This window comes from Rousettus aegyptiacus, unplaced genomic scaffold (assembly GCF_014176215.1).
Source record: "Rousettus aegyptiacus isolate mRouAeg1 unplaced genomic scaffold, mRouAeg1.p scaffold_m13_p_6, whole genome shotgun sequence".
Classification (NCBI taxonomy): domain Eukaryota; kingdom Metazoa; phylum Chordata; class Mammalia; order Chiroptera; family Pteropodidae; genus Rousettus; species Rousettus aegyptiacus.
Window position 1 is genome coordinate 81,043,375 of NW_023416309.1, and position 287,304 is coordinate 81,330,678.

General features: G+C 47.8%; 3 protein-coding genes, 2 long non-coding RNA genes and 3 pseudogenes across 13 annotated transcripts; 4 read left to right on the plus strand and 4 right to left on the minus strand.

The window, feature by feature from the left end:
- Nucleotides 1-14,067: 14,067 nt before the first annotated feature.
- Nucleotides 14,068-46,753, plus strand: NOS2 (nitric oxide synthase 2). 2 transcript variants are annotated; one of them, XM_016119182.2, is made up of 26 exons: nt 14,068-14,177; nt 16,834-16,918; nt 17,695-17,817; nt 18,848-18,996; nt 22,468-22,630; nt 23,414-23,505; nt 24,468-24,609; nt 24,702-24,841; nt 26,146-26,320; nt 26,414-26,515; nt 29,632-29,826; nt 30,953-31,035; nt 31,427-31,571; nt 32,467-32,571; nt 33,540-33,589; nt 33,965-34,139; nt 34,952-35,084; nt 35,962-36,040; nt 36,838-37,019; nt 39,122-39,285; nt 40,250-40,457; nt 42,095-42,182; nt 42,604-42,725; nt 42,994-43,142; nt 44,106-44,300; nt 44,889-46,753. In XM_016119182.2, the coding sequence occupies exons 3-26, from the start codon at nt 17,752-17,754 to the stop codon at nt 45,006-45,008; spliced, it is 3,222 nt and encodes a 1,073-aa protein (XP_015974668.2). In that variant the 5' UTR covers nt 14,068-14,177; nt 16,834-16,918; nt 17,695-17,751; the 3' UTR covers nt 45,009-46,753. The 2 variants fall into 2 exon arrangements, with proteins under 2 accessions (XP_015974668.2, XP_015974666.2); XM_016119180.2 differs by having other exon boundaries at nt 14,083-16,918.
- Nucleotides 46,754-46,879: 126 nt separating this feature from the next.
- LGALS9 (galectin 9) lies at nt 46,880-61,401 on the minus strand. Of its 4 annotated transcripts, XM_016119183.2 has the most exons (11): nt 61,286-61,401; nt 57,602-57,693; nt 55,267-55,468; nt 54,330-54,440; nt 53,233-53,328; nt 51,548-51,583; nt 50,913-50,963; nt 50,278-50,319; nt 49,735-49,823; nt 49,436-49,598; nt 46,880-47,652 (listed from the first exon to the last, which is right to left on the minus strand). In XM_016119183.2, the coding sequence occupies exons 1-11, from the start codon at nt 61,322-61,324 to the stop codon at nt 47,506-47,508; spliced, it is 1,068 nt and encodes a 355-aa protein (XP_015974669.2). In that variant the 5' UTR covers nt 61,325-61,401; the 3' UTR covers nt 46,880-47,505. The 4 variants fall into 4 exon arrangements, with proteins under 4 accessions (XP_015974669.2, XP_015974670.2, XP_036078623.1 ...); XM_016119184.2 differs by lacking the exon at nt 53,233-53,328 and having other exon boundaries at nt 61,286-61,382; XM_036222730.1 differs by lacking the exons at nt 53,233-53,328; nt 54,330-54,440 and having other exon boundaries at nt 61,286-61,382.
- A 1,023-nt stretch (nt 61,402-62,424) lies between these two features.
- On the plus strand, nt 62,425-63,617 carry LOC118603860. Its single transcript, XR_004951385.1, has 2 exons — nt 62,425-62,534; nt 62,677-63,617. It is a non-coding gene; the product is annotated as an uncharacterized LOC118603860 (long non-coding RNA).
- Nucleotides 63,618-89,122: 25,505 nt separating this feature from the next.
- KSR1 (kinase suppressor of ras 1) lies at nt 89,123-235,066 on the minus strand. Of its 5 annotated transcripts, XM_036223735.1 has the most exons (21): nt 234,464-235,066; nt 154,998-155,138; nt 130,879-131,026; nt 126,504-126,963; nt 124,806-124,810; nt 122,113-122,173; nt 118,544-118,627; nt 117,594-117,655; nt 117,382-117,488; nt 114,973-115,141; nt 112,735-112,776; nt 109,958-110,012; nt 109,111-109,159; nt 107,957-108,336; nt 107,435-107,531; nt 104,576-104,709; nt 103,844-103,975; nt 102,641-102,776; nt 97,059-97,192; nt 94,277-94,357; nt 89,123-92,372 (listed from the first exon to the last, which is right to left on the minus strand). In XM_036223735.1, the coding sequence occupies exons 1-21, from the start codon at nt 234,692-234,694 to the stop codon at nt 92,294-92,296; spliced, it is 2,787 nt and encodes a 928-aa protein (XP_036079628.1). In that variant the 5' UTR covers nt 234,695-235,066; the 3' UTR covers nt 89,123-92,293. The 5 variants fall into 5 exon arrangements, with proteins under 5 accessions (XP_036079628.1, XP_036079630.1, XP_015974664.2 ...); XM_036223737.1 differs by lacking the exon at nt 112,735-112,776 and having other exon boundaries at nt 234,464-235,065; XM_016119178.2 differs by lacking the exon at nt 94,277-94,357 and having other exon boundaries at nt 234,464-235,065.
- LOC118604020 lies at nt 101,525-102,286 on the plus strand (annotated as a pseudogene).
- Nucleotides 112,019-112,137, plus strand: LOC118604831 (annotated as a pseudogene).
- Nucleotides 160,736-171,146, minus strand: LOC118604021. Its single transcript, XR_004951622.1, has 3 exons — nt 171,136-171,146; nt 164,228-164,231; nt 160,736-162,518 (listed from the first exon to the last, which is right to left on the minus strand). It is a non-coding gene; the product is annotated as an uncharacterized LOC118604021 (long non-coding RNA).
- On the minus strand, nt 225,412-230,422 carry LOC107497409 (annotated as a pseudogene).
- Nucleotides 235,067-287,304: the final 52,238 nt, after the last annotated feature.

The following is a 287,304-nucleotide window of genomic DNA, read 5'->3' on the forward strand; positions in this document are numbered from 1 at the left end:
GAGCTTGTGTGTAGAGAAGGAGACAGATGAGTGAGCCCACAATTAAAACAGTGGGATCTGTATTGAGCTGGAGGAGAAACCAGAAAACTTGGGGATGGAGGGTAGGGAGAACCTTCTAGAGATGACAATACTGTGAAGTGGAGTGAAGTCTGAAGGGGGCTAGAGTTAGCTAGGGGAAGGGTAGAAGCAGGGAGCTGTTGGGCATGATATTCTAGGCAGAGAGAAGAGCTTGAGCAAAAGTGTGTCTTGCTGGGGAGCTCGTGGAGACCGAGGAAGAGTCCTGAGGGAGCTGGGTAAAATGAGGCAGGAGAGGCACAGGCGTCTGATGCCAAAGGCCAGGGTAATGCGGTGCTTCCCTTGTTAGCTCAGCAGCCAGGGCAGGAGGAAACAGCATCTCTCCAGGTGGGAACTGTCAACCTCCTCTAAGAGCACTCTTCCAGGTCCTGATTTACACACACAGCAAACTGCCTGCTCCCCCTGCCTCACCCCTCATCCCCACCTGGAAAACACAGTAAAGGGTTAAAGAAGAAAATAACCATTGTGCGTATTTCCACCACTCTTAACAGTTTAGTATTTTTTTCTCATTTTTTCCCCCTATGCCTTTATTTTACATAGTGGCGATCATTTTGTACGATAATTTGATGTTTTCTATTGATATAAACATTATTCCTTGTCATAAAATATTCTTAATATACTTTATTTCTTTGACTATGTAATGGTTCACCATAAAGCTGGACTAGCACAACTTTACTGAATGGTCAATTAGGTTGTTCCTGCCTCTTACTATGCAGTGATTCCCTGAACATTTTTATGCATCAAGTGGCCAGAGTCTAGAGTCAGAGATGCCTATTACTGTATTGCTGCATTCTGCTTTTTCGTGGGTATGTTGGTGGGGAAGGTGACTGTTCCAAGAGCACCAGAAATAAGACATGACTGAGGTGGGGATGCTCAGAAAGCTCAGATATAGGAGCTAGAAAGGAACCTTAATTGAGTAAACAGAGGCAGAGAGGGCTGACGTGACCCAATTGAAGGTGCAAAGCCATTTAGGGAAGGATCCAGGAGGGCGTGCTTAGCTGAAGGGAAGGCATTTAGAACTTCTTGGATCAGCATCTAACATCCTCAGGGGCTGACACCGGGGAGAAAATTATCAAATATTTTTCTTCCTCTTCCGTTTGGCCTAACCCTACCCACTTATCACCCCGTACAGCCTGCCCTCTGCCCACATGACTCATTCCAATGCACCTTGTGAATTCCAGCTGCCATCATCTTCATCTCCTGGCCTGAAGGCTTTTTCAGAACCGAGGAAGGTGACTCTGAGCACAGCAGGCCTTGGGGAATTAACCTCCCGCGGGATCAGCCTCAGCCAGTGATGCTCTGAAATTGCTGGGCAAATAGCCAGCAGCCTCTCAGGTGGGGCCACTCTGAGGCCTGGATTGTACACTGTTTCCTAAGTTTTCCCTTGGGGTGGAACTCCGGTCACCTACTGTGGTAGCTGGCTTAAGAGCACATCCTTGATGACTACCTGCCCTTCCCCATTCCCTTACTGATGTCCCCCGCATGTCCCAAATACACTTGCACCTGAATCCTTGAACCTTGAAGTACAAGGCCTCAGGAGTTGCCCAGATAATCCTCAGCCCAGAAAGCAGTATGGAAGGGAGGATGTCCTGGGGAGCTTTGACAAAAAAATTCCTGGCTGGACCACCCCGGAGAACTGGTCAGATCCTCGCCCACTGTATCAGCCCTGCTGGTGAAGTGTCAGGCTTGCACCAGCCAGCACGAGTCACATTCCAGGGACTCAGTGAGCAAAGCCGTCCATCTCCTGATTCACCCTAGGTCTGTCTACCTCAGGTGACCACCTGAACATTTCCAGCAAAAATCCCTCTACTTCTGCCATTTCCAAGTCATTCGAGGTGGTTCATTCCTGGGGGGCCCTTGGCTTCTGAGCTGCTTGAATTTGTGTGATTCATGCCCTCCAGTGGTCAGTAAACAAATAATGTGAGGCTCAGGGGCAGGGGGCTTCTTTGAGATGTAACACCTTAGGGTACCAGGACTGTGAGAATCCTTAGAAAGCCTCTTCCCAAAACTTCCTTCGACAGGGGAGGGGAGTGAAGCCTGGACAGGACATGTGACTTGCCATGGGACGGACACACACACACACGCACATACACACACACACGCGCGCGCGCAGAGAAAGAGCCAAACTCACATGTTCTCTCGTATACTTTCCTTCTGGTTGTGTCTCACCTTCATAATTTCTGTCACATCTGCAAACCATTTACTTTATTATTTGCTTAAATATCTTTCCTTATATCTACTTTTTTAACTTAAATGTTTTTCTAAACAAGTTTTTATCATTTTCCACAGGTAGAAAATCAGTAAATTGCCACAGACAGTAAGCACATCCATAAACACTTCAACTATTAAAAAAAAAAACAAACCTATTATTCCAGGTACCACCCCAAATTCCCTCTGGACTGCCTTAGGTACATTGACCCTGAGAGCAAGTGGCACGATCTGCCCAAGAACCCTGTGTCTCACTATAAAAACCACACGCCCACGCCTTGCTACTTTCTTTACTCCTGTTGGGACACCAGGTGCCAGGACTACTGAGCTGGAGCTTTCTGGACAAGAGTGAGACTCTCCTGGGTTCAGAGAGATACAGCACCTCTACCGTGGGGAAAGGATGCTCTCATTTAGAAGTGATGGACGTGGAGCCTTTGCCTCTGGCCTGAGCTACCCTCCTCCGTCACCTCACCTCATCTAAGTCTTTCTGTCTTTCAAATGCCCCTTTTGCCTGAGGGATCTCAGACTCCCTGAGTAACCCCCTCCTCAGCCCCCGAAGGCCTGGTGCCCTTGGCATGTGGGCAGTGCAGCCAGCACTTCGTAGAGCACTGGAGTCAGTGCAGAGCCCCTCAGAGGAGAGCTCCCTGGCTCCTGAGCTGGGGGAGCGTGGGTCTGCATTTCTGGCTGTCCAATTTTGATCCCTGGGTCTTTGAGCCAGTAGGCCACCTCTCTGAGCCTTAGTGCCCTGCCTGTAAAATGGGAACAATGACACATTCGTTGCAAGGTTGTCACAGGGTTAGGTAAAATGATGTGCACATAGTAAGTGCACAAATCCTCCATGCAATCAATGTTTGAACGCCTACTGTGTACCATGAGAATACAGCGATAACTATGAGAGTCTTGTCCTTGTAGAGCTTAGGGTACAGCGAAAGGTGGCCCTCCATTCCTTGTTGTTACGCACATTCTGGGAATGAGGAGAACAAGGGCTATGTCTTTGAGACCACTCCTTTGCCCACCACTGTGCTGCATCCTGCCTGAAAAGCACCCCCTAAACATACGGCACAGGAAGAGCTTGCCTTTGGAGCCTGACAGTTCTGGGTTCAAATCCAAGCTCTGTCCCTTCCTCCCTGGTTGACTCAGATAAGTCACTTTCTCTCTTAATTTTTCCTCAGTAAATTACAGATGACAATAGCTCCCACAAAGAGCTGGTGAGAGGATTCCACAGGGACTTCTGTGAAGCAGGGACATGCAGCAGGTCTCCTGTCCTCCTTCCTGCCCCTCACACCCTGCACCCACCTTATATTGCACAGAGGCGGCACCAGACGTTGGTACCTGGGAGAGATCATTCAACCCCATGTCACCCTCAGCTCTTACCTTGGCCTCATTTTCCTACCCGCTTCCTGCCACTTCCTTACCTTGCCCCTGGGTTGTAGTCGCATACAGAAAGGGGCACGCGTGCAGGAGCACACTTACTGTAGATTCATCTACGAACGCAGCGAGCACCTTGGTCTCAGACCTGGGCCAACCCTCAGCTCTGCCCTTATGAGCTGAGTGACATTGGGCTGGTTGCTCAACCTTTTGTGTCTCAGTTTCCTCACTTGTGAATAGGCATAATAATAGTACCTTCGCAGGAGGCTGCTGGAGGGTTGACAGAGGTAAGGAAAGCTCAGTACCTGGCTTTAGGTACTGAGAGAGTGCTTGGCCCAGGGTAGCTGTAATTATTTTTGTTATGGAGAATGATGATTACAGGAAGGTGGAGGAAGAAAAGACTCCAAGAAAAGCAGTGGGGTGTGGTGCAAGAACCTCGACCCCCTAGGGCTGTCCAGGCTCTGCCCCTCACAGGGGGTGGCAGGTTGGAAGGGGCAGGGAAGAGGCCTCAAGTCTTCGAGCTGGAACTCCAGGGTTTTAGCCTTGCCACCACCTGGCTGGGTGATCTTGGACAAGCTGTTTACATTCGCAGAAGGAAACTCAATTTCCCTCTCTATAAAAGGGGGCTAGTAATTACCCTCACCTCATAGGCTGTTGTCCACAGGGTTGATCCATATAAATGCCTTTCTTGGTAAGTGTTCACTCTGATCATTGTTTTTGTAGAAAGAGCTTCAGAGTTGCTAACTTCCAAGGGCCAACTGAACCTGAGCCATCTCCACAACCTGGTGTAAGGACAGGCCAACTTTATTTGGTGAAAAATCAGTCCCAGAATGACAAGACCAAGATTCCAGTGCCAGTGGCTCTTGGCGTGGTGGTGCTCACGATGTGCTGGTAGCAAAGGGAGGAGGGCGTTTCCCCACAGCAGCCTCAGAACCTCCATCCCCACCCTCCCAGGAGCCCACCTGTCCCCAGGCTGCCCTTCAAGGTACTCTTTTATTTCTCCTTAGTAACATTTATCTGCTGTGTCCATCATCAGAAGTAGTCCAGGAATGTAGCCTGTTGGGTGAGCTGGGCCAAGGGTGAGGCAGCCATGCAGCTCAGGAAGCCACAGGATATGCAGAGAGGAAAATCCACAACAGCGTCCAGGTGAAGGCCAGCCCCGGACCTGCAGACTAGAGCTCTGAGGTGGGCATCAGGGCCCACTGTTTGTCCTGGCTCAGAGGCTGCTTGCTGTGTGACCGTGGTGAATCTCTCAACCTCTCTGTGTGTGTCACGATCCTTATCGTCGTTTTCACTCCCCTGCTCTCCGTTCACCAATTAAGAGAGTATTAAGATAGTGGTGATAGTTACATATGATATTGTGACTGTATTAACAACTGCTGAAGTATACGCTTTAAAATAGTTAAAATGGTTAACATGAATTTTTATGTTATGTGAGTTTTATCCCAATTAAACGGAAGTAAAGTAATGTAATGTTACAGAGAGAGAAGGAGAATTGGGAACTTAAAAGCAAATGTTTGCGGCAGAGCGCTGACCTCTCTGAGGAAGGGTAATTTGGAAGGCAGGTTGTTCTTTGTCAAAAGGCAAATTATTATTCTCAGACCTACAGAATAATAATTTTTGTTATTGGCTGCCTTTTTGCTCCACAGTTCAAAGCATTTTCTTATATCTCATTACTCACTTTACATTGGCTGCCATTTGTCATGTGAAAAGTTAGGCCCAGAGATGACAGGTGACTTCTCCGAAGTCAAGCAGGAGCTTGGTAGAGAACACAGACTCTTCCAGCCATGCTCTCGAAGTCTGGCACTCAGGTTGGACAGTAACTGCTGACTCAAACCCTGCCACAGGCCAAGACCGTCAAGGTTGGCAGATGAAGGGTTAGAGCAGGGCCCAAGCGGATATGGCAGTTTTGAAACTCAGGCCGATCATTCCTAGAATGCGAGGAACGGAAAGGAAACCGTTACTGAGCTCTCACCCTGTGCCAGGCATTTCAGATGCCCTTTGATTGACACCACTCATCATTTATTCCTCATTCCATTCATCATTTGTTCAGCTAATACTTTCCTGGATGCCCACTCTGTGTCATTCAGTAGGTGTTAGAGATATTGGGTGGTGAGAACGTCACAGTCCCTGTCCCTAAGGGCTCATGATTCAATGGGCAAACAATCAGGGGATCCACATTCCTGCCTGACTCGGCCACAGATTCACCTGAGACTCCAGGTGCCTCAGTTTCTACTCCGGTGCAAGGCATGAGGAATCAAAGAAGGCAATGGACACACAGGTATCTGGATGGTTGTAAGCACCACATAGGTCAGTGGGTCATGCAAGGGAAGCCCCTCAAGGTGGTAAGCTGATGACAAGATAATGAGGACGTGGAGACGCTCCCCAGGGACTGCATTGGGAGAGCTCCCCTCCATCCCTCCATCGGGGTCAGGAGCATCTAAGAGAGTGAGCTAGGGTACCAGCCTCAAGTGAAGGGCAGTGCATACATGTCCAGGGATTTCACTGCCCCTGCATCCAAAGCCCGACTGTCACGTGTTTGACAAATCAAATAACCGAATAACTCCATTTTCTGAAGCAAAACCAACCAGGTGTTCTGACACCAAGTAGGGATTCTAGAGGATTCCACAAATGGCAAATATAGTACCTACCTCATAGGGTTACTGGAGGAGTTAAAGGAGTTAATATATGCATTTGCTGCAGGTATAGCTAGGACAAGTGGAAGCAGTTACAGGACTTAGAGTGAAGCAAACACACCTAATCATCCCTCAAAACCCTGCCTAGTGTCCTCTCCCCTGTGAACCTTCCCGGAGCAATGCAGTTCAGCTACCTTGGCACTGTGCCAGCCCTCCGTCACTGCGTGTACCACTCTGTACTATAATTATCCATTCCTTTCTTTAGGCTTCGCACTTTCTGGGCCCAGGGACTCTGCATCTTTCCTCAAACAGTATTGGTTTTCTTGAACAAATTGACTGAAGCCTGAAAGGAGGATGGCTTTAGTATGCTGAAACTTATTGCAATCTACTATTTTTTTAATTCATTCATTCATTAATTTAATTAACAGAGATCATTGAGCTCCTATTCATATCTTTTTTGTAACTTTATTTATATCAGACAAATTAAATGCATTATAATGCTGCGGTTACTTTGGGAAAGACAGGAAGGAAATGAATGGATGGTGGCAGTGATGTGTTAGGATGATGAGACTGAGGGTAGTTTTTTTTCCCTCCGTTTTTTGACTCTTCCCTAATGTAATTGTTATTTTGATTTTCTAATGGAACACTTCCTACCATGTAGAAATACTGGATTTGAAGCATTATAATAAATGACATTACAAGAGATTATAATTTTCCATATAAAAAGTTATAACATGATTTCTTTTATAACAAAGGAATTCTTCCCCTGTAGAAAATAATTCTACATGTCATTCTACCCTAGCTTACGAAGAGCTGCAGGGTGAAACATCGGTGACACCGGCAGCCAAGAGGTCTCTCTGTACCAATGGCTTCTCTTCCTTTCCAAAAACCTCAAGCTGAATAGTTCAGGGACCTGTTTGGAACACTGGCATCATCCAGCATCACTGGCCTTCTGTAGCCTGGGCATTTTCCAGTGTGTTGCATATTGTCAATATTCCTTAGCTTCCTGGATTCTTGCCACAGACTGGAAAACTGAAAGGCTGGACAGGAATTAACCAGAATGCTCCTTGCTGAGGAAAAAAGAAAAATCCCCCAGATACCAAAAGTGAAGCAATGTGGCTCAGCTAAATAAAACCTGACTTCATGATGACTTCTTTATCGGACCCACCATCTTGCTGTTGAGCAGCTAGCTGTCTTGGACCTGAAACCAGGAAGAGGTGGATTTATTGAAGATGTACTACACGGGATGATGTCATAGCAGGATCAAGTCACCAACAGACCAGGAGTCTCTGTCATATATTAGCTAACTGTACACCCACCCAGCCAGAGACACTCCCTTTGGAGACCAAAAAAAAAAAAAAAAAGACATGCAAAAATGACTCTCTGGATGGCATGGGATAGGTATAAATAGTGCTTAGCTTCCAGTGTGATCATAACTTGGCAGTGAGTTGAAGACGGAGGTTTTCTGTCCAAGAGAACTCAGCATCACTGGTTTGAAGCCTCTCAGCCATTCTTAGTCAGAGGACTGACCATCTCTCCCCCAGTTTGCTTGTCTGTTCCGTGCAGAAACTGAGTAGCCAGCTGCGAGGTGAGTTGTCTTCATTTCTGGGGAAGCTGCTGTTTTGAGAGAGTTTTGCTTTTTCCTGTTTGGGAAGGCTCAGAAAACTTTGGGAATTTTCTGGCTACAGAGATTAACTGGTGGGAAGTCTAAGCAATGCCAACATAAGGCCTGGCCATTTGAATAGGGTAACTTGTTTAAATTTTTTTCCTGCAAAATTTGCCATGGTTGCTACATTTAAAGAAAAACTTTTTGGAAAATTCAGACTGGAAAGTGGGGAGTATTCTGCTAAGAATTTTTTGTTTAATCTACATTATTCTATCCAATCCTTATAACCTGCATCTCTTTCCACCCAAATAAATTTTTTGAAGACAGATATTATTAAGTCCATTTTATAGATGAAGTTTTAAATGAATCTCAGTTAAATAACTCCATTTAGGTCATGTAACTATGTCATGTAACATGGATCACAATACTATATTGCTTCCCAGTGCAAAGAGTTTTTCTAGTGAGGAGGTATGTTGGGGTCACGTTCAGATCAGACCTGAGCTTCCACTTAGGTTGCCTTTTTTGGTCCTTTTCTTTTTTTCTAAAGATGATGATCTCAAATGTTGAGAATTGAGTGCATTTTTTTCACAAATAATTATTTCCCACCCAAATGATAAAAAAGATAGCGCTGATAACAATCGCAATATCTTAAAAGAAAGGGAATGTACAACTGAGTGCTTTCCCTAATAACAGGCATAACACAAGAGTTGCTAATCATTGCTGCTGGAAAAGGTCTTACAGGTCCGGGCAAAGGCTCTCAAGTGTCAGTGACCAGTAGGCTCCTCCCCACCTTGCCTCAGGACAGCCAGGGATGAAACTTGCTTGCCTGGGTCTGGTGGGCTGGTAGGTCTTACAAAGGAAGCTCCCAGGGTATGTGCTATGTCCTCAGTATTTTTCCTTTAGATTGTTATGTAGCTTTTTAGAATTAAATTCTACGTCCACAGGTGCCCCAAATCCAATCCCGAAATAGGAAGAGGTTGTGAAGCATTGATGAAATGGCTGTTCAAGATTTATGTCAGCTTTTGTATGATTCTTTAGTAAATCAACCATATTGAGAAGACCCAGTCTTGGAAACCCTTCTTTGTCAACCTTCCATTGCCCTCTGCTCCCCTTTCCTCAGCCCCACGGGGAAGGACCTCTGAGTTTAAGTCCAGAGAAGTGACCTGCTTTGCAAAGCCACAGGGATGGCCTCTCTTTGGAAGTTTCTGTTCAAGGCCAGATCGTACCAATATGACTTGAGGAAGGAACGAGACATCAACAACAACATTGGGAAAGCCATCCAGGCTCCCTCCAGGTAAACTTTCCCCTGCCACCACTAACTACCTCCTGCTCATCTCCTTTTGGTTTCCATATCCACCTTGTCCCCTGCCTTGCACTACCAGATTCGAATTCCTCTCTCTGCTCCCAGCTTCTCACTGGAGGTCTTATCTCACTAGTTGCTTCTTGGATGTTCCTGTTGGAATTTGATGTAGCCACTGTTTATTGTGTATCTCATTGCACTTGACGCTGTGGGTAAAGGAATGGGATATGGCACAGTCCTGGCCCTCAGGGAGCTTGGAATTTCTAGGGGAAGTATATGGGGAGGGAATATGGAGTCCCTGACTTGATCATGGGAGGCAGTAGCGCCCAATGGTTAGAACTGGGGTGGCACCCTGGCTGACCTCCGTTCTGATGCTCCAGTGTGTATGCCTCGCCAGTTGTTAAGATATTTTGATTATCCACCTGGTAAAGAGTGCTGGGATGTTAGACAAATTGTATCCAAGCCCTGTGCTGTGCTGTACTAGCTGGCCCTGTACTGTTTCTCACCAGATTTGTGACCTAGGGCCAGTTAACATCTCTGAGCTTCAGATGTTCTCATCTACAGAATGGGGACATCAATGAGCTCCACCTCATAGCTTTTTGAGGATGAAATGAAAATGTGCATGTAAAGCGCTTAGCAGTGTGCCCACACACAGCGGGCACTCAATAAACATGAGGGTTTATTATAGTTTACTGAGCACCCACTCTGCCAGTTCTCTATGTGGCACTTCACGTGCACTGTGTATCAGCTGATCCTTCATGGCAGCTCTGTGAAGTATGTGAAATATTGTCTCATTTTACAGATGAAGAAAGAGAAGCTCTAAGAGGTAAGTAACTCCCCCAGGCCATATGACTGCTAGTTACAAAGTTGGAATTTGAACACACACACACACACACACACACACACACACACACACACACACACACACACACACACACACACACACACCCCCCCCCCCCCCCCCTCACTTGCTTGTAGGAAAAGTAAAAGAGGCAGAAGCAAGAGAAATCAGCCAGCTGACCAGTCAGTCACCAGACAGGCTTCTAGATCATGTTACAAGAGCTTATCACCTGGAACTGGAGGTTGAGGCTCGCTCAAGTGAAAGGCAATCTGCAATAACATTAAAGCACTAATGGAACCAAAGCCATAGTCCGCCCAGGGCGCCTCATAGCCATACGGCCGCAGAGGAGCCTTTCCCATGGACTACAGTGCAGGGCTCCCCCTAGAGGTGGACCGCATGGTAACCCTGAGTGTACCTGACAGGCCGCAGAAAAGCGGCAGGGTTAATAGCATGGGCTCCAGGATAAGAGAGTGATTTTGCTCTGTGACCTTTGGCAAAGCCCCTATCCTTTGAGCTTCATCTTTGAGAAGAAGTATTAATGCCTATTTTCTGGGGTAGTGGTAAGAATTAAACGAATTTTCACATGCAAACCACTTAGCACCATGCCTGGCAGGAAGTAAGTGCTCAGTCAATGGCAAGTGTTGCTGTTACCATCACTGCTATTGCTGTTGGTAGCTGGGATGAGGTTGAGCAACATTAAGCAGAGTACCCTCTAAGGGCTTCACGGAAGCGAATGGGCTTGTGGTGAACTTGGAAGAGTGGATAGAATGTGGGGAAGTGAAGAGAAGTTGTGAAGATGTTCCAGGAAGGGGGCAGGGTGGGCAAAGACTCAGAGACAGAAGCAAGCATGACTGTCCTTGGACCTGGAGTGAGGGCGAGGAGCTGGGGTAGGAGTGGTGAGGCCAGAGCACCGAGGACTTTAATGAAGAGTAGGAGATTTGGACTTGCTCTGCTTGGCAGTGGGGAACCACTATAAATTCTTGAGCAAGACAGTCCACGTATAGTGTGAGAGAATGTTTGCAACCAGGCAATCAGGGCTATGGTGGCTGAGAGAGCCAAGAGACCAAAAGATGGGAATACAGGGTTGAATAGCCTCTAGGTGTCTTCCTGGCTCTTCAGATTCAAATGCTGCAGATTCACAGAGGCTTCATTGTTCCTTCCAGAATCTAGGAAGGACCTAAACCCCAGGAATTTGCTTTGACTCTTCTCAGTCAGCAAGTCACCCTTCCATTCCTTCTCTTCACCTCATGGCTGCAACCTCTGGCCTTCCTACCTGCAGCCCCTACGCCAGCTCTGACCTCTCTTACTCCAGCTTGACTTCTAGCAATCCATGCTCTTGCTCTAGAGTTTTCAGTGGCTCCCTATTGCCTGCCACCACACTGGGGCTTGACTGCAGGGTTCTGCATGATCACCCTTCCCTGAGAAAGCCCATGCCACCTGGCCAGACCAGCCTTCCTCAGTTTACAAGTGCTTTACACAGCACATTCCTCTCTTGACTCATCCAGACCCAATCCATCCCCTATCTTTCAAGATCCTCTCCCCCCCCCCATACTGTGGCCTATGGCTTTTATCCCTGAATCCCATACCCACTAACAGCACTGACAGTTATTCCTGACTTGTGTTTTTAGACCATTCAGGAGAACTGAGCTCAGATCCCAGGCAGGGCCCTGAGCTGTAGGTTGACCTGAAGCAAACCACTCACTTCACCCATCTTTTTAAGTTTGAATGGGCTGGCAAAAGTACTCAAATCTGATATTAGATGTGATAGACAGATATGATCACACATTAACTTATTTACCCCTCCCAATAATACATGAAGAAGGAAGTTTTGTTATCTTCCTATTGCAGTGACGAGGAACTTGAAGCCTAGAAAGTTTAAATAATTTTAAGATCTCACAGTTAGCAAATGACAGATCTGGGGGTCAAACCCGGCAGTCTGGCTTGTGACCACTAAACTGAGCTGCCAACACTTTTGGTGCTGAGCATGTTCCAGTCCATTAACAATTATTTGCTGAGGGCTGCTCACCTGGCACTGTGCTGGGGTGTCCTGGGATGTCAACGAAGCCCTTCTGTTTATTAATTAAGTAAACAGTAAATCGAGCCATTTATTAATTGCATACACAGTGGCTAAAAATAACAGATAATGTTTCTACAGTTCTTATTACTGTGTCAGCAAGGAGACAGAAACTCTTATTATCTTTATTTTACAAGATTGAGTGACATACTCAAGGTCAGCATCTGGAAAATGGTGGAGCTGAAGTTTGAGCCAAGTTCAAACTCATAACCTCAATACTATCTGGGATCTCCTTGAGGGCCTACTATGTGCCAGGCTGGGAGAAAGAAAAGAGACCCAGTTCCTGCTGTCAGGGAGGGAATGTTGAAAATGATGTCTTCCTCCCTGATTTAGGGAGGAGTACATGCAGAATAGGATGATGTTAAAACACCTCTATAAATTGGGATAGGAGTGAAGTGGGACACAGAGGTAGACAGGAGGTTACAGGAGAATGAGGGGACACTAGGAACTCTTCTGGGGATACTGCAGGGGAGCCTGGCCTGGCCATAGTGTGGAGAGGAGTAGGGTGAGAGAATGCTTTTGGTAGGAGGTAAACCCAGCTGAACTGCAACCTACAGTGTGTGTGTGTGTGTGTGTGTGTGTGTGTGTGTGTGTGTGTAGGGGGGATGTTCCTGGAAGAGGAAGCAGCAGCACAAAGGGGATTTTATCCTGAAAGCAATGGGAACCAATTAATATATTTTGATTTTAAAAAGTAATTTTCAAATCCATCCAGGTGTAATAAGACCCAGAACCTATAATATGTGACTAATGATTCTGTATTTTGTGTAAACAAATGATTAGGAAATGAACATGGTGTGTGTGTGTGTGTGTGTGTGTGTGTGTGTGTTTTCAAGACAAGGGCAAATGTTGGGAACATCGAGAGGAAGATATATGGAATTTAGAACAAAGTCAAGCTGGATTGCAGTTGGCTCAGAGTAAATACGTACACTCTTTCATTCTGCTGTAATCTAGGTTGGGACTACATATGCTGGAATAAATCCAGGAGGGCTGAGCGTACTCTGAGGCGGAGGGCTGCTGCCCTGCCTCTCTCTGGACCCTAGGAGTTATTCTGTTCTCAGTGTAGGAGCAAAGTACAGATGGAGCAAAGTCAGGAGGCCTTGTGCTTTCCCAGGTACAAAGGACTAGGAGCTCGGAAGGGACCGGAGGGAGCTCCTGGTCCAACTGCCCATCCCCTATGTCTCCCACTAAAAGTCACCTCCAGCCCTGTGCTTTATTCGGCTTAATTCCTAGAATCACACTGAATAATGCAGAAAAGAAATAGCACTTGCGGGGGGAGGGGGGCAGCACTATGAGGTGAGAGAGCTTCCTTGGGCTGTGGTCCTAGGGATGCTGTGTGGCCTTGGGCAAGATCATTAACCTCTCTGGGCTCTCAACTTCCTTCCCATTAAAGTGGGGATGACAATATAGAATTGCCTTCTTGACCGGGCTTGGAAAGGGTAGATGAAATAACAGGAAAGGGTGCTTTGTAAACTGTAAAGAACCATAAGTGGTTGTTATTATTATGATCATTATTGTTGTTCATGGGAAATAACCAACCCAAATTCAGCCATACTTGCCCCTGGTTCTTAGCCGAGAGAAAGCCCAGCGGTATCCAAAAGGCAGACTTCCCTGTGGATGCCAGCTGTGTCCCACTGGGAATGGGGAGCCCAGGACGACACTCTGGCCTGTGGCCAGTCGAGGGTGAAGCCAAGTCCCGCTGCTTTTCCGGCTCGCTCCACCCGGGGGCGGGGGCTGTGGGGTCCGGCGGTGATAAAGTAGCCGGCGCGGCGCGGAGCGGGACGCCTTCGTAGCAGCCCGCGCCGGGGCCATGCGCGAGGGGCTGGGCGCGGCGTGCGAGGCCGCCCGGCCCCGGCTCTGCCGGCTCCTGCGCAGGATCCTTCGGCCGCAGCCCGCCTGCAGCTCGCGCCGCGCCAGGTACTCCCGCCGGGCTGGGCCGGGCTCTGCCCTGGGAGGGAGGCGGGCGGCTCCGCGCGGGGGCCGGACTCCAACCCGCCGTGGCACAGACCCTCTCTGAACCTCGGTTTTCCGTGAAAATATGAGGGTTGGAATATTCGCTCTGTAGGATTCCGGTGAGGATTTACTTAAAAGTGTTTTCTTCGTTTAGAACTCATAAGAGGTTGTAACTCAGTAGCCACGAAGACCCAGAGAATCCCACATGCACCCACCAGAGACATGTATGCGGGCTGTAACAGGACTTGTGAATGTTTCGGACCTTGGGAACTTTCTAGTTTGTTTGTTTGTTTGTTTGTTTGTTTTTTAACACTGCGGCTGCTACACCGTTAGGACAGACATGGTTAAGAGAGAAAAAGGTAACTTGTTTTTCAAATATGATCCATTTCCCAGAGCGCCTCCCTGCCCCGCTCCGTCGGTGTATGGAGAAGTGAGCAGGTGGGGGAGGAATAGGAAACGCAGGTGAGTCAGGACCCCAGGTCCGCCCCAAACAAGCCACAGACTTCAGCTCCGACCTCAGCTCCCCATCTTTGTGGGTGGTCCTGGTTCTAAGTAAGCACCCCGGTCTCTCCGGTCTCTCCGGGGTCCTTAGGAGTCCTCCGTACTGGTGAAAGACCAAGCAGGACGCAGCACAACTTCAGGTTTAGCCAGCTTGCCTGAGTGTCTGGGTAGACGATGCAATAATTCAGCAATAAGTAAGTACCCAGATCTTTAATATGCTCACCTGGCTTCTGGTCACCCCATCTCCCAGCAGCCAGCCCAAAGAACTCTGCTAATTGGGAGAGGAAAGGGGCTGTGCATAGCTTTATTTAGTCATTTTCAAATTAAAGAATTTTTCACAATTGTGAAAGGAATTCATAGGCACTGTAAAAAGTTGGGAAATGCACACAAGTATAAAGTAAAATTCAAATCGCCGTGCTCTTATCACTTAATGCTAGTCATTGTTGACATTTACTGATATATTCTGTCCTTGTACACATACACACACGCTCACACCACATGTGCTTGCACACACACATACAGCATGAGACCATGTATTCAGTTTGAGGCATTGTTTATAATATTGGGGAAACTGTACACAGCCTAAATATCCAGCCATAGGCAATGGGGTCAGGTTCACCATGGTCTATCTGTACAGTGGATTTTCAAGTAGCTTTTTAATATTTGTGGACAGTTGTTATGTCATGTGTACAAAGACATTGCTTCTCAATCTAAACGTTACTACGCTCCAGTAAGCTTCTCAAAATTCTCCGATTTTATGGCCAGAAATGAGAAGAAAGAACAAGCAGGCTGGGGTTTGGATGAGGGATGATGGCAAAAAATCCAGAAGAGCAGTAAGAGCATTAAGGATGTTTTGAGGGCTCCGGCCACAAAAAGTCTTCCTGTTTAAGCAGCCCCATGATGAATATCTAGATTACCCTTTATTGGCTTGTTTTTCTGGCGGATACACCAAAGGGATGATGAACGCTGGTCACATGGAGGCCGCTATGTAGGGCCATTGGATCACCTGAGTCAGATAGAAGTTGTTTTTGATAAGTACTTATGTACTTAAAGGGTCACTATATCATTATAGTTATAAAGCATATAATGCTACTATGTAATGTTTATAGAAAATTACATAATGTTAATATTAATATACAGACATCACTTTTTCCAATAATAAAAGCAATGCTCATTTTCCAACATCACAGATATATGTGAAGTGGAAAATGAAAGACCCTTGTAATACTCTCTAACGTCCCTTCCCCTTGGGTGTGTGCACACATGCCTGCATACCCCAGAAAATATTGCAAAGAACAAGGAACACAATAAGCTTTCCTACAAAAGTGCCCACGTAGTGTGATTTACCCCAGGAGGAGGCATGTGTAGGACGTGACTCGTGGAAGGGTGCTCATGGGTATTCAGCCCAAGGAGTCACATATCTTCTGTTCTCTGTAGCATTTGCCAAGAGATTGAACCTGAAATCCCAAACCAGAAACAAAAGTTTCTGAATGATTTCAGACTATTAGGGCTTTTTCTGCTCCAAAAGATGGGCAAAGTTCTTTCAATCTGTTGTTTTAAAATAAATACAACCAATACCTTTTTTAAAAAAGAGTCCTTATCTTTCAGAAATGCTTACTGAGATATTTAAGTGTGACCAGGCATCTCAGACTTGCTTTAAACCGATGGTGGGGGCTGGGAGAGTAGAGCTGAAACAAGACTGGCCATGAATAGATACTTGATTGAGTTGAATCTGGTTGAAAGAGCCCATGAGGGTTTATTACTTTATTATCTCTGCTTGTGTATGTTTAACATTTCCATAATAGGAATTTAGAATAAATAAATAAGCCAAGACAAATCAAATACTTTAAATAAAAAAGCGTAAGTTCCCCCAGATGAGTGGTTGGTGGGCAAAGCCGCTGACTTGGGAGGACCTGTTCTTTGCTCACCCACGTTTGTACTTGGCTTTTGAGAGGGGCATCTTTCCAGAGCTTCTGTCGTAGTTTCCTTTGGGCCACCGGCTTTGCTTCAGCTCCCTTCATGCCTTTCTGGCTTTGGAGAGGGAAGGCAAGAGAAAGAGAGGAGGAGGGAGGATGGTGAGGAGATTGGGTCCGACTGACTGCCTCCCCTGCCACGTACGCATGTCCTCCTTGATTGGGAACCATGAGCAATTCACTCTTACCCTCTGGACCTCAGTCCTCCCATCCACCCAATGACAGGCTGGCAGAAGGGTTACTCCGAGATCCCTCTCTGCCCTCAGATACTCCATCTCATGATAGCTGTTTCCTTTCACAGTCCAGTGACGCAGGATGACACCAAGCGCCACAGCCTCGGCAAGCACCAGAATGAGGGCCCCCAGCCCTTCCTGGGGACAGTAAAGGTCAGTGAGTCCAACGAGTGTGGGAGGCCCCTTCCTCCCTTGCCCAGGCAGACGCAGGCTGAACAGCCTGGTGGAGGCTGGGGTCTGGGCAGTGAGTAGAGGCCCAATGGGCACAGACTGGGGCAAAGAAGGGTTTTGGGAGAGCAGGATGACCCATGGTAATCAAGATCGGTGTCCCCCAAGGTGTGCTGGCATCTTGATGCCTGTGTGGGTTGGCAGGTATGGGTGAGAGGAGAGCATTCTTGGGGACAGGGGTAGCCCACTCCAAAATAATCTTGGACTCAGCAGCTGAGCTTTAGATCCCAGTCCCCAGCCTCTATCCTACTGATTCCTTCTTCCCTAAGTGCTTTGGACCTCAGCAGTCCAGAGAGGTGGGCAGAGAAATAGTTGGGATGTGGGAGCAAAGGTGATTTCTATAGTCCTCAATGCCTCTTTTGGCACATTCTTCCTTTTCCTGATTTCTGTTCTCAGCAGTATTGACTGTGATAGTAGTCCCCCTCGCATCGAACCTTCGTCCCTCCTGTTGCAATTCCTCTGAGGGAGCATTTGGCCGGGTCTTGGTTGAGGAGAGAAGCCTGGCCTGTGGCCCAAGCACCTGGAGCTCTCAGCAGGCACTGGCCCAGGAGGCCAGGTTTCTGGGAAGGGACGAGGGACATGAACCAGCACCCTGACTTATATATCCACCTCAACTTCCTACCCCACCCAGGAGATTGGGGGAGACCTTTGGGGTCCTAGGGCTGAAAGCATTTGGAAATCTTTGTTTTTTCCCCTCTTAGAAGTCTCCAGAATCCCCAGTCAAGCTGGGTGCACCCCCATCGGCCTGCCCACGGCACATGAGGATCAAAAACTGGGGCAGTGGGGTGACTTTCCAAGATACACTTCACCACAAGGCCAAAGGGGTGAGATGTCTGGGGGTTCAGGGAGAACCACCTTTGTCCCAAGGCAGTGAATCCATCAGGGCCCTTGGTGGATCAAGCAGATGTCCCCTTCGACAAAGCAAACAGTCATCAGTTTGGGAAAAGTGTGCTGGGAACAGAGACTTGTGTTCCTCATAAGTAACAGTAGGAAGTAAATTATACCAATTCCCTAAGAACCCCCCTCATAGGTAATGGGTAGGTGAGATAAATGGTTACGGAAACAAATCTTTCCTAGAGAAACACAGATTTCAGCCTAGTATCAGTGAATTTTCTGACAGACCTGCCCAAAGCTGAACTGAACTACATCAATAGGTAGGGAGCTCCCTGTCCCTAGAAGGATTCAAGTGCTATTTGATAGGGAGATTGGAGACGGGTTCAAGCATCCAGTGAGTAGTTGGATGAAGTGTTTTTTAGGGCTCCTTCTTCCTAGCTTCTAAATTCCTCATTCTAACTTTAGAATGCATTCTACTGAATGCATCTAGGTGGGAAAGAATTGAAAATTTCTAGATCATGAAATCAGAATGATTTCCCACACCTTTCAGAAATTACCACAGTTAACATTTGGGTGTACTTCCTTCTAGTACTTTTTCTGTGCCATCCTCTATGAATCTTTGAATCTTTTGATTCATTTCGACTGAACACCTATAGTGTGTTCGCAGGAGCCACATCAGCTTCTTTAAATGAGAAGGCGGTTGAGATTTTCCCAGGGATCAATGTTGATGTTGCTCTAGTCTGGGGCTGGCTGGGGATAGGGTCAGAGACTGAGCCTGGGCTGAAGGAAGCAACACCAGTTCACAGCCACTGGGGTCCAGCCAATAGAGGGAAGGAGGTCTAGGTGGGGAGAAAGCCTGGTGGACCCTAAGGAGGACAGGGGTGGAGAGGGGTGGCAGGTTTCTGGAGCAGCCAGAGTGGAAGGAGGTGACCAGGAGAGTTGGCCCTGGAAGAGGATGGCCTTCAAAACCTGTCTGAGAGGCCACGTAGCCCACCTCACCACCTGCCTCTCTTTTTCCAGGATCTTGCTTGCAAGTCCAAGTGTTGCCTGGGAGCCATCATGAACCCCAAAAGTTTGACCAGAGGACCTAGGGACAAGCCTACCTCCCCAGAAGAGCTTCTACCTCAAGCTATCGAGTTTGTCAACCAGTATTATAGCTCCTTCAAAGAGTAAGGCTCTCTTCTTGCAGGATCTGCTGCCTCCCCCTTCCCGGGGGCTCTCTTGTCTCCAGCCATTTCCATCTGACCCCAGACCACTTTCCTTCCCAGATTCACAGTGGATCCCGGGCTAAAGCATAGTTTTCCAAGGGAAAAAGACCCTGGAGTAGGTTTTTGTAATCACAAGACGAAGACGCATGGCAATAGTGGTTAAAAGTGTGGGTTGGGAGTGTAACTATTTGTGTTGGAATCCTGTAACCAGTAACCCGTCCTGCCTCCTTGGGAAATCTGTTTACCTTTTCTGTGCCTCAACTTCCTCATCTATAAAAGGGTGGGGTGGGGTGGGGTGGGGCGGGGCGATGATAGAACCTGGCTCTTAAGATTGTTGTGAGGGTTAAATAAGTTTACAAGCATGTCCAGACACAAAGTCACCTTGATTATGACTTGACAGGCACCCTTTTATTATGAAATGTTTGTGATAGATAGGATCTTTAAGACCACCTAGTCACCTAGAGCTGTGAACAGGGAAGCCTGGTGACACACATGAGGTCACCCAGTCCCGGCTAGAATTCAGGCCACTTGACTTGGAGAAGGCAGGTTGTGCTCTTTGCACTGTACTGTGTGGGCTTCTATGTTCCTGGGTTTTATAAAATATATGGCTTTTAATTTAGGCCCCTTTAAAATAAAAATGCACAGAGGGATTGTAAGACAGAATGGCCACGGCATGGGCTTACAGTTCTATGGGCTGAGAGGGGAGTGTGGCTTTTATGGTGCAGCCCCATGTGGCACTTTACTGCATGAAGTGAGCCACAGAAGTGCACCTGGGACCCCCAAGGTGGAAGGAGTGTCTCCTGGTGATGCCTGGTCCCCTCTCCTGTGACCTTACAATGTCTGAGATGGGGAGGACCTTGAATCTATACAAGAGGCCCTTATCATCCAGGGCCAGTGATCCTCAACCCTGGCTGTGCCGTAGTCACCTGAGGACCTTGCAAAATGCTGATTCCAGGGTCCCCTGCACCAAGGGCATGAGGCTCACAGGAGGTGGAGAGGCAGTAGATATCCATGTTCTTTAAAAGCTATCCAGGCGATTCTAATGTACCCTCAGATGGAGAACCCTGTACACAGCAGGGATTGCCTGCTGTGTGTCTGTAGAACTGGAACGGCTGTGGAAGTGCTTTGTGACTGGATGGTTCAAGATCCTTTGGCTTTCAGCATGGTTGTTGACTAACGAGCCTTTCAGGGTCCAGGCATTTTCTCGATAGGATGCGTTGGGCTACTATAGAGATGTTAACGTTTACCGAGCGTTAAGAATGTTCTGTGCCCTGTGTATATACCTTATAAGTACGCTCACCACAACTCTATGAGATTGGTACTATTATTATCCTCTCCACTGTGCAGATAAGGAAACCGAAGCCACAGACGTGTAACTTGGTCAGTCACATGTTCTGAAGTTCCAGAGCTGGGATTTGAGCACAGGCAGTTTGGTGCTAAAGCCCCCTGGTTTTAACCTCAGGTTCTAGCATCCGGTTCTTTGAGCTTGAAGATGCTGACTCCATGCTGGCTGGACCTGGGAGGTCCCGCTGATGTTTGGAAGGCAGCTGGGTGGGTGTTAGCCTGGGGAGCCTCCAGGGCCACTCTTGGTGGCTGTTCAAACCCATTTGCTTCTCAATGAGGAAAGATCCATGTTTCATAGTCACAGATTCACACCTGGAACCCAAAGAGGTCCTGGGGGTGTGAATGACAAATGGCAGCTCATCTCTACAATTACAGTAGCAACCAAAGGCATGGACAGCTGTGTGGGCTTAGTCTTTCATTAAGGAAGGATTGTATAGTTAGAAATTGTAACTTACTGAACATTCTGTTCAAATCCAGTTCGCTGATGCCAAAAGCCACTCAGAATTTATAGGCATCATAGCATTTTTAATGCCTCAGAAATGTGACTATATGAAAACAGTGGAAAAATATAAAAGTCTAAAGAAATTGGGTGGAAAATGTAAAAAAAGAATCCTTTCTTACATAGTCACATGGTAACCCTGCAAAGTACGCGCTCAAGGCATCAGGGGTCTGGTGATCGCTACTGTTTCCAGGCTTGGATGCAGCCAGGGGAGTGTTGCTAGAAGCTTTGTTTGGGGAGGTAAGGCTTCCTGTGGGGGAGCAACCTCAACCTTCACCCAGCAGGTCCTTAAGCCAGGAGGATCCTTGAAGATAAATAGCGCCAAGTGTTTTGTCTTTGAGCTTTTTTTTTTAATCAAGGAAGAGTTGTTGAGACACTCCTCATCCGCAGAAAGGCCATTTTGTTCTAAGTTGTCTACTCTCCTTAATCAGGAGCTCATTCCTTAAATAGTTTTGTTTGTTGCCATTTCATACGTCTTTGGTGCTGATTGGAAATCTCAAGGTTGCTCCGTGTGTGTGTGTGTGTGTGTGTGTGTGTGTGTGTGTGTGTGTGTGTGTTTCTCAAAGCTTTTCTGACTAAATCCTTCCCTGTGGAAGATTTTTGAAGCCTGGGAGGGGAGGAGAGAAGCTAGTGTAGAGCTCTCATATGTGATTGCTGGTCGAGTGGTGCAGAAGTTGAGAATCGCATGCTGCAGAGCACCTGTGATGATGGACCTTGCAGTGCAGAGCTCCTCCCTGAGCAGGCCCTGGGCCCTGCAGGCTGAGTTGTGAGAGCCAGTCCCTCTTCGGGCTGGTCCAGGGAAGCGTGGTCAGGCCCTTGACCTCTCTGGACTTGCAATCCCCCCTATGATGGAAGGTGGAAGGTTAAGAGCCTGGTCTTGGCATCAGACAACCTAAGTTTGAAGTCCTAACTTTACTCTTTACCACACCTATGTTCTATATGGATACTTAACCTCCTAGGGCCTTGATATATTGGACTATAAAATGGATACAAAAATGCCTCCCTCGCAGACTCATGAGACCACAATTGTGAATGGCTTCACGCAGTACCTGGCTCCTAACGTGTACTCAGTACACAGGAGCTGCTGTGTGTGTTGGGAGGGACTGGCTCATTTCTTAACCATGGGAAGGTGGACGGCTGCTGTCCTGGCCAAGGGGCGGGCTGTGGCTGTGGCGTGATGGATGCTCCCCTGAGTCTTACATGTGTCTGAGAAGTTGCACTCCATGCTCGCGAAGCTAGGGTGAATGTGATTAGAAAAAAAGCGACTAGAAACAAGGGTGCTGGTGGGATCGGCACCAGCTTCATAACTTGGATGACCCCATGTAAAAATGAAAATGTGGGCTCCCTGTTTAACAGTGGGCGATTGTGAATTTCAAGACAGTGACGGCAAACAATGAAACCGAGTGTTGGGCCTTTCTAAGCTCAGGGCCCGGGTCACACAGCCGTGAAGCAGGCCCCGGAGGGGACAGTCTCCATGAGACAGCTTGCTCTCCTGTTATCCCAGTTCAGTTCCTGCTTCTGTGGATTGAATTATTCCCCATGTAAGGCCATCTCATTGTTGATCTTCCCTATGTCTTCCTGTCCCCCAGGTCAAAAATAGAGGAACATCTGGCTAGGGTGGAAGCAGTGACAAAGGAGATAGAAACAACAGGAACCTACCGGCTGACAGGAGATGAGCTCATCTTTGCCACCAAGCAGGCCTGGCGCAATGCTCCCCGCTGCATCGGGAGGATCCAGTGGTCCAACCTACAGGTGGGCTTCCTTAGACCCGAGCGGGAGAGGAAGCTGGGGGGCAGGCAGGCCCTGAGCAGATGAGCAGAGTTGTGCCCGGAGCTCCCCATGCTGAAGCCAGGTCCTCGGGTTCTCCCCTCACCTTCCTGAACACGAATTGGGGGCCCTACGAGAAGTATAGAATCTCATTTCAGCACCGGCATTTCTAGCCGATCTTTCTCTTGTGTGTTAAATCTTAGAGACTAAATGCCAACTTCAAACCAAACGGCCTTGTTATTGTTATTGTTGAAATCCTGGTACCGCAGGAGAGGTTGTTTACCTAGGCCATTTGCATTCTTGGCTCCCAAAGAACATTTTCTTATCCTAGCCTCCCAGGATGTCTTTGCACTAGGGGGTCATTTCTTGCTGGATAATATGGAAAGCGCTTAGACAGCGAAATCGATGAGAAATGTGCCAGTGAAACTGGCTCTGGCTGTTTCTTCACATTGTAAAGAAACTAGGCTGGGGTGGTGGGCACTCTGATTCATGATACTTAAAAATCAGATTTTCTTGGGGATTTGGCTTTCGGTGGGGTCTTCTGAGTGGGGTTGCCTGGGTTCCCTTAGGAGGGCAGGAGAAAGGTTAGATGGGTCAGCCATGCGATTGTGGGTGTCATGCAGAGAGGAGAATGCACGTCTCTGCTTGGTGTTTAGGTGGTGGGGGTCGGGGCCACACCCTCGGTCACTTGCGATTTAGCTTCTGATCAGCCCGAGCCCTGTGTCCTCACAGTCCTTGATGGGCATGGTCTGGGGGTGCTGTGTGCAGGTCTTCGACGCCCGGAGCTGTTCCACTGCCCAGGAAATGTTCGAGCATATCTGCAGACACCTGCGCTATGCCACCAACAACGGCAACATCAGGTGGGGCACCTTCCCCAAGGCTGTGGCTGGAGCCCATTCCCCTCCTAGGTCTTAGCCGAAAGATGCAGACGGAAGTGGGGGCGGCATCTCCGGCCCCAGGAGAAACCAGGGAGAAAGAGAACAGAGAGACTCAGGGTTCTTTAGGGAGCCCTGGTGGTGAGCAGAGCCGCCAGAGCTTAGCTCCACTCAGGATCCTGTTTCCTTGGTTTTCTTCTGACTTGGAACCATTTGGAGAGGATTGGGGGATTTTTAAGAAGCAAGATTACAGATCCCCACTTTTTAGAGGGGATGGACGAAAGGTTAGTTTTGCAGCAAATGACTCTGGTGTGGTGTTTTTCTTAGAGGTAGAAGCATCACTGCTGGTCGGTATCCACCTCCCGCCTTACTGTCCCCTGCTCCCAACCAAAGAGGTTGAGGCTGATAGGATTAAAGAGCTCATTCAATCATTCATCCATTCTGTTTAGCAAACACTCAGTGCTCGCCTAATAGGGAACCAGCACAGGGCTAGGCATGTTGGTGGGGTGGCAGGGTTACAGAGGCAACCAGGGCCCTAAGACGCTGCTCTAGCCCACTAACGACCTACGCCTTGCACTAGACAGCATCCAACTAACTCAGCTGCAAGGAGACAAATATGATGCAGCAAGGAAAAGGGCTGGGACAGCTAACTCTGCCCGAGGGATGCGGAGGGGTCCTGGAGGGGCCAGGCCCTGTGCTGGTCTTGAAGGAAGGGTTGGATTTGGAGGGAGAAGAAGGAGGGAGAGAGTATGCCAGGAAGTGGGGCTGGTTACGCAGAGGTCAGCAAGAGCTTGTCATGTTGGGGAGCTGCGGGAGCGGGGTTCAGTTAGCTTGGGTGCAGGGGTCTGGGGATTAAGAAGATAGGAGGGGGAGAGGGATCAGTGGGGGGTGGTCCAGAGCCCCTGACGAAACCAGGTGTAAACAGCACTGTCCTTGTCTTGGGGAAGGTCGGCCATCACCGTGTTCCCTCAGCGGAGTGATGGGAAACACGACTTCCGGATCTGGAACTCGCAGCTCATCCGGTATGCTGGTTACCAGATGCCTGATGGTACCGTCAGAGGGGACCGTGCCTGCGTGGAGTTCACCCAGGTACTGAATCCAGCCTTGGTGGGTGACAGAGTGGAGCCAGAGGGGTCAAGAGGCCTGGGTCAGCTAACTCACGGGGCCTGTCTTATCCACAGCTGTGCATTGACCTGGGCTGGAAGCCGAAGTACGGCCGCTTCGATGTGTTGCCTCTGGTCCTGCAGGCTGATGGCCATGACCCTGAATTCTTTGAAATCCCGTCTGACCTTGTACTCGAGGTGCCCATGGAACATCCCAAGTGAGCAGGCTGAGGGTGCTGGGGGTGCGAGTTAACGTGCATGCCGGCCTCCTTTCTTAACTGAGACCTCAATCCTCAGGCCCCTCCCCGCACCTTCCCCAAAGCCCAGCTAGCAGCAGGTGATGCCCAGAAGGGCTGGTGCCAAGCCCACCTTGTCACACTTATACAGCAGCTCTGCACTTGTGTGTCAGGCCTCTGACTTATGCGTACATGTTGATGGTGAGGAGAGAGCAGAGGCTTGGAGAGATGGGGCCCTAGGAACTTGGGAAGCAGTGATTTCAGGAGACGGACACTTGAAAGGCTCTTGAGTCTCACATCGAGCAGCCCAGGCCTCTTTCGCCTTCCTGCCAATTCACTTAGCTGTTCCTCTCCTGACTCTGGTGACAGAATAGGGCTACACGGACTTCAAGAAATCATCAGGCAGCTCTCATGATTGCAAAAACACCTCCATATATTGAGACTCACTGTGCAGTGAGCATTGGGCTGGGCACTTCTTCTTGCCCCTTGAATATATTCAGCTCAGTCCCACCTCAGGGCCTTTGCACTTGCTGTTCCCCCTGCCCTTGCCTCGGAGTTCCTTTCTTCCCATCAGTGGGGTATTCCTGAGTGCCACCCCCTGTGGGACGCCTCTCCTGAACACCCATTTTAAAGCAGGCACCATCACCCTCTGTCTAACACATCACCTTGTATTATTTTTCTTTTTACTTATTCGTTTACCTGAATCTAGATACAGAGACTGTGAGCTCCCTGAGAATAGGGATCTTGCCTCTCTTGTTCAGCAATATCCCCAACCCCTAGCAGGGTGCCTGGCACATAACGCGTGCTCGGTTATAAACATTTCTAGAATACATGGATATACAAATGAATGATACTATTATCTTCACAATAATCCTGCGAGTTTGATGCTATTATCTCTATTTTACTGGCGGGGATACAGAGGCTACGAGGGGCTAAATACATCCCAAGTTCACACAGCTGGTAAACAGTAAGGCAGAACTTGAACCTAAGCTTTCTGACACTGGAGTCCTTAACCACTATGTTGGGTTGTCAGCATTTAGCTCAGGGCCTGTCACATACTTGGTGCTTAATATATATTTGCATGAGTGAATGAGTGAATGAATGCATAATTTATTAACGACACCAGGTACACCCAATTCACCTCTCTAGGTAGGATGAACTTAGAGATCAGATGAACACTTGGAAATGAGTTTTCTTGGTTGATTCTTTTTCTAAAGCTTTTTCTGAGGGGTGAGGGTGGGCAGAATTGAAGGCCCCAATTGTGACTGCCTCTACCTCCCTGCCAGGTACGAATGGTTCCAGGAACTGGAGCTCAAGTGGTATGCCCTGCCTGCAGTGTCCAATATGTTGCTTGAGGTGGGTGGCCTTGAGTTCCCAGGGTGCCCCTTCAACGGCTGGTACATGGGCACAGAGATCGGGGTCCGGGACTTCTGTGACGTCCAGCGCTACAACATCCTGGAGGTAACGAGGACTGTCCAGCTGGGCCAGCTGGAGGTGTGGGCCTCTGGGTGGAGTCCTGAGAACTGACTCACTCCCATTTATCTGCCTCTGCAGGAAGTGGGCAGAAGGATGGGCCTAGAAACACACAAGTTGACCTCTCTCTGGAAAGACCAGGCTGTCATTGAGATCAATGTCGCTGTGCTCCACAGTTTCCAGGTTTGTCTGGTGTTCTGTGAGTCTGAAGACTCTCTGGTTAGATGGTCATCTGGTCCAGCCACTCGTGTAGTGCTTGATTTTCCCCTTACAGCATTGTTCATTTAATAAGCATCAAACAAGTATTGAACACAGTTTTTGCCAGGAGCTGGGGATACAGAGACAAATCAACCTTCTCACTAACTCTAGGCTTCTAGTGTAAACTTGCATACTTCTAGCAATAGGCAACCCTTACCTTCCAAGACAGGTCAGTCCTGCACTTGAGCACCGAATCCTGTACTCTCTCAATTTCTCAAGGACTTTAACCTTGAAAATATTCCCCCTCTCTCTCCTGTATCATCTCTAGTTTCTCCCTCTCTGCTGGACCATTCTCATAAATATCAATAGGCTGTAATGGTTTCTATCTCAAAGAAATAAATGACTAGCTAACCAAATGATTCCCCCAGCTTCTACCCTGTTTTTCTGCTTCTCTTTGCAGAAAAACCATTGAAAGATCTCATTACACTTCTTCAGGCCACTCCAGTCAGGCCTTTATTCTCCATCACTCTTCCAGTCGCACTGGAATTCTTGCTGTTTTTTCAAACTCACCACAGGGCCTTTGCATGTGCTTTCCCTTCTGCCTCAGACACTCTTCCTACAGATCATCTATCCCCTGACCAGCTCCTTTCCTTCATCCAGGTCTTAATCGTCACCTTGTCAGAGGAGCCCTCCCTGACTAACATGGCAGTCCCACGCCACCTCCATCCTGTCTTTCTTTCTCTCTTATTTCTTTAACTCCGTCTTTTTTTTTTTATCATACTTATTAGCTCCTGACATTATATAGTATATTTGCTTTTTTCTCTGTTGTTTTGTTTCCCCCACTAGAATGTAAGCTTCATAGGGTAGGGACCCTGTCTCTCTTGTTCATTGCTCCATCGCTAGTGTCTAGTGAGTATCTGGTACATGGTAGATGCTAAAAAAAAAATATGTACTGACTGGATGAACAAGAGCCCACATCCACAGGCAGTGGTTCTTGTGCTTCCCTGTGCTGAGTGATAACATCTACTCCTTGGTCCCACACACCGCAGGTTGGTTTCTGTGTGGGACTGAGCCCTTTGGTCCATCTGCAGCCCTTACTCATATAAATACATCCCTTTCTTTTGGGAAGGAGTCATGGGTTGTGTGAGGATACTACTCTAGAAGTGGGGACCATCTCCACAAAGTTGGCAGATGCCCTGCAGGCCAGGACACTGGCAGAGACTCATTCATTTGTTCAGCTAAGTTTTTTGAGCTTTTTTCATATGCCAGGCATTAGGTTGGGCCAAGAAGATGAGTGGAGAACAAAATAGACAAAAACCCTGCCCTTGTGGAGTATAGTATGGAGCTGACATTAAACGATCACCCGGTAAAACATTTACAACCACACATTGTTCCTCAGGGCTGGTCACTCCATAGGTAGGTCAAGCTTGTGCTTGATTGGGGTTGGTGGCTCTGAGACAGGACAGGAAGAACCCCCTGGGGCTGGCCCAGCTTGGGAAGGCCCTGCCGATGTGGACCATACATCCTGACTCCTGGGAGCTCCCAGCATCAACCCTGACACTGGCAGGATACAGAAAACATGTCCCAGAAAATCTGCTAATCGCCAGCGGTCTCCTTACCATTGCTGACCATGTCCCTTCACCCCAGGACTTCCTCAGCCCCCTTTTTTCGGATAAACTTCAAAAGACTTGGCCTTGTTTCCTTATCTATAAAACAGAGATAATAATAGTACCTCCCTCACTAAGTTACTGTAAGAATTCAATGAAAATATATGCACAACATTCAGTTGTACTGCCTGGCCCATAGTGAACACTCAGTATGCATTAGTTACATTGTTCTTATTCACCATTGTTATGTTTACCATCATTACCACAGTGATTAGCATCAGCTCCTAATCTTAAAACTGCTCTGGCCCCCAGGAGTTGCTATATGTGTGTGTATAAATTTTAGAAGGTAATGCTGGCTCTACTGGGCCCACCATCAGCTGGCTCCTCTCCTGCCTCCTGGCCTTGACTCATGCTATGTTCTCCTCCAGGAATACCTGTCTTCGGCCTAACTTGTACCCATCTCTCAAGACTCACCTCCTCTTAGAAGCTATCTCTGGAATCTGCTCTCTCTCCTCTAGGCCTCTGTCAGAGCTAAGTCTTCTCCTCTGCCCTCTGTCAGCGCCTGTATCCACCTCCATCGTAGCTTCTATCAGACCACATGACTTTCTTCTGCCTCCCCTGTTTAGAATATAATCTGATACAGAGAAAAGGCCATGTCTTTCACTTCCACATAATTCCAGTGCCTTATGCAATGCCTGACAGATAGAAATAGTAATAGCAGCTAACATTTATTGAGCATATTATACGCTTTATTTGTATTAACTTACTATATCCTTTCAACAACCTCATGATGTAAAAACTGTTACTATGCCCATTTTAAAGATGAGAAAACTGAGGCTTAGTGAGGTTCAGAAACCAATTGCTCAAGGTCACATGGCTAATAAGAGGACAAGATTTGAACAACTACATTAAACAATGTGTCCTGACTCAATGATTTTGTCTCTGACATTGAGGGGTGTGGCTGCCCTTGTTGGGTCATTCTGGGAAGACTCAGACCTCATGGCCTCTAATTTTAGGATGTGGGACATTGTGGTGACTTGTTTCCCTCCAATGCTTCAGCCCTCTTCAGAGGAGTCTAGTTCCTTCTTGGCCGAGAGAGTCACAGCCTTGTGGAGGTGACTCCTGGAACACTCTACCAACAAAAAGGCACTCGTGGTCTGATTATCAGCATCTAGAGAGAGCCATTTGTTGAGAGTTTGGGGAGACTTGTGGGCATGGCCTAAGAAGCCGGACACTGCACCCAGAAGGCCAACAGGAGGCTACCATGTGACCTGTGGGCTGACCATCATGATAGTTATTTTTTTGGCTCTGAAAGTTTTCCCATTTGGGTATTTATTTTTAGCAGTGAGGAGGGGGCCAGGAGAAATTTTTGTCTCATTTTACAGACTTCTAGGCCTTCCCAGAGTTTATCTGGGAGCCTTGCAGCCGACAGACCACTCTCCTGATTCCTCTATCCCTTGCCTCAACTCTTCTTCTTGACTCCCTCTGATTTAGAAGCAAAACGTGACCATCATGGATCACCACTCCGCTGCAGAGTCATTCATGAAGTACATGCAGAATGAGTACCGGTCCCGAGGGGGCTGCCCAGCTGACTGGGTTTGGCTGGTCCCCCCAATTTCTGGAAGCATCACCCCCGTGTTCCACCAGGAGATGTTAAACTATGTTTTGTCCCCTTTCTACTACTACCAGGTAAGGGAGGAGCCTTCCTCTCCTCTCTGTCTTGGGAGCTCAGGGGTAGAGAGACTATATGTGTCTGCAGCTGTGTGTGTGCATGTGTGTGTGTGTGCTTGTGCATTCATGTATGTGCATGTATGTGCGTGTGCATGTGCTGTGCATTCGTGTGCATGTGGGTGCATGTGCATGCTCACTCATGCAGGACACATCTGGGAGGATCAGGGATATTTTTAATGCTTTTCAAGCTTTGCCCCAGGATTCTGAGCAGCTTTTGCTCATTTCTACAGGGCCTGGGACTGAAAGAAGCATCGTTTATTGTACCTTTAGTGGCCAATTGCCCTAGTGGGGTTTAAACTCCTAAGGGTGACCACCATTGTGCCTCCTCTGCGGGCAGCTGTACACAGTCACATAGTACAGTGGAAAAGAGCTTGGCTCCCAGATAAGACACAGCTAGGGGTGATTCTGCCACTTCCTAGCTGTATGATCTTGGGGGGAGGGTGTCGTATCACTCATCTCAACCCCGAGTTTCTCATCTCTAAAGGGATGGGCCTTAACTCCACAATAGGAGGCTGTATAGATCACATGAGCTGGTGTATATAACAGCTCAGCCCAGTGCCCAATCGGAATGCACTCAGTAATTGTTACCTATTGAAATGAGTTCTTTTTTTTTTTTTTGTCAGTAAGGACTTTGGTTAGATTTGGGAAGAGATTCCTTACTCTAAAGGTGACAAATAGTGTGACTTATTGCCCAGGACAGTTTGTGCCCGTTGTCATAGCACCTCTTTACTCTCAAAGGTGTCATAGTTTGGACTATACACTAGTGATACTCTGCACTTAATGATAAGATACTTAAAACAAAAGAGAAGCAGGGCCTCTTCCCTCCAGGGGGACACTAATGAGAATAAAATCAACTGACCGTGCGGTATGTGCAGACTCTATGCTGGACACTGGAGCTGCAGCTCTAAGGGACACAGACAGGCACAGCCCTTCCCTGTGGGGCTTTCAGTGAGGCGGGGGTGAGGGTGAGGCCTACCTGCCCCCCCAACTCACAGACAGCATGAAGGGTCCTCTATCTCACCAGCATCCCCAAGCCCAGTCAGCCGGGGCCTACTTGCTCTCACATCTGCCCTCTCTTCTGAAGGTGGAGCCCTGGAAAACCCACGTCTGGCAGGATGAGAAGCGGAGACCCCAGAGAAGAGAGATTCGATTCCAAGTCTTGGTTAAGTAAGTAGGAGTGGCCAGTGTTGACGTCTGACCTGCAGCCCTTCCATCCAGTCAGCCCATCCTTCCAGGCCTTGAAGAGCAGGGAACAAAGCGAAAAGCTCATCTTGATGGAATTTGGCTCCCAGAGGTCCACACATTAGTTCCAAGGGTTACCTGTCACCATTGTCCCAACCTCCTGTCTCCTCCATTTTCCCAAAGGAGCTGAATAGTGGGTTGAGCAGGTGAGGGGAGGAGAAGGGCAGGTAGTCGGGGTTGATAGCTGGTGGGAAACATGGGTTCTCTTTCCTAACCTGCCCCACTTTGAGCACTGTCCCCCTCCCATGCTCCTGGGCTCCCACCTTCCTCAGGAAGGATGACTCAGCACACGGTGTCTGTCTGTCTGTCCCCATAGAGCCGTGCTCTTCACCTCCATGCTGATGCACAAGACTATGGCATCCCGGGTCAGAGCCACAGTCCTTTTTGCAACGGAGACAGGAAAATCAGAAACCTTGGCCCGGGACCTAGGCGCCTTGTTCAGCCGTGCCTTCAACCCCAAGGTAGCTGATCCAGCTAGACACATACCGTTTTCTTTGCCTATGTGCAGAGAAGTCTTGGAAAAGTCGAAATGGTTGCTTTGCTCCTGGATGTCTCAGAACTTTAGATGTGCTGCTGTGCATTCTAAATCTGTGATAGGATAGACGTGTGTCCAGGGATTCCCAAACTTGCACAATAAATAAGTTTTACAGAGTGTTCCGGGAAACACGGGTTGAGAAACATTTCCCTAATGAGTCCAAATCTCAATATGCATAAGCTACTCTAGATGAATTTTATTCCTGTTTACTGAATATCACCTTCTATACACGATGCAGTGCTAAATGTGAAGGGGACAAAGGATGAATAAAATTTATACAAATAAAACAAAACCCCAAAGGGTGACTCACTCCATCAGTATTGGATTTCATCCTTCATCACTGAAGGCCTCCCAAGTCTGGACGGAGCAGCGAGGCAGTGACACCTTTCACCTGAGATTAGTGTCAGGCAAAGTGTTGGGGTTCCCGAACCGTCAAAGGAGTCATCATTTTTGTAACCCGCTCACTCCATTTTTGTGGAAAATAGATTCACACAGAATCTAAAATAGCCATGAAAGTGGTAAAGTGTTTTGATTTGGGACATGCAATATTTGAAGGCAAACCATCCAGGGCTTGCTGACGTGTTAGTGGTATGGCTTGAGGCAGGGAGGAGAACTGAGAACAATGTGTTCTAATGATTGACAGGGATTTAAGCACATGCCTCCTCTGTGCCATGCTTGTGTTGGGCATGGGGGTGCGGGAACAGCATGATGAAGGGGGCTCTTGGCCTGGGTTGGGGGAGGGGAGCGCAGGGTGTCTGGGGAGGGTGTGGCGGGCCCTTGCCTGGGAACTGAGATCCAGTATCCACCCTTGGTGCCTGCAGGTTCTCTGCATGGATGAGTACAGGCTGAGCAGCCTGGAGGAGGAGCAGCTGCTTCTGGTGGTGACCAGTACATTTGGGAATGGAGACTCCCCCGGCAACGGAGAGGTGGGTGGCCCAGGTCCCAGTGGTCTGGGTGGTGGAAGGGCCTGAGAGGACCGAGGAGAGACTCTGGGGAGTCAGGATGTCCTAAGGAGATCATTTGGGGTGAGTGCTCAGATCACGGGGTTTCCCTATCGTCAGCTATTTGCTTTTGTCCTTTGAAATTATTGCCATACGCATGTGCCACCCTTCCTATGACACACTTCATATATCTCAGTGAACTGACCTACCTTTTTAAATTAAAAAATTCATGGTTGAAGTAAGCTTTATATCACTCTCACAAATGAGAAGCCAGCAAAAAATAAATACATCGAAAGCCAAAAGAAGTTATTGAATTTTAGCTAGATACTATGGCTTAACCATGGCTTGCTTTGCCTTTCAAGAAAGAGTAAGTAATAGGCAAGTATTAGAGAGAGGTGTTAAGCCTCCATTAGCAACAGTCTGAGACTTTCTCGCTAGTGTTCAGAAGGACAGAAAAAAAAAATTGAAACAGGAGTAACTAAAAAAAATTATAGAAAAGAATACTTTTTACTATCTGATTTGACTTATTTCTCCTGGGTCACGTACCACCTAAAATTATCTTGAGTTCTTGGGAAATCAGGGTTATTTTTAGAGACTGTGGAAGCAGTTGTTGCTCTTACCAAGTTCCAAACAAGAAGAAAGGCTAACTCACATTCCTCCAGAAGACCCTCTGGAGATTCCCTGCTGTAAGGCACGTACCTCCCCCTACCAGGGCTGGATGAGCTGGGGGCTTCGCTGTCCTGGGCCCCCCACTGAGGATGAGGCCACATGAGTTGCTAAGGCTGAACTTGTCCCTGAGCCCCAGCCAGGTACCCATAAACTAACTTCCACTGTGAATCTTGAATATTTTCCTGACAGATGTGGCCAGTTTCTATGTAGGCCGCAAGAAGAAAAGAAAAGCAGTGCTTTTATTAATCTCGTCCTAAGGACTCTGTGGTTCTCTCTCTTTCTAGAAACTGAAGAAATCCCTCCTCATGCTGAAAGAGCTCACCAACAAGTTCAGGTAAGGCTGTTCCCTACCACCACTTATCTGAGCAGGCCTCGTGGACCCAGAGTCTGGAACTGGGTGTGTATGAGGGAGTGTTCTCTGAGGTGTCCAGGTACAGAGAGAGCCTGACCGCAGCCTGTGGCAAGGATCAAGTCAGGGGAGCCAAGTCCCTCTTACCGGTCTGCAGGCCAAGCCTAGGGTTGGTCATGGGAGTTGATGATAAGGCTCAAGAGCCATGGAAGATCAGAAAGAGATGTGCACTGGCAGGTCCTAGGCCTGGCTGGAGTGGGAGAGTCTGGGGCTGGCCTTACGGGCTGTTGGTGTTGCTGGGTGATGCTTGCGAGGCTTGGGTCACCTCAGTCCCTGTGTTTGTGTGTTCTCCTCGAGCAGGTATGCCGTGTTTGGCCTCGGTTCCAGCATGTATCCTCAGTTCTGCGCCTTTGCTCATGACATCGACCAGAAGTTGTCTCACCTGGGAGCCTCTCAGCTCACCCCAACAGGGGAAGGGGATGAACTCAGTGGGCAGGAGGAAGCCTTCCGCAGCTGGGCCGTGCAAACCTTCAAGGTCAGTTCACAGATGGAGCTGCCTTACAGCGTGGACAGGGTGCTGCGATACATTGATGCCCAGGACATCTGCGCTGGGCGGGCACCCTGGGTGGCATGACCCCTGCCCGGTCCTGTAGGCATGGTTACACATGTGGGCTAAGGTTGCAGGCCAGAGTGCTCAGGTCACTGCTGCTCTCCCTCAACCCCCCAGAAGAGTTCCCCTATAGGCATGTGTCCCCTAGGTGGGAAAAGGTGACTAGGACACCTCCCTGACCTCAGGGAGCCTTAGTTCAAGTTCTTACCCCCTCTGATTATCCAGGTCACTTCTCGACAGCCTTGTCTTGTTTCATTCTCCCAGCCACAGAGAGCTTGGGGGCAGGGACCACACAGTTGATTGGACCTGTGTCAGTAGGTCTTTGTTGCCTGTGGCTTCACATCTCTGATTAGGCAAACTCATTCAAGCAAAGTGTCTCACTCAGCAGTGGTGCCTAAGAGAACCAGTGAGAGTTGGGGCAGATGTGGTTCCCAAGCCTAGGCCTCCTCCAATGATTCCACATTTAAAAAATGAGAGTAATCAAACCTACTTCATGGTGTGGGCATGTGGATAAAATGAGATACCGTCAATATTCATCATAATAGAAATAGCTACTATGTGCCAAGCCTGGGCACCTTTTCGAGTCTTCACAACAGCACAATCAGATAAGTGTGCTTAGTAATGATATGAAGCACTTAGCTCAGTTGTAAGGATCTAAAAAATGGGATTGCCAATGGTGGTATTGCTGTTTCTGATAATGATGGTTATTAACGCTGATTTGCTCTCTCTTTTTCCAGGCAGCCTGTGAGACGTTCAACGTCCGAGGCAAACAGCACATTCAGATCCCCAAGCTCTACACTACCAATGTAACCTGGGACCCGCACCACTACAGGCTTGTGCAGGACCCACAGCCTTTGGACCTCAACAAAGGTACCTTCTTCCCTGCACCGTATGGGGCTTGTTTGCCTTTTCTGCCAGCATCGGAGTCTTTGAGCCCTGAGCCTGTGGTTGAGGAGACCACTAGTACCCTCCAAACAGAGGCAGCTGTCTTAGGGCTGCCAAGCATCTCTCTCTTGCTGCCTCAAAGAGCCAGTTGGGATGCCAAAGTCAAGGCCTTGCTTCCTCTCTGAGGGATGCCATTTCAGGAGGAAGCCCTGGGAAAGAGGTGGAGAGAGAAGGGAGCCAGCAGCAAATAAGGGCCAAGCGCTGTGCTGGGCTCTTTGCTCACCCACTCTAAATGAACCTGACACTCGCCCTGCAAGAAAGGCACAGAGAAATTGAAGTTCAGGGAGGTAAAGTGAGTTGCTAGCCAAGTTGAGATTTGAGCCCCAGCCTTCCAGCTCCGATGACAGCCAAGTATCATAAAGAACATTCTGCAGAGCCAAGTCCAGGCTGCAGTCTGTGATCTCTCAATGGTACCCTCCAGATGCTGTGCCTCTGTGTTTCTCCTCTTTTCTTGTACCATGAGTATGGTGGTCCTGCAGGTTTCTGCATGTTTAGGATGTCCCCAACTTCATCTATGCTCTCCTGTGGATCCCAAACCACGGATATACTAGAAATCCCCATATTTGGGCATCTAAATTGCATTTCCCAACACCTAGCAGAAGTGCAACCAGCCTCTGTCAGAGCGAAGGACTTTGTGATTCAGAAACACAGTAGGAAAAAGAAATGGAAAGAAAAGCCTACCACCACCACCTCAGGACATCCCAAGGGGAGTGTCCGATGTCATTGACTCAGACAAGTAGAGGATGCCCCATCAATGCTTAAGAGTCACTTGGCCATTTCACCATCTCTCTGTGTCCCACAGCCCTCAGCAGTATGCACGGCAAGAATGTGTTCACCTTGAAGCTCAAATCGCAGCAGAATCTACAGAGTTTGAAGTCCAGGTAGGGTGGAGTACAGTGCTTCTTGAGTGGTGTTCCACAGATTTTATTTTAATGAAGGAAAAACCAGAACAGGTCAGCCTTTGGAAAGAGAGGAGAGAAATATCTGCTGGCGATGATGCCATGGTGAGGACCAGCTTGACTGGTAACCTAGTGGCCACCAGTGCCATTATGTTTGGTCTCCATTAACCACAGGCCAATTTTGCAGCATGGGAACTAGGAACCTGCTTCACTCTCTGTCCTTTGTCACTTAAGATGGGACAAGAGAAACTCAAACCATTTGGCTCTTTTTAAGAACTTTCGGGGAGAGAAAAAAAAAAAAAAGAACTTTCAGGAGATTTGGCAGGAAAGGACATTTCCCTGCCAGGGTAAGTTAGTGTTGTGGATTCTCTGTAGGTTTTGTTTCTCTGTGCTGTCTTCCCCCATTCATTAGGAAAACTGGGCTTTGTTCTAATAAACCAGATTTGTGCTGGGAACAAGGGAAGGTTTCTCCCAATGCCCACACATTTCGTAGTGGGATGCTTTGTTTTGGCAGAGTCTGTGGTCAAGTCCTGGTGGGCTTGGGAGGACTGCGCAGGGAGGGGGGAAGCCCACCTTCTCCCCATGGAGAAGCCACAGGCCTGGCTGGCCCAGGTCTTCTTGAGCACTCTAGCCTCAGGGCATGCTGAAGACCCGGGCTCACGGAACCAGGAAGGAAAATGAAAGGAGGACACATTTCCTGGGGAAATGGGCCCGCCCGTCAAGGAGCTCTGGAGGAAATCCTGGTGGCGTCACCAGAGGCTTCTTCTTCCCTTCTCCAGCCGCACCACCCTCCTGGTGGAACTCTCCTGTGAGGGCAGCCAAGGTCTCAGCTACCTGCCCGGAGAGCACCTGGGGGTTTTCCCAAGCAACCAGCTGGCCCTGGTCCAAGGCATTTTGGAGCGAGTGGTGGACAGCCCTGCACCCCACCAATCCATGCGCCTGGAGAACCTCAGCGAGACCGGTGAGCCCTCTACACGGAACCTCTGCTGAGGTGGCCCCATCATCCCGCCAATCCCCCAACCAGCTGATGGGTGGGCCTGGGCCTGCGCTGCAGGCGGCTAACTCTATCCTTCCTGCTGGGGCAGGTGATGAAGTAGCCATGCTAACAATTCTTGACCTGTGTCAGGCCAGCAAAAAGGAATGCCTCTTTGGGACTACCTGCCCAATACTAGAGGCTGAGGAGTCTTTTCCCTTCATTCTTTTGGTCATCTGGTCACTTTTTTGTTTGTTGACTGATTCATTTATTTTTCCATCGAAATTTTAACTGGTCACATTTATATGACGGACAGGCCCTGGACCACAAAAAAGGATGAGACTCAGAGTCTGCCCTCAGAGAGCTCACTACTTAGTACAGGAGGCAGATATGTAAGAATATTTATAATAATAATTATTATTATAATAACAGTAGCGGCTAACATTTGTTGACTAATTATTACATGCCAGCATTTTATATATATGTCTCTATAGTCCCCACAATAGACACATGTGTACAGCTTGCTAGGTGACATATAGAGAAATGTGAAAATGGTGTAAAAATGTTGAAGTTTCAACTGATTCATCACTTACTACTTATGTGACCTTGGGCATATGAGTTAACTCCTCAAGGCTTTATTATTTCTTTGTGTCTAAAATAGAGATAATAGAGCCTTCCTTGTAGGCTCCTTGTGCAGAACAAATGAATAGACACATGTACAACCTTCACCGCAATCCCTGGCACCAAATAAATGTAAGAATGGAGCAGTGTCTTTCTCCCACAGGCTAATGAACATTTTCTAGAAGGGATTCAATATACCCTGAAAGTCTCCCTAGATCACCAAATTTATAACCTCTTTGCGTTTTCGTGACATTCTAACTTCCTACTACTTCCCCACTGAGGATGTGATTTTCCCAATGGGCATGGGAAGGTCATAGGCGGCCAAGAGAATGTGGCTCCTCCTAGTCATCTTCACAAGGGAGAAGATGCTGTCCTAGGGAAGGTATGGGTCACCCCCTTCCTGTGCTAAGATGAGTCTCTCAGTCTATGTGGTGGACACAGAGTGAGGTGACAGACACCAAGAAAAACTAATAAAATCAACAACCATGGGCCCTCTCAGCAGCGAAGGGACTAGATTCCTGGCCTTAGCTTCCTCAGTGATAATGACACCTCCAAGAATATGTCCCCTTAAAGAGAGTGGCCAAATTAGGAAAGTAGGGGTCAGAGCTGGCATTGTCCCCCATTGTCCAGGAGAATGTAAGAAAGCCTGAAACTTGAGTACAAGGGGACAGAGATGTCCTTGTGACTGTAGGGACACAAATGTGGTTCATTAGGCCTCAGATCTAGATGAAATAATGTAATGCTAATATTTTTACCTATTTTTTTCTTGAGCACCGGAGTCCCAGGAATTGTACCACTATTATACCTTTACTATTTCATTCAATGCTTATACAAACTCAGTGAGACAGGTTTTATTATCACATCCATTTCACAGAGGCAGAACCCAAGGCTCATAAAGTTCAGTTGCCCAACTAGTAAGTGGGGAGCCAGAATTTGAACCCATGTCTACTGCCTCCATGGTCCATGCTCATGCTGTGACTGCCCTATATACCTCCCCTTGCCACCTCACTTTGGGCAGATTTGCTGTTACACCAGATGCTCTTTGCATAGTGCCCCCAGGGGACTGCAGTCATTGGCTTTTCTCTAAATGAACACGAGGCCTCTGGGGCATACATCAATCTTTGGTGGATTTAGTCATTGTGAGTTTGAAGCTCACCTGTGGGTGTCCTGTTAAAGTTCGGGTCCAGGTGAGACAGAGACTGGGCTCTCATGCAGTTAGTTTTTCAGGACTGTGTCATCTTGGGTGCCCTTTGGAGGACTCTCAATCAGCTTCCCCTACAGCCTTATCTCTGGGCACCACCTTCTGATACATGAGTTGGGCACATGAGACCTGTTGCTGTTTCAGAACATCAGCATCTTCTCTCTCTTGTAGCTGGAGAGTGGAAGGTGTCTGCCCCAGAGGCCTCATCACCCTTGGGAAACCTAAATGGGACCTTTTTTCCATCCTGACTCTTTGCTTCACTACCTAGGCAGCTACTGGGTCAGGGACAAGCGGCTGCCCCCCTGCTCACTCAGCCAAGCCCTCACCTACTTCCTGGATATCACCACCCCACCAACCCAACTGCTGCTCCGAAAGCTGGCCCAGTTGGCCCTGGAAGAGACCGATAGGCAGAAGCTAGAAACACTGTGCCAGGTAAACACTGAGACTGGTGGGTGAGGGAGAGGCGGGGTCCCAGAGTTGGGGGAAGCCAGAGCCTGGAGCTGGTCTTTAACCTCCAAGTGGGACTCGTCAAAGGCCGGTGGGAAGTCAGGCATCCTTTTCCATCCAGTCTCTAGGACACAATTGTGTTGAGTGAACTGGATTTTTCTGAGTGTCTGCAGGATGCAACCAAAGCGCACATCCTCAGACGAATTATCTAGAAAAAGAGATCAACTGTTTCTGGTCTGTCTGAATTCCCAAAACCTGGAACAAGCCTAGGACTTAGGAAGTGTTGGAAAATGAATGGTGCGGATAAATAGATAAATGGACATAGTGACAGATGGGTAGTTAAATTAATAAATAAGAGAATGCATTAGCTCACTTGCAACTTTCTAGGTCCAAGTCTTTGTAAAAGGTACTGGATGTCATCATTGCCGCTGTCATTATTGCTAATTATCATGATTCCAGCCACCTCCACTACCATTATCCTATGCTACACACTACTAACTTGGCACACATTTTCTCATTTAATTCTCACAACATCACCCACAAAGTAGGTGATGCTATCATCATTTCATAAAGGTTGAGTAATTGGGACAAGATCCCACAGCTCTAAAACAAGCATTCAGTCACAGCATCAAGTCAGGATTTGAACCCAGGTCTGTATGGTTCCAAAGCTCTGCCACAAATTAGATTGTCATAAAGATTTTACTCCTGCCTACAAGTTGCTGACAGTAAAGTCTAAGCATACAAGTTAGATAAAGGCTTCGCACTGACCTGAGTCCCCCAGGACAGGAACGATTTCCTCTCCAGCTTGGTAGTCTCAGCACCTTGGACAGCGCCTAGTAAGTCAAAGTGTTGAGGAAGTGAATGAATGAATGAATACTGGATTGTGACAGCTTCTTCTCTCAGTGTGGGGCTGGTGCCCTGAGTCGCTCACACTGCCCTTGCCTTTCAGCCCTCGGAATATAATAAGTGGAAGTTCACCAACAGCCCCACGTTCTTGGAGGTGCTAGAGGAGTTCCCATCCCTGCGGGTGTCTGCCACCTTCCTGCTCTCCCAGCTCCCTATTCTGAAACCGCGGTACTACTCCATCAGCTCCTCCAGGGACCACACACCCACGGAGGTCCACCTCACGGTGGCCGTGCTCACCTACCGCACCCGAGGTGAGCCTGGGGCAGAGACTTTGGAGCAGTCCAACTCTGATACTTAGTGGGCAGCTGGTCAACATGTCTGAGCTTCAGTCTCTTCACCAGTTAAACACTCACCTTTTAGAGCTGCTATAGCAATAGGAGGTGTGTGGGAGAGATGACTCTGAACTAAGCACTGAGCTAGCCCTTTGTATACATGTTATCAATAACCATGTGAGATGGGTCCTATGTGTATTTTACAGGTGAGGAAACAGGCTCAAAGAAGTTAAGACACTTGTTCAAAGTCACGCTGTTGTTAGCAAGTAGAGAACTGAGATTCAAATCCCGGTAGTCTGCTGAGTCCAAATATTTAACCGCCCTACTCCACTCTACTGCCCTACTACTGTTGGGACAATTTAATGAGATTGAATATGGAAAGCACCCAGCACTTAGTGGGAGCCCAATGATTCTTAGTCTTCTTGATAGTCCAGGCTGAACACAGGTGTGATTCCGCCTTGATTATTTATTCCTTCATTCACTCATTTAACAATAATTTTTTCATACCACTCTATTGCTTGGCACATGGTAGATGTGGAAATACAGTACATGTAGCCCCTGCCATCATGGAGTTTCCCATCTAGAGGGGGAATGAAGAGAGACTCATAGAAATAGACGGTTATCATTGTGTAGGTGGCCGAGAAGGAATGCGCAGGGTGCTGTGAGGGCAGAGGATGGGGGATAGGCTGACATCGAGTGGGAGGTCCAAAACCATGTCCATTTGGGCTTTGCTTCTCCACTGGATGAACCATGCCCCTGCCCTGCCCTCTGCAACTGAGCATTGCCTGGGTTGGCAAAGCTGGGGAGCTGGTGCCCACCTCAGACCTCCATGCTCTAAGATGCACGATAATGCAGTTTCTAAAAACTGGGCAGAGACTGTATTTGCTGTACTAGAGAACATCACACTGGCCTGGTCTCAGTCCTCAGATCAGGAGAAGAGAGGCAGGCACATCCCATGAGAGCATAATCCCATCCAGAGGAAAACCTAAGGGACTTCTCAAGTTGGTCGGAAGTCCCTTTAAATGCTGGGCCACTGGAAAGGGAATGTACCCTAGAGAAAGCTGGGGTTTCCACAAGCCCAGGAGGGGCCACATGCAAATGTCAGAGCAGACTGGAATGCTCAGGAGGTTGTCCATCACCCAGGATTCCTACCAATAAGGGCTATACTTATGAAGACACACTGGGGTAGTGACTTGAAGATAGTGACCCTCAAGAGCCGCTTTGTGCAGTTGTCATTGGAGCTGTGTGGTGGGCTGGGAGGGTTGCTGGAGAAACTCTTAGAAGGAGCATTGGAGTAGGAGCCAGGGAAGCTAAGCTTTCACTTGATTCTGCCGCTACCTGAGTGACCTTGTACAAGTCACTGCCCCTCTCTGAGACTCGGTTTCTGCAGTGGCAAAAGGAGAGCCTTGCACAGTCTTTAAGTCCCTTTCAACTTTCACCAGCTCTGGGTGTATAGAGGATGGATCTCAGTACCTGGAGAAAAACAGTTGCCATATTAGAGCCCGAAAAGTGCCTAAGTGGACAGCTAGAGGAGGTGCATCAGTGTGGGAGGAGCCACTGGGCAGTTCCACACGGGTAGTGGGGCCTTGTTGGTCAGATCTGTGCTATCCTTGCAGATGGCCAGGGTCCCCTACACCACGGTGTCTGCAGCACATGGCTTAGCAGCCTGAAGCCCCAAGACCCAGTGCCTTGCTTTGTACGAAGGTAAGCACCCCCTCCACTCTGTCTGTTGTGGGACAACTGGCTCCTGGGAGCTCTGGGTTTAAAGGGAGAAATCAAGTGTTTAGGTAACACTCTGGACCCCTCGGCCCATAAAGAAGGCTTTGGGGTTACCCTGGGCCTCTCCAATCGATGACTTACCTATAGAATATGGCCAAGTCTCTAGCAGGGGTGGAGATGACAGTGGTGATGAGGCTTGGCCTTTTTCAAAAGGACCTCAGGGCAAGGTGATGGTGTGTCAGGTCAGCCTGCAGGACTTGGGAATCGAATCTGAGCTCATTGTTTTCACGCCCCCAAACACTACCACCCCCAACCACACAGCCCCAGCTCCCCAGGCCCTGTCTTGCGTGTGCATCTGGCCCAGGATGTCTGAGGACTAGGGACTCTCTCCTTTTGTCCCCTTCAGTGCCAGTGGCTTCCAGCTTCCTGAGGACCCCTCCCATCCCTGCATCCTCATCGGGCCTGGCACGGGCATCGCTCCCTTCCGCAGTTTTTGGCAGCAGCGGCTCCATGATGCTGAGCACAAAGGTACTGCTGGAGGTTTTCTGGGGGTCGGGGAGGCAGACACCAAGTGGCCAGCTCCTGCCTAGGAGTAGACCCGGAGCTCCAGGAGAGTTGTGCCATTGCCTACACATGTTTCTTGGCCCCTCTCCCAAGTGTGATCTGAATACGCTGGGTACTAGATAAGGATACTTGGGATGAAATGAGAATTCAAAGTGGGCTCCCAGCTTGTCAGGCCTTGATGCGCATCCTCTGGTGGCCACCTTGGTAACTGCAGCCTGCTCTGGTCTTGCAGGGATCCAGGGCGGCCGCATGATCCTGTTGTTTGGGTGCCGGCGCCCAGATGAGGACCACCTCTATCAGGAGGAGATGCTGGAGATGGCCCGGAAGGGGGTGCTGCATGGGGTGCACACAGCCTACTCTCGCCTGCCTGGCCAGCCCAAGGTAAATGCAACAACTGTCCCCCTACCCCCCAACCCCACCGTGCGTTGGGCGGATCATGAAAAGCACAGACTACAGTGAGTGCCCTGGCATACCACACGCCCCTCACCTCTCTGAGCCTTCATCTCCTCAGCTCTAAAATGAAAGCGGTTATACAACTGTTGGAGCTATGCCGTGAAGCTATCACGTTCTCTCTTCTAGGAGAAGAGGCAGGCCCTGAGACGTTCAGGACTAAGTCAGGGCCACATGGTGGGTTAATGCCCAGGGCCCAGCCTGCTGAAGGTCCTCCCCCAGGATGGACAATTGCAGGGAGAGGTGGTCCAGGACGGCTTTGTGCTCAAGCACAGCAAGGCCGGAGGACAGCGCTGCTCTCACCATGGGCCCACTGATGGGCTCTGCTGGGGCACTTTGCCCCATCAGCCTGGGGAGTTGGGACAGACTCTTGGCTCAGCCCTTGTGAACTTTTCCCGTTAGGGATCCTCCCAGGGCCAGTACTCCCTGCCTAGTGCCGGGGTTACTGGGAGTCTTGTGTGAAACAGAGCAAAGAGACCCTGGTCGACTCCTGGGCTTTCATGTCACTGGGGAGCCTAGGGCTGTGTGCCCTGCTCTGGCAATCCTATAGACAATCTATAGCGAGAGGCTCCCGTTTCTGGGGTGTAGACAGGTGAGCCTCAGAGTGATTCGTGCGTCTTTGAAGCACAGTGAATTCAGAGTAAATCCGGGACCCCTGCTGGACCTCCTTGAGGCAGGGCTGTGGCGGCATTCATCTCTCCAGGCCCAGGGCAAGCAGGGTGCCGTGTACCTCCTCACACTGAGCCTAGTCCCTGTACTGGGTCCTGGCTGGGAGGGTTCTCACCTTGCCTCCCCCATTACGCCTCGTCACTGCCTCCCTGTGGCCAGCAGGCCTGACTGCAAGCTTCACCCTCCTCAGCAGGGTCCTGGAACCACCATCTCCTCTGGTTTCAGGTCTATGTTCAAGACATCCTGCGGCAGCGGCTGGCTGGTGAGGTGCTTCGCGTGCTCCATGAGGAGCAAGGCCACCTCTATGTCTGTGGGGACGTGCGCATGGCCCGGGATGTGGCCCACACCCTGAAGAAGCTGGTGGCTGCCAAACTGAGCCTGAGTGAGGAGCAGGTCGAGGACTATTTCTTCCAGCTTAAGGTATGACAGCTGGTGTGTGGGCTAGGGATGCAGGTCAAGGGCATGGGCCAGGGAGCCAAAACCAGGACAGTCAGGCTTAGAACAGTCCTGGACCTCAAAGGAATCCTAGAGGTAGGTGGCTGGAGGTCAGAGCCGGTTGGGCTGTTAGAGGCCCGACTGGTCTGGTTGCTCAGTTAAACAAAGGCAAACACGTTGCTTTACTTATAAGACTTTCAGAGCCTCTAACATGCTACTGTGCGTCGTGACACTTCAAGACTGGGAGAAAGTATGCAGTATTTACCAAAAGAATTTATCTCAGAGCCCATATTTCCAAGAGCATCTTGTGGGACAAGCGCTAGGCAGTCTGTACTATCCATCATAAAACCTAGGGCAATGTTTAGGTAGTCCTCACCAGGGCAGGTGTCTGTGGGAGTTAAAGAGCCTAAGTATAATCTAAGCATGACAGGCGGAAAAGGCAAATGGCTCGTGAGTGTATGAGTGACAGAGAAGCTGGGGGATTCTCCAGGGGCTCATCCTAGCCGGGACCTGATGAATGAGAGGTGACTTGACCAGCGGAGCTGACACATTGGTTTCTGTTTTCCCTTAAAGAGCCAGAAGCGCTATCATGAAGATATCTTTGGTGCTGTATTTCCCTATGAGGCAAAAAAGGATGGGGCAGCCGGGCAGCCCAGTAATATCAGAGCGCCAACAGACCAGAGGAGAATTTAAAGCTGCTGCCACAGAATTTCACGATGGAGCCAACTCTTGATTATCTGAGGTCACAGGGGCTGAGGAGATGGAGGGAAATTGTATTCCTAAGCCTCACACTTTACTTCTTCATCTCCTTCCCCCTCGAACCCCTTACTTGACCTGCTATCAAGTAGCGGCCCGGATAATGGAGAGCTGGGGTCTCCTGGTTCCTTGGAGAGTAAATCTGCAATGCCGGGCCTGCAATGCCAGGAAAGATGACCTTTGCTCTGACTGCATCACTTTGAATGACCACCAGAAGGTGTTATTGCACTACTCTTTAGCTCTCCCATGTACAGTTATTTATGCCTCTGTATTAAAAAAAAAAAAAAAAAAAAAAAAAAAAACAAACAAAAAAACCCCTCCAGTCTGCCCCTGAGGCCCATTTGGGCCTTCCCTATATGACTCCTTGATGGAGATATTTATATAAAATGCATTTTATTTTAACCACATTGTCCATGTGTGTGGGCGTTTTGTAGGAAAAGCAGCCCTAGGTTATATAGGGTTGGGGACTGGTGGGTGTAGCCTGGACAAAACTCGCCCACAAAGGGATGCGCCATCTTGACCACACTACTTCTCCGAATGGGCCTCCAGACACTGGGGCAGCACACCGAGTGGGCATCTGAAAACCTGTGGTCCGGGCGAGGAAGCACAGGCTTGCCTGCAGATCCTCAGCTGGCCAGGGGGGTCAGCAGAGGAGCGGTGCTGCACATGATACCAGTTCTGTAGCGAAGGCCATGACCACAGCTCGCCTTACAGAGTAACTAGATTTTGCGCTGGGGCCTCCTGCTTCATGAGAGTTTGGCCAAGAATGATTTGGAACCTGGATAACAAAGCAGGTAAAGTTGGGCTGCACGTCAAGGACTTAGCAGGGAGTGAAGGACCTAGATCTGCTACAGGAAAGGCTTCTAAAGGGACTGAGCCATGTTCTCTTCTCCCTGTGAGAACAAGGAAGGAACTCAGCCAGGGTCTAAGTGGGGGTCTGGCGATATCTGGCTCCCAGCTTGGGTTTAGCCTCTGTTTCACTGGTTCCCTGGCCCCCTACTCAGATGGGGTGGTAGGGGAGAAAGGGGCATGCCAACCTCCAGTGTCCCAACAAAGTATCTGAACAACGTGGTAAAGAATGTGGTCATCTAGACTAGCCTCTCACACTCTAATGTGCACACAAACCACCCGGAATCTCCGATTCAAGAGACCTGTGGCAGGCCCTGCGATTCTGCATTTTTAACAAGCTCCTGGGTGCTATAAGTACCGCTGCTTCAAAGACTGTACTTTGAGCTCCACCCTGGTTCCTGAGGCACTGGATTTTTGCCGGAGTTAGCCAGGGGTGTCGGCATCATGTAGACACAGAGCTGAACCAGTGGCTAGCACAACCCCACACACTGAGCCACTTTGCCCACCACACCCTAACCCCTAACACTAGGGGACCCACAGTGGAACAACACAAACAAGCTGTCCTCTCAGTCAGCTTCTCCTGACTCCACCTGCCACTTCCTCCCACTGGGACACAGGATTCTGATAAGCCGGCCCTGCCATCTGGCCTCCTGGTCCTGCTGCGGCCCTCGCAGGCTCTGGCCCAGCCCTTGGCCTCAGGTGCACTAGGCTGTTTCCTGGGTTCACCTCTGTTACCAAGCTCCCTACATTAGAAATTCCTGCCCAAAAGGCCTGAGGCAGCCTGCTTTCTCCCACACCCTTGTGGGGTTTGTAGGGGACCCACTGGGAACAGGTGTGGATGTCAGGACCATTCTGATCAAAGTGAGCCCATGCTCTCTCCCCAACCAGGACCTCCCCAATTCCAGAGTCCAAAATGTCTTCACACACAATTAATAAACCACAATCATCGCATGCATATGTGCCAAAAACATTTTCTTTATTTGAAGGACACTGGAAAAGGGGGAAGCCCCCAGCTGAGAAAAGTTTGTGGAGACCAGCAGGTGTTAATCAGGGTCATTTTCCTGAAGTGGGGGAAGGGTTGGTTCAGGTTGCAAGGAAAGGTTGAAGGTTAAATGTTGGAAAAAGGGGAGAGGCTGAGGAGACTGCCTTCTGTGTGAGTGATCATTGGGTGGCTTGGACCTGAAGAGGACTTGAATGGGGGTGGGAATGGGGTTGAGAGGCGGGGGTAGGCCTGAGCTGGGATCTTTGGAAGGCCCAGGACTCTCCCTTTCTGCAAAGGGTACTGAATGTAGGGCTTCAGCCTGCACAGACTATCCCTCTCCTCTGATGGGAAGATTTGTGCAGCTGATACTCCAGGTGCTGCACAGAATGAGGAAGGCCGTTCCAGTCAGCTGCCTTCTCCACTCCAGGCTGGCTGCAGCCAGAAGCAGGGCCAGACAAAGATGTGGTCTCCCCAGTAAAAGCCCCACACCCCGGGCAGGCTGGGAAGGGCTGAGGCTGGGGCAGGGGCAGGGAAGGTGGAGGCAATGAGCAGATCCAGAGAGCAGCATGCCTTAGCCCTTGTTCCCAGGGCCAGGGATCCCGCTTATGCCTGCACGTGGGTCAGCTGGATGTCACCCGCCACTTCTAGGTTGTTGATGGCAGGCAGGTTCTTCAGGCGGTGGTAGTATTCAAGCAGGTGCTGACCGTCCACGGCCACTTTGAGGCAGTGGCCTTCACACATGATCCACACCTGGACAGACAGGCCGTGTCATTTGCACTCCACTTGGAAAGTTCTCAAACCTAAATGCAGGCTGGTGTCTCCCTCACTCCTTCCTGCTTTCCTCAAACATTAAGCACCCCCCACACCTGCATTCTAACCACATCGGAGGGTTCGCTCTTCGTAAATACGCAGCGTGCTCCCCTTTCCCTGTCCTTTTATGTATTCTGTTCCCCTGGATTAGACCATTCTTCCGCCTGCGTCTCAGCTCTGCACATGGATAACTGCTAACCACCTCTCAATACACCCTCCTCCGGCGAAGGCGAACCTGTGTTTTCCATCACCTCCTGACCCTCTCCTAGTTGAGTCAGGTGCCTCCTCAGGCCATGCTCCTCACCCCACTCTTACTCTAACTGGACCCTGAGCTTCCTAGAGCAGGAATGCTGTCTTGTGCCATGCATGTCCCTAGTACCTGGCACACAGGAGTGTTCTGTACCTGTATTCCTGCAGCGGCAGCCTCCTAACTTGTCTTTTCCAACCCAAACATTCTTCACAAGGCAGTCAGAGCACATATGTTAAAGTGTTATCATTCCCATAGCAATAGCTAACACTCGCAGCATATTTACCACACACCAGGCACTATCCTATGCAAGTCTTTAACATACTGTCATTTTAGTCTTATATTTCTATGAGATCGATACTGTGATTAGCCCCATTTTTAGATGAGGAAAGAGCAGTTAAGTCATTTGCTCAAAGTCACGCAGCTATCTGTAAATCAAAGTATATTTCTTTCTGGCTTGAAACACAGCAACACACTGTATTAAAGTCCGAACTCCTTTTCATGGCCCTTAAGGCCTTACTTGGGTCATTTTTAACTCTGGATGAGGAGTATAAGGGCCTATTTTAAAACACATGTGCCCAGGCTCACCCCCTCATTAGCTTGGGGTGGGGACAGGCATTGATTTTTTTTTTTTAAGTTCTCTAGGTGATTTGAATGTGTAGTCAGGGTTGAGAACACCTGTTGTGTGTGACCTGAGCCTCCAGCTACACCACCCCTCACTTCTTCGTCCCTACTTTCCACCCAGAAGCCACTGGTCTCCCAGTTCCTAGATGGCCATGCCTATGACTCTTGCTTTTGCAATAATAGCTGCTCCCTCTGCTGCCTGCTGGGAATGCACCCCTCAGATCTTGGCAGAGTAGCCACCTTCAATCACTGAGGTCTCCACTATAGTGTGGCCTCTGAGGGCTGTCCCCATCTAAGGCAGCATGGCCCCCACCCAGGCCTCACTCTATCTCATTTTTGGTTTTGCTTTTGGCATAGCACCTGTTGTGATCTGCAATGATCCGTCCATGTATGGTTTCCTGTTCCTCTGCCACCCAAACTATGAACTCCGTGGGAGCAAGACCTCATCTATCTGCTTCGGGGCTGTCCCCCCAGCACCTGGGCTACCTCCGCCACAAAGTGGGCCTTGATAAAAGAGTTGATAAATAATTGCTGAATAAATGAGTGAATGAGCAAGGGAGTGAGTGAATGAATAGATGAATGACACGTCATTCTTGGGTTTGATCTGGCACGTACTGGCTATGTGACTTCAGGCAAGGAAACTGTGAGCAGTACACCACCACCTACCTTATGCGGGACAGTAATAGTAGAGCCATAATAATCATAATTTGTTGGACACATTCTTTTCTTCTATGCTCAGCCCTCACCCCAGAGGCCTCAGTTCCCATCTCGTTCAAGGGGCCCCCGGACACTCTCCACTCCTTGCTCCATTTGCCCCCAGAACCCTTCTGAGCTTCGGGCTATGGACCTTACCGAGAAGCTCTGGCCTCGTATGAAGGGCATTTTCCGGGGCATGCTCCGCTCCTCAGACCCCCAAAAGCTGTTGATCTTTGTGTTTCGAACCACGACATTCTCATCAAAACGGGGGTTCAGGTGGAAGGCGATGTCACTCCCAGAGCACAGGTTGATGTGGAACCTGGAGGGGAGCAGCTCACATGGACCTCCTCTGCCCACTGAGTTCTGGACCCCTGCCCCTCCCTGGCCTGCCCAGAGCCAGACGGGTGGCCAGAATGACCTTGGGGTAGTCCTCCTCTCTGAGAGGCCATGCTCACCTCTGGGCACTGGGCAGGACGGTGCCTGACACGATGATGCTCTTGGAGGGGTACAGCCCACCCGGGATGCTGGTGAAGAAAGGCATCGGCTGTTGGGAGGAGAAGGGCCAGTCAGTCAGCGGCAGCCAGAGCAGCTGCCACGGCAGGGGAATTTTCTGCCAACTTCTATGAATTTGGATTGTCAACTGAATTTGACAACTGTGCCTGTGAGTAATGTATTGTCAAGAAAGAACGCCATAATATCTTTACTTGGCTAGCAAATGCCAAAGGAAAACTTTCCAGCATTCCTCAGATTAATAGGCTTAAACCATCATTGGCTGGACACAAAAGGATACTTGGGCTGAGAAGGGAAGGCCACATAATATGCTCATGATGAAGGGACAGTTTCAAAGGTGAAAGCTCCTCTCAACAGTCTTCTAATTTACTTGGATGTTTGAAGAACTTCAGCTTACTGAAGGATCACTTTTCATTTTGTGAATTCACCTCCCACCCTGCTCAGCACGAACGAACAAAACCATCCGCCCTCCCTGAGAAGTCACTTACATAGGTGGGGTTGGGGTACGTCATAGGCGAGATTATGGGATTCTGTGAAAAAGAGACCAGGAAATTCAGTGTGAGAGTGCTCCCACACCAGGCCACCACACACTCTAGAGGGGATGCTCTGAAGGGAGACTCCAGCCCCTGGATTCTCCCATTCACCTTCCCTCTCATATCAGCCTTGGTAGAACTTCCCACCACATTTCCAGACCCCATCATGGTCACCTGCCCTCAACCCCTCCACAGGCAGCTCCACTGACTCCGGACCTCCTGTCTGATTTGTACCAGCAGGAGGAAAAGAAGTGGCAGCTTAAGCCTATGATCAGCAGTGATATCCCGGAGGCTGGTCCTCAGGATGCAGAGCCTCAGGTCCTGATGTTGGGGCCACTGCACTCCCCTCTCAGTGACAGGACCCGAGGGTCCTGCCTCTTGGGCCTCTGGGTAAAGCTAGCCTGATCCAGAATTTCTTCTGTCCCAAGGGAAATTTGACTTGCATATCTCCTGAGCAGAGGGGCCCAGCCCCAAATGTTCTCATCCTTCTTACTAAACGGCTTTCTTCCCTTCTCTGGAACCAGATAATTCAGTCCTTGGTGAATAGGGACACGGTGGGGCTGTGAGCTGACTAGAGCTTCTAGACTTACAGGGAACATCTGTCCAGGGGTGCTCTGCACAGTGTGGATGACCGTTTGAGTCTGGAAGAAAGAAACCGAGTTTTAACCAGATCTCACCTGCGTGAAGCCCACCACCTGCCACCAGCAAGCACCACTCAACACACACCCTCCAGGGAGGTAACCAGCTGAATTGCCCTGAGGTGGCAAAGGGTACTTTCAGCACCAGGATAGCAGGTGCAAAATTGGAGGAGAGAGGTGTTTCTCCTCTTAAGGAGATGAGGTAGGGACAAAAGTTTCTTCTGAAGAAGAAATATGACCGCATTTGTGACCTGTGGCCCATCTTCCTTTTCAGGGGAATTTCTCTAGCATAGCTTCGCTTTGCAGGAGGAGAAAGTAAATACGGGGCATTGGTCTCCTGTGGTTGCCTACAGACTGTCATGGGCTTGGGCAATTCAGGTTGTCTCCTAATCCATCAGTGCCAGGCAACCACCCCTGCCCCCCAAACCCTCCCGCCACCACCACCGCAGCCAGGCAGATGGTCGAGGGGTCCGGCCTTGGCTGCTCCACCTGCTGTGGTCGAGGCCTAACACCTGGCCCTGCTTCCTCCTTTAACCCAAAGGAAGCACCAAAACGAAGAGGTTCTGAAGAGAGAGCACGAGACTTACAATCGGAGCGGAGCTGGCTTGCCAAAAACCTGGAGGCTGAAGGGGATGAGAACATCAAAATAGTGGTTAGCGTCGATGCCACGTGAGGGACAGATGGCAGCAGACACTGTGGTGAGAAACGCCTCCCCGAACTCACACTCGCCTCCTTCTTGCTCCCAAGCAAGCTTTCCCGAGCCTGTGGTGCCCGGACTCCCACCCATCACCCCAGGTACACTGTGGTAATGAAATGGGGTGGGGGGGGGGCGGGAAGGTCAGGGTCGGAGGAAGGGGGACACCTCTACCGGCTCCTCTGGAGAGAGAGGAGGGTGTGTCTGATGTAGAACAGATAGCTTACCTTAGCTCTCAGAGACAAAAGCATTATTCCCAGTGCCGTATTTCACCCAGAAGGTGAAAACTAGTATTTATTGAGGCCTACTGTGTGCCAAGCTCTAGCTTTAGTGCTTTAGGAGGGAGGCGGCCTTAGCTTCTGTTTTGTTAAGTGAGGCGACCAGGCTTAGAAAGTTAAGCAACTTGCTCAAGCCTGCCCAGGTAGCATAAATGCATATCTATCCAGGTAGATAAAATACAGAATGGTACCCAAGTCTCTCTGGTTGTACTCAGCACATCTGTTGTCCCCAGGCCAGGGCCAAAGTCAGACTGCCCTGCAGAGGCTCCCTGGAGCTCCACCAGTCCTAAAGTCAGTGAGGCAGGAGGCAGGAGCCCTAGCTGTGCTGCGATGGGCCACAGGAAGCCTAAGTACAGAGACATCCCTTGCCCCCACCCCCACTGCTCGAGCGGCCACAGGAAGGGCCAGGCTTTGCTCCCCTTCCTGTCCTAGATCCTGTCCCCAACCAGCAGACTGTGCTTCTTGCCCTGACTGGTTTCCCCTTCTCCTGGCTGAACCAACCACATCCCTCATTCATTTATCCAGTCCATCCAGGGACTGTGCAAAGCTCTGGGGATACACAAAGGAACAAGTCACAATACTAGACTCATGGGTGTAGGAGAGGAGGGAGTGGACTGACGGGGACATGACATGTAAATACAGTTACAACGGGACATAGTGACTGGCATGGGACAGAAATGTACAAAGTCTATGGGGAGGGGGCAGGCATCCAGCAGGGAAGATGACACTAAGGAGCGACATTTAAGCAGAACATTGAAGGGCAATTAGGGGTTGGCTGGGGTCCGGTGGCAAAGGGTGCTCTTGGCACCAGGACAGCAGGTGCAAAAGTGTGGTGGCCAGAGAGAGAGCCTTGAGTGAGTAGTGGAGGCTGCATGAGCTTTATGGGTTAGGTGCAAGGCTGGAAGGTGGGCTGGGCAAGATTGAGGGGGGATTCTGCTGGGGAGTTTGAGCTTTAGTTAGAAGAGCCAGGGGTCTTTTGGATTTTTGAGCAGGGGGAGGATATGATCGGATCTGCTTATAGGAGATCACCGCAAAAGTGGGTGGCCTGGACCAACACAGTGACTTCAGGAGGGAGAGGCGTTGGTCCCCTGGAGAGAGACTGAGGAGGGGAGAGAAGAACCAAGGACAACCCTGAGGTCCTGGCTCTGGGTGCCTGGTGGATGGAGATAGGGAAACTTGGGTGGGCGTGATGGGGCCTGAAGGCCCTGGCAGGCCTGCTGGCTGGAACTAGCCTTTCTCTCAGACACTCTGTCCTTCCTGCTGACTGCTCGGACTCCCAGGTTCTCCATGTTTAACTCACTTTTGGTTTGCTCCCTTTGGGCTTGTGTGGGAAACGGGCAGTCTGGGAGAACTGAACCCTGGAGAAGGCAGGCTGGACAGGGGCTGCACGAGTGTTCTGTTAAAACAAAAGGTACCGTGGGTTGAAGAGAGGCGTTAATAGAGCCGAGGAAGAGTGGAAAGGCAGGGGCCAGGGTGAGAGGGAGAAAGCCTGGCAGGCGGCCAGAGAGCAGGGGAGAGAGTTGGGTAGAGAGGGAATATGAGAGATGAGGACCTAAGGAGCTCATATTTGCCATATATGTTGAGGGCCTACTGTGTGCTTTTCTCATCTCAGGGCATGCACTCCAATAACCAAAGCTGTAACAACAGCTCCAATCTAGCCACCTCAGGCCCTGGGGGAATGTGGTCCCAATGTACCCCAATCTAACCCATTTTCATAGAAAGCCAGAAATTCATGTTTCCATGATATCACCTGACCTTTTAAAAAAAAATGTGGTAAAATACACTTAAAATTTATCACCTTAACTATTTTTAAGTGAGCAGTTGAGTGGCATTGTATTGCAGCCATCACCCCTGAACACAAACCTTCTCCTGACCTTTTCAGGTGCTGGTAACACATTAGAAAGTTTTAAAACACAGAGGGTCAAATATACCCTGGTGCGGGCTCATATGGGCCATTTTGTGACCTCTGACATGTATCGCCTCACACAACAACCGGCAGTGCCTATGCACCTTTCACAGATGAGGAAACTGAGGCCGGGAGAGGCGAAGTCATTTGTCTAAGATCCCTCAGCTAATGACAATGGCAGAGATGGGATCTGAGCTAGATTCGGTTTGATTCCCAAGCCCAGGTTCTTTCGGGAACCACGTGGCCTACTAACCAGGGATGAACTAGAGAGCGACAGAGGGGAGTGGCCTAGGAGTCTGAGGACTGAGACAGGTATTCTGAGCAGAGACAGTGACACAGAAAAACAAGATAGAGGAGCTGGAAGTGTGTCCCCAGAGTGACCTGGATAGGAGATTGGCTGATATCTTTGGGCCCACCCAACAGGGCTTAGGCATAGCTAGATTGGTCCCTGCACCCAGCCCCTGGGACAGGTGTCAGGTGGATGATCTGACCTGGAAGCTGATGTAGTTCAATTTCACAGTGCCGGTGACGGAGATGGTGTCCACGCGATGGAAGGGCACCCGATGTGAGTACTGCATGAAGAGGCTCCCGTTCACCATCACCTGCCAAGATGGGCGTATATTCCAGGAGAGGGCTCCAGGCCAGGGCGAGGAGCACACCTGGGGCTCCGGGACTTCTGCTTTGAATTTTCACATCTACCCCCTATAAGTCGGGGCACCAGCCTTCAGAACTGTGCCAGTTACAGGAGCAGGCATGTGATCCAAAATGCGTCCAAACCCAATCTCCACTTGGCTCTTGTTGGCTTCTTAGCTCTCATGGTTGTTTGTTTATTGCAGTAGGTTTATCTTTTTAATCTTAGTCCACCTGGGATGTTATTTAAATAGGCACATTTAAATATGCATAAAATGCTCACGGGGAGCAGTGGAGAGGGGACCTGGGGTTGCACTTTGAGGGGATGGGAACATCACATTGATGCAGGGAAGCCTGACAGGAATAGCAACTCCCCAAGAGCAGTGCTGCTTGCAAAAGCAATTTACAACGCCATGCATAACTAAGCTATTCCTAGAACCCAGATAAGGACTGCAACAATGTCACTGAAAAACAATGTCATCAGGCACCTGGAGTGGAGGGATGGCTACAGTAGAGAAGTGGAATGCACTTGGACCCTGAAGCCACAAGCACTGAGGTGACTTATCTAGTTTTTATTTCCTGGTGAAAGAAGGAACAGGTGCACCTGCGGATGCAGGCGAAGGTGTGTAAGGAGACTGCAGCCATCGGTAAGCCCATACAAGGAAATGGTCCTGTTATCTGTGTAATAGCATTGCTGTTTACTCCAGCTGTCCCTGATTATTTAAAGCCTATTCACCACGTCTCTAGATAGGGCTGTGGGATGGGGCTGAGGGAGGGGTGGAGGTAAGTTGCTCTCACCTTGAAATCTGAGCTCTGCACCAGGAAGATGATCTCAAACGGATTCCCCATCTGGAAGGGCATTTGCATCTTCCTCTCCTCTGGCCCCCAGCATCCTTTCTGCTTCGTATTGCAGACCACATACCCACTCTCTTCAAACCGAGGGTTGAAGTGGAAAGCAATGTCGTTGTCGCTGGGGCCGACCTGAAAGTTCACAGTAAACCTAGGGGAAATTAGACAGTGTGCTGCAGCAGGTTTATCGCCCATGGTAGGAACAGGAGGGCCTCAGACCTCTGACTTATGTCTGTCTGGGAACTTGCAGTACAACCTGTATGGCAGGTTTGCAACTATCCTTACTTTGCTGTTTACCTTTTTGTTTACCTGATTTGTATATAGTGTGATTTGGGGGTAATTATTGCATTTTGCCCTTTACAGTGCAACTTCCTAAAAATAAGTAGAAAATAGGTAAAGAAAAATGTTGACACTAGCAACCAGAAGCATAGGAAACTTGGAAACTGATGGCAAATTTGTATCAAAGATGGAAATCAAGGAATATGTCTAAAAGCAAGAGCCTGTCACGGCAAGTGGCCACTCGCTGGAGGCCAATCTGTGTCTGCTCAACTGGGAAGGAAAAGAACAAATTGGAAGAACACGTGAAATTGATGGACCATATCTACAAAGATGGTGTCTAAAAGGGGAGGCACAGAATAAACATTAGCTCTCTAGGTGTGAGGATTTCCAGTACGTATGTCCGCTCCTTACTGAGGTTGGCATGTGTTCCACACACGAAGTGTGTGTGGAGTGGTGGCCCTGAAGTCAGCTGGCCTGGACCCAGACCCCAGCCCTTCACTGTCTGTCATTCGGGATGACCCTGAACCACATTACCCTCGTCATCACACCCCGGAAACGGTATGACTCCCTTCCTTTGGGGATGATTAATGAGGCGGTAGTATGGAAGCTCCGATGCAAGTAAATGTTCCTTACTATCTCTCTCCTTGGAGGAAGCCTCTCACCACCAAAACTTCCTTCGGGTATAGCTATGGCTCTGAGGTGAGGGGGGTGGGGAGGGGGGAAGGAACCTTCCAAGGAGCCTGGTTCACAGCAGGGATGCTATAAATGCTTGTTCTACCTTTTCCTGGACACAGCTCACTCATGCCCTAAAACCAGGTCCTGTCTGAGGTTCCCCACCGAGGGGTCACTGTTTACTCCAGCTGAGCCTGAACTCAGCATGAGCTTGGCTCATGGCCTGCTTTCTGGAGTCACTCTGGTGTCCCCAGCTCACACACAGCACTCAGCGAAGGCCGCTTGGGTTTGTGTCTTCTGCATCCCCATCAGGGCCAGGCATTGCACCTACTAAACTCCTGCAAAGCCCATTTGATTTCTCTGTGGAGGAGGGTGAGTTCTGGTGTGCTCTCCTCAACACCCCATTGCCCTGCAGACCCTCAGCCAGCAGGGACCGCAGGAAGGGCCGTGGCCTCGAGCCCAACCAACCCTCTTTCCGGGACACGAAAAGGAAAGGAATCTCTCAGTGACTCTAGAACCAGAAAATCTACATGCTCCTCTTTAAATGGAGACCGTTATTTCTGAAACATCTCTGGATGTATTGTTCCCTTTGTGGTCCTCTGAAAATTCTTGCCCCAGGAAAGGAAGAGTACACAAACTCCCACAGGATGAGGTAGGGACAGTTTCTATTAGACTGGATGGGAGTAGAAAGCCCTCCTGCTGCTGGGAGGAAGGGTAGGCACAAAGAGAGGGAGAGAGAAGGGAATGGAGATTTAGAGGTGGGGTCCTGGATTCCCCTATGCACACGATTTAGGAAAATCGGGGTGCCTCACTTCCCTCAGAGTTTCCTGGGGCGCTCAAGGCTCTCAGAGATGTCCTAGGGTCAGTGTGGCTGTATCCACTTGGCAGGGAAGGCAATGGTGGAGAAAGTTGTCTAGAATTGAGATGCCGAGATGAAGTAGGATTGGGCCTGGGAGTCGTGTGAAGAAATCCAGAAGGTCCCTACGCCCCATACGAGGCGATGAGAGGACCACTGGAGGCAAAAGACACCTGGGATTGAGACAGAGAGGCTTCCAAGAGAGGCCCACGTGTCCAGAGCGGCTTCTGTGGGCACAGTGGACTTCAGCAAGCAACTACTATATATATAGGCCCCGCCCACACCTCTGCACGCCTGGACCTCGGCAGAGGTCAGCCAGGGCTGCATGCAGTGTTGGCAGGGGCTGGGCCCTACTTATCAAGCATCCCCTGAGCCAGGCCCAGGCAGCTCAGAGGGTGTTAGGTGAACCAACCTGAGCTGTTAGGTGCCATAGTTCGCTAAGGGATAAGGCTGGAGAGGAACAACAGTTCCAGGTACCTGGTTCCGCTGGAGTAAAGAACAGTCCCATTGACAGTGATCTGAAGTCCGTCCTGAAGGCCCCCTTGGATAGTCCCAGAGAAGGGGATCATCTGCAGGGAGAAGACAGCGGTCAGTCAGTGGCCTGCCTCCTTCTGTCTGTTCCCTTCGGAACTTGCTAGTGGCCAGTCTGAGTGTGTCAGGAACCGCACTAGGAGCCGGGTGCATCTGTGAACAGGACAGATGGAGTCTCAGCCTCACAGATCTTCCAGGCCTGTTAGGAAGCTGACCTGAACTGAGGTAACTACACAGACATTCTGAAACTGTGATAAGGAGACTGCTGGCCTCTAAGAGACTATGACAGGGAGCTGGCTTCCCTTAAGAGCCTGAGAGGAAGCGACAGCTTCCAAAAGGAGGAACCAGCATGTACATGGTCCTGAGAAGGGAAAGCATAGTGATGGAGGCTGCTGGGCCCCAGGCCAAGCTCCTAGCGATGGCTCCAGGGCCCTGGCTGGGAACTCAGGAGACCCAAAGGACCAAAGAGGCCACCAACCTATTCTAGAGGATAAACCTTCTTCTCACCTGAGAGGGCCAAGGAACAAGTGTCTTCCCCTGCTCCTGGCCACTCCACCATAGAACAGTGGTGACCATGACTTCTGCCCTCTCAGCCGCCTCAGGTAGCGCCTCTTCCCCAGTACTCTCTGCAGCCACAGGGAAGCTCCCTCCTCTACTCCCACTCCTGGGCTCCCCATTCCTTCTCCCAGGCCCTCGGCAGCCTCTGAAGTCCTAATGTGGTACCTCCACTCCCCCCAGGCCCCATAGGCACCCACCTGGTCAGATTCTCTTTCCAGGTCACTTTAAAGGAGCAATGGTTATGGCAAAACTGACATTGTTTTAGAGCCAGGCATACTCCAGGTTTGAATCCTAATTCTGCTGGCCATTACCCGAGTGGCCTGGGAAGCTTATTTATCCTCTCTTTGCCTCAGTTTACCCATTTGTAAAATAGGGATAAATCACACCTTACATATAAGATGGATGATTTAGTAGAAAAAGTCTGTGAAAGAGACTGGCTCATAGATATCTTTCTACCACCAAGCTTCCCTCTTGGTCTCTCTGAGCAAGATTCCCAAATTGGTTACTTCTTGACTTTCAAAGCGAACCTTCAGAATGCCTTTTATCTAACTTGGTTCATTGACCTAGGAGATAGTTCTATCTCCTAGTCAATTTTCCCATTTTTCAAGTCGCAAGTATCTTCTCTAACTTATTTAAGTCGATTCCCTACGGAAATGAAATGCAGGTTAAAACTGCTCTCTCTCCATTCTGCCTTATGCCCTCCAGCTAACATGTTTTCCCATAGCTACCTCCTTCACCTCAAGGACTCTCCAGCTCACATCTGTTGATTCATGGCTTGCTAACCAACTAATGTTCTTATCTCTGTAGCTGTGTAAGAATAACAAGACTGCGTAAAACTGCTTGCTATGTTACAATTAGAGCTCAGCCTTTGGATAGGAATTCGCTGAGCAGGAGCCCACATCAATAAGTGCTGCTCCCTGTTTATAGCCTAGGGGTCCCCTCTCTCTGTTCAAGAATCCTATAATGGTGCTGATAACACCAAGGTCACAGGTTCTGCAAAAACAAACCGCCTATAAGACCAGCGGTCTGCAAACAAATTCCTCCCTGCTTGCAGCCCCTCACTCAAAGCTCCTCCTCCTCATCCTGAGTAAGGAGACACATGTTAAACCTCAGACAAAGGAATGATGCGCCTCTTGCATAGACACTGCAAAAGTATACAAGCTGTAATAAATCCAACTAGAGCGAGCTCGTGCATGGAGCTGTTAACCCCACATGCTCCGCCGGCCTAATAAACTCTCCTTCCTCTCAACAAAGTTGTGTGAGTGTCCGAATTCTTCTGTGGGGTGTCACTTCCTGTAACAACACAAGCTGCTTCTCAGGATGAAGCACAGAACATCCTCGCCCCTGGCTCACTGAGTGTTTTCCCATACCAAGCAGCGAGTGCTGTCCTGCCTGTGGTCCCAGCTTCCATCCTGGCTCTCTGAGGAGAGCCAGGTGAGGCCAACAGAGCATCACGAGGAATGGGAGGTGAGACCCCCGAGGCAGAAGAGGATGCCCACATGGAGTGGAAGGGTGCTCCCGGGGCCTGTGGGGATTGCACCCAATCTCTTTATTGTCTGGATTTTCCTTCTGATTTTAAACATTTGGCTTTTGAATCCAAGGACTGGAAAGTAAACACCAGTCACCAGGGTCTGGAAGGAGCTCTGGGACCCCCCACCCCCATCTTACAGGAATGAGCCCAAGGTGACACGTTCTGACCCTGAGGCCCCCACAGAGGCACCAATCAGGCCTGGCCCACCTTTCCTCAGCCTCAGAGAGAAGCTTTCTCGAGGTGAGCAGAGGGGCCCCAGCTACTGCTTGGGGGAAACAGGCAAGCAGGCCAAGCCAGGGCCCCCTGCTGAGGAAGGCGTTAATGTGAAGCCCTAGCGATTTCCCACTTAGCACCATGCTGCTGCCCACCTACTCCACGCCATGCCCTCACCCGGGAAGGGCTCTGGCAGCCCATCTCCACAGTCCCTCAGGAAGCTCTCTGCCAAGGCCAGGAGAGGCTGCCACTGCAGGGCTGGGCCCAGGACACTGTGAGCACTAGGGCCCCCTGGGCCTGGGCTGCCACTTGCCTGCCTTCTGCCATTACTGCTCTCTCTGTGGGCACCTCTTTCTTGGGGAGCAAATCAAGGCATCTTCCTTCGCTGCCACTTACCGTCTGGACATATATGGCAAGCAGCCCCAATTCTCTGAGCGTCAATTCTTTCCACGTATGTTGTGGGTCTAATAAGGCTCAGGGAGTTTAAACAAGGCTAACTGCAGACAAGGCCCACACACACGTGGCAAACGAGGCACGAAAGGCAGCCCTTTGCACCCCACACTGCGGGGACAGCCCCACACCTCTCTCACAGCAGGGAGGGTCCCTCTGCAGATCCCCTTGACCTGCCCCTGCGTTGTTAACTCACCCCGCAGGGAGCAGACACTTCCTCGGGAGAGCTTCCTCCATGTCCCCAGATTCCTGATCATATTAAACACTTCAAAAGCACCCACGGTGTGCGGGGCACTGTGGAAGCATCTTAGATATGGTACCTCACTTAATCCGTACCCTGACCCCGAGAGGTGGCTCAAGGATTTTCTGCATTTTTACAGATGAGGGGCCCAGAGAGGTAAAAGTAACTTGCCTGAGGTCACCTACTAGTAAGTGGCTGAACCCAGGGAGGCCATCTCCAAAGTAAGTGCCCCATGCTGGGCTGTGATCCTTCCCCAGAAGCTGTGTTCACTTTCCCTTTCATACAAACGAACCACCACTCTTCTAGGTGCTGCTTTTGCCCATCTTCCCCTCAGCACCTAGGACAGGACACACGCCTAGAAGGAGCTCAGTCAACATTAGTCAAATGCGTGAATCTTGGTGATTATCATCCCCCTCCAGTCCTGAGAGGCACTGGTGAGACCCATCTGGGACGGAAGTTGCATCAGGTTTGCCCCATCTGGCATTTCTGCCCTTCTGTGTTCTTTTGGGATGCCCCCGCCCCCCCCCACCCCCTCCCCCCATCCAAGTGTTGTTTCCTCAAAGATCCAGAGCTGCTCCCCTCAGGCAGCCAGCACAGCCCTGGCAGCACTGCCTGTGCCCCAAGCCCCGGAACTCACTGGGCTCAGGTAAGGAGGCTGGGTGTTGCTGAAGGCCATCTCTCCACCACCTCTCTGGTCACCGCTGCTTTTCACACCAGACAAGCAGCCCTTGGCACTGGGTAGGGATTAACAAAGAAATAGAAACTAAAGTGATTTGGGGAGGAGCTAAAAGCAAAAGGAAGTAGGGTGCTGGGGGAGGAGGGATTGGGGGAGGAGGGGTAAGGGAGAGACTCAGGGACGGGAAAGAAGACACCGCCCCCCCCACCTGGTGATCTTTCCTTCCTTTCTCCTCCTGTGCTTCATCCCGAGAATGAACATGTTTGGTTCCAAGAGCTTGACCACACTGACACGGCAGCAAGTTTCCAGAAGACACTGAACATAAGTGTGTGGCTGTGTCTCTTGAGCACACTCAGTCACAGTGTTCAGAAAACAATGGGGCTGTTTGACAGGGCCTGTGTGCGGGGTGGGGGGGGGGCGGTGCTGGAAGGACTGGACATACTCATTTTACACACAGAGAAACTGAGGCTCAGGTTGTCTAAGGGAATGTTTAAGGACACACAGCATGACCTCTATGAGGATACTCAGGTTCTCAAAAAGGTATCTCGCTCCTTTAAAATTCTATTTCTCATATATAAGCATCATTATGTAGAAAGAAGTATTTCACCAATAGAAAACCTCATAATGGAGGTTACGATATCTTTAGGTATAGTGTCCTAGGAGCTTCTGATAGCTTGCTCTGTGAATGTATCTCTTTCTGCTCTGCTCCCTCTCTTCTTGCTCCCCCTTTTTTCTGGGCTTTAGAATGGGGAGAGAAGTAGTCTTGGCCATAATGGAACATTCTAAATGACACGGGGGGGGGGGTGCAGAGGAGCATATTAAATAAACTGCATTATTGGCTTCAGCACCTAGTTAAGGGAACCGATTGATGGAACAGAGACTAGCAGGAGAGGCTGGGTCGGGGAAGTGAGAAAGGGAGGAAGGGAGCTGTGACAATAAACTTACCTGAAGTCAGGCAATGTGCCCCGGCCATGTGCTAGAGAGAAAACCAATGTTTTCAAGCCCGGATGAGCACATAAGGGTCATATAAACACCGAGTGGGTAGAAGGTGCCCCAGGACCATGATATTTCGGTACCTCTCTTCCTTCTTGCATCCAGAATTTACAAAGACCGACTCCTTTGAGATGCTCCCATAAACTGAGGCCTCGTGATCCCTCAGCACACTCTCCATCCCCACTGTATTCCTGGATTGACCAGAATGTGATGGAAGGTAAGGGGCAGAGAACACAGCTGGAGCAGAAAGGAGGGCAAGGAAGGAAAATTCTTTTCAATTCTCTCCAACACCAGGGATATCAGGGACAATTTCATCATCGATCGGGATATGGAACAAGTGAAACTCTCACTTCTTGCAGGTTGGAGTGCAAAATAATACAACTTTGGAAAACAACTCAAGAGAGATGAAAACATATGCATGTGTTTATGACAGCTTTACTTGCCATAGCCCCAAACTGTAAACAACTCAAACTAGAAACAGCCAACAGGAGAAAGGAGAAACAAATTGCAGTATTCATACAATGGAATGGCGCTGAGCAGGAGAAAGGAACTTGGAGAAGGGACACACCAGCGAATCTCAGAGTTGAGCAATGACCCTGGGAGGGAATGGCTGGGAGGGCAGGAAGCCTGGGTGCTGGAAATGCTCTGGAATTTGATCTGAATGGTGGTTCCACAGCTGTTTTACCTATGTAAGAACTCATTCAGCAAACTAGGATCTGTGCATTGTACTCTACATATCTCAATAAAATACTGTTAAAAAAAACAAAACAAAATCCAAAAAACTCCTGGAGCCCAGTGTCTCACGGAGACACAGAAACACCTAGAGTTTCAGCAAACAAGCATGCAGGCATTGCTTATGAGTCACAGTGAGTCCATCCCAAAAAAGAGAGCCGCAAGGCCCTCTGCTCCCACCCTGCAGGGTGGGTCATTCTCAAACTAATTAAGACAGTAGGGAGGCATCCTCCAGGTGCAGGACAGTATGGCTCTTCCTCAAAAATCTAAAATGGGGATGCTTCTATGGAAAACTAAAGTGCCTGATGTCAGTTTTTTTTTTTTTTTATTGTAAGGTAGGTGTCTTACATTAAGCTTCTGATTGCCGAAGACTCCATTCAAAGATATCTATCTCAAATAAACATATTGCCAGCAACGTGATAGCTTCCAGCTAAACAATTGATAAGCACCCAGGCTGTTCCCACTCCTTACATTCCCCTTGTAGAAGTGACCTAGTTCTCGAGTAACTTAGATAACTGATGACGAGTGACCTCACTTTTCCCTTTCTTTGCCCTCATTTCCACCTAGCCACCCTACCGTTGAACCCCATTGAAGGCAGAACTCTAGGTCCCTGATGTCTCTCTCTACCTTCAGCCTTGCCATGTGGCCCCAGGCATGCTATGTACCCTCTAGGACTTCTGAGTAATTAACCTCGAGTTTTCAAAATTCATCGTCAATTGTTGCTGAGGTGCGGAGGTGCATCTTGCAATCGTAATAACTAGAAGGGCCCTTCCAGCCACAACATTGGCTCCAGCTGGGGAAACGTCTGTGCGGCTCCCTATAAGTAGCACTGGGCCAGGTTAGTGCCCCTGACGTTTCTAGCTGATAGCATCACTATCAATAGGCTGAGACCTATGGAACAAAACATTATGGTGGTTCCTCAAAAAAACCCTAAACATTAGATTATCATATAATACAGCAATTCTGCTTCTGGATGCATACCCTAAGGAACTGAAAGCAAGGATTTGAAGAGATATTTGTATACCTATGTTTATAGTAGCATTATTCACAATAACCAAGAAATGAAAGCAACCCAAGTGTTCATCAATGGATGAATAAACAAGTAAAATGTATATACATAAAATGGAATATTATTCCTTCTTAAAAGGACAAAAATTCTGACATATGCTACAACGTGGCTGAACTTTGAGAACATTGGCTAGGTGGAATAAGCCAGTCACAAAAAGACAAATACTGTCTGATTCCAGTTACCCTGAAACTTTTGATTAATACCCCTATGCTTATTGACCACAGTCCTGGTCTAGCATTCTTTCCAGACTACTTCCATCTTTGTTCCTGGGTTGCTAATGCCGCCAGAGGACCGTGTTGTCAGAGGAACGTCTCCATGAAGCATGATAGACCCCTTGGAACTGTCATGCAGCCCTTGGAATAATCCTGGATTTTGCTTTAAATATCCTAAGCTGGACTGAGAATGTTAAGGCGGTTTTTGAAGTTGTTCGCCTGCTGGCTTCTCAGATCACTGGTGCTCTGACAGTGCACACTTATTCCAACTTTCCCAACTCCCATGTCATTCTATTGGCTGAGTGGCACAGGCAGCACCAGCCCTGGACTCGGCTGCCCTCTGGTTACATCAGGAAGGTATGTTTAACTTTATGAGAAACTACCAAAACAACTTCCAGTGTGGTTTACTATTTTACACTCTCACCAACAATAGGTGAAAGTTCCAGTTGCTCCATATTCTTGCTAACATTTAGTGTTGTCAGTTTTTATCGTTGTAGTTATGTTAGCAAGTCAATGAACTGAAGTTTTTAATTTTATGAAGTCTATTTTATCTTTTTTTTCTCTATGGTTGATACCTTTTGGGTACTGTCCAAGAAGGCTTTGCCTGTACTAAGGTTACAGATATCCTTCTATATTTCTTTTCTAAAAGCTTTGTAGTTTTAGTTTTACATTTACATCTATGATTCATTTCTAGTTTATTTTTTATGTATGGTTTGAGGCATGGATCAAGGTTTCTTTTTTTCCATGTACATAGCTAGTTTGTCTAATACCATTTGTTAAGAAGGATTTTCTTTCCACATTGAATTGCTTTGGTGCCTTTGTTGAAAATCAATTAACCAAATAAGTGTAGGTCTATTTTAGGACTTTCTATTTTGTCTAATTTATTTGTGTGTTTTTACAAAAATACCTTTCTGTCCTGATTATGCAAGTGTTGGGGAGAGAAAATTTCCCCCTTCCCCTCTTGGTTTTGACTGTAATGTCATATGTGAGAATGTGCATTGACTCACATATGACCAGACAGCTTTCAGGAACTAAGGTTGACTTTCTGGAGCCAGTAAAACCCCTTGGAAAAATCAGCCTGGTTGGTACCTTGCTTACAGGGTTCCCAATAGCCTAACCAGGTGAGTAAGGAAGGTCATGTCTTGGTAGGCTCAGAAACCTCAAGATACTTGGGGGAACCTCAAGCAGAGAAATACCTACAGGTATTGCAGACTAAGTCTGATAACAAGTCCTTGGCTGGGCTTCTTGGCCTCAAGAACCTTTTAAGAAGTTTAATTTGAGATTCCTCATAAAAAATTTCAGTAAAGCAAATTAAAAGATTGTACATGGTTAAGCATTATTCTTGCTGTACTTATTTAAATCACCGGACAACGTTTAAAGAAACTAGTCTTAACTTTGATTATGTATAATAGAAATGGGGATGACTACAGAGAGAAAAATTATGTTTCAAAGCCAAACTATAGTACACTCTTGTGGATATCAGATTCTAGTCCTATTAATTTTTCTTGAGGTTTTGTTTTCTACCTGTAAACTGGATTAGATCTTGAATTCTCCTAGTTTCCTCCAAAATGTATCTACAACTCTCCAAACTAATGTTTCAATTTTTTTCTCCCACTGTGCTGACTTGGATTCCTTGAGAACCAAAATTGTCCTTTCTCCAAAGCCTTAGAAGCTAAAAATGGACAACTTGACATGAATTTCAGAGAAATCATTACAATAGGTCGCAAATGGACCATCTTCATGTCTGTAGTTGTATAGGCCACTGAGAAAGCTCACCAGAGACATTCAAACTGCGAACTAAGAAAAATCTGTCAGATTGCCACTGCCTGCCCTCACTCCATCTAAAAAATGCTTGAAGCTGGACTTCTAGAAATTTTCTTGACTGGCTGCTCTCCATACTCAGATCAGTGTATAGCTTTCTCCAATCATTAATGTTAGCTTTTATTTTGTTTCCATAGAAATACCTTCTTAAACACATGATCGCTTGCACCATAGGCCTAAGTTTGGGACCCCATCTGTATAACCCCCTCCTGAAATGAGTTTAACTAAACTGACTTATTGTCAGGACCAAGAGACTGGTTCATTGAGATGGAACAATCTACCAACTCGACTTCTGAACTATGAAATTACCTTGGGAAGTTTCAAAGGTGGAACTGTAGGGAAACAAAATTTACCACCCCAAAATGTGTCTCTTTAGCATAAGTATTATTTACGCTGATTATTTTTAAGACATAGAAGATTCAGGATTTTTTTTTTTTTTTTTTTACCCTCTCTTAACTGCAGCAAAGGATTTCAATAGGGAGCCTATACCAGGAAGAGATGTATTACCAGAGAAAGCTTCTGTTCACATCAGAAGGACTTCTCTGCTGGGCATGACAAACATTTGTTAACCAAACATTTGCTCTTTTAATCTCCCTGTGAAAGGTCTTTCCCTTTCAAGTCGCAGGCCCCGCCCCTCTCCTTGTGGGCCTCATAGTCTTATGGAGCCCTCATATGTACAAAATTAAATTGGGCTTGTCTCCTGTTAATCTGTCTCGAGTCAATTTAATTATTAGACCAGCCAGAAGAACCTAGAAAGGTAAAGTTTTTTCTCTGACACATCACCACCATCCATCCACAGAACTTTTTTCATCTTGCAAAACTGAACTCTGTACCCATAGAAATGATATGGGACATCACTTGTGAAATTCTTAATCTTTTAGCAGGAAATTATATAGGACATCTTTTGCAGAGCTCTTAACCATTTTAGTAAACCTAGTTAAGTTTTCTTCCCTCCTTTATTTGACATGAAGGCCCTCTCCAGTAATCGCCCTGAAACTGGTGACTCATCCTCTGGCTATTGATAAGGGCCATCAGCCCATTGTTAGCAGAAATGGCGAAAGGCCAAACAGGGCCCTTAGAGTCCAAAAAGGGAGGAGACTTTAGGCCAAAGTTCTTTTTTAACTCTTCAAGAAATATATTAACCAAGCCTGTTCCCCTTTTCTCGCTTAACAGGCAAATCAGTAATAAAAATTAATAGATATATAATTTAAATAACAAGCTAGTATCTTCTTTTCCTTGTCTAGGGACTGAGGCAGCATTTCAGCAGGAAACCCAAGACCCCACCCTGATTGAGGCAGAAAGGGAAAGAGCTCCATGAAACCCCAGTAGGCAAGGACAAGGACCCTTCTCAGCAGGAAGCAGATACAGAAGAAGAGACCTCCCGTCCCTCACCATCCATACTAATAACAAGGAGGTTTACGGATCTTAGAAAAGAGTTAGGCAGGAAAGTTAGGGGGTTTCAGATCTGCCTGTAAAGACACTGAGGTCATCCTGTCCTAAAAGGGATCTGGCCTAATTCGCCCACAATTAAGCAAGACAGAAGGCATTTCTTTAACTCACAAAGAAACAAGTAAGCAGAAAATTAGGTACCAGTTTAAGCCAGTCACTTGCACCTGCACAATGAAGGCCCCTGAGGACCTTCAACTCACCTGAGCCTCATTATACTATTATTGTAACATGATGCATATGTCCAGAAGTTCATTAATGTCATTATAATTGACTGAATTCTGGGAACGAACATGTGCAGAAAGAAAGCAAATGATGAATCGCTGAGTCCTGTCAATCTTAGTTGTCAATCAAGGAAGCCCACCCCTCTAAGAAAAGTAACCACCCACAGCAAATAGGGATAAAAACCCCAAAGGCTTTGTTACCAGGCCTTTTGAGCCTCGCTTCTCTTGCTCAGGCCCCCTTCCATGTCTGGAAGTGTACTCTCCCTTCTAATAACTTTTCTACTGTATATCGGTGTCTTATTCGATTCTTTGTTCAAGACATCAAGAACCTAGGCAACGTGCTGGAAGAGGACCTCATTCTCCAGTAAGAGAACAACTCCTCATTTCCCACTCCGACCCCCAGCCCCTGGCAACCATCATTCCACTTAATTTTTTATGAATTCGACTACTCTAGGCCTTGGCCTTGGGTCTCCCGGACTCACTTCCGGGAAGTTTGGGTGCCTGTTGATTTGCCCTCTACATAACCCTGAGGTCAGAGCCATGTGAGAGACTAAGAGAAGGTGTGTGAGAGCTGGAGGAGGGACTTCACTAAGGCAGTGGAAACATTTTGCTATGGAGGGTGATTACAGAGCATGTCGATGCTCCCCCTTGAACTTCCTTGAACAGTGGAAGAGTCAGCCTGGGCATGGAGGTGGTCCTGTCTAGGCTGGAAGGTGATTCAGGGGGCCTCATTTTGTGGTCTCTTCTTGGTGACGTATATAGCGTCTCTCCTGCTGACATACAGCAGGACTTATTTTTGCTTTTCTTTTTTTTTTTCTTTTTTCAATTCGAAATACACACATAGTGACTTCCTTGGGCCTATCTCAAGCCATATTTTAGAAATTGAGGTGTACTTTACATACAAGTGAAAAGCAGAGAACTTCAGTGTATAGATTAGTGAGTTTTGACAAGTGCACACACTCAAGTAACCCATGATCTGTCAAGAAAAAAAAATATGAGTTACTTGTGTATGTGCACTTGTCAAAACTCACCAAACTATACACTTAAGTTCTCTGCTTTTCACCTCGATTCCTAAAGTTCCTCAGAATCATTTTCCATCCTGGATGGGACCACCTACAGCCCCTTCCCAGGCAGCCCCGACTCCTCCCAGCAGTGACCACTGTTCGATTTCTTTCATCACAAGTCACTGCTGGGCTTCCTGGGAGTGACTCTGGTTGACCCAAGGACAAGGTCAACCTGCATTCCAGGCCTGACGTTACCCACAGGGCCTGCTGCCTGAGTCACTCCTTTCTGCTGGCAGGAATCGAAACTGAACTCTTCTCCGGGAAGAACCAGGGAACAGGGAGGAGCCTTAGCTTGAAAGAGGAAGGGAAGGAGGATCACTTTTTGAGACAGAGAAGGAACCTGTGGCAAGACAGAGTTTCAGGCTTCCCCTGAGCTTGGACACCTGCCCTTCTCACCTCTCCCACCAGCTGAAGGAATTCTCCTTAGCGCCTAGCAGCGAAGATATCAGTCTGATGAGAAGGATTTGAAGCTATTCTGAGTTCAAGACATCTACTAAACTTAACTGCTTTCTGGGAAAAGGGAGCGTTGGGAAAGGGCGGAAAAGGGAAGGTATATATACCACCACTGCAATGACTCTCTTTTGAGCCCTAAAGCAAATAGGTCCAGCACCGGGGATAGGGAAGAAATATTTAGCATAACGGTACTTGAACTTTGGTGAGCCAAAAATCTCTACCAGAGCCTGGGACTGGGCAGTGTTAGGGTAAGGCTGGGTATTTACATTTTCAACAAATATCCCATACAGATCTGGGTTTCGTGGGACCCAAGTTATACATTTGGGGGGCACCTTTAAGAAAAAGAATACCTTACCAGAATGAATGATCATATAAACATGTTGCTAGGGCCCTGCTTGGAGTCCACACATGTTAAAGGGCCCTGCAGCCTGAGCCTCTAGACCTGCCTGTGAGTCCTCCCCTGAGCCCAGAGGATTCTGAAGTGAGAGGAAAGTGATACTCCCTTGAAGAAACACAGACAAGCACTTCATTTATAAGCATTTACTGGATACCTACTGGACACCCAGCCCTGAGCTTGGCTCTGGGGACCACAGACCCAGAGGACATTGTCCTTTCTCTCTAAAGGTTCATAAATCATTAGAGTTGGTGGTGGTGCAAATTATTAAGTGCGTTAATGCGCTATGAAGGCACTATCTTTCAGCTTTAAGTGGGGCACAGAAGCTGGGGGAAGGCAGAGAAGTTACTTTAACTTTGTGAGCCTCAGTTATCTCACGTGTGAGATGGAGCTAGTCACAAGCCTTACCTCACAGGTTGTTGTGAGGATGAACTACACTAAGGCTTGTAAGACACCTAAGTCAATGCCTGTGAAGCTGAGATAGAGTTTAGAGAGGGCGTGGCCCTTGGGCTGCACCTTGAAGGATAGGTGGTATCCCTTCCATGGATCACAAGGATAAGGAGTAGAAGAGCATGCAGCACCGTGGAATCGAGCATGCTAAACATCACTACTCATACCTCCTCACGGGGAACCCATGTAAGCAAACCTTTGGTATCAGATATGCAAAGGATTATTGTTATATTAGTTAAATAGCAGACACACAGCTGCCTCTGCCTTTTGTCCTTGTGTGACTAGCCTGGGACTTGCTTTACTTCCCAATTTCCTCGAAATAAACGTATATGCATTTATTTTAAAAAACAAACAATGTCATTTATGTCATGACCATAAACGAAAATCATTACAACTTCCATAAATAAAAACCACGGGTGGGCCAAATGAGTGAAAGCGGGCATGTGAATTTTGGGGGACACAGACATTCAAACCATAACAGTTGAAAAATACCCCCAAAGATCATGGAATCCAGGACAATACATCTTTTATTATTAATTCGTTTCCCGGCACTGTATTACTTTTCTACTTTTTTGGCTGTACTCTTTGCTTCTTCATGTGGATGAATATTTGACACATTTTCTATAAAATAGGAAGAGGATTCTGTCTTTCCAGTGGTCTGCTTCTTCTTACTGCCCATGTACTTTGGGTGCCAGGCGATGTGGGATGCATTCTTTTGTGTTATCCCTCTGGCCCTGCATCTTTGTATCTGGACTCAGGCGAGTTGGCACAATGGGCAGGAGGAGTGTTCCAGAACCCATTCTTAAACTCGGACAGCTGCGAATAACGGAATTGTTCATATAAGTGACTGTGAACCACATTACTATATTCCACTAAACTTAAATATACGCCCACTCTACTTTCCCTTAGCTAGATCCTCAAAATGCATATGGCCTCTCCAACACTATGTGACTCAAGAGGAAGTGTAATGGAGGAAGGGAAAGGTGACATTTAAGGTGACATCAGTTCATTTAATACACTTTTTGCAAATGTTACAAAGACCTATGACCAGGTAAACCCATTGCCCATGCAGTGAAGGGCCTTGGAGTTCAAGCTTCTCTGTGAACCCACCTCTGGGTTCAGTTCTTAAACCAGCCGGGAAGGTAGATGATGGATGGCTGACAGCCTGTGGTGTTTGCCAGGAGACGAAACAAGGTTTGGTTGTATACCTGGACCCCAGTCCAAGCCCTCCCTCTCAGCTGCGTTCCCTTTTTCCTTTCTTCCCTATTCCATGCTTTCAGGGCACAAAAGTTCTTGGTTCACTGCAAACACTCCCCAGGAAAGGCACCAGTGTATACTGACACTAGATTACTTTTTGCCTGGTGTTGGGTGGGGTTTTTTGCATCTGTCATCCCTGGCAGGCTGAATAGTTACCGAGTCTAAGAAGCAGAGAAGTGTCCAGGGCCACACATGTAATGCACAGTGGAACCAGGATGAAAACCAGGTCAGCCTGGCTCCTAGGTCTGTGTGTTCCCCACCACCCAGCAGCCCCCCCCCCCCCTCTATTTTGGTGTTAGTTGAAGAGATCACCTGAGCAATCAGCAACTAGCTACTGACTTGCTGAGCTGACACAGCCAGGACTGACTCATCTAGTCCATGTTCTGGTTATCTTCTATTGCTGCATAAAATTCAGTAGCAATAGATTTAGTATCTGGCTCACAAATCTGAACTTGAGCAGAACTAGGTGGGGAGATCTCATCTCTGCTCGAGAGTGGAAGCCACTCTATAACTATAACCTAGTTTCAGAAATCACGCAGAGCCATCTCTACCATGTTCTATTTGTCGAGGCAAAAGTCCCAACCAGTTTCAAGGGGTGGGAAGAGACCTCACCTCCTGATGGAGAGCAAGACTCTGGAAGAGCCTGTGGAACTGGAATTATTTGGAAGATACAATGACTGCCACAGACAATAAACAAGTGCTAGGCCCCTCCTGGGCACTGGGGTACAGAGAAGACTTGGGCACAGTCCCTGCCTTGAGTAGTTCATATTCTATGGGGTAAGACAGAATACAGATGGGAGCCGGATGTGCATAGAGGAGAGAGTACTCGAAGATTGTTTTTAAGTTAATACTTGTATAGCGTAGATTATGTGGTAAGCACCATTCTGGGTGTATTACATGTAATCCTTCATCAGCTTTATGAGGTGCAATTAATTATCCTTATTTTACATGGAATGAAATGAAGGCACAGAGAGGTGAGGCTACTTCTAGAGGTCACACAAATAGAAAGTATCAGAGCTAAGACTCAGCCCAGGCCGTGCAACAATGGAACCTGTGCTGCTAACCGCTGCACAATCCGGCCTCACTTCCTTTCATGGGCCTCAACACCTGTCGCAGGGAATGTGGCTCTGTGTTCTGTCACCCCAGGGGCGAGAAGGGCTCTGCCAGAACCAGTCTCCTGGTTTCATTTTTGAACAATATTTTCTATGCCTTGGGATCAGGAAGCCCAGAGTGTCAGGCTCAGCTTTGGGTCCTGTCAACACAGTCTTACTCAGCGCCCATTCCAGAGGGGTGGCAGGGAATGGGGGGTGGAGGCTACTTTGCTGAACAGGAAGGAACTCTGAATCCATTCTCTTTTATATCTGGGGACTTTCTGAGAAGAGCGTAAAGTAAAATGAAATGGTATTTCCCATGGAGTGGCCCATCATCTTATAGGGCAGAAGTCTCCAATCCCCAGGCCGCGAATCTGTACTAGTCTTGACCTGTTACAAACCAGGCCACGCAGCAGGAGGTGAGAGGCCGGTGAGTGAGAGAAGCTTCGTCTGTATTTGCAGCCGCTCCCCAGCGCTAGCATCACCGCCTCAGCTCCACCTCAGATCATCAGGCATTCGATTCTCATAGGAACACTGGTCACTGGTGCCAAAAAAGGTTGGGAACCACTGTTAAAGGGGACATAGGTGTCAAAGCAAGAGCACACATTGAGAAGTCAGCCAGATCTGGCTTCAAGTCCAAGTTGCTCCTTCACTTGCTGGTTGGATGACCCTGAGCAGGTTACCTCACCTCGTGATGGCCAGTTTCTCCGTCCGTAAATGGGTGTAATGCCTCCTTCATGTAATTAGCCTGATGTGAAATGAGAGAATATATGTAAAACATCTTGCATGGTCCTGCCACATAGTAGGCACTCAGTGATATTCTCTTGCTTTGCTCTGGCCTCCTGGTGTGTGCCTAGAACTAGACCCCGTACCCAAGGAATCTGACTAACACATAACAGTGTGGGGCTTTCCCACACCTTGTTTCTAGACACTCTACTAATAATGCAGCCTAAGATGATTTTATTATTTTTGGCAGCTATATCTCTCAGTGATTCATTCCATATGTAGCTGCTGCTCCTTAGCCCCTTTTCTATAGCCATAATAAAAGCCCAGTAACAGATAGTGATGGTTGTGGTGTCCAAGAAGTATGGCAAATCCTAGGCCACTTCCTCCATGACTCAGGCTTTCCTTCCACACTGCCATGGAAGGCTTGCCCAATCTACCCAGCAAAGGAGGGGCCAGGTAAGATTCAAAACCCAGGTTCCCCGCACCCTCCCCTGACCCTTCCTATCCCAATGGGTGTCATCCCAGCCATGTGCTCAAGGAGAAAGAGAGTAGACATTCAGTCTCTACTTGGTCATCACCATGAGATGGATGGGCCTATATGTAGATACTCTCCCATGTTGCTCTGCCTCCCAGCCTAGAAACTTACTGAATTAATTGACGTGTGTGTGTGTGTGTGTGTGTGTGTGTGTGTGTGTTTAATTTAAAGGTGGGGTGAGGGGGTAAGAGGTGGAAACCTGCATCCATATTGGAATCTAGAGAGCATCATGGGCCACCCACGTGGTACAAACACTGAGGATGATCCACTGTTAGAGTCCACTTGGGCCAAGGAGAAGGAAGTCACTGGGGTCACTGTGTAGCTCCCCTTCCAAGAAACGGGACTGGTGTTCTAGTAGGTGAGGGGTGCAGATCCTGCCTGACTTGGGGAAACCATCAGGCTTTGAGCATTCACACACTTCATTTATCTAGTCTTCACTACAACCAGGTCAGGTAGCAAGAGCCCATTTTCTTTTTCAATGAGGAGACTTGGGTTCTGGGAGGTGTGAGGGCTCATGCTGGGTCACATAGCCAGTGAGTTGGCAGCCAGAGCTGGGCTCCAACCTCCAACCTGCAACCAGGTGGCCTGTAGGCCAGTTCCAGTCTGCAAACTTGTTTTGTTAGTCCTACATACTGTTTTAAAAAATGTAGGCCAACTTTTGGAAACTGGGAGATTTCACATAAAAGTCCATACCCCTAGCTTCTCTTAAAAAAAAAAAAAAAAAGGCAAACCAATAAAAAGGAAGATCTGGCAACACTGGCTCTCAGTCCCGTGTGGCAACCAGTCGCCAGAGGCGAGCACCTGCTCTCTTCTTAGAGTGCGCATTCTTCAGCTGGCCACAATCCTTACCGTGCCCTGACATCTCTCCAACACCGAGGGCAAGTGTCGGTGACCATTTGTCATTGCACTCTTAACTGTGTGCTTCTGACAAGATAGTCTTTCTCTATACCTACATCTCTATCAAAAGTGAGGAAAGAAATGATAAACTGGAAGTCCCTTAATTTGTTACCAAAAAAATAGAAGAGGAAATATTTTGTGTGTGTGTGGAAATGGAGATTATTCCTGTGCGTTTAACAAGCAAGCGCCTGCTCTATTTCACTCATGCAAGAAAATCCCTGGACTCATATGTCTTTGATTTGGCAATCTCTGAGCTAAACCAAAGCCACTAGTGGCTTGAGGAGAAATAGGTAAGTCTGACCTTCTTCCTGTTTGTGGGGGCATGTGAAAGTGCCAGGTGTCTGAGAGGACAATGCGGGCCTCCTTTTTTCTACCCAAAATAGAGAAAAAAGGCGAGCAAGAAATCGACTGGCTTTGGGTGATACTAAATTTGCCTATTTTTCTAGTGGCTTATCACAGTGAAACCCAAACCCCTGGTGTGTGCAGCACGGACCTGCACGAATTTCTAGTAACACAGAGGGTTGTTTTAGAGAGAACACCTGTGAGAGGGCAGCAGCAATCACACAGGAGCAACAATGGGTTCCCTCACAGACCTCTGTCTCCTCGAACCTCTGTCTCTTGAGGGCCTAGTGTGGTGTCGGGTGCCCACCTTGCTTGGGGATTCTGTCCCGTCACGGCTGCTCGGTCTGGCTTGTGTGGAACAGTCCCAGCTGACGCCTGCTATCCCAGCATCCTTCTGGTTTGCACCACCCTTTATCCTCAGCGTCCGGGTTTGGATGACCTAGCTGCACTGTTCGTAACCACCTCTTGTCTCTCACTTGTATTTGTAACATAATGACTTCTGACAATTTATTCCATTGTTCTGGGTCCATAAGTAAATAAAGAGCAGAAACAGCTGTGGTTTATAAGCACTGTCTAGGGGGAGCCATTTCATGGGAATACATCCTCTGATTAATCTTTAAATGGGATGGCTACTGATAAAGAGAAATTTCCCTCTTAATTGGCCAACATTTCTAATCAGTTATTTTTTTTCTCCTTCTGTAAACATACTCACTGCATAGTACAAAGATCTCAGGGTCAACTGAGAACTCACTCTCCCCTTAAGATATATTGCATTTAGTGTTTAGACAGATGTATCCCTTCCCTTTTAGATGTATTGCTTTGATGCTAGTTAGAAAAGACGTATTGCTTTAGTGCTTGTTAGAAAATCCCATGCTCTGTAACTCCCCGTAGCCCATAGCAATTTCAGGGATCTGTAAATCAGCCCATGCCAACTGTAATAACATGGGTATAAAAGTGAAATTGCCCCTAAACTCTGGGCCCAGATTTTCAGAGCACTAGCTCTTCTGGGACCGCCGGCATAATAAAACTGAGTTCTCCTTCTCTCTGGGTTACTGCTTGGATTTTCACTGGCCTGATTTTTGGAGCTTTTGGAATTTTTCCATAACATTTCTGGAGGCCCCAGAGAGGCTCCAACTACGCTGGCCCTTTGAGCCGCCGCAGCAGTGGCTCAGCCAGACCGAGGCACACAGGCATCCAGACGACTGAGGAGACACGTCACCTGAGTATTTCAGGTTCCTTTTTGGATCGGCGCCCTGACTCTCAGGATGGCTGAGCTGCCCAACCGGACTCATAGGAGGGAAAGACCCACTTACCAGAAACGGCTACCGGAGAAGGTACGAAGGCTAGGAGAGGAAAACGTAGCGTCCCAGGACAGCCCCCTGTTCAGGTTCCCTCTGTCGGAGGAAAGAGGAACTGGATGCAGTTCTTGGTCTTCAGAGCGAAGACAATGGTTAGAGTCTTCCCTCTGGGGAAAGACACCAAGGTCTCCAAAAAGTGGGGGTGGAGACACCAGGGTCTCCCCAGAGTAGGAGATGTCAGGTTTAGCCAGAGGCCTTCCTAGAGGGGGGAGGCATCTTTTGGCCTGATATACGATAAGAGCTTGCCCGGAAGGGAGGCGTCAGTTTGAGGCACACACCCACTAGCTGGGAACCTGTCGTGGGATCCGAGCTGCATGAGTGAATGAACGGCTTGACTGGCCTGCTGGTCATTACGAGTTTGTAGCTCCATGGCTGGGCACCCGTAAGGGCCCCTAAGGGCTACGGAGTTTGTTTGAGCTCACTCTGCGGGGCCAAGGTGAATGCGTGTGGTCTAAGGTGACATCGGACTAGTGTTCGATCGTAAGTCGCACAAAGCTGAGTCCACTATGGCTAAGTGTCACCTACGCTCCCTGCGAGGGGACATGGCCAGATGAGCATCTGAATGGTCTCCTCTTTGGAGGGGGCATTCACCCTTGTTTGTCTTTGCGTCACTGTCGCAGGGTGGGAAGAGTTAGATCAACACTAAGTAAAGGGAGGAACTCCATCACCCTCTGGAGGGCAACCACAAGTTAGCAAACATGTTGAGGAGCGCCGGGGAGGCTGTATGAAAGAGAGCGAATGCTGAATGACTTAGACGTGGTCTGATCACAAAGCAAAAGTTGAGCCCCAATCCAGTTCCGTGGTGACCTCATATGGCTTAAGGTGTTGTCACTGGATCTCCTTGAGAAGTCTCCTCCAGTGATCCAGGTTGGGGTTTTATATGGACCCACTAATGCTAAGAGGTGCCTGAAATATCTCCACGAGGGGTGCAGCTGGAAACGGGCAGGGTGAGTGACATCCCCTCCAAAATTTCCCTGACCCTATCTCCCAATCCTCTGTGTAGTGTAATTGTTGTCTGTCATGGGAGGCATTGGAGGCACACAGGGAAAGCCTACTCCCCTGGCCATGATGGTCAAGAACTACAAGAAAATGGTTATTCAGGAGATTATAGAGTTAAACTCACCCTGCAGAAACTCTGCACCCTTTGTGAGATACACTTGCCCTTTTTTGGTATTGGATGACTGTTAGAGGGTGCTCCTAATCTTCAATTAGAAGACATAGCTCAGGGTCTTCCCAGGGGCAGGAATGGGGACATCAGGGTCTTCCCGAGGGGGGAAGACAAAGGTCAGGGCCTTCCAAAAAGGAGGGGATGTTCCTCTAAGCCAGCTATCTTAGATTGTATATTGAGAAAAAAAAAATTAAGAAAAGCTTCTCGGGGGATTACGGGATTAAGTCGACCCCAGGAAAACTACAGGCTCAAATTACCTTTGACACACATGTCCAAACCCCTGTATGAAGCCACAAAGGGGAAAAATGGGAGTCCCTACTCTGGGAATCTACACAACAGAAGGCCTTTGGGGGGGAAAAAAAATCAATGGGCACTCGCTTAAAGTCCCGGACTAAAACTCCCAGACCCGTGTGTCCTCTCAGTTCCCCTTCTGCCTTTCCAGGCGGCACCAGCACCACGCCACTGGGCGCACGCCATCCTCTCAGGGTGAGTAACTTGCTCTCAGATTCGGACACAGCTAGGATTGTGTTCCCTAGTATCTTAGGGGTTAAAGTTCAGTGCTTTTGCCCAGAGAGCCCAGGTTCAACTCAGGAGCCACAAGCACTTTCCAGCTTGTGCCCTACAGAGAAGGCAGGAAACCGCAGCCCTACAGCCGGCTGTGAGTAAAATACAGCGGTGGCAGGACCCATAGGGGACCGCCGCCTTCCAAACTAACAATGGGAAGGGGATCAAAAAGTTTAGCCCGTGAACTGTTCACTAAACTACAATACTATCCTCCAATTAGATTTTTTTTTTTGCAAGAAGCTGGAAGATAGTAAGAAGTCCCCTACGTACAAGCTTCTATGCTCCTTTTACCAAGACCCAAACTTATTAGATGGCCCAATGATAAGAGTACCTTCCTGGGGATCTCAAAATAATCAGGAGTGTTTCTTCTCCCCCTTTACCCTTGGACTCTAAGGGGGTTCAAGTTCTCTGGGGACCTCATTTATTTCCTCACTCCCTGAGGAAACTAGATATGCGCCCCCAGGGAAGTTACAAATACCGATGATAGGGAAATATGAGTATGTGCATGACCTCTGACCTATATTTATTTATGTTATATGTAATATAGTAGTTCAGTTAAAAATTCTAATTATGATGGTAAGGAAAATGTATATTTTTAGTAACTGAAGGTATGAAGTACAGAGATTTATTTTGAAGAAAATTAAAGAAAAGGTATTTGTCTTAAAGTTGGTTGTGAGTAAAAAGAGTACAAAGAGGCAAACTAAAGGAATGAGGGAAGTAGAAGCTTTGTGAAGAAAAATCCTGCGAGAAATTGTATGTGATTAAGCTAAACGAGATCGGAAATTTAATTGCCAAAAGTAAAGTTGCAAAATTAAAGTTGTATTTTAATATTTCTTAGACTACTGGTCTGCTACTAATAGTATGGAAAAGTATTCTGAGTAGAAACAAGGATTCCACGCTTAATCAAAATAATTTCTGTGTTTTATGTAGCCTTGTGCTGGCTGGAAAATGACTGCTTGGCTATCGCCCATGGAAACATAGGCTGTCACCCATAGGAACATAACATTCTAACAATAAGCTTTCTGCTTCTGTACCCCCGCTTGCACACCCGACCTGTGGGTCGACAGGTAGTGAATAGAAGAAAAATAGGCCTTTGTGTTCAGACAGAATGAAGAATGGGATTTAGGGCTTAAAAACCTTGTACCTCTGCATTTCGGGGCTGCTTAATTTGGGGTCTGCGTACCCCTGGCAGACCCAGCTGGCTGAATAAAGAGCGTGTTTCCTATAACTCACTGAGTTCTGGTGGTCCGTGTATCTATCAGGGGCTGGTGGTGACAACATTTGGAGGCCCCAGCAAAATCTCAGAGAGTAGCCCTGAGATCTAAGACCAGACCAGCCTCTGAAGTGGTTGCTGTCCCTGTTACAGATTCAAAGGGGTGGCCAACCTGAGACGTTCCAGGGTCCTTGAATGCCGTGACGTGACGGGGTTAATGCAATCGTCAAAGACGCAACTTTCAGGACACACTTTTTGTTCCTGGTCCTGATGGGAATCTGAAATCTCTGAGGCCTCGGCATCTGGATAAAAGGTACCTTCCTGGTTCTGTTGACCGGTCATTGGGGGTCCGTGGAGATATTGGACGCAGTTGTATCTTCTGGACCATGGCCAGGCCGTGGGACGCAGCCCCCTGTGCCTTGTTGTTGGGTTCTGTTTATTGTCTCTGGTCTTGTCTAGGCTGTAAGTGGCAGACTTCTCTGGGTCCACCCACACCTCAGTAATTGTTCTTGTCTGAGTGTCTGTTTTGTGTTTTCTGCACAAGCAATGGGGGGAAGCCCTGAGTTCAGAGAAGACACCCTTGGTGTGTCTCCTGAGACATTTCAAAGAAGGGTTTGTAGAGGGAGCTGACTATGGCACAAAGTTTTCTCCAGGCAGACTAAGAACATTGAAGTGAAGTTGAGTGGCTGTCTTTTGATGTAAACTGGCCTCTGGAGGGTTCTTTTGACAGGATTTGGTGAGGAATGTTTGGAAGATTGTCACGGGAGACCAGGGACATCCTGATCAGTTTCCCTACATTGACCAATAGTTAATCCTTGTTCAGAACCCCCTCCTTGGCTCTGCCGGTATGCTCTTTCTCTAGGGGCATGAGTTTTAGTTGTGGGCACCCTGAAACATGCAGCAACTGAATCTCCAAGAGAGCCCAGTCCCTCAGTCCTCCAGTCTTCACCAGAGGACAGTGACCTTCCCCCACCCTATAAACCAGGACAATAGAGGCCAAATAGCACTGCCTTGCCTCCTCAGACATGAACAGGTAACCCCAATGGGCCTCCTGCTCCTGCTCCAAGCGGGGCACCAGCCCATACCAACACACTGGCCATCCTCCCCTTGTGAGAAGCACCATCCCAGGGGCATCACACAGACAGGCCCTTTATGGTATATGTGCCTTCTTCGACTAGCAATCTGTACAACTGGAAGGTACAGAATCCGCCTTTCTCTGAGAAACCCCAGGCATTAATGGGACTCTTACAAAGTGTCTTTCAGACTCACTGCCCCACCTGGGATGATTAGCAACAGCTTTTAATTACCCCCTTTGACCTCAGAAGAACGCGGACACATTAGGACTGAAACATAAAAGATAGCTGCGGGAAGAAGGGGAGTTGAGGAAGCAGGGGAACAGATGGAGGAGGAATTTCCCTCCACCCGCCCAGACTGGGGACACAATTCTCAGGCAGGGAGAATGGCATTAGATTGGTACCACCAGTTTCTAATTGGGGGAATTAGGATGGCTGCTCGTCAGCCAACTAACCTTTCTAAGGTAACTGAAGTTATACAGGGAGGGACCTCAGGAATCCCCTGGAGCGTTTCTTGAACTAAGTGTACCGGGTATACACCCCCATTGATCCTGAGTCCCCTGAGAACCAGCAGGCAATTAATATAGCCTTTGCTACTCAGGCAGCCCCTGATATCCGGCGTAAATTACAAAAAATTAGAAGTTTTTGCAGGGATGAACCTGTCCCAACTTGTTGAGATAGCCCAGAAAGTGTTCAACAACAGGGAGGCACCGGATGACCTCAAATGTATGGCTAAAATCCAAAGCGACTGTCGTCAACCCAGCCAATCTGTTGCCAGACTCAGACCCTGAGAACCCTGTTCATGACGGCACAGATTTCACTGACACTGTGTGTTCCTCGCAGCCAGACCTCAAAGCCTCCCCTCTGTCTGAGGCCGATGAAGCTCTGTTCATGGACAGGAGCAGCTTCATGCAGGAAGGAAGAAGGTACGCTGGGGCAGCGGTCGTAACTCTAGCTGGCACCATCTGGTCACAACCTCTTCCCCATAGGACTGCTGCTCAAAAGGCAGAACTTATCGCCCTCAATGAGACACTAAGATGGGGAAAGGATAGGCAGTCACAATATACACTGACAGCTGATACGCCTTTGCCACTGCACATGTACATGGAACCATCTATAAAGAAAGAGGGCGTCTGACTTCAGCTGGGAAAGACATTAAAAACAAGGGGGAGATCTTAGCCTTACTTGAAGAGATGCCTAAGGCTCTTGCTATTGTTCATTGTAAAGAGCATCAAAAAGGGAATAGTCCTGAGGCTGAGGGAAACGTGGAGCCAATGCAGAGGCAAGAACAGTGACCACAAGGCCAGTGGGGCCCCTACCACTTCTACTGACTGTTGTCCTTTATCCAGTACTGCCTGCATCTCCAATCTATACGGTGGAAGAGAACATATATTTTCAAGACAAGGGAGCCACTCGGAACCAGCAGGAGTGGTGGACGACCCCAGATGGAAAATTTGGGCTCTCACGGGCCCTTTGAAGGACACTCCTCCAGCAACAACATCAGACCGCACACCTCGGGCAAACTAAGATGCTCCAAGCTTTAGACTCATTTTCACTTGTTAGAAGGGTGAAGAACTGAAGAAGAGATTGCCTCACGATGCCCGACTTGTGCCCAAGTTAATCCAAAGAAGGGGAAGATAGAAGAACTTAGACATAGGGAAAGAGGAACTTGTCTGGGGGACCAGTGGGAAGTAGATTTCACTGAGGTAACCCCGACTGTGGGGACTACAAATATTTACTTGTTTTTATAGACACCTTTTCAGGATGGGTAGAGGCCTTCCCTACCAGGAAAGAGACTGCCTTAGTAGTTACTAAGAAGCTACTAGAAGAAATTCTTCCTTGATTTGGTCTCCCTGGAACTTTAGGATTGGATGACAGGCCAGCCTTTGCAGCAATTGGCTAGCTACCTAAATTTGTGATGGAGACTCTACTGTGCCTACCGGCCCCAAAGTTCGTGCCAGCTAGAATGAATGAATCGGACCCTAAAAGAGACATTGCCCTCCACACAAAGCACATTTGTGGGGAACCTAAGGCTTAACCATTCGTAGACAACATGCCTCTATGTCAGAGTTTCCTACTAGCAGGCCAACTACCTTCCCTCAATCTGTTGAAAGTCAGCCCTCAGTGCAAACAGAAAGGGCCCACCCGAAACTCAGGAAGGATAAGGGTCTGCTTTCTTTAAAAGTGTCTACTATAACACCAGCAGAAAATGTGTAACATTTACTAAGTATACTAATGTTTTAACATCTCAGATAATATGACATTGCACTGCAGCTCTAACACTTATTAATGGAAGAACTATTTATTCTTATGTTAAAACCAAAGCCAAGAGAAGAATTTTCTTAAATCAAAAAAGCAATCAACTTCATCTTAAGCTAGTTTCAGATATGAAACTCATCAAAAGAGGGAGGAAATAATACAGGATATCTCTTGCAGAGTTCTTAATCTTTTTAGTAAACCTAGTTAAGTTTTCTTCCCTCCTTTCTTTATAGAAAAAGGCCCTCTCCCTCAAAATCTGGTAATTGCCCTGGTGACTCAGATCCTCTGGCTATTGATAAGGGTCATCAGCCCATTGTTAAGCAGAAATACTATTAGGCCAGGCAGGGCCCTTGGAGTCTGAGACGGGAAGGGACTTTAAGCCAAAAGTCTTTTTTACTCTTTAAGGAATATATTAACCAAGCCTGTTTCCCTTTATGTGCTTTCAATAGGCAAATTAATAGATACATATAATTTAAATAATTAGTTAGAATTTTTTTCCTTGCCTAGGGACTAAGGTGACACCTCAGCAGGAAACCCAAGACCCCACCCTGACTGAAGCAGAAAGGGAAAGGGCTCCATGAAACCCCAGTGGGCAGGGACTATAGCCATTCTCAGCAGGAAGCAGATACTTACGAAGAAGAGACCTCCCATCCCTCAACATCCATACAGATAATAAGGGGGTGCGTGGCTCTTAGAAAAGAGTTAAGCAGGAAAATTAGTTAAGGGGTTTCTGGGTCTGCCTGCAAAGACAGTGGTCATCCTATCTCAGAAAGGGTTCACTGTGATCCATCATGCACCCCAAGGCCTTTAGGCTTCTCCCCTTACAAAATCCTTTTCGAGAGACTCTCCTCTGCCCCACCACCCCAGTACAAAAGGGCAGGGGGAGGGCGTAACTGCAACTATTTTAGTAAAAATTTAGGAAAAATAGAGATTTAAGGGTATTCAGTCAGCAGAGAAAGACCTTTAGTAAGTTCTGTGTTTGGATCTGGCTGGCAGAATTAACCCTTTGAAAAAGGTTTATGTTGTGGCATGTTCAAATTTAAGACCCACGGAGCCAATTGAGATTAATTATGAGCCTTGATTAGCCGGCTGGCGACTGATTCTCCCCACTAGAGAATCGGCCCTAAGTTTCCAGAGGGGATAGCTTAAAAAGTCCCAAAACCCCCTCCAGCAAGCAAGTAGGTGTACGTACAGAAGCAGATGTTGGCAGTTAGTTTCGTTATCTATACTCCGTTGGCAATATTGTTTTATTGTTCTTCTTGGGAGCCCTGGGAGCTATTTTCTCCTAGGCAGCTGGCGCCTGGAGATATCACTCTCTGCCCTGTCCTTGAGACTGACTTACTGAGGGATTGATACCAATAACCATAACAATATATTTTCCAAAGTAGTCCTGGCCGGAATAAAGAGGGGAGATGTGAACAAGGAAGATGTTATCGAAATGCACTTTTACACTGTTCGAGTTTATACACAGGCACTTGTAATAAATTTGGAGTCACAGTCAGAAGACTCAGATCATAAATGGCTTATTTTCCTAGCTATTGTAATATAATTCTCATTTAAAAGATAAATTAAACTTTAATTTATTTAAAGTTTAATTAAATTCCTTTCTAGGGAATTAGGTTCACCCCTTTTAGTCAAGAGAAGAAATATAGGTTAAGGATTAGAAAAAGGAGCCATTCCAGCCAAATTAAATAGGCTCTCAACTTGTTATATTAGCAACTCTCACCATTAAAGTTACAGGTATTACTCTGTGAATCCACCACACCTGGGTAAAGAAAGCAGCGTCTCTAGAGAACTGAGACACTTAACTGCAGAACACCTTCTTGATCAGCCGCTCCGGATCACATTCTGGAGGCAGCAGAAAATCCACCTGAGATCATCGGCCCTCCTCTGGCCACCCCTGGAAGCTGGTCAGTCTACACACAGCAGAAGCTGGAGGAATTTCATCATGGGGATCCCTATAATCAGACTTTGGGGATAAAATTGGTGCAAAGAACTGTGAGCTATGTATCCATGTTACCAAAGGAGGTCAGAGAATGTATTATTATAGGACAATACTGCCTAGCTAGAGGTGGAGGAAATCTCACAGAGCCAGTCAGAAACTTAACTTGTATAGGCCAATGATATTATAATGCAACCTCCAAACAGAGTGTGTGGTAGGGAAACAGGATAGAGAGAAATCTGTTGGCCAGATTCCCAGGGGCCGAGACTAGATAGCCTCACATGGGCTTTACTGGATTTGTGGAGACAAGGTCTATATCCGCCTCCCCAGAAATTGGGAAAGGAGCTGTGTAACTGGCGTTATAAAGCCTTCCTTTTTCCTCTTACCTCTGAAAACAGGGGAACTGCTTGGTTACCCAGTCTCACAACCCTTACAATGGGTAAAAAGAGAACTCCAAATAGAGGACTGGAAGGATGATGAATAGTCCCCAGAGCAAATAATCCAATACTATGGGCCTGCCACTTGGGCAGAAGATAGATCTTGGGGACACCGTACCCCCATTTTACATGTTAAATGGGACTATCTGACTGCAGGCGGTCTTGAAATCATTACCAAAGAGACTGGGAGAGCCCCGACCCTACTTGCACATCGATAGACTCAGGTAAGAAATGCCATCTACCAGAACAGGTTGGCACTGGACTAACAGCAGCAGAGGAGGCATGTGTGGAAAATTCGATCTCACCAACTTTTGTCTGTAGATAGATGACAAGGGCCAGGCAGTTGAGAATCTTGTTGAAAAGATAACAAAACTGGCACATGTGCCCATGCAAGTATAGCACGAATAGAACCCCAATAGCCTTTTGTGGGGATAGTATTCGGCCTTTGGTGGGTTTAAAACCTTAATAGGAGCAGTTTTACTACTCTTAGAAATCTGCCTGATAGGGCCATGTCTGCTGCCCCTGCTAATAAAAAGCTTAAAAGGCATAATACAGCAGCAAGCTGCAGCCCACATATACTTCTACCCACCGCTATCAGGAGATCCCCTAAGATAGTTTAGATAGAAAATGTGAGACTCCAGCATAAAAAGAGAATGTCTAAAGTCTCAAAGGGGGAAATAAGGGAGGAGAGGCGGCATCTGAAAAAAATGCAAAGGAAAGGGCCTGTAGAAATAACCAATTTAGCTGGTTAAAATTCTCTCTCTTCCCCCATTCTGCCCTATGCTCTTCAGTTAGCATGTTTTCCACAGCTGCATCCCCCACCTCAAGGATTCTGCAGCCCCTTGCCTATCTCTGTGGCTGTGTATGAAGGTCAAGATGGTGTGGAACTGTTTGTTGTGTTACAGTTAGAGCTCAGCCTTTGTTTTGGATAAGGAACCCGCTGCACGACATCAATGAGTGCTGCTCCCTGTCTGTAAGCTAGGAGTCCTGTCTCTTGGTTCAAGAATCCAATAATAGGGCTGATAACACCAAGGTCTCAGACTCTACAAGACAAACGACCTGTGTAAGACCAGGGGTCTAGAAATTCCTCTCCTGCAGCCCTCCAGCCTGAACCTCCCCCTCCCCACTCTGAGTAAGGAGGGACATGTAAAACCTCAGACAAAGGAACCACACACCCCTTGCATAGACACCGCAAAAGTATATAAGCTGTAATAAATGCAACTAAGTGAGCTTGTGCATGGAGTTGTTAACCCCACATGCTCCGTGGGCCTAATAAATTCTCCTTACTCTAAACAAAGTTGTCTGAGGGTCCGAATTCCTCCATCAGGTGTCACTTCCTGCAACAATCCAAGTTAAACTTGCCAAATCAATCATTCATCCAAGTAGAGGCATGTGTCCAGTGAAAGGGGAATCAATAAAGCCCAATTTGCATTTCCAAAGTCAATGATTAAATTTCCTAGTTCCTACCCTTGCTCATTCATTTGTACAGCTAACACTCCTTGAAGGGAATCTATCAGCGCTTAAAAACTCAGGAGCCTCTGCCATGCAGGTAATCCTGGCATGTGAGCACAGGCCCACACTTGACCTTCACAGCTGAACCATCTAGCTCTGTTTGGGAGGGTACATGGTCCCTTGCCTGCGTGTCTGTTTCTCACGGTCAGCATTTTCTCAGCTTGCCTGGGTATTGATGACGGCTTCGCTGGCCAAATTTTACCTCCTACTTGGAAAGTGGAATGAGGCAGACACACCCACATAAGCCGCCCTCTTCCCTGTGTGATATTCTAAATCTGGCAGGTGGAAACCTCTAACACATTCAAAAAATAAACTGATAACTGAAGTCTTTTGCATCCTTTTTACAGAGTGTAAACTTTTGGAGCCCACATTCTGGTTCTATGCCAGCCTGTTGCACCTCCCAGCATCCTCTCTGTCTCTCGGCTTAAGATGTTGTCTTCATTGGGGACCAGGCCTTAGACTGGGACCTTAGACTGGGACCCCTGGGTAGAATTCACCCTGCCCTTTGCCCTTTATCCTGTAGCTTCTGACCCCTCAGCCCCCAGCTACGCTCACCTCTCCTCTGTCGTCCCTCCTACCCCCACTTTCATAATTTTTTCCCAACACAGTCCTCAGTACTGCCTGGAGAGCCAGCATGCACCCCCCATCCTACCCCGGTTGGTAATCACTGGATTACATCTCCCTCCCGTTTGTGTTCACAGTATAGCATAGGAGAGGCAGGGTCTTAGCACCTCCCAGCGCTACCCCATTCCTGGGCCCTACTCCAGAAGTTCTTGATGCTATATGGCTGGGGCGGGGCCTGAGAATTTCTATTTTTAACAAGTTTGCAAAGGATGTCATACTACCAGCCCCGAGATCCCATTTGGAGAACCGCCGGCCTTCAGAAAAGGGCAGATACTCTGCCAGTTTGCACCATTTTCAACTTGTATCCGTTCCAGCTGGTGGGTGTCAATATTTTGAATATCTCACTTGCCTACAGGGGCCAGGTAAGTAATGAGCATAAGTGGATAAAATGCACGGGCATCTTAGTCTAGCTTGTCTCCTTCCCACTTTTGATAGGTGTAAAAAATGTGTCCCTTTCCCCTTGGCTCTAGGAAAAGACACCACTCAAGGCAATGAAACCCATGCTCCAGTGATGGCGGGGGTTGAGAAGTGGTCATTAATCTCATGAACTCTCATGGCTTTGAATATTTGTTAATATTTGCTAATTGTCAAGTCTACCTGTTCAGCCCTGTCTCCCAGGCTCCTTTCCCAGCATCCCTCTGCCCCCACAGATCTCACCTGGATGGTCCCCAGGTATGAACCCTTTACCACTCTTCATCCATTGTCTTACCTTTTCAGTGAATGACTCCATCAGCCACAAAGGCAGGCATTTGGGGGAATTATCCTGGATGCTCGCTCCTCCCTTACATCCAATCAAAGCTGTTCATTATCCCTCTTGCCTCTACTTTGGCCCCATCCCAATCCATCCTCTATAGCTAAAATATAAATCTTATTATGGCCCTCCTCTGCTCAAGAATTTTCAATGGTTCCCCAGGGCTGCCATGTTAAAGCTTAAACCCAGTGGCTTGGCACCTACAATATCCTCTCCAGATTCATTTTACACCCCGGGTTTAATTTTGCAACAGCTGAACTAACTCATGATTTCCCAGTCCCACGGTGTGTTCCCAGACCTCTAAGCCTTTGCATGTGATGTTCCTGCAGGGTGGAACACCCTGCTCTTGCTTATATGCACCAGGCATGTTACTCACATGTCAAGTCAGCTCCAAGGCCACCTCCTCCGTGAAGATGGCCCGGCAGACTGAGGGACTCCTTCCTCAGGCTATTCACTGGCTCATGGCTGAAGGCGAAGGTACAACCTTTTTTTTTAAATCTGTATTCCAGCACTTAGCACCATCTTTTAAATGTCTGACATAAGTTTCCCAGCATCTGATGAGAGGGCAGTTCTGGAGTCCAAGTCCTGGACTAGCCACTTTCCAGCTGTGCCATCGTAGGTGAACACCTTACCCTCTCTGTGCGTTTCCTCCACTGAAACACGGCAGCGCTTCGTACCTCATGGTGCTGTTGTGAGGCTTGGATGTAGGTGAGAGGATGTGTAGGGAGCACCTTCCTGGCATAGAGTAGGGGGTCCCACAAATGTTGGTTCCTTGTCTCCATCTGTTGTGCTTACTCCAACCTTCGGAGCACCTCTCTCTATGTAACTGGCAAAGAGGGGCTCCAAGAAATAAATTTGGATAAATGACCATTCCCCTCACCCCACACACACACCACCAAGGCTTCTGCAAGGCAAAGGCACCCCCAGCTGAGGAGACTTGACCAGGTCTGGGTCTGCCCACCAGCTGTTACCGTTGGGAGCTGGATGACCTTTGATACTATCCCTTCTCCATTCCACCATCTGTTTAGAAATATCTGCCTTTGAGGTCCAGGCATAACTTCTCTTTCTCTGGAAAGCGCTCCCAGAGGGGGTCCTAACACCCTGATCCCTCCATTCCTGTTCTCCCACGCCATCCATCTGAGTGGTCCCCGACACTCATCTGGACTGACCCAAGCAGACACAAGCCCTGGACACCTTGGTACAATTTTATTCAAACTCCAGACACCCAGGCTTGGCCTGGCACAGAGGGTGTGTTCTTGCCAGTGGCAAAAAGTGATACAGCACGTTCATTAATACTAACCATTTTAATTTAAATTAATAGCATTTCTGGAAGACAAATGCAGTTGATAGAAAATATAAAAACTTACTGTACAAATTTTACATCACATTCAAAAAAGCAAGTGCGTGCCCTGTGGCCACAGGAGATGCTGGGTTTTCACACACTGATGAACTCCTGGCTAACGTTGCAGAATTGCATAAGCTCCCTATCCGGCTTCACATTTATGTCTCCGCCAGCTCCCGAATCAATACAGAACAGAGTTTACAGGGCGTGGCACTCCCCTCTGTGATCACTGGAAAGAATGCCATGGGAAGGCAGAGGGATTCCAGGGCCCTGCATACATCTGTGATTTGGTGCCCTGGAGAGGTTAACTCTGCTGCACACCACTCATGACTAACCGGGAACTCACTGGGATTTGAGACCTCAAGTTTGATGGAGACCCAATGGCTGTGACTCTGGTGGCTAAAGGCAGCAGGGACAGAGACCCTAGAGTTTTGGAGGTGAGGCAGGGAACTGGGATGGGGGAGGTTCCTGAAGAACCAAAGCTTGGGCTCCACTTTCAGACTCCAGTGGGGACCTCTGCAGCCTCCAGAGCTCTCACCGAGGAGGCTCTCCCAGCTTCTCTATCCCCTTCACAATTGGCCGTGAGGGCTGAATTCACAGTATCTGCTGTCCTTTATGTGTGCCCAAGGTAGACGGGAAAGCACACGGAAGGGCAAGCATGTCTTCCTAACCTCATTCACAGTCACTTAAATAGAGGAAGAGGGGGACCACATGGGGGATTTTCTCAGGCATTTCTCTTACACAACAGGCAGAACAGAGGCTCAGGCCGAGGGCAGGGAGGCTGCCCGGGGCCTTGGAGAAGAAGAGGATGTCCCTCAGCTCTATGCTTGGGGTTTCTGGCAGATGTCAGTTCCTCAGGGGCAGGGACTGTGACCACTCCCATCGCCGGGCCCCCAGCACTTGCACAAAACACAGTAAGTGCTCAATGAAAGCTTCTTAAACTGACCCGTGAGTGTGACACATGACAAAAAACAAAACCCAGACTGACTTTCTGTGGGCTGAGTGTCAGCACTGGGGAGGAGTTGAGCCCGACTTGCTTAGCTGCTGTTCAATCCTTGGGCTCACCAGCATGACCATGGATTCAGAGGGGAAAGGTTAAGGCTCAAGAGGCACAAACTGTAGCCCCTGGGAAGGTGCAGACCTGTGGGGAGGAGCTGACTTAGCCAGAAGTGGCAGTCACACACCTTGTGGCTTTGGGTGGGAGTTATCTCATTAGATGGTTGACAGGGGTGGCCAAAGGCACAATGGGGAGAAATGAAGAGTCTCGGCAGAGGAGAAAAAAACCACATGGAGCTGAATCCAACTGGTTTCCGGCTCCTGACTTCTTCCCCACATCCTGACCGGAAAAGGGTAAGGTGCTCATGTTTGGAGTGCTGACGGGCAGGGGCACTGACGGGCAGCGGGTGGCCCAGGTACCTTGTGATGTCTCACAGGGTGTTCCCCAAGCAAGGGTCAGTCATTGGGTGCCTGGCCTGGAGAGGGGAAGGCAGCCCACGGCTTCTAGGCAGTGGCCCATCTCTTACGGTGTTTTGGCCAGACTTTGGGGAGGGCTCTGAATATTGGGAGCTTTGCTAGTGGGTCTATGAAAGGGGCGGAAAGACCACATGCCTCCCCATCTCAGCTCAGAGCACGGACGTAGGTTCTGGGTCTGAATCCAACCATATCACTACTCTCATCACCCTTGGTCATTTCTGGTTTTGGAGCCTAATGACAATGTCCCCTGAAGGGCTTCTTTGCCATTTGGAACTTTTCTCTGGGCAACAGCTTCCAGTGAAGATAGGCAGGATGGTCTCACATCATGGACCTTCCCAAATCTAGCCCCACCTTCTGGTTAAATGGATACAAGCAAAAGGCCTGACCTGGTGCTTGGGAAGGCTGAGGATTGGGGGGCTTGCTAGGTGGCTCTAAATGAAAGGAGGGGTGCCTCCCATCTTAGCTCTGAACATGGACAGTGGAGAAGCCAGGAGTGGGCTGAGGGGTTTCAACAGGACTGGGGGAGAGGAGTGGTAGGCAGTTCTGGAACTTTAGGATGACTGATGATGATTTCTAAGGGGCTGGCCAGGTCGCCTTGTGGCTGGGAGGGTAGGCTCAGGGACCCACTACTGCTACTCCCTCTACTGACCTTCCTTGTTCTCGTGGATCAAGCCTTTTTGGTATACACAGCTGCTGGGCTAGGCCTTACCTCTGGGGTCAAGAATGTCAGTCAGGACTGGGATGTGTCTAAAAAGTCAAGGCCCTGCACCCCATCTCCTTGGTGCCTCCTTGGGAGCTTCATGAAGAAAACATCTCTACAGTAAGTGGAAACCCTGGCTAGCAACCACTGGATTAATCCAGATGTTAATTTAGATTTTATATGGGCTGAATTACAGGGGTGAGAGGTGAACTCAAGCTCTCTGGGAACTGCCGACCCTCATAACCCAGCTGGGTTCCTAGCCAGGATTTCCTTTGCAGGAGGAGAAAGGGACAGTGGCCTTTTGATAGAACAAGGGGAGACCCCTACAGAAGGAGATTCCCCCTGATAGGGTTTAGGGCCGAAACAGAGGCCAGGTCAAACCTTGCGGTCCCTGTCCTACCATGAGAATAACCACAATATCCATGTTTTTCTTCCTTCTGGCCCAGCGTGGACTCACTGCCTACAAGGGCTCCAGAGGGGACGGCCACTTTCACCATCCCGGCCGACGGTGCCAGTTCTCCACTGCACAGCTCGTTTTTATTATTACCTATTGTAAAACCTCGAGTTCAGTCTGCAGAACGTACATGTAAACATTTGCTGCCTGTCAGGACAGGTTTGGTTGTTGGTGATGTCATTTTAAGAAATAGCAGGTGTGGTTCCATCTCCAGGACCCACGTATTTTTTGTGGACGAGCAGTCTGAATTGAGGACTCACGCTTCTGGTTTGCAGGGCTTATGAAGGTGGCTGACATTTTGAAGAGTGTTGCTTTTTGCTGTGGTGGTTGTTTGGCTGTTTTAGGAACACATTTAACAAAAAAAAAGAAATTGGTGGAAAACTGCACAGCTGGCTACATCTTTGGATTACTGGATTCCAGGACGCCCAAGCCAAACCTTTCAAACCGGGGTACCACTTTGCTGCTGTTAATGCTGCAAAGAGGAACAAAAACAAAGGTTATAGACCCGCTGGTCTTGGTCAGAATTAGGATGACATTAGCTTAGGAGTGGGCCAGTTTCAGAAGCTCAGCAGAGGACCCAGCCCACCAAGAAGTGAGAATGATTACATAGCGAAAGGCCTTGGCAGAGCTGCTCCTGGTCATACCTGGCCTGGGGGAGTTGGGGTGGGGGTGGAGGCAGCAGCCACTAAACCTCGGCCATACCCTCCTCCTGGAGGGCAGTGGGACTTGTTCACCTGGGAATCCCCAGCACCCAGCATGCCCCGTAACTGCTGCAGACTTGTCTGAACTGCTTTCTCATTTACAGCCCAGGAAAGCTCTTGCTCCGGGTAGAACTGGGGTAAGAGAAACCTGTGCCCTGTACTGACAGTGACATCGCATGCTTTTAGAAGTGGTCCTCAAATACTGGGGTGCATCAGGGCTATCTGGAAAGCAGGCTGAAATGCGGGTTCTTAGGGCTTGTCGCCAGAGACCTGAATTCAGGTCTTGTGGGGAGGGGGGCAAGGAATCTGCATTTGGTAACCAGTGCAGTGACTGTGTGTGCCCTGTCGGTAGCACTCTTGATGAATGCTGACTCAGGGCCTGGTACTTCCCATCTGCCCTGGGCAGATGTAAAGAGAATAAGTTGTTGGGGGCACGGGCAGAAGCTTCGTTTTCATCAGTGAAATTATTTGGAGACAGACCCCCCACCTTTTGCTTCATGATGACATTCCTGAGTGTGCCCCTGAGTGCACGGTCCTTCCAAGCCAGTGTCTCATGGTAACAAGACTTTGGGTATCTACCACCCCCCTCCAGAGGGTATGGCCCTGGGCAGCTCTGAAATCATCTCACTTCTTATGGGACAAGATTCCTGAAGGTTAACAGCCTAGCAAAACCCCTCCCCCTGTACTTTGGTTGGCAGGGTGGGGGTGGGGAATAGATTTCACTGAGCTGTTAGTAGGGAGAGAGGCCCGCCCAAACAAAAACGGTACCACCCCACAGAAGAGCTAGAGAGAAAGAAGTCGCATCCACATAGGTGGCTCTAGGGGGGGGGGGGGGATTTGTTAGGGGATCCTCCATGGAGATCAGTTACTCAGGCACGCACAGGCCGTGGAGAGGGAGGGGCCAGTTTTAAAAACAAAGCAAAAGAAGTCTCAGGAGAGAAGATTGGAGCAGCAGAGATGGTGTTCCCGGGGTTAGTGGCAGCATCTCAGTTTGCGTTTGAGCAGAAGTCCCGTTGCGGAGTGACGATTAGGAGGGAGAAAGCCCCGGGCACATGCGAACAGCCAGGCCTACAACCTACAGGAGGAAAGAGAAAAGGGGAGAGTAGTGTGAGAACTGAGCCCCACAGGGGTGGAGGGAGTGGCCTAGGGCCAGCCAGATTAGGGGGCCGGGGACCCTCCTTCCCTGAAGAGAGAGAAGGGGGTGGCCCAGTTCCAGTCCAGCCTCAGCAGCAGAGTGAGCCTGGAAGGAAGGGAGCCTGGCACAAAGAACCTTCCCTGGGCTCCCCGGGGCCGACGGGCCCACCGCCCTATAATCCTTGAATGTCAAAATTGACTTTCTGCTCACTGCAGTTCCTTCTTTAAGCTCTGGCCAGAAGGCACCTCAGGGACTTGGACGATGCTTCCAGTTCTTTCCCACCTGACAAGCCATCCTCTGCCACAGAATGTGCGCAGAGGCCCTGCCACCTGCTGTGGGTCTTCTCTCAGCCCAGCAAGAAAAATACAAGCCTGTAGGGCCCTGGCTGGTGACCAGTTCAGCTGCAAAAACATCAACTGGTTTATGAGGAAAACACATGCGAAGACGGGGCAGCTGGATGCAGAAACAGAGCAGGAAGCAGGGCGCGCAGAGGGGTGACTGCGGACAGGCAGGGACTGGGGGAAGGAACAGAAGACACACTATTCCTCCAGAACTGGACAGGAGTTCTTAAAGTCAGAGTGACCGTAGCGTCCTTTCCCGTAGTAGCGGCTCCGCCAGCGACTGGGAGCGCCCCGCGACCGTTTCGCCAGGCGTGGGAAGAGCACAGTGCAGCAGGTGATGGAGTCGGCACCCAGCGCGGTCGCGGAAAGATGGAAGAGGAGCCGCAGGAACCAGGATGGCAGGGAGAGGGGGAGATGACAGGCCAGGCCAGCGTATCAGCCACCCCCCCAAAATAAAAAAGCAACAAGACCCATGAAAAAGAAAAGAGAAAATGAGAATTAGAGGCTGAGCGTGTAGAAGTAAAAATCGTGAACAGGAAGCTTTGACACAGACTCATTCAGGTATGTGTGCATTCTTCCTTGTAAGAGGCTAAAACTGATTGTTTTGGGCCAGAAACAACCTGCATCTGTAACTCAGCTTCCCACCTGTGAAACGAGAAGGTGGGGCTATATGATCTTTTAGGGAACCTGGAATGATTTCCTGAATGCCAGCACCTGCCTAGCACAGCCTTCTCTTCTGTAGATGATAAAACCAGGGACCAACGTGTTGAATGAATCACCCGAGATCTGACAAACCAGATCCTTGAACTTTGCAAGTCCAGGGAACCCCAGGCTCCTGGTCTCTGCTAGGACAGCTCCCATTTAAAACGTAGCTCTAAAAACTCCTTTCTGGAGACCCCTCCTCTTTAAGCTCCTTGGGTGCACAGAGAGGACCCTGCCTGTGCTCCCAAAGGCTGTGCTTTTTCTCAGAACTCAGTATGTTGTAATTATTGCCTCACTCATCAAATGTTTATTGAGCAACTACTATGTTCCCGGGACTGTGGTAGCTGGGAATACAGAGGTGACGAGTGTTGCTGCATTGACTTACAGTGTATGTCTGCTTGTCTTTATCCCTAATTAGACTGTAAACTCCCTGCTGGTCGAGACCTGGCCTTGGCCTTCTGTCTCCCCAGGTGTGTAGCAGGTACTCAGCAAGAGCTGGGTAAAACTCACACCTTTAATGGCAACATTCTGTTACCCCCTATTGGACTCTGACTCATCTTAAGAACAAAACATTGAATCTACTATTGCATTATAAAATAAAGTATTCCCTAACTACAAATTTGTCATTCCTCCAGACCATCCCTGAAACTGGCCTAATCAGCAATGTTGACTGTATTTTTTCAGGTTCTCCTACTTGTATCCTCTGGTAAGAAGACCCATTCCGGACATACCCTCGCTTGAAGGTTGAAGCTGGTTTTCAAGACAGGGTCTGGCAAACTATACGTAAGCCAAATCTGACTACAAATATGTTTTGGCTATTTTAAAGAGTTGTTAAATAAATAACAAAACAAAAACAAAGAACATGTGACAGAGGCCATTATGACCCACCAACCTAAAATATTTACTATCTGGTCCTTTCTAGAATAAGAGGAGAGCTGCTGCCATCACACACCTGGGCAGCAGGTGTGAGACCCAGGTGCAGCTCTGGGGGCTCAGTGATGTGACTGCAGGTGCCCTCCCCCTGCCCCCCCCACACGCTCGCATAGTGACTGGTGCCTCAGGGACTACACTGGGTGTCAGGGCGGATAGGGTCTTGTACCATACATCAAGAGCAGTTCCACTTTCCCTGTTTATATATTGGGGCTGTATGAGATCTCACTTCTAGAAAGTGCCCTTTGCCTTAAAAAAAAGTTTAAAACCATTCATCTCATCCAGGGCTCTAGCCACACATGGCCCACTGCCTGTTTCTATACCATGCACAAACTAAGAATAGCTTTTACTTTTGTCAATGGTTAGGGAGAAAACAATCCAAAGAGAGTATTTTTCCATGAATAAAGTTTGATTGGCGCACAGTCAGCCTGTTCCTGCGCCAAACAGCAGAGCTGAGTTTCTGGGACAGAGGCTGTAGACCGTGGTGTCGCCCCTCGGCACTGCTGCTGCGCGCATCGCAAATCCTGGGACAGGAACTGTAACCTGACTTTTCCTCTTAGCCCACAAAGCCTAAAATACTTCCCAAGCGGCCCTTTACAAGTTTGCGTATCCCCATTCTAGCCCAACCCCCACTTCTTAAAGCTCTGGAAACTGAGGCCTGCAACGAGGAAGGCCTTTCCCACATTCTCACAGTGGGTTTGTGACAGGGCAGAGGTCTGTAAGGGTCCTGGCAGAGTGGGTCAGAGGGACAGAGGAAGAAGGGAATGAGATAGAACTGAAGAGATGACAGTGGTCTCCTGCCCAGTGGAGGTCACCCCTGCACCAAGAGGTACAAAGGACTGTGATTAAACACAAGCAGAGATGGGCTGCCAGCATCAAAGTCCCACATAAACCCTACCCATGTGGTCCCCATAATGGGCGTCTTGTTTCAAGACTAGAAAGCTCTGAGTTGAGTATCAACATTTTAAACAATAGCCACCCTGCTGGTTTTGTTGATGTTCCACACCCACGTTGCTCTGACTTCCAACTGGCCCTGCTGGCCCTGTCCTAGGCAGAAGCTTCCTGTATGGGCCCAGCCTGGGTACAGCGTCGGCACCTCTCTGAACAGGGATATGGAGGTTTGCGCAGAGCAGAACTAGAGATGCTCTTCCGTCAAAAAGAGTCTGCAAACTAAACGGGGTGAGTGAGGTCCGGGTATCATTTAGGTGAGGGGATGAGTCGGCTCTGGCCAATCTGCTTGGAGTTTTCAGCAAAGTCTTAGGCACACAGGGCAGATGGTGCCCTCTAAGACTCTAGGTGATGCTGCAAAGGCCTGGCTAGCAGGTTTGGTTCACCAAGGGGATACTTACTCAGCAGATTTCCAGAAGTGCCCAGGGTGGGAGAGCCGCCGGTTCAGCTTGGGCAGTTTCTCCAGCATGTCCATCAGCAGGGTGATGCTAGGCCTCTCCTGCAGGTCAAAAGCCCAGCAGGCAGACAGGATCTCCTGTGAGCAGAGCTGGCATTAGTGGGTATGACAGCTGGCAGAGAGGGAGGAGGGTACAGCTGGGTCCCTCTGCACAGGATCCCTTCAGTGCTCTCAAGTAACCCCCAGCTGGAAGTCCCCTGAACTTCCTGCTGACATTGAGATGACTGATCATTGCCGGACTAGGGCTGAGCAATTACAATTTCACAAGAGCTCTAATGGTTCCAGTTCAAAACGAAATGCACAAGCCTACTTCCCCTCCTTCCTTCTCAGACCTTCCTGGAATAACAGTAACAGAGCTGAATAACAGGAAAGTAATAGGAAAGACATCAGAAAGGGCGTCACTGATGTTTAGAATGGAAAGCAGAAGGTGCGTGTTGACAGGTGAAATTCAAGGTGCTTGGAATGTGTGCAGGTGGGGCTGCAATGGAGGTGGGAGCCTCAGCATCACAAGAATGGAGGCTGGGAGTGACAGGAAGGACAAAAGACAGGGCAGCACTTGCGGGGAGGCAGAACAGCAGTCCTGACGGTCCCCAGAGCAGAGCCCTTCTCACTTTGGCATTTTGCTGCTTATTCTCAAGATCCATGCATGCACACGGCATACTCTTTCAGCCTTTCGATTGAGGAGACCTACCTGTGAGAAAATAGGCCTGCATATATGATCAGGCAAAGTGCTCAAGTGATGGAGCAGAAAGTGTACATCTACTTTGACTCAGCAACTCAGGCTTTTGTTCTCAAATATGACTGGACCCCCATGGGGCTGCCTGCCATGTTAGGAAAACAAGAGACCAAAGATAAATGAACCGAAACACCAATTCTGGAGAAAAGTGTGTGTGCGTGCATGTGTGCATAGAACCTACTCTATCCATAAAACAAAACCAGAGTCCAATAAGAAAGAAATTAACAAAGTAAGGAAGTGCTTGTAATTAATGCAACTTTGGAAACAATACATTAGGTAGAAGTACCAGAAAATAAAATCAAGGAAATTCCCCGGGGTGTAGATCCAATTTTAAGTAGGAATAGAAAATATGAAAGAAGGTAAAAGACATGGAAACTCACTAAAAAGGACCAAATTCTGTTTGATGGAAGTTTCCACAAGAGAAAACAAAGAAACGATAGGGCAGGGAACTATGAAAACCGGAACGAAAGAAAATGTCCCAGTAACTTTTGAGGGAAACAGGGATCTTCAGCTGCCAAAGCCTGATAAAGGGACCTCACTGAAAACAAACAAACAAACAAACTACAGTTTACTCTGAACAAAGCAGGCTTGAACTGTGCAGGTCTAGTTACATATGGAATTTTTTTCAATTGACTGCTTATTCTCAAGATCCATGCATGCACACGGCATACTCTTTCAGCCTTTTGATTGAGGAGATCTACCTGTGAGAAAATAGGCCTGCACATATGATCAGGCAAAGTGCTCAAGTGCATTGTTCAAGGGTCAATGCCATGGTTGGGAATCAGTACGCAGAGGACTGACTGTAATTATACAAGGATTTTCAACTGTGCAGGAGGTCTGCGCCCTTAACCCCCCTGAATTGTTCAAGGGCCAGCTGTAATAAAACTATTCTCAGGCATATTTTTATGCCATCTCACAATAACAAAGATAAAGAGAAGACCCTAGATGTTTCCAGAGAGAATAAAACAAGGCATCTACAAAAAAGTTAGGCATTAGACCAATACCAGATTTCTCAATAACACACTGGACAGTTAGTTATTAGGCAGCAGAGCAAAATCTTTATGTTCTGAGGGAAAACTGTTGTGATCCTAGAATTCTATTTCTGGTGCGAGGACAAAATAAGGGCCATTTTAGGAATGCAAGAATTCCAAGATTATCTCCTACGCATCCACTGGGAAGTAGTTTCTTTAGGTTTCACTTTCATTTTGCTGGAGCGCAAATAAAGAAATGGGAAGACACGAGATACAAGAAATTGTGTAAATGACCCTGGAATGAATGCAAGGAGGTAGGATGCCAGCTCTGCCGCAGGCCTAAAATCCCATTGATTCAAATTATGAGAAATCTCTGAAAAGAATGGAACAGATTCCACTCAATAAGCAGAATGTCGAAAGAGGTGTAAAGATGTTGTTTCTCCTCTCAACAAGAAAAAAAGGCAATTAGAAACTATAGGGAAAACCTATGCAAGAAAGCCATGGTCCAAACGTGAAGCCAACAAAATTATGGTGAGACTCTGAGTAACCGATGGAATGGAAGAGATGGACCCACAAAGAGGAAAATGTAATCCCAGAGAATTACCTCACAATGGGTAATGGCAAATACAGTCTATCATAATAATGCACTCGGTTTACTGTCCTCTCACTTTTAGCCTCAATCTTTAGACAAAGCATGGAAAATTTAATCATGACAACACAAAATCGATCTATATAATAAAAGAGTGAAGAAAAAGCTAATGGGAGTTGATCACAAAAAAAGGCAGAGGGGCAGGGAGTGAAGAGCTGATGGAACAAGAAATTGGTCTTCTGGAGGGTGACCTAGGGTAAGAAACTGACGGTTTGTTCTCATGAAGAACGCTTCTGGCCTTTTGATGAATCCCCATCCACACTAACTCACTGAGGCTGCCTCTGTACATAAAGCAGCGCCTGGTGGTGAACTTACAGTAAGGTGGCTGGAGGGACAGAGAAAGGTGTCCTTCAGAGGGTGCTCCCTGCTTCTGACAACAATTCAAAGTAATTTTTTTTTATTGCCATTTATTAACGACCACTCCACTCTCCAATAGCAATGTGTTACAAAGATAAAAGAGCAGATAGGAAAGACAACTCTTGTGAGCCAGAGGCTGGCTGCTGGAACATTTTTCTTTGACCCCACTTCCCCACTCCCATCCCTAATTTATTACTACAAGGCTTCAAAGGACCCATAACCCTGCGCTATAAGAAATCCTTTCAATTGGATCAAAACTCTGGCTGCACACTAGAACTACCTAAGCTTTATTTAAAAATGAAAAAAAAAATTAACTATGACCTTAGCCCCAACCCAGGCCAATATCTCTGGCGGAGGCCCTGGCTATTTTTAAAAAGCTCCTGGATGATTCTGACTAGTAGCCAGTGTTGAGCCCTGATTCCCTTGCAGCTCTGATGGCTCTGTGCCGTGCTCAAGCCTTCATCTCCTTGAAGACAGTGCTTACCGCTCTCTATTCCAAGAGTAAGTGTTCAGAAAGGTAACTGAGATGGTTGCAAGGAGGCCAACTTACTAAGAATATTTTTTCTTTTGGATAAAGCGAGCATACACACCTACTTTGGTTTATACAAAAAAGTCCTTAATAACTTTATTGTAAAAGGTAAAATGGGAAATAACCTAAATGCCCAACAACAGAAGCCATTATTGCCACAGGCCACAGACCTCAAGCTGTTCGACATAGTTGCAGCTAGAGTGAAGCGTCGCTTGCAAAGCAAGCGATGCTAGAGTCATCTGTGCCTGTTGCTTTCTTCTGTATTGTCTATATTGGGAATTTGTGCATTGCTTTTGATTATCGTTCCGTCCTTGGGAGTGGAGGGGGGTGTCAGAGGGAAAGGCAACTTTTCCGAGAATGGGGCACAGAGAAATATGAGTAATAAGGAGTTAATCAAACAACTTGATCAAAGGAGAAAGCAAGATTTGCTTTCTAAGCAGGCCACTGTGTCAGTGCTTACGTGGAAGGCACCTGTTAGGCCCACAAAGGCCTTGGGTGGGGTGGGGGGGATGTAGTGGCTGAAATAAATTCTTACTGGAAATTACTGTTCGACTATCACTATAGGAACATAGGCCTTTGTTTATAGGAACATAACAATCTACACAAGCTTTCTGCTTCTGCAACCCCGCTTGCATACCCAACCTGTGGGTCGACAGATAACAAATAGAAGAAAAACAGACCTTTGTGTTTAGACAGAATGAAGAATGGGATTTTGGATTTAAAAACGCTGTACCTCTACATTTCAGGGTGATAAAAAAATAAAAAATAAAACTGCCTCGCATCAAGGCTCTCTGCTTGTCGTTTTTCTTTCGCCGACTCCACGTTTCCTTCAGCCTAGAATTGGCTGGAGCTGGCCTCTGGCACATTATATTACGGCATAACCATAGGACAGAGGGTAGACAGGCTTTAAAACAAGGATCTGCTAATGATTTGCGTTAATGAGCATATAATAAAATCGCACGTAGAAAAAAAGTCACTATTTAAAAAAAATCATCTATATGTTATGACTTTGATTTTGTTAAAGATACGTATTTTTAAAATAGTTAAAAAAAAAAAAAGACTAGAAGGAAGTAGTTATTTCAGCTGCTCTGAGCTGCCCGACTGAAAGGAGCCCAAGCCCTACACTTTGAGCCCATCGCTGCCCTCCTAAGGTGCCCAAGGCTCCACCATGGTGAAGGTGACTCTGGCCCATAAAGCCAAGAAGAACAAGCCCAAGAGCACTGGGAGGCACTCATCACCCGCCCCCCTTGCCCATGGCCCCCAGATGAAGTGGTATCAGCTGGCCGAAGAAGAACCTGGTGTTGGTGCTACCGACTAGCATTTTGGTGTCATTCTTGGAGGAGCACAGCTATACAGAGACTTTGCACTTCAAACAGATGACATGTACTACTGTAGAATAAAATACACCAAATAAATGCCATAAATGAGCCTTCCGAAAATGCCCTAGTTACTGGCTACCAGTCAAAGGAGAAAAAGAGTAAGACCTATCAATCTAGGAGGAGGATGAGGTTGAATTAAACGCTCTGCCTGTCCCAGAGTTTGTAGGAGGGGACCTTGCCGAACTGTTCACGACTTTAATAAGAAAGTCGCGGTCTTTAGATCTTAACCTAGAAAAGCAGCAGGCACCCTCCTCCAGACACTTCCAATGTTACACCACCCAGATTCCTATTAGAGTTACTTATCAACACCCAGGCTGGCATCTACCTACGCCAGTCTTATCTGACTCATGGATACATACATGGTTATCACTGACTGCACTGAAAAAATCGACTCCTGGTTCCTTTATCTGTTACTGTGCCAGAGAGAGGAAACTTACAAGCGGCAATGCAGAGAAACCATTAACGATGTGCAAAAACATGAGGTCAGCAACTGTATTACGATTCGGTATTTTGAAAACAAATTTACTTCAGAAACTTCAATTTGTTCTTGAACAGTAGAGAAAAACATGGAGAAAGATCTGATACCTAAGCATAACCCCACCATTTGTATTTTGGGCAGTGATTATTTTTTATTATTTTCCTTCATGTAATGTACAGGGCTTTTCATCTCATAATTCAGTTAAAATCATTATCTTTATTTCCTTTCAGTCTTTTTTTTTTTTTTAAAAGAAAAAAGTTAACCACAGAGTAATAAAAGACGCAGGCCTTTTAGCCTGCAGCAGAGAGGTCTGCCTGGCACACATCTACCTCTAGGTCTCACTTCTCAGGCGTGTGAATGAAGGGCAGCTATGTCAGGTCCCACTCTATAGCCCTTCTGCCCTCTCTAAGAACACGTGGCTACTCACCGTGACTTCCTTCCCCAGGCTGACGGAGGCCAGGACTCGCTTCATTCCCTCTCCGCTTCCAACCTGCCAGATCAAGGCCTCTGCAGCTTGATTCTTAAAGGGCCAATCTCTTGCTTGCAGCTCATACCAAATAGTCCTGTGGAGGCCATCCATGCAGTGTGAGCTCCTGGACCGCACGGCCCAGCATGCACCCAGGGGCTCCTGCTGCTGCATTGGCAGGAACCCAGCCAGAGGATCCAGGATCCTTCTCCAGACTTCAGGGAATACTGTGGTGGTGTCTTTGGAAGCTCCTCCTGGGTACTCGAGGGTTTGTGGCCCTGCGCTCCCATTGTGGTAGAAAGTCTGAGGCAGCACAGGCTCTCACAGAGATCCTGGTACAACCGTTAACCTCGGCAGCGGCTGATGTTTGAGGGGTAACAAATATGCTAATCCCAGTGCCTGGCATACCCAGGTGCTCGGGAAATGACAGTTAAAGGTCAGGGGAGGAAGAAACCAATGCTGAGGGGAAAATACCCTGAGAGATTATAGGGGGAGGCCCTCACTCGCCTCTCCAAGTCCCCTAGCCTTTCCCGACTTATCTGGACGGGGAACTTCTCTGTCAGACCCACTCTGTCCAGTGTGGTGGCCACTTGCTACATGGGGCTTTTGAACAACTGACACGTGGAGAGTGGAGGCATGTTGTAGGTGTAAAATATCCATCAGGTTTTGAAAACTTTGTAGGATAAAACATCTCCTTAATTTTTTATTTTGATTACATGTTGAAAGGATACCATGTTGGATATACTGAGTTAAAGAAAACTGATTATTGAAACTGATTTCCTGTTTTTCTTTTTGAATGTGGCTAAGAGAAAACCTTAAGTTATGTGTCGGGCTCACATTAGATTTCTCTATTTCTATTTTTCTTTTGGCAGGACATCCCGGTTCTCCCAGAGGGGCAGTTCTTAGCGCTCATGAACAGCCTCATGGGGCAATAAGTGAGACTGACACCAAGAATTACTTAACTTCATCCTCATAAAACAACCCTGTCGGGGAGGTGCCATTATTCTCCCATTTTACAGGCGGGGGAAAGGGAAGGTCAAGGATGTGGCCACTCACTCAACAAGCAGCAGAGCCAGGACTCAGAGCACGCCCTCCCTTGCCCCCAGGGGCCAGCAGGGCCCACTGTTTGGGCCACACTGCCCTGAGAGCCCCAAGCCTCCTCACCCAAACGCATAGACGTCAGCAGCTTTTGAGAACGGCAGGCGATCCTCATCCTTCCCGGGAGTCATCTCGCGCACGATCTCAGGGGCCAGGTAGCACAGCCAATCGTGTGACAGCTTCAGCTGGTTCTCACGCCTGGAGGCCAAGAAGCCAGGGCAAGAATACCAGGTCTTTCAGCCAACAGCAAAGAGGCCTGTCTGGCACATAGTTTCTCCAGGGCCAGTGCACTACCCACACCAGGCCCAGAGAAGCAGCACGCTGATCCTGTACTTGCAAAGGCACTGACACTTTTAGGGAATGTCGCAGAAGAGTGATAACCAGGTTTTTCTAGGGAAGCAGGCCAAAATGGGGTATTGGCAGGGAGCTGCATGTGAAGGTGCCCGAGTCTCTACCCTGGGAGAGTGGAATATGTCTCCAGGCAGGAAATCAGCTCTGCCCGTGTATTTCACACGCCAGCCTGGTCCTGCCCGAGCTGGTGAGCAGATGGGGTAAACGCGAGTGACACTTCCATGGGTATCAGCCTGAGAATCAAGGATATGAGGTACTTAAACATCACTTGAATCTAATTCTAGTCCAGGACCACAGGGGCAGGACCAGAGCAAACTGGGCCTTTCCTACAGGAGGGCTGCTCTTCAGTAACAGACAGCAAGAGCGCTCAGACCTCAGCTGGACTCAGGCCCACCCAGCAATACCTAGTTCCTTCCTGTTCTGTCCAGACGCCCAAGGCCAACTCACCGTTCCTCTCGGACCACACCCGAGATCCCAAACAGCCCGAAGTCCGTGATGACCACTTTGCCATTATCGTAGAAAACGTTCTTGGATTTGAGATCTTTGTGCACGATGCCTTTGGCATGTAGATACCCCATTCCCTGGAAGACAGTGAGCTTCCTCTTGGGGGATGCCTTACCCACATCCCCTCAGTTACTCTTTACAATCGTGTGCAATGTAATTGGCTTCACTTTACAGGTGAGGAAACCAAGCTCAGAGAGAGGAGGTCACCTGCTCCAGGACACAAGGCAGTTAAATAGCATTGCTGAGATCTGGCTTCAGGCCAGTCTGTGCTCTTTCCATGCCACTGTGCTATCCAACATCTACCTTATACCTGGATAAAGTGTGAGGTATGGAGAGGGTGATGGGCAGGAAGCTGGACGGTCAGGAAGTGTAGAAAGCATGATGATATCATACAGGTAACACGAATGGTCTGGGGTCTCTATCAGGCTTTGACCAGCTAGCCTCTACCATTGGGCAGGAAAAAGGCTCAGGTGGAGGAACAAAGAGGAATTCCCACAGAAGGAGTCCCCAAGTTCAGGAAGTCCCAATATCTGTGCTGTGATAGGAGTCCTGAACCACGAATGAAATCCAAGGTCTGAGTTCCATCTCAGCTCAGATTCTAATTCACTGTGTGGCCTTGGATGGCTTCTCTGGGCCTCAGTTTCCTCGTCAGTCAGGCAAAAGGACAGAAGTCAGTGATGTCTAACCAACACTCAATATAGACTGAACACTGATTGGCTAGGAGTATGGGATGCGGGTGACCTGACACAGGCATAATCTTATCCAAGGTCAACGGTATTTTCTCATGTCAAACTCAGGACTCTGGTGTACCCTAATGACCCTGGGAACAGAGGCAAGACGCCATGACTGAAATGCCCATCTCTGCCACCTCAGAAAGTGGCATACGTGAATCTATTTCCCAATCTCCCACTCAAGGGAGTATCACACATGAGAAATACCCTTGGCTTTAAAGGTATTTGGGGTGAGGAGTAGAAAAGTAAACAGGCCACATTTAGGAAGTAGAATGAACGTGAGGCAGAACCAGACAGAACTCAGCCGAGGCCAGAGCTCGATCCAAGTGGTTCTGAAGAATGTCAGAGGAGAGTTTACACAAGGCAGATGCTCTTCTGCAAGAAACAGGAGGGTGTGGGGTCTGCTGTGGCCACTTCCCTCCAGCCTGCTGAGAGCTGTCATTCTGCCATGGAAGCAGGGAGTTCCAGGAAAGCGTGACTGTTCCTTCCCAAAACTCCATCTTGAATGCCAAATTATCCTCCTTAAAATATCTGCCCATTTCCGAAACCAGACCAAGTGCATACGCCTTCTTCCTCAGTGGCCAAAGAGAGCCAAAGACCCTACCTTATAGTGAACAGGGACCAGCTGTGTGACAGAGGATAAGTTGCTGTGCCTCTCTAAGCCTTGTTTATACAAAATGTGCCACTGCCTCGAAAGGCTAGTTTAAAGAGACAACACACAGCACTGGAATCTGGAATATAAACTCTCCACCAGTGTTTCCAGAGAGGCTTTCAAACTGAAAACCTTCTAACCAAAGGTCATGCACCATTATTGTATTTCCAACCACAAGACATCAAAGATAAGCACAAAAGGAAGTTGGCTTAGAAGTTCCCAGTAATGGAAGAAGAGAGAGGTGGGGACAGTTTTTCAGCAGGATAAAAACTAAAAAAAAAAAAAAAAAAAAAAAAAAAAATTAAAAAAAAAAAAAAAAAGGCAGCTTCAAAATCTTCAAGTAACTTTTGTCTTTTGTCCTGGAATCTTCCAGATGGCTCAGTCTTCTGACGATAAGGAGAAGAAACCTTATTGGAGGAAGAGAGCAGAGTGGGCAGCAGGGCCTAGTAAGTTTGGGGACAACATGGAATAGGTATGACACTCTGCAGCTCTATCCAACTTCTCTGAAATAACGGATTCAATGGATCCCTAAATGTGATATTTTGGTTTGAGGATTTTGCAATTTTAATTCTTTAACTCAGCCATGTGGGGATGTCACGTGGAGATCTTGATTTGTCCATACCAGTCACAGTGATTCTTATCTTTTCCTTTCAAAAGACATCCTCACAAAAAAGATAGAAGGAAGGAGCCAGAGATAACAACGGAAGAATGGAAGAACGGAAGAACGTTGCAAAGGCAGAGGAGAGAAAGGAGAGAAAGACAGGAAATGGACCTAGATTTGAGAAGAGCTGCTAAGAGAAAGCTTTTCAACAAAAACAAGAAAAGAGGAACCTTTAACCACAGTATTCTAGTTTTTAAGTTGGCTTGTTGTTAAATAAAGCAACAAATAAGCTTTTCTTTAATTTTTATTTAACTACTTTAAAAGGATAAAGAAAAAAGGCTGCCTGAGTTGAGCCTGAGGGTCTGTCATGAAACTCCCCTGCTCCCAACAATCCTAACAGCCTCTCACCAAGTGCTGACCTTGTGCCCAAGCTGGATTATCCAATAAGTGGGTTATCCAATGTTACCGTGTGCACCAATCCAGTGAGGGAGGTTACATTGGTATCCCCATCTCATATGCCCATCTCATAAGTGAGGAAGTCAAGGCTCAGAGAAGCTTGATGACTTGCCCAAAGCCACAAAGCTGGTGTGACCAGGACTCAAACTCAGGCCATCTGTCTTTAAAGCTTTATACTCCTCCCCGACCAATTCAGTTCCATCACTGCCAACCTAGTGTCCAATTTGAGGCTCCAACCTGACAAGATGCGAACAGAGGGAAGGAAATGGGGCCCTACCCTTGAGGCGCCCAGCTAAGGGGAGAGAAAGAGCAGCCACCACCACCCTGACACAAGCAGACAGAGCCGGGGGACGCCCCTTTACCTTGATGATCTCTTGAGCAATCTGCCTGGTCTTATTGATGTCCAGAGATGTCTTGGGGTCCCTCACAAATGAATGTAACGTCCTCCCCTTGCAGAAACTGTCGAGAGTGGTGGGGTCAGGCAGAGGTCTGGGGTCAGTGCGGCCTGACCTGAGCCCCGGCGCAGCCCAGGAGGAGCCGTGGGGACAGCTGTGCTCGCCAGCCTCTGGAAGGCTCTCTCCAACCCTGGACTGTGGGTAGCAGAATTCTTGTTCTTAACCAAGCCTGACCCCATTCCCTCTGGACCTGGCCTGAATGTACAAAAACATCCTCGTATGCACCCGTTCTGGAGTCCCAGGGCCTGCACACCCTAGAACAGGAAACTAATATAATATTGTATGCCAATCATAATTGAAAAATAAAAATAAAGCAAAAAACTAAAACGAACACTTTCATGCCCTCCAGGGCATCCACATAAATAACAGGGCCCCTGGGGAAGGAGAGGCTGAGGTTGCCATCCTAGCAAGGGCCAGCGGCTGGGTTACCTGGTGATGATGGCCAGGTGGGGTGGGTTCATGCAGGCCCCCATGAAGAGCACCACGTTCTCATGCCGCGTCTGCCGATAGTTCATCACCTCTTTCTTGAACAGCTTCAGGTGGTCCTGGTTGTGGCCATCCATCTCCAGCAGGCGGATGGCCACCTCACCGTGCCATCGGCCACGGTGGACCCGGCCCCAGCGGCCCTGCCCGATGGGCTCGCCCAGCTCCACCTGCTCAAAGGGGATGTCCCACTCCTGCAGATACACACTGGTCTGGCTGGCCTTGCGAGAGATGGGGCCCCTCCAAGGCCGACGGGAGCTGGGCAAGTCGTCCACCTCGTCCTCGTCGTCTTCTGCCTCTGACTTGCCAGCCTCCGGCTCCTCGGCCTAGAAGGACAAGAGGAAGGAATAGAGGGGCAGCAGATCTGGGTTCAGCTGACTTCCCTTCCCCAGAGTCCCAACTAGGTAAGGGAGGAGGACAGGCATGGGGTCAGGAGGCCTGGGTTCTAATCGCAGCTCTGCACTGGCTTGCTGTGGAGAGTAGGCAGGTCAGCTAACACATACAGCCCTTGATTCAGGTGGGCCCTGAGACCCTTCTTCCCCCTCTAAGATCTACCTATGAGTGACATCTAATTGTTAGGGAAGAGTGATAACAACCCCTGGTGTGAAAAATTCAACCACGTTTTGTTGAAACACAGTTTCTGACTCTCTGGGCGGGAGTCAATCAGTCTGCTAGCATTCTCTAAGCCACACTGCACTGCAGGGAGCCAGGCTCAGCTTACACTGTGGTTCAAGGGTCAAGGCAGTGATTCTTGGCCCTCACTATACAATCAGAGTCACCCGGGGAGCTTTGACAACAATGCCTGGCCCCATCCCAGATGGACTGAAGCAGAGTCTGGGGCCCAAGCCTCTGGGTGGTGGTGGGAATGAACCATGAGAATTAAGCTTATTTTAGCCTCCAAATTAGAAAAGCAAAAGGAAGCTCTCGCTTTGTTGTACCCCTCATCATTCTTCCCTGCCATGCACATCTGCCCACATCTGCTGCAGCAGGCACCTGAGGTGGCCCTTGCCGGCGCCCGGTGTCCATGCACTGCCCGGCCCCCTATGCATGCTGAGATGGGGAGAGGGAGGAGGAGAGAGAAGGCACAGTCTGCGGCTCACCTCCACCTCGTGATCCTCTGGCACGTCTGCTTTTGGCTGGTCATCGAGCCTAAGAGTAAAACAGGGTTTGTACGGAGGCCCTGAGGGTGGGCTATTCTGCTCTCAGCTAGATGAGGGACTGCCTGTGTGAGGCTGAGAAAGGGCCATCATGCCTGGATCCTTACTTTGATCCACTTGGCTGCAAGAAAGGCCATTTTGATGCCGTGGAAACAGTCAGGAGGCCGAGAACCAAGCCCCAATTCCCTTCTCCAACCTTGGCTTTCTCTAGACTAACCTGAGGGCGGCAGGGAATGAGGGGTGGGCAATAACCACCAAAGCCTCTTTCAAATCTGACAGCCAGTACCAGGGTGCCAAGCAGAAGCGCGGGACGTGAAATTTTACTTGGGAATTGGTTCTGTCGCATCTTAGCTGTGTGACTTATGCAATTTCTTAACATCTCTGAGCTGGCTTCCCCATCTGTACTAATTCAATAACTACTTGAGAACGCGAGCCAGGTGCTCAGTGGCCTGACACAGAGAAAGGGCTCCATAAATAGGAGCTTTTTTTTTTTTTAATCAGGTTTCTCTAACCGTGAGTGCCCTTTGCCCTCTCCTCCTGAGTCACAAAACTGCTCCAGGTTCACAGCCCCATCCAATGTTGACTATACCGATAAGAGGCTAATAAAACCCTCTGGCTGAGTTCACTGATCTGGAAGGTGAATTAGCCCAAGGAGCTTGCCATCTGGCTCCCACACAGCGATGTGCACAGTGGGAGGTCAGAGGTGGGGTGGGGAGATGGTCAGGGATGTGGGTCTAGGTCTCAGAAGTCCCCATGGAAGAGAAAGGGGACACAGCATAGGAATACTCACCGGGTATTGTCCGCTGCATCTGGGAATGGGGCTGCCTGTGGAAATGCTGAAATGTCTGGAAGAAATGAAAAGCAGGTACAAAGCATGAGACTACCTTTCCATTCCCCACAAAAGATGTAGTGGTTACGTGCAGGGAAGTGGGTCCTCCCCACACAGCCCCTCGCAGGGCTACATATGTGTTCTCTAGGCCATTTCCACTCGGGCCAACTTTTCCTAAAATGGAACATGGATGCAGCCTCTACAGCACATTGTTTGTCCCAAGGCAGGACCCCAGGTAGGCGAAGAGATTGAGACTTCTCAGTTAACACCACTCCCCTGTGGCCAAACTGCCTCATACAAGCAAGTGACAAAAGCGAGCTGGGCTACTATTTACTGAACTTGTAGGCCAGACCTTCCTGCTCTGCTTGGAGGAAGGGGCTGGTGGCAAGAACCCTTGAAAGTAGTGAGACTCCTTCACTCAGGCCAGCAGAGACGGAAGATAGGACTCAAAGGTGCCTCGTTAGTGACACCTGGTGCCCAGCACAGCTGCTGGAAATTTCTGGTGGGAGCCAGAGAAGCAGGCCCCCAACCCCTCCCCCCGGCTTCTGGGTTTGGGACACTGGTGGAGCAGCTCCCAGGGGAGAGGAAGAAATGCACAGTCTACACGTCAGGGGGCTCCAAGAAGGGGTGGCTGAAGCTAACCCGAGCCTGGGACTTCCCAGTTTTCACACGGAAAGTTGCACAACTGGGAACACCAGACATGGTCACCCCAGCTTGGAATTAACTGTTGTTACAGGCCGAGCCCTCCAGGGCCGTGTCTGCTGCCAGCCTCTTTATCTATTCTCCAGTCCCTCTAATCACATTCAGGGAGGCTGGGCAGCCCCAGGGCTGGATGGGTCTCTTGCTCCTTTCTCTTTTATCAGCAAAAGAAAACAGACTGGAGGTGGCAGTGGCTCATTCTGCTCGGCAGCCTCTCCCTGCCTTCTAGGACAAAAAGCTTCTGGTCAGCCATCAGACCCCCCTTAACTTCTCTCCCAGGGCTTTCTCCAAGGCCACCCCTGATGGTCATCTGAACCACAGGTTCCCAACATCTCTTGGACCTCACTCACTTGAAGAGTCTGACCAAGGCTGAGGGCCTTCTTATCAGAGAAATACACACATGCACCCAACATCCTGTGCATAGTTTCTGGGGCATCCTGGGCCCTGGAAACCGCTGCCAAGGCCTCTCCACTATATTGTGTCCGCATACTGCTGGGGAGGCCTGCTGTTTCTACCCATCCAACACTGTTTAAACGTTTCCACAAAAGAAAAAGACATGTGGGTGGAGGGTTGGGTAAAGGTGGAACTAGGTGGGGGAGGTGGGGTTCAGGGAGAAACAGCACCCCAGGAGGGAGGGCAAAATGCCTGTGAAACCTCATACTTTTCCTTAAACATCAAAAGTGTACTTTCCATTCTGCACCAAAATGTATCCATGTTTGTTTGAATAAAAATATATTTCCTTTCCCTTCCCACGAGGTAGCTTCAGAGAAAGATAGTCCCTTCCAGAAGAAGAGCCATGTTTCCCCAATGCTTTCAGGTACTCCCCTGTAGGCCATCCCAGAGGTAGAAACCAGGGAGGATCCTGGAGGGAAACCAAAGCAAAGATGCGTGTGAAACCACAGAGGCAGCTCGGGGACCCCAGCCAGTCCGCACATGCCTGCAAATCCCAGAGATGGTCTCACAAATGCTCCAAGTCACACTCCTAACGGAGCTGGGTTGGGGAATGGAAAAGCCTGGTATGACCAAAATATCATGACATCGGGACAGGCCTGTTCAACACAGGGAAAAAGCAATTAGCTATAGTTTTTGCCTAAAACACACAGAACCTCCACGTGGCTAAATTAAGAATTAAAGTTGAAGATTACTTTTCATAATGTTTGTCGCCTTCAGCTAAAAATAGGTACTAACGATATAAACTCCTTAGGTGCAGGAATATGGTCAAATGCAAAGGTTGACACATAGCAGGTGTGCAAAACAAATTTTGTGGAAGGGAGTCAATGAGACTGCCTTACTAAGCTTTTCCTTTAAACTTTCTGCACTGAGGTCTACGGCCACGACACCCTGAATAAGCCTAATCCTGTCTGATCTCAAAAGCTAAGCAGGGTCGGGCCTGGTTAGTACTCGGATGGGAGACCACCTAGGAAGACCAGGTGCTGCAGGCGTAAAAAATAAAAAAATAAGGGATTGTAACTTGATAAGGTGCTTGCCTCGCCTAAAAAAAATAAAAATAAACTTTCTGCACTGAGGAGGCATTTACAATTATGGCCAGCAGATGGTACTGCGTGACAAGGCGCTTCAAGGTGAAGCGCCCTGAGTGAAGTGAAGCCTGCAGATCTTCCCAAACCGACTTCCAAACTGGCTTCCCTTTCTGTGAGATAGAGTAGTAGTTTCCTGTCATTGTGCAGAGGAAGACATCATGACAGATGCTTACAAGGCATCAGCAAAAAGTCTTCTCCTCCCTGGATTTCTGGAAAACAGATTTCTGCCACCTCCTTGCTGTGTAACCCTGAACACGTTGCCTGTAGTCTCGGTGTAAGAGGCTGGGCCGGATGGATGCCAACGTCACTCTCGGCAAGGCATTGCCCCTGTGAAGAGCTAGCCTCAAGGCTGCTGCTAACCCCGCCGCCTTGTCCAGCCTCAATAATCAGCTTTCAAAGTGGGTGTGAGACTCAAGCACCTCCCAGGGGGAGGGCACCCAGGTGGGCTAGACAGAGGAGTCACGACAAAGGGAAGTTAGTGGAATCATGCAAAGGACTCACCTGGAAAGATAAACTGCTGTCTATGATGAATGAAGTAGGCAGCTTTAAACAGAAGAGGAGGTGAGTCACACACAGAACAGCAAATGCAGCCAGGGTGGGAAGGGACACAGGCATAGGCTTGGGAGGGAGGGGCTGGTTATCAGGCTGGGGCAAGCCTGCTCCTCCTGCCCTGCCCTGCCAGGTGGGCCTAGCCAGGACGGAATAATCCATGAAGGAAGGAGAAAAGAGCTGGGAGAAAATGAGTGTTGGCAGGAGACCCCAGGAGTGAAGGGGCTTGCACTGAAGGACTGGGGTTCCAAGACGCAGTCTCCACAGCCACCTTGCTACAGAACCCTGGCCAATTCTGTTCACCTCCCAGGCCTGCTTCTCCGTGAAACACGCGTGAGCCCAGGAGAGTGAAATACAGTGGAGAGAAAAACGGTACTGTGTGCGGGAGGATGGTCTCCCCTGCAGCCCCATATCTGCATCTGGAGATGCTGGGGCTTCAGTGACTAGACCTCACCATCCAGAAAAAAAAAAAAAAATCTTCTCTCAAAGATGATTGAAGGGGACATGCTGTGGATTTGAACTCTGACACAGCATGCTTCCAACCCCATTTCTGTCACCTACAAGGTCCTGAGACCTTGGGAAGCTAGTTAACCTCTATAGTTGTCCTACTGTAAAATGGGGGTATAAATAACCTTTCCCCAGGTTTATCCTTGCAGATAAGCTGCAATGCTCCCACAGAGTACAGAGAGGGTGGATGGTAGGAGATTCTTCCGAGATTAACTGCCAGGCCAGCCAGCCCTGGGAGCTGCCATGACCAGAGAGATAACAGATCCAGAAGAGTGAGGGCTCTGTGCAAGGGACATAAGGGCCCAGTCCGGGGACATCAGGGAAAGCTGAGAAACTGGCTGACATCACAAAAGGTCTTTTTTCTGTGGCTGTTGTTTTTCAAACAGGTCCTTCCTTTTAGAAAAACCCAAACTAGGAGGCTTAGCGAAAGGCCCAGTTTCAGAGCATATTAATGACAGCAGAATGGGAGAGGAGGTTAATTAAATAGGCCGTTGCTCAATCGCAGGGAGGGGAGGGGGACGATCAGGACAATGCATTAATGTCAGGAGATATCTAGCCGCATGCGTATTAAGGTGAAGGGACAATAAAAGAGCAAAGAGATTCCTACAAAATTTGATTCTCACACCATCCTCCAAAGAAGTCCCTGGAACCCTGGTGAGCTGGGCCCAGAGAGGTTGCCTGGCCTCCTATTTGCTGTGTGGGGCCCCAGCTGGGGGCTCCTTGGCACAGGAAGAGCTGTATCTCTGTCCTCCTGTGCCTGGAGCCCCAAGGGCCAGTGACAGGTGGGGCCTGACCTGGACTCCATGGGCTAAAGCTGGCAGCTGGCCTGTGGCTGGGCTGGGAGCAAACTGGAGCACCCCAGCTGCCCCTCCTGCCTCTAGGATGCCAACTAAAATATACTGAAGGCTGAGACCTACTGCTAGGAGCTGCTAGGGAGGCCAATGCTCAGTCCTCAAATGGGCAAGTGGGCTTCACTCTGCTGCCTGGGAAGGTGGGACACTCCAGGTCTGGCTGAGAGGTGGGAATCCTGGCCCTACAGACCCCAGGGCAAGCTGTGGAATCAGAGGTCAGGTCTGCTCCAGCACTCACAACCCCTGGGGGACTCAGTGTCCTTGTCTACACATTGGGGTAACTGAATTCCAGCTCTACTCTTTTGTTTTAAGGAAAAGGGAATAAATACTCCCATTTAAGTAGCTCGTCCGGATTGCAGAGCAGGTAAACAACAGAGCCCTGCATCTCCTCTCCCAGGCCCTCAGCCTGCCCCAGCTCCCTGTGCTGCCTGCCATGCCTCCTGAGGGCTCAGAAGTCCCATGTGAGCGAGCAGTGTCCAGATGAAGCCAGCCACGTGCAGAAGGGCAGCATGGGGATTATGTCAAGAACAATGTCTTCATGTTAGACAGACTTGGCTTTGATCTTGGCTCTGCTGGTTATAGGCTATACAGCTTGGGGCAAGCCACTTCCTCTCCCTGAACTTCAGTATCCCCATCTGTAAAATGGGTACAATAATAGCATCTACTTCAGAGATGTTCAAGTTTAAATATGGTAATGTCATTGAGCTTGACACCTGGCTCCCAGCAAGTGCTCTTAGTGGTGGCAGTATTTGACCTTGAGCCTGCTGGGATGTGCTGAGAAGGAGTGTTCCACTCCATCCCTAAGGCCCCCAAAATTTCAGAGATGTGGTACCTGGGAAGTTGAACCTGCTGTCCCGCTGGCCAGGTGAAGGGTTGGGGGGTGTGGTGGCACTGGATGGGTTGGATGATGTTGGGAAGGGGGCCGGCGAGGAGGGTGTGGAGGATGTGGTAGAGGATGGGTTGCTGCTGGAGTCCAGGTGATTCATGACTGGAGGGTGTTCCTGCAGGGACAGAGGCAAAGGAAGTGGTCAGGGACTGTCATTGCCCTGCCCAGCCTGCCTCCCTTCCCCATGTGAAAATGAGGATGTCAGACCAGGGGATTTTACTGGTCTAATATTTGAAGGAAGGATGGCAGAGAGACCCTCATCTCAATGCCCATCTCCCAGGGGACTCCTGCTCATCTTTCTTATTTCAGCTCAGACATACTTTCCTCTGGGAAGACTTTCCTGAGCCTTGGCTGGGCCCATGCTCCTCCTCCTTATCCTCCCATAGCTTTTCATCAGGGCACTTAAACTATGGTTTGTCAGCTGCATCTTGGGGGGTTTTCTGAAGAACATCTCTCTCCTCATTGTACATCCAGTGAGGGCAAGGACCACACGTGTTTATCATATACGCACTGCCTGGCTCTAAGCCAGCACTGAAGAGTATTTGTTTCGCATGTGGTACACAGCAGGTGCCTAATAAGTGCTCCTGCCACTCTTCTGCAGACCTGCTGGCTAGGACTACTCAGTGATTTGGGTGCTCACAAGGACAAAGGACCACCTGAGACAGGGCTTCGGGGGGACCGATTCGATACTGGGTGGAACCCTGGACCTGACCAGAGCTACCCAGACCCAGATATCAGCAGGTGGGGGAGATATTCCTTGTCAAAAACATTGAGGCCAAGTTGGGTTACACGCTAAGTTGAACAGGTTTCCCTTCTGCAGGCTCTGGATACAGGGTAGATTCTGAAACCTGCCAAAGCTAATGCAGTGGTCCTTACCGTCCAGGGTCAGCCAACACCAGCTGGTGCCAAGGGGGAGGGAGCTGGATCCACTCAGCCCTCACTCTCCCCAGTGGCGCTCTAAGGCCCCAGAACCTCTATCCTTGTCTGGACCAGCAGCCAGGACAGGTGGCGTGGCTACGAGGCAGGCTGCATCCCAGCTCCTCCACTCAGCACCTGTGTGAGCCTGGCAAATCACCTCACCTTTTAGAACCACGCAGTGTTGTCTATAAAATGGAGGTGTCAGCTGCTGCCTCAAAGGACTGTTCGTTTGCCCAATATTCAGAATAAACATTTCCTCACTGCCAACTGTGTACTAGTCACCAGTGTAGGTGTCAGGGACCTGGCGGGAGCAGGACGACATGGCCCTGCTCTCCAGAGCACCCATACCGGGAGACCGAGAGCAAACAGGTGACGGCACCATGCAGGTTGGGTCATGAGGAATGCTGGGAGGCGGTGGTGCAGCTAGGGGCCCTATGGCTTAGGCCACGTCCAGGCAGCGACTGAGGATTTGAGTGGCGCAAATGCTGAGAAGTGTTTCAGGCAGAAGGAACATAAGAGAAACCAGGTCTGGAGCAGCTGGCCTCCTTTATTTGACAATAAGAGGTGGCCCTGGCTTCTCTCAGAGTAGTCCCCCAAGCTGCATCTTCAGAGTCTCAGTGTTAACTGACCATACCACTCGCCTCTCTTCTCTCTACCTGGACCTCCATCCAGGTTGGCTGAAGCCACTGAGGGCCAGCCATAGCCACGGAGCAGCTAGTCACATGGCTCCTCAGTAGGGTGGCAATTACATGCTAAGCTCTGGTCTGGGGCTGAGACATAACACTTGAAACACACAGCTACCCCCACAGAGGCCTGGGGGAGGCCATCCTGGTCACCAGGATGTGGTGGCTGTCAGAAGCTATCTGCATGGGTACCTTGCAGACGCCACTCACATCTGTGCATGGGGACCATGACAGGTATGAAGACTTTCCTGGGGGAGGCGGTCTTTTGAGAATCTGTCTAGCCACAGAGGATGCCTGTCTGCATTAGCAGAGAAGCCCGACCCAAGGCTATGTAAAGAAATACACTTTTACATATTACTTTTGAAGGCGCATTTGCTGTCCTGTAACTCAGGCCCAGGCTCAGAGGCTACACCTGCCTCTCACTCACAGAGGACTCAGTACTGTCTCCTTGTCTATAAAACAGAGGTAGTTATCAGTATGTGCCTTTTAGAACTGTTGTGAGGGTCAAAGGAAATACCAGTGGGAAGAGTTCCTGGCTCACAGTCAGTGAAATATTAGTTCAAAATAGGCGGAGGGCGGTTATGGGCATGTAGCTATGATTTGGACATAAATCTGAAGTCTGCAAAATGGCTAAAGATAGGACCCTTTGTCAGGTTAGAGTTCCACATTAGGGGTGCTTTACAGAGGGGAGTCCCAGGGCAGGGAGTTCTCCTGGCAGAAGCAACAAGTCCCCCCAGGGCATCATCCAAAGTACCTTCTTTGTCAGTGCTTTGGGGAGGGTTCCAAAATGGGGTTCAGCTGCTCTGTCCACTGGGTTGTTGATGTCTGAAGGGACAGATTCCGTTCTCCGAAGCCTAGATACTATTTAGAAAGAGGGGAGGAAGCCATTAGCAGGGAACAGATCAAGCTAAAGAAAGATTCACCTCGAATTCAGAAAGTAGACAAGAGGACGGGCAGAACACTTACTTGGAAGGAAGGATATTCTACAGGCAGGGGCTTCTTTTGTACACTTGTTATGACACTTCAACCTGGTAAAGAAGGCAGGGTCAGTGCACAGAGGCCCACACGGGGATCCTGGGGCTCATACGGGGGCTTAGAAGCAACGCCTGGCAGCCCTGTGCAACGCTCGCCCTTGACTGCCTCAATTTCCACACGTTTCTCAACAAACATTAGCTAAGAAATGTAGAATTGATGTTAATAGCATTAGCAGCTACTACCCGTTGAGCAGCACCACATTTCCACTGTGGTCTGTCTGATCCTGAGTAAAGCAGGTTTGACTAAGCCCATGTTATGTTGTCACAGTTGGGTCCTTGCCCCAAGTCATCCAGCGATGCAGGGGCAATGTGGGAGGGAGCAAAGATGCTAGGTCCACCCTTCTGTAAGGTGAGACAGCCGGGGACAGACTCTGCTCACATCACACTGCTTCCTATCTTTGCCTGTCTCTCCTACCAGAAACCACAATGATATGAAAAAAGAAAGCTGGATTTGTTTAGAATTTACATTCTTTCCTTCCACAAGTACCATGAGCCATCTCTCTGTTTTCACCATTTCCTGTCCCTTTTTCCATCCCTTGTGTGCTAAAATGTAGTTTCCAGAATAGTTTCCCCATTCCTCTCTGCTTTTGTATAACATGCTTCACTTTCCTCCTTGGTCCACCTGGCAAACTTCTATTCATCCTTCGAAGCCCACCTCAAATATTCCCTTCTTCTGGGAGTGCCTTGCTTAATACTTCCTTAGCCTCCCTAGAGAGGGCTGATCACTCCCTGGTGTGCTGAATGGGATTACAAATAGTAGGAGTAGGGGAACCCTTCGAACTCTGACTTGACCTAAGGCCGAGAATCAAGTAGTAGGACTGTACTAAACTAAAAGTGTGGAGTCTGCTCCCCTCTCCCACCCATCCCACCCTCCGCCGTCACCTGCAGTGTTTGCACTTCACTCCAAACATCATGCTTTTCTGGCACACGTGACAGACCTGCGACAGCCAGGACTTGGTGGAGAACCTGTAGGGGGTAGACACACAAAAATGTCCACATGGGCTGGGAGATGGGGGCCTGGATGGACGAGGGTTGCCACATAGCCCCAGGGAGTCCAAGAGGCTTGGTTCCAACTCAGAGCCCCAGGCACCCTCTCCCTGGGTGGGCAGGGACACCCGGGGGCCACTGCCCCCCTTTCATCCCCACCACATTGCGATTTCTCCAACCACAAAATCATCATTGTCAAAATTCCAAAGTTGGTGTGGTCACTGATGCCAGCCCTCAGGCAGGCAATTTGGCAATAGCAACCAAAATTATAAGTGTGCAGACCCTCTGATCCAGCAATTCCCATCTTAGGAATTTATCCAACAGACACTCCCATGGGTGTCAACTGATATACGGACAAGGTTATGTGTACCCTGCAACATGTTGGTAGAAGTGAAAGACTAGAAAGGACCCACGATGTTTAGGTATATCAGAGACAAACTACAGAAAGCATGGTCCATCCATGCAACAGAGCGCCAGGCAGCTGGAAAATATAATAAGGACGCTCTTTTTGTGCAAATGTGGAATGATGTCCAAATTACACTGTCGGTGAAAAAGGTACAATACTGTATGATTCCATTTATATGAAGTTCAAGTACAAGAAACTAATCTATGGTGACAGAAGGGAATCTCTGAGTGGTGGCACTAGTGGCTGGGAAGGGCCAAAGATAGCCTTCCGGGGGCTGGAGCACTCTGAATCTTCACCTGGGTGGTGTACATGGGTGTAAGCATACATAAAAAACCTTTGTGCCCTTAGCTCTGTATAATTTATGCACTGATTTAAAAAAGAATACGAAGTCTAGAACAGTATACAGTATTTGTGTGAAAATAAAAAAAGGAGGTGGAAGAATCTACATATGTATTTGCTTGTATAAAAAGATCTCTATAAGGACACACAAGAAACTGCCAAGATCTGCCTACAGGGGGACCTGGGGGACTGGGAACAAGAGCAGGAGAGGACTTTTCTGTATTATACCCTTTTGCACCTCTTGAATTTTGAATGCATAAATGTATTTCGACCCGAACTGCATCAAAATTTAAAAATTAAAAATAAAACACAAAAGATAAATTGGAGGGAAGGATGGGGGCAGTGTCCTCCAGACAAAAAGCCCAAAGCTTGTCCATAGGATGGTGAGGCCTAAGGGCAGAAAGAACTCACATTTCTGTAGGAACAGATTTTTAAAAGCATAGTATATCACAGTAACCGCAGAATGAATAGCAACAGTATTTGAGAAGCAGTTTGTAACTCATCCATAACATTAGCTCACTGGATTCTTGCAACCATCCCCGGGAGATTGGAAGGTCCAAGGTTCTTAGTAGGCAAGGAAACCAGCTCAGAGAGGTCAGGTGACTTTCCTGAGCTCACACATCTATGCGGCAGGGACCCAACCCCAGGTCTCTAAACTTAGAGCTGTATGGCTTCTCTGTATCAGAGTTCACTGGGGCAGAGTGGAAGGGAAAGAGCGTGGCTCTGGGGTCAGACCGCTCCAGGTTCGAATCCTATTAACTACTGGCTGTGGGCTGCCTCAGAGCCTCTGCAAATGGGGCCAACACTCCCACCTCACAGTGACTTGAGGAGGCTCACACGTGTACTGTGTGAACGTGTAGTGTCTGGAATGTGGAGGAGGCGTGTAAATGTTACTGTTTCTACCCAGCCAAGATGGGAGCTCCCAGGGGCTGGGACAAAGGCGCTCACCTCTCTGGAGCGAGTGCCTTTTAAGGAGCCCTAATCCTGCCTCCCTGGGACCCACACTCTCTCTGGGTTTTAATCTTTCTTGTCAATACCAGGCGGGAGGCGACCTCCAGACGAAATCCTGAAAGTAGGTCGAGGTGGCTGTCAGGTCTGGGCACCGGAAGGGACAGGTGCTGGGGAGGTGTTTTGGGGTGGGTTAAGAGCCTTCAAGCACCCGGGAAGAGTCATGGGACAGTATCCCTCATCATGATCAGACCAAAAACCTTTAGATCTTCTTGTTAAGAGGGGCCTGGACCATGGGTTTAAAAACTAAGAGGGTATGACTGTGATATCCCCTACTCAAGCCCAGAACCTGGGTGGGGTGAGACGGGGTAGGGGTGGGGGGTGGACCAGCCTGGCAATGCCAGACAAGAGGGGGGACTGCTGTCCTGCTCAGAGGGCAGCCTCTGGAGTGAGCTGCTACAGGTGGGAGGAAGCAGCAGTATGCAAAAGACTTGGGGGTGAGCTGTTGCAGCCTCATACCCACTGATACCTGGTGTGGCCAAGACAAAAACAAAATGGAGCCACCTGCTGATCCTGGTGTCCCTTGGATAACACTGGCCTCTCTCAGGCTACAGCTGGAGGTTAAACACTCAGCGCTCTCCACTGCTGGACATGTGTGGCTCGGCTGCATGTCGCCCCACTTTATCCTCATGACAGGAATGGGAGGAAGTCCCATTCGCTGATGGGGAAACCGAGGTTTGGAGAGGTTACTGCCCATAGGCTTGCAGCTTGAAGGGGATGAGAAGCGTTCCCAACTCGAAAGGTCCTGCTCTCAGCAGCTCCCTCGGCCCTGGGAATATCACACTGGCATCTTGGGTATGGCCGAGGCACTCAGACCTCTACTCACAGGACTCTTCCGCCCAGGGGCTGTGGTACGGGCATCCCAGTCCTGACAAGGCCCCAAAAAGAGATGCCTGGGCACTAGCCAGCAGGCTGGAGCACTGTCTTACTGGCAGTGTGACCTCAGGCAAATTATCCCACCCCTCGGGACTCTCTCTCTGGGTGAGAATTCCAGGCTGGCCTCCCACAGAGGCCGGAGTACAACTTATACTCCAGGGGGAATGACAGGCCCTGGCAAGATGCAAAGTTCTTGACAAGTGTGACCTGTTGTGTTCACAACAGCACAGGCCCCCAAGGTACTGTCTGACTGGTTGCCCGGGTGACTAGACAGCACCCAGACCTGTTTGCAGCACCCACTAGCTGCATGAACACTGGGGCCAAGCCCTCTGGATGATCCATGTGATGGGCCTACACCAGCCAGCACCAACATGCGTGAGCACCAGTCACTGGAAGTTGTTGGAAACTCAGATCCTCAAGCTCAGAGATGGGGCCCAGGAGTCTGGAGTTTCAACAAGTTCCACGGTTCTGATGTGTGCCCAGCTGTAGGCCCCACATGATATCATGCTGGATGCAGAAGCTCTCAGCTCCTTCTCCCTCGGACTGTGAGCCTGCTTCTCCTGGGAACTGTGTTCCCTCAGCAGACTGTGGGAGAGACCCAAGGAGATATAAAGGAGGGCCCAGCAAGTCCAGCATGGCCTCGGGCTCCAAGTGGGTGCAGAGCTGTGTCTACAGAGGTGATGGAGACTACCCAGAAGCAAAGAGCCTTGAGAAACAGAGATCAGGACAGACCCCACCCCACTACAATGAAGAGCGATCACTCAGTGAGGGCTCTGGAATGTGTGAGTCCCAGCCCAGCTGTGTCCCCTCCCCATCCTCACCTGGCTGGGCCTACCTGTGTGTCACTGAGAGCCCGATGTCTCTCCGTACCATCTGTGGGGATCCATGCGGGAGATCTGTAGGGAAAGAGACCAAGTCAGCAGGCTGAGGAAGGTCTGTGGGAACAGCTTATGCCTGTGACTTTCTATTTCAGTGATCATGGGCTCAACGGGCACAGAGACTTATTGAATGGCAGAGAAACGTTCCTGAACCTGCATCTATCAAAACAGGGACAGGACAGGCTAGACCAAGGGGGCAGCACAGTTACCCTCACGCCTGGTCTGCTTCTCTAGTGCATGTTACTGCCTGGCCTCTGCAGACGGTTCAGAAACTATCCTTGTGCGGTTTCTGGTTTCAGTGGAAGGCAGACTTGAGAGGCAGAAGGCAAAGCAAAGGTGAAGGTAGAGGCTTCCACACACTCCCACCTCTTGCATGCTCTTATGGATGCACACACAGGTTACCGGTTTTCAAGGGCTTAATTCTGGTCACCTCTTGTTAAGTGGGTTGAAGCTGTCTGACCCTTGGCAGAGGGTTTGAGGCTGGTTAACCATGTAGCACATTCAGCACCTTTCCAGTCAAAAGCATCTTGAAAATTTTGCTCAGAGAGACCACTGCAGATCTTGGCAGGTAGAGTGAGGACAAGGTGAAGCTTTGCCACGCTCGCGCATGGCCCAGCCCCATCTGGCACTCAGTCTGAGCCTTGAAGAAGTCTCAGGCCACGAGCTTGGAGATCCCCCTTCTGCATGCCTTTCTAGAGGGCACCCTGGGCTCTCCCTTTCCAATTCTGGACTTCCCCCAAAGAACAAGCATCCCCAGTATTTATGCCATAACAGGTCGGTGGTGGAGGGGCAGCTCGGCTGAAAGCACGCCCTCCATCCAGTGGCAGCCCACACGTCCAACTCCCTCCTCTCTGCCTCCTTCCCCAGCCCCCTTCTGCCCATGCTCAGCAGAGCCAGTCCCCTCCCGGGGCTCTGATTCCCTACTGAGCTCAGCGATGGGCTTCAGGGGGTCTGGGAACTCTGGACTGGTAAGCAGAATGTTGTGGGCTTTTCCCGGAAGAGAGGGTCTAGACTTTTATCCAGTTATCAGAGATCTGTGATGCAAAGAAGTCAGGAACACAGCGCTCGAGGGATCTGTGGCCGTCTTGTGTCCTCCGAGTCAGCAGCCGCCCTCGCTGGGACCTGACTGCTGGCCTGGGACACAGCTGGTGCTCGTTATGTGGTAGTTCACTTAAGGCCAAATACCATATACCCAATCACACGCTGGAAGTGCTGATTCCTCCTCTCATACCAAAGGGAGTTTGGTCAGCACCAAAAGGCCCTTTGCTGCTCTTATGATGACCGGGAACCCCAAATCCTACCACCTGCAGCTCTCTCTGGCACCTGGGCCATGGGGCTGACTTGTCCCAACTTCCTCCTGGGGCCCATCCCACCCTAGTCAGCAGCCAAGGCAGTCAAAGCACATGGGTCTAAAAGGGGTTAGGCTGCCAGCCTAAGAGAAACAGATTGTGGGAAAATGAGATTTTAACCATCTGTCTCTGAACGCTACCTGCGATTATTTGTTACATCTGCCACAGGCATGGGATAGGAAGAAAGCGAGATGGTACATGTGCCAGGCATCGACTGTCTCTGATCCGATGAAATACTGGCCCTGATGGCCTCACTCTGTCTTCCTGGAAAGCTGAGGGAGCAGCCGCACTAGTATGGTCCCTATATTACCACAGCAACCAGGGAGATGAGAGGGCCAGACTGTCCTAGGGGCACAGGTGCCGAATTCCGCTCTGCTCCGAGGCTCTGTGAGGGCCCTGGAATTTCTGCCTGTGCCCTGGGGAAAGTGAAGCGCAACCTCCTTCCTTTCTCGTCCTATGCCTCCTTGGTGGTCCTCCAATCAGCTCCATTTCAGCATAGCCACTGTCTGTTATGATATCCTCTTCTCATCTCTAAGACCCTGCTGACAGCCCCATCACTTTGCTTAGCCAGCTCAGGATAGGATGAAAATAAACTGCTGTTTTGCTCAGGCAAAAAACAGATGTCTCTGCATTTCTACTGGGATAATTAAAAGCAGGTTCCACGGGCAAAGTGTTTCCTTCTACTTTGACTCAAGAGAGAGGAGCCCCACCGCGCAGCCATGTGTGCATGCCAGCTCCCAACCTGGAGGTGGAGGGGTAGGAAAGGGGATGAGAGCTGCCTAGGCTTCCTCCTCCTCTCCCAAGGCGGCAGCCGTACCCTCCAACCTCTGAGGGCCTCATTTAGAGCTGAGCCGCATTCCTGACTCCAGGGAGAGAGAGAGGTCCTGAGATGTTGGCTGGAGCCTGCGATAACTCATGTCCAAATCCACCAGACAGGTGGTGCCTCCCTCCCTGGAGCTTGGTGTTTCCACGGCAGCCTAGCAGGTACATACGCCCTGCCAGAGGTCACCTGTGAGGACAGCAAGGTGCAAAGAGGGCCTGCCATGAGGGGCTGCCCACGGACTGGGACATTCTCAAGGTCTCTACTTGGAAGAAAGAAACTGCTGGCTGGGCTGAGGCCATCTCGTCATCTGAAGGCCACCTGCCCAAGGGCTACTTCCTGAGGGGTCCCCAGCACCTCTGCTTCTGGTATGGAAAAGCTGAGTGGACTAAGAGAAGATCAAAGAAATCCACCCCGATGGGGACAGCAACACAAACACGGGTCCCAGGTGGCAGAGGGGCTGAAAATGAATCACTCTTACCAAACCTGCAGAAGACAAAAAAGAGAGAAAACAGGATTATGTCACCATGCTGGCTTGGTATGTTCCCCAGAACATCACCCCTTGGGAGGGAGTGGGCAAGTTGCTCAGACAAGGACTTTGAGCCCCTGGGGTGTGGAACCAGGCTGGCTGAATGTCTGTGGAGACGTTTCCTCAATGGGAAGGGCTAGAAGTGCCCTCCCTGCCCACTCCCCAGTGGGCACTGAAGCTGCACCTGTGCATTTTAATACATCAGCTTATGTGAGCATCGCCGGCCACCCAGCATGGTAATTATGGTCCACTCCATTTCACAACTGATGAAACAGAGGCTCAGAATCTCTGAAGGTCACATGCCTGTAAGTCGAGGAGCCCTGCCCAGAGCCCTGGGAGGAGGACTGCTCGGGGTCCAAGCATGAGAAGGGGTCAGTCTGCCAAAGAGGAAGTGGTGGGGGCAGGGAGAACAGCTGTGGGAGCAAAAAGGTGGCCCCCAAACAGGGCCAGGAGGGGACATGCCCTGCCAATGCCTCCCTGGGGTTGGTGCTGCCACAGGGAGAGCTGGGGGACCCAGGCCTCTTGGTGTGCCCTCGGGGCTCGCCAAGGGCAGCCAGGCAGCCTGAACATCCATGTCAGTGCTGGCTCTGGTGGCTCTGTGGGGACCTGACCCAGAATCCCAGGGTCCAAGGCCCAGTTTGGCAGCTATGGGATCTGAGGCATTGGTGTCACGTGCCTGAAGCTGTTCTCCGCCTCGAGCCAGGATGAGACCAGAGTCCTCTAACACTCTTTTCAGGAGAAAATGAGAAACAGGTGCAAAATATTTTCCCCACTGAGATGCCCTCTGATTCGCATTCGCCCACGTCCATGTGTCCACACGGTAGTGTTCACTATGCTCTCTCAGACAAGGGGATGCACAGGGGGAGGAAGGATTGGAAGGGTGGGGGGTCCAGGCCCCAGCAGGACGGCCTCATTGGGAGCGGCAGGGTACATCACAGTGTGGATTTCTCTCCTTGGGTGACATATTCAAAAGCATCATGTACTGACAAAGTTCCCAGAGATAGCAAGGTAAGTTGAAAATATAGGTTATGGAACGGAGTACATGGTTTTCGATAATCATTAGAGGTTTTAGTCAGATACTCTAGTCCTTCCCTTCTGAGTATATGGAAGAATTGGATTTCTTGGTTCCTTTATTTGGGTAGGACCATGGATGGTGAGTGAAACTTTCAGGAAAGAACATTTAATTGCTAGTGTGTAACATCTAAAATTCTTTTTATTTCTGCCATGGTGGAATGTTGGCTGTTCCATCATCCGTCGGGGACCTGAAATGAGGCTGACCCACGATGGACGGGTAGCATGAGCAAGAAATAAATCTTTGGTGTTTTAAGCCCCAGAGATCTGGTGATTATTTGTCATTGCAGCATACCCCAGTCCATGCTGACTAATACATGGCGCGCGCGCGCGTGCGTGCGTGCGTGCGTGCGTGTGTGTGTGTAAGAAATCTAGTAGGATTCAGCCCAAACTGTTAAGGCAGTCTGGAGAGTGGGCTGAGAGACAGGAGTACTTTTCACTTTTTACTGTGTATACGTCTATATCAGTCGATTTTATGTCTTTTTTAAATGGAGGCTACACAACCTTTAGAATGAGAAAACTATAGTCAAAACTTTCGGTGGACAGCAAATCCAGCACCTGCATGGCAGGAACACTTACCTCATTGGGGAGACTTCGTCAATGCGGTTCCCCAGCTGAGACTCATGGGACTTGCTCCGGGTGAGCGTGGGGAAGCTGGGCAGCAGCTGAAAGACCTTGCGGCTGGGCGGGGGCGGCGTCCTTGGCGGCTTCAGCTTGGTGTGCCGTCGCAGCTGAGGCGTGGTTGGGGGGGTGATGAAGCTATGCAGGGCACGCGGTGTCAGCCGGCCGCTGGCATGCAGGGGGATGCAGGTGTCCGTGAAGCCCTCGTTGGGGCCAGGGGTTGAGGAGTCCGAGGTGGGCAGGGCTGACACGGAGACGGAGCGTGGGCCCTGGGCACTGGTGCCCAGTCTGCCCAGCTGGGAGCTCCCCGCAGACCAAGGCAGGCTGGCTGGCGAGAGGGTGTCCATGGAAGGCCCTGAGCCACTTTCCCGCCGGGCATCCAAAAAACTCCAGCCTGAGTCCTCTTTGTGCTCCCCTCCTGCGGGCCGAGAAGTCAGGTCATAGAAGGCTGGCACTAGAGGAATTTGCAGGGCAGGTGGTCAGGGCCAAGAAGGGTTAAACATCTTGTCCAAGGTTGCAAGTGCCTCAATGGAAGGCTTCAGCTACCAGTCTTTACCTGATTCATGAAGGCCTCTCAAGCACACACATTACCTTATCTAGCTGACCGTGAGGCCGCCGGTGTGGCTATTACTATTCCTGTTTTATAAAGGAAAAAAATGAGGCCAAAAGAGGGAGTGGCTTGTGCAGGGTTCTTGCTGGTAGGTCTGTGGGGAGCAAGTTGGCAAAGCTACCTCAAAAGTGGGTGACTTTGGAGAGGTAACTGGTAACTGATCTTTAAGAGTTGAGAAAGAGAAGTTTGAGGTATATAAAGGGATGACTCTGTTTTGAGAAAATTTAAATGCCAAGAAAATGGGTTACACCAATCTTCCAATAGGAAATTGCCCTTGAAATTTGCTAGAAAAGAGATCCAGCAGCCACTTCCTTCTGAGAGGAGCCTGTGAGTGACTTTGGCTGCCCCCGCAGTGACCCCTTAGACCTTGAGGCTCTGTGGGGTTCCAACTCAATGGCCCAGTCTGTCCATTCATTCAAGTATATGCTGGGTATCAAGGCATAAAAAAGACACATCCACTGAGTCCAAAGAGTCTAATGAGGGTGAAAGACACTCAACACAGTGGGCTCTATGCTGACACAAAAATGCATGAGGACTGAGGGAGCACAGAGGACGAGGACTCAAAATAGCCTGGGGGTCACGGGGCTGAGCCAGCTAGGGGAGAGGTATACTGGGCACGTGGAAAAGTAGGGAGCACACGGCACCTTCCCATAACTACAAAGAGTTCTGTGTGCCTTGAGAGGTCACGACAAGCCAGGGAGATACAGAGATGAAGATGGAGGGTCAGCCCACCTGAGGCCAGCTCGGCAGGGAATTTGGATACCTATCTCTCTAAAGACTTTAGGCTTGACTTTATAGGAGATGGAGAGATACTGAAGAGGGGCGGGGAGAAAGGACTCCATCTAGAGATCCTGTTATGAAGAAGAAGACACCTCCCTCCTCATATTTATCAATGAGTGGGAAAGTAAAGGAAGGTACAGGGAAATAAATCTCCACCCTGGAACCCTTCCACTTTGTGCTTTGCATCCTGTCTCCTTCCATCCTCCCAGCACATGAGGTCGCTGAGATTCAGGAAGGCCAGCCACGCACACTGCTGAGGTCACACAGCTAGACAAGTGGTGGGATGGGAACTGAGCCTGCAGTCCTGACCATAGCACTGGCCTCCTCCCACAAGGCTATCAGTCCTGAATAACCTATAATGGCACAGCCTTGGGAGGTGATGAGCTCTCTGTCATAAGAGGTGGTCAAGCCTAGCCCACAAAGCCATTTATCAGGGATGGTAGAGAGAGATTAGTCTTCACAGTGCTTAGGGTTTCTTTGTACATTCCATCCCCTCCTCAAATGCCCTTCCTCTTACTCCCACTGCATGGTGACTTTCTATTCATGAATCAACTTGGCAGAATGAATTAGTCTGTGTGTTCCTTGTGTTTGCTCCTTTCAAACTGCAGCCATAACTCACGTAGCCATGACTGGCTTATAGGAGGCACTGGCATATTTCTTGTTCAAGGGATGAAAGAACGAGTTCTATGAATCCACGGGCAAGTCTGCCACCAAAGGAAACAAACCCCAAATTCTTCTAATTGCCTATTTAATGACCAGTGCTTTGAACCAGCTCAGGGGTGACAAATGGGTCTTGCCAACACCAGTCATTTGGCAGTGGCTCTTGAGAATGATCCTTCAGTAGGAAGAGCTTGGGATTGATTAGTGATGTCTGCTATGGATGAAGGACAAGAAATATCATCACACATGATGTTTCCCTTGTTCATCAGCCACTCTCACAGAGGATCAACCTCCACTCACTTTTCTTAAGACCAGAGATGGCAAGGGAAAATGCCTTCGACATTGAAAAGACCACCTAATATGCACCAGACTCTGTTCTAAGCACTTGACCTTAACTCATTTCATCCTCACAAATACCCTACGAGAGAGGTGTTGTTATTATCTCCATTTCACAGATGAAGAAACTGAGGCTCAGTGGTGTTAAATAACTGACCTCGGTCCCCTGGGCTCTAAGTGGCTGAGCAAAGTGTTGGGTCCAGGCAGTCTGATTCCATGGTCTATTTTTATTACAACTAGGTGCTCTAAACAAGTCCTGCTGGGTGCAGTGAAGACTCTGCCAGCACGAGCCAAAAGACAGGGTGATCCCTGGTACCCAGCCAGTCTCAGCAGGTGCCCTTGAAGTGTGTCTACCACTGGGCAGATCCATTCGGATAAGGTGTGGCACCGACCCTCTTGGGGACGCAGGGGCATGGCAAGCTGAGACCGAATGAGAGAGAAGGACCTGGAAAAGACCCCTTCCCCAGGGAACTCCTCTGAGGCATAGTGGTAAAGCACCCGCTGGGGAAGAAACCTGAGTTCTAAGCCCAGCTCTGCCACAACTCGCGCGATGCCTCTGATGCTCTAGCTACAAAAGGAGCTTACCGCCACCTCTTGAAAGGGTGTTGCCTCATGTGTGTCAAGTGCCTGGCTTAATAAGTTAGTGATCTCCCTATCCTGGCATCCAGGATGGGCAGACAGACAGCAGTCCTCCTAACACAAATAGGTTACCACTCAACAGCTGGCTCCTCCACAATTCTTCACAATTCAAGCATACAGAGGGAAGGTTGACAAGTTACCCCAAGATCTCAGCTTGGGTGGCAAATACTTTTCAACATCTACAACATGGGAATAACTCAACTACCAGCAAAGAATGAGGCTCAGATCTCATCTCTGCCACTAACTGCTGTGTGTCCTTGGCTAAGTCCCTTCCCCAATCTGGGCTGTCTCCTTCTCTGTAAAGTATGGGGTAGAGAATGCTGACCACGTGCCATGTTTTTTCCATGGCACCCGATGGCAGGTCTGGTGTGTTGGTTTTCTGAACTGAGTGAAGCTCTCCATACGGCCTCTGGGTTCAGAGGAGGACTTTGTACAATGGGACCAAGGAATAAATTAAGCCCAATCCTCTCTGAGAGAAAAAAAAAATCAAGCAGTGCTTTCCTTAAGCCTCACGCAACCGGAGATAAGACGGGTGGCTCAGACATTTAAAAATTGGGGCTAATTCTTCTCCTTAGGTTCATTTCAAAGCCTTATCTCTGTGGTTGGTTGTAGGAGCATTAAGTCGGGGCATTTGAAGCTGTTTCCAAGGCAAGATTTAGAAAGCCTGCAAATAATTCCCTAGAGACACATCGTAAGGCCAGGATTACACCCCTTTGCCTACAGTGACCATGGACACACAGCTGAAACACTGTACAATTTCTTGAATCCTGCTTGGCTCAAGCTGAGCCCAAATCGGCATGTACCTGGTGAGCACACAGACCAGCCAGCCGATGGGGACAGAGGTGGGGAGAGGGCTAGGGGTGAGTTGGGGTGGGAAGGGGGGTTGGGGGATGGAATACAGAAATCTGCTGGAGGGTTCAGAGAGCCTGGAAGATATGCTCCAAAGAGGGGCAATCACATAGGACCCACCCATACAGCACACAAGCTTGGGGCTTCTAACAATGGCCAAAGCTTCCCTGTGTCCATACTGTCCAGGGTGGTCTTGTGACTAGGGAGCCCTCTGACTAGGGAGACCCTCCGTCTCAGGTCGGGCCCATCACGCACTTTCTGAACGTCTACCCTGGCTTTTCCAGCTGCCCCAGAAACTCTGAGCCACACTTGTCCCATTCCATCATCCACCTCAGCAAAGGCTGTGCCCCCCCTAAACCAGGCCAGGCCTGGGGAGAGAAGGCTGGAGTCAAGGAGGAGGTGGAAGGAGAGGGAGCCCAGGGGGCTGGCCTCGGTTCTGGGGAGGCGGGCCCTACCTACCCAGGCCTGTCACCTTCCGCAGGCAGGTGAGCGCATACTGCAAGCGGCCGCACTCCTCGGCACTGGCCCCACAGCGCCGCAGCGTCTCCTTCACCTTGGCCTCGTTCATGTCCAGCAGTGCGTCCAGCGTGAGCTCTCGGAGGATCTCCTGAGAAAGCAGAGGGGACAGCAGAGAGCCCGTGAGCGCTCAGGCTGCCCGAGCACCCTCCTCATTCTCCCCCTGGCCAGGGCGGGCCCCCCGGCTGAGTGGCAGGGGCCAGCTGCTGCTGGGCTGGCCTCCGACCTGAGCCACCACTTGTCTGAGGACTCAGGAGGCCAGCTCTTGCCCCCACCCACAGCGCTCCTGGAGAGAGCAGCTGAAGTAGAGATGCCAAAGCTTCAGGGTAGGGGGTGGAAGGAAGGAAGAAAAAAATCATAAAAGTTTTGATCGGGGCATGTTGCCCTTCTTGTTTCTTTTTATTCCTCTGCCTCCAAACATAATGAATCATAACAATTTTTTAGAATGACAAGCACTTGAAATAAAGACAGCCCTTTACAATTTCGATGTACTATATCTGAATCAGACAAGATAGATTTCAAATAGAACTGGCTTAGCGAGAGGAGGATTAGAGAGAATTAATCCTCACCAAGAACTGTATAGACAATAACCTCGCCTATTTTAGTTTTCAGTCAAAACCTTTCAGAGGTTCAAGGTAGCAGAGAGAAAGTGAGAGACTCAAGCATGAAAAGGACTCCATGTGGACTTGGAAGATAAAGGGGCCACACTAGAAGGAATGTGGGTGGCCTCAGAGTGAGAGTGGCCCCCTGGCAGAAAAGCAAGGAAAAGGGTGACCTATGGCCACCGGGAACTGGATTCTGCCAATAACCTGAATGCATTGGCTTCTTCTTGAAGGTTCCAGATAAGAGGCCAGCCTGGCTGCCACCCCAGCTTCAGGCTGGTGAGATCCTGAGCAGGGAAGCTAGCCGAGCCCGCCTGGACTCCTTCATCTAGCCTTCCTCCTACAGAACTCTAAGCTAAAATATGAGGGGTGCTTTATGCTGCTAAATTTGTGGTCAGTTGTTAAGCAGCAACAAAAAACTAATACAAAGAGTGAATATTTGAATCAAGGCTGACTGACTTCAAAGCTTGTGGTCTTTTCTCTCATCAAGGAGAGAAGAAAGCCCTCTGGCTCTGACAAATTTGAGCCACATGTGATACCAAGCCTGGAGCAGATGTGCAGGACAATGGGACATGTCCTTGGCCTCAAGTGGCTTGCAGGGTGACTGACCCAAAAACAAGTCATTGCACTGAAAAATAAGAGATGGCCCAGCACAGAGAAAACTCAGAGATACAGAACCAGCGGTAAGATCTGTTTTACCCCTTTTTGGTTCAGATTTTCTGTAACAGGGAAGACCAGACATCCTACATCAAATGATTCATATAAAGCTCACAGTTCTTGAGAATCTAGGTTGATTTTCAATGATTTTAGCAAGCTGTGTCTAATTTTATTTTGAAAGAATAATGTTATCGTCAGTCAATCCACAATGCCATAAATCTTAGATTCAAGTGTCAAAACTGAACCTGAGGAAGACACTGGCTATGATTTATTGGGGGCAATGGTTTGGGGGCTTTGTAATGCCTGGAGGTGGCACTGGGCCCCAGCTGAGTCCTAGAGTCTGGCCATGTCCCTCCCTCCTCACTTTTGTGTCTTTGTATATTTTTCGATCCACAGGGTTGTGGACAATAATCTTATAGCTGTTTAGAATGATTCACAGACACAACTAGAAACAAACACATAAGTAAAAGCACTAAGAAGCTCATCATTGGTTTGGCAAACCCATGGTTGTCAGAAATCCTTCCAGATGATAAAACTAGAGCGTCACAGGAAACCAACGATAAGAACAGCACTGAGAAGCAACTGATTAGATAAAGATCCCAGGGCAGTAACTTTTGTTCATCAGTGTGTCTTCCTTGATTGCCCTCAGTAATACCCTTCATCGGAAAATGCAGTTGTGATATGTTTTCCCCTCATTTTACTATGAAAAGCAAGTTGGCAATATTGTCAGGCCACCAACAAATGGAAGCGAAGTTGACCTATATGCGACTTCACAAAACAACTTCACCTCTCCCTGGAGTGCCCTCAGTTCTCACCTGCACTCCTACATTGTCCCAAGACTGTGATGACTCAGCAGGTTTCCAAGAAGCCTGGAAACCCAATCCCAAAATCTAACTATAATGCAGTAGTGATTGCCCTTCTTTCTTTATCTTTTTCTCCTCCCCACTCGCACCAATTTCAGTTTCTTAAACATCATAACTACATTCATTATTACAAACTCTTTGCCTGTACAATATGGCCAGGGCTTTATGTACTATCTTCAGTCAAAACAATTCATCAAGAAGAGGCCGTTTTACTGAGGCTCACAGACCTACAAGGCAATCTGGCAGAGCTAGAGCTGAAACTCATGTGTGCCGTTCTCGTGGCTCCTTCAATGAGCCCTGCTGTCACTCAGTAGCCTAGCAAAGCCTAGAAGTGCACCAGCTACCTTTTGGGGCAAATGATATTTTTTTTTGAGTACATAACTTTTATCGCATCTTTAAAATATCACAAATAAGTCTGAGGAATCATCTGACATGCTGGCGTTTCTGTAGCTGGGCAAGTTAGACCTCATTCATCAGCCTGCCTGAACTGTTCTTTTTTCAGAAATGTAGATACCATCCAAAAATTTTCTGATATCCTTTGTTTTTAACCATTGTGGCTTGTTGAATCAAAGCAGCTGAATTTGATACAAGTTCAATATCGTTTTCTTCAAGAATGAAGTCATCTTTCTGGGCTTGAGCTACTCAAACGATTTTTTCAAAGTATATTAAAGGAATTAACTTCTACCAACTTCCTGAAAAGAAAAAAAACCTATACTGTAAAATGGAAATTGGCAAGTAAAGTAACCCCCTAAAAAACAGAAAAGACAGAATATGTTCAAATCCATTCCCTTAAAAAAATGAATGAAAAAAAAGAAGAAAAAAAAAAGACTGTCTCTTATAGCTTCAAATTACCTGCAAAGTTTCTCTCATTCCCGTGAAGCTTCAGAGATCAGTGTGCCCCGTGGAATAAAGGCAGTTTAAGGCATTGCCTTCCCTTCCCTCCTTTATCCCTCTTTATGTTCCAATTCAAACCAGGGGTTGACAAAACAAAATTGGGGGGGGGGGGAGGCAAGAGGGGATACTGGGACGAAAGAGCCGATTCAGGGTCCCACTTAAATTGGAGCTGCCCCAGCCTCTCCCCCAGGGCACACATGGCTTCCTGGGGTGTGATCTCTGCATTAGCAATGAAACGGGAGTGCTCAGCCATGATTTCTTACTATTCTTTCTGTTCTCTAATCCCTCTTCCTTACAGGGTTGGATCACTGAACTGGTGAGAGGGACCACCTCATTCTACCTAAAAACTCAGTCAGTGAAGCTATCCACCAGTCAGCAAGTTACCTGGTAGAGTGAGGGTCTCAAACACAGCCTCAGGGCCAGGCCTCGGGAAGAAATGAGGTCAGTGGGGACAGAGACCCCTTGATCTATCTTTTGATGGAGATTCAAGTACTAGAAACACTTCTCTTGCCCCTGCTAAATGAGAAATCTGACAGCAGCGAGGGTGAAGCTAATCAGAAACCCAGCCTCTGGCCTCACTCAGTGCTGGGGAATAAGGGGAGGCTACGGGAGCAGTGCCAGACCTTCCGGTTTTAAAGAAATCTGATTTTAAAATGACTGATTTTTACATGGTGGCAACTAATGCAAATCTGTGCTGACCAAACAACTGTATCCATGGTTACACAGGCCCCCAGACCCTGATGTGGGGACCCCATGTGGAGAATCTGACACCTTTCAGGGATCTGTCTGATCAGCGACTTCTAAAGGGTTATTTCTATAGGCAAATGGGGAGGGATAGTAGCCAAGCAGCAAGCACTCTGGGCGACATATTACTGGGCGGCCAGGCCTTCTCTGTGAGGCACCCGCCGTGGCTCTGGGACCCACCGTGAGAACAAAGTGCCCAGTTTTCCAATTCCTATGAGTGACTTTGGACCCGAAGTTAACTTAATCAAGAGGAGAGAGTACATGAGGCAAGCATGCTGGAACCAGGGGGACCAGCATACAATGAAAACCCGTGTCCCCCAGCTCTTACCTAGGCGGGGCTAGTGGCTGTGAAGGCCCCTGGAGTGGCCCTGCTATCACCTCCTATCCCAATTCAAGCAATGCCCCCCAAACAACTTGGCTCCCCTAAAACTTACATAGAGATGTGACTCGTCCACCCATGGTGACAGGCACAACCCAGTCTGAGTTAGGAAGTTATTTCAGACCTCAATAGTACATGTACAAATTCTGGATAATTTCAACCAAGAGCAAATTAGGGAATTCGTTTAACCACCTGCTGAAGGTGAACTCATAGGCTTGCTGACAACCTGGCAGGTGGACCCACTCTGAAACCCTCTCATGTCTGAGAAATCCCAAGGCCCCAGAGGGGCCTTCCACCTTCCTGCAGGCACGTGGAAGATGCCAAGTTGTCCCAAAGCCAAGGAAGGGCCCAAACACTGGAGTTCTGGGGAAAGGATGAAGACAGAGAGAATGGAATCATTGCCCACCCACCCCAGCTCCTGTCTAAAGAAGAAAATATGAACTAGAAACCAAGAAGGCAGGACACATCGTGGGAGTTCCCTGGGCTCCTACGAGCCTCGAGTGAACCCGGGAGCAGAAGCAGGGCAGTGAGAACGTGGGACAGAGCAGGAGCTCCAGGAAACACTGGCTCCCACTTCCCCCATTCCCTCAAGACACGATGGGTGTTCTCTGGTGGGGGACATTAAATTACTCTTTCTCAAAATAATTAGACAGGGTCAGTTGGGCACTGAGGTCATTCTCAGCCTGTGATAATTAAACTGCTGGTTCTGTTCTCTATAGAAGGAGGGAGTGGGCTTCCCCCTCCCCTCAGCAGCTGGCTGGTGTCGTAGGCCAGGCTGGGTATCAAATGGTATCTTGGGACTTACCAGCAGCCACGGGGCTGCCTGAGGTCTATACTTAGAAACCTATGCCGGCTTACACCGAGAGCCATCCATGCCTGCCGTGGTCAGTCAGGTGGACAGTGGAAATGCCAGGGGCTTCAACGCCTGTGTGTGGGCCACACATAAAAGCTTGTGGCAGCTCAAGCCAGCATTCAGATGAAGTCCTGGGTTGAAGACCAAGAAGCAAACCTATACTATTTAGCTTGCTAGTCCTAGAGCATAGGATGGTCAGTAAAACTGCCCCAATCAGTGCTGCTAGCATTTAAGGTCCATTTGCAGAACCTGGATTTCTGGTCTATGTGAGCAGAGGCCTCTCCCAGCTTCCCTGGCTGGGGTTAATTTAAGGGCCAGGAACCTCCAACACAGATGCTTCCCTGGGAACTGGTCATACCAGAGGCAGATTCCCAAAACCCTGTGGATGGTGATATAGGACCCCACACTCCTGCAAGGCCCAGGTGCAAGGGGGTGAGAAAGGGGTTCTAGGGAAGGACAGAGGAAAGAGCAGGGAGGTTTCTATGGCAGCCCAGGCTGGGAGCCTGCACGCCTCCAGTTGGCAAGGGAGCACCTGACAGATGTTCCTTCCCGCCTGCACCCACCACTGGGGCGGGGGGAGAAGGAGCGGTGAGACCTGGACCATACTTGGATATTCTAGGAGGCACAGGAGGGGCTAAGGCAGTGAAGGCCGGGTCAGGCAGCCTCCTGGGGTTTCCATGGAGATCAGCAGACAACTTGTGGGTGCTGGCTTAGCCTGTGGATGAGGCCTGAGTCCAGCCTGTTTACTATCCCAGCCCTGGGAAGCAAGGAAAAGGCTTCCTGGGAGAAGTCAGCCACTTCCTGGAGGCCTTCTCTCTACCACCTTCCAACCGGCCAGCACAGTGAAAGAAGGGTCAGATTTGGTCCTTGGAACCTCTTCCACCTCTGGTCAGTTCTTGCCTCTCTTTGGGCTTTGGTTTCATGACTTATAAAATGAGTGGATTTGGCTAGATCAGATCCGTGGCTCTTAACCCTGGTGGCACCCTGGAATTACCTGTGGCCGTGCCTCAAACCAATCAAATCAGAATTCTGGGGGGTGGGGACCATGAGGGCTGACAGGCTGTGGGGCCTTACGTCTGGCCAAAGTAGCCCAGGGCAGGGCTGCACTCTGGGGCTTGACTTCCTGCCTGTCCTCTCATGAGGCCCACACTCCTTCAACTCAACCCTAGCCTAGCCCAAGCACACAGACATCCCAGATGTCCTGTCTGGTACACCAGTGCCTGCCTTCTTCTCACACGCAAGGCAGGGTTGGGGCTCAGAGACTGGGGAGCCTGGCTGCAATCTTCAGGGAGTAGCTGCCTTTGGCCTATGTATTGGTATGTCTGGGCCTGAAAGCCTCAGAAAGACGATGCAGTGGAGAGATGGAGTGTAGAGGTGGAGGGATGCAGGTCAAAGGGGAGGAGGTGGGGGAGTTAAGAAAGGCTGAATGATAAGCATTTATTACATATCTCCTGCTAGATGAACTAGGTCAGTGCATGTAAGCCTCATAAACATCCTGAGATGGATGATAAGGCTCAGAGAGGGTAGGTTACTTGTTCAAGGCCACACAGCCTGATTGGTGAGGCTGAGGCCATCTCTACCTAGTCCCAGCCAGCCTGCCCTGCCTGTGCTTCTTTGCTCTATAAAGTGAGTTATTTTTCCCAGGGCAGGGTCTACCTGACATCACAGATCACCTCTGACTGTCCAGGCTCCACACCCTGCCCTGCCCCGCACGGCTGCAGTGAGCTCCAGCAATGGGGTTAAAAGCAGCTGCAGGAGGCCTCCCAGAGGATCTTCTCTTGACGTTCCTTCTTACTCCCCTCAGCTGCCCCTTGGGGTCCCCCTCAGTTTCCCTCATGCCCTCTGAAGGAGGGGCTGCTCTCCAACTATGCCTGAAACCGGCTCTCCAGCTTCAGACAGCATCTGCTGTCACCTCTGCTACCGCCATCACCCCAGGTAGCTGGTCCCGCCCTCCTGGAGAGGGGTCTTGTGGCTGCCTCCCAGGTCCCGTTCTTTTTCTTATAAACCCTGAGGTACCTAGTGTAGGAATTGGCAAACTTTTCTGAACAGGCTAGAGAGTAAATATTTTCAGCTTTGCAGGCCATATGGTCTCTGTCACAACTACTCAACTCTGAGCACCAAAACAGCCACAGACAATATGTAAACAGATGGGTGTGGCTGTGTTCCAGTAAAACTTTTAGTATAGACAGTGAAACTTGAACTTCATTTAATTTTCACGTCACAAAATAGTCTTCTTTTTTTTCCTACCAGTTAAAAATATGAAAATCATGTGAAAAGCCAGAGTTTGGCAACCCGTGATCCAGTGTGTCATTTGTCCACTAGACAAACACAACATCCCCTGTTTCGGGCTCCATCTCTTGGTGGCCCTGGGCCTCCCTGCTCCTTCTTTCTCACCTCCTGCTGTGCTGACATGTCTTTCCCCATCCAACCCACAGCACACTATCAGCAGGAGGGGGACACAAAAGAAGAGGCTTGGAGGCAAATCCACACCCTCCATCCAGGTAGCCCGTATTTTGTCATCTTTCTCTGCACCATCGACACACATTTCTAAAACTGCTCCTCCTGGGTGCTGTTTGAAAACGGCCAGATATACCCAGCATTAGAGTGCGCGCGCACACACACATACACACACACTCTCTCTCTCTCTCACACACACACACACACACACACACACACACACACACACCCAGTTTGGGGGCTACGTGCTTTCCACCAGTGCATGCTACTCCCAAAATGAAGAGAGGAGATGGGTGGGCTTCCACAGGGAGTTTTCTACACCCAGGGTGTGTGCTGATTGTGGGGGAAAAAAAGCCAATCCACTATTGTTCACTACATTCCACAGTAAAACCCAAGTCAATAAATGGGATACTCTAAAACAAACAAACAAACAAACAAACAAACAAACAAACAAACAAACAAGACTGGGGGCAGGGCAGGACAGGGAGAGGATCTGCCAGCATGCAGAGTCACACTGACCCGCAGGTGATGCTTGGTTTCTGGCAAACTGGCTAAGGAGAAAGTCCCTCCCTGCACAAGTAGGGCAGTGTGGAGGGGCTGGGGCTGAGTGAGCCAGGGGTTGGGGGCGCTTCGCCAGCCTCGCCCTGCTCTGAGGCAGAGCTTCAGGCTGGCGGCCGGCGGCTGGGTGAAGAGGAGAGGCTCCAGACGGAGGGCGAGTATATGTTGTGCCATCCCAGCAGGGACACTTTTGAGAGAGAAAGGGAGAGACGTGAGTAACTGCTCCAGGACAGTAGCCCTAAATTGGAATGGTCCCTGGCAAACTGGGTTGCCTGGTAATTGTATGCAGAGGGTACAGGGAACGGGGTCTGGCTTGAAATTTATCTCCCCGTGGGGGAATCCCAGCTCTCCTGAGGAAAAAGACACTGACAGAAATAAACAGGGGCCCTTGGGTGTGGCCACGTCTGCAGCAAGCTTTGTGGCTTGCTGGTCCCCAACTTTTCCCCCTTCTAAGTCTACCCTGTTCAAACACACTATTAAAAAGAGGATCCCCAGACAAATCGACTGTCTCCATCTCCCACCTCCTCCATTTCTGCAGAGCACGAGCTCTGAGTTCAGCCAGTGAGGCCCACCAGCCAGAGAATGAATAGATTAGCCAACAGGCCTCAGGGACAGCACCTTCGCTAAGGGCCCTGGCACATGCCTGGCCCCAGTGTTGGGGTCTGGTGGGCCCCACTCGGGGCCAGGAGCCAAACCGCAAATTCCTCCACCAGAGAGGCATGTCCCAGAGTTCAGCATGTGATCTGTTCTTTTGGGTTGTTTGTCCAGGATGGGGAGGCACTGGGCTACAGGAAGGAAGCCCAGAGCTGGAGACCTGAGACCCAGGCTGCTTTGCCTGAGGTCAAGGGCCCCATTGTTTTAGAGCTACCCCATGGGTGTCCAACCAGGTGACCAAGATCTCTTGGGAGTTCCTGGAGGTAGGTAGCCTCTCTCTGTAGTTTTCCAGAAACCCTGTAAACAACTCTTGCCCCACAACAGCAATGGAAGCCCAATGGAGCCTTAAGTGGATGGCCAGGACTCAAGCCAAGGAGGCCGTCACCAGAGTCACTAGGGTTTGAGGGCATGAAAGGAGCCAACAGATAGATATTCATGAGTGTAGGAAGAGAACAGGAGAGAAACCCTTCTCTTGCCAAGGTCAAAGGCAGAGTTCGAAGGACCTTAGAGCCAATCTAGTCCAACAATCCTCATTTTACAGAGGAGGAAACTGAGGCTCAGAGAGAGATGGGGACCTGCCTGGTCACCCAGAACAACAGCACCAGAACCGGGGCCCTGTCAGTGACCAACACCAGAACACGTCCTACCCCTGGAGAGCTCACCATTTTCCATAGTGGACATTCCTTACCTGGATATAAAACTTTCACTCCTTCCAGGTTTTCTGAGCTGCTCTAAGAGGTGAGCCAAGGGGAAGACCTCCCTGAGGTCTGCCCTGAGAATCATCCCCAGAGGCGTTGGCCCAAAGGATGCCAAGGGATGCCAAGACATGTGCTCGCCTCGTGGGCTCAGAGCCCTGTGGAATGCAGAAGCAATGGCCTCACCTGGAGCCTGGCAAGTCCCTAATGTCTTGGTGGCTCAGAAGATGGTAGATAGGTAATCTTCAACTTCACGATCTTGCCTACCCCCACCCATGCTCCTATTGGTGACAGTGCACATGTTTCTTCTTTTTGAAAAGAAGCAAATCCCACATCAACAGCTACACCCAAACACCCAGCTTCTGAGACAAAGGGTAGACCCACCCAGGGCTGTGGCACACTGATTCTTACTCAGCTTCTCAACATGCTTCCTCTTTTCACAACCAGTCTAATCATAAAAATAACAACTGCTGGTACTATTGCCACCCATGAAATGGCCTGGGCACAACGACTTGGTAGTTAAGAAAGTGAGTGCTAAGCAAGGTTTAGAGAGATTATACTCACAGAAGACACAGCAAGTGAGCGATGGTGCCCACATTGGACCCTGGTCCGTGTAACTGCGGTCAGCGCTCATGCCTCTACATGGTTTGGCCTCCCGGGCCTGGCTTATCAGAAGCACTGAGAGGCAGAGATGGGTCTGCTTTATACAACCCCAGTTTATTAAGCTCCCTACAGAGGGAGTAAGCACAAAACAAATGCACGCCCTGTTCAAACCAAAAGCACAAACAGGCCGAAATCCATTCACTAGAAAGATGGGGAAGAGCTATTTCAGGAAGATTCTGCTAGTTCCCCAGCCACTTGACCACAAGAAAGACAGGGAATAAAATAATGAAATGGAAGCCACATTCTACCCCAACATGCTGATTTCTCCAGGCGTGTTCTACAGTTAGCAAAGCAAGGACTCAGAGCACAGACAAACATGCCCACTCCAGGAACTCATGGAGAGGCCGCCTGATCCGAGACCCCAGTGCCTACCTCACGACCCTCCAGCTCAGGCTGGTCCAGGCCTCGTGCTTCTCGTAGTACCACTGGTGGTGGGGCCCCCGTGCCCCTTGCAGCCTTGGCCATCACCCAGCTCCACAGGCAATGCATGGTGAGGGGTCTGAGCCCTGGGACCCCAGCAGCCCCTGCCCCTGGGGCAGTGTTCCGGGGAAGGACGAGGCAGCGAGAGATTTTGTTTTCATGACTGCAGGGAACAGTCACTGCAGCCAAAAATAGTCTGTGCCTGGGAGCTGGGGAGTCAGCACATAACTCCCAGAGCAGGTGCTGGGTGTGAGACGCGCAGGCTCCAGTGGGCCTCGCTGGTGGGGGTCAGGGACCCAGGCACCCAGGATATCAGGCCAAAGACAGAGAGGTTTTCCTTGCCTCACTGCCCCCTCCAAAAAGTTTGACTTGAGTCAGCAAGGCATGATCATCCCCCTCCTCCTCGTGAGTCATCTGGGGAACCCCCCACCACCACATGAACTCCAACTGCCCCAATTCCCTGTAGCTCTCACACATTAGGGGTTGGGGTGGTTTGGACACCCACAAGAAGATCCGTGTGAACTGCCGGCTGTCATAACTCAGAGAACTGTACACAAAAACAGTGAATTTAACTATATAGAAATGAAAAAACAAAGTAAAAAGTTAAGTGGCTGGCTACCAGTGGTCGGTGGGGTTGTGGGGGGACTGTATTTTCTTTTTTGAGCTCTTCTGTATTTTCAAATTTTCCTACAACGAACCTTTGTAATTAGATTTGGAAAATGTCACTTTAAATTTAAAAAAAAAGAAAGATGCTCAGGTGTCACAGAGGGACTGTACAACATGGTCCTATCTATGAGAATTTAAAGAGACAGAGACAGAGAGAGAGACAGAGAGAGACAGAGAGAGAGAGAGAGAGAGAGAGAGAGAGAGAGAGAGTGAGTGTGTGAGTGTGAGTGAGTGAGTGAGTGTGTGTGTGTGTGTGTGTGTGTGTCACGACCCTGGCTTAGGAGCCAGGCCTCCTGGATGTGAATCTTGGCTCAACTACTTACCATCTAGGGGACCTTGGGTAAGTGACACTGGTACTTAGTTTCTCTATTTCTATTGTATACTAGAGATAAAAGCATTGCCTCCTGCTTTGGACTAACCCTTTGTGTTTCTCCAAAATTCATGTTGAAACCTAATCCCAAAGTGATGGATTTGAATGCGGGGCCTTTAGGAGGTGATTAGGTCATGAGTGCGGAGCCCTAAGGGATTAGTGCCCTGGGCGAAGAGACCCTAGAGAGCTGCCTGCAAACACAGCAGAAAGAGCCATCTATGAACCAGGAAGTAGCTCATCACCAGACACTGCATCTGCTGGCACCTTGAGCTTGGATTTCTCATTTTGCATAACTCTGTTGTTTATAAGCCAATCTGTACAAAATACCAGAAACTGGTATTTTTCTTATAGCAGCCTGAAGGGACTAAGAAACCTCCTCATACGGCGGGAATGGATGAGATACTCCACGTGAAGCTCACAGCTCAGTTCCAGACACACTGGGAACACGCACTGAAGAATTATAGAATAAATTCATGAATAAACTATATAAAAAGAGAAGAAAACAAACCAACGAACAAAGAAGGCCGACTGGAAAGAAATGCACCAGACTGTTTATAGCATTTCCTCTGAGTGGTTAGATTATGGGATAAACCATCAGTAAATGACGGTATTATCATTTTCTTTAATTTCTGTACTTTTCACACTTTGAAAATGAACATACATATAAATTACTGCCTAGTATAAAAAAAAAAAAAAAAACCTAAGAAGCCAAGAAGCAATGATTATTGCTGTACAGGATTATAAATGACTTCTTTTCCTTCCTTTTTCTCTATTTTCTAAAATAAATATTTATTACTTTCATAGTGAAGAAAACAAAAAATGTTATTAAAAACAACTGAGAGGTAGGTTCACCTGTTATATGCTAGTAACATGGTCTCTGCTGACCACCTCCAGGGTCTAGGCCTTTGACACACCATCTCTGAGTCTGAGGCCCTTCTCCTCCCACACAGGTACAAGAGTTCTGCTCACTGATGGGAAGTGAGGTACAGTGGTCACCCCTGAAACCCCCAGGGGAAAGTATAGTGACCCATCCCCATGGAGAGCCTGTGGTAAGGGTGTGGGTGGGGTGCTGCAGTAGCAACTGTTATTGTTATATGAGGGATGACAGTATTTGTTTGTAAATGCCTCTTCTTCTGTCAGCAGGGCTGTCTTTCCTCTAAAGACTCATTTCCTGAGTGCAGGTGGCCCTGACCCTTCAGGGCCTCTACCACAATGCCAAAGGGCTGAGGCCATGACTCAGTTTGGGCCTACTGGAGCTCTCCGTCTTCCTAGCCCTGTAATTGGTTCTGATACAGGCACATGACCAAAGCTAAGCCAATCAGAACCTTCCCTGGAATTTTTCAGCTACAGTTCTAAGGGGAAGAAGCTTTCCATAAGCAAGCCCTATTACTCCTATGCTGAAAAAAAGTGAGGCTTTATGGCTGGTGCCCTTCATGCCTGCCATGTGGAAGGGGCCTATCTGTGAAGTATGTCCTAATAGCATCATCTGAGCCCCTGCATTCAGACTTCCCTGGACTTCTATTGCTTAAGCTGATAAGTCTCTTGTTTGCTTAAGCCAGTTGGTATTAGAATTTGCTATGGAAAAGTTCCACAAGTAGGAGAACATAATAGCTTTTACTTAGTAAGTCATACTAGGTGCCCTGGTACCATGTCATTTCCCCATCTATTTATCTATTCATCCAATCAAGAGACAGCTAAGTACTAACTGTGTACCAGGAACTTTACTCAGCACTGGGCTACAAAAACAAACAAAATATACGGTCTTTTTCCTTTGGGGGTTTACATTCTGCTAGGAAACACAGGATAAAAAATAAATTCAAAAATAACTGAAGTATGTAATTGAAACTTGTGAATAAGTACAAAAAGGAAATAGCGTTCTGAGATAAAGTGGTAGGCATGAGTGGCATCTAATTTTAGACAGGGTGGCCTCTCTGAAGAGCTGACTTCTAAGCCTGTCAGAGGATAAGAAGGCACAAGCTGTGAGAGTATAGAAATTTCCAGGCAGAGGAAACATAACATACAAAGGCCTTAGGCTATGATAGGAAACAACCTGACGTGTTCTTACCTGAGGAGAAGAGTAAGGAGGGAGCAGGAGATAACATGGAAAGAGGCGGACACTGCATACATCAGAGCCTTGAAAATAGTGATGAGAGGTCTGAATTTTAAGCTGAGCGCAACAAGTCACTGATGAAATCCTGTACTTAGAAAAGTGAAATGACTGGATGTGGGTTTTAAGAAGAATCACTCTTGGCTCATGAAAAAGGAAATAAAGGGGAGGACAAGTGTGCAAACGGGGAGTGACGTAGGTGCTACTGCATAAGTTTATACAGTAGCTAGCATTAGGGAGGTGGCAGTGGTGAAAAAGGGACATAGATGGATTGGTGATATATATTTGGAAATAGTGGGATTTTCCGGTCAATCGAATGTGGAGGTTGAGGAAGGAGAAGGAATCAGAAATGACGTGTGCAAACAGGCTCAGATAAGGGACTTGCCTAAGATCACATCACTGGCAAGTGACAAAGTTAAGATTTTGTCTGCCTCCCTATACCGGATTCCAGGTCATTTAATTCCAGAGGTCATGCTCTTAGCAATCTTGTTTTCCAACCTTGCTGCCTGCCCAAAGTCATATAGCTGGAAAAACGGGTGGCTGAAATATACATGCTGACTTTTTTAAAAAGGACAGTAAAGGAAGGCTTCTCCATTATAAAAGTGTAATGTTGACACAAGAATGTCCCAATATTGAGCTGGTCAGATCTGTTCTAGAGCAATCCTGTCTTTGAGGCAGTCCCTGGAGGAGGAGGGACTGAACACAAGCTGACAGCCCAGGAGCTAGATGGCCCTACGGCAGGTTCACGTATATGCTAAGCCAGAGCCATCTCACAGCAAGGCTATGGACACCATCTTGCTCAAGTTCAGTCTGTCGCCAATGGAAACCAGAGCAGCTCAGGAATCTCAGGCCTCGGCAGGCCATTGGCAGCCCGCAGACCTCCCCCAGAGACCTTTGCTTGAATTCAACCTCCATAATCTCAGATGAGAGCTCCTGAGATACTTCAGCCCAAGAGAACAAAATTCTCATGTGAATTCAGTCATTAAACAAGAACACCCACTCTATGCCAGAGCAGTAAACAAAACAGCCAGGTCCCTGCCCGCACAGTGCTTCCGGTCTGGTCAGTTTTCACTGGACTTGGCAGCTCAGAAATCCATGGAGTAAGGAGATGGGCTAACTGTTCAAAAGTGCTTACCAGTATAGGGCTAAGCAGAACAGTCATGCTCATGATTTTTCAGACTTCTAAAAGCTAGGGGGCACCCCTACTCTCGAAGATTAAAAGAGGACACTTTGGCTGAAGACCAGAAAAACAAACCACTTCTTCAGCTGGAGAGTGCACGTCCCACACGGACAGGACCTTGGTGCAGCTCCTGGAATAGCGCCTGGCACACAGCAGGTGGCAAGCACACTTACTGAGAAAGTGGATGGCTGGACCAGCAGGAGGAAACAGGAGCGGACCTTCAGTTTTGTGTCTTGCCACATTTCAAACTTTTCTCCCTCAGGGCCTGTCACTCCGCTGTGCATAGTTGGTTATTTGCAGATGTGTGCACCCCCCCCCACCCCGTAAGCCCCCCAGGGGCTATATTTTGTTCATATTTTATCTCCTGTGATAATTAATCTGGGTACAAGGTATGTGATCAATGGGTGCAGAATAAACGGATATGAAAAGAAGGAAGGAGGTAAAGTGAGGAAAGGGGGAAGGACAGAGGGAGAGAGGAAGAAAGGGAGGAACAAAGAAAGAGGGGGGGCACTTAGAGAGAGAGGGAGGGAAGTGAAGGGGAGGAGGATGAGGAGGGAAAGGGGAGATTGAGAGAAAGCTCGATTTGATTACACAACTACATATGGTAGCCCCAGCCTGATCTATTCTGGGCAAGATGTCAGATGACAAAATCATGTGGGAAAGAATAAGCCTGGTTTTAGAGTCACAAGGACATGAGTTAGAATCCTAGCCCAGCTATCAGCTACCTGTATAATGTTAACATGCCACTCAACATCTCTGAGCCTCATCCTGCATAGCTGAAAAATGGGGATTGTAGATTCTTCCCACATCCCACCTTAGGTATAAGAATTATATAGGGTGATATATATAAAATGCCACCTAGCAGTTTGCCTCCTTCCTTCCATATCCCAACTTCGGCTCTTTTCCTGACTGGTTGGGTTACACCGGCATGCCAGTCCACTGCCCTGGCACCCATCTCCCTATCCTAGGTGGGGAGAGCTCTGTGGCTTAGCTAGGAAAAAGGCCAACCAGATCCATGTGGATTCAAAGCTGTACCCAGGAGCCACATACCAGTTTAGTTTTCTGGTTCAATTTTACACAGCTTCCTGCTTCACACAGCCTGTGTCGGGGCCGCTCCCAGCCAATGGGAAACTAAGGTAGTGGCAGAGGTCGGATAGCATTCTTCTCCATCCCCAAAACAAGGCTTGATTTTAAATATGGCAATGCGAGGATAGAAAAAAAGGGAAAAGAGAATCTTGCCCAGTTAGAACCACAACACAAACCCCTTACCAGACCCACATCCATCTTCCATTCGAAAAACGCCACCAGCGAGAGCTTATTCAGGGGATGCTGAGGCTCGTGGCTCCGGCCCTGGAATCCCAGCCTCTGCAGCACCCACCCCTGCCTGCTAGAGCTGATTCCATCCAGCACTTGCCACTTCCTTTAACAACTTCTAACAAGGAAGCTGCTAAAAAAGAAAAAAAAAAAAATGGCTCCATGCCAGCAGGCTCTGAAATCATTTCCCCAGCTGTAGCCAGAACATGAAGCTGTGATTTTTAGTTTTTAACCTGTGGAAGGGCGGAGGGGAATGGAAACAGTCATAGTGTGTGACGTAGATGTCCAGGGAGGGGAAAGAGATCCTGTCTCTGAATTCACCTTCCTGCCCATCCCCTAGTTCCTCCAACCCTCCAGGCCCTGCCTCCTTGCAGGAGGCTCCTTATCCCCACACCACCATCAGGAGCATTGTCTCACCTTTCACCCATCCCCATGATGAATCTAGCCTTCTCATTACTAGGAGTTTTATTTTCTTAAAACAAACTAATGTCCCTCTCTCTCTCCATCTCTCTCTCTCTCCCCCTCTCTCTCCCTCCCTCCCCTCTCTCTTTCCTCTCTAATCCACACGCAGTTCAGTGATCTCCCATACAAAACCCCAACCCCTGTGCTTTCCGTGAACCCACCCTGTTTTCCTCAACAGTCTCCTCCCAGACCAGGCCCTTTCAAACACTTCCTGTGAGGACAGCACCAGCTTTCTCAGACCTTGCTGAGGTCTCGGGGTCTTTGCAGGTACTACTCCCAGCATCTGGTGTGCTCTTCCCCCTCCCGCCAGGCTAGCTCCTGGCTCTCAGAGAAACCCTCCCGGGTGCTGATCTTCCCTTGACCTTCTCGGGCTGAGTTTGCCGGCCTGCTCCCCACAGACCCCAGGCCGGCTTTAGTCAGGGCACTTGGTGCCCGCTCTTGATGGGTGCGTTCACTCCAGCCTGGGAGCCCCTGGAACTGGGGAGTGTCTTTAGCATCCCAGCTCTCAGCACAGGGTCGCGCCAGGGCAGGCACCAGACCTGGACTGCTTGATACGATAGCCATATGCCTATTTAAATTAAAATTCATTACGATAAAATTTAAATATTGGTTTCTCAGCCACACTATGCATATATCAAGTGCTCCACGGCCAGATGTGGCGGGTGGCCACCATGTTGGACAGAACAGCACGGAATGTTTCTATCGTCACAGAAAATTCTTTTGGACAGTGTCACTCTAGACCAAGTCTGATGGCTGGCTAACGTATGAAGGCATCTCCCAAGCTATCCATCTCCACATCCTCGGAAGAGGGAAAGGAGGAGAAATCAAAGGCCACACATGTCAGAAGCATCACAATAGACTCCGCAGCTGTGGAGGGCTGAGACCTGACTCAGGGAGGAAGGGAACCAAGAGAGCAGAGTCCCTTCATCCTCCCCAGAAACGGAGAAGTGCAACCACCACCCTGCGGCCACTTCTACATCCCTCCCTGCTCTTCGTCCAGCAGAAAGGCATTATTTCCTGGAAACTTTATAACCACAAACTAGTAACCACAATCTAAAGTCAAAAGCTGAAATAATATTTAGATAACCCTAGAGAAACGGACCCCAGGAAGGCAATATTGAAAAGGAAGAAGGAAATTATGCACACACACATGGCTACACACACGTATGATGTGTGTAGTTTCCTGAGGGAAAAATCAGGGTTCCTGTCATGAAGTGTTAAGATCAGCAGGGAACTCATTGAGGAGGCTGAGGGGACAAACCCCACCACACAAAGATCATCCCCGGAGGCCTTGGGGAGCACCCTGGGGTGAACTGTTAAGTATTAACTGTCAGACATCATGGATTTGGATATCTTCCCCCCAAAACACAAACAACAAAAAGGACAGATAGATAAGAGACCCCATTTTAAAGTCTGGCCCATCTGCAGGTTCCGTCCTACGGTGATCTTCAGTTACTCCTTCACCCAGCAAATACTTGTCAAGGGTTTTCCATAGGCCAGGCGCTGTGCTGCTGGGCGCCCAGCCTCTTCTGGGCACAGGCCAATGCCTTCTATGTATGCCTCTATGTGAGCAGGCGGGCACCCCTCAAACAGTCATTCCTAAGACAGCATGAAGAAATCTTATCTCTTATTATTAAGAAGTATGAGATGCATTTGTAAGTACTAACACAGAGATGAGATTAGACTAAAACTTGCAGAATGATATACATTGTATGACCCTATTTTAGCAACTGTAAATAAAACGGGAAACAAATTTATATGAAAATAAAAACCATGTGGTACCCTGGACTGGATCCTAGAATAGAAAGGGGACATTTATGGAAAAATTGGTGAACTCCAAATAGATTTTGAAGTTTAGTTAATAGTAATGTACCAATGTTGTTTTCTTAGTTTTGACAAATCTACTGTGGTAATGTATGATATTAATGACAGGGAAAACTGGATGAAGTCTGTACTATCTCTGCAACTTTTCTGTAAATCTAAAACTTTTCCAAAATAAAATGGTTATTTAAGAAAATAAACAGTGTTTTAGATCAGCGGCCCCCAACCTTTTTGGCACCAGGGACTGGTGCTCCTGTGAGAATCTAATGCCTGATGATCTGAGGTGGAGCTGAGGCGGTGATGCTAGCACTGGGGAGCGGCTACAAATACAGATGAAGCTTTACTCGCTGGCCCGCTGCTCACCTCCTGTGTGTGGCCCAGTTCCTAATAGGCCATAGATTGGTACCGGTCTGCAGCCTGGGGGTTGTGGACCCTTGGTTTAGATGACATTCAGAAGCCTAAGGATTCTATCTCTGAGGTCAACTTGGAAAGGCATAGGTTTTTATGCTCTTTGGAACTTTGGTTTCTGAAATTTGCACCTTTATTTGATGAGTGCCTCTTCTAGAACCAATTTTCACTGAAAGCACAGGATCCAACAGGGCCTAGGGTGAGTGGTGTCAGATGGGTGTCAGTCAGAGTCCAAACAACTGTCTGAGGTTAAGAAACAGAATAAAACAGATTTACAGCTCAGGGCTGGCCTGAGGCCTGTGCCCAGGGAGCCCTCTCACCCTGGGCTCCATCGCTGTGCTCCCACACATGTACAAGGGGAAACACATACAAGGAGCAGAGCCAAGCACAGGCAGCCCCGTCTCCATTTCCTGGGATTACTAAAGGAAACAGCTCTTCTCCCAACCTTTAGAATACTCTGGCCTGGGCCCAAGAACCAATGTGAGATTTGAAGTGAAGACACAGAGCAATCTTTAGAAAAGGGTCTGGAGAGTTTCTTTGGGGAAGATGCAGTGACACCCAGCCAATGATTCCTCGTGGCTCTTAAAACCCAGGCAGAAAGCTGCCGGCTGCTCCCCCACACCCTCAGGTAGCCAGGTCCAGCCTCCTCCAGCTCCGCACTCCCTCCTGCCTCATTTCCTCCTCCTCGCTGGCAAGGATGGTGAAGATGCCCAAGTGTGGCCCCTGGGATCCACAGGGAGTGAGAAAGGGCCCTTGGCCCAGCTCCAGACTGTCGTATGTGCCACCTGCCTTCTGTCTTAAGCCCTGGAATGACTCCCACTGCCTTTTGATTCAGAAAACTGCCTCTGTTCTCCGCCTTCTGTTCACGTCCCCTTCCTTTCACTCCCAGATAGCTATTTAAAACTGCCCCGTATGCAAGAGACCCAGTGGTCTCTGCTGGGTTTGGCTGTCGCCAGGAAATAACAGCAGCTGAGAAGGAAAGGTGGGGAAATTGCCTGAATTTTCCCTCCTCCACCCCAACAAACACCGCAGTGCCTCCAAGCACTTGACTCCCACAGCTGTCTCAGTAAGCAAGCAGCACACGGTATTCTCCCATTTTACAGAGAAGGAAACTGAGACAGAGAGATGAAAGGTTTTGGCCAGGTTCCCAGTCAGGCCAAGAAGCAGGCGTTCCCGAGAGGAAGGAAAGAGAAGCGGCTAAGAGCGAAGACTCAGAGTCAGGTCTGGAGGGACGCCTAGCTCTGCTCCTCACAGCTCTGGGATCCCGAGTGAGTCAGTAAACCCCATAGGGCCCCAGTTTCCTCAACTGTGCATTGGCAGAAATGGTACCTGCCCCACAGGGATGTTGGGGCAACTGGATGAAACATGCACATATACAGCACTACATGCCAGATGTGCTCTCTGTATGCTGGCTTTGAAGGAGAACGAGCAGGAGGCTCTGAGGAGCCTCGAGAGCCCACTGTAGTTATGGTGCAGCCCAATAACGAGACTGCTGAGGCCTCCCAGTGAGGTCCTCATCGGGTTCCTGGAAGCACAACCCCTTTGTGAATGAAGGGGCATCAATATGGTCAGAAGGGGAGTGCCAAAGAGTTCCGAGGACTCTTTAGGGCACTGGCCCAATCAGCCTTCTTCTCCCCGGGGGCAGCAGCTCTCCTAGCGCTCTTTACAGACATAGGCTCATGGGCAAATGGGTATGGCAGGGAGGTAGATCTTTGGGGCTATGGCCCCTATACGGGCCTTTCTTGTAGTACATTAAAGGCCGGGTCTTGGAGTAACCTGTGTCACCACCCATTCACGACCAAAGCCTTGACTCCTGGGGACAGTCACCATGTCATGATGAGATTTGTCTTTCCTTCCTCTCAAACAAGTAAGTGTCAGATCAGGACCAATACTCAATGTGGGTTCTGTGGCAAACAACCCAGAGAAGGTAGGTCTTTGCCTCAGAGAGCTTGTATTCCAATGGGAGCATAGGCGGACCACATACAACAAATAAGTTAAATAACTCCAGAAAGTGGTCAGTCTCATTGAAAAAATCAGCCATACTGCACTGGTAGAGACTGAAGGGTGGGAGTCAGCTTTAGATCAGATTATCAGGGAAGACTGCTCAGAGGAGGTGACGATGGACCTGACACTAGAATGACGTCCAGTCTAGGAAGAGAATAACAAGTGCAAAAGTCAGACCAGAGAAAGCAAAGGGGAGGGTCAGCTAGATGAGACAGAGAAAGGCTGGCAGAGGCCAAAGAGTGTGAAGCATCTGGTGTTTATCTGGAAAGAAATAAGAACCACTGGAAAATGACATAATTCAATTTATGTTTCTTACTGGCTGCTGTGTAGAAAATAGAATGAAGTGAGTAAATGATAAAGTAGGGAGACAGTTAAGGGGCTGTTGCAGGAGCTTGGGCAAAGAGGATGGTGGCCTGGACCATAGTGTTAGTGGTAGGGACACAGAGAGGTGGACAGGTCTGCAGTATGTCTTGGGGCAGAGCCCACGGGTCTCACTAAGGGACTGCACATGTGAGTAAGGGCAAGGGAGGAATGGGGGAGGCCTCTTGGGTTTGTGGCTTGAGCAACTGGATAGATAATGCTACCATTTTCTGAGATGGGAAGATAAAGTGCGAAGAAAACATGCCTATATGTATGGAAGGGGAAGAACAAGAGCTCTGCTTAAAACATGTTAGTTTCAGAGCTGCCTCATGATCTGCAAGTCACTGGAGAGGTCACTGGGCAGCTGGAGGCGTTCCCATTGTCTCACCCCGACCCCTCCCCATCCCCAGAGATCTCCGCCCCAGCCTTCCACATCACGTGGCACCCTGGCTCCCAAACCGCATCTGACTTTTAGGCTCTCCTGACTGCCTGACTCCTGCATACAAATGAGGCTGTCTCTCAGTTACCACCCAGCTCTGACCTATCACTCATGACATGGTTGTTCAAACATCACCTGACTCAGTATCTGCTATGCCTCTGGGCCTGGCTGGGAGACCGCCCCCCCTGCTGCCACCAAAGGACTCTCCAGGAGCCAAACAACCCTGCAGCTGGGGTCCATGGTACGTGGTTCTTATCTTAGAGATAGACAAGGGGAAAGCTGGGCCCCCTACATACTTTGAATCTCTGGAGATCCAAGGGAAATCTCCTAAGTTGCCAAGCCGTCTGCAAAAGAGGCCTTAAGCGCAAGAAAGGAAGTTAAAAGGTATAGTTTGGAGTCCAGCAGGACTGCATCTGAACCTCAAGTCCCCCTGTTACTAGCTCTGGGACCATGGCCTCTTGAACCCAGCGGTCCTCATATGTCAAGTAGGGATAATGTTGATGAGATGCTAGGCAACTCACTGACCTTGTAGGGCTCTGGTGCCCTCAATTGTAACCTACACATGAGTGTTTGGAAACTGCTTTTTATTTCTGAGATCTTAGGGAGGGGAGGGGTAAACGCTGAGGTTGAGCTAGGGGATGGAGGGACCATTCAATGCTTCATAGTCTTCAAGTCCATCATTTTCAGTTTGTCACCATGGATTAGACATTACATGTTGGAATCTCCCTCCTGTATGGCAGGGTGGGTGGGAGACAGATAGAGAGCTATTACACATATCACGTGCATGTGTCCATATGACTTAATGCTCAAGGAACCACCATCCCACAAAGCAGTTTCCCTGAGCCTTCACATTGGCCAACTCCTTTCTGCCAGCTTCCTAAAGGCTGGCATATGTCACAAATATGAGGGCCGCTGGGGCCAGGGCCAGGAGCACGTAAGGTGCTGAGAGCTCCTCTGTGGTTGTCCCCGTACCCCACCTCCTCTCACCCCCTTCCCCCATGACGGGAACCTTTCATGTTCATGTCACCTCCTGTTCAGGAATCTCTCCCAGGGAAAATTCCTAAATATATAAATAGCTTTATAAATAACATTGACAACTATATTATACATAATAACTAACAACTAGAATTAACCTCTGCCTAGTAAACTACATCACGTATACGCAATCAAATATTATTCAGTCGCTTAAAAAAAAAGTTTACTAAGTGTGAAAATATGGGGAAAATATGCTGGTTATCAAGTCAAATGATAAGAGCAAAATATAAAATTGTGTATTCAGGATGATTTAAACCAGTGTTGCCCCAAAGAAATATAACTCAAGCCGCAGACTTACATTTTAATTTTTGAGTAGCTGCATTTTAAAAAGTAAATATATATAAAACTAATTTTAATAAAATTTTTAGCTTAATATATCCAAATAGTATCATCTCAACATATACTAAAGTTATTAATATTTTGCTTTTTTCTGTACTAAGTCTTCAGAATTCAGCACATCTTTGAATTTTTTTCTTTGAAATTACAGCACATCCCAGTGTGGACTAGATCATTCCATGATAATAACAGTCACATTGGTTAGTAACTACCTTACTAGATTGCACATTAGAAATTTTTAAAACACTTAAGTATTAGGGAAATAAAAGACTAGAGAAAAGTAACAAAATCTTAATGATCACAGACTTTCCTTGAGTGGTGGGAATATGAATGTGATTTTCCCACCCCCTTTCTGCTTTCCAAAGTGTCTCTATATAATGAATTCATATTACTTTAAAACAATAGCAAGAGTCAATCTTTTTAATTTTAGAATAGAAGTAAAGGATTTAAAAGATCTGACTGGGTGAACTGTTCCTGTCGAGGACTGATTGATTGATGGATGCCCCATGAGAGCCATCCTGTGCCTCTAACACCTGGCATAAGGTACGCTCGCTCTCTGTGCATACTGTTTTATTACTTGAGTAGTGAGGTGGGAGGGTGGGTAGTTTGGATGGGAAGAGGGAACAAAGGAGGAAAAATAATATACTATAGCAGTTATAAGAGAAAACTTAACTCAGACTCTTGCTTCCAAATCCCAAAGCTATCACTTACTAGCTATATGATTATAAACAAGTTATTTAACCATTCTATGCTTTAATTTCTTCAGGTATAAAATGGCAATACCAATAGTAACCCTTCACAGGGTTTTGTGAGAATTAAGTGAGATTATCTATATAAAGGGTTTTAATAGTGTCTGTCATACTGCCAATGTTTTCAGAAATGTGGTTACTGTCCTCATGGTAAACCAATGAAGGACCGGTACAGTAAAGCAATGGCACCCAGGACACATGCTAGGGCCACATTTACCCTGCTGTCCCCTCCAACATCCCCTCTTCCTGAGAGTAGAGAGCCTCGCCCCTCAGTTGTAGCCACAGAAGAGCTGTCCTTGGTTTTGCGTGTGGTCCCTTTGCTTGACTGCCACATACTGCAGCCCCTGACCCGAGTCCCCAGGGCCCACATACCTGCACCACCTCCGGCCTCACGTTGAAGGTGTACAGCCAGTCACTGAAGCGAGGGTAGCTGTTGAGCTCTGAGGTCCTCTCACCAGGAGCCACGCTCAGCTTGCACTGGCGCTGCTTGCAAATGTACCGGACCAGCTTCGCCTGCGGGAAGCCCAGGAAAGAAAAGGCTGATTCATTAGGGGCACATGCATGTGGCCGCCCTGAGCACACTACAGGGGAGCTCTGGCAAACAGGAGCAATGTGAGGAGGACAGGATCCTGTTGGATTCCCCTTTGTTACCATTCCAACAGCACTGAAGCAGGAGAGTGAAGAGGGAGGAGAGAAGATGGGTGTGGGAGAGACAGTAGGAAACCTGGAGAACCACCTATAACCCTCAGCCGCACCCAAGGTTGCTGACACTGTCTCACCTTTGGGACCATGATCCTCAGAGAGTAATGGGCAAGACTGGTCAGAACAGAAAACAGGGTCAAAACATAAGAAGGACTTCCTGCCTGAGTAGGGGGAGACGGAATGGGGGAGGTTAGGATGCGGGGGGTGGTTAATAATGAATAGCCTTCTACTTAGGATGTTTCCAGCCTATAATTAGATTGCCTGGGTTGGGATCCAGGGGCTCCCTAGCCCTGTGACCTTGGACAAGTTACTTAACATTCTAATCCAGAAAAGCCTCTGTTCCCTCCTCCACTAAATGGGTAGACCCTCCCTCTCAGGGAGGTTGAGAAGAAATGAAAAAAGCAGTGCATGCCCAGCCTGCATGTGTTGACCACGCCTGTTAGGCTGTGGCATATTGGCAAGGGTCCTTGACTCTGGTCTGACAATAGGCTTTTAGGACTCACACTGTGAAATAGATGCAAATTTCAGATATGTGAGTCTGTACCTTTTTCAGGGGAAAGACTGTCCACAGCTTTCGAAAGACTAAAACTACATATGGAATAAGATTAAATAAGGTCAACCTGATGTTCTCTTTGACAAACACTGGTCTCTGACTGGGTGGCCCGTACTCTATTGAGGAATGCAGAGCGGGGCACAGCCTGAGGCTGATTAAAAAGAAGGGGTAAAAGACTTGAATAGATGGAAATGAGTTCACAAGCTGAGGAAGACCAGGGCCCTAGCTCGGCTGAGATCAAGTGACCCAGGAATTCAGTGAGAGCTGCTGAGATGGTGACTAGACTAACGGCCTCACTGGTAACTTTCAAGTTTCCCCCAGAGGGCAAGCACCACCTTCAAAGTCTTGCCCTTAGAGCTACTTCCCAGTCCTACTGACCCTCAAGGCTTTTTGTTGTTGTTAACACATTCTTTTATCTTTCATTGGTAAATATCTCAGTATATTTCTCTAAAGGGTAAGGACTCTTTCTGTTAGCACAGTCACAATATTAAAAAATAATTAACGATAATAATTTAAAATTTCAAATATCTAGAAAGTCTCCCAGTATTCCAAACAGGATCTCTTGACCATTTTTGGATCCTGGACCCTTTAGCAGTCTGGGGAGGTCCATCCCTTTCTAAGAATAGCGCTTTTAAGTACGAAAACAAAACATTTAAGATTGTAAAGGAAATCAATTATATGTAAATACGTTTACCAAAATATTACTTAAAATTGTGATAGGGTACTAAAAGCTTATTTATTAAAGCAGTAAATAACATCTAGCTGTGGGTCTTATAGCTATCATAACTTTGAAAGTGTGACAAATGTAAAACGCTTTTCAGACAGCTCCACAATTGTAACAGCTGTGATTTTTTACTTGTGACCTAGACACACATATTTGCTAAGATGACTGTGCTTTGTTGCCTATATCCAAATCGAATAACATACTACATTTCAGTTAAGGTTAATGATAATAAAGATATCAATTTTTCCCTGCAAATTCATGGACCCCCAGAATTCTCTCCATAGACCCCAGGTAAAGAATCCTCGTGGCTAGAGGGATGTTAAGGCAGGACATGAGACCTGCAATGACAACAAAACCATTGCTTCTATGTCAGCCTTTCTGAAATCTCCCCCAGAAACTCGTTTGGTCCCAGGCTCACAATCTGCTAGACGCAGGGGCACTGGTCCACTCATGTGGCCTGGAGCTCTGTTAAATCCTGCTATCTTCACAGGGCTCAGTAGCAAGTGAGGACAATTGTTAGAGAGTGAACACTAAATGAGAACAAAAATAATTCCACACAATTGTACAGTTTCGACATTTAGTGAAACCCAGACAGAGGCAAACCTATAGCATTCCTGCACTATAAGCCCCTCAGGTACCCAGAGCACACAGTACTAATTGAACATTCTCTGCAGAGGCTTTACACCTCTGAGTACATGGTAATGGAACACTCTGCGGAGGCAGACAACTCCAAGTCACCACATGAGAAGTATATTTGCTGACCTAAGTTCCTGGGAACATTTTCAGAGCGTGAAACTCACAAATGTGAAGACATGAGTCCCTCTTTTATCTTAAAGAGCTAAGTGGAGGCACTCACATCCCTCATCCAGGCTTTCCCCATTCTGGTCCATCCCTCTCCGTGTGACCAGAGGCCAATTTCAAAATCAGGGCCCCAACTTTCCTTCCAGGCTCATCTACTCTCCTCCTTGCCCTCCACATACATACTCACCTAGGAGCTATTCCTCAAATATGTCCTGTACTTTCCTATCCGCTGAGCCTCTGCTCAAACTGTATGCTCTGGCCAGAAGTCCCTCCCTCCTCCAGCCACAGAGTCCTTGGCCTAGGCAAGACTTCCCAGGCCTGATTAGAGTTTCCTGTCTCCCCTTCCAATTGTTCTGTCTGCATCTTGGTAGCAGCCCCTATCGCAGCAGGCCGCATAATCAAGCTTCTGACAGGGTCTCTACCAACAGATGTGAGCTCCCTGGGCAGCAGACATAGAACAGGTTTCAGAGGCCAATAGAATCTGGGTTCAAATCTAGGTTTTGCCATTGACCAGTTGTGTGACCTCGGGGAAGTTTGTTAATTTTTCTAAGTCTTGGTTCCCTCACCCGTACAACAGGAATGATAATATCTGGCGCATGGTCTATTGGGAGGATTGAGCCACAGTGTGGAAATTCATACTAGGTTAGTCCCCCTATTATTACGCATCAGGGCAGGTACTGTATCTACCTCATTTGTAGCTGTACCCACCTGGCACATAACATGTGCCCAAAAATTCTGAGGAAGGAAGGAAGCAAGGAAAACCCATGGGCCTTATTCCCATGTTAAAACATTTCTCACTGCCAGTTTTTACCTTCATTCCAAACTACTCTCAAACCACAGCTTCAAAGAGCTGACCAGAGACAGGAGGAATAAATCAAATAACTGTGCCAAGTCAAAACCATCCTTTTCCACATTAACCGAAGAGGTCGGGCTGCTGGCACACACAGCAGCAGCAGTGAAGGCTGTCTGTCACTGGCATGAGAGATTCCAGGGCCAAGTTCTGGGGGCCAATTAGTAAGACATCCATTCTGCAGAAGACTTAGGTCATCACAGGTTGACATCAAGGTCAGCCATTCTGGCCTCAGCAATAAGCCAGGGTTTGGGGTTTACTCTAGCCTTTTTCAGCCTCCAGGCTCTCTGCCTTCTGCCAGGAAGGTCCTTACCAGTGATGCTTCAGTCTCCACGGCTCAGCTTAGATCTCCATTTCTCTGGGCCTTCTCCAAGTCCTTCAGCCCTGCTCCTCAGCCCCTGCCCTCTCCCCCATCAGATCACACATCATGGTTCTAATATTTTACTTGTATACTTCTTTCTTTAGACTGTAAACTCCATGAGGCCAGGTGTCTGGTCTGTGTTATTGGTCACCACTAGGTCTCCAGGAATCAGCATTGCTCCTGGTACATGGTTTTGTTGAATGAACGAATGAACACACATTTTGTAGCCCTGACAGGCACATATGTTTACCAAAATGACAATGGAAAACAAATGCCAGTTGAGCAAGTGATGACTCAGGAGCCTGAGAGTCTCAAAAACCTGGGCAAGTTCCCCAGAAGAGGAGTAAGCAGTTTCTTTTGTTTAAAGGTGGCTAAAGATCCCTGCTAGACAGCTCAAAGCAGACCCGCGGGTAGGACTGTGCTGAACTTGAAACGATTCCTCCCTAGACCTAGTTAACAACTCATACGCCTGGCTGGCAGTGCACCGTGACCCATTTGCCAGCAGGTCTGGTGTCCTGGCGGTTGCTATCTTTCAGAGCTCATAAAGAAGAAATGACACCTGCAGATTTTGGTTCTGCTAAATGAGCAAAGCTTTTCTCATTCACAAAGGATTAAGGCACCGAGTGTGCAGCAGCTCATATCCGAGCCATATACAGCTGTTCTCACTTTTTGGAAAGTTGGTCACAGTCACACAAGCACCCAGGGGCTACTTTCCCAGAGAAACCACAATGGGGCCTGCCAACCTAGCCCCAGGGGCCTGCAAGGGGACCTTTCATGGGTAGCATCATTTTCTCTTAACCACAAAACCACAACATATAAATTTTCCAGAATAGAAAAGCACCTGGGGTTTCAGCGATGGAACCAGAGCAAGAGGGAGTCATTAGTACTCTGGCCCTCGGGGAGGACCAAGGGATAGAACTAAAGTCTCACCCCCACCCCCAATATTCTTTTGCTCCATTAGTGTGTGACCCACCCCTCTCCTTACACTCGCTCTGGTTTACAGAAAGAGCAGAAGAGCATCAAGTCAGCCCACAAGCAGTTGGTGGGTACGATCGCTCAGCAGGTGCTCACCAAGTGTCCTAGAGTGGAAGGTCTAGGCTCTGGTCCCAGCTCTGACATTTAGATCAAGGACCTTGGGGAAATTCCCCTTAGCTCAGCTTCACTCTCACCACCTATAAAAATGGTATCATTTTATAAAAGTTGGGGCCAAAGTAACTAATAAAAATGCCCTGAACAAGAAAAACAACATAGAGGTCCTACTGTGTTACCGTTATTTGCTCTAACCACATCCAAGAGGAAGCGCAGCTCTGTGAGGAAGAACCGACTCTAGAGACAGAGGGACCTGGTCTCAAAGTTCCTCACCACCACTCTCCCCCAGCAGGTGAACACAGATTTAACCATAGCCTCTGTTTCAAAAGGCTACTGTGGAGATTTACATGAGAAAACACGGATTTAAGATGTTCACACGCTCAGTGGTAGTCGCGGTAGGTGGCACTTTCACCCAGCTACGTCTTCAGGTTCTCCTATCACCTTCCTGGGCAGTAGGGAGGATGTGGGTGGTATCGGGCCCATTTCAGAGACGGGGCTCAAGAAGACCCTGAAAGCTGGTGTTAGCCTTCAGGACAATGCTGGTGGAACTTACAGATTAGGTACATATATTTTAAAGACACGAGGGCCAAGGCCCGGCTCACTGGTTGACTCCGGGGAATCTGAGTCCTCCCTCTCCTCAAAGTGCTCACCCCTCCACCGTCAGCAGCAAAGGCTGTGGCTGGAGGGGAGCTACATCAACTCCAGGAAGGCCACTCACCCCGGCAAGCACCTGCACCCCTAATCTGGCATCCTGATCAGTTTCAAATGTAATCTGCCACCTCTAGCTGCTCCAGCATGAGTCCAACAGAGGCCTCCCAAATGGAGGCTGCCATGAGCATCACTTCCATGGAGGTGAGGCCTGTCAGACATCCCTGAAGTGCAGTCACCTGTTAAAGCAGTGATGCCCAAATCTTTTCAGCACTAGGGGCCGGTGCTCCTATGAGAATCTAATGCCTGATGACCTGAGGTGGAGCTGAGCTGGTGATGCTAGCACTGGGGGGCAGCTGTAAAAACAGATGAAGCTTTGCTCGCTTGCCTGCCGCTCACCTCTTGCTGTGTGGCCTGGTTCTTAACAGGCCATGGACTGCTACCGGTCCGTGGCCTGGGGGTTGGGGACCCCTGTGTCAGAGCTCCCAAAGCATATGCCACTGAAAGGGAGAAACTTCTGCAGGAAAAGGAAGCAGCTCCTTGAATCACGAGGGATGCAGGAACACAAAAGGCCTTATGCGTCTGCTTGGCTCAAAGCTGCCAAGTGCAGCAGCCGCAGCCTCTCCCAGGGAAGGCTCTTTCCTTGCCATTCTTCTTTCAGGTTGAGCCTAAACCCATCTCCCTGTAGCTGGCACCTGCAGATCCCAGTTCACCCTTTAGAGCACATCATGGTTATCAAAGGTGACCCACAGGCTAGGCTGATCTGGGATACAGGGCTCCTCTGCAGCCACAGAACTGATATCCCTTGGAGGCCGCCACAGAGGGCTAGAGTGGTAGTTGCCCTGCCCTCAAAAGAGAGAGGGCAATGCCGGCTGAAGCGGTCATCCTAACAGAAACCTCTTACAGGTTTCCCAGAGTGGTTGGCTGGGGGCCAGCCATTGTGCTGGACTAGCCAGGTGGTGCAGTGGTAATAACCAGGAAAACATTCCACCTGATGCATGGGTGTGCCCACGCCTGTTTACCATCAGCACCTGTTCAGACTGGTCGGCGGCCATGCCTCGCATTAGTTAATTGTTCCATCACCCCTAGCGGGAAACACAGACTTGGCAGCCAGGCAGATCTAAGTTGCATTCCTGGTGCTATCACTTACCGGCTGTGCGGCAGTGACCAGTTTATCTTAGTTTCCTTATCTGCAAAGTGGAGAAAATAGTATATGCTCCATAGCTGAAAAATTCACTGCAGGATTCGTGTATGCAAAGTGCTTTGTCCAATGTCCAGAATATGTGACGTGCTCACTAAATAGGATGCTGCTCAGTCCAAAAGCATGGCCTTGATGAGGAGTGTAAAGACTTTCAGCTGGTGCCATTTGAATTACATCTTACCCAGACTTCTGCACCTTTGCAGAAAACATGTCTTTCCAGACAACTGATTACAAAGTCAACTACACTCTAAAACTGCAGTGCCTGGGATATGGAGGTCCTTTCTGTGGGTGACCTCCAAATCCATGATGTGAGCATGTCCAGAAGTGGCCAGATGTCTAGAGGTTTGTCACCCACACTTTGACTCAGATCCTGGCTGCTGCAGGACCCTGAGCAGACTGTTACTCTTCCCAGTATCCCAGGTCTTTATGTCACAAGCAGGGCAAGAGGTTCAGTATGGGGACAAATGTGACATATATTGAAATACAGATGGACAAATGGACTCCAGGCACAGGCAGAGGTGGACACAAGATTCCCATGTACAGCAGCAGGCTTTCTCAATTATGGAAATCATGTCAATACCCAATGACCAACCCTAGTAGTAACAATGGTTTCTTCTATTTATGTAGCGCCTTATCACTCTGGATTCTCAATAAAAACCCCAGGAGGTAGGAATTGCAGTAGATCCCTCACAGCATAAGAATGATATCCCAACCTTCACACAACCCGAAAGCTGGCAACATCCCTGAGCCCACAAAACAGTTACGTACAACTGAAAAACATCACAGATCCTTCTAGACTCTTTATGGGAAATACTGTGCACCCAACATCAACATCAAACACAGAGCTATGTCGAGACGTGGGTGCTGGGCAGCCTGCTTGGCCTACTCACTAGGGGACGGCTACCTATCCTGCAAAAAGTCATGTGCAATTCTGAGTCCAGCCTCAGCACAATGACAAGTATGGCTCATTACTTAGGCCCCTCACAAAGAGGCAAACCACATGCGCTACACCCATTAGATTTACAGGTGTATTTTATTATTCTCATCTTACAAATGAGGAAACTGGGGCACCAAGACCTTTGTAAGTTTCTCGAATCATAAAGGGACTCAGGACTCAGGCCTCAGCCCAATGCTCTGTTTCTTTGTAACATACCATCTCCCAAAATGACTCCTGCTATCCATCCCTTAGCTCCTCGAAGCTGTACTGACCAGCACAAACATGATACAGTGGGCAGAACCCACCTCTCTTATGGCCCAAAGCCCAAAATCTAGCAATGACCAGCCTGTTTCAAGCGGTGAATTCTCTGAAAAAAACCGCAGACTAAATTCACACTCTCCAAATGCGTCTGATCACATAATGGGTCACTACATCTGATACTGACTTGCAATAACCTACCATCTGAGCTACACCCAATCAGGCTCCAAACCCGCTCTGAATTCATTAAAACTAGCCACCATCCTGCTGGTACCTAGGGCTACTCCTTTCAAGGAGATCACAGCATGCTTACAGAACGAGGTGAGGCACCTGGATGGCCACTCCACACTTCCATCCCCTGCCTGTCAACTTAGCCTCTCAGCCAGCAGGTGCAATTTTTGGACCAGCCTCCAGATCACCAACACCTATGGAACTTCCTCCCAGGTGGGCAGCGCTGAACTTAAGAGGATGTCCACAGCAGTGCCAGTTCCCTATCTACCCTATCCCAAACTTTAGGAAGCCACCAAAGCTCTTGTAACTCAATCCAGCCTTCCCTCAATGGTCGCTGAAGCTGGCGCTCCTTCCCCAGCACTGCTGGTTCTGCCCAGTCCTCAGGGCTTGTCCCCTTACTTCTTCCACCTTCTCCCCAAAGCTGGGGTATGCTTCCAGGAACTTCCTGTCAGCCCAGGCAGCTAAGCAGTCTGGTCTGGCTGCCATGGCCACTGTATTGCAAAATGATTTCTGAGAATGTAAGGAGGCTTCTGGAGGTCGTGATGCAGCTGGCAGCTCCACGCATAGGCATGAAGCAAGCCCAGCCCTCGGCTACTAACACTGCCGAGCCCCGAGGAGTTCTCGAGGATACCAGTGGGGCTGCCATTGGAAGGAAAGGGGCAGAGTGAATGAGGGCACCAGGGAAAGTGAGATGAGGAGAAAGTGACCTCAATCCTCAAGCCAGGCATTTCGCAACCAACCATCCTTTGCCCGTCTGTTTCTGTCTCTGCCCATGCTCTGCCGAGGAGGCTGCCAGACGTGTGCATTTGTGCAAAGACAATCTCCCCACCAAGCCTCCCACTAGCAGCCTTGCCCTGACGTCAAACTCAGAGTCGGGAAACTTCAAACACAAACAAACAAGTCTGCCTCAGACCACAAGTGGAGCCGTGCCCAAGGAGGCTGGGAACTCGGGCTTCCCGCGCCCCTCCACCCCCACCCCCCGGCTCCACGGGGGCTGCGGACTCCAGGCCTGATGACAGGCTGCAGATGGGAGGTTCACACCCAAGTGGAGACCAAATGGGATCAGTCTTTGTCCTGGCTGAGGTATGAGTGCCCAGCGGATCCCTGCCCAGAAGCACTACCGAGTTAGTAAACTTCCTCTGCATGATTAGCACCCTCACTAGATACCATCACCCACTCCAATTGTTCTGGTACCAAGTATGAGCAGGCAGGGCAAGGAGAGACTAACATAGCTTAGAAGCATGTACGAAGCTTCTTGAGAGAGATGGAGTTTGAGCTGGGCCAGGGTGGACAGCCAAGGACCCAGGTTTTCTCAGCATCTCAGGCTCCATTGAAGTTGTAACACTCAACAGGAAAGGTTTTCAAGGAGAAGGCATTTCCCTAATTGAAATATCCTCAGATGGCTTCCACTTGAGAATTATGGTTGTTTGAGATGGTTCTTCAGAAAGCCATCTTAACTTTGAAAAGTCGGAGAATAAACTGTCTCGGGGCTGCCTCATTTCAATGCTATAAGCCAATACCCACATATGTTTTTTGGAACCAGAAGTCCTTGAGGGTTGTGAGGATTAACTGGACTAAGCCACAAGAAAGCAAGACACCAGCCTCATCCCCTAACTGCCCTGGGCCTGAAGTGATTGCACAGGGAAATGAAAGAGAACCTCTATCCATCATTCATTCATTCAACAAGTGGTCAGTAAACTTCCCGATGCCAGGCACTGAGAGGCACTGCAGCATAGTCACAAGCAACCTGGTGCATAAGCTAGAGGAACTCACACAATAGGAGTGACAGACGTGTTCAAAGATGACCTGACCGGAGGGCTGTGGGAGGCAAAGAAGGAGAGCAGGTATACCCGCCCCAAAGCATCCCCGACTGTCCCACTGTTCAGTGTTCCTGCCCCTAAATTGAATTGACATAGCCTTTATCCCTGTTCAAACACTCCACATGTCTGTCTGAAGTTCATCAGACCCATGGAGCATAGCTTAGCCCTCAATCCCTCAATTACAAGAGGGAATCTCAGAGGATTCCTGATACCGCACACGAGAAGGGACCTGGGTGTGAATTACCAAGCAGAGACCTAGAAAAGCAGGCAGAGGCTGCATCTAATGGCAAAGGTGGATTCCTGCCAATAGGCCCACCCCCTCACCTATCTTTAAGACCTGGTCCCTGGAAGCTCCTAGAAGGGAGACATGAGGGAAGGTAAAGTGCTTCAGACTCTGATCTGAAAGCATCTGCTGTAAGTAGGAGATTGTGCCATATGCTGGGAAGATGGAAGGCCTTCCTTTCCAGCAACATGACTGTTTGCCTAAGAACTCAGGCCATCACAGAAAAGGGTAAAGGTCTATGCAGGGGCAGGGGGCAAGGGGCAAGGGGCAAGGGACAAGTGAGCACCTTGGATACCAGGAGCCAAGTAATATGATGGTGAACTCCCCAGGCATGAGGGGTACTGCATTAGGCACTCTCAATATCTATCTGATATCCGTTCTGGACCACTTCCTCGCTCACCAACTGATTTTATTTGGAGCAGCCCTGTGCCCAGTGATGAATGGGTCTGAGTCAGTGGTTCTCAACCCTGACTTCACATCCACATAATTGATCTGGGATGGGGTCCCAGCATGGCTACCGTGATGCTCCAGTCCCTACTTCCAGTGTCCCTTGAAGCTAGCTATGTGATAGTTCTGGTCAATTACATATGAGGACATGTCTGCTGGGACTGCTGGGAGAGTGTTTCCTTTGCTCGCAAGTGGGACAGTCTCTGGGGTGCCCATTACCCACAATCCCCCTTCCTGGGCTGAAGATTAGAATTGTCAAGAGTTGTCCAGAGAACCAGAGATGCCAGCGCTGTTCTGCTGTTGAACCAACACATAAGCCACATAACTCCGAATGTCTTGCTGTCAGAGAAACATAATGGCTACATTGCTGAAGTCACGTTTTCTGTTAACTTGCAATAGAAAGTATTTCTGCTAACATTTATTAAGCCCACGATATTTCAAATCTCCTTCCAAACCTTCTAAGGCTAATATTTCCAAGCTAAGGCTTCCTGTTGGCCTCCAGAAAACCCACAAAAGGAAAAAGATTCTTCTTGGGACTGCATGCTGTCCAAAACATTCCTCCAAAAGTCCTTCCAAATTTCAAAGAACAGCTACTTTTTTTATGAAGTCGAATTTTTCAATGTTTTTCTTTATTGGTTTAGGCTCTTTCTTTTCTATCTGAGAAATCCTTGCCAAGGTTTCCTATGTTCTAAAAGTTTTATAGTTTTATCTTTTTTGCGTATGTCTATGATCCACTATGAAGTATGTTTTATCTTCTAGGACTGTTTTTTTTTTTTTTTTTTTACCACAACTGTGTACTATTTTAGTTTTTAAATTAGATACTCCTATGTGCCAGGCACTGTGCTATGCATTTCATGTGTGTCGTCTCATCTAATACCCACATTAGTTCTCTGATAGGTACTATTATTAACCTCATTTTACAAATGAGGAAACTGAGGCTTAGAGAGTTACATGTACTTGAAAAAAGAACCTAATGTACTCGAAGCCACATGTAATACCGTATAGATCCTTCACATCTATTACACAGGACCTGAAGCGCAAGTGGATACTGAACCTGACGGGGGAGGTAGAGAGAAGTAGAATTCTTGTTCCAACAACCCGCCTGATGTAGCTGATACTGAGTGCTTGGGAATACAACCCCCGGCTGCACCCCTGCTCCTAGAAAGACACAAGATGACTCAGTTCCTAGGAGTGCACACAGTGAGGGTGGGGTGAAGCAAGATGTGCAGCATCTTGCATCTGTAGAGAAAAAGAATGAGTAGAAAAGCCCCTGTTCTTGGTGGTGGGTGGTGAGAGCTATTCTATCCCATTTGAAAATCAAAGGATTACTTGAGGCTATGATATGAGTGTAGGCCACCACAGTGGACTAAAGATGGCCACCCAAAATTTCACACTCCTTCAATCTAAGGTCTATTTCTTCTCCCTTTGATTGTGGGTTAGTCAGTGTCTACTCTGACCAATAGGACAGCAGAAGATTCTTCTGGAGCCCTGATTACTCTGATGGAAAGACCACGTGGAGAAGCCCTGAGCCTCCAAGGAGAAGGAGAGCATGGCAGCTGAGGCCAGCTGTCTCCAGCAAGGTGTCAGACATGTGAGTAGGGACTCTTTGGGCCCTCCAGACCAGGACAGCTGATGCTATGTGGAGCGTGCCACCTCAGTGCCTCCATAGAGGTTTGTGTATTTGCTGTGGGATCCAAGAGGATTAGGTCTTACTGTGGAGTGTGGTGGCTGAGACCCTAGGAAGACAACAAAGAGGACGTAACCCCTAAAATGAGTTCAGCAGGTCAGGGTGAGGCAGGAGGTGTGGCGCACAGAGGGTAAAGGGCAGGGAGGTCACTCCAGGTAGAGGGCACAGCATGAGCAAAGCCCAGAGTCACAAAGAAACCTTTTTTTTTCTTCTTCTTAAGGATACAGCAAGTAGCTGGAGACGAGAGGGGATGCGGGAGGTCAGGAGAGCAGTTAGCTAGGGGCAGGGCCAGCTCACGCAGGTCCTTAAAGGCTCTGGGAGGCCAAACTAAGGCATCTGTACTCAATCTTGCAGGAGTGGGGAGGGAATCAAAGGAAGAAACATGATCAGATTTGCATTTTTGAATGATCATCATTCTGGAAACCATGTGGAGGACAGATTGAAGTGGGTGTGGAGAAACCAGAGACAGGAAAATCAATTAAGAAGCCACCACAACGCAGCAAACGATGAGAACAAAAGGTAACTTAGTGGCAGTGTGGGTGGAAAGGAAGGAACAGATTCTAGAGATGTTTTATTAGCATATTCACTATAAAGACAAGACTTCTCTGCTTGCTTGTCCAGGGAATTTCTGGCATACCAGCACCCTGGAATGCAGGAAGCTAAAGAGCTGAGTTTCTCCAGCAAATTAGCCAACAGGGCAGAGACCGTCTGATTTACTAGACCTAGATGCTTCATGGGGGACGGGGGTCTGCTATCTTTCAGAAGCCCTCTTGGCTTAAGGTCCAGCTTGGCAAAGGTACCTTGGCCCACAGGCAGCTAGCTCCCGACCCAGGTGTCTCCCCACTCTTGAGCTCCAACCTTCCTCTCTCCTCACAAGCAGAAGGGAACCCTGCACTTGCCAAGAGCAAAAGCCACTGCTCCAACAGTTTCATCTCCAATTCTTCCCAGCAGCCCCCAGAAGTGGGTCAGACAGACAAACTGGAGAGACACAGCAGTACCAGAGTGGCCAGACCCAAGAGGAGCCTTCTCCAGCCAGCATGGGGCTGCTGGTTCTGCCTAGTCCTCTTCAACTCATATGTGCAGGAAATGCACTACCCCATAAAGGAAAGTGGGCCCAGGTGTGTGTGTGTGTGTGTGTGTGTGTGTGTGTGTGTGTGTGTGTGTGTGTCAGAGAGGCAGAAAGACATACATGGACAGAGAGCACACTTTCTCTAGCTTAATAAGAAAGATCATGGGAATAAGAGTCAGAATGAACCAAGTTCAAACCTCGCTCTCACCTCTTACTAGCTAAGGGATACCTGACAGAATTTACTTCCTGTCTTAAATGAGGGAGGAAAGATCAGCCTCAAAAAATCATCGAGAACACTGAACAATATAATACATGGCCAGTAGCTGGCGTGCTGGGTGCCCAGCCAATATTTGCAGCCATCTCCCGATTCTGCAGCCTTAATTATGGGAAAGGCCAGGGCTTTGACAGGTGACAGGGAGACTTCAAAGGGCAAGTGTCCAAATGCAAGTGTCTATTATCTACCTGTCTGCAGGCTCCTCATGGAACAAGAACAAACAGCTCTGAGTATGAGCTATTCTCCTTACCCACCCTCTGGAATGGACGGCATGATTTTAAGTTACTAGATTAAAACCCTGCATTCCTAAAACACTGAGTCCCACTGGGGTCACTCCCAGCTGGGCACCCTTCAGGTATCTCTTAGGGAAGAGAGGGTCAGGGGGCAGCTTGACAAAGACATACACGCCTCTTTACCTAAGGGATGTGCGAAGGCCATTCAATTACACATGACCTTCTTCATTATAAAATCGTCAAAGCTCTCTTTTTAAGGGACCATTTTATCCGGGCAGGGGAAGGTAAGGAAATATGGGGTTTAGGAATGGAACCGTAGTGGGGCTGAGGAGATGTCAGCTCCGGAGGGAAGGAGAGCGGGAGCACCATCTCTAACATGCAAAGGCCAAAAGACTATGGAATTTCTCCCCCTACCCCCAGGCACCTCAGTTTACACAGCTGTATTGGGCTCACATCACCGGAACTATCATGAAAAGTGAGAGAGGGCTCAGCTATCACCAAAGCTATCGTTATGGAAAGTGAGAAAGAGCTCAGATAACAGAATGTTACCACTGAGCTATTCCAGGAATGCCAGCCAGAAGCCCTACGGAGAGGGATGGTCAGATGCTCAGGCCTAGAGTCCAACAGACCTGGATCCAAATCTCAGCTCTATTGTTGTCCAGTTGCCTTAACTTGGGTTAAGTTAACCTTTATAAGCCTCAGTTTCCTTGTCTGTAAAATGGGAGGCTAGTACCACCTTCCTGGGAGGGAGACGTACTAGCTACCAGATTGTCAACACTCATCATCAACCATTTTTATCATGAAAATTCCAGTATCTCATTACCTTCAAAAGCAGTTAAATTCTGACTTATTTATTGCTTTAAGATTCTTAAACATGTTCCTAATGAGTCCATTTACATGGCACATCCCAAGCTACTCTCACGTGTTCTTTGAAAAGGAGCAAATGTAGATGAGGCCGGGCAAGGCAAGAGCACACTCGCCTCAGAGGACGGCCTTCTGAACCCTTGTTTTATCCCTGCGAGGTCAAGAGGAGGTCAACACACAAGCCAGACTGTGCAACAGGAACCCCCGCCAGCAGACTGAGCAGAAGAGAAAGGCAAACAAGACAGCTATTAAGATGCACGCAACCTGAGGAAGCAAGTGGAAGAGAGCCTGGGAGGGACAGGCTCCAGGCCTGGCACACGGGCTGTAACAGGAGCTGTTCTCTGGGGCAGGAGTGATACAGCTCAAACACACACACACACACACACACACACACACGTGTGCGCACACGCAAGAATGCGCGCACACACCTGCCACTCTGAATAAGTTCTGACTAAACAGAGAGGGGCTTCATTTCAAAATAAACAGAGCAGGTGGGCTGCCTACCTCCCAAGAAATCAACCAACCACAACTTACGGGAGAAATTAGATAACAGCTAACACTGACAAGGCATTTATTCACTATGTGTCAGGCACTGCTTTGAGTGGTTTTGTATATTGAGTCACTTAATCCTCATAACAATCTGTGAGAGAGGCCCTAACACCTAACATTATCCCCATTTTACAGAGGGATAAACTGAAGGAACAGGCCCAAGTCACACAGCTACTGAGTGGCTGGGTGAGGATTTGGACTCAGGTGGTTTAACTGCCGAGTCCATACTCCAACCACAGGCTATCCTGCCTCCTTCACTGATGTTTGGAGCACTCATTGTGAGCCAGGGCAATGCTGGGCATCTTGGTATGAGGATCCTCATTTATAAAGGAGGGCCCAGGGGTGCAACCCAAGGTCACTTAGCTGGGTCATGCCAGTGCCAACTTCAACCCAAGAAGGCCTTACACCCCATGCCGCCTCTCCTAACACGAGGCACTAGGCTTGACCTTATAGTAGACCACCACACCCCAAACCTACCACTCATACAAGGACCTTTCCCACTGTGCAAATGGATACATCACCGACACACAGAGCACAAACCCAGGCGAGGCTCTGTCACCTGCCAGAGGGCCTGGGCGACAAGTGGAACCTCAGAGAGAATTCACCAGCCTCAGCCTCCTTCCTCAGCATACAGTCCTCTCCTCCCTAAGAGCCTGGCAGCCACATCCTATCCCCTTCTACCTGTCCGCAGAAAGGACCAGAGCTAGAGAACCTACTGCCGGTTCCCCGATCACATGAGCTCTGTCTGAGTACTTAGCCTTCTGATGTAACAGCTGCAAGTAGAGCTACACACAGGCTCTTGCATAAGACCCAGTTTCGCTCAAAGACCTCAGGACAAGCGGTGTACTCTGAGGGCCGGGGCGCACTGTGGCCCACGGAGCACAGGTGCCGGCAGCCCACACCCCAGGCCCTGCTCTGCTGTGCAGGACAGCACACGTCTCACATTCCCAAGGAGGCTGGTTCTCCCATGGCCCATTGTTCCCAGGTGACCCAGATACTCTAACTCAGCCTCCAGGAGAAGAGCTTACCTGTGCAGGTAAAATCCTGGCAAACCCTACAGGGCTGGCTCTCCAGCTGCCAGTCTTTGCTGTCAGCCCCAGTGAGGGCCATGCCAACCAGGAGTGGCTACTGGAAGGACTGAACCCTCCTTGAGGCATGTGAAATACCTTTAAATCACAAAATTCTAGAATCTCCTGAAAAGGGTCTTCAAGGTCATTGCACTTTACTGACAAGGAAACTAAGGCCCAGGGTGGGGCAGTGCCTCAAAGTCATAGAGAAAGTCAGAAGACAGTGTCAGGACAGATCCCGGTCTCCTGGCTCCTGTCCAGTGCCCTTCCCCATGTGCTGGATGGCAGAAGGCCTAGGTTCAACCTGCTGCGTGAGCAAGAAGCTCATCTGGGTCTCCGGTTCCTTATTTTTATTTAGCAAATCAGGGACTATTTAAAGAAGTTTATAAATGCTAACTCATTCATTGGAGGAGGTAGGTGTTATTATTATCCCCACGTGGGGATGAAAGTAAGGCAGAGATAAAGTAACTGTCAGGGGCAGGATGTGAACGCAGGCAGTGTTGCTCCACAGTCCAAGCTCTGGACCGTTGGGCCATGCTGACTTCGTAACTGCAGGCCCTCAGCGGGGAGAGCTGGCTTTAGGAACTCAACGGCATGCCCTGGGCAGCTCTTTAGAGGCGTGGAGTTAAGAACAACTCCAGGACCCCTCCCATGCCAGCAGTTCCTATAGGACATGCCCAGGGAATGATAAGAGCAGATCTGCCATATGGGATCCAAGTCCGGGACCAGACAGAAAATGGACCCAGGTGTTCACGATCAGCTCCTATGGGAGGAGAGTGTGACCAGAGCTTACTGCTGGAGAGAGCAGCTTTGCCACGTACAAGTTCTGTGGCAAAGGCTTAGCATCCCCTACCCTGAACCCTCTGCAACTCTGGGTGTAAGAGGAGAGGAAGGGCCGTGTAGTGCCAAGGCCCCGACACCCAGGGGGCATGATAATGCACTCTTGTGTGGCCTCCTCGATGCTCAAGCACTTGAGTTTTCTTCCTGAAAAAGGAAGCCATTTCTCAATATGTTGCTACACACGGATACTGAGAAACACAAACCAAGAGGCTAGCGGGGAACCAGCCCCGAAGGCTGGAGAATGAGGGAGAAGAGCTGGTATGGGTCGGTCAGCCTCACAACGCAGCTAAAGAATTGACAAGGCAACACTGCACAATCTAGTTCATCCCCGTTCATAAGAGTGACACAGCGGGAACAATCCAAAGACCCAACAACAAAATCAGGGCTGACCAGGTTATGGTGAAAGCACGTAAAATATTATAAAACCATTGAACAAGTGTTATTCTATTGAGTGGCAAAGCAGGACAAAAGCAGTGCATGCTACACTACACAGTAAAAAACTTAAAACACTTTTGCCTAGAAAACGCAACTGAAAGAAAACATAGCTGAAATGTCAACCAAGGTGAGCTAGTTGAATGTGACTAGGAAGCCTATATAGGTGTTCCCTGTCTTCCTTCTATGTTTCGAATGTTCCATAATTACCACGTATTGACTTTATAAGATGATTAGTAATAATAACATATTTTAAATTGTTAAAATGGGAAAGTGGAGGGTGGTAGTTAATCTCTTCCAGCAAGGGGAGAAAAGTCTGGGTGGGTAGCCAACGTCGATGTCCTATTAGAAACAAAGACATGTTCAGGGCTGCCATGCCCGGCCTTCCCACAAAGGGGTATTTGATAAGTTGTTTTAAGACTACACGCGGCTGTAAGAATTTGGAGGTGAAAACAAAAATACTTCCACCTTCAGAGGAACAACAGGTAGCAAGGAAGGGATCCTGGCAAGGTGGGCTTTGAATTGGGTCTTGGAAAACAATTGGGAGTCCATAAAAGGGTCAGGAAAATAAGGCCAAAAACATATACACTTCTATCTCAAAGGAAAGTTACAGATGTGAACAATTTTAACAAACCTCTCCATCTTACTAATGAACAAGGAAATGCAAAATGAAAACAAATGAGGTTTTGGTGATGCTGGCAGGGCCCACTCCTGGTGTGGCCTGCGGTGGGAACACTGGGAGGTACAGCCTTCCTTGCGGGCAGTTGAGAAAAAGACATTGCAGCAGCATATTCACAAAGCGGTGCACGTTTGAGCCAGCGATTCCACATCTAGGAATTTATCTTTAAAGAAACAATTAGGTGTGAGCATAAGATTATTTGTGGAAGTGTAACTTAAAACAGCCAATTACGGGGGCAGTAGGTAACTAAATTCTGGAGTGTTTATATAGCGGAAGACTATGCAGCTAAAAAAAAAAAAAAAACATTTTCAAGGAATATTTAATGACATGAGAAATGGCCATGATGTTACAGCAAGTTAACAATTAAAGATAAGAAAACCACATTTACAGTACGATTGCAATGTATCCTTTTTTATTTTAAAGCATTACTTTTTTTTTCAGCTTTATCGAGATCAGTTTATACTTTATAGCAAAATAAATACATCAAAATAAAAAAAACAGAAATATAAGATCTTATTTTGATGTTTTTTACTTTTTTGTATTTTCTACAAGGAACATATATCCTTTTGAAATCACAAAACATCATTCAAAATGAAAGAACAGGTGGGATTTCGATGGCAGAAGGGGTCATCACAGACTCAGAAAATAGTGGAAATCAAAAATAAGGAAGTACAGGTCTGTCTGTGGAGGAGAAAGCTGAATTTTAGAATCAGAAAGACTGGGCTCAAATCCTGGATCTATTTTTTTCTAGCTGTGTGACCTCAAACAAATTACTGACCTACCCTTAAACTTCAGTTTCCTTTAAAGACTGTGTTAACAACTCTTTCAGAAGTTAGTAAAGTCAGAGCCCTTTCTCTGGCCAAGAAAACCAAATCTATTCCGGATGCACACAGGTGAAGTAGGAATACTCATTCATAAAATACGCCATCAATATAAAAAGAGCATTTTATAAAAGCAACCAAGTGTTACCTTAAAGCCAATATATCCCAATATCAGAAGTAATTAAAGTATGAAAAGATATCTGTCCTAAAATAAAATCAAGGAAGTATAAACATTTCTCTTCTAAAGATGGTGACGACCAGGAGGAAGCATTCGGTCATTGCCCAAGACATTAATGTCCCCATTTTCTTATACAGTCTGATTTGTATTTGAAATGAGGAAATGGATATGGTTCCAGTTCCTGAGCAGACTTGTATGCCATAGGGATAAGGCCCCATATTTCGCAGAAACAGTTCTGGATGGGAGAGTGTTGCTCTCACTCTCTCTGGAACCCACCTACATTTCTCCAGTCTGACATGAAAAGAGAGAATGTAGGCATAATTCTGAACAGCAGGTCTTACCAGCCTATCTGGGGTGCCCTCAGCCTCAATCACCCTACCCTGTTTCAGATGAAGAAAGCACCAGAAATGCCACAGTCAGCTGCCTTAAGAATAAGCAGCTGCACCTTGAGGAATTTTAAGGGTTGGAAAGAATCCTTTAGAAAGAAATGCAAGCTCAGTGACCAAACTGCAAGCAATCAATAGCCCCGACTCCTCCCAAACACCAGGCTTTGGCAAACTCAACCAAGATAAGCCTTCAGATAAGGAGACTCAGCTCACTCCACAGCAGCTAATCCTCATATGTGCTTACCATGTGCTAGGCATAGTTCCAAGCCCTTTGCATGCAGTAACTCATGTATCCTTGCAGCGGAAGAAGAAACATGCACAGAGAGGTTAAGTAACTTGCCCCAAGGTCAGGGCCAGAACTAGGCCATACATGCTTTTGTGCAAGTTGAAAGATGGTGCTCCTTCCTTTGGAGAGAGCACAGTCACACACAGGGCACATGCCTGGCAAATGGGGGCAGTCTGGATTTCGGCACCCTCTTGTGCAGTGCCCAGCCTACTGGACTGTGTGCTGTTCCATCTAAAATCATAGAACTAGTTAAGAGCTGAGATTTGAACCCAGCCCAACTAGCTCCCAAGTAACAAATGGGTATAGTTTAATATTCAATAAGTGGCCTGCAAATTAATGCAAGCCAAGGTGTACAGAGGCACTGATTTGGGTGACTGAAAACACCAGTTCTGTGTGTCTAGGATGATGAGATTTTTGACAATGGTGGGAAAATGCTGTGATATTTATAACTGCATGGGAAAGGCTTTCCAGTGTGTTCACCATTTCGAATGGAACTACAGGCATACCTCAGAGATATTGAGGGTTCCATTCTAAACCACGGCAATAAAGTGAGTCATAATCTTTGCTGGTAGAGAGTTTTCCCTTCAATTTTTAAAACACAAGATTTATGAAGCACAATAAAGCAAAGTGCAATAAATCGAAGTACGCCTGTCTTTCTAAAATGTGTCCTATCCTTCTCTGCCATTTAGGACAGAGTACACCAAATATCCTTGCCTAAACTCCACACCTGCCCGGAGGCCCCCAACCCCTTGCCTTTTCCTAGTACCTATCCTGTGCCTCCTGATCCTGGGTAATTGACCCTTTCTGCTTATGTAACTGCTACTGGAGAAAACTGAATGTGCAGTTGGGTTGAGGCCAAAGTTTTTGGGTTTTACTTCTATGTTCCTCCTGCTTGACCTCACCATTAGCACAGGAGTCTCTCCTTCTGCCAGACACGCCTGCCCCTGGCTTCCCGATGTCCTTCTACCCCTCTGATGGCTCAGCAACCTCCATCCCAGGACGTCCACACACCGATACAGTGATGCCTCCTAAATCATAAACCTGAGCTGCATCCCTCTTACAAGCTCCAGACCCATCTATCCAGCTTCCAAATGGATGGCCCACCTGCATGGCCCAGAGGCGCCTCATACTCAACCAAACTGAGCCAACCTCATTCTCTCTTGCCTTTCACCATCTACTTGCCTCCTGCTTCCCAAACTCCATTCTCCCTAATGGAATGCTGATGTTCAGTTGGCCCATTTCCAGTCTCCCTTGCAGGTAGGTGTCGCTGTATGACTAAGGTCTGGCCAATGACATGTAAATGGAAGTGTCACATGGTAACTTCAGACAATATTTAAAGAACATATCCTTCCTCTAGCCCGTCATCCATCCTACTGCCTGGGTTGAAATGATAACTGGAGCTCTAGCAGCTGTTTTGGAATATGAAGTCAAGACATGGCAAAGGGGTTGACCTGGAAAGAGTCTGACTTCCTGACGACTTTGGGGATCTATTACACCAACCCTGAGCTACTTACCTCCAGACTTCTCTTATGTGTAAGAAAAATTAACTTGTTTGAGTCACTGTTATTTTACTTTGCTGATGTTGTGAATGAAGTCAAACTTTATTTTAACTAATATTCCATCCAAATCAATGAACTCTTACATTTTTGTCTTGGTCAATAACATCAACATTCACATCTGGGGGCTGCTGGCTATTTGCTATTTTCCCCCATTAGATTATAAGCAACTAAATGCCTCTCATTTTTAAAATAAAGTATTTCAAATATCAAAAAAAAAAAATAGAGAGCAATATATATTCCAGATTTCACAAATTTTAACATTTTATCACATTTGCTTCAGACACATTGAATAAGAAATGAGACATTATAAATAAAATTAAAACACCCTTTTATACTCTTCCCAGAGCCTTTTACTTCCTCTCCCTCCCTATAGGTAGCCACCAGGTTGAACTGGTGGGTAACGTTCTTGTCTAGCATTTTATAGTTTTGCTACATTGCTTTGATTATTTGAACTTACAGAAATGGTTATCATTGCCAAGTATATGTGCAACTTGACTTTCTACCAATCGTTTTTAAATGTAGCCAGGCTGATTCAGGAACATTAAACTCTGAATAGGTCTACATTACGTAAATGTACCATCATTTATTTATATATTTCCCTGCTGATAGGCATTCAGTTTGCTCCCAGCTTTTCATAATCAAAAGTGCTACAATGTACATCCCTATTTACTTCTCCTGGAGCACCTGCATGGCAATTTTTCTAGTATAGACAATAGAAATGAAATTTCTGGCTGTAGGGCATGGGCGTCCATAACTTCACCAGACAGTCCACTTGCTCTTGAGAGTAGCTCTACAAACTTATGCCCCGGCCCCGGCCCTGTGTTAAAGAGGGGCCTTTCCCTCTGCCATGCCATATTTATTTCTGAACTACCAGTTCCTACCTAACATGATGATAGCAGGACATTTTCTCATACATTCACTCCCTCCTATTCCTTTCTATCTTAATGTTCTGAATTAGCTATAGCAGAAATACAGAAATATCTTCAGCCTGAGCGCCTCCCCCCAAAACCTGCCTGGCTGGCTGCCACATGAAATGCAATCTAGGTGAGCAGCCAACATCGGAGTGGGCGCACACTTTATTCTCTCTGTATCGCATCTCCCCAAGATGGATACAAACTCATTCCCCTCTCACAGCATTTGAAAAGAAAAAATAAGTCCTCTACATCCACCCCCAAATGACTTCATATCAAGCCCATTCCCTCAAGTCCTCCTTAAATACCAACATGAAGACAGAAGAGGACAATTTCTTGGTGTCTAACCCACCACAAGCCATCCCCCTTTTTCCCAGAGTTCTCAGCAGCTGGAAAGAAACCTCTCATCTCAGGTGGTGGCTTGTGAGTGTCTCCTGATAAAGGAAAGTCCCAGGCAGAGAGAGGGGCCAACTTGTTTATTTCCAAACAGAAGCCAGATTCCAGCTGTGACACGTACACTGGAAAGGGGAAGATTAGGGCCACACAGGAAGAGCTGTGCTTGTTTATTTTAGGTAAGCCAGTCCTCCCCGAATCAAGTACATGGCCCCTTCACAGTCCTGTTTTTCCTTGACTCTGCCTGGCCATGCATTTTCCATCTGGACTTGCCTCAAATGCAGAAGGTTGGCTACCTTGACCTACTTAACCCAGGGGTTCAGAAGAGGGACAGAACACTCCTAGACAGGTATCTGCTCTCTCAACCCACAAACATTTACTGAATGTCTGCTCTGTCCAGGCACTGGTTTGTAATGATGGCTGTATCCCAGAACCTACTCCTGGGAGCTCACAGCCTAGAAAATAAAAAATTGTGAGGCTACGTGAAAAGATGCAATGGTAAAAAATGTTCGAGATAAAAGCAGCACTGGAGAATTGAAAAATTAAGCACTAACTGGGAGCTTCTGGCCAAGTCTTCCTGGATGAAGTGACGCTAAGTTTGGTCTCCCTACCAGCATGGGCGATGAGCAGACATTTAATTATCAACAGTGTAATCCTAACCGCCCTCCTTTCCTGTAACTGTGAACATGAGAAGTAACAAGGCAGCAGTCAGTGTTCTGGGAGAAAGCCCCGAGTTCCACAACGGCGACTTGGTTCTAATCTAATCCGCCTCTACCGGAATAGCCTCTGCCAACTCCTCATTGTTGTGTGCAAACCGAAGGTGGGACAAGCGATGCGGAACAGTCCTTTCAGCTCTAGCATGCGAACCCAACATTCTCAACCCTCACTGTGTGTCACAGCCACTGGGAAGGAGCATAGGAACCTACCCCAGAGATAGCGATCTGAGCCTGTGCTCCCAACATTGGCATGTTTCGAAAGCACTGCAGGTGATTCAAATGTGCAGACAGGGCTAGGAATCACCATGGTAAACAATGTTCCTGGTGGTGGCAGCCAGCCACCAGTGCTGGAGGGCCGAGCATCCCGTTTCACAGACTAACCCAGAACTTCCCCAAGTTGGGAAGCAGACAGAGGCCGCACAGCCCCTAGTGCCTGTTCTCATCTCAAAGGGATGTAATGATTTAAAGCCGAAAGCTATAAGAGTCCGGTTAGGAAGACAGGCAAATGGGGAACACATCGTCTCCAAAGCTCTTCCCAGCGGGTCTCTCTCCTATGTCCACACGGCGAAGGCGGCATCCCCTCCTGTCCACTGAACAGGGGGTCGCCTCCCCCTCAGGGGAGCTTCTGGTGGAAAACAGCAGGAGTGGGAGGCAGCTGGGGCCTGGGAAACTTGGGCAGGCACAGCCCGGCCTCCGGCCTGTGAGTCAGCCATGGAGAGGCCTCTTTCACACAAAGGGGCAGAAGAACAAAGCTCCATTGTACACGCTGTGCAGGGAAAAGCCAGCCGAGACAAGGAGGCTTCAGGGCCAGTGGGGGTATCATTCGCATTTTACTTATTTATTTACGTTCATTTAATCAAACACTGAGTGGGCATAGCACTTAATGTGTGACAGGTAAGGTCCAAAGCCTTTCCAAACATAAACTCATTTAGCTTGGGATCACGAATTCAGAAGTTTCGGCTTTCCAAAATTAATGTCCAGGGAGGAGAAAAATTTAATTGTCTCCCCTCCACAGGCACATGAAACTCCTAAGGATGATACTTACCTACTGCATTTTGCTACTGCCCAGCCAGTAACAAGATACAGACACCACTTGGTGCTAGGAATGCATCCCAGGTGTGACCCTCGGTGCAGTTTATGGAAGGCTAGCTGACATAGGAACAGAGGTTTTGTTATGGCCGGGCAGAGAGAATTTAGGAGTCACACTCCACTTGCTTTTTGAACTTGGGACCCTCTCAGAACCTCACCTCCATGTCTGTACACGGGAACAGTGCCCCCTACCTCAGAGGAGGTGTGAAGGGGGAAATTAAATCATGAGGCATAAAGAGCCGGACAAAGGGCCTGAAGTCAGCTGTGGGTTCCTTCCCTTCTCCTACCTGCAAAGCACCGTCACTGCCATGACTGAGACTGCACTCTGCCTCACACCCACTACCTCACGGCAGCCCGGCGAGGTTCAAAATTACTATCCCCATTTCTGGATGGAGAAACCGCGGCTGTACTGGAGGAGGAGCTTCTCTCAAGGTGGTGGGGCCCAGATTCAAAGCCCGTGCCACAAACTTTCCTTTGGATCTTGATTCTGAAGCCCTCACTGCTGCCCCCACCCCTACCCGGGTTTAGAGTTTAAACAATGATAAAGCTCAGTAGCACTCTTACCTTTTTTTGGGGGGGGGGAGGGGCGGGAGATTGGTTTTGTTTTAACCATGTCAAAAATCGCCTCACAAAGGGACTGCTCTAGACGCTCACGTTGCAGGCCCCACAGAGCAGGAACCTTGGTTCTTGCCGTGATCAGACATCCAAGGCAAGGCCGTGCAGAGAAGGGATGTCTCACTCCAGGGACAGCTGGAGTCCTGTGACTTTCAGCATGGCACATTACCATCCCAGATATATCAAATCTGCCTCAGCCAGAAGTCAGAGAGGAAGTCATGCTGGCACCACAGAAGCCGAAGTGCTTGGGGTTCAACGAGCCTTAGTTTCTTCAGCTGTAAAATGGGCACGGGGAGGAGTGCAGCTGAACTAAATGATCTCCCGTCTTCCTGCCTCTGGAACCCCTAAGGGAGGAATTGATGCAACCCCAACATTGCCCCACACTTGGGCCATATGGAAGGCCTGGACCTGTGTTTGGAAGCCAAGGTGCACAGAAGGGCAGGGGCTCCCACATTCCCACATCTCAGCTGAGGGTTGTGGAGCTATTGGGGATTGTTAAGGGTTTGGGGTCATCCAGGTAATTTACTATTTTGATTAAACAAAACACCTCATTTCCAAGTCTTCAGGCCTGCACCTCTGCAGGGGATTCATAGCCAGAGTTTCCGTTTGCTCACCACCACAAGCCATTATCCGGGGAGGCCTCTGGTCAGATACTGCTCCCTCCCAGCGCACCTCTCACTCCTCCACCAGCAGCTTTCAGGGCCCAGAAGTGAGTCCTGCAGCCCAGGTCTTCAGGATCAAGTAAACCTGGAGTAAACGCGGTCCCCACACTTCTAGGCCATGTGACCTGATAAATCACCCAACATCAGAGCCACAATTTTCTCACTCTGAAACACTGCACAGGGTTAATGATACACATGTCCTGTCCGTGTCCAGCCAGCACAGGCCCCAGTGAATGTCTGCTCCCTTGGAGCTCTTTGCAGTCTTTTTGTCACTGCAGCACAACTGAGGGGTGTGGAACTTTCCCAGCACTACTAAGACTATGTCCTTTTCTTGGGGGTGGGGGGAAGGTGGGGGCGAAGAGTGTCCTGACACACTTTTCCTCCTCTTTGCTCACTATATAGTCTTAAGCATCCCCCATTCCTGCTAACGGAATTCTTGCTTCCACCTCCACAGGACTTGTCAGCACTGAATAGCAATGATTAATGTAGATGTCCACCTCCCTTGACACATTGCGAAGGGCCGGCAAGGCTAGGCTCTGGGTCCCCAGGATGATGGATGGGTACATGGACAGGTGGACTGCAAACACTGGAGTTACTAGAAACTATTTCTAGGTGATCTGGGGGAAATTTTACACTTCCCAGAGAAAGTATAGAAAGAAAATCTTCAGGTGCTTGCTAAACAAGAACCTTTGTACTTTTCTTTTCAATTTAACAATATTACAGTTCATGCCAAATTTCACAAATACAGCTTCCCTGCCCAGTATTAAATATTTTGAGAAATGACAAGGTATAGCTATTGCTTCATCTAGCTGCTAAGCTAAATCATGCAAACTACTTCAGACTTCTAGCCTTGCTCACAAGGCGCCCTTTGCCTGGAATGCCCTTCCCCCTGCTTTTTTGATTCCAAATTGCCAACTGATTTTCTCAGTCTTCACCCACAGACTGTGATTATGTCTACAACTGGGGAGCTCCTTGAGGGCCAGGCCCTGTCTTATTTGTTTCTGTATCAAGAACATCTAGCCTGATATGGTGGCACATAGCAGGAATTCAAAAATGACTTAATGAATAAATGGCATAAACTGTCTGACTGTTATAGCTTACAATGGTTCCTCGTCCTTAATTATGCTCCTGTCTATATCTGAAATTATTCCAGGCCCTCAAATCTACTCATGATCCTAGCTTACAACATCCATAGTTACAGAACGTAGAGACCGAACTGCAAGTCACTCCGTCCCTTAGCTGAACAAAAACAGGTTTTACGATATGGAAGTGGGCCGAGGGAATTTTCCCTAAGATCACCCAGGAAAGTCAGTCTTCAATTCTCAGAGGTCTCTTCCAACTCCAGGTAAAAATCCACCCAATGGAATGCTACATGGCCGTATGTACCAAATGAGAGTCCACTCACGATTCACTATGCCACGAATTGCAAGCAGCTCACAAAGCAGACAGAGCAGGATGGCCCCACCTTTTAAAAGTCTGTTCTCATTCTTTCTCCCTCTCTCTCCCTCCCTCTTTACCCCTCCCTGCTTCCTAAACGCGCGCGCACACACACACACACACACACACACACACACACACACACACACACGTATGTTTTTAGGAGTGATTTAAATTACTCTTTTATGTTTTTATGTTTCTCAAATTATCCACAATGAGTATATGTTAGTTTTATAACCAGACACAAAAATTATGATTGGAAGGAAGGAAGAAACTCCACTCTGCACTGTCATAGAAGGGAACAAGAGCAAAGACACACTAAGACATCTGTTCTTGGTTCCCCGGTTGTCTCAACAATAGATTGATATCTATCATCACGTAAATATGACACAGGTGTCTTTCAAAACACTTTTCCAGGGTGGCCCGATCCCACAATGAACATATTCCCATCTACAATAATAATGACAATATTAATAATAGTTTTTATCAAGCATTTACCATGTGGTTGGCACTACTCCATTTTCACATTCGTTTTAATTTATTTCTTACGATGGCTCCAAGGCAATTATTTTTATCTCCCCTTTACAGATGAAGAATTAGACACAGAGATTAAGTAACTGTCCCAAAGTCACATAGCTACCTTTTCTTGATTTTCTCCTTTGGTTGCTGCCTAGATATGACAGTAGTTTATGCTATTTTAAGTCATTTTTGAATTCCTGCTCAGGTCTCTTAATTGGACAAAATCAGGTTTTATAGATGTTGCACTTATAAAATGAGGCTCTACATTCCCAGGGGCAGGTGAGATAAGGAGGAAGCTGTTTTGAGTGGTGGCAGGAAAATTAGCATTAAGTCAGCCACGTGAAACCAATGGTCCAGCATCACCTTGTTTAGAGGATATGATCAGAAATCCCGTGTGTGTGTGTGTGTGTGTGTGTGTGTGTGTTAAGTATAATAATTAATTCTCTTATCTTGTAGGTGAAAAGAAATCAAATGCCTCTGAGCTGATAAAACAGACTCCACAGGCCACTCACAAAGAGTCTGCCTCACCTAGTGTCCTTTGTGCTCTCATCCAGAGCCTCCTCCCTCCATCCCACGTACCATGACATTTGGTTACCTGGTGTCTCCCATTTATAGAACATAGAAAGCAGAAAATTTGAAGGTGAGAAGAACCACAGTACAGTAAGTCCTCATCGATAGGTTGTGCAACTTTGAGCGAAGCAACGTGTAACCAAATGAAACCAATTTTACCACAGGCTAATTGATATAAACAAGAGTTAAGTCATCTCAATAAATGTAATAATAAAGTTCCTTTAGCATCTCATCAATGTTATAACAAAACGATGTTGAACACAATGATGTTATTTGAGGACCTGCTGTATCTAGAGCTAAGTGCACAGAGACTACAAAACATGATAGCAAGAACAGAAGAAGTGGAAGAAAAATACAAAGCAGACCCAAGATTCGAAAAGGACATTCTTCTGGGACCATTATATAAGGGGTCAAACCATACCTCAATAGAGACACTGACACTCCTAGCCACAGTAGGAAAAAATGATGTCATTAGATTGTTTAGAAGAAAATGCAGGTGTCTTCTTGAACCATTTAAAATGGTTAAAATACATTTTTGTGCTCATAAGAATAAGTTTGCTACCAGGGAAATTCACTTTATGTGAAACGACCTGTTCCTTACGCCATCTAGCAAATTATGGTGCCTGCTCTTAGCTGCCTTTTCATGTCCATTCTCCCCTTCTTCCTGAACTTTGAGGATTCCTGATTTTGTTCAGAGTAACAATATGCTTAGCTCCCGGGCTCCCTTGTAACCAGTGGTTGCCATGTGACCCAGTTCTAGCCAATGAAATATAACGGGAAGCCTATAGCTTGGTACTTCCAGGAAGTTAGTTTCCCTCATTAAAATGGATAAGAGTCAGTTGCCAAAAGCCAGGTTACCTCTCCCCTTCTTCCTGCCTGGAATGCAGATGTGAAGCCTAAAGATACAGCAACCATTTTAAGAGCATAAGGGAAAAGTCATGTGCTGAGGATGACAGAGCAAAAAGATAGAAGTGGTCAGCACGGAGCCCTGGGACTACCTGCATCTGGGCTTTTGTTTCATGAGAAAATAACTCCCTTACTTGTTTAACCCAGTGTTATCTGGGTTTTTCTAAACATGGAGTCAAATGAACTCTAATTCAGCGGTCCCCAGCCTTTTTGGCATCAGGGACCAACGCTTGTATGAGAATCTAATGCCTGATGATCTGAGGTGGAGCTGAGGCGGTGATGCTAGCACTGGGGAGCGGCTGCAAACACAAGACAAAACTTCGCTTGCTTGCCCACTGCTCTCCTCCTGCTGTGTGCCCCAGTTCTTAACAGGCCACAGACCGTACTCGTCTGCAGCCCTGGGGGTGGGGACCCCTGCTCCAATTGACATATTAATATCAGATTATAATTCCAAGGTGCTGAAAATGACTCTTAATATCTCACTGTGTTCCTCCAAGTAGCCCACAAAGTATTTTTGTGCTCTGGAGTGCCCCAATAAAACACAGACTGGCCAACCATTTTTACTAGAAGCTTGCTTAGCTGCTGCAAGTGGCAAATGGCCATTAATTGGCATTGTATCTTTGTTAAGCTGACTTGCTTTTGCAACTTGGAATTTTTAGAGGAAACAAAAAGCGCTTTATGGCAAAGGCGTTAGTGCCACAATGGGACCTTTCTGCTTTGATTATGAAAACACATTTAGAGCTTAGCTACGCCACAAGCAGTGGCCAGGAGACTGGGGCTGAGGCCTCGGCCTCCCTGACCATTCTCCACTCGATATGCTGGAAGGGCACCAAAGCCACTTGGGAGAAAATTGCTGCAGGCAGACACCACAGCTAAGAGGGGCTAGGCAGTCAGGTCCACCTGGAGGACTGTGATGAACAGGCTGTGCCCCCAACACTGCCGGTACACCCTCCCGACCAGTCTGCTACACACCACTCACATATTCCCCCTGCAGAGTTATCCATGCACAGCACACAAGCTTTAGAACTCTAATTCCCACAATACCTGGGAAGGTGACGTGGCCCCAGTAGATGCCCAGAGACAACCCAAAAGATACCGAGGCAGGACACTGAGCAGGCTTCCCACACTTGCTGAGCTGAGTCAACCCTCCCTATATGCTGACAAGGCTAATGTGGAGACAGAACAAGATGCCATGATTCTACCACGAGGTACACCCAACAGAAAATATATGGCCATGCTCACAAGCGCACACACACAGGCTTACCAAGAGACATGACCAACAATGATCATAGCAGCATTCTTTGGTAACATTCTTAAACTGTAAACAGATGAAACGTCCATCAACAAGAGAATGGATACAAAAGTTGTGCTAATCATTCAGTGGAGTAATACACAGCACTGAACATGAATTAACAGCAGCTACATGCAACAAAAATGCATGAATTTCACAAACGATGTTGAGTAAAAGAAGCCAGACACTGAAAAATACATACAGTATGATTCTCCTTATTGAAAGTTCAAAAATCAGGCAAAACTAAATTGCAGTGCTCAGGGATGCCCATTAGAAGTGATAGAATTGTTTTAGGAAGCAAGAAAGTGATTACTATCAGTGAGGCCGTGTTACTGTTGGTAGTAAGGGAAGGGGTTATGATCAGGGAGACTTTTGGGTGCTGGCAGGGTCCATTTCCTGCTTTGGTCAGCAATTGCAAGGGGTTCATTTGGGGAAAATTCATTAAGCTATAAATTTATGTTTTGTGTACTTTTTTGAATCTGTTATATTTTGCAATATAAACAGTTAAAAATAAAAAGGAAAAGAAATGGTGTCTATATAACAAACCCAGCCTTCTCTTCGGAGAGGAAAGGGAGGGGTGCTCATATCTGTGTTCCGAAACTCAGCCTTCCTCGGATGCTTCAAGTATATTCATCTCTATCTCCAAATACCAGAATTATAAGATCTTGGAGAAAATTATTTCAGACATACACATTTGATCCCATAGATTAGTGATGGATCACTAAGACAGGGGACGCTCAGGAAGCATTAGAGAAGTCGCTGCAGGAGAAAAAGGTGAATGTTTCGCTGTGTCATCGGAGCAAAAGCTAGAGACCAAGCAGTGGTCACGACCTCAGTGGGGACACAGAGGTCCAGAACCCGGCCTGAGAGTGAGCCCAAGCTAACTGAACGCACACAAGATCGCTGTAGACGACATACGGCCACCTTATCATTTTATAGTGAGAAATTGCCATCTCCAGTTCTGCTATCCTAGAAAACCCATGTAAATCAGTGTATTCTCCCCTGGTATACTTCCACAGATCTTTCTGGGTGAGCTTGTCTTTACCTAACACCTAGTTTGAGAACTGCAATATTTGGTGGCATTGAGTAAAAAAACAGCTAGATGTTTATAGCTAGCCACAGTGATGAAATGCACAAAGTCTAATAACTGGGTGCCCTCTCCCCAACCTTGCTTGGGCACCGTCAAAGTTTGACTCAGGACCCCTCCCCCTTCTTAAGCTTCCAGGACTGACCAAGCCAACTTTAAGTCACACATTCTATCTACAGAGACCTCAATCAAGCCACAGCCAAGCCCTGCCAGCACCTGGGGTCCTGCAGGAAACTCTGACCCACCCTCCATAGGCCCCTCATGAAAGGAGTCGGACAGCTCAGAGGGCAGCCTGCTATCTTTTCTTTCTGAGTTCTAGTGCCTACTGATGCCCCCACCCATTGAGGGGCGGTAAGCTTCTGCCCAGAAGAGCACGGGCAGCCTGCAATCCCTGGCATGCCCTTTATTCCCCACTGGCAAGCAAAGCTGCTCCCAGGTGCTCACCTGCCACATCCCCAGAATTTGAAAACACTTAGACTAGGAAGGAAACAGGAGTAGAGACCCTTCCTGGCTCTGAGTCGTCACGATGGTATCTGTATCCAACAGTCAGCTCCCCACAGGTGACCAGGGGTTTATCAGTGGCAAGTTGCCGGCCATGGCCAGCTGTCCCCACCCCGTGCTTTTTGTCCACTTCCACACAGCCAATAATTCACCAAGAGCAAAATGAACTAAAATTTCTACCCCACCTTTGTCACTTTTTCTCTGAGAAAGAAGTAACCAGCAAAGAAGCTGTTGGCAAGGTTTTTTAGAATTTCTTCCCACTCTCACCTTCTGACACACAAGGTGAGGAGAGCTGTCCCTCCAATCTCAGGACAGCTGTGAGAATCAAGGACGTGAAGGCATGCTTCACCGTTGCTGAGGCAGAGCAGCTGTCAATACTGAGATAACAGTGGCCCAGAAGTGCGCCTGGGGGAACTGTAGGATGCTCAAAGGAAGATTAAAACTCATCTGCTGCCAAGAATTGAGCAAAAAAACAAGGTATTTGTACACTCTAAAAAGAAGTTAGACAAGGATTCTCTTGACAGCTTTCAGCCAAACAGATCATAGCACTGCCCAAGCATTCAGAAAAACAGAAAAGCAGCTGAGCATCTACTGTGCACACGCCAGGCACGCCGAGTCTTGTTCACATCTCAACAACCCTATTTTACAGACAAGGGCACTGAGGCTCAGGAGGCTAAGGTACCTAATTACCTTAAGCCAATCAGCTAGTCAGCGTGAGAACTCAGACTTCTCTAGCTCCCGGTTCTTTTCAATTCTACTGTGTCCGAAAAATGTCCATGAAACGACACAAAGTGACCCTCGCCGCGGTGTCGCATGTTCTACCAAGCCCTTTCACATGTTCTCATTTATCTTTATAACTCTTCGGGGTGTGTTTGTCATCAACAACATTCCCCTTTTACAGACGAGGAAACTGAGGCTTACAGCGAAGGGCCGTGCACGAGGTCGTGAGATCAAGGAGAACAGTGGCAGACAGCAACCCTGCCGCCCTCATAGGCTAATCAGGAAGGGTTCTCCCGGCTAGTTGGTTCTGCCACGACTCACAGCCCTCAGAGGAAGGATCGGAAGTCCATGGAGAAAGTGAAAACCACAAAGGTTATGCTAGGTCAGGGTGGAACGAGTGGAGAGGAAGTGGCCCAGGTGAACTGATGTGGACACAGAGGTTGCCCTATTCCCTGGATGCCAAGAGGAAAGGGGCAGGGGGGCTGGCCTTCACAGGCCCTCAGGCTAAGATTATGCAAAGACCTCACTACCTACGAACCAAATCTGCCCACCCCTGGACCCTGGACAAGGGGGTTGAAGCCAAGGTGGGTCTCCCCCACTAGGTACCTAATGGAGGCTCTTTAATCAATGTTTATTCAGTGTCTAAAGGGCACTTTGCCTAGGGAGCAGGGTAGTCCCCAGACGCCCGATGTGCAGTTTTCCCTCGTTCTGCAGAAGATCTGCTGGGGAATCAGAACTGGCTGCCCGGCCTCTGGGCACCTGGGCTCTATGATGGGTCTGTTCAAAATTCAGCCCAAAACTTAATTAACACAGGACAGAAGCGCCCAGTGGAGACGAGCTCACAGGGCCTCTCCAGGACCGTCACCCTGACCCTCAAGCCTGCATTCTAGCACTGTTCCACTTCCTTCATTTACATCATGAAGCTGAGGGTCGGCAGAAGAAGAGGGACTGGGCTCAGGGAGGAGCGGTGTGGGGCAAAGAGCACGACAGTGAGCCAGATGGGGAGTTCGCTGCAAGCTTCAGCACTCACCAAACGACAGGACTCCTGGGCGATATGTTACTACTTAGGCCCTCCATGACGCTCATCTGCAAAAACGGGTATCTTGGCACCCCCCAGCCAGGTGGGAGGATTCAGTGGGATGACAAAATGCCCAGCACGCGGCGTGGCACGTCACGGGCACCCAATCAATGGTAGCCATTATTTTCACTGCCCGGAGCCAGATTCCAGTCAGGGTTCACCCGCCAAAGTACACCCAAAGCTAGCTACTTTACCCCTCAAGGAGTGACCTGACTTCCTGCTCCCAAGACCCCAGAGGTATTAGCAGAGCAGCTGCCACAGTGAGTACTCCCTCTTTTCCCAGGCGGCAGGTCTGGGCGCAGCAGGCGCCAGGGTATGTGGGGGAGTACTGGTACCCAGGTGGGTTTCACTTCTCCCCTCTCCAGGCCAGGTCAGCACTTCAGGGGGCAGGACACCAGCTACCAGTCTACAGTCTAGGACAGTCCTGACCAACAAAAGCATAGTGCTTCCCCTTATGAAATTTTATATTTCCTAGTAGCTACACTAATAAAATGAAACAGATAATACCAATTGCAAGGATCTATTTTAACAAATATAGCAAAATATGCCCTAGGCATGTTATAAAATCTACAAAATCAATATTGGAAATTAATGAGATATTTTACATTCTGTTCTTTGTATTATCTTCTAAATCTGCCACATGTTTTTATAGTTAGAACACATTCCGGTTCGGGCTGGCCACATTTTTAAGGCTCAACAGCCGCATGTGGCTAATGGCCACCATATTGGAAAGAGCAGCATGAACGTTTCCATTATTGCAGAAAGTTCTATTGCACATGGCAGCTGACCCCTTTCATTAAATCCTGGGAGTTTCTAGCCCTTGAAGGGTAGAGAGTGGCATGGGTGGGGCTCCTCTTTCTGAATTACCAAGGGGGCTGATTTCTCCCACAGCTGGGGAAGTGACAAGAAATACCTGTTTGTCTAGCTATGAAAAAGTTTCCCCTCCCTCTCCCTGAGGCTTGGGCAGGGCTGGGGGGTTTCCATGACACCTGCAGAACCCAGAGCCCCGTCCCCCGGGGAGCTTAACCAACACCCAGACCACAGAAGAGAAAAATCCAGCGTCGGGGAACTGGGGACGGGGCAGACAGGAGATAAAGACTGACCCTCAGCGGCGCAGCCTCTTAGCCGGACAAACCCAAGGACACCAAGCTACCAAATGCAAAGGGGAAGGTTTGACTCCTGGGGCTCCCAGTGGCCAGCCCCCCAAGACCACTCCCTGGAGAGAGATGATCTAGAGGGAAGGGAGGTGGAAATAACCAAAACATCCAACTTTAGACAGGTTGGATAAACCCGGCTATATTCATATAACTGAGTATCAGGCAGGCAGACTCTACAATGAACACGCATGGCTTTTCTAATAAAAAGTATGCTTTGTTAGACAATCACACTAAGCTAGAATTTTTACCTAAACTACCACTTTTCATTATTGCAAAGTCATGAGTTAAGATAGTATTTTTCCCAAGCTACCAGAAGGAGAGAGCAAGATTCCCCAAAGACAAATTAACTTGCCCAAGATGGGCAAGCGAGGCCCAAAGGCACACTGAGCCGAAGCCCATCCAAACCCATACCCCAAATTTATTACTATTCTACTCACTTCTGGTGTGTTTTACTTGGGGACAGGCGTGCATAACATTGTCTAAACGTGTCTTTGCTCTTTAATTACAATATCTATTACTAAATGCCTATCTGCCTGCAGACAAGGCCAAGGAGAAAGCATAGAGATATGAAAACAGTTTGGGTTAGGTCAGGGGCAGTAAGCCAATTATTTTTTAAACATTATTATGTTGTTGATGCAACGTATCATTTTATAAAGGCGGCTATCTTCTGGAAAGAAAGAAACGAGAGAAGTACTAAGAACTCCAAGCACATACAAAGCTGTCCTGGTCACCCCCAAGGGCTTAAGTCCCACATCCCCCCAGGGCAGGTGGGGCCGAGACTTGAATGATGTTTCTTGTAGTGAGACTGAAAACACATCAATTGTTTGCTGATGGCAACCACTTGATGACATTAATACCTGACACAAAATGGGAGAAACAGCATCAAAAATATTACAGCTAACATGTTTACGGTATGCTGGCACTGTTGTAAGCATTTTGCATATACTAAATATGCAAGCTCATTTAAACCTCACAACCCTATTGACGTTGGTACTATTATCCCTCCTATTTTACTGATAAGGCAACTGAGTCATGGGTAGATTGATAACTTGTTCAAGATCGCACAGCTAAGGAGTGGTGAGGCTGGGATTCAAACCAGGCAGTCTGGCACCACGGCAAGGCTCTGAGCCTCCATGCCATATTGCCTCTCATTCAACAATAATATAAAAAGCCTCAGCTGCCTGAATCTGAGTGAATCACCCAACTGAGATGGAGACTGTTGGCACCTTCTTGGACTAAGAACCAATCCCTCCTGAATTAACGAGGGCAGTGGAAGGGGGAGGGCTTACAGGAAGCACACCCATGCACCTGCAGGCATGCACATTCTGTGGGAAAGGCAGTCTTGCTGGACAAGTGGGGTGCACTATGGAGCCCACATGGGTTAGGATCAACTCCTGAGGATGGGAGCACTTAGAACAGGGAAGCTGGGGCTGCAGGAAGCGAAAGGACAGACCCCACTGGCCACCAACGAGAGAATTCGAATGGATGATCCCACCGACAGGTGTTTCTAGCATGGTCCCTGTCCATAGCCAGCAGGTGCTGTCAGAGCTGTCTGCCGACTCCCGTCCCATCCTTCACCAGGCAAGAGTTCCTTGAAGACTGGAACTGAGAGACGGGAGACCGATTCATCATTCCTCCCTTTCTGACCAGTAATGGCACTTGTCCTTGGTTTTATAGAACAGAGGCCTCTGACATGACTACCTCCACGAAAGGTTGCAGGGGGAGGGGACTCTCCCGATTATGTCCCTTCCTTCGATGGGCACAGTGCCTGGGAGCATGAGTCAAGCTGCACTGCTGGGAAGGGTTCTGGCTCTGTGCCAGGAGAAGCCTGCTCCCTGCTCCCGGCACTAAATGATCATTCCCCAAGCCTCTGAGGAAGATGAGCAGAGTTAATGAGTCCTCAGAGCAATTCTTACACGGTGACACCCCATCCGAGGGCACATGCTGCTCAGGTGAGACAGTACCTGCTCAGGCAAAGCCGGGAGGACCAGAGGCCCTTTCTAAGGCTGGCTAAAGGAAGACACCCCACCGTGCAGGACTCCTTTTTCGTGGAGACCTTGAGATTGGGGTACTTCTTGAATATCTGAAACCCAGAGAAGAGTGAGAAATGCTCAGCCCCTCCCTCCTCTATATTCACGTCCCAGTCTGCTTGGCCTCCACCACTGAAAGCAGGCTATGGTGTTCCTGCCAGCCACCTCAGGTCACCTTTCTTCAAGGCCTTCCTGTTGCACCCCATCATAGAACTGCTCACTGTCCCCTGCAGTCCCAACTACTCAACAAACATTACTGTGTCAGATGCTACAAGATGCTAGAAAGGTAAAGATGAACTTTGCCCTTGAAACAGTCACAGACCAATAACTGACTTAAAACCATTCACCGAGTTGGGTGAGCAGCTGTGTGGGTGGAGTTTCTGGATCCCCCGCAGGGGACTTACAGGTGGTTGGTAAGTAAGTCATTTAACCTCTTTAGATCTCAGAGAGGTCTAGATGGGCCTGACAAATCTTCTAAGTTCCCTTTCATTTCTTCTAGGAAGCAATCTGCCAGCATCTCTAAGCCTCCTACAGAGCTGAGCACAATAGCTTCACTAGAGTAAGCAATTTACAAATACTGGATGTTTGAGCTTTTATTGGCAGTATCCTGATAGGGACAAAAACACATACCACCTGCCTAATCCAAATCCTAACTTCTCATTTTTGTTCTACTTAGAATACCTTAGGATCAGATAGGCTATGACATAGTAAAAAAACAACCCCAAATCTCAGTGGTTTACACAACAAAGGTTATTTCTTATTCCTACTGCACTTCTATGTGAATTGATCAGGAGCTCTACCTTAAGAACCCCCCTACCCTCCCCACACAGTGACACCAACTGATGGAGCGTCCATCATCTGGGAGCACTAATGGTGGCCACAGTAAGAGAAAATGAAGTGACAAACTGGACCTGAACTTAGTTTCCTACCTCGAAGTGTCATCTTACTGCCTGCTCACAGTTCATTGGCAAACACAAGTCACATGTCCACCTCACTCAAAGAAGGTGGGAAAGTGTAATCCTACCCTGTGCTCAGTGGGAGGACCAGAAATAGATGGCGAACTCCACCAACGACCACAAGTAGAGTTTGAAGAGAAGTTAATGGTATCGAATTGAGTGAAAAGTTCAGTAATTTTCTTATTTTCTTTAGATCAGAGTTTCTCAACCTCCGCTACTGAGACTTGGGGGTGGATAATTCTTTGTTGTGTGGGGCTGCCCTGAGCAGTGCAGGATGGTTAGCTGCATCCCTGGCCCTATGACTCTAGCAAACCCCTCCCCAAACGGCAAAAATCAAAAATGTCTCCAGACATTGCCAACATTACTTGGAAGGCAAAACAAAACGGCCCCCAGTTGAGGACCTCTGCTTTAGACTTACAAGAAGCATCACCTCTCTTAAAGAGAAAATGACAGTGTTCTCCTCCCTCAAGATATGCTATTCAGAACTATCTTAAGAGACAGCTTTCTCAGTTGCCATACAGGAATAGTCATCGTACCCACCCCGAATGGTCGCTGTGAAAATTAAACCAGCAAATGCTCATACAGCTCTCAGCACAGGGCCTGGCACAGGTCACCTGCAACGATGTTGCCTACTAGTAGTAAGGACTTGCTGTGTTACTATCACTCCCAGGGCTACTGCTAGCGTTCCTGTCAGGGAGAAGATGTGGGAAGAGCACAGATTCCCTCCTGAGAGAGCAGCAGAGCTACTCACTCGGCCCAAGGTCATCCCTGCCCCCCAGTGGGAGTACACGGCTGGGAGGCTGCTGCACAATTCTTGCCATTGCACTCCAGCCCTCAGCACCCAAAGTCAAACAACATTTATGTCATGATTATGCCAGAGGGTGGAGGTAGATAGAATGTGCTGATGCCCAAGTGTGGGCAACCATAGAAAGATGACAAACAAGAGTCTGCCCAGAGAAAGGCTCCTGACCAGTGACGTGGTCACCAGCTAGCTATGATGACCATCTGTGAGGCTGTGCACGGCTGAGGCCTGCTGCGCCCCTGCGCAGGATCCACATTCCAGCCCCCAGGAGAGTCCGGTGCCTTTTTGCCCAGGGATGAAGGGGCTGGGGAAAGGAGGATGGGCTTGATTTTAAATTAGCGAAAGGAAAGGAAGCACATGTGGAAGAGTTATATCAGATTTTAAGATGTTACGTTTTTAAAGATGTTTTACTTGGGTCACAGGCCCTGACAAATGGCCACTTTGTTTCCTGGGACCACTTCCAAGGGCCAGTTGCAGGATGGCTCAGCCACACTGGAGGGCTCTGACCGGCTCGGGTTCTCTGTCCTCACTGCTGGTTGAGAGCACCAGTTCCAGACTCAGTAGAGCTGGCTTGGAATCCCAGCTCTGCCATTTCCTTGCTGTGTGGCTTTGACAAGATCCCTGGCCTCGCATCTTCAGGGCTGTCACCTACAGCTGTATAGTCTAACCACCCCCTGTGCCAAAGCCCCAGTCCAGGAGGCAGGCGTGGTGGCAGGAATCCAGCCCACACAATCTTCGCCAAACCCAGCACCCCAACCTGGGCTACCCAAGGGGCAACTTTTAGTAATTTGTGTAAAATCTGCCCTCCAGATCCTTAATTCCTCTACCTTGAAATAGGGATAATAATCCCCACATCCCCATAGAGTTATTATGAAAATTAATGACAATGCATGCAAAGTGTTTATCAGTGCCTGGCACAGAGACAGTGCTCAGTTATTGTGATGAAAATTACAGTAATTCCCAGTGATAATGACTTAATTTATAGCCTTGGTCAGTGTCTTGCCTCCTAAACAAGCAGAACAAACCTAAACGCTGCCTTGTGGGGCTGCAGTGAAGATTAAATGAGATAATGTACAAGAGAAACTTAGCATAATAGGAAGAGCTTGATAAATGTCAGCAATTATTATCACAGACTTGCACTTCGGTCCGAGTTCTGTATCATGGAGCTCACACAAGTGTAATCTTAGCACAATGCCTGGCACATAGAAAGGGTTCAAATAATGTCAGCCACTATTATCACATAACTTACATATGCTTGGTCTGAATTTTGAATACTGGAGATTCACTTAAGTGTGACCTCCTGGCAAGACTGTGCCAAGGACTCACAGTTAACGCACGTGATGGGGCTGTGCCAGCCCCCGCAGGGTTGGAGCCAGGACCCAGGGCCCCCTTTGCCCTCTTCCGCCAAGAAGACCTCCCAACCCCTGAAAGCACAGATCGCCATCTGCACTCCACGGGCCTTCTTCCCGTTTGCCACTTCTGTACCCAAATCTCCCACAAGTCTGTCAACATCTCTTCTAAAATGTAGCCTCCAGTTTTCCCTCAATTTTCAGTGGTAATGATGTTTCTTTTAGAACTTGAAGATATTCTTCTTAAAACAAGTTTCTAATTTAACCAAATAAGTTAAAAATCAAACGTGGTACTCAGAACACAACACGAACGTCCAGGGGAGGCCTGGCTGGCCCAGGTGGATGGAGCCCGGATGATATCTGTACACCAAACCTGAGAGGGCGCGGCCTGGCCTCCTTTGCTTTGCTGGCAGCACACCTCACCTCCGGAGCAGAACTGCGAATGAAAGCTGAGTTTTTCGCACTGTCAAACCTAGACTGTTCCATGCATACTTGCACAAGCTGCCACTGACTGGGTGGGTGGCCTTGGGAATGTCACTTCACCTCTCCAGTCTTCACTTTCATAATCTCCAAGATCACCATGGCCGCATCTGACTCTAATGCTAAAGGGTGAGCTTCCAGGGTGTCAGTTTTAGGAGCCTCCCAACGAGGTGCAAAGCATCACACCCCTGGCATTACAGGAGATCTCCCTCATGTGGGCCAGCCCATGACAGCACACCCTTTATAAGCTCAATGGTCACTCATCCTGGCTTAGTGCTCCCCACCTTGGGCCTTCTGGAAACGTGTCTTTATCTAAGAGCTGCAAAGATGCCGAATGGGAAAAGCCAAATGTGCCTTTCTACAGACTGACGAAGATCCACTAACAAGATGAGAGCAGAGGTGGTGCAGACATGGCAAATGCCTTTAGCTCCTTGATCTCCACCAGTCCTCACAGACTGCCCTCAAAATAACAGGTAACTTAATAAGCCGTATGCCTGCCACACTGTCAAATCCTCCGTGCCCCACTTCCAAGCAGAAAGCCTTGCCAGACCCCCTTCTATATCTAATTTCAGGGTCCCCTCTACGGTGGCTGATGAATTCACTCTGAAGCCACCCAACAGTATCCCATCCAGTGCCTATTCTGCATCTCTCCACGAGGATTTTTACAGATGCACTGAGTATGTACCTGAGCCAGACCTGGCTTCGCTCTGCAGAGCCTGAGAAAAAGACATGACAAGTGCTTTGCCAAATGCTTTGCTGAGAAGTCTCAGAAACTCTCTGATCTGACAGTCATCTACTACCTACCAGAACAGGAAATGTTAGCCTAGCGTGCCTTGTTTTGGGAAAAAAAAAAAAGTGGCCATCATCATCTTACCCCAGACTGGGCTCCATACCTGCTCACAAAACAGCTGCTTAGTAACGCTTTCTGGAAGTTTCTTCAAAATGGAGACTAAGCTTATCAGACTCTGGTTTCTGGAATTCACTTTCTCTTAACTTTTTAAAAGCGGGGACAACGTTTGCCACCTTCTAGTCATCAGGAGCCTGGCTCTCCCTTTCTAGCTCCTCACATTGACCAGTAACAATGAAATGACTAGGTTCCTAAGTCAGTCCTGAGGATGAGATGCAGTAGCCCTCTTTAAAGCAGTGGGTGCTCTCCAGGCATCTCTGCCTCAGTTCTCTTGCTCCTGGTTGGGTTACCCTTGCCGCCAGGGCCCTAAGAGAAACAGAGAGGCAACGTGAGCTGCCACCCTACTTCTCTCCTCCTCCCGGGGTTCCCACCGCATGGCCTGGGCAGAACTCATCATGCTTATCACACCTTGTTCTTCTAGCTCGGAACAAACCTTTAAGAGCCCTCTTGATGCCCTTAACATTTTTTGAAGCTGTTAACCCTCCTGGCCTGGTTCTTACAGGTTGGCGCCACTCTCCCACTCATCCTGGGTTACTTGCCTTGTAGGTCCATTTTTTCATAAAAGTCTTCTAAAACCTGAACTCAGATCTGCATGTTTCCTCTGCAGCCAATTTCTTTAAATGCCTCACAAGAGACCTTTTGCTTCTTTATGGTGAACATTCCCAAGTGCGGATAAATTTCCCCCAAAAGTCTCTATCAAGGCCAGTGGGTCTCTACCTGTCCACACAACAGAATCACCTGGGGAGAATTTTAAAAATCTCAGTGCCAGGTCCCCCTCCCACAGACTCTGGTTGGGCTTCTCTGGGTTGGAGTTCAGGGCTCAGAATCTTCAATAGCTCTCCAGGTGACTCTAACAGGCAGCCAGGGCTGGGACGGGTGGCAACCTAGACCTTGAGCTCAAGTACTGGTGTATTAGTACCACCTGGGGCTCACAGAGGCTCTACTGGGTGGGATAGGGCACATCCTGAGAATGTCTCCATCAAAGTCCCCAGGTGATTCAGATAACGATTAAAGTTTGAGAAACATTGGACCATCTAAAAAACAGAACATCTCCTTGAACACTTCTGGGCTGCTTCCCTGAGGTTAAAATCATCTAAACAGAATTGTCACACCAAGTTGGCACCTATCTATAAGGGCAAAGTACTACTATATTAGCCTCTCTCATCCATGGTTTCACTTACCTACAGTCAACCACGGTCAGTCCAGAAAAATTAAATGAAGAATTTCCAGAAATAAATAATTCATAAGTTTTAAATTGTGTGCTGTTCTGAGTGGCATGATGAAATCTCCTGCCAACCCCCAATGTCAATCATCTCATCACATAGACATCGCACTCTCTCACGTCATCACAAGGTCATTACAGTAAAATATTTTGCGAGAGAGAGCCCATATTCACAAAACTTTCATTACGGTACATTGTTATAACTGTTCTACTCTAAGCTACTGTTGTTAATCTCTTGATGTGCCTAATTTATAAATTAAACTTCACCATTTTGGTATGCACATATAGGAAAAAACATGATCTATGTAGGGTTCGGTACTACCCATGGTTTCGGGCATCCACTGGGAGTCTTGGAACAAACAGCACACACACATGCACATACACACGCACGCACCTCCCTATCTTTGCAGCAAAACCTGTACAAACCTGTCTGCCCATCCCGGAAAGAAACTGCCAGTCTTAAGTGTGTGTGCGTGCATTGACTCTGCCAGACTTTCCAGAAAGATGCACTTCCCTCTTGGTCACTTGCTGAATTTCCTAGTGCAATACATGTTGTATATAGCCAATTGCTATAGCCAAGCATGTTTTTTTAAATGATAACTGTTCACTTTTGGCATATGCCACCAGTGCTATTATTTAATATTTTTTCTTAAACTCACTCTTTAAAAAATTAACTTAATGTCATTGCCATTAGGGAACACCATTATCTATGCCAGACAAAGAAGATTTCCATAATAAAAACAAGCATAACTGAAAACAATGTTATTCAGTCTGGTGGACCCAGTGGCCTGTGGAAACCTGAGATCCTGAGGCCCAGTTCCTCCCAGTCTCGCTCCTTGCTTTTTAAAAAGGAAAATGACTTTCAGACCCTCCCTTAGAGGCCACTGAAGGACTGGAAGGGGACTGAAAGGAGATGACTTCTTCATTGTGGGATTAACGGTAACTGGTGCCACATCTGGGCATCACCTAAAACTGTCTGGGGGGCCCACCCTGCACTTTGTCCTTAGCCTAGTTTTCTAGCAACACCGAGAAGCGAAAGACACTGGGATTGTTGGCACCATGATGATAAGAGCACAAATCCCACCAACAGGCTAGAGCTGCCCACAGGCCAGAGCTACCCATCACCAAACCCTACCTGGTTACTCAACCTCCCCCAGTTTCGGCATCTTTGCAGGGGGCCGATGATCCTCCACCCTTATGGAGATGTTAAAGAGTGGAATGGGATTATAGATAACGCACAGAGCAAGTCCTGAATGAACGTCTGCTGTCCCCATACAAAAACGGCGTTGTGACTGAGATAGCTGAAGACCAAAAAGATATCTGTTCATCTGCTGACCTCATGGGAGGGAGGAAAAGACCACTTACTGCTGCCTGCCTGGAAAATACCAGATCAGTTAGGATCTGATGCATCCTGTTTACATAAAATGAAAACAAACATGGGCTTTAAAAATTAAACAAAAACTGAACTTCAGAGCAAGCCTGGGTGCCTCCTGCATTCTCACCCTACTTGCCTAACCTCTCACCTTTAAAAGAGAACATGGCATGACTGCAGCTACAAGCAAATTCACTAGCCCCACTGACAGCCAGGTTCCCAGCCTCCATACTGCCGGGCGCTCAGTACCCCTCTAAGACAGCAGTCCCCAACCTTTTTTGGCACCAAGAACCGGTGCTCCTGTGAGAATCTAATGCCTGATGATCTGAGGTGGAGCTGAGGTGGTGATGCTAGCATTGGGGAGTGACTGCAAATACAGATGAAGCTTCGCTCACTAGACCACTGCCCAACTCCTGCTGTGCAGCCCGGTTCCTAACAGGCCACTGCCCTGTACTGGTCCACGGCCGGGGATTGGGGACCCCTGCACTACGACATTTTCCATCTTCACTATGTCCAAAAGAATAATGGAAGTAAAAGTCACCGAAGTTTGGCCGGGGGCTATAAGTCTTGAAGGCTTCATCTAAAATGGGATGAAGGGCTTAACGATTACGTTGAGGTTCCCCAGACCTCCCTTGCTGGTTACCGTGGCATCCACCGGTTCCCATCATGCCAGACCCTCTCCTCTGTCCAGGAGGGCAAAAAAAGAAGACCAGTAAATGTGGCTGTGACAGAATTCAAAGACTTAAAATCTGGCAGAATTAGTCACAAGGCTGGAGAAAAAAGAAAGAAGGGAGCAAATTATCTGAGTTTTTCTATTCAACTCATGGGTTTCAGGAGAAATTAGGGTTTCATTAACTAGAAGTATCTCCTACATGCACCCTTCTCCCCCTCCTTATTAAACATAATTGGAGACAAGCAAAAGAAGCATCATGGCTGCCTCCTTCGGGCCATATTTGAGTGGTTAGAGATGAGGCGTCCCCTTGGCATATGTGGAACACAGACCCGGGCCTCAGTCTCTTACTCAGAATAAGACTTGTTCACAATGCCCATACTGGAGAGGCAGGCCTATCCTAGGAGCCTGGCCAATGTGGATTCAAAATGCCAAGCCTGACCACTGGACCATGAGGTCCCAAAAAGCCAGAGCCTGGGGCTCCTCACAGGGAAGTGGGCAGAGCCCAGTAGGTTCTAGAAACATTTACTGTCTGCCCACATTAGACCCAGCCATAATTGTATGCTTATAGGCAATGGTATCCCATCCCCAAAAGGGTACATTTTCCAAACTATTCCCTCTAGGTTCCTGGGGGCAACGTTGGGAGAAAAAAAATACCAGTCATAATGGGAAAACATGATCCCACCTAAAAAGAAAAGGATTCTAGGCTTTGAAGAGAATGTCTGTGCCTGATTAGTGACAGACAGCTCCAAGAATACTGAGCCAGCTGTGATCCTGTCATCGACTTCGATTCCATGGGAATTGCATGACTGATGAAGCAATGAACCCTCTGGGAGAACTGGCCTTGTTATTCTGAAATCAGTGATTAAAATATCCACTTGGCAGTCATGTATTACCTAGTGGAGAAAGTCTTACTGAACAACATTGTTCAAAGGATTTCAGAGTTGGAGGGGGCATTAGATATGTTTGCCAAGTCTCCTTTGCGTTGCTCATCTTCACCCTTGGGGACAGATAAGGGGGCTGCGTCCCAGGAAGAATAAGGAACTAGGCCTAAGTCATCATCAAGCAGACACACCGGCCCCATCTCCTCAAACTCCTAGTGCAGACTCTCTGCTGTACCTTGCCCCCTCTGTGTGAGGGGTTCCTTGGTCCCATCTTGAGTTAGAGAAACACACGCAGAGACAAACAGAGGCACACACAGACAAACCCACACATAAACTGCTTTTCTACCAACAAAGACACCGGACAAGGCCAGGGGAGTGAGAGATCTAGAGGAGAGGGAAAGGTATGGAAGAAAAGGTGCTCCTGAATACACCCCCATACACCCTCTGCCACTAAGATACACATTTTTTTTTTTCAAAAGTCTACAAGCTTCTGCTTTGCAGAGACCAAGCTTCCAAGAGACATTGTCTCCAAAACCAAGCTCAACTTTTCCAACTTCTTTCCCTTTCCAACAGACAAAAGTGACAACCAGAAAACAAGTCCAGCCTCTAGCTGCAGGCAGAACTTATACCCACTGTACACACCTGAGGCCTCCGCCCAGAGGAAGCCCTCCCTGGCTCCCCGACGAGCCACCCCACTTACAAGCCACCCCACTTACCGGCTGCCCCATCTCAGACCTGAGCTGTCCAGGAGCCCCTTCCCTCCGTCTCTCAGGCCTACGAGTCAGAGCAGGATCACCTGGGGCACCTGCTCATGGGCTGGGCCCAGAGACACCGCCAGGGCCGCCTTCCAGGTGAGGGAGCCACCCAGCAGGCCACACTGAGTCATCGGCCAGGGTCCAATACTGGCTTCCTGGAGGACTTAGAAGGGATGCCGCCCAATGGCGCCCTCAGAGAAGGAGCCTCTATTGTGAGGACATCAACTCCAAGAGGGCTACCGGCCCAAGTGGGGAACAGTGCCACCAAGATTTTTCTTTTTATCTGGTTGGCTTTCAAATGGTGCAAATGCCAGAAGTCTCCTTCCTGTTCTTTATTGATTTTAAATGTAAATTAAAAGACCTGTTCGTTCATGTTTCCGGAATCCAAAATACCAGTCCCTGAACAGGTCTCTAAGAAAACATTAACCCTGTAGAGCCAAGGCAGGCTGGACTGGCGGTGAGGCAAGGACCCCATCCCCGAGTCCACTGGAGGCACTGCTCAGGCAGGTGACTCCAGGAAGGTGAAATCCACCCCTTTCACTTGCTTCAACATCTGGCATAGATGCATTGCAGTTAACCCCAGAGGTGAGCTTCCCAGTTACTGCCGCCTGCTGTTCCCCTCCCTTCTTTACTTCGGACAGGCCCACAGTGCTCACTTGCCAGGCAAAGTGCACTTACTACGTCTGTCATCCCCCAACATTCCCGCCTTCCCCGGGAACAAGCCTTTATATTCTCCATGCCAAACCCCATGGCAATTTCACTCTCAAAGTTCAAGTCTTTGTTGAAGGACCTAAAACAAAAAAATCCCTCTCTTGTTCCTGGAAGCTCTTTGTACTTTTTTCTCCTGCTGTCAGAAGAGGAGGGGGAGAAGAAGCCCTGTTTCCAGTTTCCAGCGACCCGCGCGAGCATTTCCTGGCCTCTGCTCCAAACCCTGGCAGACATCAAAGGCCGACACTGACGGCAGCTGCCTTGAGTGGTGGAGACAAAACCAAACCACCTCAGGCCCCAAGTTTCTCTCCAGCCAGGCAGAGGAAGAGGTGGTGAGAACCCAGCCAATCACACCACAGAACGGGAACCTCAGGTGCCCCAAATTAAAGGGAATAAACTCAACAGCCAAACCTCTTGGCCGAAGCGGGGGCTGTTTTTCTTTTTCACTTTCCCAGCAACAGGCATAGTCTTCAACCCTGCTACTGAATATAACCAGCGCCACTTAGAATGCTCTGATGATCCCATTGTTTCCTATTCTGTGCCCCTCCCTCTCCATCGCACCCCGTAATTACAGGGAGTTTAGGATTGGGATTTTTTTTTTTATGATGCTTCTTTTTAAGTGCATGACAACACAGAAGGAAGGGTTATTTAAATCTGAGTTAGAGGTGGAAAAATCAGCATTGTTAAAAGGGCAAATTAAGAACACATTTCCCTGGGTTTTAGGTAATTCAAGGTCACTTGCAATAAACAAGATGGAAAACTCAATCATCTGGCCCATGTGGGCTATGGGGCTCTACCACCTAGCGAGGTCTGACAAGCCCTAAGTACCTCATCGAGCTTATTGTCAGCGTCTGTGACTTAGAAAATCTACTACACTAAGAAATTCAAGTGGATTATTTCCTGTCTGACTATCTCAGGGCTCATTTTGATCCCCTAATGCACCCCCCTGTTCGGAAAAGCACACACAATGGTCAAGGACGAAGACTCTAAGATCTGAAAGATGTAGCTCCATCCCAGCTTCACCATTTACTGACTGTGTGGCCCTGGGCATGTCACATAACTTCCCAGAGCCTCGATTTCTTCATTAATATAATGGGGACAATAGTCCTTATTACTTCATAGGGTTTCACAGAGATTCAAGATTAGAGTTGTCACATGCAGCACGTACAGTACATAGTAAATGCTCAATGAATGTTGACTGCAATCGGAATGATCAAAGAACACACTTGCGTTGGGAAAGGTTAGTTAGTCCCAGCGCCAATGCTTTCTATGAAGTGGCATCCACGAAGCAAGATAATGCCCATTTCCCTCCCTACATATTTTCCAGCTAAGACAAAAAGTCAGGTTGGAAATGCCAAGTACTAAGTGTATAATACCATTTAATGAGCACCTACCATGTGCCAGGAATTTAATGATATTTTCACAAATCCTCATCATCCTGCAAAGGAAGTACTGTTATTCCCATTTTATAGGTGGGGAATGTGGGCTCAAAATGTGTCCCACCTCCTCCAGATTCCAGGCCAATCTGCAGACGACAGATCTGGGCATCAAGCACTAAGGCATGAGGGTCTTGACTTCCTGGGGCCTTTTGCCTAGCTTATGACTCTCTCTATTCAAACAGCACATATGGGCACATTACCAGAAAATGTTCTAGAACTGACTAGAGCTATGACAGACCATAGGACTGGCCTTGTCTGATGCACTGATTTAAGAGTGTTAGAAACTCAGCCCAAGGGAAGGGAAGTGGCTTGTCCAAAGTCACACGGTAGGTCAGAGACAGGGCTGACATTTGGCCTTAGGTCTATTGATTGAAGAACCAATGAACGCCCTACAGTTCTTGGAGAAATAATCCAGCACTGGGAACAAGCGGGCATAGCTCTGAACAGATTTCAGGGCAATGCAAAGGTGCACTAAGCAGATCGCACCCTCCTCAGGTTGACAGGAAAGCAAAGCCTGCCTGCCTGTGCAGGGTCAGCTGTCTTCAGCTGGGTTCACCCGGGAACCACAGCCTAGAGATTATCAGTGTTTAAAATTACCTTCCTCGACGCTTCATGAATTTCTATTTCGAGGCCACCCACTCTTAGCTGTTGCACACACCCTCCTAGTCTCTTCTCTCCTCCCAACAAGCAACGAAGCTGCTTGTCAGTACCGTCTGTCTCCAGCAAAGGAGTTTCATCAGGTGGCCAACCTCTGTAAATAATTAAAGGGTGATCCCATAGCCTTGGTGAGGCCTATTGAGAGAAGGGTGGCTTGTTAAATTAGACATGGGAGGGAGGGGGAGGCACTGCTAACAGCCTAACAACTGCTTGCTCAACAGATGGCGAGCAGAGTGGATCAGGAACACAGCCCACAGAGCCAGCCTGCCTGGGGAAAAGCAAGGCGGAGCAGGGGCCTCCATTTAGCAGGCTGGCTTTAATAACACCAAAGCTGCATCCACGGCCAGGTCCTCCTGAGAAGACAGGTGTGACCCTGGGCAAATCCGCCACCCACTGTGGAGCTGTTTTCTTACCTTTAGGATGACCTCTTTCTTTTTAATTTGGAGAAAAACACCAAACTAGAAAGCGAAATTACCCCAAGTGCCGGTCTTTTTTTTCTGGGCAGGGAAGAACTCCATAAAGTAAGAAGTGCCAGTTTCCCCTCCATTCCCTGAAAGTCAAGTCCCGTTAGCAGTGCGGTTGGTACCCTCCCAGCAGGTTCCGGTACTGGTGAGCAGTGGAGGGCTGTGTGTGTCTGTGACTACACACATAGCTATAGATACACATACACTTGCTGTTAAAAAATAGGAATACACCATATATATTGTTTGTTCTGCACCTGACTTTTTTACACTTATTATGAAAATCTTTCCAAGACAGTCAACAGATTTACCTTGTCCGTTTTACATTCATATGGTATTTCATAATTGATTCAACTCTTCCCTCCCTTGTGGACAATTAGGTGCCTCTAACTTTTTACTTCTATACACAATGCTACAATGAGCAGCCTTGTACACATACCTATATGTGTACAGGCTATGGTTTCTATAGGTGTCAAATTCCCAGGAGTTGGACTACTGAATCCTAAGGAATATATACTTTCAGTTTAAATAAGTACTGTCAAAATACCATCCAAAAAGGTAGTACCAATTTGCACAACTCGACTATGTCTAAAGAGTTGCGAACGGCTCCCCGAACCACAGGGACTCAGCAGAAAGACCCCAGGGCCACAGGGACTCAGCAGAAAGACCCCAGGGCCACCCACATTGTCCCACTCCCCATTTCCTCTTCCTGCTTCCACTTCCTCTCCTTTATATGTTGGCTTTCCATGGAAGATTTCACTAGGGTAAGAAAGGAGGCTTGCTCTGCTTAGAATATTTGAAAACCACCTAAAAGATATTAATAAGTGCTAACATTTATGCGGCATTTACTATGTGCTTAACACTGTATAAGGGTAACATCATTTAATGCTTCAACGGCCCCGTTTTACAGATACGGGAACTGAGATTTAGAAAAGGGATTTTTGTAAGATCCCTCCAATGTGCTGATAAAATATGGAGCCCGGAGAGGCCTGGATGATCCAATTCTGGAGTGCACACACTTACTTGCCCAGCACTTTACCTTCCAATGAGAGGGCTGAGCACACAGACACATACAGACCCACAAATATAAAAGTGCTTCCAGATCTAGGCCTACTGGTCTCTTTGAGCCAACATTATCGGTCAGCCTTCTGGGCCATCATCGTCTTTCAGATTGATGAACCAAGGGAATATTGTCACTTTGAGAAGGTAACTGTACCTCCTTTTCTCCTTGAGGACTCTGCTGACTCCCAGCCCCCCATCCTCAAACCCAAGAGCCATTATCCCTATTTCTGACTCTTCATGACCTCCTCCTGAGCTGCCCTCCCTCCCACACAGCCTGCAGGGGGAGGAAGAGACCAGAGACAAAAGATCAGTTCGACAGGAGAAAGAAGCAAAAGGCTCCCAATTCACTTACTTCTAACCTTACGACATACCACCCCATGATTTCTACAAACAACAGGGTACTGTCCACATTCAGAACTGGGAGAGAAAGGAAAGAACAGCCAGAACTTTTGCACATGTGGGTGGAGGAATCAGGCAGCTTATCAGGAGTTTCAGTTCAAAGGGGCAGGTGTGGGGATGAAGAAAGAGAAAAGGGAAAAAATAGGGAGAGAAAAGGGAAAGAAGAAATAAGAAAGAGGTAGATGAAGCAGGAAAGGGAAAGTGGCCTGGGCTTGAATTCCCCAAACCAGCCCCCCTCGCTCATTTCCATCTGCAGAAAGACGAAGAAAAGCAGAAGGGCAGACCCAGGCCCCTCTCAGGGACATTGATTGCATAATCAAAAGAAAAGGAACTTTTCTGCTTGGAGTGAAGCCTACAGCTGAGTTCTCATCAGCTCACTTCTCCAGCACCCATGGTGTATGCCCAACTAGGGATCCAACACTCTCCCAGAGACTCGGTCCCGAGAGGCTTCTGGAAGAGTGTGGCCTCAGATAGGTTACACTGGCTCCAAGAAGGTGCAAGAAGAATGGCACAGGACATCGACATGTTAAAACACCAGAGCCATGTAAGGCTTCCCTGCTTTGAATGTTTCCACATTGTTCTGAAAATAACTGACAGGTCAGGGAGGCTGATGCAATAGGACCGATTACAGTATATTTTGATTAATGTCAGTTCCTAGAAGACAGAAAAATTATTGCAGCATTTTTGGTAATGGCAAAAGATTGGAAACACCCTAAATATCCATCAAGAGGGGATTTGTAAAAAAATAAAATAAAATAAAATAATGATACATCCATATACAGAAAATGTTATGCAGCTATTAAAAGAATGAGACAGCTCTATATGTCCTGATGTAAGCTAATCTCCCAGATACAGTAATTTTCTTAAGAGTACAGAAGAACATAAATGCATGCTTGATTGAGTAAATGGGATAAAGAACACAGTAAATGATTCCCACCTAAGACACTGGGAATTTTCTTTCTTAACCTGAGTAGGGGGTACACAGGTGTTCAGTTTAACATTCTGTAAACTGTACAAACATTTTGTACATACTTTTGGATATATGATACTTCACAATTTAAAGTTTATAAAGGTGGGGATGTGTGTACTTTTATGGGTGCATATGAACAGAAAAATCTCTAAAAACTTCAAAGTGAATGCCTCTGAGAAGGGAAACTGGGGGGAGGGGCAGTGGGGTGGAGTGTGAAGGAGGTTTACTTTAACTCTATATATATCCTTTTATAATCTTTCAATATATGTTACCACATGTATTAAAATTTAAAAAAACACAAAAACAAAAACAAAAAAAAAACAAAAAACAAACAAACAAACAAAAAACCACCCTGGCAATTCCCCAGGATGTTTCAGCATCATAGACCGGGAAAGTACCCAAGGTGCCAGTTTCCCCATTTTACAGCTGAAGAAGCTACAGCCCAGAGCATATGAGTGTCCCATCCACGCTCATACAGCAAATGAGTCGCAGACTCAGGAAGAGAAACTAAGTCTCCAAGAGCAGGATAGTGTTCTCTACCCACAACTTCTCAACCAAGGGCTCTCAGGCTGCTCATACCTAAGGACCACATGCCTGGCCTGGCCTGGCCAAGCCCTCCTGGAGCCTCTACCCCAACCTCAGTACACACAAGGCAGGGAAAATCAGGGGAGGGGCCCACAAGTCCCAAGGTAGATGTTGGGGGTCCCAGTCAAGGCTGGAGCCCCTAGCTCTGAAACTTCCCTACCCCATGTCCCTGGGCTGCTGCCTTCCAGCCTGTGGACACAAAGGTGGGCGGGCGGGTGGGCTCCAAGGTTCCCATCTCCCACCCTGACACTCCAGGCACTGTCAGCTGCATGGCCATTCCTGTGTCCTTAGCATTCACAAACCACCGCCTAGAAAACCTGGAGGAGTTCCACATTCTGGCCACTTTGCAGTCATAACCACATCTCAAGGGAACAAGCACTTACCCTGATAGCTTCATGCCAGCAACCAAGCACCAGACCTACCAGCTCAACAGCCTCAGATCCCAGACGCAAGCCAGCGGGTGGGCGCAGGAGCCAAACCAGACTCCAGTTGTAAAATACCACCCTTGTCAGTGTGTTTACATTGAAGAAAATCCTTAAGGGTTGTGCAGTAGCATCATAAAACCTCAGAGCCAGGGGGAGTTCAGAAAACCGGGTGGTCTTCCCTGTAGTAAAAATCTACCATGCCTGCTTCATTTATTGGAGGCCAGGAACAACTCGATCAAAATTTTCATACTTCCCTATTTAACAAATGCTAACAAACCTGAGTTCATATAGTGTGTTCAAGAAATAGTACTCCAGGCACCCTGGGTCATTAGAACAGCTAATGTTTGGAGAATGCTTACTATACAGCTTACTACACACCAGGCGTGCTGCTAAGCTCTTTGCACACAGTACCTCATTTCGCCCTCAAAGCAGAGCCTGTTGTTATCCCATTTTACAGAGGAGGAAGTCAAGGCTTTGGGAGTAGGTAATTTGTCCAAGGCTAGAGAGGTAGCAAGTGGCAAACTGAGGTCTGTCAGGCTGCAAATCCCATTCTCCATCCACCAAGCAAGATACAGCCCAATGCACAGGGGCTCTCCTTCTAGTGGGCTCTGGGTTTCCACTAAATCTGCTCTCCTTGAAAGGGGCCAAGCAGGCCTGTTACTTCCCGCTCCCTTCCAGATGCCAAAGAGGGAGCATTTCCCTGAGAGTCCCAAATAAACCAAGAGCCCAGACTCCATCCATGATGCTGCCCTGTCTGCTTCAGCTTCAGACCAAGGGTTGACACCAAGCTAGAGTGACAGCCTGGGAGAGGAGGATTCCAATGATGGGGACCTGGAACACTCAACCCCCACTGACAGAAAGCCAGCTCTACAAAGGCCCAAGGGAACGGGGACCCTCTCCCCACTTACCCACCTTGCTGTGAAAGCAGAGCCAGCCCTTCCTGCAGGGGCTGAAGGGTTAGAGAGGAGGTTCTAATCTAGGCCCTAATCTAGGCCACCAGCCCTTTTTGGGAAATTCCCTAGACCTCCCTGGGATGGCTCCACATCTGTAAAGGTGGCTGTAAATCTCTAAACTCCACAGGGAGGGGAGTATTGTTAAAGAGACTCAGTCACATCAACTTCTCCAAAGATCTTGAGAGTGCAAGACATTTCCAGATGAGAGGTACCACTCCCTGTACCACAGCACTGATAAACAGCAGACAGCTCCCAGGATGCCCACCCTCTGCCTGGAATGTCCGTCATACTCTTCCAACTGGCAAGGTTCGAGGTTCAGATTGAGCACCACCTCCTTTGAGAAGTGGTCTTTGACCTCCTATCCCTCACTCACAGGTACCCCTTGCTCCTCAGGTGCTCTCCTGCAGCATGCTGAGCAAGAACTATGCATCTACTGGGCAATTTCTCCCGGGGGCAGGGCTCCTTGAGGTGATGTCCTGCAGTGCCAGTTCAGTGTCTGGCATATAATAGGTGCTCATAAATGTTTACCAAATAAATAAAAAGTATAATATTATCATCACTCTGTAATTTGTGAATAGGACAGCACCCTCCTTGGGGGTGGCTCCTCAAGGATGCCTCCAACACTGGACTGACCAGGAGCATCAGAACGCCCAAACCTCCCCGCACTGTCTGCTTCCCAGCAAACGCTTCTCATACCCAAAGCAAAGTCCACCTCATCTGTACCAGGCACTCAGGATACAGGGGAGACACAATCGCTAACAGCCCCCCAAAGAGTTCTCAATCTAGGATTTCCAGTCCCAGTCCAGAGGCTCTGGGCTGGGGGATGGGGGGTGGCATTGCCTGAAGAAAACAGAACTTTTCTTATCTCTTCCCTTCAAAAATCTATTTTTGTAGATGCATTATTGTCATGAGCATGCTATAATAGCACAGCAGTATGTGTATATAATTTGGGAGTGAAAATACCCATGTTGGGAACACAGGATCAAAATTTCTTTCCTGACAGGTATGCAAGCACAAGTCTAGAGACCAGAGGTCCAGCTAGGAAATGCACCATGCCAACACAGTGAGAAAAGGGCCAAGAGTGAAGTTTCCGGCATTCGTAGGGCAGGGGGCCACAAGGGAACAAAGACAGGGAATTCTCTAAAAACGAGATGCTCAGGGCCCAGGGCCCAGCACATTCCCTGCTGGGGAAAGATAGGGCAGAAAAGAGAGAGGAAAAAGATGAGAGGGGCCACGCAGTGAGACAAGGGGGAATTCCGGGCACTCTGGGGAGAGGAGGCTTGAAGACATGAAAGAGCAAGATACTCTGGGAGAATATATTCAATGTGGCTATGCACTAAGATTCAGGGATGGCGTCAGGTGGGGACAGGTAGCCAGACAGGCGGCTTGAGAGGCAGGCAAAGTGTCACATAGAAGAAGTGGGACTCTGACCAGCAGGCATGAGGAATAGCCCACAATCAAATGCTAAAAATCAACTGTCCTCCATTTGTCCATCAACTTGTCAACTAAAAAACACTTGATTTGGTAACATTTTGAGAGCTGTGCAACAGTAAAGCCCAGTGTTTGGATGGCCCCATGCACAGGGCTGCCAAAGATTCAGAGCATGGGCAGAGGCCTTTCAGGTCCAGACCTACAAGCCTTTGGAGGGTAGTGCTTGCGGCAGCCTGTCCCCAGTCATCATAGGCAGTCTCTGGGAGCAGACACAGTAAGTAGGCACAGGAGGTGGACATGGAGGGAGGTACAGGTGAAGAAGTAAGCAGATTTGCTGGTCCCTACCAATATCTGCAGCCTTCGGTTTTTACTGAGGACCCCAAGAATCTCAGCCGGTGGCTCTGAATGGGGTGAAAGGGCAAAGAGTCACCAGACTGCAATCCTGAGAGCCAATCTCTCTCCTTCCTCTTGTCAGCCAGGAGTGCTAGAGGCCAGGAGGAATATCCCACTTTCTTTTCCATAACCGACTCACTATAATATCAGGGGTCTAAGGGAAAAATCCACAAAAAGCAGACTCTGAAATGGAGGTTTGCATGCAGAAGCAGTCAACACTGTGAGGGAAGCAGGCCTGGGCACAGGGGTGGCTGAGTTATGACTCAGCTGCAACAGAGGTCTCAGCCAGACCGGTGGAGAACTCTGGAGCTGAGATGACCCCTCAGAGTTGTCCCAGTTGGAGGCCAGAGAGCCAGCCTCTATACCTCATTTTTGAATGGGGGTTACCTTGGGAGAGGAAGCTCCCTTCAGCTGAAGACAGTTCTTGGGGAGGGACTTCGCTATAAGCTGTCAGAAATCATCACTCATGGCAGCTGGAATGGGGCACGAAACTCTGAAGGGGGGTTGGGCGGCACATCAGAGCCTTTTCAATGCATCTCAGCCTTTTCAAATGGTTCCCTCAAGAAAAATTTTGTCTAGAACAGAAGATTAGTCCAATGATCTCAGAATGAAATGGCATGTAAAGTTACAGAGGAAAAGCACTTGTTTGTTATTTTTATGTCACTAGTAATTGAGCTGATAGGATCTAACTTTCTCTTTCCTGGTTTTAGATTATTTTTAGGAACACAATTTCACTTCAAAAAACCCATCAACAAGTCGCTCTGAATTTTCCATTTATTCCTCATCTCGAGCTCCTAGTTCACACATTTTTTAAAAGATCTATTTTTTGATCTGTAGACTCTAGCCACATCATGTGAGCAGATATTCACATTAAGTTGGGGAGAAGGTCTGGGTAATCAAATGGTTAAAGCTTTACAGCAGGCATAAAAATAAAACATGAGGAATGTTTGTAATATTTCAAAGTACATTAAAATCCACCCAGAATATTTTCCCCCAATGTATGAGAAATGTATGTTTACGGGGCTGGGGGGTGGGGCAGGGGGAATGGGGCGGGGCGGGGGAGGTAAGGGATTAAGAATGAAAAAAAAAGCATCAAGAAGAAAATAATTTAATTACCCACTATTCAGCGATAAGCCACCCACCAAGAATATATACAGCCTTCCTTCTATTTTCCCTCCACTTATATCATTCTTAATAATTAATTGGTCTCATACTGTTTAACCTGTTTTTTTCTGTTAATGATATATTGTGAACACTTTTTCAAGCAGTAATTCCTCACAGCAAGTTTCTGGTATTTTTAACGGTCAATAATAGGTCTAAATATGCTACGGTTTTCCTTATACAATATCCCAAGGTTGTATGTTTAGGATATTGGGTACTTAGTTTATTCGCAATTCTTCATCAGCCTAAATAATACTGTAATTTACCTCCATGGGGCAAAATTCTTTTTAAATCCTCGTTGGTCCTTAACCCAAAATTCAGATTACTTCACTGAATTTGCATCTTAGGAACCTAAATAACGGGTTCCTCATGCCTGCTGCATTGAGCTACCAGCCCAGAAAGAAGTGCTCAGCCTACTCTTGGCCTCGGGAACTCAAGAGATGACCCTTCCTTCGCTTTGCTGGTGTTCTACAGCAATCCCAGGACGGGCTGAGGGGCCGGCCACCCCATGCAGGTATCTTCCTGCCCACTAGCCTGCCTACATAACTGAATGCTGGCTTTCCCCAGGTTTCCTTTGAATCCCTGATTTGGGGGCTGTTTTATAGCCAAGCAGCATTAACACAGTTAAATCGAGATCTTTCACATTCGGAAATTTGTTTTATAGATTACAGATCTCCCAAGCTTTCATTATCTCTTGTCAGCTTTTGAAGATGGTCTTTACTTCCACATGACAGTAGTTCTTTAGCATCATCACCATCAACAATACCTACACGTTTTACCAAAAAGTTTACATGCACTGTCACATGTAACTCTCAAAACCATTCTATGAAAAACTCCTAACCCCATTTGCTGGATAAGAAAACTGAGGTTCAACATAAAGCATTCAATCAACACACATAGCTAGCCTGACAGCACTCGGGATTCAAACCCAATCAACTCCGAAGTCTGATGCCGTTAGACTCAAACTTTGGGGATAACACCTACAGTTTTGATAAAGGCAAGAGACTGAAGCGAAATTCTCACATGGATGCATGAGGGCAGAATGGTGTATATCAGTTATGTAAATGCTGTGGCCTCGTGCATCACACTGTCCAAACAGGGAGGAAGCAAGAGGATGATAGCTCCACGGGCGCCAAGCACACCAACAGGAAAGCATGAGGCTGATCTGTGATCGTGAGACCGCAGCACGTAGTCATATCTTACACACAAAGTGGAGGTGCCTTCGTTGCTTATAGTGTCATCGCTGTTAGTTTGGCCCATGAGAGACAGAAGTAGAGAGATGAAAGGGACCTCAAAAAAATCAGCCAGTCCAAGTCCCTCAACTGCACAAATGAGGAAACTGAGGCTCAAGGCCATCAGGTCACAAAGCCAGTAACCAAGGCTCCAGCCTCCCAACCCAGTGGTCCAAGAGATAACTCACAGCAGTATGTTTAACAAAATTCAGGAGAACTGTTAAAGACCCCAGAAGAAAATTTCTACTTTAAAAAAAAAACCTACTTGAATTTTTAAGCAAAACTGAGTGTCTAATTTAAAAAACTTTGATCAGGAATTCAGTCCAATGTCTCTGGGGGTCAGATGACCTCCCCACCTCCCCCGGCCCCCCGCTCTCCCCCCCCAAAAAAGGTTAAGAGATTTAAACAAAGTCAATAGCAATAACTAATGGGATGATAAACTGTTTCAGTCCACGGTCGTTTTGTTTTGTAAACTGACATCAGAGGATTATTACAACCTTAACCACAGAAGTCTGGGGCACACCCAGCATTACCCTGACAGACACAGAAGCACTTGGCGCGGGCACGTGGGCACACGTACACACACACACACACACACACACGCACCCACACACTACTAAGAGACAGTTCTCGCCCACATGCACTGCAGTCTTGACTGGTATTACAATGCTTCAATTTCCAAATTTGGAAAATTACTCAGTGGGTCCTACTGGGCTCCGGCAGCCAAACTGCACTAGGTGTTGATGGTTTTCTTTATAACTTACTTTCCTTTTTCTTTCATTCATTTGAATATTACTGAAGAATCTACTCTATTTAGACATTGAGATATATCAGTGAATAAAATAAATAAAAATCCTTACCCTTCTAGAACTTTCTGTAGTGAAGGGAGACATCAGTCAACAAGTAAGTAAAACCCCACAGTGTGTGGTGATGGTACAAAGTGTGTGGGGAAGATGAAGCTGGGCAGGGGACAGCAGCAGGGGGGGTTCCCTTGCACTCGCAGTGGTTAGAGAAGCCCTTGCTCACTCAGTGGAGGGAGTGGGCCCTGTGGGCACTGGGGGAAGAGCGTTCCAAGGTGGAAACACTGGACATGCCTGATCCGTTCAAGGAACAGGAAGGAGGCCAGCGGGGCTGAGGCAGAGTGAGAATGGGGAGGAGAGAAACCATGGCCTTGACTTTGGCTTTGATACCTAGTGGAATGGGAGTCACTGGAGGGTTCTCAGCAGAGGGCTGACATGAGCTGAGCTAACGTTTTTAAAGCAACCCTCTACCACTAAATCCTTCCCTGAACTGCACTAAGATCCTACCACACACAAGCATACATACACACACCAAGGCTACGAGGCTCCCGTGCTCTGGATTTCTCTCCACTACCCTCATCTACCAACTCCCCTCAAACCCTGCCAGCATGGTCAGTGACCTGCAGAGAATGTCATCTAACCCAATGCTCCCCTAATGGCACAGTCACCCCCTAATGGCAGCAGTCACCCCCCACCATCAGTCCTGACCTGTGTGGTGCGGCTGCCCCCCATCAGTCAGGTGATCCTCATACCCAACTGAAGTTGTGATTCTCTCCTGAGCCTGCAGCCTGTGTCCTCTTCCCTCCAGCCAGAACCCACCACACCCCCTGGGGACCCAGCAGGAGAGCACCCCCTGCGGAGCTCTGGGGTAACCAACCACCTTTAATAAGAAGCCTGAACCACAGTCCATTTGTGTCCTATGGAAGTGCTTGAGGGGAAAGGGGGGGGGAGGGCGGTGTGAGCAGGGAAAGCCAGGGGAAGGCCAGCATGGACCAGAATAGCCCATATCTGCCACCTGCCCAAAGAGAGACACCTTCCTTACCTCACAGCACATGCCCCAGAATGAACAAAAGGAAGAACAAAGAGAGGGGAGGTAGATGTGGAGAGGCCAACTCAGCTTCGGGTTCTGCAGCTAGAAAAAGAAACCAGCCGTCCATGCAGCCGCCCCTCACTGATTGATACAGGCTCTGGAGAACTCTCGCCAGTTTGAAATGTGGTCCTTGCCTTCCAGGATGAGGGAGGAACATCTGCTGAGTACCCGTGACACCCTTTGTCTTATGGTAGTGATCCCATTTTTGTCCCAGGAATGACCCCCATGAAGTAGCTATGAGAGGTCTCATTTCCCACATTAGCAAATGGGCTCCTGAATGTGAGGGGACCTGTCCAGGGTCACAGAGTGACAGAGCTGGGACGCAGGCCTGGCTGTGCCCAAGACTTTATAGCCTCCAAATACATCCAATCTTCCTGGGGAGATAAGGCCCCCACCCCATGCTACCAACAGAGCTCCATGACAGGGTTAGAGGGAGGTCAGGGGGGTTGGTGGCATTCGGTCTGGACTCTGCAGCCACAGATAGGGTGAAAACTCAAACCTGGGAGCTGAGGAGTCTCCCCTAGAAGTCCAGCACTACTTAACCTTATACAAGACAATAACAATAACAGTAAACAACAACTCACATTTATCAAGTGCTTTCTATACGCAAAGCTCTGTTTCATGCACTTTACGTGTTTACTCATTTAATCTTCACAGTAGCCTTAACTGGCAGGTACTGTGATTGTCCCCATTTTACAGATGAAGAAACTGACCAAGGGTGAAAAGTAAAACTTGACCAAGGTTGAAAACAGTAACCAGCAAAGGCACAATTCAGACCCAGGGTGTGTGATCCAGAGGCCATATCCCCAACTCCTGCCCTAGAGGCCCTTTCCGGTGAACCACATTATTGTTCTAGAATACCACGAAGTTAATTTAGCACAGTACACCCTCATTAATTACTCAGCACTTACTATCTGCCAAGCACTGTACTAGGCCCTGAAACTTCTGGATAAAGAGGTCACGCACAGTTTGTGTCCTTAAAGAGATAGGAAATCCTTCCTTTAGAGCTAAAGGGCTCTAGGCACCCTTCTTAGAGAGCAGGAGGCTATCCCAAAGCATTTAGTGCGGCGATAGAGGGACTACCATGGGGAGAGGCAATGACATTCTGGGAGGGAAGGACGGGAGTGGGGGGCTGAGGGGGGTCCACTGATTGCACTTTACTCTGTGAAGCCAGATTTGGTACATCTCCAAGGTGGAGCCTGCTGTGACTCAGACACTTACTGCAAAGGCACGTGGGCTCTGTCATCAACCAGACACCAGATTGAATCTCAGCTCTGTCACCACCGCTGTGACTTCAGGAAGCTAATCCATCTCTCCAGGCCTCAGTTCCCTTCTATGCAACGAAGGTGAGAACTACATTGACCTCGCAGAGCCGCTGGAAAGACCGGTGGGGTACAGTATTCTCAGAGCTATCCGAGAGCCCAGGGCAGAGAACATTCAGGAAATGTTTGCTCTAGTCATAAATGTCTCCCTCACCACCACTACTGCCCTAACACCCACAGGACTTTTCTCAGAGTGTGGGCAGCAAGAACTGTAAGTGGAGCTGTAAGTGGCTGTCCAACACTTCCACATGAGTGTCTCTGAGGCAACCCCGGCTTCCTGGGGTGGCATCATGGGCCATGTTGACCCTGTGAGTATTTGGCACCTTGGAAACAGAGCCCACAACAGTGGTTCTTCTTTCTGGGATGGCCCTTCATGCAAAAGACCTCGAGGCCAGGAGAACCGGGGTGCTCCCTCAGAAGGCAGGCTAGATCATGACTCACTGACTGGGCACCCCAGGTCGCTCAAATCGGGCAGCCAAGACTTGGGGAGCCCTCTCAGTGCCAGGAAGGCTCCAATCCCATAGGACGGCTTGCTAGAAACTGTACTACCCTCAGGAGGGGTGGCAGCTCTGGAAACTTCTCTGCTTCTCAACCCAACCTAATACTGGCTCAACAAAGGCCCAAACACTCTGGGTGAAGCTGCAGGACCAAGTCTCATTTTTATTCTAGAAGGTTTGAGTTTTGCAACACACGGTTGATCCTTGAGCACTGAAAAGGAAAGAGGGCTGAACAATGAGAGTGGAACCTCCAGGGGCAGGGGTCTCTGGCCAGGTCCACCACCATATCTAAGAATCAGCTCAATGCCTCAAGTGTGGCAGGCACTCGAATATTTATTCCTTTAATAAATGCATGAGTGAATAATAACAATAATAAAGGAATTTCCCCCCACAACTCATTTCTCTTCTAGTTTTTTCCATCTGCAGACATATTTTTATATACTTACATAACTAAAAATGATACATATGTGCAAATTGCACTGTATGTATTTTCACTGAATTAACGTCATAAATATGGTCATGGTTTTTGCCCAGTCTTCATAATTAATGGCTGTGCGCAAAACAACCCATCGTGTGCAAAACCACGGTTATGTTTAACTGTCCCCTCGCCTTGGACATCTGCCTTGTTTCCATTTGTTTTTCTGTATCACAGATAATGCAAATATCCTCACAAGTTTTGCTTTTTTATTCTACTGAATGATTGCCTTAGGATAAGCATCCCTGGGAGGATGGGCCAGGTCAAAGCGTGGGCTATTGTCCTGGAGATACAGATGAGGAGAAGAAGACCAGAGAGGTGCAGGCAGAATCCACTCTCGTGGGTGCTCAAAAGCTTGTGGAATGAACCAAAGTGGCTCACTCATATGACACCCTTAGTGGTTGGCAGAGCCACAGCTTGCCCCAGCCAGGCTCTGCCACCCGCCCGCAAGGTCAGAAATAGGCCTCCCTCCCAGGCGCACTTTCGGTAAGTCAGCAACAGGGTTTTTGACAGCAGGTTAGTGTGTGTACCAACCCCCAAACTCCATGTTTTAGTAAGAAACAGGAGTTGAGTTTCAAAATCCCTTTTAGGTTCTACAGGATGGAGGCCGGGCCCTCTGAAGAGCCCACACACCCGCCCCCCTCGTACCTCTCACAACCTTGTGCTTTCAGCACTCTTTCCTCCTCACTCCTGGGCTCCAGACCCAGGGTCATCTGTGTGCAGGTGGCACCAGAGGGCTGCGCCTCCTGAAGTGTTTCACCCAGGGCAGCTCTCAGCCTCCCTGGCCCCCGCACCCCGGCCTCCTAAAGGGTTTCCAACAGCCCGGGCACACTTCCTCGGCCTCTGCACTTGCCAAAAGTTTTCCTGAATATATCCTCATGGCATCCCTCAGCACCCTTTTGAGGTCTCTACTCAAATATTACCTTCTCTGCAAAGCTGTCCTGATCTCTCAAGAGTGCCCTTGGCGCTCTTCCCTGATTTCGTTTTTTGCAGAGCACATTCACCATTTAACAAACAATATATTTTACCTATTCACTTATTGTCTGAACATCTCCTCCTGACACCAAAACCTAAGTTATAAAGCCAACATTTTTGTCCATTTTGTTCACTGTTATTTCCCCAACATTTAGAAGAGTTCCCAGCCCACAGTGGGTACCCAGCGTATAATGGGTGCTTATTAGATACTTTCTGAAAAAACAAATAGTAATAAAATATAAAAGAATTCTTACTCTGGGCCAGACGTTGTGCTTTATATGGTTCATCTCACTTATCGTGAACAACAATCCTACTAAAATCCCCATTTTACAGATGAGAAAAGTGTTGATTGGACAGGTTAAGCAACTTGCCCATGGGCACACAGCTCCACCAGAAAGGGAGTGGAGTCTGAACCCAGGTTGTCGAGCACTAGAACCTGGGTTCTTCCCTACTATAGGGTCTGCTCACCCCATTGGCCTTCCATCAAAATACGGATGAGTCCCATGAACCCGCAGAGCTTTCCAGAAGGAGGCCAAGCATCTACTCTGTTATCAAAATGGGGAAGAGGAGGCAGGATCAGTAAGCCCAAGCAGCAGGCTGACCCCAGGAGCCTGCTTCTACTCTATTTCCCCCGAGGAACAGCGAGGCAGACTTTCAGAACACAAGCACAGCCTGGTTTGGCAGCCACAGGGTGACAGGGGCCAGTCTGCTGTGACAAGTGGAACTGGGGCTTTGACGAGCTGGGTGCTAAGAAAACAAATCCTGCCAGACCAGGAAACTGCTTAAACCAAACAGTGCCAGAGAGGAAGTTTAGTTTAAGCTGTTAGATGCCCGTGATAAGGTCTGGTCATTTGAGGCCATCTAAGTCTTTTTCTAAGAACACTCAGAAGCCCCTCTGGTTTAGGGGCCGAAGGTGGGGGAGGGTACAAAATGAACTGGTGCAAATGAGCCAGTTTCCATTAGTCGCATGGCAAATCACAGCCCACATGGCCGTCAGCACACAGGTACTGTGAGTAAACGATGCCTTTGACTTTTATTTTTTTTGTTCTTTTTTTTTTTAAACTACTTCCTAAAACTCAAAATTGTCAAAGATGAAGTTGCAAGACTTGCCCAGTACTTTGTCTCAAATGCTCACCTCTCTTCATAAACCACCAGGCCAACCACACAGAAAAAGTTTCCTGTCCCCCAAAAAAGACAAGTTTCCATTCGCTGATGGATTCTTCCTTGCCCTGTTCAGGCCCCTTGGCCAGGGTGAGTCAGGGTCACCAAGGGGAATCTCCCAAGGAACTTGTCATCTTTTTTTCTTTTTCTCCTAAGATTGCCACCAACATTTAAATTACAACCATCTCTAGAAGTCGTCTCCTTCAGGCCCTCAGTGCTACCAACTATAATGCCTTTCTAACCAGAGTGCTTCAAAAACAGAAGCCAAGTCCTTTGAGATGGAATCAGATAAGAGCCTTTTTCTGAACTGGCAACCCCTCCCCACCCCCACCCCACACAAGGATGCTCCTCTTCCATCTTCCTTCTCATCCAAGAGCCATCACCTCCTTTCTTCTGGAAATGGTCACCTGCTAATCTAGACTCCAATACTCCAGCCATCTTGTCCTATTTATGACTTTGAAGTAACCTCATTCAAATGGGTGAGGAAAAGTGGAGATTTCCATACTCTTCTCCACAGCATTATTTCTGCCCAAATGCTAAACATTATCAAAGCCTTTTCTGACCTCTCTCTGTCTGGGACAAGGTCCAAGGTCAAGCAGACTTCTGAGGGCTGCGATGAAATGAACACAAATGTAAATTCAGACAATTCTAGATTTGAACTCCAGCTCTATCATTTACTATACTTTGGAGCCTTACTTCTTCATCTACAAAGTGGGCTAATCAAATTATCATTACTGAATAGCCAAAGAGATATACTATAAAAAGTTCGAAATGTTAAAATTGGACAAGCCTATCTTAAGTCAGCCATAACTGAGGGAGAAGGACATGGAGAGCCCAAGCTATTGCATTCCTAGGAGGATCTGGCCTTCCCTGCCCATTTGGCAACAAGCTCACATACAAGGAACCCAGAAAGCCATTAACTCTGGTCAAAGTTAGCCCAAATTCAATGGCATCAGGGCACCCTGTAGCTTAAGAGTCATCTGACCTCCTCCAAACAATATGGCAGCCAATTTCTTCCACCAGGCCCATTTCTTGGAACTGTCATGGGGTCACAGCTCACTAGGTGAATACATTCTAGGCTGTTCCAAAGTTGAGAATCTTGAAATATCTGCTCAGACCTCACATCAACACTCTTTGCCCCATCCCAAGAGAAGAAAATAATGAAAAGTCTATATTCCTAACAAATCTCACAAATCAGAGTCCCCAATCAGGGAGGACTGGGGCAGGGCAGAGCAGCTCAGTAAAAAGGGGGTTTCCCATGTCTATTTCTCAGTCTTGTTTCTCATAAGTGGTACCTAGATACTCATACCTGGTGTCAGCAGCCCCACTTCTGAGCTGGCAGCCTCAGTTGTCAGGGCCCCTTCCCTTGCAGGCTCACACTGCCAGGCCTTACAGCAGAGAAGAACTAAGTTTCAGTTAACACAGGGAAAGTTGGCAGCATACAGCATAGCTTGGTTCAAATCAAGAAACATTTCCCGAGTCTTTGGATACCTCAGAAGGTAGAGATGAGTCAGCTACGCGCCATGATGGGCCTTCATTTACACCTTACCGGCACCTTCTATTGGTTTACTCATCTACAAACTCTCCCACTGAGCTGACATTCTCATTCACTCTTATATCCCAGAGCAGCGCCTGGAACATAACTTAGCAAGGGGGTGGGAAGGCAACAAATATTTGTTGAATTAGTACATTAATTCTTTACCATGGCACAATTTTAGGAAAACAGCCCCAAGCCCCTACCTACCTCCTTAACCTCATGGCCAACTATTCATGGCTGACCACAGGCCTCAGGGGCCACCACTTCCCACTGTGATCCAGGCACACTGGCCTCCTTTCTGGTACTTGAGCGCACCAAGTCCATTTTTTTCTCAGGGCTCTGACACATGCTGGTTCCTCTGCCTAGAATACTCTTTGCCAGGTTTTCACAAGGCTGCTGCCTTTTCATCTTTTAAGACTCAGCTCAAATGCCACCTTCTCTGGGAAGGAGGCTTCCCTGATCACCCCATCTAAAGTAGCAACTTTCTTTCCATCCTCATTGCTCCAACTCACTTCCAGTTTTCTTTTCTCAGGCTACTTTTTTCCATCTGTTGTCTTGTTTTTTATCTTTCCACTAAAGGAACCACTCCGTCTTCTTCACTGCTCTTTTTTCCCAGTGCCTAAACGGTGTCTGGCACTTGGTTGATGCTCAAGTAATAGTTACTGAATGAATAGACAGAAGAAAGAAAGAAATGGTAAATTCAAGATGGGCAATTATACCTTAAGTACCTTACAATTTTATTTGGCAATTATACCTCAACATAGCAGTTAAAAAAAAGAAAAGAAAAGAAAGAAAGGGAAGAAAAGAAAAGAAAAGAAAAAAGAAAAGAAAAGAAGAAAAAAGAAAAGAAAGAAAAGAAAAGAAAAGAAAAAAAGAAAAGAAAAGAAAGAAAAGAAAAGAAAAGAAAAGAAAAGAAAAGAAAAGAAAAGAAAAGAAAAGAAAAGAAAAGAAAAGAAAAGAAAGATGGGGAATGGTTTAACAAAAAGTGGAGGCTGGGGGAAAGCAAGAGGCCAACATGGATTGCAAAGAAAATATGAGGTATTCACCCAGGAGTACAATTTTTAGGATAGCTATCATCTAAAAAAGCATAAAATGGAGAACAGTTCAGCGACTACCATCACAAAAAATATCCATGCTCTTTGACCCAGTAATTCCATTCCTGGGAATTATCCCAAGGAAATGAATTCAGAATAGGAACAAAAATAAAGAGGCGCCTGTACAAAGATGATTCCAGTCATGTTGTTTATAATAGCAGAAATCTGGAAACAACCGAAATGTCCAATAACAGGGGAAATGCTTTGGCAAATTACAGCATAGTCACTGGATGAAATATCATGCAGCAATTAAAATGACCAAAAGAAAAAAAAAAAAAAAACAGAAACATGGACAAGTGTTTTAGATTAATGGTAATGAGAGGGAGTTAAAAATATTGAATTTTTAAAACTGTCCATCACATCTTCTGTATTTCAGCACCTCCTATGCCCTTTTAACTAACAAGAATACTGATGTTCAGAGCACTAAGGATCCTTCTCAAGGTCACAGAGCTAGCAAGGAATAGTCAGTATGTGAATGCGACCTTCTCCCCCCAGGGCCCATGCACACCCTGAAGTCCTCACCTTAGCCCTCGATGTTCGTCTAAGTGTTTGAGTGCTTGAGACTATCCTTTTCCATAATGACATCATGACTGTGCTTGGGAAGCCAAACTCAGAGAGCAGAAGCAGCTAGTGACATGGAGCCTGAGAAACACTTGTAAGACTATAGCTAAAAGCAAAGTAAAACAAAAACAAAAAACAACAGAGAAAACCACCTTTGTTGGGGTCAAGAGACCACAGAAAAAAAAATTGAGAGTGGTAGCAAGCCCAGGCTTCAGGAAAGATGGAGCAGACCCATGAGAACCACAAAGAGCAAGGAAGCCCCAGGTGCTGCATCCTGTTTCAAAGCTGGAACCATGGAGATGAGGGTTCGCAGGGAGCTCCTGGTGAACGGGTCTGCCTATACTCATCGACTCTCCTCCCAGGGCACACATACAGTGGCACTCAATAAATGTTGGCTGAAATACACTCATCTCATGACATGTGGACAAAGCAATGAGGAAAGGTAGAAGAGGAAATACTGAAGGCAGGGAGAGGAGAGGACTGGAAACCAGGACTATCCGTGTGACTCTGCAGGGTCGGGTGCCAGCCTCTATTAAAGCCACTCATCTCAGTCTCAGGAGGGGCCGTGGGAATAAGGAAGGTCATGCACCATTCCTTGATTCCAGCTGAGAACAGGTTTCAGGTGCAGCATGCGATTCAGCCTACAGAATGCGATGGCCTTCCTGTGATGGCTTCCAGAAACATGAGTAAGCTTCAGGGGAAAACTGAAATAGTCATTTCACGGGAAAAGGTATAGAAATTCTTCCCAGCTTCCTGGGGTAGATACAGCTTTGTCTGGAGGCTGAGAGCTGGACTAGACAACATCCCCAGGTCACTCTGCTTCCTTCAGACCACCATTCTCAAAACCAGGCTTACTCAGAGCATAAACACCACAGACGACCCAAGACTGGCCAGAGCTGGTTATTACTGAGGCTGGGGGATCACTACATGAGGCTCCATCATACCATTCTCTCTACTTTTGTGCATGTTGGAACGCTTCATAATAAGGTTTTTGTTGTTGTTGTTATTGTTGTTGCTGTTGTTGTTGTTGTTGTTTAATGTAAACTCGAACCCAGGCATTTTACCTAAGAATCAGTGGGGCCTGGCCCCAGCTTTGGGTCTGCCCTCGAGAGCCAGACAAAGGATATAGTCTTAAAAAAAAATTCTATGCTAATAGATTTTCCAGCTGGGAGAAGAGTTTGCAAATGCAAGTCAGGAAAAAGAGGCAGGTAATTAAGAACTCCTGGTTCAAGTCACAGATTAGTGTCTCCTTAGCCTGTGACTCTGGGCAAGTCACTTAATCTCTGCACCTCAGTTTCTTCAACTGCAAAAATAGAGATAACAATAGAACCTTCCTCACAAGGTTGTGAGCAAATGCCACATAAGCTCCTAACAAGGGGGCCAGGCATGGAGTAAGCTTGCAGTAAAAGTGAGCTATTATGACACATCCATTTTGTAACATGTATAAATATTCATTTTGGAAACCACACGTCCATCTGATCAGTTATCTGGGGAGAATGAAAAGCAGTGCACCTGGCACTCTACTTCTGAGACAGGTAGAGGTTTGGAGCGCACAGCTAGCATACCTAGAAAGGCCCCAGCCAGCCCAGGCCAAGGGGCTAGAGAGAGCTCCTCCTATCAAAAAACCAACACCAGAAACAGGAAGCTGCTTCCTTTCCTTTCCATTCTGAGCCAGCATTTCCTTTTTTGTTTTAAAAAGCATTCCTTGTCTACAGCCCAGCCCTTCCCCTGACTTCCACAGTCCCAGGCTCAAACACACCCACAGGCATTTGCATTTCTCTTGGATTGTTTTCTGCCCACCGTCAGGGTCATGAGGTGGTTGGCAGACCCTGAGTGAGCATGCCCTTGGCACCAGGCTAAATGGCACACAGGGCCAAGAGGGGACAGGACACAAGGACTCCAGGCACACAGACCTCTCTGGGCACATTTTCTTCATCTTGTTGAAAGGATTAAGTGACATATGTCTTTAAGTGCTAGTGTGGTGCCTAGAGCACACTCTGCTTCCCTCTGTAAAAGTACCTCCCTCAACAAAAGGCAACCTTGCAGTGCTGGGTAAGTATACAGGGTCACCAGCCTCCCCTCAACCCACTAGGTTTTAACAGGAAACACATATGGAAGGACCCTCAGTATTATAAAAACAACAGTTGCTGAACTAAGCCTATGATTTCTTGTCTTTTTCCCTGTTCATGGCTTTAAGTATATCTTTCCCCAACTACCTTCAGTGGAAAAATGATCCCTTGGACAATTAGGTTTGGGAACCCTTGCTGTCAGATTTCTCAGAGCCTTTAAAACACTAACGTTCATCTTCGGGAATCTCCAGGAGGGAGAGAGCTGATGGGTCACATTCTCAACTACTGGAAGCCCTCTTTCGCAAGAGCATCTTGCAGAAGACAGAACATGAAGGGCTGCATTGAGCCCTTCCAAGGGTCTGGGGCTGGAGGAGAGGGGATCCTCAAGATAGTGAGTGCCCAATGCACGAGAACACCCTGGTTACTTTTTTTTCTTTATTGTGAATATTTTATTTAGTCATTTTTGTTTACAACTGAAATTCTGGGAATTCAAAATTAACATCCGTGCCCACCAGCTTCTTATAGACACCACCAGAAAAAGTTTCAACCTCGTGTTCCACGTTGTTGGGCTGCGTGCGTCCAGGTGTTGAACCTTTATGAGCCGGCTGCGTCCAGCTTCACGCAAATCCTCTTGCCCATGATTTCACTCGGGGAAATCAAGTCCTCCAGGATCTCATTGTGCAGCGCTGTGAGGGTACGGCTCCTGGGACGCTTTTGCTTATTTTTTTGTACCACTTTTTCACGTCGGCTTAGGCAGAATTCTCCTCTGAGCAATAAAGATGACATGGTTTCCACTGAATTTTTACTCCAATTTGCACACTAGCTCGACTTGGATTTTCTGGAAAGACTTCAGTTGAGGAACAGGAACAAAGATTATAATAGCTTTCCGACCACCGCCAACTTTAATTTCCTTGGCTGCTGTTATAGTCAGGGCCTCGAAGTCCGATTTCATCTCCAGCTCCAGCAGCGGCTGAGAGATGCCGGACTCGAACTTGTCCGGCTTCTCGCCATTGGGCTTCACGATTGTCGCGCTCGAACTGAACATGGCGTTCTCTTTAGCGAGTGCTGCCCTGGGAAGAGCCCTGGTTACTTTTTAAATGTGACCTGTAACTTTTGTTTTTTTTCTGGCCAGCAAAACTCTGGGTGCACCATGAGTGAAGCCAGTCCTGCTAATCCATATCAAAAACAAACCCAAATTAATTGGCTAAATTGGGACTCAAAACCTCCAGGTGCCTTGCTAAAGAAAGCCCCACCACTCTATAAGCAGCTTATCTCATCAGCTTTGCAGAAAGCAAACCCCTCATGATCAATGTTACAGACTTAAGTCTGTAATTTATGCTGTATGAAAAGTTATTTTTCCTAACCATAGCTGGGCTATTCTACATGCTGCATTATGCTTTCTGTCCCTCCCTTTTTCTAAAACTTTAAACACAAGCCAATTCATTCTTATAATTATTCTGAAGGTGGAAAAATGAAAGCGGGGGAGAAAAACAGCGAGCAAACAGAATGACTTCGGCTCCGCGACTTTAAAAGGCAATCCGCCCAGTTAAAACACACTGCCACCCACCAAGGCCAGGACAACAAATATAGATGTATGTTAAATATATAGGTTTTAATTCAAACTGACAGCAGTTTGATTTTTTCAATGCAGATGAGTAAAAGTCATGCTTGGGAATAAATGACAAAGCATTTTTGATACCAACATCTGTCCTCAGAGCATGCCTCTTTATCTCTACCTGGGGTCTGGAATAGGGTAGAAAGACAAGATGGACACAAAGACAATGGAGAAAAAAGGTAAACTATAATATTATCTTGACATTAAAACCAACAACAATGTCTCACGACACAGAATGCAAAATCTGCACAGACCGAAGACAAACACTAGGCCCAAGAAGAGCAGAGGTTCACCTACCCAAGTCCCAGGGGATCTTTCAGTAGAAGAATGAGAAGCCCTTGAAAGTACAGAATAGGTTAGGTTCAGAGAGTTCACTTAGTCTGCGCCAACACTTTGGGCAGACTGGCTTTCAAAAATGATCCCAATGACAGGACATTCCAGATCACTTCCCAAGAATCTCTTCAGCCCCCACGGTCCCTGAGGCATTGAAATAGGGCTAGGAAAGCAAACCCATTTGCTTCCTCTTGCAGGAAACTCCTTGAGGCCAAAGCTACCCCCAAACACACACGGGAGGTAAAATGGCAGGCTGCTGCTTGCCATCGGTCCAAAAGGTATATTATCCAATCCAGGGCATGAGCCCTCAGGTCTGACTCCCAGCTCAGTGGTCCTTTATGGAGCACTAATCACTTCTCCACTTTTTGTTAGGGTTATTCCCTAATATATATTCCTAGTATGTCACTTCCCCCTTCAGGCCTTTAGTTTTGTCACCTGTAGAAGGGGCTGGACCAGATGGAAATCTCAAAATCCTTTGTAGCCCTCCTAGGAATCCAGGACTCTACTAAATCAACCCCAAATCCAAAGCATCCCAAATAGCTCTGTGATCAATATTTATGGTTGGTGAGGAAACCCAGGCTACAGTTCAGTGAGGTATCTTTCATGAGCTCAAGTGATGAAGACCTCACCATATGGTTGTACGCTGCCCAGAGAGGACCAGTCCCTGGACACAGAAAAACCTGACATCCAGTACCCACCCACTGTCTTGATGCAAGGTCCCTCTTCTAATTGGTCGGCCCAGGAGGCCCCCCATTTGTTTCAGGCAACCACAAAACTTGGACATCCATAATCTTTGCCACATAACCCAGAACCTCAGCCATGGGGGCCATGTCCCATCTCCTATTTACACTCAATCTCAGGGAGGACACAGATGCAGGGGGAAAAGGGACAAATGTCTAGAAGCTGCCATTTATAAATCCTGGCATTCCTGCTGGGGAGGGGGGAACAGAGTAGGCCCTAAAGATTCTAAAAAATAGGACTGACATTAAATGTGTCAGCACACTTTGAGCCAGCAAATTCCACTTCTAGGAATGCGCTCATGCACTCACTGCAACACTTGGCAACAGCCTGAATGGCCAACAGTGGGGGCACTGGTTCGATAAATTTATGGTATGACCACATAAGGCAGCCACTAATAGTGATGCTGCAGATCTGTGTGTATTAATGTAGACAGAAGGCATGTGTAGGGCAATGAGCATGGTAAGCACACATACACATTTGCATACAAATGCAATCAGAGGGGAAAAAAATAGAAGAATGTACAGAAAATGTTAATAAGAATTAACTCGGAAAAACAAAGATACTCCTATCAGGCATGCCATAGAGTTTACCATCCAAGGACAAAGGCGAGACCTCTTTGGGGGCAAGTTTCAAATCTTTGTTACATATAAGGGTTATACCAATTGGAAATGAATGACACCAGATGGCAGAGCCATACAAATGAACCCCATCTCTGAGTCTCTGCTTGGATGACAGCTACCAAGAGAGCTGCCTGACCCAAAATGGATTGTGACAGGAGAGAGAAACAAGCATTTATTTTGGCTTTTTAAAACAATGGTTGAGAATGGGAACACCTGGAAGAAATGCCCAGACCTACAAGGATTGAAGAACTTTACACTGTTGCATTACATCAATCAGTCAACAAATATGTCTTGCCATTAAAAAAAAAAAAAAAACTGAGTAATGATGTGCTAATGATCTACATATTTTGCAAACCTGTTTTTAAGGTTATATAGTTATTTCTCAAGAACTTATTAAATATTAGCTATCATAAAAAAAGGATTAACTCTGACAGGTAACATTATGGGTGATTTTATTTTTTTATACATGTGTATTTTCTTTTTTATATTGAAAATATATCATTATATGTATTTTATAATATTTTAATAAAATTAAAAAGTTAAAGAATATATTGCTAGTCAGAGAAATTAGTCAAAAAGAATAAGGCAGGTATCCATTAAAAAACTATGAGTAATTTGATCTCTAGGCAGCTTCTCATTTCTCAGAATGAGACCAACGCAGAGCTGGTTGCATCAGTTTGCCGACAGAGAGACCCATCTTTGAGGGCGTGCTGGGCTGCACTTTAGGGAAGCGGCCCCAAGCCTGAGCTCAGAGGCTACACAGCCTGGGGTGGCCACCAGTAGGCCCGGTCATCTGGAATTGAGCCAGGTGCCCTGGGCAGGCCCTTTTTGTTACTGGCCACTTCCTTAGGCTCAGCAGCCATGACCCTGACCAGAATCCCCCACCATGGTTTTTAGAGGTAAATGGGAAGCTTAGAACATGAGGTCTGAAGACCAGCCAACCTAGGTTCGACCATCTACCAACTCAGTCTCTTAATCCCTGAGCCACAATGTCTTCATCTGCAAAATGGGGACAAAACCGCCTAGGGTCCTTGTGAGCATTAAATGGGGCAACATATGTCAAGAGCCTAGCAGAGCACTCAACACAGAATGGGTAACCAAGAATGTCTCTTGTCCCCCGTCTGCCCTCACTATGCACCAAGGTCATTCCCATAACCCCAAAGGCACCTATACAGCTTTCCCTCAGAACTGAATGTAGAAAAAGATTCTAACCAGCCTATTCTGAAAGGATGTTCTTTTTTAAAAGCACAGCTTAGAGAGAAATGGCCACAGACTTTGTTACTTTCCTCTACCAATGCAGACACTGCCACCAAGGACCAGTGCCTCTGCAGTCTCTCTCCAGACGACAGCCAGCAGGCCGGTCCAGCATTCTTATTGTCGGAATGAAGCTCTCCTGGATTTTGAGCCAACGCAGAGAAGGAGGCATTCACATCACTCACTGTCTCTGGGCTCCTGGCACTCACACTAAGCTGGGCTGCAGCTCCGATAAGGCCTCCTTCCAGCAGCTCCTAGGCTCAGGGAAACTGTAGGTCCCTCTCCAGGCCACCTCCAAGGAACACTGGTGACAAGTTTCACCATGGAAAATGTTGCCAAGGCGAGAGCTGACACCAAAGGGGAGAGCGTCCTACCTCTACATCCCTTCAGGGATGGTTGGGGTTAAAACCTTCCGCAGGGGGTTAAAACTATAGTGATGGAGCAGAAGTGGAGGAAGGCCATACTCTGAGGCAGTGGTTGGGTGGGGAAAGGGAAACCAGGTTCTGCCAGGAACACGTGACTCGGGACAAGTCATCACCAAGGCTCTAGGAATATTTTCCACAAAACCAGAAAGTTAGACTGGTCCATCGTTCAGTCATATTCCCAATTCCTAAGCACTCTTAGCAAGTCAAGGTACAGGAGCTGCTACTTTTTGCTTGTCTGCTCCCCTATTAGACTGAAAGTTTCCTCAAATACCAGGAGAGCATCCTACCTACCTCAGAATCCTTGCCAGAGTAGCTGCCACTAGGAGCTCAGCAAGCAAATCAGTAATAACTGGAGGTTCATCAAAAGGACCTGATCTGTAAGCACAGATGGCACCCTTCTCTTTTCCCAGCAGTTCTACTATCCAGATGCTCTGGCGGGGGGGGGGGGGGGGGGGATGGGGTGGGGACCACAGGGACAGCTCAGGTCCTCCAGAGCAGGGTTTTGACCTCTGCCGCAGCTGAGCTGAGTGAAGGTCAAGCCTGCCTGATCTTCTCAGTAGCCACAGCCACCACCCCCCAACAGGCACCTCCTGGTAACTCCTCAGGAAAATAGCCAGCGCATAGAGACTGCACCTACCACAGTCCCCCAGCATCTCCTTCCCAGCAAGGCCTATGGGTGAAGTCTTTTGTGGACCTTTTCTCCAGGTCAGCTTGCTTAGGAAGGACTTTCCTCTAGAAGAGCACAAGGTGGGGAGACCAGGCGTAGCAAGGGCTGTCTCTGGAAATTACTAGCAGCAAAGGGCAAAGCTGCAGTGTCTACGAAACATGAATCTCCATAAGGTACCACTGCCTCCCCAGTGCTCAACACAGACTTGGCCCAAAGAAGATGAGTAAATGAGGGAATGAACTGGTGTGGGGCTCCAGCCCAGCCATGAGGCCAGCTAGGTGTCCTTACGTGAGCACATCTGGGTAACGAGAACATTTTATCCTGTCTCAGTAGAGTTCTCAGACCCCTAGGAGGGTCTGATGAAGATGGGGCACCAGGTTCTGCTGGGATGAAGTGCCCTCACAAGTTCTGTTCACAGATTCAGAACCTGAGTTCAAATTTTATCTCCCCACCACCACTACCACCACCATGTAGAAAGAAAAACTATGTGTGTGACAAACATTGGTAGATTTCCAGGAGAAAATCATCTGATTGAGAAGGGTCCCACACAGTGGCTGGCAGGTAGGAGGTAAACATTAAAACTTGGCTCCTTTCACTCTTTCAGATCCAAACTGGACCACTACATGGAGAAAGTCATCACAGGCAGCCAGACATGGCTGGCTGCTGCACACCATCACGATCTGTAATCGCAGGCACCAGCAGCTGGGCCCAGGGTCAGGGACTTGCAGGGGCATCTCACGTGATGTTTTTCCCAATCAGCACTTATTTAATGAGGGCAAGAGTGGGCTGGGATTCCTAAAACTTTGGGAGAAGTCTGGAGCAGTTGCGTAAACCAAGCCCACTGGTCAGCCCCTTCTTCAAAAGCCAGGAATCCAGTGTTGCAAGCACAGTCTCTGGAGGCCCTGGCCTGGTATGTAAGAGGAGCCTGCAGAACAGGAAAGAAAGCCAGAGTGGACATCACCACTGCCTCATGTGACCTCACCACATGCTGCTGGGATGGTTTCCTGGCCTGTATCATCAGCCTCTCAGAAATAAGAGCCAGCTGTAGAAGCGGCCCTGTGGCATAAATGACATTGGACACCCACCAGGGAAAGTGTATAGGCAGAACCTCTTCTAGGAAGAATGCAAACTTACAGATTCACGATAACACTAAGTTTAAGCAGTCTCATCCCCATTTTACAGATGGGGAAGCTTAAGATTCAAAAGTCTTGGGATTTGTCCAAGGCTACACAGAACTGGGACCCAAAACCAAAGCCATGGGCTTTTCTTCTGCTACACTGCCCCCTGATCATCAGGATTCTTTGAGAAATAAACCTCCCCTCTATTTTATCAGTTTGGTAAAACTGGACTTTAGAACCATTCTTAACCAGGGAATATTCTTTAAAACATTTTTTTCTTGTCAGTTTTTTAAATTAAATTTATTGGGGTGACATTGGTTAATAACACATGAATTTCAGGTGTACGACTCTATTATGCACCTGTATACTCTATTATGTGCTCATCACCCAAGGTCTAGTCTCCTTCAGACCCCCCTTTAACCCTCTTCGTCCTCTCCCAACAACTCTTTCCCTCTGGTAACCATCATTCTGTTTTCTGTGTCTATGAATTTGTATATTAAACAGGGATATTCTTAAACACGGGTATGTATAACAAACATTGATTCACCCCAGTTGAGGCTCCTTCACCAAACCACACAATTCAGAGCCAAAAGAGCCCACATAGATCCACTCTAGCCTCCCTGTTCAGGTGAGGAGGCTGACGTCTCCACTGGTGAAGTGATTCATCCAAACTAGCTTCTGAGGTCTAAATTACCATCCTCAAAACAACCCAGGTCCCTCTTTCTCAAAGAGTAGGGTGGACCTTAATCCACATAACAATAGAGGGGATAGGAGCTAGGTATTGGTCCACAGTTACACTGCAAATTCCCTTCCAAGGCTGGCCTTTGGCAGGGTTTCTGGCTACCAAGACAATTATCCAATAAAGACTCAGGAGGGAGGCCACTGAAGGAACCAGCTGAGAGATCTAAATAGCTGGATGCTCAGGGTATCATGATGCCACACTCCATCAAAATTAGTGACTTTGGAAGTCCGGGTATCAAGAGAGCAAAGTACCTTTTTCAGAGAACAAACAGCAAACAGTTCTCCTGTATCCACTCTGCAAACCAGGAGCATTTCAAAACTACGTGGGGACAATTTGAGAGAGGCCGACACAGAGCAAGTTCTCTCATCCCAACAACACAGCAGTCCAACCAGACACATGCTGCTGGACAATGACCCCTCCTCCCAGAATTAAGCCACACAGGCTCCCTATTGTGTCAGTTTAAAAACTGAACTTTGCTGGGCAAACACACTGGGCTATGTTCAAGAAACCAGTTTCTGTCTCCACTTGGAAAAGAGAAGCATGCCTGCAGAAGGGACAGTTATGGGGGGTGGGGGGAGGTTGACTGGTTGGTTTTTTAAGCAAAGCCCTGGTCAGTATTGCTACAGCAACTGTAACAAAAATAATAGCCAGCACTGATTGGATGCTTCCAATGTCCCTGGTTTTATAGCTTAAGAAAATAAAACCAAAGGAGAGAAGTCACCCCTGAGTATTTTATATCAAACAAGGAATCACATTCGTGGTGCGCACAGAAGATTGGGTCTTGCAGTAATTACCACAAATCACCAGCTAGCCCTATGACAGCTGGCAAAGGCAATTAGCAATGGTGTATGTGTGTGTGGGGGGGGGGGAGGAATTAAGATTCTAATAAAACAAAACATCCCCAGATCTACAGTATGCCAGATGTGGCAATGCAATGTAGAGCCCCTTCTTCAAGTCCAAGTTAGCTATTAACTGGTCTCTGGAATTCCACAGCCTTCCCAGCCTCTGGACAAAAGCAAGTTGGGAATGCACTAGTTTCTCACTATTGTGTATGAAGGAAGGGGAGACTCCTCCTTCTGAGCACCCAACGACACTTTTGGCTGTTTCTTCCAAATCTTTTTAATACTGCACTTCTTCCCAGCTATAATTTGGGAGAGGGGGCGGGCATATCTCATTTCTTCTTTACACTAGAGACTGTCTCCACCAGGAGCCCTTAAATAGTGTCATCTCCTCACCAAAGGATCGTTCCCCAGCATAATCCTTCCTAAGCCAAAATCCAATGTTTGAAAGGGAGTGGGGAGAGTCCGTATGAGCAGCGAAACGCTGTGGCAGTGCGAAAGGAAAGCACCAAATGCCTGAAGAGCAAAAATGCAGTTTCAGCAAACACTTTTTGAAAAGCGGCAGACAAGAACCTGGAGCAGAGGAAAGGAAGGGACAAGACCCTGGAAGAGAGGAAAGGAAGAGACAAGACAGGGTCTGGGGCATGAGGGGAAAGCAGGGGACGACGGGCCTCTGCTCACACTTCAAGGGGACCTACCTCGGCCCCGTCACCTCAGCCTAGGGCTAAGTCACACAGGGAAAAGTCTAGCGTGTGGATCAGTGGGAGAATGCGTCCTGAGGCCCGGCATGCTGGAAATGGGGTGGGAGCAGAGGTGGGAAGGCAGGGGATGTCCACGCGCAGCCCACCCGCTCTCTGAGCCTCCATCCCAGTTCTCACTCCGCCCCTTCCCCCAAAACTCGTCCAAGGTGAAAGGCTGGTCCAGGATCCTCAAGCTGCAGCATCAGACTGGAAGCGGGAGAGGAAGCTTCAAAGGGGGCGACCCAGGCTCAAGGATGCAACTGAGAAAGGAGTGAACTGGGGCAGAAAAGGAAGTGTTGGGGGCCGCTTCCCAGACCGCAGACCCGTCTCCTCAGGCCCAGCCTGGGTCCCCTACCCTCCAGTGTTGCGGCCGCCTTACCTCTAGGGTCCTGATCTCCTGCTGGGTGAGGTCGTTAGACACCGCGCATTTGGTGCGCAGCCCGCGCAGGCTGCTGATGGAGATATCAATGAGCTTCTGGAGCTGCCCGCACTGCTGCAGCGCCCGGCTGGCCGCGGCCCCGGCGCCCCCTTCCGCAGCCGCCGCGTCCCCTCCGCCGCCGCCCTCCTTCTTCTCTCCCATCGCCGCCGCGCGCCGTGCTGCTCTATCCATGCCTCGGCATCGGGGCCGCAAGGTGGCCGAGGCGGGGAGCCCGGGGGTGTGGGCGCCTCGGAAGGGAATCCCCGAGCCGGGAGGGCTGCACGAGGAGCGCCCCTTGGCGCTGCGGGAGCCGGGACGCGAGGAGAGCTGGTGACGGAGCCTGCTGCTCCCGCCCGCTCAGCCGCCGCAGCAAAGCGAAAGCCGCGGCGACCCGACGGCTGCGGTTCCCGGAGCCTTTAAGTGGCAGCAGGGGCTGGGTCAGGGCAGCTGGGCATGCTGGGACTTGTAGTCCACGTCGCGCACTTGCTTCCCGGGCAGTGCCTTCAGAGCCCCTACGGCGCGTCCTGCGCCCCGCGAACGGCGGTCCCGGCCTTCCACTCCACGGTGGGCGCAGGCGGTGCGGAAGCGCCCACCTCCGTGTCCCTGGAGTGGCTGCTCCGCGCCGACTCCTCCCCTAGGCTCCCAGAGCCTGGGCGCCTCGTCTCCCCGCCCACCCTTGTTCCCCCAATCCTGCATCCTGCCTGGGGGCTGCCTGCGACCTCCGGATAGGGTGGGGCAGGGGCCCGTCGCCCCTTGGACCAGAGGGGAGTTTGCATCCTGCAATTCCTCAGCCTCGACCATGGAAGATGAGGACTGCGGAGGTTCCAGAATTTCTATGTGGGTTTAGGGGTCGCCATCTAGTGGGAAGGGGCCTACAGTGCTTGTCCTGTAGCTGGTTCGCAAAGCACGGGACTCCTGGTTGTCTATGCCAAAGGAAATGCTCAGGCATGAAGAAAGACAGAGGGGCTTTCCTCTGGACCCTTTGTACCCTCTAAAATGAGTGTCCCATCCTTCTGCCACCCCAACCCAGCAGGACAGCGCAGACGCTGCAGGCGGCACATTGATTTGTCGTGCCCTTGGGAGCACTCTAGAGCCAAAAGCCTGTGTTTAAATTTAGTCTCTACTTCTCCATAACTGTGTGACTTTGGGTAAAGTGATCTCATCTCTGAGTGTCGGTTTCTCCATCAGTAATAATGGAGTGATAATAGTATCTATCTTACAGGGTTCGGATGAAGAATAAGTTCATATATGTACAGCACCTAGATGAATTGCTGCCACATGTAGTCGCTAGATAAGTACAAGCAATTGTTACTCTCCAACCTCAGATCTCCTAAACATGGTCCCAGACCAAGCAATAGGCATGGGTTCCTGGACTGGTAGTTGTCTGAGCCTTTCTGTGCCTCCTATCTCATCATTCAGTCCCCAACCCATCCCTGCCCCACCCCCACCTCCCACTGGTCCACATATGCTCTATTATCTGGCTAAACCAAAAAGCCAAGACACTGATCAAAGGTCCCACACATTTGTACTTTCAACATCTGCCCAACAGAGGAAACATTTGTCCTCTGAATCTTCTCTTGTAAGTTCCTTGGCTGCACAAGTGGCTGGCTAAATTATTTTTGTATCCTCTTCACAAAGCAAATACAGAGCACCGTAGGTGCTCCATAAAGTTGTACGACCCATTTCATGAGTTACTACGGCAGGTCCTGCGCTGAGTTTCCGTTTCTCCTATCTCTGGGGCAAGCTACATAGGTTCTCTCTCTTCATCTGTTTTTGTTTCTGAGAATGAGGATTGGATAGGAGGTAGGGTCTCACTTTTATATTCCCACCTAAACTATGAATGTAGTCATTACCGGTTGGCAGTTTACATAACACCTTCCTTTGATTCATTTGAAATTTTGAACTAAATATTAGGTTCGAAAAATAAAACTGATAATTTGAAAACGTGATTTGCAAACTAGCCCTCCTCCTCTGTAGATTTTCTGAAACAAAAAGAGGTTCCCTCCCCAATTCCTCTTCAATCCCTGACCCTTCTCTCTAAGAATCACTGATCCAATCCACACTTAATTTGCAACAGGACCCTCTGTGCTATAGCTATGAAGCCCCCCAACCCTGACTGTTCCCTTAACCCCACCCTACTCCATGCAGAGTAATAATTGCCCAGGAGGAGAAACTTAACAGTGGTTCTCAAACTTGACAGTGCATCAGAATCTCCCAGAAGGCTCTTTAATACAGAGTGCCAGACTTCATCTATAGTTTCCTATGCAGGAGGTTGAGGAAGGGGCTGGAGAATTTGTGTTCCAACAAGTTTTCAGGCAGCACTGATGCTGCTAGTCTGGGGGCTGAACTTTGAGAAGCCTTGACGTAGAGGAAGATCAGGTAAGTAGGTCCAAAGCACAGCCTGGCTGTTTTAGAATCTCCCTTTGTTTAGAAGGCGGAGCAGCCAGGCTTGAGCAACTGATCCACTCTAACTCAATTCACGAGAGATTTCCTATTGAAGTGCCTATTTATGCATTTATATCAAGCTTATAATTGCCATGGAGGCCTGGTCAACACATTTTCCCCCAGGGCCACTTTAAGTGGGAAGCCATATCCTGAGAGGACCACTGCTAGCCTGTAGCATCCACACCTATCATGCCATCATGGCAATGATGTCAGGACTGGAGACCAGCCAAACCCATTTCCTAACTACTCTCCCACCAGGCTCCATGCAGCTAGTCCCTCTTCTGTGGACACAGTCTTCCTTCTGATTCATTGAAAGCATTCAGTAAGCCAGAGCTTTCCTTCCTGGTTCATATCAGACACACTCCAGCCTTCTCTACTGGGTTTGGGTGTTCTGTCAGTCACACGTTTACAGAATTGCCTCTTGGAAATTCAGAAAGCAAAGATTTTTTTTAAAAACCCTTCATTCATCCTTTTAACATTCAATAAGTATTCATTAAATGTCTACTTATATGGCAGGCTTCTGTGTTCTGGGCTCTTGGAAACAGTAGTGAACAAAACCAGGAATTTATACTCTGGTGAGAGAGGACAGACAATAAATAAATGAGTAGAACACACAGTATGTTAGGTGGTAACAGGCGCTATGGAAGCATAAAGCGGGGAAGGAGGACAGGAAGTGCAGCACTTGCAACTTTCAATAGAGTTGTTTTAGGGAGCGGGGTCTCAGCCCTGTCTCAGAATTGCTATTTGACCTTGAGCAAGTCTCCTAATCTCACAGTCCCTCTCCTCATTTGCAAGATGGGGATTATGTGTTTTGAGGATTAATGGAGATGATTATGCAAAGTGATAGACACATAATAAGGGTTCAACATATGTATTTTTATTTATTCGATAAATACGTGCTGTGTGCCAGGCACTGTTCCAAATGCCTTACTTAACTCATTTAACTAATTTGAGTTACTTTCCTTCCCCACCTTCCAGAGTGTGTCTCTTCTAGTTAGATGAATTCATCTATTATGTGTCAATTCTTAGGTTCAACTTCAGCTCCAGATTCTTGAGACTCTGTGGCACCCTCGGCATAGGAAGTTTGCTCCTTTGCTTTTCCCTCAGGCACCTCCAGTAGCTGTCAGTCTAAGTGTTTCTAGAGTGGACTCCCCTGCATGCGTCTCAATACACAGCAGCCATGAAAGCATCATCGTGTCCATGTGTCATGTTTTATGCTTCGCAAACATGTAAAGGGAAACTATCATGTGCCAGGCTCTAGGATAGGTCTAGAGTAAAGGAAACCAAATCCTTATTCACGTGGAACAAACATGAGCATGGGGACAGAAAATTAACAAGTCAACAGATACAGTACCAAAATAAATTCAGAGAATGGTAAGTGCTATGAATTGGGAAAAGCAAACAGCCATAGCAAGTTCCCCGGGGGATGAAGTGCTTCATTAGATGACGTGGTCCAAGAAGTACTCTCTGACTATTGAACTAAGATCTAAATAAAGAAAAGCAGCAAGCCATGTGGAGCTCTTGGAAAGGGGCCTTCTAGGCAATGGGAGTACCACGTGCAAAGGCCCTGAGGCAGGAACAATTTGGCACACTTCAGCAACAGAATGAAGACCGGTGTGGCCACATCATGATAAGAGTGAAGAACAGGAGTTGGAGATGACGTGGGATTGCTGGGCAGGGGCCAGATAAAGTAGGACATGAGCAGGGAGTTTGGATTTTTCTCTAAGCTTTTGTTGCTGCTAATGTGGTCCAAGATTACCTCATCAGCTAGGAGCTTATCAATAATGCAGTATTTCCAGCCCCACTCCAGATCGACTGAATCACAATCTGATTTTCGGCAAGATCCCCATGTGACCTGAATGTATATTAAAGTTTTAGAAGCATCGCTCTTTAAGTACATGGAAAGAAAGCCATGTTCCTTGAAGTGAATGTGTTTTAAAAGATCTCTCTGGCCACCATGTAGAGATTGGATAATAGAGAGGCAGGGCAGAAGCAAGAGCACTGTTTTTGAGACTGCTGCCTATGCGAGGTGGGGGAGCAGGAGCAGGGTGGGAGAGGAGGCAATGGAGAGAGAGAGGGGTGGAGAACGTGATTTGGAGACAGAGTCAGCAGGACAAACTTATGGGTTGAACGTAGAAGGAGGAAAGAAATGATTTTAACCCTCCTGACCATACTGCCTCCACTCCTTCAAAGATAATATAGGGCGCCGCGGGAGGAGCCTACCCTGCAGTCAGGTGTGGACACACACTCAGGTGCCATAGCCTCCACCCCAGCCCCGCCACCCATAACATCATCTCAGGACTCAGTAGTTTTCTCTTAGAACCTAGGTCAGTGCAGGGGAGCTTTGGTTCCCTGGATTTCAACTTCAGTTAAATTGTCCAGAAAATGTGCCGGGTCACCTTGGAGAAATATACTCTTATTATTACTATATATACCTATGCTCATTCATTCTCTCGTTCGTTCATTTATTCATTCAGTAAACAGTTACTGAGCCCCCAGTACATGCTCAGCACTGTGCTAGACTCTTGAAATAAGCACTAAACGGTAAATCACTTTATAGTTTACAGAAGAGTTTCCTTTGATTTCAGCTCACAGTAAGTAACCTGTATTGTCTTCCTAAGACTCTTCTCATGTCAATCCCAAGCTAAAAAACACCTTGAGTTCCCCGTTGACCTCAAAGTGAAGTATGAATTCCAGAACAAAGCCTACGAGGTCCTTTGTTCCCAGGCCCTGCCAACCTCTCCAAGCTCCTCTGCTACCCAAGGCTTTTTTGAGTTCATGTCCCATTTTAAGAATCTGATGAAAATGAAAAATGTCTCTCCAGAAAAGAATAATACTCACACACTCACAATTGTGATACAACTTCAGGAGATTTGTAGACCCCTTTAAGGGTATCCACGAACCCCAGGACTGTAGGCAAGGTTGAGAACCCTGCCTAACTGTTGATCCTCATTGCCTGTATTCAACGATCGTGGGCTACGCCGTGGAGTATCACGTCACCACGCCTTTGCTCAGGCTGTCACGTCTGCCCGTGTGCTTCCTTTCCGTTTCCCCACATATACTTTTACTCACCCCATAGATCTGGTTCACATGCCCCCTGCAACAGAATCCGTCTTTCTAACTTCCATAGTCCCAGAGAATGTTGCACACTATTTTTGGTTCTCTCCTTGCCTGTTTCCCTAACTGGATAGTGAACTTCTTGGATTCATATAGACTCCGCATGACCTAGGAAAAGTTCTCACCTCTCTGAGCTTATATTTCCTCATTTGTAAATAGGAGTATAATAATCTCTCCCTCCAGGGTGGCTGAGTGAGATAAAGGAAGTAAAATAGATAGGCCTGGCACACGACAGGGCTTAACACGTGTTTTAATGAACAAACAATGTATTGCATTTTACAGGAGAAGAAACCAGGGCCTCTCTCAAGGGATTCTGACCCCTGTGTGGTTTAGGTGCTCATTCTAGAACAGCTGTCCCTAATCTTTTTGGCACCAGGGACCGGTGCTCCTGTGAGAATCTAATGCCTGATGATCTAAGGTGGAGCTGAGGCGATGATGCTAGCGCTGGGGAGTGGCTGCAGATACAGATGAAGCTTCGCTTGCTGGCCTGCCGCTCACCTCCTGCTGTGTGGCCTGGTTCCTAATGGGCTATAGACTGATACTGGTCTGTGGCCTGGGGATTGGAGACCCCTGTTCTAGACGACACATCACTACTCCTTGTGTGGTGTGATCAGAACTAGATCTGGGTCAGGTTGCAAGAAAGAGCCAAGTCGAAAACGGCTTTCTTGGCCTTACAGCTAGGCACCCAAGTTGGCTTGGGTTTTTTAGAAAGGAGAGAACTGCTGTGGGAGTTGCAGGGAGAAACCAGTCTAGGGAAGGCCAAGCGGTTACGTGAGTGCTCTCTGCTCCCCGTTACCACTTCCGAACCATTTATCCTCCCCTACTTTCAAGTCCTTGTCCTTCTGAAGCCATTAGGGTAGTTTCTTGGATCAATCTCCCAATCACTTCATCTCTTTCACTGGGGGCCCCAGTTTCCTCTCCACCCCTGTGTTTCATCATCATTCGTTGTCATTATCACCTTTTCCACTGCCACCCACTTCATGGCCTTTCTTCCTTCCTTACCTCATGTAGACCGTAAGCTCCACCATGACCGTTGCTCCCTAGCTAACCCCCTCAGTAAACTTGACCCTCTTTTCCACTATGTAAACCTGGCCAGGTCCTAGCCCTCGTAAAACCCAACTCATCGGCTTCTCTATGCCTGCACCAGAGCAGCTGAATGATGCTGGAGAAAAAAGCACACAGCCCTGCTGATGGGTTGTTCTTTAAATTCATGACCACAGACCTCAAATTGGCACTTTTAATGCCTGGCAAGCCTACCAACCTTTCCTAGAAATGTCATTTTCCTGTTCTCAGAGACAGCTTTTTATACTTTCTTCTATCTGTACAAACTACTTTGCACTCCTCATCTTTCACTGAGAAACTAGAAGCCATTAGACCAAATCAACCAGCCCTCCTGCCCTGGACCTGTGCTTCCTGCCTCTCCTCCTGTAACCATGGAAAAGATGTCCTATCCCAGCCTAAGGCCAGCCACCCTCTGCTTGGACTCTGGACCCATCCTCCTCCAGCAGGACCAAAGCCTCCACTCCAGCAAGCGTCCTGCTTTTCTCTGTGTCATTTTCTCCTTTCTGCCCAGTTATTCTCATTTGCACACAAACATGTTCTAGTACCTCTCTTCATGAAAAAAAGGAAGAAGAAAGAAAGAAAGAAAGAAAGAAAGAAAGAAAGAAAGAAAGAAAGAAAGAAAGAAAGAAAAAGACAGAAAGAAAAAGGAGAAAGGAAGGAAGGGAGGGAGGAAGAAGGTGGAGGGCAGGGATAGAGAGACCTCTGTATCAGTTAGGGTCCTGGCAGGAAACAATTCACTCAGATGTTTCAACTGACCTCAAACAAGGCGAAACTTCCAAGTAGAGGAAACAAAGAAGGATGTGGGCGCCCAGAGACAAGGCATGCTGGGTAGGAGTGGTAACTCCTAGTGCAGAAAAAGACAGGGAAAGACATAGTGTCTGTGAACCAGGAGAAGGGGGCAGCCCAGAAGGACTTGTAGGCACAGGGGACTCAGCTCCTGCTTAAGACAAGGTGCAGAAGCAGCAGTGAGGAAGAGAGAAGGAAGAACACCCAACTTCTCTTTCTTTCAGCCTGTGGCTCTCCTGCCTTTGCCTCTCTTTGGCAGAGCCCATTTGGGAGTATGCTAGCAGGAGAATCCAGGTGATGCAGTACAAAAGGGTCACCCTCCCAGGGCTGAAACACAAATGAGCAGAGAACAGCTCTTAGGTGGGAGATTAACCAGCATATCTTCCCTTGACCCCAAATGCCCTTGCAGCTTCTGCCCCCTTTCTCTGCTAACCTTCATAACAAAACTTCATGGAAGGGTTGTCTATGCTCAACCTCTTACATGCTTTCCCCAACCTACTAGTCTAGTTTTGGTCTCCATCATACTGCCTAACAACCTTTCCCCTGAAATTCTTCTTTTCAAGGTCACCAGTGACCTCCATGTTCGCAAATCTAAGAGACGGTTCTCAAGCGCAGTGCCACATCCTCCTTAAAACAATTCTCATGCTGCCCTGTTTGCTTCCTATATCCACCTTATCACTATTTGTCAACCTAGTTGGTTTATGGATTTATTTCCTTGTCTATCTAGACACTTCTTCTCCAGGACTCTTGCCCATTCCTATATCCTCATACACAGAACAGTGCATGGTACATAGTAGGTGCTAAATAAATAGTTGCTTAATGAATGAATTGTCAGGAACTATGCAAATGTCACGTAGCAAGATATAGTCAATAATTTAAGAATGCTGTATTGCTTTTGCAAGAATGAATTTCCTGACAGGCATTTCATTATTCTATTGGGTCTTTCGAGAGAAAATTCCTTTCCTATTAAATTTATACTCACATATATTACACGTATACATGAAAGTAACTTGAGCAGAGAATCTGGCAATATAAATTTGGAAGTAGATGAGATCATATAATTCCATAAAGTGAAGACTCAGAATGAGATCATCTCTTTACCCCCTCTGGTTCTAGCCTCTACAATGCAGCACGAGGAATGGTCAAGGACCAGTGCTACGGAATGAGGGTTATATTTCGTTTCTAACCCTCATTTACAATGTAACCTTAAACAAGTCACTTTATCTCTCTGAGCCTTGAGGTTCTCCTGTGCAGATTGCCAGAGTAGGGCTGTCATAGGGATTAAGTGAACAATGCATATAAAGCCTTCAACCTCTGAGCCTGGCATGTGTGAGCACATTGTAACAGTACCCATCATTTCCATAGCTGTGATATGATTTTCCAATTCCAGAAGCTTCCCAGTGATCACAGCCTGCAAAACGGAGTGATAAACATGGATTGAGAGTGGAGTGGAGGGCTATTAGGTCTTTCTGGCAGGGTGTTTGGAAGGGGATGGGAAGCGACTACAAATTAAATATAATGTAATATCCTTTCCAGGGTCAAAGCATTGAAAAGATTATAGTGCCCACTCCTACAAATATGAGCTAAAATAAAAAACAAACACAAAATGCATGTATGCTAAAATGAAAACAGCTGCTTTCTAGATTTTTTGATTGCTTAATTCTAGATACATTCATTGAAGCTGAACTCTTCATTTCCCAATGCTCTTGCTGGGTTGCCGGCCTCCAGGTAATCCAGCCGACATCCTGTCCCAGGTTCAAACAGTTCCTGGGATCTGAGCCCCAACAAATACTCCCACAACTGTAATGTAATTAATGATAATGCTAATGTATCGCCTTTGTATTGTCCCATTGTTCTTGAAACTCTTCAGAGTCCTTTCACCCATATTAGCTTGTTTTAACTCCACATCTTCCAGATGTGGTTGTTAGCTCCATGGATTTAAAACCACGGAAATTAAGCAATTGTCAGGAATCGCCCCCACATTCATGGAATAACCAAAAATGGAGCTTAGGTCCCTGGACCTATCAAATCACAAGCCAAATGACTTTCAAATTACCCTTCGCCTGGAGACCACCCACTCACCTTTTACTCATACAATCCAACTCACCACTCAGGACTCAGAAGCTGCCTCTTCCTGGAAGCCCTCCCTCACCTCCAGTCTGGCCCAGCTCACTTCTTCCAAGCTAACAAAATCCTTAGTGCTTGCCCCCAGCCCTGTAGGACATCCCTGCCTCAAAACACTTTTGTTTCCTGATCTGCCCCCTACACTGGACTGTGAACAATCTGAGGGAAGGGATCTTTGCTTATAGCACAGTGCTCCAAAAGGATTGTGGTTCATTATTGAATTAAATGAGCCAATTTTATTAATATAGGGATATTTCTCAAGATGGATTTAATATCCTGGGTGGACTTGTTTTACCGGAAATAGAGGCAGCACTATCCCCATCCCAGGCAGAAGATAGAGACTTGGAAAGGTTCCCTTCTGCCACCTCTACTTACCCATGAACACAACACCCACCCTGATAACTGTGGTCTTTGAAATGCCACCCTTTGAGAATAGCTTATCATCTTCTACTGACATTCTTATTCCTCTTGTGGAACTAGAATGAGGTGGGTGGATAGGGCTATTAAAGGTATTAGTTCCTATGATTATTTACATACCTGCAGCTGTTGTACCCAATTTACAGAAGCTGAAATGCGGCAAATCTGCATCTATTCCCTGTGCCCTGGGCATCTGAGAGGGCTTTAAGGCTCAGGAGTATAAGATGAGGTCACATTTCTGTTTAATAGCACAATTACAAGCACTTGCAACGCTTATACTCCTTAATCACTGTCTTCAGCTCTGTCCCTGAGGGTGTCTAAGGCTCCCCTTTTAGACCCAAGTCTATTGCATAAGCTTGCTGGGTCAGCGATGTGCCTCAGCCAGCCCTGGGTGCCAGGCTCCTAGACGATCTAGCCAAGAAGGGATCCAAACCTCCCTTCGACACTCTCGCCTCCCAGCTAAGACCAGCTGACAAGGGTCAGCAGTTCTTTAGAAGAGTCGGGGATGAAGTGTTTATTTTTAGCTAACATGTACTGAGCACTTACTACGTGCCAGGTACTGTTCTGAGTACATATAATGCACTGTCCTCACATCCACCCTATGAGGGAAGTGCTGTTAACCACTAATCCCTCATTATCACGAAGAAACTGAAGTATAGGAAGATTAACTGCTCCTCACTGGCTAATCTTGCTCAGTTTCCTTTCTGGGTGTCCCTCATCCAATCTCTAATTGTAGAGGCCTAGGGCAGGCCTTGGTACCCCCTCCTCTCTGGGCTCACCCTGCCAGCTCATCTATAAGCTGACCTTGCCCCCAAGCTCCAGGTCCCACCTGCCTCTCCATATCACCATATGGATTTCTAACAGACAAATTCAAACTCCGTGTGTCCCAAAGAGAGTTCCTGATCCCTTCACCCTCAGCTCGCTGCTTCCATAGTCCTCCCCCATTAGCAAATCCTGTTGTCTAGATGTGAAAAAAACACACACGCGTGCGCGTGTGCACACACACACACAGGATTTAGTAGGCTCCAATCTCAGCATGTGGGCTGGGGCCACTGTATAAAAAGGGACAGGCATGGTTCCTGTCCTCGTGGAGTTGACATTTTGGTAGGGGAAGACAGGCAATAAACAAGGAAACAAGAAAGCGTCAGGATACTCTCGAAGGGTGAGAAGTGCTTTGGAGCAAAGAATACACAATAATTTGGTAGATTCTGGTGGTGTTTGATCTGAGCCTTGGAAGACGAGGGGTCACCACATGGAGATATGGGGTCAGGGAGCAAGAAGACGGAGGAAACAGCATATGCATAGCCCCTGGGACAGGAATAAACTGGGCATATGGGGACTTCTCAAGAGGCTAGAAGACAGGACATTGTAAGAGACTGGCTTTTACTGAGTGCCATGGGCAGCCATAGGCAGAGGGCTGTGAGCAAGTTGGAGGCGCCCTCCCACAGCTTGGCCACCATGGAAGCCAGAGCGATTTAAAAGGAAAAGCAGAAATCTAAGAGTAAGAATAGAAGCAGGAAGAGCAGTTGGAAAGCTACAGAAGTTTACTGTGAGAAAAGAGACACTTTGAAAGACTAACAGACAATGACCAGACCACATGTAAAAACAGAACTCTGACTTACAACCTGCAGCAACCAGCCTAGGAAGCCAAACCACAACCCTGCAGCAATTGGCTCCAAATGGTCAGACCTCAGTCAGTAACTGCCAGCTTCCTTAATTTTTGCCTCCACTTCCAATTTAGGACCAACTAGCTAAAGCTAAATATGCTAAGATGATGAGGTCAAAAGAGGTGAATGCTCTTCATTTAATAAATATTGCCAAACTGCTCTCCAAAGAACTCATGACAATTTTTGCCAATGAATGTGAAAGAAATTCCTGTTTACCCACACTTGCCGAATTGGGTGTTGTCAATCATTTTAACTTGGGCAGTTCTGATAGAATGATTATTTTGTGTTATTGTTTTAATTTGCATTTCTTAGAATACAAATGAGGTTTTTAAATATTCTTTGCCTGTTTTTTCTGTGGGATTTTTTCTTTTTGATTTGTAAGCATTCTTGATGTATTTACAAGAATTAGCTGCCTGTCTTATTTAGGTGTTACAAATATTCTTCATGGATTTGTTTTCTTTCTTTATCTTTATTTTTGCCCTATAAAGGTTTAGAATTTTGTGTGATCATGTGTAGCAACTTTTTTCAAATTTTTTGTGTCATGCTTATAAAGACCCTCAATATTTTAAAATTAGTTTCTAAAACTCATGTCTCTTTTTCTGGAACTTTATTGGTTTTATTTTCTTACTTGTAAACATTCCAAAATCTTTGAAGCATCTGAATTCTTTGGTGTTGAGAGATAGGGATAGAGTTTCTCTTAGGAAATATCTATTGAATGAATGAATAAATGAATGAGACATTCTCCAGCCCTAGGCAAAGTCAATAGTCTCCTAAGGGTTTAGAACAGATGATTAATAAAGTTGTTCACTCAACAAATATTTCTAAACCATATGCCAGTGTGGTGGAGTGCTTGTAATTCCCACAGTCATTGGAGGAGACAGACATTAGCCAGATAGCACCAATGGATGTAAAACCTTTATAAAGGAGACTTGTGCTCAGGGAGAGTATGTAATAAAGGAACCTGCTTTAGCCCGGGAGGTCAAAGAAGACATCACTAGTTAGGGAAGATTCTTGGGACATGCTCTCAATATCAGCACCTCCGAGAGAGTGAAGGCAGCAGGACTGGGCAGAGAGGGAAAGGTCTCAGCAAGTTCACAGGGAGCTCTGGTGGAGAGATGGTCATTGAGAGTTGCTCTGAATTAAGGCCAGGGGTTTGGGCCTCCATGACTTACCCCTCTTTTCCTCCAATGCACTATACCAGGGCCCCCAACCCACAGGCCATGGACTGATTCTTGTCCATGGCCTGTTAGGAACCGGGCCACACAGGAGGAGGTGAGCAGCAGGTGAGTGAGCCCAGTTTCATCTGTATTTGCAGCCGCTCCCCAGCGCTAGCATCACCGCCTCAGCTCCACCTCAGATCATCAGGCATTAGATTTTCACAGGAGCTCCGGTCCCTGGTGCCAAAAAGGTGGGGGACCACTGCTCTAGGCAGTGGATGTAAGCTGCCAGGAGGCAGTTCCTTCCTGCTAGGGCATTTCCCAGAAAGAGAGACTCCTCTTGAGTGTCAGCCTCCAGCAGCTGGGGGAATGAGGGCCCCTGTCATGAATGGGACTTCTAGGTGACATACCACAGCATCCGCTTCAGAAGTCTTCTCTAAAGGAGTGGGGGCAGACCTTGACGATGGACAGAAGAGCAGGCATTAACTAGGAGCAGGAATGGGGGCTTTATCCAGGGCAGCGTGCTTTCTCTAGCACAGTGGCACGGGAAGCCACTGTGTGTGCCGGGGAAGGAAGCAAGGAGACCAATTAGGACACTTGATGGATAGGTTCACATAATACATTAAAATCTGGATGTGAACATGCATAAATTAGAAATACAGAAAAGGCAAGTCTCCTAATAACCCCTAATAAGCCCTAATAGACAACAATTATTAATGTTTTAGTGTATTTCTCTTCCATCTTCCTTCTCTGCATATTCTATTAAAAAGCTAGGATCTTCCTGTAGATGTGATTTGATTTTCTGCCTTTTTTTTTTACAAAGTTTTTCCTGTGCATTTACTGTTTCTAATTACAAAAGTGGGAACTACCAATTACTCAGAACTCAGAAAGCACAAATTTTAAAAAGAAAATGAAGAATGCCCACAACCCTTCCTCCAGGCTTTGTCCATTGTTGACACCATCCAGATTCTTTGTTTTGCATATCTTTAGCTTGCTTCTTAAAGAACAAGACTTCAAACACCACTTATCCTTTTTCTTTGACATTCCTGGGCTGGGAGTCAAGAGCCCGGGCTCCAGGCCCAGGTCAGACATTAATAGTTGTAAGTCTCTCTCTTCCCCTCCCCTCCTGTCCCCTTTCCTCTCTGTCTAGAGTGCTGAATTGTACATAATGGCTAAATCCTTCCAGCCCAGATTTACTATAATCAGGAAGGATGGGAGGTCAGCAGGCCCCAGAGCTGAAGGGGGAGGTGGAGTGAAGGCCCAGAAAAGAGCCCTGGTACCTCCATAGGAAAACTTTGTTTTCCCGGCCTGCCGAGCAAGGTGTAAGGGCCCAGAGCTACTTTTGTTACCTGGAGTTTCCCATAACTCCTTGCAGTTCCCCAAGTGTACCAGACTCTCTCTGGCCCAACCGGATTGTCTGCCTGTGCCTCTTCCCTCCTCCTGGTTAACTCCTACTGATCTTCCTGAACTAAATTCCAGGAACACCTCTTCCTGAGAGCCTATCCTGCTTCCAAAGTCAGGCCTCTCAGAACTTTGTACACCTCATAGCACTTATCACAGGTCACAGTAGGTGTCCATTTGGTCATCTTCCACCTAGGCTACCCCCTAAACTGTGAGCACCTTGAGGGCAGGGACTCAGCCTCACTCGTCGTATATCCTGGGCACAGGTCTGGCATGCAGTGAGCTCTCTGCCAATAAACAGTAACTGACAGGAACAAAACCTTCCACACAGGCTGTTTTCCTCAGTGGCGACTGCCTTCAAAGAAATCAGTTCATAGGCTTCGGAGAGAACAAATGTTCCCTGGGTGTTCCCCAAATTATTCCTCATTGGCAGAGCAGCCTCCCGTAGAAGGTACATGGACCGCAGAAGCCAAAAGATGTACAGACAAGAGGCATTGAAGGCTGGCTCCATGGCAGAGGCTAGGCACTTCTCTAACTCACTAGAAGCAGGCAACAGAGGAGCCAGGTACCCCAACTGCGGGCTACATGGGCAGACTCCCCCACTTTGTCTCTAGAGCAGCACCCCAACAACTCCTAGGGCATCCCCCCCCCCACACACACACACACATTGCCTTCCTCTATTTCCTGTTTCCTGGTGTGCAGGGCTTCGTGGAAGCAGAGAAGGGAACAAGCTTCTTGGCAAGCGCTGGGGGTGGGGATGGCCTACATTGGTACAGTGGAAGTCAGGGTTTCTTTCAGAGAGTGAAGAAAGTGGATTTGACCCTGAGAAGCTAAGCTGCTGCCTCTCTCCCTGCTGTATTGTAGAAGGACTTTAAAAATTCAGACAGAAAAAGTTGAGAATCATATGATTTTACTCACATGTGGGATATAAAACTAAAAGTAACAAACATAGGAAACGGAGACTCACGGACACAGACAATGGATTAGTGGTTGCTAGAGGGAAGTGGGGGCTGGGAGAGGTGGTCAGGGTAAAGGGGCTCAAGTATTTGGTGGTGGAAGGAAATTTGGTTTTGGGTGGTAAATGCACAATGCAATATGCATATGATATATTATTGAATTGTACACTTGAAACTTATTTTAGTTTATTAACCAATGTCACCTCAATAATTTTAATGTTTAAAAAAGCGAGCTTAGGTGGCAATGAATGTGAGCTAGCCAAAATAACCTCCAGACAGATGGGCAGAGGGGTGCTGTCCCCTTTCTTGCAGCCAAGCCCAAGCTACAAGTATAGTAGGGGGTGAGCTCTCTGGGAGGGGTAGCATAGCATTCAAGTAGAAGTTGGGTGGCCCCTTGTCAGAAATGTCTTTTCAGAGTTCCCAGAAAGAGCTAGACCAGATATCCTTTGAGGATCCTCCGACTCAGAGGTCTGATGATTCTGGTAGGAGGAGAGTCTAGAACAAAAAGAGGCTTAGAGAATACCAATCCCTTGGGCACTAGGGGGTCAGCGAGGGACACAGAGCAGATGTCAGAGGGGCCTGACTCATGCCCCAGTAAAGCTGTGCAGAGCTGGGGGCAGAGGGCTTCTAATCCTACAACCTTGTGGTGAGGCCCGAGGATCTGGTGCTGGCAGGAGTTGGGTGCCGACACCAGCAGACTGGAACTGAGCAGCCAGGGTCCAGCAGGGAGTCCAGCTGGGTTGGAAGAGGGACTATCAGTCAGTCATCCAGAGGTGGAGTCCAAGGGAAGCTGATAAAAGCATCACGCTGCACCCACGCTGTGAGCTTGCCATGCTCTGCTCTGTGACTGCAAGCAATGGACAGGTCTTCATCTAGTCGGAAACTATACGCAAAACCTCAAAGTGTCACCTCCTGTTAAGCGTCTCACTTTTGCAGCAGAGTACAGCCCTTGAACTATTGTAGTCCTATTGCTCTAGTCTTAGGACCAAAAGCTTTAGTGTGGCCCTTAGGCCCTGAGTGATCTGGGCCCTGTCTACTCCCTAGTTTTGAGCTGCTCTCCCAAGTTCTCTGTTTTCACCAGATACTCTGGACCTTTGTCTTGTCCTAGAAAGCATGATGCATGCCCCTTTCCTTCTGGCCTCTCCATTACATCGTTTTTACTGCAGAAACTCCCACTTTATTTAATTCCACAGCCGGTTCCATTACTGGATGACCCTACCTATTCTAATAAGCCTAGCTCAGATGTCACCTCCTCCAGAAAGCCCTTCCGGATACCCCAGACAAGGCCAAACTCCTTTCTCATAACCCTGTGAGTTCTTCCTTCCTAGCACCTGCTCCACTTGTATGTAAATGACTGTACCATTTAACACCTGTATCTCTTGCTAGCCTATAAGCTCTTCGGAGGTAGGGCTGTATCCATCTTGTTCACCGCTAGGTCCCCAGCATTTAGCCCAGAGCATGGCACAGAGTGAGCTAAGGGAGTATTTGTTAGAAAGAAGGAAAGAAAAGAAGAAAGGGAGAGGAAGGGAAAGAGAGAGGGAGGGAGGGAGGAAGGAAGGAAAGAAGGAAGAGGGGAAAGGAGGAAGGAGGGAGGGAGGGGAAGCCCCTGAGAAACATTGCATTCTTAGCAATAGAAAAACGAGGGGATGTGAAACATGGTTAATTAAATCAGGCACATAAATAGAGGTCCATATGTCAAGGTTCTATTTGTTCTGTGACAGTATAAAATCTGCATATTTATTATCAGGATGGAAACAACAAACAAACACAAAACTACATGTACCATCTCCTGGTAAGACCTTCTGCCGCTGCAACGAGTGAGCTCCTCTGTGACTTCAGTCCAGGCAGGAGAAACAAGTGGGCCCCCAAGTACAGACAGACCTGGTCTGAGTCTAGGAATTGGGACCCAGAACCCAAGCTGGAAGTCAGGAACCAAATACAGGGAGATCAGAGGTAGATTAATTATCACCTCCATGCAAAGTACTGAGTTGGTGGTTGGCTTGTTTAATCCTCAAAATCTGTAAGGTAGGAACTGTTACCTCCATTTCACAGATGAGGACCTGAGCTTCTGACAGGTTAGAGAATTTCATTAGTGTTCCAGTTCTGTACACCACAGTTTTGGGCACAGAACGGCAATTTGTACCCAGATCCACCTGATCCCAACAACCATGCTCTGAACAAGAGGTATTGCTGGGAACTGTGGGTACAGTACTGAGGCTTTAGAAGTTAGGGCTTCGACAGGCAATGTCTGCTATTTTTATTTTTCTCATAGCCCTCCCCGCTCCTGGCAACACACCCCTCTTTCCAGTAGGAAATCTATTTTATGAGGTTCTGGTGAGCTGATCCTGTAAAAGGTAGACACACGCCCTATGAGAAAACCCATTCCTATCTCCACAGCTGCTAGTTCCGGAATAGGCATGTGATCGGGCAGGGCCAATCAGAGGCCTTCCCTGGATTTTTGTGCTAACTCTACTGGAAAGATGGTCTTTCTTACAGAGTTGCTAAGTGAGTAGGAAACAGAACTGGGGCTGCCATGGGACATCTTTCTTACCATAGGAAGAAGATCAGCTGCAGACCCAAACCAGGAGAGAGAGGGAAGCAGAAAAAATATAAGACAGAGATTGTCCTGAGACCCTGATTGACTTCAGATTCAGACATACCTGAACTCCCCCTGGACATCCCAGATATACAAGTTAATAACTTCTCTTTTGTACTTGAGCAGGTGTTAGCAAGAGAAAGGTAAGCACCAGGATGAAGAAGAGAAGAGGTGGACTGGGAGCTTAGCAAGGCCTGGAACTATCTAAGCAAGACAGAAGGGGATGGGGAGGTGAGGGAAAACAGAGTCCTCCAACTCGATTTGGTGCCATCCTTGTCACCCACTCACCACCCTGCCATGTGACTTTGTACCCATGGTGTACTTCTCTGATCAGGCCTGCCATCTGCAGAGGGATGTGCTAATTTGCAAAACCACACCAGAGACTGCTTGTTCCTGGGAAACTGCAGAGAAATAGGAGATTTTCCAGTGAAATAAATATAAAGAAATCTTCCCTATTCCGGACAGGGAAGAGGGGTCACACACTTACCAAACACCTAGTATGTGTCAGGCACACATACTAGGTGCCTTACCTGCTTCACTGTAAGCCACTAAACTGAAAGTAGGGATGCAATGCTTGATACTCAAAGCACATCAGTCACTCAGGAAGGAAATATTTGGGGGATGAATGAAACACTTATCCCAATGAATCATCACCAGAGTCCAGTGAGAAGAGAGTGAGAGACAAGGAAACTGATTCTCAGAGAGGGTCAGAAACTCCCTCAAAGCCACAGAGTTGGTAAGTGGCTAAGGCAGAATTCAAGGCACATCTTTCAAGCCCGAGAACCTACATTCTTGCCATTGTCCTCAACTAACAGAAACCATCAATTCTACAGAATGTGCTCATGGCGGGGGACCTCTGGGAACCCAGAACAGAGCAAATGGAAAGAACAGGTCGAATCACATGACTTATGTAAATAAGACTGAAAACATTAGATGATGAAGGATGTGTAATTGCTAACATTGAAGAGAAAGTCACACCAAGAGGGTCGGGGGCCCAGGAGCAAGATCAGGACCAAGGAGGACTCGGGAAAAGACAGAGAGAAGCCAGGGCTGAAGCAGGAAGTGATAGCAGGGGAAGGCTTGGAATGAAGGTTTCAACTGAAACTCTCAGCCTTAAGGATGGAGTTCTTGCTTGGGTAAGGAGAGAGAAGCCGACAGATGGCTGTGGTCAGGAGTGCCTGAGACTGCCAGAGGAGAACGTGTTTCTGCTTGGGGCAAGGGAAATAAGGCAAGAGGGACAGCAAGGGAGACTTAGGGTAAAAAAAGGGAAAGCTTTCTTCAGGGCAAGAGTCAGGGAGTCGTGGCTGAGTGGATGAGAAGACAGGGAGACCGCGTGGAGAGCAGTTGTGTGAAAGGCTGCCGGTTCAACAAGAGAGCTCTAGGCTGTGGTGTAAGCCAGGCCTGGGTTGAATCCCAGCTCAGCCTGTCCCCGTGTGACTCTAGATTACTTTGTTCTGAGCCTCCTCTGGCATCTGAAAATCAGCACAGAAGTGGGTGTAACAGGACAACAGCAAGCAGAGGAGCTGAAACCTTACACTCTGGGGTTTGCTCTGGAGAGGAGGGCAGTCTCTGCCTTCCCCCTACCAAGTGGGGCTGGGCTTGGGGACAACATTCTATCTGCAGAGATTCCCTAGAGGGGAAAGAGAGGGAAAGGGGCCCAAAGCCCAGGTATTTTATCCCTTAAGATTTGTTTAAAACACTTATCAGAGACTTTAGAAACTTTCTCTTCAGAAAAAAAAAATAATAACTTCAAGGATCCCTTGTTCTCTATGTTGAGGGAGGAAAAGCTTTAAATTAGCCTTTGGGGCACAGGCCCCTCTTATTTTGGGAGAATGCTTCTATGGGCCTTGGCTCACCAGCAGTTAGACCGGATCTTATTCTGGAGTAACCCAGGAGGGCCTGCGTTTCAGGTGCACAGATGAGAACTGTGCTCAATGGTGTTATCTTTAGGAAAAAGATCCCCACACTCACCCCACACGGTATATAGATATGGACTGCACTACTTGGAAAATTGCTTATTTGGGGGAGAAGAGTGTATATGCGTGTGTGAGTGTGAGCATGTAAGAGTGTGTGTGTGTGTGTGTGTGTGTGTGTGTGTGTGTGTGTGTGTTCAGGGGTGTGTTTTCTGCCCAGGAGAGTTCATGGGGGATCAGGCCCATATTCATCGGCAGGATGTGAGGCCCATCTTCACTTCCTATCGACGATGGAAACCATCAGGACTGGGCAGGGGGTGCTGATCCCTCTCCGACTACTGTGCTGAGCACCCTAGTGTCATGCTGGAAAGAGAAGGAAACCTGCGGGCTTTGTTTATGTATGGTTGCGGATACCTGGATTCTCCCAGCTTGTCTTGAGAAGAGTAAAGTTTTGTTTCTTGAAGTAACCAGCCAGCCCCTCAACCAGTCATCCTAGAAAAAGGCAAATCTGCAGGCAGAGAATATGGATCCAAAGCAGAGAGGTCAGAGGTTCTACTTCTCTCTCTAGGGAAGAAGAAAAAGGACAGATATCGAAGGGAGTTACCGAGGTTAACAGGGGTGAGGCGAGGGAGACTTTGGCCAGGTTTCCCCAGGAGGAGCCATTGTTAGCTTCCAGGTTTATGTATGTTTTTCCAACCTTGAAGTTCCCTCCTACTATCACCAAGCCTTCAGGAACACTGGGCTGACTGGTACAACCTAGTCTTTGCTGTGGGACATTAAAGGCCAACCAGTGTCCATGCTTGAGACAGACCCACAGAGAAGCAGATGGCTTTCCCCACACTGCCACCTGCTTGAGGCCTGTGAGACAGTGAAGTCACATTTCAGGGGAGACTGAGCAGCAAAGTAAGAGAGGTCTGTGTGAGCAGACCTCTAGGGAGCCAGGTAATTGTGTAGTCACAGCCTCGAACACTGATGGACAGAAGACTAGAAAGATAACTGCCTTTTCGACCCAACAATGGAGGGGAATAAATCTTAAAAGCTGGACTCTCGATCCCATAACATAAAAACACAAATTAGTTACTTATATTTTAGTATTTAGTATGATCAGTTATAAGCGACCTGATTGATATTAGCTTTAGACAAATAAGAAACATATTGGCTCACGAAACCAAGAAATTCAAGGAATTCAAGCCTGTCATGGGACCCTATGTCTCTCTACCTCTCAAATCCACTCACTCCTGCCTGACTTTATTCCCCAACAGGACTTTGCTCAGTAGTGAGATTGTTCCCAGTAGCTCCAGGTTTACATGGACTTAGAAGCTGTAATTCAAGAGAGGCCCTCTATTCCAGAGGCCATGATAAAACTTCCAAAAGGATGTAAACTCATGATGTTTGATATTGAGGAATAGAGTGTGTCCCCCAATCCTAGTGAGCACACCTGAGGCATAGATCTTGGTTTCTAAATGCACTTTACCCAAAACTAGAACTAGAACTCCATAGAGAAAATGGCTGATTCCAAGGCCGATTCTGGGAAAGTACAAGGTCAACCTAAAAGATCCCATTAAACCAGAAAGCGAGGAAGCACTTAAAGAATGATGGTAACATGTCAAAAAGACCCACAACTGACTAGAAAGGGCTCCCACTAGCCAAACTTGGGACAATGTGAACATCAAAATAAGTAATGAGAGTAAAAGATAATAATACACTGCATAAAATAAGAAGCAATAAGTCCGTAGTGATATAAAGTTAATTAATTAAATGCTTGATGAGAAATGGGATATTTACGTTGCCTCAAAGTAAATTCCCTCAAAATACTTATTAATTACAAAGTATAAAAGAGTAACTTCATAATGGAGAACCCTGCCCAACATCACCTTAATTAAGTGACAAAATGAATGGAGGTCTTCACATTTTCCCCTCCAGGTGAGACCAGTAATGAGACAGATCAAAGTTGCATCACTTGAGAGGATGCCATAAAAAGAAAACAGTTGTACATCTGTAATATTCCTGCCAAAGATGCATAATCTGAATCTAATCACACAGAAACATCAGATAAACCCAAACTGAGAAATATTCTACCCAACGACAGGCTGGTAATCTTCACAGGGGACAAGGTCATGATAGTTGAGGAAAGATCAAGAAACTGTTCCAGATTGAAATACTGAAGAGTCGTGACAAGTAAATACCATGTGTGATTCTGAACTAATCTGTTTGCTATAAAAAAATGTTATTGGAACTGTTGATGAAACTTGAATGGAATCTGAGGGTTCAATGATAGTAATGAATCAACATTAATTTTCTGATTTTGATAGTTGTAGCAGAATGTCCATATTTGTAGGAAATACACTGAAGTATGTGTACATGAAGATGATAGGTCATCATGTCATCAACTTATTCTCAAATGGTTTAGGAAGGAAAAATGTTCTTTGTACTGTACTTGCAACTTTTCTATAAACTTAAAGTTGTTTTCATAAAAATTTTTTTTTATAAATACTCCCACAAAAGGATTCTGATTAGCCCTGCTTAGGTCACATATCTCCTCTATACCAATGGCTGTGTCCAAGGCCTTGGGGTTCTCTGATTGGCCAGTTGGGTGGCATGCCTACTCCTAACACAAGGAGCCTGGGCGGGCAGCTGGAGTGACAGCCTCTAGGATCAGATGGACTGACAAATAGCATTTTCCTTAAGGAGAGGATTCAAGACAGACAAAAAAAAGTAACTAGCATTCAGGTTATGCTATTATTATTCACTTTTGGAAAATAATTCCACAATTTAAAAGTATATAAACTTTGAGTAATTATGCTTCTTAGTAATTTGTTCTTTGTTCTAAGAAAATAATCCCAATATGGAGTGATGGAAGCTTTCTATTCAAAGATGTTGCTTCTAGTGTTATCTAGGGTACCGAAATGTTGAAAGCCACCTATGACCCCATATGGGAGAAAGGCTGAGAAAGGCTAGTCTATGGCCAGATAGCTGACTAGTGCTGAGGCCATTTTTACAATCAGTGGACCTTTGGGTATCTTAACCATAGGTCTCCATATTTCCCTCTCCAAAGTGAGATCATCTCAATCTACCCAACTTGTCCAAGCATCATGATAAAGTTATGACTTCATATCCTTGAAAATGATGTAAAGTAAAAAGACTGGTTATTCCAAGTGTTGGGTGGATGGACTACAACTCAACAATAGAAAAAGAATGGATTACAGATATATGGGACAACATGGATGAAACTCCAAAACATGTTATGCTGAGGGAAAGAAGCCTTACAGGAGAGTACACACTCTATGATTCCACTTCATTTATATGAAGTTCGAGAACGGGGAAAATTAATATCTTGTGATAGACATCAGAACAATGGTTGCTTCTAGGGAGTGGGATATTAACTAGAAAAGGGGACCAGGGAACTTTCTGGGTTTGTGGAACTGTTCTGTGTCTTGATTTGTGTGGTGGTCACATTGGATGGTACTTTAAAAACCTGTAGTGTTTTACTGTATATAAAGTATACCTCTATATAAAAAGACTATAACTTAAAAATTTTTTTAAAGACCCCCCCAAGTTCTGAAAGACAGATGAAGGGAGAGATGCATCTACTATGCATAGTGCATAACTATTTGCAGTACGTTTCTTATCCATGATCCTAGCATCCGAAAGTCCTTGTGAGAGCATCTACTTCTCCCCTATTGTTCCTCCCCTGAGTCCCTCCGCCCCAGCCCCACTGACCACTTGCTGTCTTTCAAACAAGCCAGACATGTCCCTGTCTCAGGGCCTTTGCACTTGCTGTTCTCTCCATCTGTAATTCTCTTCTTCCTCAGTTGTCTGCTCAAATGTCACCCGATCAGAGAATTGCGCACAGGTCCTCCTTTCTCTCTCGTTGCCCTCGCTTTATTTTTCTTCACTACCCTCATCACCACCTGACACTGTACACATGTATTTGCTTATTGTCTGTCTCCTCTACTAAAATGTCAGCTCCACGAGGCAGGGAATTTGTTTTGTTCGCTTCTGTGTCCCTAGTACCTAGAATAAAGTGTTCACTACTTTGGTTAAGTATTGGGTCTCAGCAGCCTCTCACAGCAACTCTGGGAGGTTTTTGGAGATTGTAAAGTTTAAAAAGGATAATGATTATAAACAAAGGCCTGACACACAGTAGATAGTCAATAAATGTGAATTATTTTATCTCCCAAATTCTTCTCTAGTGTATTTATGCATGGGTTTGTCATCATCACCATTTTTGAAGTTAGGAGAATAAAGTTCTGACTGGTCGAGTGACTATCCTGAGAACACCCTATAAGCAGGAGATCTTAATGTTGTGTCTAGGTCTTTTGATCTCAAATTGCCCTTAATGTAGGCAGCAGCCATCAGTTAAACGGCCAGACAACACAACGGACGGCAGAGATAATAGCACAGGAACTTATTTGCTGACCAGTAATGGATACCAGCCAGGCAGACTGTCCACCTCCCCTAATTTCACACCCTGGGGACTTATGACAGGATATGTACAACTCTCTATTAACTTTGTCAGGGGAGGAGGGAGGCCATGTTAGTGATGTCACTAAAGGTCACAGCTGTCTGACACCTGAACACATCACTCGTTTTCTTTTGACAGCAGACTTACCTTCCCAATTATGTATGATCTCAACTACAGTCACATAAATTTCCATGTCAAGGCTGTATATGCCATGTTTGTAGGACATATGAATTTAGGGCCGTGGGATGAGGGGCAGAGAGGAGCTCAGATGATTGAAAGCAGCCGACGGGAAACCAAACATGGGCCATAAAGTCTAAAGTGCAAGTTCTCCAGGATGGAAAATGGCAAATTACTGTGAGCAGAATAAATAAAGGTGAGTGGACAGACCAGTACTGCTTGGCCCTTTAAGCACTGATATTAGACCTATCTCAGTGTCTGATTTAGCTGGTAGCACAATCCAGCTGACCTCTGACTTCCTCTCACTATCCTGTTAATCCAGAATCACTTGCCCTAACCCATCTGACCTCCTCCTTGAGTTCCTCTGATGACTTTACTACTGTCCAGAGTGAATGCTCCGGAGGTCTCTTTCCACCCCCACTGGACCTGAGATTCTCCTCCCAGAAGTGCTGTCTCAGCATGCCTAGCCTGACCAGGTTCTGGGCATTTTGCTGCCAGTGCAGATCCCGAGAGGGCATCTAATATCTAACAGTGGAAACCCCAAAGCTGAGGAGGACTCTGCAGTGCAGGTGCAAGGTGGTCATCTTTTCCTAAATCTGAGATTTGTAATTGTTAGCAGGAGTCACACCCCTTTGGCAAACTGAGAAAAGCTGTGGATGTTTTCCCCAAGGAAAAGCACATTTACACAGAATTTAAGGGGTTCATACATCCCTCGAAGCCACAGAAACTGGGTTAGGACATCTGCTTTAAGCATCTTATTTTTCAGAGGCTTTGTTAGTATTCCTTAAAACATTCCATGATGTGAAGTTTTCCAATCTTTAGATGATTGGGGGTGTTTTCCCCTTAATTACAGAGGAATTTGTGTTGGGAGAAGGCAGATCCAGTGGTAAATTAATCCTAGGACTTGTCTGGGAGAAAGAAGATGAAAAGAATAGCTCAAGTCTCATGTTTTGCCAGAAGGAGAAGGAACACGGCGTCCTCACGCTCAAGGCTTGTTCTAAACTTAGCTAGCTCCCGTGGTTCCAAAGTTGGCAAAATGAGCTCCACGCCATCCTAATAAATATGCCGTGATGCAGTGACTCACTAAGACAGCAATCATGTGCAGGATGTGGCTCCTTTAAACAGCCAGACAAGAGACTGTGGTGGGCTCAGACCTCAACCCAACAAGGATGTCCTATGTAGGGGCGAGGATGGCCTGGACACCAGGCTGCCCTGAAGGAACAAAGAGACTCAACAATGGCAGAACTTAATTTTTCTTCGCACAGAGAAGGAAGAGAAGGCTTGGGGTGCTGTGGAGCAAGGGGAAGGACCTGATGAGGTCACACAGTGAGGGAGGGAGCCATCTTGGGGACTTCCTTTAATGGGACTTCCCAACTATCAGGGCATGGAACAAGGGAGACAATGGTGCCATGTGGGCATATCAATCCAGCTAAGGAGGATGGTATTCCTAAACGCCAAAAGTTTCCCTCCCTGTGACCTTACACATCTCGGCATTAATAGAGGGTGACCTCTACCTAGAAGGAGAGCCAGGTCATGCTCCGCTGCCCTGTCTGGCTCTGTGCTGAAAGCCTGAAGTCAGCTCAAGGTGCTGCAGTCCTGGAGAGGTAGGCAGTTTGGGAGGGGGTGGATGGATTTGGGGACACTGAGACAAATGAGCTTGGTTACTATTTCCAGAGAGTTGATGGGCTCTCCAGTCTGGCAGACTCCCTCTGCAGAGGCTGAGCCATTCCCACAGGACTGTCAGCCACAGGCTTAGTGGGGTTGCAGGGGCCTCCTATGGTCAGGTAGGCATTGAGGGTTCCTTGTAGAGGTAGAAAAGAAAGTTCATCTGAGCAGAAAGTAGAAGTTGCAGCTGGGAAGGTGAGCAGCTCAAGGCATCACACAGCTGCAGGTCTGAGAGGCGATAGGAATCTGGGACAGATGAGCCGGCCGGTGAGGTAAGGGACAGGCCAGGAGGCTGGAGGTTGAAATGGCTCAGAATATTGGTCCTGTACAGGGCAGGCATGTGCAAACTTACTGTGGGTGGGGTGTGGCTTCCTGGCACCTGTGATGTCAGAGGTGGGCTCTGCTGGGCATCACAGCAGAGGCATTAGTCATGTCCCATGATGCCCTCAGGAGAGAACCAAGACTAATGGGGGATCATGAAGAAGTCAACCCAGTATAAGAAAGGGATTCTCACAGCCACACCCATAGCTACTGAGCAATAAAATGTAAGGTACTGAGCTCCCAGGCACTAGAAGGCTTCAAGCAGTTCCTCTTGGTGGGGAGAGTAGAGAGCAGATTCAAACACCGAAGTCCCTTCCAACCTTAACAGTCTTCGGCTTGGATTCCTCCAAAAGCCTTGTTAGGGGAGAAGAACAGAAATTATTTTCTTCTTTTCCAACGTGGGAAAGCCAAGACCCAGACTGAACGCTGCACCCAAGGTCACAGAGAAAGGCAGCAGAGCTGGGAACAAAACCCACATCTGCTCTTTTCCAAGCCCCAGACTTTCCCATCTGCTTTCCCAACTGGTGTCTCAGCCTGCACTATTTTGGGTTGGCTCCTCCACCAGGACAGAGGGTGCCTATGGGATGGCCTGGCACTGCCTGCTGGCTCCCAGGTGAGGCTGACAGAGGAGCATCAAAGGGCCTGTCTTCTGCCCAGGTCAAACAAGGGGAGAAAAACTTGCTACACACTTACCCAACCCTGGCTCTGTCCCTGCCCCCTCAGGAGGAAAGGTAACTGTGCAGGCCACTTACTTATTCTGCCTGTAGCTCTCTTAGCAAAGAAAACCATACCGATTTCCTCTGGGAAAAGTTCAAGACCCATAGGTGAACCTTGTCCTCCAGACCACCAGGGGGATCCAGCTGGTCTTTCTTTTCTGAGTCAGGTCCTTCGAAACCTCCTTGAGGAAAGGCTTTTTGATTGTGTATGTTCTATAACAGCTTTATTGAGATATAATCCACATACCATACAATCCACACATTGAAAGTATACAATTCACTGGACTTTATATATTCACAGAATTGTGCAACCTTCACCACAATTGATTTTAGAACATTTTCATCAATTCTAAAAGAAACTGTTTTCGTCAGCTATCACCCTCTGATTCCCCATCTCCCCAGCCTTAGGCAACCACTATTCTACTTTCTGTCCCTATAGCTTTGCCTATTCTGGCCATGTCGTATAAATGAAATCATATAATATGTGGTACTTTGTGTCTGGCTTCTTTCACTTAGCTTACCGCTTTGCAAACTTTGTTTGCAAAGTTCAGCCATCTTGTTGCATGTGTCAGCATTTCATTCCTTTTTGTGGCCAAATAATACTCCATTGTTCGAATATACCACATTTTGATTATGTATTTATCAGCTGATGGACAGTTGAGCTATTTCCATCTTTTTGCTATTACGACTGAGAAAAGATTTTGTGTTAAAAAAAAATTTGGGAAGTGATGCTAGCTCTATCTCCCTCTTGAAGACTCACAATGCTCCTTAGCATATAAAGGCTCTGAGAAGTCAAGTATTTATCTTTTCTTAACCTAGACTTCCTTCACAATTCTTTACACAGAGAATCCCAGAAATTTGTGTCAAGGTGCACACTTAGAAAAAAAAAAAAGTGACTTGGCCGAAAAGAAGCCGCCAGTATGGAATCTCGACTGAAAGGAAGTGGGCTATAAAAAGAGTCCCAGACCCCTTCCTGCTACTGCCACTGGAGGGACTGTCTGATGACCTAAAATGCCATGAATTTTGAGAAATCTAGCAGATTGGGAGACACTGCCAGGCAATGGCAAATCTATTTATTTGGTTCTTTAATCATTAAATATACATCGTTTAAGCACCTTTAGGGCTGGAGTGGAGGGTTTCAAACATTTATGACCATGGAAAGTAATATATCTTAATTTATGACTCAGCATTACACACACACACACACACAACTGAAAGTGTGTGAAGTAATGCTTTGCTTTACAATGTGCAATGCCTCCCGTGATTATTCTACTCTACGCTACTTTGCTCAAAAATATGTATTGGTCTTGACCCATTAAATTGGTTTCATAACTCATTAGTGGAGCATAACCTGCCATTTGAAAACCACTAAGCTGACAGACTGTGAAAAATACTTAAACATGTATCTGACAAAGAGCTTTATCCAGCATATATGAAAAACTATTATAATTTTTTAAATGAAACATAAAGGAGAAGAAGAACAAAGAACAACAAGAAGCATTCAAAACCGGGCAAATATTTTAACAGGCACTCACAAAAGAAGATATATTAATGGCCAATAAGCATATGAAAAGGCATTTAACATTAGTAGTCATCAGGAAATGACACACCACTGCAAACCCATTAGGATGGTTGAACTGTAAAAAAAACTGACAATATCAAATGATGGAGAGGACTTGGAGCAAATGGATTCCTGTGTTGTTGGTGGAAATGCAAAATACCATAGCCAATTTGGAAAATGGTATAACAGTTTCTTATAAAATTAAACACACTAACCATGTGACCCAGCAATTACACTTCTAGGTATGTACTCAAGAGAAATTAAAACGTACGTCCATACAAAGACTAGTAATGTTCATAGCATCATTATCCACGTTAGACAGAAACTGAAAACAGCTCAAATGCCCATCAATAAATGAATGAGCAAACAAATTGTAGTATATTCATTCAAAGGAATATTAGTAGGCAGTGAAAAGAATGAAATATTAACACTTGCAATAATATATACACATCTCAAAAACATTATGCTAAATGAAACGAATCAAACACAAAATACTACAAACTGTACCATTCATATGAAATTCTGGAACAGACGAAATAATAGTGACATGATACAAATTGGTAGTTGCCTGTGGCTGGGAGTCTAACTGCAAAGGGCTCAAGGAAACATTTAGGATGATGGCAATGTGACTATAACTGTATACAATTACCAAAATTCTCCAAACTTACACCTAAAGTGAGTGAATTTTATTATATATAAATTATACTCCCATAAAACTGTTTTTTAAAACCTTGAAGATAGGCTACCTAGAAAGAGAGTAAACTAGACTAAGGAATTTGCACTACGCCATGCCCATGTTGGCGAGCCATGGGGAGCCATGCAGGGCTTGTGGCAAGGGAGTGTCATGATCCAATTTGTGTTTAGAGCAGTCCCTCAGGCCATTATGGAGAGAAAAGATCTGGTGAGAGGAAATAAGGGCCTGAGCTGAGGAGGTAAAGAGGAGCTGGAGCAGAGGGCTATTTAGGTAATAGAAGCGGCTCTAAAGACAGATTAGAAAGGAGTTGGTGAGGGGGCTGGGAAGTGGTGAGGGGTCCGGGAAAGGACCTCATGCATCTCACATTTCTGCCTTAGCCGCCAGGCGGATGATGGTATTTTCAGAAGGCAATCAGGTTTGAGAAGGAAGCAGATGAGTTCAGACTGTGACATGCTGAGTCTGAGGGGTCGTGGGCCATCCTGAGAAATGCTGGGAGGTGGGAGTTTTCATTGATCCAGGCTTCAGAAAAGAGACCAGGGCTGAATGCAGAGCCTTGGGAGTCAAGGTTAAATCTTGGGAGAGAATGAGAACCTTGGGTGGGGGTTGGGGGCGGGCGGGAAGTGCAAGGAAAGAGAGTTGAGAACAGGATTTTGGAGAACGCTAGTTTTAAGAGTGAGTTTGTGGGAAGGGATGGAGGGAATGTAGCCCGTGAGATCAGGGGAAGACAGACGGGCAGAACGATACAATGGTGATAGCGTGATCAGAAAGGTCTAGTGCTACAGAGCCGGCACAGGGCACGAAACCCAAGAAAGAGGACAGGAACTTTACTGTAAGAGATGGAAAGGTAAAGGATGATGAAGTGAAGGCAGGATGGATAGACAGTCTTCGAAAAAGTCTGAGAGAAAAGAGAAAGAGTGGTCTGTTCCCTGAGGAAATCAAGGTTACAAGATGAAGATGGGAGACAGGACAAGGCGCTGGGCAGCAGCGTGGTGAGGAATCCTGGCTCTGGTCCCAGTGTCGGCTTCCCTCACAAACCTTCCTGCTACACGGAGCAGAAGCAGCCTCTTTTCGGCAATTGTTTTGCCCTTACTCATGCTTGGATTAACAGCAAATTCTAATTTCCTTGCCTACTCACTTCCCACCCTTCAGGGAGCCTGGCAGGAGGCCCCAACTTCTTCCCCACCCCCTCCCTTTCCAAGCAAGAGTGAGGCTGGGGGAGCTGCAGATGGTTCTCAGCAGGTTCATCACAGAAGAGCCCAGGAAACAGAGTGAGACCCGGAATGCTAGCTCATCAAGTCTCCACATTTGGGGATGAGTTAAAAACTGAAACCAGGAGAAGGGCCTTTGGTTCGCCCAAGGCCAAAGCTGTCCCCATACCACTGCTCAGACTCTCAGTGGCAGACCTCCCAGAAGGCTTGGATTGGGAGGTGATGCCCAGCCAGTCTTGAGGACCCAGGGGATACCAACCTACCCAGCAGGAACTCCAGCTGGAAGGACCTCGAGAAAAAGGAGAGATGGTAAAATGACTCTCCCACTGACTGGCTGGCAGGTTGCCCTGATTGCTGGGGCAGGGAGGGGCAGGCGGGGCCCAGCCCTGGGCCTCTTGCCAGGCTCCCTGAAGAATAGGAAATGAGTCGCCCGAAAGCCACCATTATCTTAGGTGTGAGTAAGGGCAAAACAGTAGCCCAAAAGAGGCTATTTCTGTTCCAAGTAGCGAGAATGTTTGAGAGGGAAGTGGTCACCGAGACCAGAGCTAGGATTCCTTACCCACTTTGCGGCTGTCTGACTCTGTAACCTTAAACAACCTGCTTAACCTTTCAGAACCTGGAAATTTCACCCATAACCTCTGACAGACACATGTTCCTTGGTTCATTCATTCATTCATTCTTTCATTCATTCAACAAGTATTTTTTTTAGCATCTGCCCCTTGGAAAGGGTATGTGGTAGGAGGAGCTAAGGCTTTGGAGTCAGAGACCTGAATTCAAATCTCCATCTGCTACTTACGAGCTGTGTGACTTTGGCCAAGTCATTCAATCTCTGTGTGCCTCAGTTTCCTCATTGGCAAAATGGGAGTAAGAATACCTACCTCCTGAGGTAGATGTAAAAATTAAGTTCAACTAGACAAATGAGAGCCTTTAATAAATGTGAACACAGCAGCTGTAAGTAGACAACAAGTGCCAGCCTAGTGATGATGATAGTCATGATGATGATGATGATGATCTGCGAAGCCTAAATCAGTGCCTGGATCATATAAGGGGCTGGGGAAATAGTAGTGACTGTTATTGTCTTACTCTTGACATTAGCAATCATAACATAGCAGTATCATTGTATCATTATATGTGCTTAATGTGTTTCCTGATGTAGCAGCTAAACAAGAAGTGGTTGCTATTAATACATTTATTTAATGGTATGTAGGTGCTCAATGCATGTGAGATTCCTCCCCATTGGCACAGACCTCAGAGCATTGCCACCCTCGTGAAGAGTCCACAGTCATCTGGGATGGAATTTGGCACCTTTGGGTCCCTAGAGCAGAGTGCCTATAAAAGTCAGAGTCCTATGGATGCCTCCAGCGCAGGGCAGGACAGGATCCAGATTTGTCTCACTATTGCTGTTGGAGGAAACAAATCTTTTCAGGAAAACCTCAAGTCTGGTTCCAGATCAACCATCCTTCTACATGTTTCCCAGCCCAGGAGCAAGCTGGACTCTGCTCTCCCTGCCCAACATTTATATTCCCAGCTATTTATAACCCAGGTTTAGAGTCGCCAGGGCTGGGGCTGAATGGGAGGTGAGAAATCTGGTCTCCTATCACATGAGCAACCCCAGAGGCCCCTGGCACCCATCAGAGTATTTATTTTTCAAACTATATCTTTAGCTTTCTTTCTCCTCCCCTGGCTCTATCTGGTCACCATCTCGCATCTCTGAGCTTGAGCAGCATGATTCAGTGAGAGATCATTTCATCTATTCCAATAACTCTGTTTTGGAGTCACGTGGGCCATGGGGTTCCAGCTGTTTGTGGCCCCGAGGTGCTGTACTTCTCTTTCACCAAGGGGGACGGTGGCCCTGACTGCCTGCTGGGAAGTGGAGAAGATGAGAAGCGATGTCCAATAGCTTGGGGGTTTGAGTGGCAGAAGGAGTGAGGGAGGGTAGGAGGGCACTGTGCTGCCTGCAGTGCCAGGGATGGGAATGGGAGGACCAGAAGCAACTGCGACGCGGTGAAAGAACAGGAGCACAGGCGCTGGAATCCCAGACCTGCTACTTCCTGGCTGTGTATCCCTGGACTAGTTACCTAACCTCTCTGAGTCTCCATTTCTTACCCTGTAACACATGGGAGATAGTTCCACTGCAGAGTCACTATCAGACTGAGAAAATGTTTGAAGAGCTCCTGGCACACGGCTGCTGTCTTCCTTTTACCTCCCCCCAAACACCAGTCTCTGGACTACTGAAAGCCAAAAGATCTGAGTTCACTGTTCCTCATGCTTTTCCCAGGGTTTACCATCGAAAAGGGAATGAACTTAAGGAAGAAAGCCTTGGCTTCGGGTGCAGCTGACTGGGGACTCCTCACCTAAACTGCCTGATTTGGAGCTGGTCTATGAATGAAGGGCAGCAGCAGCCCCAGCTAGACACTGAGTGACTGCAGAAACTTGGGCCTGTGAGGAGGGCTGGATGGGGGAGGTGTCTGCATGAGGAACTTCAGAGGCTGACAGGAGAAAATGTATCCTAAGCTGAGAGTTTAGGGCCAGGCCTGATCCAAGGATCTCTTGCCAGGTGTGGCCTCCCAATGGCTTTATGGCAACATCTAGACGTGGTATTATGAAGATGGATAGGTGCTCCCCACAGGGCTGGAGCAGGAGGGGAGAAAAATGGTGGCCCAAGAGGCCCACAAGAGACTCAGCTGAGGAGCCCAGAAATCCCTGAGGGGCACACTAAACAGAGCTGGGCGCCTGTCTTAGCGGTGGGGCTAGAGAGCCCGAGGAATCCTGCTCACTGCCCTTACAGCACCCCCTCGCGGCTGGGTGGTCTGGGAGGGATGCTTAGCCCAGGCTACCGGCTTAAGTAGATTATGGTTCTCATTACACTCAAAGAATAGGTAGACTCTGTGTGTGTGTGTGTGTGTGTGTGTGTGTGTGTGTGTGTGTGTGTAAGTTGGTAGTGGGGACTTGAATTTAAAATGTACTCCAAATCACTGAGTCTCCTTGGGGATCCCATTAGTTTGTGAGCTCTAAAAAGGAAGGATTGTATCTAGTGGTCTCCCCAGAGTCCAGCATACAATTTAGAACACTAAAGAACAACGAATGGATGAATAAATGTTGAGAGAGGATGGCAGAAAAGGTCTTGGTCTGTCATCTCCATTCCTCCCCACACCTGGCCAAGGCACAGCTTAGGACCCGAGAGGCAGCTGGTATGGGACGAGGAGCATCCCAGCTCTGCTATCTACAAGCTGGGTGGCCTCTCTGAGCCTCATGATCCCCATCTATAAAACAGAAACCCTCTAGGGGCTCTCTAGGCAGAGTTTTTTTTTTTTTTTTTTTTTTTTGAAAATTAAATAAGTTAGGTGGTTAAAAGGGCAAAACATGGTCAGTGCTCAATGCACCGGCATTTCCTTAGCAAGGCAAGGCTGGCCGGGCAGAGACTACATTCTCCCACCCAGCACACTCCCCTGCTTTCTCTTCCTGTCTCAATGTGGTGCCAGTTCCCCAAGAAGCGCTGGCAGCTGCTGTGTTGGCTGCTGCCTGCTGGCCAGCGTCCAGGCCCAAACCGGAACCGAGGACCGCCCCGGACCCAGCAGCAGCCACTCACTGTCTTCCTGCCTCGCCATCCCATTCACCATCCCCCACTCCCACCGGCCATTCCTTTTCTTCTTTCTTCCTTGACTTCCCCACCTCTCTTTGTGTTTCTTCTAGACACAGGTGCAGCCCACTGGAGAAGAATAAAAACGGAAACCTCCTCCCCATCCCTATCTATCGTCGAAGCGCTCACAGCACCGCCCCCCCTCCCCCCGCCCTTTGCAAAGCACTCCCACCTTGTGCCCGGCTGAGAACCACGCCACCGACCCCTGCTCGAGAGGCCGAGCCTGTGAAAGGGAATGGGCATTTCACCAGAGGGAAAATACTCCTGATTTAGGAAGCAGAGCTGGGGAGCTGGCCTGACCTCCCAGCTCTGCTGTAAATCTCAGGTGGGAGCTAAATCCTGGACTTCCTGTGTCTGCCCCCTCACTGCCCCGCCCCCCACCCGGGCCACAAACTTGGACTCACCCGGCTCTAGGCTCTTGTGCTACTCAGGCTGAGACCACAGAATAAACTCTGCCTGACCAGGGATATTAGCAGCGTCCTCTCAGCAGCGTCCTGGGCGCAGGCCCTCTTTCTTGGGAAAAAAATAGCTAGTGTAGCCCAAGGTGGCCACCCCTTACATCAGGGTAGGAAAAAATCCCAGCAGGTCTCATTTAATGAGAGTTTGCTATACCTCTGGCACTGTGAGTTGAACTTTACATGAAGTATCTCGTTTAATCTTCAACACAACCTTTTGAGGTCAATACCATTGTTTTTTCCATCTTTTACTGGTGAGGAAACTGAAATGACTTGCCCAAGTCACATGCATGTCAGAGGCAGGATTAGGGCACAGATATTTTGAACTTCAAAGCTGATGCGCTTAGATCACCATCCTTTCTCAAGAAAGAAAATGTACAAACCAAAAAAAAAAAAAAAAGACAATAAATAAAATCCTTTTCTTAATTTAGATGGCTTTTATGCAAAAGGAAAGTCAGAGGCTCTGGAGGGCTCCACTGTTGTCACCTGAACAGTGAGAAGTTTTGGGGCTCTTGGTTGGTGAACAGGGAGTCGGAGACAGATCATTGTAATAAAAGCACACATAGGGGCTGGAGCTGGTTAGGCCTGGGTTTGAACATCAGGTCCTCGATTTGCTAGCTGGGGATGTTACTTCTCCATCCCTTGGTTTTGCGGGCTTCTCTTTCAGTATAACCAAGTAAGACCCTACTGAATTAACCCTCCCACAGATAAAAACTCTTGACAAAGCACAAGCACACGCATGTGCACATGCACACATTTTCTCAAGGCACTGGAGAGAATAAAAACAAGTAGACTCTGGATGGGGGTCAACACTTGGAAGGAGGGAATGGCATGGGAGAAGTTAACCATTTTTTATGATTTTAATTCTGAAAGAACAGTCAACATAGCACAGATAGGAAACTGCAGTCTTTCTGCATAGGAACTTTGTTCAAATCTCTAGCTGATCTCTGAACCACACATGTATGAAAACAATTTCAACTAAGAAAAAAATAAAAACTAAAACAAAACCAAAAAACAGAAATGAGACTTAGGCCGTCATCCAAGAGCAAAGTTTGAAGGCAATTAATTGCCTAATAAAACAAAAAATGAAGACATTTTGAGAGCAAAACAGAATCTAGAGCCCCCACAAAATAAAATGCACATCAGGATATAGTTTTATTCCTCTATAGGTATGTTCTCAGATCACAATGGAATTAAACTAGAAATCGATAACAGAAAGCTGGAAAATTCCAAAGTGTTCAGAAATCGAACAACACACTTCCAAATAACATGTAGGTCAAAGAACTCTTAAAAGAAATTTTAAAATATTTTTAACAATGTGAAAATAATAATACAAATTATCAAAATTTGTTGGATACAGCAATAGCTGTGCTTGGAGGGAAATGTATGGCATTGAATGCATATGTTACAAAAAAGAAAGATCTAGTATCAGTAATCTAAGTTTCCACCTCAGGAAACTAGAGCAAGAAGGACAATGAAAGCCTAAAGCAAGCTGTAAAAAAGAAAAAAAAATTAGAGCAGAAACCAATGAAATTCAAAACAGGAAATAAATAGAAAAAATAAATGAAAACCAAATCTTGTTCTTTGAAAAGATCAATAAAAATAATAAAACTTCAGCCAGGCTAAGATAAAAGTGCTAATATCAGAAATGAAAGAGGAGTCATCAATACTGACCCTGTGGACACTAAAAAGGTAATCAAAGAGTATTATAAACAAATGTGATAACCTAGAAAAAATGAACCAATTCCTTACAAACTACCAAAATTAACACAAGAAAAAAAAAACAGAAAATCTGAATAGGCTTATTATCTATTAAAGAAATTAGATCAATAATTAATAACCTTTCAAAAAAGAAAACTCCAGAACAACAAAGCTGGAGGATTGACAATACCTGACTTCAAGATTTATTATAAATCTACAGTAATCAAGACAGACAACATAGTACTGTCAAAAGAATAGACACATTGATCAATCGAACAGAATGGAGAGCTCAGAAATAAAACCACACAAAAAGAGCAAAGGTAGCTTAGTGAAGAAAAGATAGTCTGTTCAACAAATGATGCTGGAATAATAGGACTTTCATATGCAAAAACATGGCGCAAGACACAGAAAGTACTCCTTCACAAAATGAGATCATAGATCTAAATATACAAAGCAAAATCATAAAATTTCTAAACAAGAGCATAAGAGAAAATCTAAGGAACCTCAATTATGGTGATGCTTTTCAGAATTTTTTACATAGAACACCACAAACATGACTTATGAGAGAAAAAATTTATGAGTTGGACTTTAAAATTAAAACCGTCTGTGAATGAATGAAAAGATAGAAAATCTCAGCAGAGAAATGGAAATTATATATATATAAAGAACTAAATTTGAAAGTGGGGAAGAACAAATGGAAATACAAGAACAGAAATATACAATATCTGAGATAGTTCAGGAGGAAAAAATTCACTGGATGGACTGAACAACAGAATGAAGAAGAGAAACTAGTCAGTGAACACAAAGATAGATAAAATAGAAATTATCCAATCTGACAAATTTAGAGAAAAAAGATTATGAAAACACAACACTATCTCAGGGACCTGTGGGACAATATCATAAGGCCTAACATACGTGTAATTAAAGTTCTAAGACTAGAGAGACAATAAGGCAGAATAAAGAATTTGAAGAAAAAGTGGCCAAAAATGGGGAATACATTTTCAAATATGATGAAAGATAAATTTTAAAATTCAAAAAGCTCAACAGACCCCAAGCAGGACACATTTAAAGAAAACTATGGCCAGGAATATCACGTCGACCTGAGAGCTGAAAACCAAAGATGAAAAGATAAAACCCTGGAAGTAGCCAGTGGGGGGACAAAACCCAGTAAATACACAGCACCAATAATTTGATTGACTGCTGACTTCAAAACTGTGGAGGCCAGAAGACAGTGGAACCACCTCTGCAGTGTGATGGAAGAAATTCTATGTAGAATTCTACAGCGAGTGAAAATATCCATCAAGAATGAAGGTGAAATAAAGGCATTATCAGGGACAGAAAACCAAGAGAATTCATCACCTGTAGCCCTGCATTATAAGACAGGCCAAAGGAAATTCTTCAGGCCAAAAGAAATTCTTCAGGCTGAAGGGAAATGAAACCAGGTAAAAATCTGTATCTTCAGGAAGGAATGCAGAGTATCGGAAATGGTAAATATCTGGGTAACTATATAAGATGGTTTTTCCTCTTAATTTCTTTAAATTGATATGATTCTGTAAAGGAAAAAATATGATATTATCTTGTAGAGTTTATAAAGCATGTAGATGTAATACGTATGACAGTTACAGCAGAAAGTACCGGAGGGTTGTAAATGATGTGATGGTAAACACTTGGAAATGTGAAACGGTGCAATATTAACCCTAAGTAGACTGTGAAAAAGGAAAGATATTGGCTTAATCCTTTTGGGCGGCTCAAACGAAATACCAGAGACTGAGTGGCTTATAAACAACATAATTGTATTTCTCACAAACATTCTGGAGCCTGAGCAGTTCAAGATCAAGGTGCTGGCAGATGAGTATCCGGTGCGGGCCTGCTTCCTGGTTCATAGGTGGTGCCCTCTAGCTGCAACTTCAAATAGTGGGAGGGCCTATGGGTCTCTCTGAAGCCTCTTTGATAAGGGCACTAATCTCATTCATGACCTAATCACTTCCCAAAGGCCCTACCTCCCAATACCTTCACTTTGGGGGTTAAGAGTTCGACATATAAATTGGGAGTAGGGGAACACAGACGTTTAGTCCTTAGCAGGTATTTATTGTGCTCCCTAGAGAAACCACTAAAAATAAATTAAAATGGAATTCTAAAAAATATTTGAACAAATTGAAAGAAGGCGGGGAAGGAGGCATTCTCAAGGGGAAGGCGGGTCTCCTTCCCGCTTTATTTATTTTATTTTATTTTTTTTTACGCCTATAGTACCGGTATTCCTAGTTGGTCTCCCATCCAAGTACTAAGTACTAACCAGGCCTGACCCTGCTTAGCTTCTGAGATCAGACGAAATCAGGCGATTCGGGGTGGCATGGCCGTAGATTCTCTTTCCGCTTTTTGATCCTTCTGTGTTCTCTCTTTTCCAGCCACCTCCCTCCTCTTAACCTAACCAGCCTCCCAGAAAGGGTAGACCAGCCACAAATCTTTACATGGGGTTTGTTTCGATATGCAACACTGTCAAGTCCTCAGTCTCCTTCTGTACTTCTGGGCTGGTGGCTTGTACCAGCCTCCCTCCTATACATCAACCCTACACACGAACCCCTGCTTCAGCTAGCCAGGTTCAGGGTCTTTAGGAATAAAAGTAGCAGGCATGTCCTGAGCCTCCTCTTCATTCCCTTTTGCTCCTGAGGTCTTAGCCTCAGCACTGCTCTCTGCAGAGATCTCCTCAGCCATGAGGATTAAATAGGACAATGTGTTCGTTCATGCCTTTGTTCATTCTGTATTATGGATCTGCTATTCACCAGGAGCTTGGATTATAGAAATCATACACGGAGAGTAGAGCATCCATGCTCAAGGTGGGATGGAAGGCTAGCTAGGCAGGGCCCTGTGGAGAAGGCCCAGGACTGGGACAGAGCCCCAGACAGGAGCCTGATCTGTGCTCAATCACCAGGCTACTTTTGTTTTTCCTGGCTGCTCTGTCTGCCCTCTGGGTCGCAGGAGGGGTGGCGATGCAGACAGAGGAGGGAGCCCAGGAGGAGAGGCCAGCAGCTTTGGGGTCTATCCTGAACATTTACAATGAAGGCTGGGTGGGTGACAGCACTGTTCTACAAGACACTCAGGGTCCCAGCTGCCTCCAAATTGACCTCATCTGTAAAGCAGCAACTCACTCTGGAGCTGAAGGATTCTTGGCAAGGGCTGGAATGACTGATAGGGATGGAAATTTTTCTTAAAAAAAAAAAAAAAAAAAAAAGATAGAGGAAGACTCCCAAGGCAAAGGACACAACATTTTCCTTTTTCAGAGCCATCAGTCCAATCCCAGTTTGTGGAAAGGACAGCCTAATGTCGTGATTTTAAAAGGCCTCTGAGTGGGAACTCCGGGCTTCTTCCTGGGTCTAAGGCTATCCCTGGGGTGGGGTGACCTTGTGAAAAGAGCTAATCAAAGTCAGGCAGACCAGGATTCAAGTCTTAGGTTCACCAAGTATCAGCAGGGTGGCCTTGGGTGTCACTTAACCTCCCTATGTGTCTTATGTCCCTAACCCGAGAGCAGACAGACTGGTAAACATTTATTGTCTGCCTCTCTGGCTTCCACTCCCCCTTCTTACAACAACACCCGTGATCTTCACTTAGAGGGGCCACCCCTCCCCTGCTATCGGTCTGAGAGGTCTGGGAAAGCCCCACACCTCACTTAGGATGGGGCATGAAGCATTTGATGACACCTTCTACCCTTGGGACATTGCTCTCCTGTGGCAGAGCAAGAGGCTCGGGGACACGGCAGTGAACTGAGCGGGTCGACAGCGTGAATGGCTGGGCTTTTACAGGAGCTCCCGGAAAAGTTTTTGTTTTCCCACGGGCCGTAGAACCCTAGGGATGTGAACCTGCTGCCACATGGAGACGGTGGGAGGAGAGCCTGTGGGTGCTGGGGCGACAGCATGGTGCCAACCTCAAGGAGGGAAAACCCGAGAGGTGGCGCAGTAGGGTCTGGGAGACATCGCTGACTCTAGCATGCAGCCATGCCTGAAGCCATGCGCGCCCCCTTGACTGCTCAGTCACATAACCCGGTGTGTTCTCTTTTTTGCTCAAGCCTTTTTGAGTTGGGTCCCATGTCACTTTGAACAAAAATCAACCCGATTAATAATACCCACTTCAGCAGGTTACTGTAAGACTTGATAGAATTAGCCCCTTAGATTATGAGCTTTTTGAGGCCAAGGACTGCCTTATCCATATGTGTGTTCTTAGTAGCTGACCCATAGCAGATGCTCAAAGGTTTGTGAAATGAATGAATGTGTTTAAATGCCCCAAAAGGTTATAAGATTCCTAACAAATATTAGCTAATTTTATCCCAGCAAAGTTAATCTTATCATCTTTTCTTGTTCCATATTGCCCATCTCCTAAATTTAGATAGTGGGCCAATAATTTCCTCCCTATCTTTCCCACTTAACTAAATAAATAAGTTAGCAATATCTGTTGACTGCCTAGTATGTTCCAAGACTGGGCAGTAAAAGTGCAGTGATGAACAAAAATGACACATAGAAACTACTCTCATGAAGTCCCAGCAATGATAAATAGTGTATGATAAGGTTACTATAGAGATAAATATAAGTGCTTCAGGGACACAGGAGCAGCTGACCTTGACTTAGAGGATTGGACACGGCTTCTCTAAGGAAGTGTTTGCTGGTGGCCGAAGGCCGAGGAGGGGTTAGCATGGTAAGTAGAGTGGGATGGGAGAGTGCTCAAGGAAGAGGAAACAGCCCGTGAAAAAGCAAGGAGGTATTTGAGGAACGTAGGTCTGCCTGGTCCGAGAGGCGTGGGGCTGGGCAGCATGACACTCGTGAGGCCAGAAGAGGAGGCCCTCCAGTTCGTACCGAAGACTTCGGGTAGAGGCTTAAAGCAGAGCGAAGACACTGAAGGGGCATAGCATGCTCAGAGCGCTATCCTTGGCTCAAGTGCGAAGCAAAGTGCTGTAGACCAAATGTTTGTATCCTTCCCCAAATTCATGTTGAAATCCTAATACCCAATGTGATATTATTAGGATATGGGGCCTTTGGGGAATGATTGTCACAAGGGCAGTGCTTTTATGAATGGGATTATAAAAGAGCCCCCAGAGAGGCGCCTGGGCCTTTCCAGCATGTGAGAGCACAGCAAGAAGACGGCCTTGATCTTGGACTTCCCAGCCTCTAGAACTATGAGAAATGAATGCCTGTTATTTAAGCCATCCAGTCCACGATATTTTCGTTGTAACAGCCCAAATGGACTGAGACAGATAGGTTAAGGGGTCTGTAGACAAGACGAGTGGCAGTGGTCCATGGGAAGATGCTGGTGGCTGGAACTCAAGAAGAAGTGAAGGGATGGAGAGAAGTGGGCTGATGCCAGGGCTGTTTGGAAACAAAACAAAAAGAGTATAGGGAAAATTGTGATGGAAAGGATGTCGAGAAATAGGGAAAGGCAAGAGTCAAGCGCAGCTGGGAGAACCATGTGGCTATCTACTTCCTGAATACAATTTAGACAGGGAAAGCAAGGCTGCCCATTCTTGTTCTCCTCCTTTCACTGCCAAGGAAAGCTCTGGCACCACCCAGACAGCTCCTGGGCTGTAGGGATAGGCAGGAGAACCCTCAGGCCCCGGCTGGATTTCTGCGGAAAGTGCCTAACGGTAAGCAGTAAGAGGGAAGACCTGAACGAGAAGGACGAAGGGACTGCGGAACTTAGTCGAAGTCATTTGAGCAAGGAAGTTGGGAAGGAGGGAAAAAGGAGATTGGCGGCAGCCACCACACATGCAAGGACAGAAAGAAGGAGGCGTAGAGAAACACACGGAAAGACGGAGGAGAGACACTTGAAGAAAGAGGCTTTTAAAAGCTTTGTTGCATCAGTGTTTCCCTGTGTTCATTTCCCAGGGCTGCTGTAACAAACACTTGGTGCTTAAAACAATGAAAGTTTATTCTCTCACTGGCTGGAGGCCAGAAGTATGAAATCAAGGTGTCGGTAGGGCCACATTCCCTCTAAGGACTCTAGAGAAGAATTCTTGCTTGCCTCTTCCAGCTTCTGGAGATTCGAGGTGTTCCTTGACTTGTGGCTTCATCACTGCCTCCATCTCTCTGTGTGTCTCTTCTGAGGACACTTATTAGATTTAGGGCCCATCTAGATAATCCAGGATGATCTCATTCTTAAGGGTATCTACAAACATCCTTTTTCCAAATCAGGTCACATTCACAGGTTCCAGGGTTTAGGATATGGATGTATGTTTTTTGGGAGGAGCCATATAACCCATACATTCCCTTTCAGCATTATTTCAAGGGACAACAATAAAGATTTCAATCATTTTTTAATTGTCTTTTTTTTTTTTTTGGTAACAGTTTGTGATATAATTCACATACCATATAATTCATACATTTATAGCATATAATTCAATGGTTTTTTATATAGTCACAAAGTCATGCAACCGTTACCACAATTTTGGAATATTTTTATCATCCCCCAAATAGTTTTTAGTATCCTTTAGCTGTCATCCTCAATCCTTCCATTTTCCCCAGCCCTAGGCAACCACTATTCGATTTTCTGTCTCTCTAGATTTGCCTGTTCTGGACATTTCATATAATGAAATCACATGTGTTCTTTTGTGATTGGTTTCTTTTACCTAAATATAATGTTTGCAAGGTTCATCCATGTTGTAGCATGTTTCAGTATTTCGTTCAGTATTTCGTATAGACAGATAATATTTCATTATATAGATATACCACATTTTGCTTATCCACTCATCAGCTGATGGGCATTTGAGTTGTTTCTACCTTTGGGCTATTATAAATAATGCTTTTATGAACATTCAGGTACAAGTTTCTGGATAGACATATGTTTTCATTTCTCTTAGGAATATACCTAGAAGTGAAATTGTCGGATCATATAGTAGCTCCATGTTTCACTTTTTGAGGAACTGTTTTCCAAAGTGGCTACACCATTTCACATTCCTGCTAGCAGAATATGAGGAATCTGTTTTCTCCACATCCTTGCCAACACTCGTGATTATCTGTCTTTTCCATTATAGTCACCCTAGTGGGTGTGAAGTGGTAACTCATTGTGGTTTTGATTTGCATTTCCCTGATGATTAATAGTGTCAAGCATCTGTTTATGTGCTTCTTGGTCATTTGTATAGCTTTCTTGGAGAAATGTCTATTTAGGTCTACTTCCCATTTTTTAATTTGCTTATTTTTCTTTTTACTGAGTTTTAAGAGTTCTTTATATATTCTAGATACAATTCCCTTATCAGATAAATAGTTTGCAAATATTTTCTCCCATTCTGTGGGCTGTCTTTTCATTTTCTTGATAGCATCCTTTGAAGCACCAAAGTTTTTATTTTGATGAGGTCCAGTTTATCCCTTTTGTTGTTGTTGTTGTTTTACTTTGATTGTTTGTGCTTTCGGTGTCATATCCAAGGTCGTAAAAATTTACCCCATGTTTTCTTCCAAGAGTTTTATAGTTTAAGCTCTTACATTTAATTACTTGTTATGCCTACTCAATGGTTTGAGTATGATAACACCCGAGAAGGGTCCACAGGTGGCCAACAAAGTGAGTTTAGAAGGGCCTGTGCAGGCTTTGAAGAGAAGCTTTCATATACCTCTCCTCCTTTCCATCCTCCTCCCCAGTGGTCCACACTCTGGGGTGCTGTCGCTTGATGGTGGAGTACTTCTCATGGAAGGGAGTTCTTAAACACAGTGAGAGGCTTGTCATAGATCTGTAGGAGTGGACACGAGCTACTGACAAAAACTGAAAGGCAAGAGTCAAGGACCAGAGAGGCTGGTTCTACAGATCCGCCAAAATTGAGAGAGCTGGAGCAGACTGCCAGTGAGATGGAGCATGTGGTCAAAACGAAATAATCCACTCACCAAAATATTTGGGCAAAGAAAGACAGATAATGCTAAGCACTGGTGGAATGCAGAGCACCTGAAGTTCTCATACCCTGCTGGTGAAAGTGAAAATCATCACGGGCACTTTGGACAATGGCAAGTCCCTACTAAAATGGAGCGTACACCTTGCCTGCAACCCAGCTATTTCATATCCAGGTAGCTACCCAACGTGAAGATGCACATGTGCTCCTCAAGACGTGTAAAAGAATGTGCATGAAAACACTAGTCTGAATAGCCCAAAGCTGGAAACAACTCAGATGTCCATCAACAGCAGAATCAATAAATAAATTGTGATACACACACACACACACACACACACACACACACACACACTCAGAGCAATGAGGCTGAATAAACCACAACATAAATAAATCTCATAAACAGCATTAGGTAAAAGAATCCAGACTTGGAAGAGTATATATTATGTTGTCATATTTATAAAAAGTAAAAAGCAGGAAAATTAATGGTGGTCAGAGCCAGAAGGATGGTCAGTCTTGAAGGGAATAGTGAAGGGGGTTCGAGGGGGCTGTTTACATTCTCTTTCTTGATCTGGGTGCTGCTTACATGGGTGTGTTCACTATGAAAATTTACCCAGCTGTACATTGATTATTTGTATGTACATTATGTCAAAAATCTACAACAACAACAACAACAACAACAACAACAACAACAACAAAAACAAGCAGAAACTGAGTGTGATGCTGTAGGCAGGGGTGGGGTGAGATGAGTGCCTTACGTAGCTGGCCCAGGCCCGGGATTCCTCTATGTGAGGGGTGACACACTCCCAGCAGACAGGGTGGGTGCCGACAATAGCAGGACCCTGACGGGCAAATGTGTGGCTGGCGAAGAGCAAACTAATGAATCTCTTTCTTTCTTCTTTCTCTCCCTCCTTCCTTACTTTGTTTATTTATTCATTCTTTTATTACACTTTCAAGACCCATTTCTTGAGTCCCCACATCAGCCAAGCCCTAGCTACACAGAGCTAGGTACTTTATAGCCCCTCCCTCAGACAGCTCACAGCCCAGTGGGGGAAGCAGATCTATAAATAAATTAGTGCAATCTACAGGGAAAGAGACTCTGGTAGGAGTTCTTCCCAGCAATAACATGGTCATATCGGGCTAGTTAGGGACAGGGAAGGGTAGATGGGGCAGTCAGGGAAGGCTTCTCAAAGGAGGTGATGCTGGACCAAAAGCCTTAAGCAGGTGCTGGTGAGACAGGCTATGGAGAGAGGATGGTCTTGCAGAGGGAATGGCCAGGCATGCTTCCCACCTCTCACAGATAAATGGATGTGATTAGGAGATGAATATAAAAAATAGGGGAACAGATCAAGAACCGAAGAGAAGGGACCAAGGACTCCGTGGTTTTAGATGATAGAGGTTGCTGTGTTCCTAACTGCTGGCTGGATAGGAATCAAAATGATCCTGATAGCAGGAGGCTGAGATGGTTTCCCAATGAGTCAGCTTCTTGCAGAGTCCCACCCATGAAATGTGCAGATGGCCCACTCGGGGGTTCAGGCAAACACAGAAAATAAGTGAATCTGGCTGGGGCGGGGTCTGTGGACCCTGACTCCCCCGAACTGTCCATGAACATTCAAGTTTTGTTGTTTTCCAAATGTGGTGCAGGCAAAACAGAACGATCTGGTCCCTTGAGTCTCATCCGGTACTCGGCTGCCACGTTGCAGCCTCTGGACAAACTTATCTCCAAGGTGTCTCCAGATATAAAGAGTGATTTCTGTAATCTAGTGTATGAGTGATGGGGTCATGGCATAAGAGCTGCAGTCACACAAGGTGAAGCATCCTCTGAGCTCCTTGCTCTCTTGATGGAGTCAGTGGACAAGGCCACCTCTGTGAACCTTTTCTCGGCTTTCCCTGACTCTCAGGAGCAAAACTCAGAGGGAATGGTTTTTCACCGTGGAAAAATACTGACAGTCATAACAGGTCTTGTTCCAGGTTCTGGAAAATCCCAGAAGCCAAAGGCCTAGGATGTACAGTTGTCCCATGACCAAGGCAGAAAGACTTGAAGCATCCAAGAAAAGGCAGCTTCCTCTCCGGGAAGATTTGTGGCCTTCCCAAGGTGTCCTAATGGCAAGTGGCAGAATCACTGCAACTAGAACTCCAAACAGCCTGAGCCTGCTGTAGTAACCATATGCTTGATGATGGCCTGTCTGGTCTCATAGAACCCAGGCTCAGAAAAGGGCGGTGACTCATTCAGTGGCACACGGCTGGTAAGTGGTGCATTACCCATCATTGCCCTTTATTTTTTCTTCTGAAAATTGCTTTTGAGGATCTGCTAGTCATTCAACTAGTACTTTCTGAGTGCCTGCCAGCCACCACTCTAGGCTCTGGGGACATAAGAGTGAACAAAATAGACAACAATCCCAGCCCTCATTGAGTTTACATTCCAGAGGGGAAACAGTGAACAAATAAACAAGTAAGTTATGTAATAGATGGGAAATGTGAAGTACAGTGCAAGAAAATAAATCAGGGTGTGCGGGCCATGTGACAGTTACTGAGTTAAATAGAGGGTTGAGAAGGTGACATTTGAGATAAAATCTGAAGATGTGAGGGAGTGAGCACGGGATGTTTCTGAGGGAAGAGGTTACAGAGGGAGGAAACAGCAGAAGCAGTAAAATAGAGCAAGTCCAGTGTAGCTGGAGGAGGCCAGTGTGGCTGGCGTGGGGGGTGTGGGGCAGAGAGGAGGGAGGAAGTCAGGAAGTCAGGGAAGGCAGGGAGGTCGGGGAACTGGGGCCCAGATGGTGCAGGGCCTTGCAGGCCACTGCAAAGAATGGCTCTTACTTCGAGTCAGTGGGAGCCATTACAGAGGTCTGAGCAGAGAAGCTACCTGCTTTTAACAGGGTCACGCTGGCCGCTGTGTGGAGATCAACCCTGTGGGGGGCAGGAGCAGGAACAGGGGTACTGTTAAGAGGCAATCACTGTGACCCAAGCAAGAGAAAATGAGGCTGAGTCCAGGGTGCAGTAGCAGAGGTGGAGAGAAGTAGGTGGATCCCAGAAACATTTTAAAAGTAGAGCAAACAGGACTTGCTGATGAGGTGCACATGGCAAATGAGACAAAGAGAAGAGCAATTATGATATCAAAGATTTGGACTGAGTTAATGAAAGAGTGCACTTGCCACTTCTGAGATGGGTAAAAGTATTAGAGGAGAATGTCTGGGGGAAATTCAGAATTGCAGCGTTGGGCATGTTAGTTTGAGATACCCCTTGGATTTCCAGGTAGAGATGCTGAGATAGCATGGTTTTGGGGACTATAAGGACAAATCAGGATGTGAAAACCTTCCCATGAATTCAAAGAGTTCTCCAGCTGGTTGGGAAGACAGGACACCCTGGTAAAGCTCTCTGGGGCCTCTTGATTTCAGCAGCAACCTGATGTCCCTCATAGTCACCAGCATCCAAGATGGCCCCAATGATCCCCACTTCCTGGTATGTGTACTCTGAACCAAGTTCTCTCTCACACCGAATGGGGCCGGACTATGTAACAAAGATTGCAGAAATGGTCTGAGATAATCAAGATTAGATCGTAATAGAAACCGTGGCCTCTTCCTTGCTTTCTTTTGGATTATTTGCTCTGGGGAAAATAAGCTGACATGTCACAAGGATGCTCAAACAGCCCAGTGGAGAGGTCCATATGGCAAGGAACTGAGGCCACCTTCCAACAGCCATGTGAGTGACCCTCTTAGAAGTGGGTCCTCCAGCCTGTCCAGCCTTCACCTGACTGCAGGCCTGGCTGACAGCTTGACTGTAACCTCATGGGAGACCCTGAGCCAGAACCATCCAGCTAAGGCACTGCTAGGTTTCTGACCCACAGAATCTGTGTGAGCTACCAAACGTATGCTATTTTAACCTACTAGATGTGGGGGTGATTCGTTACACAGCAATATATGACTAATACAAAAAATGTTCATAATGCTCAGAAGGGAGGGGAAGGCATTCTTGTAGCTTACACGAGTTATCACGTATTTGCTGGCAGACTCTGCTGAGTGGGGCGGCTGCCCGGCCTGCCACTGCTCCACCTTCCCAGGATCCTCCTGCAGCTTCTCAGACTCCTGGGCCAGGCGTTTATTTACGTTTCAACAAAGAGTGCCAGCTTCTCCTGCTGGACACCTCCACCATTAAGGTCAGAGGCAACCAGAACTAGCATGGATCTCGGTCCATCCTTATGGGTTCCAGCTTCCTCGCTCTCCCCCACTTTATATCCATCTTCCCTTCTCGGGTGGCTGCCCTACAGACATAAAGCTCTAGCAGCAGACACTAAGACATCTTTACAGAGACTGCGTACACAATTCATTATGTAATATTAAAGGCTGTAACAAATCCCTTTATACAGCTGTAAGTGGTTCTGCTTCTCTGATATAGCCCTTCAGGCCTCAGAGGGCACAGAGGCAGAGCGCAGGCAGAACTGAGGTTTGGGGAAGGTGAGTGCAGGGGCTCGTGTGGTCCTTGCTCCCAGTCCGGTTGTGTCTGGCCTGAACCCTGTCCAGGAGAAGCTCCAGGCCTTGCTCTCTGGCAAAGAGTGTCCAGACACCAGTCTAATGACAATGGCTATGGAGCCCACAAACCTGCATCTGGAGTTCCCACTTAGCAGTTACTGGTTACATGATCTTGGGTCACCTCATCCATCTGACCTCAGTTTCCTCAGCTGTGAAATGGGAATCCAACACTGACCTATGGGTTTATTAACACTAGATAAGGTGCATGAGCCCTTGCACACAGAGACCATCCAATAAATAGTGGTGATTATTATGATGTGACCTCATGGCTTAAGGCTGGTCGATGGGGCTTGGACCGGGAAACCCCAGCACTTTCCATGTCCTTCCAGTTTCCTTTGTGAAATCGAGTGACTAATCTTTACCCCTACCACCCCTTCTGGGGCAATTTGGAGAATACAAATAAGAGTTTGTGCGAGTGAATCTCTTAAAAGGTGCTATCACAAAAGAGGGGTCTCCAGTGATGACAGTTGGATGGGTGGTTTGAACTGAAACAAACCTTAGAGGTCATCTCTTTCAATATCTTCAAAGTCTTTGTGAATAAAAGCCATCTTTTTTAGTACCTAAACCTCAACTTCCTTGGTGTGGCCAGGGGAAGTTGGGGCCGGATCTGAGAGGGGAGGAGGCGGGCAGAGAAGTTTTCAGAAGAAGACTGGGAGATGGAGGAAGGGAAGAGCTCTCTCTAACTCCTCTCTTTATATCTACTTAAGCATCTATTTACATATGTCTGTTTTAATCTATCTACATTTCTACTTATTTAGTGAACATTGATATAGCACTTCCTAAGTTCTAGGCACCTTCTAAGCAATATAAAAATATTAATTACCATTTATTAAACACCTACTATGTAAGTGCAAACTTTGCATTTGCATTCCTATTCAACTCTCTCAGCAGCCCTGCAGAGTAGCTGTCATTGTCCTCATTCTGAGGTTAGCAAATTGTAACTCAGAGACTTGCCCAAGGTCACAAAGCAAGCAAATGGGGGAGCTGAGATTCAAACTGAGTTTTGCAAGATGCCCCAGCCCATATCCTCTTACCACTGCTGGCATGCTAGAAATCCAGGCGGGGCTGAGGCTGCAAGGGGTGGAAAGATCAAACTAGTCTGGAGAGCTAAAGCTAAGATGTGACCCTACAGCCTTCATAGTTTACGAAGTTCTTCCACATCTTGGAAGGTCCACAGGACCTCAGGCAGGTGTTTGAGAATCCATTTCCTACTTTCTTTATATTAAAGGCGAATTAACTGGAACTGGAGAAGTTAAGGGAGTTGCCCAAGAGGCCACCTGGCCCTTTCAACTTTCAACATTCTTTTTAGGAATGTTCTCATCTCTCCCCAATAGAACACAGCGTGGCCCTTGAGCTGAAGCAAGTCAGAGAGAATGGGTGTTCTTTAATCTCCTACTCTGTGTCAGGTATTGTATATACATCATCTTGCAACAACTCTGAGAAGTAGATATTTTCGTTCTCATTTTATAACTGAAGAAACTGAGCTTCAGAGGAGGAAGAGGATTTGCTGAGGAAGTGATGGAGGTGGGACTTGAACTTGGATCTGATTGACTCTAGAACCTGCTAGGTTCCTTCCACTACAATTCACTGTCTCATAAGGAGGCAGCCAGGCCACCAGGTGGGAGGGCAGGGTTAAGTCAAAGCTATCCTTCCTCAAGAGGAAGTGCAAACAAGCCAGGAACAAGCCCCCAGAATGCTCAGGAGCAAGCTTCACTTCCCATGAGCCTCTGCTTCCAGGGTATTACCACAGCAGGGCCAGGAATGGGTGATCTCAGAAATGCCCTCTGCCTTGCTATTTCTGCTTCAGAATAGCAACTTTGAGGTTCATCTAGCCCAACCTCCCCTCCTTTGATGGACTCCGTTATGCCATTTCTCCAAATTGGTAATCCAAGCTCTGCTTGAATACTTCCAGGGGTAGCAAGTTCACTCCTCACTAAGGCAGCCCCAACAGGGCTCACTTTCCTAGCTGTACTGCCCAAGTTCTCCCACTAATAGAACTAGGGCCACACGTAACAGTGCCTGGCTTTCTCCGGTTTTGTCCCCAGCAGTTTCTGCAGGCTTTCCAGGGAGTATCCAACAGGTGTCCCGCAGTTGCTCTGCCTTCAGAAGTGAGCTTCGCAGGACGCAACTGTCCCCGTTAAGAACCCTGACTTCTTTTAAAAAATCCAAATCCTCAGTGTCCATAGCAGGTGTGAAGCTACCAGATTGTCACAAAACCACCATCGATCAATGGTGCCGACACTCCTTCTAGGCATGTTCATGAAATTGTCCTCTCCTTTACACCGTGCTCCTGGGCCTCAGGTGCGAGCACCAAGGATCCTCTCCCCAGAGTCACCCTCTTCTTGCCTTGTCCTTGAACCTTTCTTATGTCTTTCAACTCTCTTTCCTTAGCACAACTTCTTCCCAGGAAACCCCTCGCACCTTGTGCAAACATACCTCAAGAATCTTCCCTTTCTGTTCTCTAAATGTGCTCTGACAGGCCTAAATCCTACAGTAAAATCAGCCTAGTCAATGATAATAGCTAACATTCATTCGTTCAGCAAGTATGTTTGATTCCTACTTTATACCGGATGGTGTTCTAGGTGCTAGAGATAAAGCAATGCACAAAGAAATGCCTTCGTGGAGCCCAAGTTCTAGGAGTCTGTTGGGTGTTTATGAGACACAAGGCACTGTTATAAGCACCTTCCATGAGCTCATTGAAGCCTCACAATAACTCTCCGAAGTATACCATTTCTACACCGAATTAACAGATGAGGAAACTGAGGCACCACAAGGCTAGGTAACTCACTGAGTAATAACAACAACTACCTCGAGTCCTTTCACTGTGTCAGACACTGGGCGAGGTACTTGCATTCATTATCAGGGTGGTATGGCAGGGAGTGAGGGGGTCTGAGCCCCAGCTCACTGTGTGGCCTTCACATTATTCCTTCCCTATGTCCTAAAGGAAGGCACCCTTAGGTGGCTCTGGGTCTTGTGAAATGCCGGGGCTGAAATGCATTTTCCTGCTTCCCTGAAAGCAGAGGGGAGAGGACCTGGTCCAGAGGAGCCAGCACGCCCCGCGGAGGAGTGAGATAGAGCACATCCGGGTGAAGGGCCTGCGACAGCGCGGGTCAGCTCCCTATCGCTGAGAATGGGAGCACCACCTAGTAACTGCAGACTCCTCTGGCTTCCCAGGTGGAGCCCGAGCTGTCCTCAGCTCCTGCTGGTTCCAGGCATGACCACGTTTCAGGGCCCACAAATGATCAAACTCTAGGGCATCTTATCTGCAAACTTCGTACTGTAAACACCGTGGGTGGGGGTGAGGACGGTAACATTAACCCCTGTGGGGCTGTGTAAAACCACGGGCCTGGGAGGGGTGGGGGTGGGGGGAGAGATAAAAATGCTGGATTCCAGTCCCCTCACTCCTCACAGTGGGCTGACTGCCTTGGTCAAAGCACAACCCTGCTCCAAGGTCTGTTTCCCCATCCGTGAGCATCAGCGGTCTGACTCCAGGTGAGCCAGGCAAAGGGTGGGGAAGAGCAGAATCAGAGGCTATCCTGGGCCTCCGAGCCTCCTCACCGGCCTCCGCCTGGAGGAGGTGGGTCCGGGCGGCGGAAGGAAGCCTGCTCCGGGGCGCCCAGGGGAGACGCTGCGGGCTCCGGCGCCCCCTGCCGGCCGAGAAGCGCCATGCAGCACCCGCTCCGGTAGCCCGCCAGGGAGGACGGACAGCCTGGTACTGGCCCAGCTGGGCGCAGGATTATGTCACTGGAGAGAAAGGAAATGAGTCATCTCCCTGGGGTCATGGGGTGGCCTGAGGCGAGTGTGGAGACGGGCCACAGGAACCCGGGACAATGGCAGGAAGTGACAGGAATGTGGGCCTGGCTGCAATACTGCTGCCCCTCCACCCCTGACCCGGGATCCTACAGACCAGAGTAGGCCTGGGCAATAGCTGGACCTGCAAGGGGATGAAGGCATTCGGTAGCTGGAGGAAGATGGGGTTAGAACCAAGCCCAGGGCACCCGAACCTGAAGGACAACTAAGGTTATCTTAAGGTAGCCTAGGCGGACCTCTTGGTGGCTCCCCATTGCTCTGTGCACAGTGCTCAAACTTGACTGAACATCAGAATCATCCAAATGGGCTTATTAAAACCTAGATCCCTGGGCCCTACCCAGAGGTAGGTCAGAGCTGCTGCATCATGAAAGTA

What these genes read in the sequence shown, in the direction of transcription:
- NOS2 (XM_016119180.2), top strand. Translation starts at nt 16,751, where the DNA reads ATGACAGGCTGGCAGAAGGGTTACTCCGAGATCCCTCTCTGCCCTCAG. An exon ending in TATTATAGCTCCTTCAAAGA is followed by an intron (nt 18,997 to 22,467) that starts GTAAGGCTCTCT and finishes CCTGTCCCCCAG; the next exon opens with GTCAAAAATAGAGGAACATC. An exon ending in GCCTTTGGACCTCAACAAAG is followed by an intron (nt 35,085 to 35,961) that starts GTACCTTCTTCC and finishes TGTGTCCCACAG; the next exon opens with CCCTCAGCAGTATGCACGGC.
- LGALS9 (XM_016119183.2), bottom strand. Translation starts at nt 61,324, where the DNA reads ATGGCCTTCAGCAACACCCAGCCTCCTTACCTGAGCCCA. An exon ending in AAGCCAGCTCCGCTCCGATT is followed by an intron (nt 50,964 to 51,547) that starts GTAAGTCTCGTG and finishes TCTTTCTTCCAG; the next exon opens with ACTCAAACGGTCATCCACAC. An exon ending in TACGAGGCCAGAGCTTCTCG is followed by an intron (nt 47,653 to 49,435) that starts GTAAGGTCCATA and finishes CTGTCTGTCCAG; the next exon opens with GTGTGGATCATGTGTGAAGG.
- KSR1 (XM_036223735.1), bottom strand. Translation starts at nt 234,694, where the DNA reads ATGGATAGAGCAGCACGGCGCGCGGCGGCGATGGGAGAGAAGAAGGAG. An exon ending in TAGAATATCCTTCCTTCCAA is followed by an intron (nt 117,489 to 117,593) that starts GTAAGTGTTCTG and finishes CTTTCTAAATAG; the next exon opens with TATCTAGGCTTCGGAGAACG. An exon ending in CAGCAGGTTCAACTTCCCAG is followed by an intron (nt 112,777 to 114,972) that starts GTACCACATCTC and finishes TTCTGTTTAAAG; the next exon opens with CTGCCTACTTCATTCATCAT.